At 47.3% G+C, this 256,017-nt stretch overlaps 7 protein-coding genes and 3 pseudogenes across 55 annotated transcripts; 6 read left to right on the top strand and 4 right to left on the bottom strand.

The window, feature by feature from the left end:
* Positions 1–8,335: 8,335 nt before the first annotated feature.
* Positions 8,336–8,453, bottom strand: LOC115032072 (U6atac minor spliceosomal RNA; annotated as a pseudogene).
* A 15,956-nt stretch (positions 8,454–24,409) lies between these two features.
* Positions 24,410–101,699, top strand: Kmt2a (lysine methyltransferase 2A). 8 transcript variants are annotated; one of them, XR_015048941.1, is made up of 37 exons: positions 24,410–24,877; positions 53,300–53,369; positions 56,189–58,839; positions 59,212–59,389; positions 60,582–60,816; positions 62,947–63,011; positions 63,456–63,839; positions 63,989–64,062; positions 64,677–64,808; positions 65,289–65,402; positions 69,729–69,875; positions 70,167–70,262; positions 70,484–70,604; positions 72,390–72,512; positions 73,373–73,557; positions 74,840–75,013; positions 75,733–75,843; positions 76,116–76,189; positions 76,972–77,165; positions 77,353–77,459; positions 79,478–79,615; positions 80,870–81,028; positions 81,762–81,879; positions 81,996–82,074; positions 83,000–83,160; positions 83,603–83,785; positions 83,953–88,198; positions 88,682–88,762; positions 89,823–89,887; positions 92,036–92,206; positions 93,760–93,834; positions 95,740–95,914; positions 96,077–96,184; positions 97,000–97,083; positions 97,591–97,720; positions 98,583–99,133; positions 100,333–101,699. XR_015048941.1 is itself a non-coding variant. In XM_085844596.1 (37 exons), exons 1-37 carry the CDS (start codon positions 24,449–24,451, stop codon positions 98,856–98,858), a joined length of 9,723 nt encoding a protein of 3,240 aa, XP_085700722.1. In that variant the 5' UTR covers positions 24,410–24,448; the 3' UTR covers positions 98,859–101,699. The 8 variants fall into 8 exon arrangements, 7 of the variants coding, with proteins under 7 accessions (XP_085700722.1, XP_085700724.1, XP_085700723.1 ...); XM_085844596.1 differs by having other exon boundaries at positions 56,189–56,512; positions 58,703–58,839; positions 98,583–101,699; XM_085844598.1 differs by adding an exon at positions 26,921–27,019 and having other exon boundaries at positions 72,390–72,503; positions 98,583–101,699.
* A 2,021-nt stretch (positions 101,700–103,720) lies between these two features.
* On the top strand, positions 103,721–107,077 carry Ttc36 (tetratricopeptide repeat domain 36). Its single transcript, XM_021172431.3, has 3 exons — positions 103,721–104,074; positions 104,984–105,172; positions 106,741–107,077. The coding sequence occupies exons 1-3, from the start codon at positions 103,966–103,968 to the stop codon at positions 107,001–107,003; spliced, it is 561 nt and encodes a 186-aa protein (XP_021028090.1). The 5' UTR covers positions 103,721–103,965; the 3' UTR covers positions 107,004–107,077.
* Positions 107,078–107,155: 78 nt separating this feature from the next.
* On the top strand, positions 107,156–112,479 carry Tmem25 (transmembrane protein 25). 6 transcript variants are annotated; one of them, XM_029481726.2, is made up of 9 exons: positions 107,156–107,293; positions 107,715–107,808; positions 108,040–108,351; positions 109,625–109,915; positions 110,112–110,243; positions 110,527–110,557; positions 110,729–110,829; positions 110,962–111,048; positions 111,201–112,479. In XM_029481726.2, exons 2-9 carry the CDS (start codon positions 107,739–107,741, stop codon positions 111,272–111,274), a joined length of 1,098 nt encoding a protein of 365 aa, XP_029337586.1. In that variant the 5' UTR covers positions 107,156–107,293; positions 107,715–107,738; the 3' UTR covers positions 111,275–112,479. The 6 variants fall into 6 exon arrangements, with proteins under 6 accessions (XP_029337586.1, XP_021027644.1, XP_029337587.1 ...); XM_021171985.3 differs by having other exon boundaries at positions 107,712–107,808; XM_029481727.2 differs by having other exon boundaries at positions 107,156–107,391.
* Positions 112,480–115,476: 2,997 nt separating this feature from the next.
* Positions 115,477–133,167, bottom strand: Ift46 (intraflagellar transport 46). Of its 2 annotated transcripts, none has more exons than XM_021171913.3 (12): positions 132,948–133,167; positions 132,330–132,426; positions 127,772–127,848; positions 123,824–123,957; positions 122,260–122,334; positions 122,012–122,105; positions 121,606–121,734; positions 119,660–119,781; positions 119,164–119,230; positions 116,751–116,811; positions 116,392–116,477; positions 115,477–115,887 (listed from the first exon to the last, which is right to left on the bottom strand). In XM_021171913.3, the coding sequence occupies exons 3-12, from the start codon at positions 127,811–127,813 to the stop codon at positions 115,792–115,794; spliced, it is 906 nt and encodes a 301-aa protein (XP_021027572.1). In that variant the 5' UTR covers positions 127,814–127,848; positions 132,330–132,426; positions 132,948–133,167; the 3' UTR covers positions 115,477–115,791. The 2 variants fall into 2 exon arrangements, with proteins under 2 accessions (XP_021027572.1, XP_021027573.1); XM_021171914.3 differs by having other exon boundaries at positions 127,772–127,816.
* A 4,327-nt stretch (positions 133,168–137,494) lies between these two features.
* On the top strand, positions 137,495–160,509 carry Arcn1 (archain 1 coat protein complex I subunit delta). The gene is made up of 10 exons (XM_021171931.2): positions 137,495–137,649; positions 143,593–143,856; positions 144,574–144,753; positions 144,868–145,073; positions 146,349–146,513; positions 151,822–151,987; positions 152,711–152,858; positions 153,729–153,837; positions 158,226–158,430; positions 159,841–160,509. The coding sequence occupies exons 1-10, from the start codon at positions 137,647–137,649 to the stop codon at positions 159,928–159,930; spliced, it is 1,536 nt and encodes a 511-aa protein (XP_021027590.1). The 5' UTR covers positions 137,495–137,646; the 3' UTR covers positions 159,931–160,509.
* Positions 160,510–167,930: 7,421 nt separating this feature from the next.
* Phldb1 (pleckstrin homology like domain family B member 1) lies at positions 167,931–217,274 on the top strand. 35 transcript variants are annotated; one of them, XM_085844566.1, is made up of 27 exons: positions 167,931–168,020; positions 174,720–174,800; positions 175,648–175,771; positions 176,693–176,863; positions 184,490–184,615; positions 186,215–187,566; positions 190,907–191,188; positions 191,540–191,680; positions 191,768–191,905; positions 194,307–194,435; positions 194,789–194,944; positions 198,684–198,794; positions 198,966–199,055; positions 199,622–199,765; positions 201,183–201,350; positions 201,766–201,906; positions 203,171–203,311; positions 203,418–203,520; positions 203,986–204,030; positions 204,632–204,926; positions 205,010–205,100; positions 206,716–206,862; positions 209,142–209,258; positions 209,485–209,587; positions 214,927–215,012; positions 215,172–215,204; positions 215,890–217,274. In XM_085844566.1, the coding sequence occupies exons 2-27, from the start codon at positions 174,741–174,743 to the stop codon at positions 216,028–216,030; spliced, it is 4,635 nt and encodes a 1,544-aa protein (XP_085700692.1). In that variant the 5' UTR covers positions 167,931–168,020; positions 174,720–174,740; the 3' UTR covers positions 216,031–217,274. The 35 variants fall into 35 exon arrangements, with proteins under 35 accessions (XP_085700692.1, XP_085700691.1, XP_085700697.1 ...); XM_085844565.1 differs by having other exon boundaries at positions 205,010–205,133; XM_085844571.1 differs by lacking the exon at positions 194,307–194,435 and having other exon boundaries at positions 205,010–205,133.
* Treh (trehalase) lies at positions 217,272–230,943 on the bottom strand. 2 transcript variants are annotated; one of them, XM_021172990.3, is made up of 15 exons: positions 230,830–230,943; positions 222,795–222,895; positions 222,530–222,674; positions 222,362–222,449; positions 221,238–221,338; positions 221,009–221,101; positions 220,805–220,921; positions 220,595–220,717; positions 220,182–220,231; positions 219,852–220,046; positions 218,806–219,023; positions 218,485–218,596; positions 218,150–218,262; positions 217,848–217,901; positions 217,272–217,662 (listed from the first exon to the last, which is right to left on the bottom strand). In XM_021172990.3, the coding sequence occupies exons 1-15, from the start codon at positions 230,907–230,909 to the stop codon at positions 217,522–217,524; spliced, it is 1,731 nt and encodes a 576-aa protein (XP_021028649.1). In that variant the 5' UTR covers positions 230,910–230,943; the 3' UTR covers positions 217,272–217,521. The 2 variants fall into 2 exon arrangements, with proteins under 2 accessions (XP_021028649.1, XP_021028648.1); XM_021172989.3 differs by lacking the exon at positions 221,238–221,338 and having other exon boundaries at positions 222,795–222,891; positions 230,830–230,941.
* Positions 230,944–239,784: 8,841 nt separating this feature from the next.
* LOC110302515 (ribosome biogenesis protein NSA2 homolog pseudogene) lies at positions 239,785–240,578 on the top strand (annotated as a pseudogene).
* Positions 240,579–250,293: 9,715 nt separating this feature from the next.
* Positions 250,294–251,080, bottom strand: LOC147002003 (small ribosomal subunit protein eS6 pseudogene; annotated as a pseudogene).
* Between the last annotated feature and the right edge of the window lie 4,937 nt (positions 251,081–256,017).

Raw genomic sequence — 256,017 nt, 5'->3', positions numbered from 1 at the left:
ATGCAGGCCATTGATTGCCAAAATTGCAGCATCACTGCCACTAAGGATCTTTGTAACAACTGCTTATTTTGTATGTGTGTGGGACACTTGTAGTGATCAGAGGACATGTGAGAGCTGATTCTTTCATAAGATATGGGTTCCAGGGATCAAACTTGGGTCCTCGGGCTTCAAGGCAAGCACCTTACCCGATAAGCAATCTTTCCAGCCCCCACCAAGGGTCTTAGAAATGTTAAGTTCCCAGTCCCATCTCAGTTCTCCAAACTCCCAACAACCAGCCTCCTACCTTTCGTTAGCACCGCTTCCTGTGTCCATGAAACCGGTATCCCTTCCTAGCTGCCTACCAGCCCAGCCCCCGAAAGGCACATCTGCGTTTATTTGAACACACACCGACCGACCATGAGCATTGATCCCCATAACCTTGACTTTCCCCTCACTTCCCAGACGTATTTACAGTCTCTAGTCTATGCTTATCATTCTTTGGAGCACACCTTCAACTTCCTTGCCTCTCACCATGGAAATTGCCAAAACCACATCCTTGGCTTACTCTTAAGTACTCTGTGCTTCACCCGTGAAGCTAAGTGAAGCTGGAGAAAACAACCCAGAGGACTAGTTTCATTTTATACTCGTAGTCAGAACCTTAAGACGGCACTCCATAAGACCTGCCAATCATATTGTAGTTCTTTTCCTTAGGCCATGATTATTTCTATCAACAGATGATCTTGCTTCCCACTTGACTAAGAAAATGTAAGCAGTTGGAGCGCTTCCACTTCAGAGACATCATCTGCACACCTACCCTGTTTGCACCCATATAAATATAGATGCAGGAGTGACTCAGCTGGCACCAGCTCGGGAGCAGTCTCAGCCTGCAGGCCTTCAGGAAGTGAGTCCCCCAGGCCTGCATCTCCCTCTGTGGCAGATTGCCAGCAAAGCCTGCTGTTTATCAGCCCAGGACCAAACACAGCAAGTGGTACACTTTGCCTGAACTAGCACCTCCAAGCACACAGAACTCACTTGTACAAACTGTGATGGGGAGAGTCCGCTTATCTATTCAGGATCCACATTTTATAAAAGCTTCTCCTCTTGCCCCTGGTCCTGGCCTCTTCTACCTGCCACATCTCTGTCTCCCTTTCTTCAGCTCATCACTTCTTTTGAGCAGTCTCTTCAAATTTTTCCGAACTGTATTCCTTGCCTTTAATGGGTGGCTGTACAGCCCACATCATTGTACTCTACTGCTACATTTACCTTTATTTCCCTCACTACGCTGCAAGTTGCTTAAGGAAAATATGGTGTCCAAGTCACCTTTGCAATCCTAGCCTATTCCATGATCTGGCTTATCTAGTAGGGTTTCAAAATAGGAGAAAAGCAAGCTCTACTTGCTGTGTTTGGTCCTGGGCTGATAAACAGCAGGCTTTGGTGGCAATCTGCCACAGAGGGAGATGTAGGCCTGGGGGACTCACTTCCTGAAGGCCTGCAGGCTGAGACTGCTCCCGAGCTGGTGCCAGCTGACTCACTCCTGCATCTGAACCTCCTGCGCTCAAACAGATTTGGATCCTGATTCATTGTGTTGCTCGGTGGCTGTTGGAGCAGAGATGCTTGTGCCTGAGGCTAGGAAGGAAGAGACAGGAGGTGGGCAGCTGAAGAGCCTTTACGGGAGACTTACGCAATAGACTCCTGAAAATCCCTGGAATGCTTCAGAAATGTACCATCTGAACTCTCTCCCTCGGACAAGCCTACAGTTCAGGGTACATCCTCTGTGAAAGCTGAAAGAACACCATAAACAGCGTGCTTTCCCTTACAGGGGTTTCAATAAGCAGCTCATAGATGAGTTTTGATAAGGATTATACCCTGGGCTTCTTGCATGAAGCAAAAAAAAAAAAAAAGGTTATCTTCAGAAACTCCAATTCCAGTGTAGTCAAATCCAAAAGCAAAAGCAATTAAAATACTGTTGTGTGGTTTGGAATTACAGCTTGTAGTTAAAATAGCTACCATTTCCCCTAAGGACAGCCTGCATTTCTACCCCGATGTCACCTCACTCTGGGTCTCAAGAAGGTAGAGAACTCAACAGAAAAAGTTATTTAAGCCAAGCTTGATAGCACGCACTTATAATGCCAGGACTCCAAAAGCAGAGACAGGATTGTTCCAGCCAATCAACACAGTGCCTTCTAGGCCAGCAGGGCTGCATAGTAAGATCCTGCCTCAAGCAAAAATAAACAAGTGCTCTAAAACATCATCAATTAGAACACCATGGAAGAGTGGCCAACAAGTCTAGGGACACTCAAGAGTCGTGGAGAGCAAATGAAGGCACCAATGACTGAGCAGACAGGAGAGTGGGGCTTCCTCACTGCCTTACCATGAACCTCATTACAGCTTTGTCCTCTTAGTGTACATTGGTTTGTTATATAATACCCAAGTCACTACCACAGCCTACAACCGCAAGCTGATTTTCTTTCTCTTTCTCTCTCTCTCTCTCTCTCTCTCTCTCTCTCATTTTGTTTGTTTTTTGAGACAGGCTCTTACTATGTAACTCTGGTAACTCACTAAGTAGATCAGGCTGCCTCCTGCCTCTGCCATGTGCACCACCACATCTGGCAGCAAACAGATTTTCAGTTCTTGGATCCAAATTTCACCCCCACAGCACCGGAGGTAAATGCCAAAGCCACAAGGCCCTGGCTTTGGAGCCCTTAAGCTTGTTTGCCCAACCATAACCATCCAGCCCAACTGCCCCACAGCCACCCTTCCCAGGAGGAAGTGCCTCAAAGAACTAAGTAGTAACCGTCTCACAAGTTCTTGTGGGGAAAATCAGAAGACACAAATCAACAAGAAAATCCGTTCTTCCACTTCAAACATGTTAAACTCCCACGTTAAGGCAAAGGAGTCACATGTCATCCTTGCCTGACATCTCTGGCTGCCTTCTCTCCTCTCTGGGTGATGGTTACTACACTGGGAAGGACTGGAGTGGGGAGGGAGATGCCTTCCTTTCACATGTGAACCGCAGCCCACAGAGAGGATACCTGATGTCAGGTTGAGCCCGAGCAAGCAATAGCACACAACATGTGTCCTCTGTCCGAGCCCTGGGTAGCACAGTTTTCCCTCGGTCCTAAACAACTGGACAGGCTCTATGTTGGCAGAGAAGGCTCTGACCAGAGAAAAGAGTGAGGGAAAGAGAGGAAGACCTGAGCCTCAATAGTTTAGAAGTCCAAACAGCCTGCCATGGTTTAATGACCTCCTCTCTGCTCATATTTCAAAAGAGATTCTCCTTTGTTAATTTGCTTTTCTGTTTGTTGTGAGGGTCTCACTGTGTAGCCCTGGCTGGCCTGGAACTTGCTGTGTAGATGAGGCTGGCCTTGAAATAACAAAGATCTACTTGCTTTTGAGTGCTGGGATTAAACGTGTGTAACATCATTAAAACCTGACTCTGTTGTTGGTTTTTAAGTTTTATTTGTTTGTTTGTTTGTTTACTTATTTCCTTTTGTTTTCCAGATAGGGTTTGTCTGTGTTGCCCTGGCTATCCTGGAACTCGCTCAGTAGACCAGGCTGGCCTCGAACTTACAGAGATCCACCTGCCTCTGTCTCTCAAGTGCTGAGATCAAAGGAAATCGTGCCCCGCCATCGCCTGGCCTAATTTTTAGCTTTAATTGTTTTTACACTTATGTATTTAGTTACCACATATGTATGGATGTGTTTGAGTGTATGAGAGGGTGTATGTGGTATATGCACACGTGTGTGGGTATGGACGCCTGGGAATATTTGAAGGGCCCAGAAGAAGACCTGGAGTCCAGCTCTATCTCCGGTCACTTATTACCCTCAGAAAGGTTCTCTCACTGTACCTGGAGCTAGCTTGGCAGCTAGCAGATTCCAGCAATCCTCCTGTCTCTGACCCTTTCTCTATACTCTCTTCTCCCAGATTGAGGGTTACAGGTACATGACGACATGCTCAGCTCTGATGGGTTCTGGCTATGTCATGATACTCATGTCTTTATGCTTGCATAGTTACCCACAGCCTGTCCATTTAGATTTATTTTTTTAAATAAAAAAAAAGCATTTATCTCAGTTTTTTTTTTTTCTGAGACAGGGTCTCACTCTGTATCTCAAGCTACAGCTTTCTATGTAGATCAAGCTGGCCCCCAGTTTACAGTGATTCTCTTGCCTCTGTTTCATAGATGCTGAGTTTGCAAGCACAGGCCACCACACACACTCAGCTTTTTTTTTTTTTTTTTTTTTTTTTGGTTTTTTTTTTTTTTTTCGAGACAGGGTTTCTCTGTGTAGCCCTGGCTGTCCTGGCACTCACTTTGTAGACCAGGCTGGCCTCGAACTCAGAAATCCGCCTGCCTCTGCCTCCCGTGTGCTGGGATTAAAGGCGTGTGCCACCACGCCCGGCTCACACTCAGCTTTTTGTTGTCATTTGTCTTAGTGAGGGTTTCTATCGCTTCAACAAAATACCAAGACCAAAAAGCAAGTTGGGGAGGAAAGGATTTATTCGGCTTACCCTCCCAGATCATAGTCCATCACTGGAAGAAGTCAGGACAGGAACTCAAACAGGACAGGAACCTGGAGGCAGGAGCTGATATAGAAGCCTTGGAGGGCTGTTGCTTACTGGCTTGCTCAACATGGCTTGTTCAACCTGCTTTTTTATAGAACTGAGAACCACCAGTCCAAGGATGGCTCTACCCACAATGGTCTGGGCTCTCTTTCATCAGTCTATAAATGCCTTGCAGTTGGGTCCTATGGAGGCATTTTCTTCATGGAAGTTCCCCACCATCAGAAAACTCCAGCTGTGTCAAGCTGACCTAAGATACACATAAGCCAGTGCATCGTTGTCTAGAGATGGGTTTCTCAGTGTGTAGCCCGTGATGACCCACAGCAATCCTCCTCCCTCAGTCTCCCCTGAGATTACAGAAACAAGCCATCATACCTGGTGAAGCCTTAGAGACAGGGAGATAGCTCAATCAGTGAAGTGATCAGATGAAGCCTATAGTACTCAAAAGCCAGAATGCCAGGCGTGCTGTCACACACATTTGAACCCAGTAATGGAGAGACTGAGGTAGGCAGATCTCTGAATTTCAGGCCAGCTTCATCTACATAGAGTTTCAGATTGGCTAGGGCGACATAGACCTTGTCTCATAAGACAAATAAACAAATAACAATAGCAATAAAAACCATGACAATTAGGCCGGGCAGTGGTGGCGCACACCTTTAATCCCAGCACTTGGGAGGCAGAGGCAGGTGGATTTCTGAGTTCAAGACCAGCCTGGTCTACAGAGTGAGTTCCAGGATAGCCAGGGCTATACAGAGAAACCCTGTCTTGGAAAAAAAAAAAAACAACAACAACAAAAACATGACGATTTATAATCCTAGCACTGGAAAGACAGAGACAAGAAGACCCCTGTGACTCCCTGGCCAGCCAGCCTAGCCTACTTGGTTAGGTCAAGACCAGTGAGAGACCTTGTCCCAGAATTTGGTCGCTATTACTTATGATTTTGTCTATCTGGTGTTCTGTTTTTGTTTTTGTTTTTTGTTTTTGTTGTTTTGTTTTTTTGAGACAGGGTTTCTCTGTATAGCCCTGGAACTCACTCTGTAAACCAGGCTGACCTCAAACTCAGAAATCTGCCTGCCTCTGCCTTCCAAGTGCTGGGATTAAAGGCATGCGACACCACCGCCCAACTGTTTGTCTGTATTGTACTGTTTTGTACCAAAAAGATAAGTAGTGGGTATGTTTTTTTCAATTGTCTACTCCTGAATTTGTAAATTAAGTTATTTTGAGCTGACACATAAAAACGATAGGTATTTATAGAGTGCCATGTGATAGTTAAATATATGTATACACTATGCAGAGGTAGTAACTTTTTTATTTTATGTGTTTAGGCATTTTGCCTGCATGCATGTCTATGCATCACATGCATGGTTGGTACCAGCAGAGGCCAGCAGAGGGTCGAGGATCTCCTCGAACTAAAGCTCTGGACGGTTGTGAGCTTCCATGTGGGTGCAGGGGATCAAACTTCAATTCTCTGGAAAACAAGGGCTTTTAGCCATGGAGCCCACTTTCCAGCCAGACATACATTTTTTGTTTGTTGGTTGTTTTTTCGAGACAGGCTTTCTCTGTGTACCAGTCCTGCCTGACCTGGAATTTATTCTCTAGAGCTGGCCTCAAACTCACAGAGATCCACCTGTCTCTGCCTCCTGAGTACTAGAATTCAAGGCATGTGCCACTACACCCGGCTGAATGTTTTTAAAGTGGGCATTATACTATATATTCCAGAACATGTCAAGGGGCTGGGAATGTAGCCCTTTGAGCATGTGGGGACAATTGTGTTGTCCCTTGGTACTATGTTTAGTTAAGCAACGAAACCATGCCAAAGTACCTTTACCCAAGTGCTCTTGAGAACGATGGCTTTTGGAAACCCTTTCAGGCTGAAAAGGAAACAACCAAATCCTCCTTCAGTGGTCTTTTTTTAAATGACAAACTTCTAGTCACTCAATACTGACAGTGTTCCTTATGGACTACATCTTAGAACTCTAGAACTGGCAGCTTCTAATGCCTCTAAGAATGTCTGTCAATCAACAGGTTGTCCACCTAGCTAAGGGACAGCTCCCTGGAATTAAGACAGCAGAACCTAAGTTATAATTAACTTAGACTTCCTTCTCCTCTTGTACCTTGGCCATGACCTTAATCCTCACCTAGATTTTCCATCCCATCTACAGATAAAAATTTGTTCTGAATTAGATCAACTGAACTGCGGTCCCGGTAGCCTTAGAAAATTGGCTGGGTGGCTACAGGGAATCTTAGACCATACATTTAGACTTATTCATGACTTAACATAAACAGACAGACATCTTGTCTAGGGATAATGTTGTAGGGTAGCCCACGACTGCCTAAAACTCCAGCTCCAGGGGCATGTGATGACTCTGGCCTGTGTGACCACCCACTCTCATATTCACACACAGACACAGACACATCCACAATTAAATAAATATTTCAAAAGAAAACAAGTTGTGACTGAGGAGATCAGATAGGGTAGGGCATTAGACAAGTAGCAGTGGGCCACACTAACTGTCATTTAAATCTGACTTTGAATCCATCCAGCTGGAAACTGATCATTTCCAACGCCATTCACATTGTTTTTTTTATCCTCCATGCTCATCTTATTCCCCGCCCCTTTTAAACTCATATTAAAAACAAAGCAAACATTACTTGGTAAAGATATGTGAGCTTTGTTCAAGGTAATTTCTTGCACACGGAATGTTTCCAGTTCCTGGAACCACAGCAACGACACTACAAAGGAAGAATGGGCAGGGAAGATAGAGATATGAATGGCTTTGGAAGTGAGAAGTTTCCGGCTGAGTGGATTTAAAGTCAGATTTAAACGACGGTCAGCAGTCAGGAGCCCACTGCTACTCACTGAGAGCCCTCGAAGCCCTAGCCTATGAGATCTCCTCAGTCCCCACAGCTTAAAAAAAAATTACCTAAGTGTGTGTGTGTGTGTGTGGTGTATGTTGGTAGGTGTGTGTAGTATGGACACAAAGACCAGAGGAGAACATCGGCTGTCCTGCTTTCTCACTCTCCAGCTTATTCTCTTGAGATAGGGTCTCTCACTGAATCCGGAGCGAGGCTAGTAGCCAGCAAATTCTAGTGGTCCAGGTGTTCCAGCCCCCTATTGGGCTGGATTTTCAGGCCTATATGTAGCTATACCCAGCTTTCAGTGCTGGGGACTCTAACCCTGATCTCCATGCTTGTTCAGCGAATGCTCTCCCCCCCCCCCCCCAGCCATCTACACAGACCCTTTGTAAGGATTTTTAAATTTTATTTATTGTTGTTGGGAGTGGGGTACACATATACCCTGATGTGGGGCGGGGCAGAGGACAGCTTTCAGATGTTGATTCTCTGCTTGTACCATGCATTCTGGGGCTAAGACTCACTAGTTTATTTAGTGCTGCATGGCAATGCCTTTACCACTGAGACATCTTGTCGGCCTCTGTTCTGAGTTCTGTAAGATTACCTAGCATGGTATGAGATGCATGCCTGTAATCCTAGTACTTGGGGCTATGGCAGGAGGATTGCTATGAGTTCAAGTTAGGTTTGGGCTACAGAATGAGTTCTAAGCCAGCCAGGAAAAGCTGAGATTCTGTGTCAAAGAACCAAAATAAATTTAAAAAAATAAAGGAAAAGTATGTTCCCTGGAAGGTTGCCAGGTTGCTTTCCATCTGCCAGGAATTGAACCTAGGGCCTTATGCTCTCTTATCAAGTGCTCTGTTACTGAGCTATGTCTCCCAGTGACAGCTGAACAATGTCTAAAACGGTGCAGCCCCGAGTCCAGGCATCTATTACACTGGGGTGGAGGTTCAGCAGTGGTTAGATGCTACAAAGCAGGCAACAATGCCTTAACTGTGTTATTAGACTCAGGGGCTTCTTCCATCTTTATAAAAGGTGGAAGAACTTCTTTCCTTTTATATGACACAGCTCCGTGTTTCCTATTTCTACGGGGCTTAAAGCCCAGTGGAAGAGATAGCAAAATAAGCAATCACAAGCCATACACAGTGCATGCTACGTCGAGGAGATCAACAACAGGAGTCTGCATTGCATGTGAGGGATGAACACCCAGGAGAGGCTGAGGAAGGCTGAGGTGTAGAAGCTAGAAGTCAGTCAAGGGGATACTAAGGGGTAATGAACGTATTAGACAGCAGGGATGGGCACTGAAGCAGGGTCAGATGGGAGAATCTGAACAGCAAGGCAGGGAGGACCACAGGGATGGATGTGTCATGGAGACAAAGGGCAAAAGAGACTTACATTAAATGATGAAGCATTTTAAAGATGCTAAGGAGAGTAAAGTGTTTGAAAGAGGCAAGAACTGCGGCCAGATTTCCATCTTCGGAAGCTCGATATCAGAGCAATTCTGAGCAACACTGTGGAGGGTGATGGTAGTGCAGGGCGGGGTGCCTAGGAGAGGAACAGCAGAGACAAATTAGAGCAAAGAAGCATTCAGTTTAGGGACAAACTGGAGAAGGTGCTCCACAAAGTACTGGGTAGGTGTGTCTGAAACTCAGAATGGCGTTTAGTGCTAGTATGTCATCTGGGGGAGTGGGTGGGACTGCTTGGGAAGAAATGCAAAGCCAAGTGAGTCCAGGGTTTGTTTATTGCTGTATCCCCAGCACCTGAAGCCTCCCTGGCAGTAGGAAGCATTTGGGGTTTGAATAAATGACTAAGATAATGAAAATAGAGGCAGTCTAAGAACATGGCTCTGAGAAACCACCATTTAGAGATGCAAAGAGGCTAGTGCAAGGGTTTCAGATCCAAGGAAGTGAAGGCTGAGTTCAATCCCCAGGACCCATATGGTGGAATCAATTCCCACAGGGTTGTCCTCTAACCAATATGCGCACGTGCACACACAACAATAAAAATGTAATTAAAAATAAAGAGAAGGAAATCACTGTTGTTTGAGCTGGCCATGGTAGACTACATTATAATCTTGGGAAGCTGAGACAAAATGACTGTAAATCCAAGGACATTCTTGGCTACATAGCAAGTACCAGGTCAGCCAAGGCTCTGAGGCCCCATCTCTAAAGACCCAGGTAAATACAATAATACAATAGAAAAGAAAACCCTGGTGTCTGGTGGTCATAGTCTCAGCAGAGGTGGCAGTGGCTATGGCTGGGAAGTATTTGGAAGGCTGTGACAGAGCAGAGGCTGTGAATTACAGCCCACTGTTTCCAGGAACTTGATCGTATCTTCATCTTTCCTCTTTGTTTTTGTTTCCTGTTTATTTTTTATTTTTTTGATTTTGAGATAGAGTCTTGCTCTGTATCTCAAGCTGGCTTTGAACTCATTATGTAACCTATCCTGGTCTCAAATTCCTGATCCTCCTTTCCAGCGCTGGATGACAGATGTGTTATCATCATGTCTGGTCCTCGCTTTTTCTTCAGTTTTTCTCCTCAAGTTTGGAGTTAGGCTTAACTCTCTTGTCTTTAAGTTTCTATTCAAAAAATGTTCTCTTCATTCTCATACTAATGTTCTGTCTTTTCTCTGTTAGTAAATGATAGTGTATAAAGATATCATAAGCCAGGCGAGGTGACACACGCCTTTAATCCCAGCACTCAGGAGGCAGAGGCAGGTGAGTTTCTGAGTTTGAGGCCAGCCTGGTCTACAAAGTGAGTTCCAGGACAGCCAGGGCTACACAGAGAAACCCTCTCTCTCTCTCTCTCTCTCTCTCTCTCTCACACACACACACACACACACCGATGTCAATTTATTTGCTTTTTAAAGATGCCTGAGCCTTTGTATTTATTTTATGTATAGGAGTTTTGCCTGCATGTACCGAGATGAACCATATAGATGCCTGGTGCCCACGAAGGCCAGAAGAGAGACCCAGATCCTCTGCAAGAGCAGCAAGTTTTCTTAACCAATGAGCCATCCCTCCAGCTCACTTACTCATTCTGTTATCTGTTCATCTCTGGTTCTACTCTTCCTCTCACTCCCTATATTTAATACTTCAGCAAGACTCACTCTAACTTCAAGGGCCTCCTGAATCCGGAGCTAGTGAGATAGCTCAGAGGTAAAGGCGCTTGGTGCGTTTTGCCTGATGACCTGGGATCTAAACCCTCGGACTCATATGGTGGCAACAAAAGGACTGAGTCCTCTAAGTTCTCATCTGACCTCCTCAAGCACGTGGTATGGCATGAACATACATGGATAAATAAATACATTAATTTTAAATTAATAAAACAGGGATGGCTGGTGAGATGGCTCAGTGGGTAAGAGCACCCAACTGCTCTTCCAAAGGTCCGGAGTTCAAATCCCAGCAACCACATGGTGGCTCACAACCATCCGTAACAAGATCTGACTCCCTCTTCTGGTGTGTCTGAAGACAGCTATAGTGTACTTACATATAATAAATAAATAAATCTTTAAAAAAAAAAACAGGGATGGAGAACTATTTTTGTGTTTTTGTTTTTGCTGTGTGGTTTTTTGTATTGAAGTCTTTTGTGTTCCTGAAGATGTCGGGAGTCATATCCAGCATCTGACACATGTTAGGCAAATACTTTACCACTAAGCCACACCCACCCACTTTCTTGATTCTTTTGTTTTTAGATTTTGCGTGTTGCATGTGTGCCTATTTGTTTGTATGTGTCTGCACAGACACCTGGAATCCAGAGGACAATCAGGTGCACTTCCTTAGGTAGCTAGAATCAAGTAGGCAGCTTGGCTCTAGAGATTGAACTCAGGTCCTTGAAGCTTATGTGACAAGCACTTTACCTGCGCTTCCATTTTTGTTTGTTTGTTTTGTTGTTGTTGTTGTTGTTGTTTTTGGAGTGTTTTTGGAGACAGGACCTTATTATATAACCTCGGGTCATCTGAAACTGAATATGCAGAGCAGTGTTGTGTAACAGTTTTCTTTGAGATTGAAACATTCCATCCTACAGGGAAGCTCTTTAAATAGGTAAACAACCTAAAGTAGTTTCAGGAAGTCCCTGAAACTGACCAGATTCACTAGGTCTGGTCCTGCCAGAGTAAGCTATAAAAGTTGAAGAGTCTGACATGAAGCTGAGCTTCAAAGAAGTCTCTCAGATAAACTGAGCTGCAAAGAAGGCTCTGAGGCCAGATCAACTACCCAGAAGAAGCAGCGACCAGCTGAGCTGCCTGGAAGAGGTGAAGACCAAAAGAGGCACCTAGAAAGAACACCCTCTAAACTGTTGAGCTGCCTGTAGGCTGTGGGTGTGCTCCAGGCTCCCAGATTTTGCTAGCTGTCACCCATGCTGCAGCAGGCTTGGGTGATGCAGCTGTCTGTTGAGGTTTGGTCTTTTGCTATGTATTGTAATACTAAATACTGGCCCCTATGGCCTGGTTGCCCTCAGTGATGAAAGAATCTGCCCATACACAAGTAATGCTATGTAATCTTGTCCCCTAAGTTATTCTTGATTGGTGAATACAGATGCCTACAGCCTACAGCTGGCAAAAGAGAGATAGGTGTGGTTTGGGTTCTGGGCTTGGGATCAGAGGAGGGACCATGAGGGAGCGGGAAGAAGGTGATAGAGGAGAGATGCCATGGGGTAGGTGAGCTATGAAAACTTGGCTGGCCAATTGGAGTTAAGAGCACCCCAGATGGAACATATCAAGTTATAACTCGGGATTATTGATAGGGAAGGAGACATAATAGCACAGTGGGTAGATATCTGCACAATGTTAGTGCTGATTAAGACTTATTATAAATATAAAAGTTGTGTGTCTTTTATCTGGGAACCGAATGATCAAAGGTGGGGTAGAACCCCTCCTATCTGAGATTAAATATTAAATACAACAGATTGGTGCCCATTTATTTTCCTATAAGTAATCCAAATAAAACTCATTGATTGACAAGTTGACTTTTGTGGTATATATCTACACTTAGGTCTGTTGTGGGCTACCTATCTGGCGTGAGAGGATGTGAGTCTCCCCAGGAGAAGTTCTGTCACATAACAGTCAGGCTGGTCTCTAAATTAAGGCTCTCCTTGTACCTCTACTTACTAAGTTCTGAGTTCACTGGTGTGTGCCACCAGGCCCAGTTTATCTCAGTGCTGAGGACTGAGCCCAGGGCTTCACTGTGCTAGGGAAGCACCTGGCCAACAGAAGGTTTCTCTAGCCCCTCTTTTGCCTGTTCTTGACAGCAGCCAGAATGATCCTTCAAATGCTGAGTCATAGCTGATCAACCTTCTCCTCAAAACTACACACCCTGGGCCTTGTACACGTGCTGGTTTGTGTTGGAATCCTCTTCTCTTTTTATTAAAGATTTATTTACTTTTTATTTATTTAAATTTATTTATTTATTTATTTATTTATTTATTTATTTATTTATTGGGTTTTCGAGACAGGGTTTCTCTATATAGCCCTGGCTGTCCTGGAACTCACTTTGTAGACCCGGATGGCCTCGAACTCAGAAACCCGCCTGCCTCTGCCTCCCGAGTGCTGGGATTAAAGGCGTGCACCACCACACCCGGCTTACTTTTTATTTATATGAGTACACTGCAGCTGTCTTCAGATACACACTAGAAGAGTGCATCAGATCCCGTTACATATGGTTGTGAGCCACCATGTGGTTGTTAGGAATAGAACTCAGGGCCTCTGGAAGAGCAGTCAGTGCTCTTAACCGCTGAGCCATCTCTGCAGTCTGGAATCCTCTTCTCTTAAAGCATCACTTGACTCAACTCTTCCTTTGCCCAAAGCCTGGCTATCCTTTCCAATGACTGTGGCACCTTGGCTTCTGCCAGCTCTCTAGTGTCTTTATCTCACCAACATAGCCCTCCTCTATAGCTGCTGACCTGTCTAGTTATTGCTTGCTTCCCTCCACTAGTCTGTGAACACTGGGAAGCAGACCTTCCAAGAACACCTCGCCTGGAGGAGCAGAGATAAAGATAACCAAGAAGCTATTCCTGCCCTTGAGGAACCCACTCTGGTGAGTCATGCGACCTAACAAGTAATTAGAATGGAAAGGCTTAAAGCATTTGGAAGCCAGAGGCCGAGACTCTAGGGAAAGGGGCTGTTTGAGATGACAGTTACTGATCTCTGCAGCCTGGGTAGTAGTTAAAGCCATGAGATCATCAGAAGAGAATGTAAGAAATGACAGGCACTCAGAGCCACCTGTGTCTAAGAGTGAAGGACAGAGAAATGGGCCCGGGTAGAACTATCTAGAAGATGGAGAAGAGACAGCTGAGCACAGCCACCCCTGACCAAGCGGCTAGATGGCCTTTTGGGAGCTGACTTTTTTATTTGTTCCAAGACTGGGTCTTGTAGCCCACCCAGGCTGGCCTAGAATTTGATGTTTCCTTGGCTGTCCTCAAACTTTTGGTCTTCCTGCCTCAGCATCCTGAATGCTAGGTTATAGGTGTCTGCCATCACAGTGAGCTAAACGGGCTCTATAAAATCTACTAACAGAGTTGGGGAAAGGTCAGTGCTAAAGCTATTGCCTAGTGTGCACATGGTCCTGGCTCATCAACAAAACCCAAAACCCTACCAAAAAATATACATCAAGGAGTCCCAACATTTCCTATGACAGTTATTACTATGAACATGTTATATAAAGCCATATATTAATTCTCATAAGAACCTAGGATTAGGTACTAAGATGACCTGGTTGCTTAGCAAAGGAGACCAGCTCACCTTCCCAAGTATATGCATCTACTAAGAAAATAAAAATCTGCTAGCAAGCCATGGTGTCATTTGTATTCCCAGCCCTTGGAGTCTGAGGCAGAAGGATCTTGAGTTTTTAGCTAGCCTGGAATATATAGGGAGTCCTTGTCTCAAACAGGAAAAATAAAACAAAACAGATTTGAACCCAGGCAATTTGAGCATGTAATGTTTTTGTTTGTTTGTTTGTTTTTTGTTTTGTTTTTGGGTTTTTGGTTTTTCGAGACAGGGTTTCTCTGTGTAGTCCTGGCTGTCCTGGAACTTACTCTGTAGACCAGGCTGGCCTTGAACTCAGAAATCCACTTGCCTCTGCCTCCCAAGTGCTGGGATTACAGGCATGTGCCACTACTGCCCGGCTGTTTGTTTGTTTTTTAACATTCTATTTATTTATTATTTTTTCAAGACAGGGTTTCTCTGTGTACCCCTGGCTAACCTGGAACTCACTTGGTAGACCAGGTCAACCTCAAACTCAAAGATCTGCCTTCCTCTGCCTCCCGAATGCAACAGCGTGTACTCATAACGCCATCTCTCCGTGATTTTTACCTATTTCACTAAACACCTATTGAGGGTCATGTCCTTGTTGTAACCTCTGAGTACAGCAGCTGGAAGCCCAGACCATCCATTCATGGAATTCCTCTCCTTAAGAGACGCTGACATTAAAGGAAGAAAATTCAGTCAGGTGAGATGACTCAGCGGAAGGACACCTGCTGTCAAGCCTGACAGCCAGGATCCCTGGGACCCACACGATGGGCGGAGATAACTGACTCCAGAAAGTTGTCCCTCTGACTTCTGCAGAAGCACATAATTTTAAAAAAATGTAATAAAAAAGTTTAAAATAAGCAAATCCATGGTGATAAGTGGAAAAAAAAATCAGCAGGCAGGTCTGTTGGTAGAGTGCTTGTGTGGCAGGCGTGAGGCCCTGAGAGGGACCCCCAGCACTGAGGAAAAACAGGGGTGGAGGTGTTCCCTGTAAGGAAGAGAGAGATGGAGACACATTTAGGAAAAAGAGATATGTCAAACTTTGTGGTGAGTAGGGAGAGACCTTGAAGGGGAAGGAGAGGGAGAGGACCTGCAGCAGGGGAATGTGAATTCTCAGTGGCCTGCCTTCTAGAAATAAGGCAGCATGATGAGAGCATTAGGGAGGGGATGGAGGCGGAAAGATCAGAACATTCAGGATCATCCTCCAAACCATAGTGAGACAGAGGCTAGCCTGGGCTATTTAAGCCTCAATTAGAAAGAGAAGGAGGAGGGGCACTGGAGAAAGAGCTAAGCAGTAAAGAAGCCTGGCTGCTTGCTCTTCCAGAGGACCTGGGTTTGATCCCAAGCATCCACATGCTGGCTCACAACCCTCTATAACTCCAGCCTTCTCCTAGCCTCTGTGGGCCCCAGGCAAATACTTGTGCAGACATACATTCAGGCAAAACACCTGGATACATAACTATTTTAAAGACAGAGAGACTGAGGAAAAATGCAGAAGGGCAGGGGATACAGTTCAGCGCTACCACAAGAAGCCCTGATCAGTCTCTAGCACTGTAAAAGGAAAGGGGCGGGGAAGAAGCAGTACATGGTATCCTGAACGGTAATGGTGTCCACTGAGGAGGGGACAATGAGCAGAGATACAAAAGAAGTGTGACAGTGAGCCAAGGGGGCTTCCGGTGGAAGAACACTCTAAACAGGGGGACAAGCAAGAGCAAAAGCCTTAAGGTATAAGTGAGGCTGACTGTTCTTGGAACTACAAGGAAGTCAAGTCAATAGGGGCAGAAGGTAGAGCTCTGGAGAGGCGGGAGATAAGGTCAGGGAGATAAGGGCTTCTGAGTTGTCTGAGAAGAAAGGACCGAGTGAAAAGGTCTGTGTGCTATAGTCACATCAGTTTAAAAGACATATATGCCCAGCACTCTGGAGGAAAAGGCAGGTAGATCTCTGTGAGTCAGAGGGCAGCCTGTTCTACATTGAGAGACCTCGTCTCAAGAAAATTATTACAAACAAGTGCATATTCATATATATTTACATATACACACATATTTGCATACTTACACGTGCACATGCAGTGTTAGAGGGAGAGCAGGAGAATATAAACCTTCCAAGTTTATGCCCTCTAACAATATTGTAAAGCTTTACCTTGTATATCTCAGTACAAGGTTACAGTAACCAAAACTTAGCTTAAAAAAAAAAAAAACTCCGTTGGAGAGATGGCTCAGTGGTTAGGAACACTTCCTGTGTTTGTCCCAGCACCTCCATGGCAGCTCACAACTATCCTTAACTCCAGTTCCAGGGGGTCCAAAGTTCTCTCCTGAATTTCTCTAGAAACAGGCATTGACATGATGATGCATATACGTATATGCAGGCAGAACAGGCATGCACAAAAAATAAGTCTAAAATAATAAAATAAAATTTTAAATAAACTCTTGAGGGGCAGCAAGATGGTTCGGTAGGTAAAACCACTTGTTAAGCCAGATTGACAACTTCCCAGAGTTCCCTGTGGTGGAAAGAAGCAGTGATTGCTAGACATCACCTTTCTGACTTCCCATATGTGATATGGCAGTATGTGCCTGCACTCTCACACACCTGCGCACACATGCAATAAAAAACAAAACATAAAATAATCTCTAGGGCTAAGGATGTGGCTCAGTTGGTAGAGGGCTTACCTCTCATGCAGGAGGCCGTAGGTCCCATCTCTCAAACTACATAAACCAGGCATGGTAGGGTATGCTTATAATTCCAGCACTGGGGCGGGATTGGGAGTTTAGTATTAGCCTCAGTGACATGGAGTGTTAAAAGCCAAGCAGGACTGTATGAAACTCTGTCTCAAAAACAAAGGCAGAATGCTGGAGAGGTGGTTCAATGGTTAAGAGCACTGACTGCTCTTCCAGCGGTCCTGAGTTCAATTCCCAGCAACCACATGGTGGCTCACAGCTATCTGTAATAGGATCTGATGCCCTTTTCTGGTGTGTCAGAAGACAGCTACATTGTACTCATATACATAAAAAACAAACAAAAATAGCCCTCTTAGCCAGGTGTTTGGAGGCTCCAGCTAAAGCCCCTTTCTTTCCTGTTACAGGTATGCCTCCTGAAAAAGATGCTTCCTTTTGCTCCTTCCTGCCTTCGTCACCAAGTCTGTCTTGAGCCTTGACATCCCTTGCAGCTCCTCCTACAGACATCACTTGTGTCTGTTCTTGAATACAATAATTACTCATGGCTTTGTGGTGCAATGGGTGTGCATTGACTTTACAATAAGCCTTTGTTTCTTCCTTATTCTTATTACATCAAAAATATTTATTTTTATTTTATGTGTATGAGTATTTTCCCTGACTGTATATATGTGTACCATGTGCCTGGTGCTCTAGGAGATCAGGAGAAGGTGTCAGGACCCGTGGGACTGAGAAACCTTTGTGAGCTACTGTGTGGACTAGAACTCCTAAGGAGAATCCTCAGAGGATCCGCTTCAGCATCTCTCTAAGCCGTCTCTCCAGCATCTTATGATTATAGTTTAAATGTATGTGTAGGTGTGTGCACAGGTGTAGAGATCAGAGGATAACTTGGGGGAGCTGATTCTCTTCTCCAACTTTGTGGGTCCTGGGGATTGAACTCAGGGAATCAGGATTGACAGCAAGCAGTTTTGCCTGCTGAGCCATCTTGCTTGCTCCTCCCACTACCTCATGAACACTTTCCACCTCTAGACTTGTTCTCAGTTCCTCCTATGTCTCTTCCTGCACTTTCCTCTACCCTTTCTCTTCTTCATTGGTCCATTTCTTTCTCTGTCTCCTGTGACTGGGTATTTTGGGTTCGCTTGTGCAGCAGACCATACCCGGGCCAATCGAAAGTCACCATGACTGTGACTTAGAGACATCTAGAAAGAGAGAGAAAGAAATCACTCAAGTACAGAATTTCCATTGAGCATCTTCACAGTAAAACAGTCATAAGCAAATAATAGCTACTCATCACTTTTCTCTCCTTGAAAATGTGAACTTTGATCACTGGTATAAATTTCAAATGGAGATAGTTTGACCCTGCCAGACTAGCAGATGCGATTGCCCGGATCCTCTGATAATACATCTGATGGTCCATCTCCTTGGATGACAACACAGTTTGGTGGGTAAGTGCACTTGCTTCCAAGAAAGAGAAAATCAGTGCCCACAAGTCATCCTCTGATGTCCATATACATGGCACGGCATGTGCCAGCCCATTCACATGCATGCACACAAACACATACAAAATCTATTAATAGATGTTTTAAAAACACCTCAATAAGGAAGATGACATGTTAAAGCCCTTTAGAGTGAGTCCCCAAATCTACGAGTGTGGATGGGAAAAACCATATACTTAGGAGACATTCATTGGACTTTATTGACTCTGTTTGACACAGCAGATGGAAGTAGGATAAATACATGGTTCCTGATGTTAGAAAGTTTTGTCTCCCAAATCAGTTAGACCTTGACTTGGAGCTGACTTACCCTAAATGTACGCCGCAAAGCCAGCTGCCATCTCTGCTAGATTCCGTAAAACATTTCCAGTGATAAATACAATTAGCTATGCCGAGGTCTTTTTCAAGTTAAGAAGTAAAAACTCAATGAACATGGGGATTGCAACTATTTACTCTCCTCCTCCTCTTCCCCCTCCTTCTCCCCCTCCTTCTTCTTCTCCTCCTCCCCCCTCCTCTTTTAATTTTTTTTCTTTTAAAGCTCAGGATTCTAGCCTTGAACTCAATGTGCAGACCAGACTGGCTTCACACTCTCTACCCATCCACAGCCTCTACCTTCCTAGTGCTGGGAATTCAGGTGTGCACCATACGTCCAGGTTGAACTGTTACCTCTGCATTATAAGGGCACCTTTATTAAAGAAGTTATAGATTTAGCCCTTTCTTTTCAGAAGAAAGCAATCCCAGTGATTATGAACAGTCCCCTGTTCTGTGATGACCTGGATATTTAAATGACTCCACTAGCTTCTTGTTTTAGTTCAAAGACCTTTGGGTCTACTGTACTGATGCACCATGTCTATTCGGAGCTCTTTTTGGAGAATGGAAATTGCAAGCACCAAAAGTGAGAAAAACCTGGGTGAAACACTGGGAAAGTTGAAGCAGAAGTTTGAGGAGAGCCTGGATTGTATGAAACCCTGTCTCAAAACACAGAAAAAAGGAGAAATCTGGGTACGCGAGCTTGCATGCGTGCGTACGTGTGTGTGTGTGTGTGTGTGTGTGTGTGTGTGTGTGTTGGGGGGTGTTGTTTCCATTTGAATAAAAAAGAAGATGCTTAGACTATATACTTTAACCTTCATAGGAATCTTGTGGAGTTGCTATTAATATTCTTATTTTTGCAAATGAGGAAACAGGCATATGGCTAGGTACCTGCAAATCAAGCCTAGGCTGGTGATTCTGAACCCATGTTAGTCACACCATGATACTGATTTGCAGTGAGGAGTCCTCAGGGTAGAGAAAAAGAGAGTCAACACCTAGGAGTCCCTTTGAAAGACATGTAGGTTTACTCATTTTATGTGGGAGTGCTTGCTTGAATCTATGTATGTGTTATCACTTGCATGTCTGCTGTTCATGGAGGTCAGATGGGGCACTGCATCTCCTGGAGCTGGAGTTAGGGTGGCTGTGAGCTATCATGTGGATGCTGAGAATAGAACCCAGGTCCTCTGCAAAAGCAACAATTGCTCTTAAGCTGTGAGCCAACCTCTCTGGCCCCCTTTAAAGCCAAAATAATTTATGAGTTCACAGAAACAGGCAAAATTTGGAGTTTCCTTCCTGAAAGTTTCCTTCTCTCATTTGAAAAAAAAAAAGTAAAATATGTGCATTTTTATTAGGTTAGCAAAGATCAAGAAGAAGGTTAGGACAAAGCTTTCAGAGAAGTTATGGAGAAAGAGGCCCTCTTCAGAATTGCTGATGGGAATATGAATTACTAGGATAACCTTTACTAGGGACAATTTGGTAATAGCTGCCAAAAATCACAAATGTCCATACTTGGAGTTCAGCAACTGCACTTCTGGGACTTCATACTAAAGGTATATCACACAAAGTGGTGTCCAAGGCTGTGCACCGTGTTATTGTGTGAAATTGAATAGAATGGCCGGGCACGGTGACTCACACCTATAACATGAGCATTCAACAGAGGTAAGAGGATTGCCTCAAGTTTGAGGTCAGGGTCTGGGCTACAGAGTGAGTTGCAGGAGACCTTGGGCTACACTGTGAAACACTGCTTTGTTTTGTTTTGATGAGATGATGGCTCAGTGGTTAAGAGCACTGGCTGCTCTTCCAGAGGACCCAGGTTTGATTCCCAGCACCCACCCATATGTAAACTCTCAATCATTTATAACTCCAGTCTAGGGGGAATTCTGCATCTTCTTGCATCTTCTTCTGACCTCCACAGCTACTGCTTGTAGGTAGTGCATAGACATACATGCAGGCAAAACACCCACCCACATAAAGTAAAAATAAAAAGATGAAGAGGAGGAGGAGGAGGAGGAGGAGGAAGAGGAGCAAGAGGAGGAGGGAGAGGAGGAGGAACAGGCCAGTCAGTAGATTGAAAGCCATATACATTTCCAGCGCATGTTTAAAAACTGTCCCCAAGTTTTTAAACACCCCCAAGAGTAACAAAAACAATTTCCCAGTTTTATTAAGTGGAACCACTGAGATGGCATATAAGACTTGACAGTCTTGTATTTATGGACAAAGTTCTCTATGAACTCACTTGTTTAGATATAGGTCATCTTTGGAAGTATTAACGTAACATTTGCTACCATGAAGGGAAGACAGAGATTGATGTCAGCAACGTGCTATCGTGCTATCTCAGAACCAAGGCAGTGGGGTTTTCAATTTCATTAACATTCTAACCATATGATGCCAGACATGCCTGCGATTCCAGTACTCGGGGACAGAAGCAGGAGGACCTTTTTAAGTTTGAGGCTAGGTTGGTTTACATAGCTCAGGACTAAACCAGTTAGACTCCATCTCAAAAAAAAAAAAAAAAAAGAAAAAAGAAAAAAAAAGAAAGAAAGAAAAGGTGGGGTGTGTATGTTAGGGGACTGGAGAGAGAGTGCAGCAGCTAAGGGTGGGTGTGGCTCTTACAGCTCACTCAGGGCTGTTTCCCACCTGTGTCAGGTGGCGCCCAACTGCCTGTCACTCCAGTTCTAGAGGTTCTGATGTCCTCTCTTGTCCCCTGTGGTCACCTTGTGCTGTACATACAAACAAGGACACATAAATAAACACAAAGAATAGTTTTTTTTTTTTAAATAGGGAATGGGGATAGGGATGTAGAGAGCTTCTCATCTCGTAGTCACAAAACCCCGGGGCCTGATTGCCAGCAGTACATGAACACAGGCATGGTGGGACACACCTGTATTCCAAGCAGTCCAGAGGCAGAAAGTTCAGTGTCATCTTTGGCTGGGTAAGTTCAAGATCAGTCTCAAATAGCTAAGGCCATAGCTCCAAAGTAACTATTAAAAAAAATAGCCATATGACATATTGGTATTCAAGAGAAATGAGTTAAGATTTACAACCAAAAACTAAAGCACATGCACCTTACGGTACATGAGAAAGGTAAAAAAGAATCTCTCAGTGCCTCCCCCTCGGGGGGTGTGTGTGTCCCCTTAGGATCAAACCCAGGGCTTTCTTTCCAAACATTAGGCAAGCGCTCTCCCATTGAATGTCCCTCTGCCAAGATTGTCTTACTGGATTTTAGTGTTAGATCCCACTAAAGTTTCGGACCTATCCCTAAATATGTGGCCTAGGGCATTACTCTAAGACTCAGTTTCCCCACCTGTAAAATAAGGGTTATCTTCTATGATTAGTAAGAACTGAATGCACATAAAACATTTGGGAATCATAGAACGTACTCACTAAGAGCTAGTTATTTCTGCTCGAAAACATCCAGCCACAAACCAAATTCTGATCTATACCAGGTCGTTTTGCATCAGCCCCAGAGAGACCGACTAGATAATTTTCCAAGGAGTTCTCCCCGACTTCCCAGGCTCATGTCACATCCTGCAAATATTCTCCATTCTTGCTGCTGCCACCCACCCTGCAGACCTCCCACCTGTGCTAAATCAAGTGTGCTTGTAGGGAGAGGGTTACGCGGAATCTAACGGGTTTGTTTTCTCAAAGGTGGAGGGCGGGAAGAAATCCTGTTGACACAGTTATATAAAGCCTGTCACTCAGTCCCCTGCCTACTACCTCTGAAGGCCGTTATGCATATTAAAGAAGGGGGGCGGCAAATACAAAAGAAAAATAAACGAGAGAGAGTGAGAGAGGGAACAAATCAGGATGCTTGAGGGAATCCACGTGGTCGCCAATCTGTAACTGATCAGAGCAGCTATACTGAAGCAAAACCCCAGAGCCTAATGCAAAAATACATTGCAATAGAGAAACCGTCCACAATGGGGTGTGTTATGTCCTAAGCAGAGTCTTGGGGCTGCTGTTTAATACCCTTTCGCAGCTCCCATCCTCTCGGCGCCTAGTAAGCCACGAGAAGCAACAACGGAATCGGGTTGTGTGTGCGTAGTGTGAATGTGCGTTTTGCAAACCATCTGGGCTCCATCCTGCGTGGTTGGAACGATGATCGATCCCGGACGAGTTTGGGGAGTTAGGGCTTGACTATGTCTCCTCCCCTTCTCTGTTCCTTTCCTCGCTCCCCCCCACCTCCCCATTTTCTCCTCAGGCACAGACGTCTCTCCGTAGGAAGGACGTAGATTTTTCAGCACCAGGAGGCCGTGGACCTCTGGAGGCGTGCAGTACACCCTCCAGTGGGCTGGAGCTGGTTGCTACCTGCTTTACTAGGAACCACCCGGTCGTTCCCAAATCTGCCACCCCGGGAGGTCCTGGTTAGAGCAGCGCGGGGTACCGGTGCGGGAGACCTGGACGGCTGCATGACCTTCCTGCGAACTCCACCTCGGCTGGGGGTTGGGGGAGATGGAGGCTGCTCCGGGTCTGCAGGCAGTGTATCGATCCCTAAGCCTCAGCCAAGGCAAATTCTTCGGGCAGCAATCTCTCCCTCCCTCCTTGGCTTTTCCATCCCCGCAGGCTTCTAACGCCTCGCTGGAGGCGCCCTCTCCCATTTCCCCGCAATAAAGTAAATCCCGTGGATATTCACCCCACCATCAACCCCCGGCACTGCCCTATCCCTCTTCCCTCCCCCTCAGCTTGCTAACCATGAGTGCAGAGCTCGCCGGCGGCGGGCCCCTTCCATCCTGTGTATCATAATGCCCTACGCCAGGCTTCCCCCCCCCCCCCCCATCAGGCGAAATGTGCTGGCTAGCCCCCTCCCTCCGCGTGCATACATTAGGGTCTGCTTTGCATGCAGCGGCAGGCTGGAAGCGGAGGAAGAAGGGGCGGGGCGCCTTTGCCCGCCTCTTCCCTCCAGGCCCTGTCCGTTAGCCACCCAGTTTCAGCTCCGTTGTAACGCCAGGTCGTTTGAGGAGCGCACGCTGTGGCTCCAACGCCTGGACTGGGAAAATACACCCCAACTCCGGAGAAGGGCACGGAAGCCAGAAGCCCCTCACCTTCCTCCAGCGCACAGTGGAGCGAGGAGGTGGCAGAGGCCGACCACACGGTTGTGTGGATTTTGGAAAGAGCTCCAAGCGTGAAGATGGGAGGGGCTCCTTTTTTATTGGATTTTATTTTTTTAAGGCGCGTTCGCCGAGAGCCTTGCCATTTTTGCATAGAATCAATTGGGCGACGCTTGGGTTTTGCATGGAGTACAATGGAGCTTTCTGGATTCTAGAAGCGTTCTATAAGGGCTAAGCCCGCCGCTCTCCAAAGCGGAGGAGAAGGCTCGCTCCTCCGGGGACCCAGCAGCCGCGCCGCACTGGAAGCGGTTCTCCTGGGCCGCTCAAGTCCCTGCGCGTCCCGGGAACGTGTGTAATCGGCCTCTCGGCTCTCGGCTGCGGGCCACCCGCTCCCTCCGCCTCCATCCTCCCGCCGCCCTCGCCCCCTCCCCCCTCTCCCCGGAACCCGCCTCCGCTCCGGGCTCCAGGGCTTCCTTCCCCCCCCTCGTCTTCCCTGGCGCTGCCGCTCCCGGAGGGCGGGGCATGCACTTATCCAGGTTGCCGGGCCGGAGGAGCCGGGCCCGGGGCTCGGCATAGAGCAGCGGCCTCCGGGCGGCGGAGGCGGAGGCCAGGGGCTCATATGCAGATTGCAGGGCAGGCGGGCGCCACCCAGCGCTCGGCATAGCGGGCCGCGGGGTACGGCCATCTGGGCGGCGCCAGGCGGGTTAGGCAGGTTCCGGGGCCCGCCGCTCCCCCCCCTCCGCCTCCCCGCCCCCCTGTGTTGTCGCCTCTCCCTCTCGCTGCTTCACTTACGGGGCGAACATGGCGCACAGCTGTCGGTGGCGCTTCCCCGCCCGACCCGGGACCACCGGGGGCGGCGGCGGCGGGGGGCGCCGGGGCCTAGGGGGCGCCCCGCGGCAACGCGTCCCGGCCTTGCTGCTTCCCCCCGGGCCCCCGGCCGGCGGTGGCGGCCCCGGGGCGCCCCCCTCCCCCCCGGCGGTGGCGGCGGCGGCGGCGGCGGGAAGCAGCGGGGCTGGGGTTCCAGGGGGAGCGGCCGCCGCCTCAGCAGCCTCTTCGTCGTCCGCCTCGTCTTCGTCTTCGTCATCGTCCTCAGCCTCCTCAGGGCCGGCTCTGCTCCGGGTGGGCCCGGGATTCGACGCGGCGCTGCAGGTCTCGGCCGCCATCGGCACCAACCTGCGCCGGTTCCGGGCAGTGTTTGGGGAGAGCGGCGGGGGAGGCGGCAGCGGAGAGGTAAGGGGGCGAGGAACCCCAAGGTCCGGGGTCTCGACCCTCTGGAGAACCCCTCCCCTCCCCCATGCAGGTCTGAGGAGCATCCCAATTCTGGAAACATCCTGGGGTCCCTAACGCGGGGCAAATGGCCCTCCCATCTTAGGACCCCCGTTATGGGCTGCAGACCCCCCAGGCGCCCTTACCCGAGGGCTCAGACCCTTCTGGTTGAGGGCCTTTAGCCCCCGTCCCGCCTTCTTCCCCTGGACCCTTCCCCAAATCCCTTGGCACAGACCCCCTTGCGGGGGTTTCCCATCCCGGGACTGAACCCCTCCTCCCTTTCACAGATTACCTCATCCGAGCCAGATTCCTCCCTCCCTCTGCCAGAGACCTGATCCCGCCACATCTCCGCCTCCTTCCCTGGGCAGATGTGTTACTCCTAGGGCAGTCTTCCCCCTTGGACATCTCTCGGGTGGTGGCTTCATCCAGAGCCACGTTCTTATCCTGGCCCTTGGGAAATCCAGGTCCCTTCCTGCACCTTGCTTCTGAAAACCTGACCAACCCTCCCTCCCTCCCCAGCCAGGTCTTCACCTTGCCAGTCACTCCCCCTTGTCTCACCTCTACCACCTGCCCACTCCCACCTCCTGCACACCAGGCCTCCTCGTTCCGCCCTACCCCTCGGGGAAAGCTTTTTTTCTACCTAGTCGTTCTCATCTCTCCTGCGAAGATAACAGTGCTCTCCCCTGCGTTGTCTCTTTCCCCATCTTCCAGGGCTACGTTTCCTAGGCTGCTGGTGTCAGGGATTTACCTCCAACTCCACCCCTTTCCCTCCTTTAGAGGAAGGACCAGAGGTGTGTTCGAGGGAAAATGGTCCAGTGTCCCCCTAGGCTTGGAGCAGAGCTACTTTCTAGCATTCTCCTTGAGAGGAGCAGGGTTTCTCTCCAGCTCTTGAGAAAGGGGGCCCCCGGTGAGGGGTGATGTTTGTGGGGGGAACTAGGACTGCATCCTCCCAAGGGAAGCAGCTGCTCTCTTACCCCACCCACTGTGCCTGAGAGCTTGCAGCCTCTGGCCCTGGCTCCCTCCCGCCCTTCTCTTTTTTTCTCGTCATTTCATTATTGATCCACCTTTTCCTAGGCCAATCCTGGGTCTTGGAAGGGGGTGGAGGAAAGCCGGGTTGGGATGAGAGTAGATAAAAGGACAGTTTTGCCTTAGTGTGATGGCGTTGGTTGTTGATGCTTTGGGTTGGGAGAAAGAGGAGGATTATGAAGCCAAGTTAGTCTTTCTGCGATTCCTAGTGGGAGACTCAAGGTGGGCGAGGTAAAGGCTGAGAACCGGGATGCTCTGATGAACGGTATTCAGCCTTTTTCAGCGAAAAGGAAAGTTGCCATGGGAAGGGAAGTTGAGTTCAGGTTCAGTCAGTGTCGATGCGCATTTGTTTTCCATTGGATGCAGAAAGGGCAGTTTGAATCGCAGGGGAAGGGGGGGGGATGTGATGGGGGATTCTAGGAGGAGGAAGAGCAGCTGCCAGGGGCTGAAGTGAAGGGGGGTAGGGGTTTGCTGCTCTGGAGCGCTGTTGATTGAAACAGAAAGGGAAAGATAGCAACCAGCCGTTTCCTGCGTGCACTGCCGTTGGGGCACACAAAATATCCTGGGCAAACCCCTTGTGCCCCATTATGCCCCACATCCCTTTAGATTTAGCAAAGGCCTTGGACGAGGGGGGAATCCTAGGGACCCCTGCCTCTCCTTTCAAGGAGCTGGTCTTTTTTTTTTTTCTTTAAGTTTTTAGTCTTCCAGCCTCCTTTTAAAAATTGTTTCTAAGGCAGCTGGCTCAGGAGACTGACAACAACCGCCTCTGACAGAGTAAGGAGGACATGATGGGGGCGTGTTCCTTGCTATATAGCTTGCTAGCTCCAGCATCCTCTTTCCCTGCCTCTCTTCCCTCTGTCTCCACCCCCTTTTCCCAGCCTTCAGAAGGCAGCTGCAGTAAACAGGGTTGTTTGCGAGTATTGACTGGTTGCTGTAGATTATTGTTATGATTTTTGAAAGGCCAATTCTGTATTTTTTAAGCTGACAACACAGATCCCAGGTAGTTGGAGAACCAAAGGCCTCATACATGACATAAAGGCTAAGCCGGTCAGGTTACTTGCATGGAATTGGTGCTTAAATGTGAGTTGATTTTGCTTTTTTTTTTTCTTTAAAGGTACAGCAGCAAAACCAAACCAAACCACCACCTTACATCGACATATCATTCATCTGCATATTTTCAAAGCTGAGACTTGACTGGTTCTGTGTAGCATTCTGGTCCTGTGTCTGTCTGAGTAAACTAAGAAAGTCTGTTAGAAGTTGGTCTGCTTTAAGGGGATTCCTGAGCCGGCAGCATTCTGTTGCTTGGCATACTCATGCATTTTGTATTGAAGGACCATGTGTTCGAGTTCTAAATGTTCTTATCACATACTCAAAAGCAAAGCCGGCAGCTTCCAATCATAACTTTTCCAGAGACTGGTTAGGGAGAGAGAGAGGGACACCTGGATTCAGGGACCTAATGTCTGGGCATCAGAATATTTCATCTGTTGGCCTTTGACAGAGTACCAGTAAAGTTGTATTCAGGTACTAACAGTTTCTTCCCTGTTGGTGTTAGGAGAGGGTTGTGAGCTAGTTCTTTGGTTTGCCTTACTGGGAGTGAGGGGTGTAAAGCTTGGTCAGGAATTCCAGCTCCTACAAACGAGTGAGATCGAGTGTACTGGGGAGGTTGTCTCTTTAAAACCTGTGCTGGGTGGTAGTCACTGTTTTATCTCGAGCGGAGTGCTTGACTCCTTGCATCAGGTTCCAGTGTTACTATTTTTTTTTTCCTGAACTGGGCTTGAATGAGCTGTTGGTAAGCTTTCCGTCTGGTAGTTTGAAGCTGTCTAGCATGGGCCAAGAGTTATGTGTCATTCATGGTAAACCAGGGTGGCTTTCAGCAGAGAAGCCAAGTGTTTTGTGACATAGTCTTACACATCAGTGATAGTGTTCTACGGGACTTACTGCAGTCCGATACACTTACAGGATCCTAAAGGTTGCTGCTTAGAACTTGTTCATGCTTCTTAGGAAGTCTTGTCTGGCCTCTTGAAATGGTTACAGGACCCAGATGGATTCTAACCTCTTTAAATTGTGGTTTACTTTATGTGAATAATGACTCGGAGTTGCACATAATCAAAGCTAAGTTCTAACACTGCATGACGGCACTTCCAGATGCCCCTGTAGGAACCGTGCTGTCCACAGGAGGCCTGTCCTCCACTACCATTGGCTCTTTGCTCTCCTTGGATAGAAATCCCTCTGGTAACAACGACATGTGAGTCCTTGGGACTCCGTTCTGTTGTGATGAAGTGGTTTTCAAAATACATAGATGTTTGGGCGTTGTCCTGTGTGAGTTAGGAAGTGGATCTGAAGCCTTGCCTGTAGGACATAACACAAGTCCGAGTCCTGTGCTTTCTTTCCATGGTCTCCGTGATGTCAGCAGTAGCTGTCTCAGGTCCGTCTAAATAAACACAGCCAGGCAGCATCTTCTCTCGACTAGACTTTGTACTACCTTGACATAAATCTCAGAAGTCTTTTAGCAGCTCGCAGCCCTCATTGATTTCATATGCCTTTCCTAGCTCCTCTCAACACGTTAAAGGCGGTTTTCTCTTGATCTCAATGCTGTGCACTTTAATTCTATGTGATATTGAAGCGGAATTACAACATGGTGCATATTTGTTTTCATTTAAAGTTTCAGTGAAGCCCTGTGGCCTGGGGCAGGCTTTTAGATTGGGCTTAGAAAAGAGGGTAGTTCTCTATCTAGCTGGAAGGCAGCTGGAGAAGGTCTGTGATTTGTTTTTCCCTTACTAATTCTCGCCCCCCCCTCCCCCCGCCCCACTGTCTGCTAGCACGAACTGAACAGTTCAGATGTTTTGTTTGCTTGTTTTTGAGTCAGGGTCTTACTATGTAGACTAGGCTGGCCTTGAGTTTGTGGAGATCTGCCATTCATTATTTCCTGAGTGCTGGGATCAAAGGCATGTGCCACCACACCCAACTGGGAAGTTCACTTTTCACCTTAAATTTCTGATCTATAAATGAAGTTGTACTAAATAGCTCACAAACGTTTCTGTTAGATCATTTTACTCTCCTCCTCTTCTCCTTCTTGTTCTTTCTCTTCCTCTTCTTCCTCTTCCTCTACTTCTCATCATCATCATCACCATCACCATCATCATCACCATCATCAAGTCTGGTTCTTGCCCTATAGCCCTTGGCTGTTTTGGAATGCCTTATGAATGAAGGGCAGACTAGTCTTGGATTTGTCAGTCCTCTTGCCTTGGTGTCCCCCAAGTGGTGGGATCACAGGCATGTACCACCACACCTACACCAGAATTTCTTATTCTGAGTTTATTTCAAGAGCCAGAGTGAGACTCTTTGCTGCCTTTTAGTATCAGACTGTACACTTGCCCATTTCACTATCATTATTGTTAGGAGAAATTTCATCTTGGTGGGAAAGTTCTCATTATATGGAAAAACTGTAAGGGTTTTGCTGAGGTTGACAACAACCGTGGAGATTTCGTTGTGTTGGGATCTAGCTATGTTGTTTGTGGTGACCTTGAACTTCTAGGTTCAAGCAGTCCTGCCACTGCCTCTTAAATTACTCGGACGACAGACACCACCGTGTCTGACTTGAAGATCAACTTTGAAGTAAAATGCAGAGTACCTGTAGAACCCCGGTGTTATCTCCTTGTTTTCATGGCTGGAATTTTCTTACCTAAACAGAAACTATTTTCAGTGTGAATGATATGTATTTTGTTAAGTGTGTAAGTTCTTAAATGCAAGAAGACTGCAGATCATCAATGTATCTAGAAATCCAGAGCAATAATACCTCCTTTGAGTTAGTTGTCAGATCTCTCTCTCTCTCTCTCTCTCTCAGCCGTATACTATGTCTCCACTCTTTCCCAATTAAGCATCTCTGGGCACATGCTCCTGGAGGAAATGGTTCGTACTATAGTGAGCTCCCTTCTGACTTGAAGTTTGGAGAAGTGCTCCCATTTGGACTGCATTTCTCATCTCTGCTCACCTTGGAGCTGTCCTTCCAGAGAGCAGCTGTGCAGCCCGTGCCAGCCCTTACTCTGTGGCTGGAGGGGGTGGCAGCAGTACTTTTGCCTGCTCGGAGGCGTAACAGACTGCAACGCCTCTCTCTCTTTTGGAGACTCACTGTGTTTTAATTGTAGGTCTCCTAATTAAGATCTCTTTGTGCCTGCCCACATTCCTCTAGTGCTGGCACAGGGCATCAGCTCCCTTCTAGCACTTCACTGAAGGCCTTCAATCGGGCCTTTTGTGAGTGTCTTGTCTCCATTCTTCTGCAAGGTAGAGAGAGCCTAGTGGCCTGGGTTCTGAGGAAGGGGGAGCTTTGTGACTATCTCTGTCCTAGTGGGAACCTCTCTGAGGATTGCTGTGATGGACCCTTTTCTCTGTTTGCGTGTCATTTTCTGGGATTAGGAAAGGTTAAATTACTAATGAGTCTGGCATGATGCACCCACATTTCAACCTGATTCTTAACCCTCTAGGCACGAGTAGGAAGTAAATGCTAGAGTTCACTGGTATAAAGTACCGGTCTGTCTCATCAAGATTGGCTCATGAACTCTGAGGAATTAAGTGTGATCATGGATTAAATCGGAGACCTATGATTTTTTGTGGGCTGCTAAGTTGTAAGGAAAAATAATAAAATGAAACTACTGGTTGGCCCCAAATTGTACCAGATTTTGGAACAGATTGAGTAAAATAGCTTTGTTATTGGAATTAGCATTTTAAAAATTATATGTGTTGTATATGTACATGAAAGCCCATAGGAATATACATGTATACATGTTTTAGCATTTATGTGGAGGTCAGAGGATAACCTGTGGGACTTGATTCCTTTCCTCATGTGGGACCCAGGGATCAAACTCAGGTTTCCAGGTTTGGCACAGATTCCTTTACCTTCTGATCCATTTCATGGGCCTTGAATTATTATTATTATTTTTTTTTTCACTAAAATCGCTTGCTAATTGTAGGTGCCAGTATTTCTTGAGGTCAGGAACTAGCTGAGCTGAGCTTCAAGAATAGTTTTGCAATAAGCTAGAATAATTTCTGCAAAAGGTAGCTCAGCTTTGGTTTCCACTATACTGGTGCTCAAAATGTAGCCCGCCCTTTCTTAGGTCTCATGTAGCATGCTAGAGGACATGGGAAATCTTTATGAAGAAAAGGGATCTTAGCCCTTCACCTGGGCCCAGATGATTTCCCTGAACACATCTCTGCAAGGTGGGCAGACAGAGGGCCATTTTGTTCTTGCTGTTACTGTCTTTCCTTAGTGGTGAAGGCCCTAGAGGATCCTTTATGGCACGCTTTAAATAAGCTGCAGGCCTGTGCTCTTATACCTGAGTGGGTGGTTTTATGGCCTAATTCTCTAATTGCTGGCATTTATGACAGTGTGGATGCTACTGGCCCTGTGGCTGAGGTAGATTATACTGGGAATAGGGAGAGAGGGGGGGGCCCTTTGTTAGCTCTTCCTTTTCCTCTTCAGCAAGGTCTTTCAGAAGGCCCTGAGGAAAGACTCAGACACTAGAACTGAGAAAATGAATGGCTCCCCATAAAATGGTTCTTTATGTTTTAAAAGGGGAATGAGTTGCTTTTCTTGACCTATCCAAAGAAATCCATACCACCACTGTTAAATATTTCAGTGAGTTTTTTACCTTGTCAGGTTACACACCTCCTGGGAAGCCAACCATGAGGCTGAAGCCATTTTAAAGACCTGACTTGCAGTTGTAGACTTGGAGAAGAGTTCCCTTGCAGGGTTAACACATGGCGTCCTGGAGGCCTGGCTTGGTTTAACCTTCTACATTTAGAATATAGCAAGCACCCTATTAGATTTTAGTTTAACAGTGCTATCAATGTAGTAGTTAGTTGGCAGTTTTGTGCACAGCACATGAAAATTCCCCCTTCTTTGAAATGAGTAGTTGTTTTTCTATTTGACGAAGAGCCTGGAGGGATTTCCCCAGATGTATTACCTCTCATTCTTGCTGCAGCGAGACTGTATGAGGTATCAGGGGGTGGGGCTTAGCTCCCTGCTATTTGTTTCAGAATTGGAGTTCTTCCAGATATTTTATCTGTTTTCTTGCATCTCTGGTTTTTGTTTGTTGATGACTTTGGGCAGCCAGAACCTTTCTAACATCTGTACTGCCTGAGAGCTCTAGCCCTCACTGTCCACGGGCTGCAGTAGCATAGTCCCCTTCTCATTTGACTGCATCAAAGTAGCCATGGCTTTCTGACGCAAACAGGAGAGACCGTGAGTCGTGAGGAGTGCTTTTGGAGGGAATGTTTTCTTTGGGCTGGCTTCTGGACTTGTAAAAACTAGAGAAGTTAGCCACACATTCATAACAAATATCTCACTCCTAGAGCAATAAATATTGATAAGGTGCCTAAAATTAGCTTTTGTCCATTCATTAAAACAAACTAATTTTTAGATCAAACGCAGTACTGTCCCTAGATTATAAGCAGTAATTATAAGCAGTGAAATCTTGAGGCTAACAGCTCTTTAAGCTTGGTTAATGAGGAAATCCTTTTGTAATCTCTCTGGCTGCAGGTTTTTATTTGTGCATATATAAATGCCTTTACAAAGGGGATGGCAAATCTCATAGTCTAATCTGGACTAGTGTGAGATGATATAGCATAGTGATTAGGGGCTGATCGAACAGGGCTCTGGGTTTAGACTGCCTGGATTCAAATCTTAATTTAGCTCTGTATTAGCTGAATGACCTTGTAGAAAAGTTTAACTCCTTCAGGACTTAGTTTCTTCATTTGCAAATCAGGGGTAATCATGCTTCATATGACTATTTATTGTGAGGCTTAATTGAGACCGTGCATGCAAAGCACTTAGCACTCTGCTTAGCACATAGGGAGCCCTAGTTATTATTAGAATGAGAAATTGAACCAACAGGATGCCTGTGATCTTTTCATCATAACTGGATTGTTCTATTACTTTGTGGTATGTGTATATGTGTGCGCACACACAAACCTGTCTGAGTGCCCAGCCCTGACATGACAAACACTCTGTGTCCTGACTTCAGAATGTTACTGATTTTGCTTTGGGTTTCAAGTTACCTGTAAGCTAAGTGGAACCAAACCGAAGGACAGCTACCCATCTTGGTAACCGAAAGTATCATTGGTAGCCAAGGAAAACACAATCAGAGATAAGACCCAGAGAGAGGAGAAAGAGCAAGGGAGGTTGGCCCGAGCTGTGGACTGGTCCGGCCCAGGCAACTGCATAGGAGTTGCTGTCTTTGATCCTTATGACTAATTTTCTTGTCTCTCTGTAGCCCTGGCCATCCTGGAACTCACTCTGTAGACCAGGCTAGCCTCACAGAGTTCTGTCTGCTTTTGCTCCCCAAGTGCTGGAATTAAAGGTGTGCACCACTGTGCCTGGCTATAACTGATACTCCTAATCTTTTTATTAATGTCATCACTTGGTGGTTGCTTAATTGAAAACCAGGGTTATTTTATTTTTTGCTTATTTGCCTCCCAGCTTCAGATCCACTGGTCTGTAACTGATAACTCTTTTACATTTGTCTCCGAGTTTCAATTTGGACAGAATCAATATTGTTTGATCTAGAGAGATCAGTGCAACTAACAATTTAATTATAGAAGAGATCCTGAGTTGTAAGTTACAAATTCTGGGAGTGGAAACTTTTGAGAAATAATAAAAATAACTTCAAACAGTAAAGTCTAAGTTAAAGTTTTAAAATAATTAGTAGGAGCCAGGTGACGACCATGCATTTGGGAGCAGAAGCAGCCAGATCTCTCTGAGTTTAAGGCCAGCCTGGTCTACAGAGCAAGTTCCAGGACAGCCACGGCTACACAGAGGAACCCTGTCTTGAAACAAACAGAAAAGAAAATACAGTTCTGTAGTCTCTCTCTCCTCTCTCCCTCTCCCGCCCTCGTTTTTAGAACTGTTCTTATTTGGGGCTGGAGAGACGAATCCGCAGTTAAAAGCCTTTACTGCACTTGCAGGGAATGTGAGTTCTATTCCGAGCACCCACATGGTGCTTCACAACCATTCATAGCTCCAATTCCAGGGCACCTGACTTCCTCAGGCATCAGGCTTGCACACTGTGCTCAATCATGCATACGAACTCATGTATACACACACACACACACACACACACACACACACACACACACATACACACACACACATTTAAAAAATGTATTTCTTCCCGTATGAATGTTTTGCCTCCATGTTTGTATGGGCACTGGAGGCATTGCAGTACCTTCCAGAAGAGTGGATGGGATGCCCTGGAAGTGGAGTTAGCAAGTGTTGTGACTCACCATGTCAGTGCTGGGAAGAGAACGCAGATCCTCTGCAAGAACAGCAAGTGCTTGTAGCCCCTGAGCCATCCATCTTTAATCTGTCTAGCCCAGCAGTAACTCTTAAATGAGAACATGTTTGGACAGATGACGTGGCTCAGTAGATAAAAGGTGCTACACACTGAACTTGACGACCTGAGTTCTATTCCTACAATATACATGGTGGAAGGAGAGAACAGATTTCTGCTGGTTGTCTTCTCTGGTCTACAGAGTGAGTTCCAGGACAGCCAGGGCTATACAGATAAACCCTGTCTCAAAAAACAAACAAACAAACAAAACAAAATGCAGGTTGTCTTCTGACCTTCATACATAAACTGTGGCACATGTGCACCTGCACTTATGCACGCAGATCACATACACATTAAAAATAAATATAACAAACTTCTAAAGGAGGAAATGCTTACTGAAACACGGCATACCATCCTTTGCAGGGCCAGAGAGAATAGTTTCCCTTGAGTCATGTGCCTAGGAGGTGGCAGAGCTAAGATTCAAACTCTAATGTGTATCTCCCTCTGAGTTCACTCTTGTCTCCTTGTTGGGTGAAAGTCCTTTCCCTTCCACCGCCACCCACTGTGTGTCTGAGTCCTGTCCATTATGCGGTCCTAGTGTCTCTGCAGTCTGGCCTGCTGTTCAGTCCCGACTGTCTGGCTTATTATGTCTGTTATTGAGGACCGTTATGGTGTTCTCCTAATTAGCCACCCTTACTTTTCATTGCACACAGTGTGGCCAGTGTTTTCCTTGGATGGAGATAGGATCTGTTACTGTTTCTCTAAAGCCCTTGACTTCTCACAAACAGGTGGTTTTACATTCTCAGCCCTTTTTAGTTCACCTGGCCTGCAAGTCTACAATTTAAACTTATCTGATATGTATGCTTTCTCACTTCCTTGCTATCTTATATCCACATCGGATGGGGGACCGTTCATGTTCTCTCCGGCCCTAATGCCCTGCCTTGGTGCCCTTGCAAAGCCTCTTTACCTTCACTTCTTTACCTGCCTCTGGCTTATTCAACTCTGTGGTTCAACTCAGCTCTCTATATGGCAACTCTCTCATGAAACATTCACAGATACTGCTATTGAGTTGAAATTCAGTGTCTTCTTTTTAAAAAATTGTTGTACCTAACCCTCAAAGAGCTTACTTAGTCCAGGCTTCCTTTTGTTAGAGATACCATGAATTCATCTGTCTTTGCCCCAATAGTTTATGACTACCTGCCAAGGCTGGGTGGATTTCTAAGTCATTGCTTGTTTTACAGTGGTAACTTTTTTTTTTTTTAAAGATTTATTTTATTAATATATGTAAGTATACTGTAGCTGTCTTCAGACACTCCAGAAGAGGGAGTCAGATCTTGTTGTGGATGGTTGTGAGCCACCATGTGGTTGCTGGGAATTGAACTCTGGACCTTCGGAAGAGCAGTCGGGTGCTCTTACCCACTGAGCCATCTCACCAGCCCCAGTGGTAACTTTTTGTGTAAAGTGGATCAGTGAGTATTTATTGAACTCTTAGGGACACTTTGCAAGGATTTACTAAACTAGGAGAATGTGCACAGCTAGGTGATTTTGACTTTGTCTGGGGAGATGGCTCCATGGGTAAGAGTGTTTGCCCTTAGCATGCTCACATGAGGGTGTGAGCTGGGATGCCCATCACCCATGTAAAGCCAGTCATGGCTTCGTGTGCCTGGAACTCCAGTCCTGAGCTGGACAGGGACACGTGTATCCTAGGAGCTCACTGGCCAGTCAGCCTTGTCAGAAATGTTGAGTTCCAGGTCCAATGAGAGACCCTGTCTCAAGGTGGTAATGCAGAGTCCTCTGTATGTTCAAGCATGCACACCCCATACACATGTGCATACACACACATATTGCAGAGGAAAGTGTAAGAGCCCTCACAGGACCTGTTAATGAATCATTATTAATTACTATATGAGATAGTGTCTTGCTATGTAGCCCTAGCAACCACTACAACTATTAGGCACACGAGGCTGACCTCAGTCAAACTCAGGGATCCATCCACCGCTGCCTCCCATACAGGACTTCGTTTTAAAAGCACCCCAAGGCAGGGGTTTTGAAGTGGTGTTGGGGTACTCTGATTAGTCGGCATTATCTTTTATACAGATAGCATTTAGCACGGGCCATCTCCTTGCTTGGATGTTGTCTCCATTCCTAGGTTCTTTAGCTCTAAAGGGGTGAGGAGACCTTGGTGATGGTTGTGAGGAGACACAAAAGCTGATACTATAATTGGAAGTCAGGAAGGAGAGGTTGAACAAGTGAAGGGTTAAGGGATGACTTACAATTCTTCAAAAACTCTAGCTCCACTGGTACGGGAATAAGAGAAAATAGGTTTAAGCTGATAGGAGAGTGGCGTAGAAAGAAGAACTTGTTGCTAATGATGGTTGTCATAGTGATGGGAAAAGGTTACCAAAATAATCCTCTCCGGAGGTAAATTTTAAAAGCACAGTTCTGCCTACATATGTATAAAATGACCTCTCTCTACCTCCCCTTCCTGTGGATCGATAACTATAGCCTCACTCAGCTCCTTGAGGACATGGATTGGGTTTTATATATTTTAATATTCCTCAAGGGTGCCAGGGCCTCACTGGCTTCTCAAGAAGTATTTGATTTGGATTGTCAATTTATGACGATAATTAATTTTTGTAGTAAGCTTCCAGAGAAATGTCTTTATGGAATAATGTTTTTTTGTAGTGGTTTTATAGGAGAATAAAAACGTTTTAAAGTGAAGCTGAAAGACAAATCTTAGACATCAAAAAGAGCTGGGAGTAAGTAGACATGGTCCTCACACAGGAAGTAAGTTTCTGTCTATCTGTGGCTCCAGAAGCCCTGCATGTAAAGGGTTGTGGCAGGGCTTGCAAGTCGCTTCCAGTCTAACATCAACTTGCTTCATGTGAGTGAGTCTTATATAAACCTCTGACCCTTGGCTTTTGAGTCTGTGTGGAGGGTTTGCATCACTCAGAATGAAACCTTTTTAGATGTGTTGGGTTACAGAAAGCATTTCCTGTACAGTCAGACCGAGAGCTGTGAGTTGGGATTGTTCATCTAGATTACTAAAACTCTGGGCAGAATTAATACTCACACCAGGCGTCTTCCCGCCGCCAGGCCTCCATTGTGGTGTTAAACTGTTAGAATTTTTTAATTTAGCGCTGGGAATTGAGTATCATTGCCTTCTTCTGTTAAGTAGATTACTATTTAGTTTATTCTCTTAAGTTTCATCAGTTCCCTTTAACCAGCTATGCTCATACAGTTCTTAGAAGCCGGTTTACTGCAGGAATCCTGCGAGCGGCACCAAAGCAAGGGCGGGCCACTCCCTGGGGGCATGGTTGCTGCCATCAGAAACAGAGAACAAACTCAGACTTCACGTGTAGTTTTACAGTGCTAACCATGCTGGTCCTCACTCACAGAAGGAAGAAGACAGAAACATGGAATTCCCTCTTACTTTCTCTGTTCTTCTGTTCTGTTTTTGTTTTTGAGACCAGGCTGGCCTTGTATTCACAGAGATCTACCTGCTTTTGCCTCCCAAGTACTGGAATTATAGGCATGCCATACCCATTGGTCTGTTCATATTCTCTCTTTCCCTCCCTCCTTCTCCTCTTCCTCCTCCTCCATAATTTTATTTTTTGAAATTCACAGTGCATTCCAATTGCATTCTCTCTTCTTCTTGAAAGACTCCAGTATCAGAGCACTTTAACAAATACCAGGGACTTTCTTTAAAAAGTAGTTAATGCCATCTAATATGGGCTTCTCAGAACTTGATAGCAAGCTTCCAAACATGAAATAGTTATCAATAGACCATGAGTTCTCCGACTATATTATTTGACCATTATGTCCTAAAAGATAATGAATTGACAGAGACCTTGGAAGCCTTGTTGCTTTTTTAAATGGGATGTTCATGTTATTCTTCACACTGCCTTTGTGGTGAGATGGCCCTGTTTGTTTTAGAGGGAAGGAAGTTGTGGCTTTCTCAGTGATACCCAACTTGCTATTGGTCATTCAGTAGCCCATAGTCCTAAAAGGAAAGATGAAACTTGACTTTGCATCTTGATGAGAACAAACCAGGAGAGAACTGAACTCTTACAGGGGAAGCATGCACTTGAGAGCCAGGCATGACAGCTCTGCCTGCAGCCTCTGCACTTGGGAGGGCGAGTCAAGAGAATCGCTGCTTAGTGAGTAGCAGGCCATCCAGGACTACATCCCAAGACCTTTATCTCAGAAGGAAAAAAGAAAAAAAGAGGGAGGGAGGAGGGGAGCAAAAAACAAACAAACAAACAAACAAACACCCCTAAACTTGAATTAGGCTATAACTTAAATGAAGGTAACTGCTTCAAGGTGGTCAGGAGCCAAGTCCTCTTACAATGAGAAGAACCGTCATCCAAAGTGAACTTAGTGTTTGTTTACTATTCCAGCCCACAGATCTGGTTCCCTGAGAGAGGAGACTAACTCCCCCTGGTTGTGATTCTTAACAATTTTCTGCAGTGTGCCTGTTACTCGGGCTCATTTCTTTGTCTTTGATAAACAGATGAGCCAGTTGAGACTTGGAACCTGGGGAGGCTGGAAGAGTATTTGATTTCCTTGTTTTCCTGAGAAAAGTTCTCACCTACCCTTGAACTTGCTGTGTAACTGAGGACGGCCTTGAACTCCTGCCTCTCTTGCCTCTGCCTCCAGGTGCTGGAATTACAGGCCTGTACCCCATGCTCAGCCTTGATTATTTGTTTTTAATGATTCTGTGAAGTAATTTGGGTCACAGCCAAGGATCTGAATAGCCTACTGTCTGAGCTGCTGCGCAGCCCACTGGTTTGCTTTTAAAGACAGACGAGCTACGTTATGACTTCCTCTTTCTGAAGCAGGTTGGGTGAATTCACCTGGCTCATTTGCTTAGCTCTCTTGGGCATCTTTGTTTCTTGTTCTTGTTGACGTGGAGTGGGTTTGAAGGGCACTGTCTCCTCCTGTTAAGGTATATAGCAGTTATGGTCCTCGGGTGACAGTGGCTAGGTAGAACTGAATTAGAAGCTTGGAAACTAGAGTTCTTTTTTGTAGATTGAAAGTGTGGCCTCCTATTGTTACTGAAGAACAGTGTGTTACCGTCTTTGCACTCTTTAATCCTGGGTGACCTTTCCCTGTTAATGTTTTTTTTCAACAACAGTCGGAGATCATATGTAAAAGAGCTTCAGTCTCTTCCTCCCTGTGGTGCATTCAGACAGCCAACTGTCCCCTGGATGCACCTGCCATCAGAGAGAATCGGCTCTCACCCCTGCTGGCCACTTCACAAGACACTGATGTTAGTTCAGTTACTTTTTTTTCCTTTTCTTCTCTTTTTAAAGCAAGACTGTCATTATGAAAACTAGTAACAGAATTATTCCCAAGAACCATTCTGTTAACATTGGTTTTAAGAGCTTCAACCTTCAGATTGTCAATCCCCAAAGTATCTTGCAAAGTGCTATAATTATTTTAGTACTTACATTCATGTTATATTTTAAGATGAACTTTAAAAAAAGAACTTAGATAATAAGCCGGGGGGGGGGCGGAGGGGGGAGTAGCTTGTCAAGGGATGAGACTCCAGCACTTGTCACTGATTTCTCAGAAATTTGGGGATCCCAGGTTTTATACAAGGTGATAAACATTTAACTACTGAGTTATTGATTTGTTTTTATTTTGAAGCATGTTTTTGTTTGTTTGTTTTTTTGTTTGTTTGTTTTGTTTTAAAGACAGGATCTCATGTAACCCAGACTGGCCTGGAACTCTATGTAGGCCTGCCTGGCTTCTGCCTCCCGAGTGCTGGGATTGAAGGCGTCACCTCCACACCAGGAGACTGAACTCTTGATCCTCCTTGCTTCCGTAGTTAGCAGCCCATACCCCACACTGAGGCAGAATCTTCCTGGACTGCCTAGGCTTGCCTGTCTTCCTGCTTCAGCTTCCTAACTTACTGGGGTCACAACAGTTTCTGTGTTTATTTGACAGTTGGTTCTGTTATACTGGGCATAAAAATAGAGAAACTTAAAAACTATTCTCGAAGTGTTTGATAGTGTTTCCTTCTCAGTTTAAGGGAACTTGGCAATACTTCTACGCCACCTTCTCTAGTCAAATTGCTCCTTCCTCTGTACGGCCATTTTCCCCTTGAGCACTGGATTCCGGCCCTTCTCTCCTTAGTCAGCACCCCGACAGCCCCTCACCCAGTCCCAGTATGAAATCATCCATCTGAATACACCCCTCCTTTGAAATCACCCTGGCCTGTCCTTCTCCAGTCACTACTTGTGTTTGCCACCCCTTTACAGCAGAGCTCTTTAAAGTGTTGTGGCTGCTGTTGCCACTTTCTCAGGCTCCCTCAGCGACTGCATTTGGGCTTTATCCCCAAGCCTCAGCTTTCCTCAGGATCCCCCAGGGTCTGTGAATAGACCTTGTCTGATTAACCCCCTCCACAGTGTTTGAAGCACCCCCTTCTCTTTCCCCTGGCCTCCAACCCTCTGTCCTCACCAGCTATTAATTTCTGCTGTTCAGCATGGCTCTCTCTGCACTGAGTCTGCCTGGCTGTGGAGCACCCAGGAGCCCACCTTCTGCTGCCTTCTTTTCCCTTGTATGCTGAGAACTACTGCATAAAATTGAGTCTTCAATACTGGCTACTTTGTGGAGTTCCCAATTCTATAGCCAAGTGCATATTTGACCTTTTTATTTAGATAGTAGTAATAATTAATAATAACTTGGCTAACATTTATTGAATGTTTGTTGTGGGCCAGGCTATATTGTGATCCCTCGTGTGTGTTTCCTCACATGTTAGGCATTTGAAATCCTGTAAGTATTTCACATAAGCATCTCCCAAAAGTCTTGGGTCTTCCCCCCAAATCTTTGCTATTCTCATTCTGGTTTGGATCAAGTCTCCACGTAGTCAGCTGCTCAGGCCTAAAACTTCATAAGAGGTATACTTGATTTCTCTTCATTCCTATCTTAAATCTAAGCTCAGTAAATTCTCTATACTACGTCTAAAACATACCCCAATTCCCAGCTTCCTCTCGCCAGCGCTGCTACTGAAACCCCAGACTCTCCCTTGTCCTTTCCTGCCTGGACTCCCTCTTCCCCTGTCCTTACTGCTGCTCTTTCCTCACCGGAGTTTGTTCTTCACCCAGTTATTATGGATTCCAGTATCAGATATGTTACTCAAGTTAAACCTGGCAGTGTCTGCCATTGCTTATTGTGAACTGCAGTTCTTCAGCTATGGCCACAGGTGAGAGATGGCCTCTGGCCTAGAATGCTTTTCTTCTGCCTCTGGCTGCCACACTGTGTTGGTTGCTGTCTCTAGACTTTTGCACTTTTGTTGCTGGGCTGTCTGCGCCATCGAGGCCTTTGTGTTTAGATTTTCCTCATTTAGGTCCAACCAGCAAGTTTGTCTCTGCAAATGCCAGATGTTCTCTGTTGTAGTATACGAACAGCAGACAATGTATAAAGAGTAAAAGTTTATTTATTGGTTTTTCACACCTGTAATCCCAGCACTCAGGAGGCTGAAACAGGAAAATTGTTGTGAGTGTGAGACCAGCCTGGGCTACATAGTCAGCATGGGGCTGCAGAGTGAGACCTCTCTCAACAGAACAAAAGAGCCAGATGAGACAAGAGGATTGCCTGGACTTTATATTGAGACCCTGACTCAAAACAACAAACTTCAAATATTTAATGTAACTTTTGTTCTTTTGTACATTTGTATGATGTGTGTGCATGTATGCTTGCATGTACATGTGTAGGGACTAGAGGTCAACTGTGGGGGCTTAGAGGTCAACTGTGGGGGCTAGAGGTCAGTTGTGGGGGCTTAGAGGTCAACTGTGGAGGGCTAGAGATCAACTGTGGGGGGCTAGAGGTCAACTGTGGGGGGCTAGAGGTCAATTGTGGGGGGCTACAGGGCAACTGTGTGGGGGCTACAGGGCAACTGTGGGGACTAGAGGTCAACTGTGTTGGGGTTCAAGGTCAACAGTGGGGGCTAGAGGTCAACTGTGGGGGTCAGAGGTCAACTGTGGGGGGCCAGAGGTCAACTCTGTGAAGGCTAGAGGTCAACTCGGGGGGCTAGAGCTCAACTGTGGGTATTCCTTTTGCCACTATCCACCAGAGTTTGTTTTGTTTTTAAAAGAATTATTTATTTATTTTACCTATATGAGTACATTGTAGCTGTCTTCAGACCCAATAAACACAGCATGGGATCTGATTATGGATGGTTGTGGTCATCACGTGGTTGCTGGGGATTGAACTAGGACCTCTGGAAAAGCAGTCAGTGCTTTTACCACCGAACCATCTCTCCAGCCCTCTACCATGTTTTTTTTTTTTTTTTTTTTTTGGTTTTTCGACCTCTACCATGTTTTTAAAGACAGGGACTTTAATGAAACCCAGTTTGCCTTTTCTCTAGACTGACTGGACAGTAAACTGGGATCTGCCTGTCTCTACTCTCACTGGTATTAAGGTTACAGATGCATACTGCCACACTGGGCTTTTATGTGGGTGCCCGGGGTTTGTACTATAGTCCTCATGGAGGGCACTGCACACCAAATGGACCTTTTCCTCTCCAGGTTGCTCTTGGTTTAGGTGTTTGTTACAGTAATAGGAAGCAAGCTAGGACATTTCCCATCAGTACTGGTTAGTGTTTGTCCATGTGACACAAACTAGTGACCTGGAAAAAAAGGAAACCTCTTGAGGAAGTGCCTCCATCAGATTGACCTGTAGGCATGGTCTGTAATTGCTAAATGGTGTAGAGGACCGGGGCCACTCTGGACAGACACCGTTACCCTAGGTGAATGGGTCTGGATAATATAGGAAACATCTTGAGTCAGCCAGTGAGAAGCGCGCCGGCCACCATGGTCTCTGCTTCTCTTGATGGAGGACTGTAATGTGTAAACCCAATGAATTTTTTCCCCCGAGTGGTTCTATCAGAGCAGGCTGCAGCAGCATCCATGTGTCTTCAGGGTCAGACAGTGCCTGGCAGCCTCTCAGTAACCACTTGCTGAGTGAATGCCTGCTGATCCCATTTGAGTTATGGCTGCTGGCTGCTTTCCTTTCTGCACTTCCCTTCCTGCTATAGTTCCTTATGTAGCATCATTGCTGAGCACTGTGCTCTTCACCGTGGTTGAGTTTTGCCTTTGTTTTTACTCTTGTCTTGTGCGGATGGGTGTTTGTCTCTCCTCAAAAGTAATTTTATTCATTTCCATGTTCCACTGTGTATGTGTATGTCGTTGCTGGGGACCAAACTGAGCCGTAGCATGCTGGGCAAGCAGTTTATCAATGAGCTGCAGCTTCCAGCTCCATTCCTATTTCCACACTATCACTGGCTTCCTCCTGCCTGTGTACTGCAAAAATGTCAGCTTTGCTATTCCACTGTACAACGTGAGTCGTTCAGTGTCCCATGGCCTTGTTTCCCTTCTCCCAGGCAAAGCTCGGTGGACTCACTCCCTCAGGATTGTTTACCAGCCTTGCTATTTTCTTTACTTTCTTTCCCTGGTAACCTGATCTAATACAGATTAAGCACTTCCATGTTCATCACATCAGATGTGTTTTCCTCAGGCCAGTGTTTCCAGTAGACAACAGAGAAAGACATTTCTAACTCAGATATCCGAGGCGTTCTGCCTTCCTATTCTTGGATGTCTGTCTTTGTTCTGTACACCCAATTTTAGTGACTGTCCCCAAACTAATCAGCCTAAGCCAGGCACCTGCAGCCTTCTGTTAACAACCTCCACATCAAAACCGAAGGTCAGGCTGGAAAGACTTGGTTGCTAAGGGCACAGACTGCTCAAAAGTTCTGATCCTAGCACCCATGTCTGATGGCTCACAACCACCTCGAACTCCAGCTCTAGGGGATCTGATGCCCTCCTCTCGTCTCTGTGGGCAAACCTCAGACACATACATAAAAAATTTAAAAACAGAATAAGAATGCTATAGAATGTTTGTGAAATTTGTCCCTTCTGCTCAACCCTCTGCCACTGTAGTCACTGGCTGTGTAAGCAATCTCAGAGTATATAATGTCACACACACCCAGAATACTAGCCTGGCTACATGAGATAAATAAAAAATAATAATAATGGGTGAACAGATGCAAGGACTTTCTCTGTCTAGCTTATCAAAAGGTGGGCAGCTTACTTACCACTGTGTCTCTGTCTTAATCACTCTTCTGTCCTGAAGAGACACCATGGCCAAGGCAGCTCTTATAAAAGAAAGCATTTAACTGGAGGCTTGCTTACAGTTTCCGGTGGTCCTTTGTCATCGCAGTGGGGCACATGGGAGGAGCATGTCAGCAGTCATGACACTGGAGCAGTGGCTGAGAGCTGCATCCTGACCTAATTGCCAAGAAAGCCTGGCTTCCCTTGGAATCCTCAAAGCTTGGCCCCAGTGACACACCTCCAAAAAGGCCACACCTCCTCATCCTTCTAATCCTTCTTAAATAAATAGTGCTGCTTCCTAATGACTCAGCATTCCCATCCTTCTAATCCTCCTCAAATAGTGCTGCTTCCTAATGACTCAGCATTCCCATCCTTCTAATCCTCCTCAAATAGTGCTGCTTCCTAATGACTCAGCATTCCCATCCTTCTAATCCTTCTCAAATAGTGCTGCTTCCTGATGACTCAGCATTCCCACCCTTCTAATCCTCCTCAAATAGTGCTGCTTCCTAATGACTCAGCATTCCCATCCTTCTAATCCTTCTCAAATAGTGCAGCTTCCTGATGACTCAGCATTCCCATCCTTCTAGTCTTCCTCAAATAGTGCTGCTTCCTGATGACTCAGCATTCCTGTTGAAACCAGCACAGTCTCTAAAAGTGTAACATGTTCAGAAAGGAGTTCTATGCAGTTTACAGAGTCGGAGGGTGGGTTATGTTTTCCATGTACATGCAGCCCGTGAGTACATGTAACTCATAGGCTTATTGTTACAGAGTTCTTTTCTGTTGGTTTGTTTAAACACTGGGACATTGACATGTTTTTTTTTTTTTTTCATTGATGTTTTAGTATGTAGTTATAGACAGTTACAGGAAGGAAAAAAAACAACCTAGGTTTCCTTGGGTAGCTCAAGCTGACCTCAGGCTCTGAGTTCTTGCCAAAATGCTGAGATTACAGAGTGCTGGGATTTCAGGTGTGTGCCGCCTGCCTGGAGACTCTCCAACCTGCAGAGAGAGCCTTTAAGATGCAGTCACATGTGCTAGAGGGTAATCTTTGAGCACTTGGAGTCCTGTCAGACCTATGATCTGCGTCCCACCTCCCCACCTTGCTCTCTGCCTCTGTGCTTTGGTTTATTTGCTGGGCCAGAAAAACACTTGGTCTCATTCGCAAACTTTATCCTATCCATCCTGTGTGCAGGATGAGATTTAAAAAAAAAAAAAACAAACAAAAAAAAACAAACCTAAAACATTACTTTCTTGGTTCTGGAAATTGAATTTAGGACTTTGTGTCTTATTTGTGTTAGTAAGCACTCTACTGTAGGGTGTCTCAGCCCTCCCCTCCCCCTAAACACAACTTCCAGCAGCATCATCAGAAATATCATATACTTCCTTTGAGACACTCCTCCCATTGGCCTGAAACTTATCAATTGGGCTAGAGTGGCTGGCCAGTAAGCTCCAAGTGTCCCTCTGTCTCTACTTCCCTAGCAGCGGGATTACAAATGTGTGTGTATGAAAGAGTTCATCACACTAAAGATTTAGTATATTCATTAGCATCTTAATTTTTATGGTGTCTCTGTTAAAAACTATGTTTTTCCAAAGCAGTCTTTATATTTTAATTTAACTTGTGTTTCTTTGATGTGTATGAGTGTTTTGCCTGCATGCAAGTATGTGAACCACATGTATGCCAGTGTCAGGTCCCCTGAAACTGGAGGTACAGGTGGTTGTGAGCTGCCATGTGGGTGCTCTCCAGCCCCTTTGGCCCCTTTCTGGAAGTTTTTAAGTACATCCTCCGTTATCGCCTGTGGCTACTTTTGCACACTGTAGATCATCACATGAACTCATTCCTCCATTAGAGCCAAAACCTTGGGTGCCTCTTGGTCAGCCTCTTCTCTTTCCTCTCCCTCAGCTTCAGATCACTTCTCTGCTCTCCCTTTAGATGCCACGAGTAAGCGAGTGCTCAGAGTACTTAAAGTTCAGCGTCTGGCTTACTGTGTGTAATGTCACTGAGAATGGCCAAATTTCCTACCTTTGAAAGGCAGACTGTAGATACGGGCCCTATCTTCCTTAATCATCTTCTGCTAATGAGGCCTGAGGGGCACACACTCGTTCAGCATATGAACCTGGTTCCTTCGCTGTGCACCCATTTAGGATGGGAGGGTTTCATGGTTCCATCTTTAGTTTTCTGACGCACGGTCATGCCATTTTTTTAAATAGCTGTTCTGGTTTACACACCACCTACTCTGCACAGAGAGAGGCTTAGTTTTCTTCCTTCCTCACCAGCTCTTGCTGTCATACTGGCCTCTCTAATAGCTGTAAACCGCTATCTCATTATGGCCTAACTTAGCCCCTATGCATTCCATGTATATGTTATTTTATTTGATTAAACCCAGAAGAACATGGTGCATGCTAAGTATATGCTCTACCACTGAGCTATACAGTCTCCAACCCCTGGTCCCTAAGGATTCTTTAGATTTTTTTTGTGTGAATGTGTGTGATACCTTGTATGTGTGTGATGTTTTGTGTCATATGTACACATACAGAGATCAGGGGACAGCCTTCAGGCCAGCTCTCTCATTTCACTGTTTGCATCCTGGAAACCAAACAGAGGCCATCGAGCTTGGCAGGAAACACCTTTACCTGCTAGGCCAGCTCATCACCCCAGCAAACACATTAAAAAGGAATCCCTTGGACTAAGCAGGCATGGTGCACACCCCTGTAGTCCTCGTGCACTGGAAGCTGAGGCAAAAGGATCATGAGTTTGGGGCCAATTTGGGTTACATAGCAAAGGCCCCGTCTAGGGAAAAGAAAAATCCCGTCTAATTAAGTACTAGTAATTATGAGTGTGAGTCTTTAAAATACAACAGAAAACCTTGGTATTTTATAGCAAGTAGCAAGAGACTCAGAGGGAATTGTGCCAACAGAAGTGATAGCTAACAGGAATAAATTCCCACAGGGGAGGTGTTACTCTTTTTAAAGTGTAGCTGCCAAAATATACAGCTTGCCTCCTGGGTGTTTTCGTCTCTTAGTTCTTGTGGCCTCCTCATCAGATTGAACCAAGTATAACGATGCCAACTTAGACCAACTTAGACGCCTGAAAGCAAGTGTCTCACAAAGTGAGTGTGTCAGGAGTGATTTTATTTTATTTTACTTTATTTTATTTTATTTTTTATTATTTTAAAGATTGTATTACAGGTAGTTGTGAACTGTCTAATGTGGGTGCTAGGAACTGAACTCTGGTCTTCTGGAAGACCATAATCACTCTTAACCTCTGAGCCACCTCTCCGACCCCTCAGGAAGGATTCTTTTCTACATGTTTAGTGGGCCCACAGACGCCTTGTGGCTGGCATCAGTCTCCCTCAAGCTGGAGTCATAGGCAAGTGTGAGCTGCCTTGGATGTGGATCCTGGGAATTGAACTCAGGTTCCCTGGAAGACCATTGCATGCTTCTGACCTCTAAGCCACTTCTCCAGCTCCACGGGGGTGATTTTGATACTATGTTCTTTGATTTTTTTTTTTTCTCATGGATTCAGTAAAGCTATTGTAATTGGAGGATTTTGAGTTTTCAGACATTTTAGAGACAGATGCTGAGAAACGGTTACTAAAAGGCACATGTGGGCTGTATAGCACGTATTAATGATGTAAGGTTCCCAGGAACCAGCAGGAGTAGAGAGTGAGTCATGATAGGCCTTGCCCATCTCAGGCCAGGGCTGACAGAGCCTGTTTAATAGAGATGTGTTGGGATGGTTGGTGGTGATGGCTTAGGTATTAGGAAGACCACCTGGTATCACAGGTGGGGTATTATCATTTGTGCTGTCGTTGTTCTTCCGAGACTGAGTGTCTTATGCAGAGTAGATGAGGATGGCCCCAAACTTCTGATCCTCCTGCCCCACGTCTAAGTGGGATGAGATACAGAGGTGTGTAATCACACTGCATCTTACGCCGTGCTGGGGGTCATGCTTGCTAGGCAGCTACTCTCCCCGCTGAGCTCCTTCCCTGTCACAGTAGAGATGTTTTCAATGTAGCTTTGGCGGCATTCCACCTTAGCTTGAGAAGTTAAGGATTCTAAGGAGGCGGTTTCCCCCCCCCCACACCCGCCCCCAACCTCCAGACTGGTAAATTGGGAAGCATTAAGAAAGGCACAGAAAACCGACTATTTTAATTGCTATAGGGAGAGGAAATGATTAAGTGTCTGAACAATGGCATTTCATAAGGCTGTTCCCGTACTTATGAACTGCCATGCCTGGTGGTTACAGAGGATCAGATCTCCGCTCTCGAGCCCTAAGAGACGCCATGTTGTAAGTGACGGGGTGGTAATGTTTTGGGAGAATTTTGAAATCTACTGAGTGTTTCTTACCCAGCGCATACTAACATAAGAGGAAGAATGAGCAGTTCCCAAATGTAAGCATGTTTTTATTCTGGACTATGAGTTAAGTCATATTTTGTTCTCACATTAACAAAACTTTGGTTTTTGGAAAGAAAGCTGAGGTTGTGCCTGCCCATCCTTGCCTTAGGTACTGCTTGGAAACAGGAATTGTCTAGTTTCCGACTTCTCATCTGGAATATAGCTCTGGGTAGGACACGTGTGTGGGTGGTTTAAAGAGACCCAGGAGATGAAGTACCACTTTGAAAAGTTTTCCTAGTCTTATATAATTCTGTGAGGCACAGATTTCCATGTAATTTTCTAAATGCTTTTACTAAGTTTTGTATGTAACATTATTAGCTGTAATATTATTTTGGGTTGAGGTTCTCTTGTGGGAAGTGTATTCTTACCACTACCAAAATAAAACAGTCTTTTTGAAATGCAGTCTCACTATGTAGAATTTATTTTTCTTTTTCAAAGATAGGGCCTTACAATGTAGGCCTGACTGGCCTCATTGTGCTGGTGCTGGGATTAAAGGCATTTCCCAACAAATAGAATGCATAAAGTATTCATGAGCCAGGGAGTTTAATAGTAAGAGTGTGCTTGGAAGGTCCTAACTAGCTGCCCTATAGTTATGGCTACGAGTAGTGAATTCTACTTAGGGGATGACATTGGATAACTTACTTTAACATAAAGCACCGGACACTAAATATGATTCAATATTATTTATAGAGCTCAACTTGACTAGGGGTTTTTCAATCTTGGAGCTAAGAAAACTGTTGAACTCTAAGCAGCCTAGCCTCCAGGAGCATCATTGACTTCGAGGGACAGGTTTCCGGCTCTTGCCTATACGTTGTCTAGGAATGCTGTGCTCCTCAGATGAGGCCCTGAGGAAGGAAGGGGTGTGTGTGTTGGCTGGGTATGGTGGCACACACTTTTAGTCCCAGCACTCAGGAGGAACTCTCTTGAGTTTAAGACCAGCCTGGCCTACAGAGTGAGATCCTGTGTCAAAACAAAACATCAAAGAAATAGAAAAGGAAAATTCGGTGTACTAAGTGGCCCTAGGACCCCTTGGCTATGTGCAGCACAGTATCTCCTGCTCAGAGTCTTCAGCTGGGCTTGTGCTGGGTGTGAGGGTGTGGCAGTGCCTGTGTTTGTGTGTGCACTGCCTTGATCTTTTGGGAAGCTAGGACTGCTACCACATTACATGGTCCTTGGTATCTGACTAAGGTGAGCAATGGAGCCAGCCAGCTGAGAAGCCAACTCGGATGGGAGTGTAGTGTACAGCGGTGAAGACTTCTTCTATAGCAGTCTCTACTGGTATTCTGCTGGGTATCTTGCTTAGGGCATTTTCAGCTTGGCTTCCCTTAAGTTCTTGGCTATTTTTAAAAATGTGTTTACTTAGGAATCTTAGTTAGTGTAGAATTTGAAGTTCAGAGTTGGAAGAGACTTTGACATAACAATGGCAGCCCTTGTCCTCATTAGGTGGTCTGGGTCACTGAAGAGTGTACTTTTACTTTAAAGCGTAGTCAAGAAATAAGTATATATTTCAAATGCAAAAAAAAAAAAAACCCAAAAAACAAAAAAACCCAAACAAACAAAACAACCAACCAACCAAATAAACGGTTCTTGGGTTGAAATATAGCCTTTAGGGGAAAGGGTCCGCACTGTGTGTTACTGGGTATCCTGGAACTCATTATGTAAACAAGGCTGGCCTCAAACTCTGCGTTAGCCTCCCAAGTGCTAGGATTAAGGGCATGTGCCACCATGCCAGCAGCACAGCCCTTTTGACTACACATTCTTTTCTTGTTCAAATCTTATTCTGAGACAAATGTTTCCTATCAGTTTAGAAAATACTTGGAAAAACTCTGAACATTGACAGTTGAATGACTGCCTGAGAGCTCAGTGGGGCCCGCACTGTCCTGTAGGACTTTACAGTTAGGAGTGTACAGACAGGCTTTGGGAACATTTGCAGTACCCATGGTGACCCACTACAGTTGCTGACAGTGAGCACTATGGTATTCATCTCTTTTCCATGAAAACAAATAAATATCTCACCTGTTCACGTATAGTTGCTTGCACTGAGCTTGGAGTATAAGACTCATGCAGTTAGGGGTGTGGCCTGCTGGGTGCATTTGGCAATATGCAGACACTGTGAAATACACGGATTGGCAGGGTGTTAGATGAGCCTGATGTAAACAAAGAACAGATGGACCAGAAGCTTGAAGGATCTGAAAATGGGTGTTTTGTGGCTTTAGTTGTAGAATAGATAGTTTTGTTCTGTGGGTACTTTATTTGAACCCTTCAATTATTTATAGGTTTAATTTAACTATTGTGGTATTGAAGAGATTACAACAGCAATAACTGCACTCACTTTAAACATAGGTTCCTTGATTGTTACCTGTTATGTGTGTGATCTTGGGCAGGTCATTTGGCTAGACTTTTGGTCTTCAACTACAACCCTAATAAAAGTAATAGGAATATGCATGTTGCTTTTAGAAGTGATTTTTATATAAATGGTCTGCTTCCCTTTCTCAGTGCTCAATAAGAAAAGAAATGGAGGGAGAAAGTGACTTGTCAACACTTACATAGCCTGAGAATAGCAGAGCTGAGTCCTAAAGGGTTTCTTTGTGTATCTCTGTCTGTTCTGGAGCTCGATCTGTAGACCAGGCTGGCCTTGAACTCATGGAAATTCACCTGCCTCTACCTGGGATTATCATCTTTCTCTCTTTTAAAATTTTTTTTTATTTCAAGTTTTTTTCTAATTAGATATTTTCTTCATTTACATTCCAAATGCTATCCCCTTTCTTAGTTTCCTCTCCGAAAGTCCCCTATACCCTCCTCCCGCCCTCATCTTTCTTTAAGTACTTCCTTCTTTATTTTATTTGTGTGTATATAGATATTTTGCCTGCACTTACGTTTGTGTACTGTGTACTGCTCTGGTGCTCTGAGAGGCTGAAGAGAGCATCAGACCCCTTGGAACTAAAGTTTTAGGTGGCTGAGTCACCGAGTGGGTGCTAGGAATGAAAACCGAGCCCAGGGGCTGGAGAGATGGCTCAGCGGTTAAGAGCACTGATTGCCCTTCCAGAGGTCCCCAGTTCAATTCCCAGCAACCACATGGTGGCTCACAACCACCCATAATGAGATCTGACGCCCTCTTCTGGTGTGTCTGAAGACAGCTATGGTGTACTCATATAAATAAAATAAATCTTTAACAAAGAGAGAGAGAGAGAGAGAGAGAGAGAGAGGAAGGAAGGAAGGAAGGAAGGAAGGAAGGAAGGAAGGAAGGAATGAAGAAAGAGAGAGAGAAAGAGAGAGAGAAAGAAAGAAAGAAAGAAAGAAAGAAAGAAAGAAAGAAAGAAAGAAAGAAAACTGAGCCCTCTAGAGATCAGCCACTGCTCCTAACAGATGAGACTTTTAAAATACCTTTTCACCTTAGTCTCAGAGGGAAAAATGCTGCCTACAGCCTTTAAGAGTTGAACTGCTGATTTGTCTAAAATGTTTCATGTGCTTGGTAAGTGGTTAAGGGCCTTGTTAGCACCTGGCTCTAGTTTTAAACTGAGGAAGAGCTCTTCAGTGGGAGTGCACTCCTGTTGTCCTGGCGCTGTCCACAGGAGGAAACTTTGGAGACTTTAAATGTTGGGACACAGCTGGGGATTTACCAGACTCTGGGATCGTGCTGTTTGTTTGTGGAATCTGAAATATTCTCTCCCCTCGCGCCTGCCCCCCCCCTCTGTTTCTCCCCCTCCCTCTCCTCCTCCCTCTCTCTGTCTTTCTAGAAAGAACTTTTTTCTGATTCAGTAAATTCATACAATCAGATGTTTCAATAGACTTTTTCTTGAGAACTTGTCCAAAATAGCCTAAATGATTCTTAGTATTTTTAAGGTAGGTTAAAAGTTAAAGGTAAGGAGAGTTTTTGCTTTTGTTTTCTCTAAGCAGAATTGGCAATAAGAGGTTTTCCTGTCACCGTGTGTGGTCAGTTTATGATTCCTGTTGCCATCACTACTGCCCACCATTACATCTCTTACCACAGGGCATTTTAAGGTGGTACCATAAAATGCACGTTGAGACTCTCCAATCTCAGATGTACAGAAATCACATCTGAATAGCTGCTCCTGCATTAAGGAGCTGACAGTTAAGGCACTTACAGTCTCTGATATTTAGCAGGCAAGAGACCATTATAGGGTTATGTTATTATTCCCTATATGTCTGTAGCTATAAGGACTTGTTATATTTGTGGCTGTGTATTTTTTATACTGATTTGCTTATTTGTATTAAAATTATCTTTGAAAGGTTTGGACCTGTATCTATAGTTTGAAATTCAGGACTATCCCTTATCTAATGCTCACCAGAGATAAGCTTTCTATGCGTTGTTGAGTGATTGCACAGCTACTATGTGTAATCTGTGTACTCTGTGACTGAGGCCGTGACTTTATAGACTGTTTGGATACTGATGACTGGGATGCACACACCAACTTTCCAATGCATTTGTTTCATCTAGGCCTTTCCTTTGGATTTATTCACATTTATGTTTTTGTTTCTGATTTTAAAATAATTTTCCTTTGTTGTAGGATGAGCAGTTCTTAGGTTTTGGCTCAGATGAAGAAGTCAGAGTGCGAAGCCCCACAAGGTCTCCTTCAGGTATGGCCAATGAAGCATGTGTCACAGATCTGCATTCTGTCTGTTAGGAGAGTGTGGCTTCCTCCTGCCTTGTTGTGAGTAAGGATGATTGCAGCCCAGGCTAGGAAACTGTGAGCTAGACTGGGCCGACTGGTTCCTGCTGCCTGTGCTTGTAAATTCTTCACTCTGTGTTCCTGGGTAATACTTGGGCATGGGAAGTAGGTTTCTACAGAATGATTTTGGGAAATTTGGTTAAATTTATTGTGTTCTATTCTGTAGTAGTATTTATGCTTGTGTGTGTGTGTGGGGGGGAGGAATTGGCTCTTGTTTTTTGGTAGATGAAATTTAATGTTTTATTGTCAAAGAACCAGAAACATGTTGACACTATATGATACCATTTTACCTAACCCTTAAAAGGCTGTACTAAAATAAAGAAACTGAAAATTATGCGGATGTTTCCAGTTATTAGCATTGTTTATCAGTGTTCTCAACAAAATTCTAGACCTACAAGCAGTTTCCTAAGATAGTCAGTGGACTTTACCTTTATTAGCTTGGATCACTGAGCTGGAGGAAAGACTTGAGGCTCTGTTGATGGGAAACCCACTCCTCATCTTGTCAGTATCTAGACTTCTAGTAAGGTTTTGTTTATGTGGATAAACAGACTAGTAAAATATTCTATTGTTAGATGTTTTTATTCTGTTTAGTTTGTGATGGTTGCTGACATTTGGGTCTCATTTGGAAGTCATTAAGTATTATGTAGTAATCCAATTAAACACCCAAGCTGATAACTTTTGTGTGCCCAGTGATGGTATTCCTGCCTGGTTACTGGTACCAGTCAGTATCTGAGGCCCTGTTTTTTAGATGGTAGCAGTGGTTTCTTTAAGAGATGATGGAATCTAAGTCTCTGTAGAAGATTCTTACTCTAACTCTTCATTTACAGTTGATAAAAATGAGGACAGGGCTTTGAGCCAGTGTGCGCCTCGAGTGTAAGAAGCTAGGCAGCCGAGTAAGGACCCTTCTCTGCTCTGCTTTTTCTACTTGCCTGTGAAAGCTTCTTTTAAAAAGTGATATAGAAGTGGTTTCAGGGTTGCTGAACGAGTCTGGCAGCCCCGTGAAATGCCCCACGGTGTTCAGGAGTCGAGTCTACAGCCTCAGGGAGGCTTTTCTGGCATCAGTTTACCTTAACTGTCGTGCTTGTTATCTGGCTATGTATTGCTTAGATGAAGTGTTATCTACTGTCTTATAGTCCAGTGCTTTGGTTATAATTAGTATACATTGAGAATTGATTTGTAAACTCTTAATCTGTTAAGGGGAATTGCCTATGCTACTTGGTAAGTACTGCACTTGTGTTTCAGGTTCAGCCACTGGACCTGGTGGGTTTCTGTTGTGTTGCCAAGCAGCTCCACAGCACAGATGTTCATAGTGTCGGAAAGCTCTTTTGATGCCTAGGAAGGGCGAGAAGGTTGTACTATATAACACTGAGAAGCTAAGGAAGAATTTAAAAAACAAACAAAAGCCAAACCATAGGGATTTTTTGGAGTCAGGGTCTTACTTTGTAGCCCAGGTTGGCATAGAACTCACTGAGTAGCCCTGGCAAGTCCTGGGGTCACAAGTGTAAGTGTGAGCCATCATGCCTGGCTGCTGGAGCCAGTTCTTAGTGCATTTTCAGTGCAAGCTGTTAGGTGTTAGGGGAAGTTGTGCTCCTTAGCTGTCTTCATAGTAGCAGGCTGGACATCTTTATAATTTTGGAGATTCCTGTGTGTAAGATCTCAATATGTAGCCCTGGCTAGAACTCCATAGGCAGACCAGGATGACCTTGAACTTGTGGGTAGTTTCCTGCCTCTGCCTCCTTAGTGTTGGGTTTCCAGGTGTGCTCCATCACACCTAGCTTTCTCTTTTATCTGAAATAGCAGTGATCTGTCTTCATAAATTGTTGATTTGACCTTCACATCAGCTGGGGCTAAATCTTTCTGTATCTTGGGACTAACTAGTTTGAGAAGCCTTAGCAAAGCATAGACTAAGGCGCACATCACACAAGCCACTGACTGCTTTTGTAAGCTCTCGTGCTCCGTGCTGGTGATTGTGCCGATGTCTTGTGAGTAGGCATTTTTCTGAAGTAAGCCTTTCTTAGTTTACTCTACCAGAACCAATTGAAAATACAGGATGCTAAGCTGCCCGGGAAGGCGCCTCTTTGCATGAAAATTGATATTGTTCAGATTTATTCAAAGTCAGTTACAGATTGAAGAGTTGGAATGTCCATTGTCATCTTGGTTGAGTTGGTGTTTTTCTTGTGTGTGCTTTTGTTTAGGTGTGGTTGCTCTGTTTTGTTTTGAGATCAGGTTTTTCTGTGTAGCTCAAGGCTAACCTCAGACTTGTCAGCCTTTCTGTCTTAGCCTCCTGAGCTCCATTCTCGGCTTTTGAAATATGTTCTGAACTGCCACTCTTTGTGAATGAACTGAACAATGTATTACAGATTTTAAAAAAATGGTTATTTTATTTATTTGTTTGTTTGTTTATTTATTTTTAATTTTAGAAAAGGAATAAAAATCTTGCTCATCTGAGGAGCAGAAATTTCTGTTTTCTAGGTCACTTCAATTGAAAACCTTATTTTGATTTTTATGTCAAAAAAGTAATTAGATTTTTTTTCAGGTGGGGTGTTACTGTGTCATTGAGGTAAATATTTGGTGAGAAGAAATTAAGCACAATTAAGATGTAGCATTGACTCAGTAGTCCCAATGAGCTCGCTACAAAATGGCCTGTGCTAAATTATATTCAGCTTATCTAAGACCTGAACTACACAGCTAAATATATGCTCTTCATTGTTTAATTTCCACACACAGTTAAAGCTAGTCCTCGAAAACCTCGCGGGAGACCTAGAAGTGGCTCTGACCGGAACCCAGCCATCCTCTCAGACCCGTCTGTGTTTTCCCCTCTAAACAAATCAGAGACCAAATCTGCAGATAAAATCAAGAAGAAAGATTCTAAGAGCATAGAAAAGAAGAGAGGAAGACCTCCTACCTTCCCTGGGGTAAAAATCAAAATCACACATGGAAAGGACATTGCAGAGTTAACACAAGGAAGCAGAGAGGATAGCCTGAAAAAAGTTAAACGGACCCCTTCTGCTATGTTCCAGCAAGCCACAAAGATTAAAAAGTTAAGAGCAGGTAAACTGTCTCCTCTCAAGTCTAAGTTTAAGACAGGGAAGCTCCAAATAGGAAGGAAGGGGGTGCAGATTGTAAGACGGCGAGGAAGGCCTCCATCCACAGAACGGATAAAGACCCCTTCAGGTCTTCTCATTAATTCTGAACTGGAAAAGCCTCAGAAGGTCCGGAAAGACAAGGAAGGAACACCCCCTCTCACAAAAGAAGATAAGACAGTTGTCAGACAAAGCCCTCGAAGGATTAAACCGGTCAGGATTATTCCTTCTTGTAAAAGGACAGATGCCACAATTGCTAAGCAACTCCTGCAGAGGGCAAAGAAGGGGGCGCAGAAGAAAATTGAGAAAGAAGCGGCTCAGCTGCAGGGAAGGAAGGTGAAGACGCAGGTCAAGAATATCCGACAGTTCATCATGCCTGTGGTCAGCGCCATCTCCTCCAGGATCATCAAGACTCCCCGACGGTTCATAGAGGACGAGGATTATGACCCTCCAATTAAGATCGCACGCCTAGAATCTACCCCAAACAGCAGATTCAGCGCCACGTCCTGTGGATCCTCTGAGAAGTCCAGTGCCGCCTCCCAGCACTCCTCTCAGATGTCTTCAGACTCCTCCCGATCCAGCAGCCCCAGTATCGATACCACCTCAGAATCTCAGGCCTCTGAAGAGATCCAGGCACTTCCCGAGGAGCGCAGTAATACCCCTGAAGTTCATACTCCACTGCCTATTTCCCAGTCCCCAGAAAATGAGAGTAATGATAGGAGAAGCAGACGGTATTCGATGTCTGAGAGAAGCTTTGGATCTAGAGCAACTAAAAAATTACCAACTCTACAAAGTGCCCCCCAGCAGCAGACCTCCTCCTCGCCACCTCCGCCTCTGCTCACCCCTCCCCCTCCACTGCAGCCAGCCTCCGGCATCTCTGACCACACACCTTGGCTTATGCCTCCCACCATCCCCTTAGCATCACCATTCCTGCCTGCTTCTGCTGCTCCCATGCAAGGGAAGCGGAAATCTATTTTGCGGGAGCCAACATTTAGGTGGACTTCTTTAAAACATTCGAGGTCAGAGCCACAGTACTTTTCCTCAGCAAAGTATGCCAAAGAAGGTCTGATTCGCAAACCAATATTTGATAACTTCCGACCCCCTCCGCTGACTCCCGAGGATGTCGGCTTTGCTTCTGGTTTTTCTGCATCTGGTACTGCCGCTTCGGCCCGGTTGTTTTCACCACTCCATTCTGGAACAAGGTTTGATATTCATAAAAGGAGCCCCATTCTGAGAGCTCCCAGATTTACTCCAAGTGAGGCACACTCTAGAATATTTGAGTCTGTGACCTTGCCTAGTAATCGGACTTCTTCTGGAGCGTCCTCTTCGGGAGTATCTAATAGAAAAAGGAAAAGGAAAGTGTTTAGTCCGATTCGGTCTGAACCAAGATCACCTTCTCACTCCATGAGGACAAGAAGCGGAAGGCTTAGCACCTCTGAGCTGTCACCTCTCACTCCCCCGTCTTCTGTCTCCTCCTCATTAAGCATTCCCGTTAGTCCTCTTGCCGCTAGTGCCTTAAACCCAACTTTTACTTTTCCTTCTCATTCCCTAACTCAGTCTGGGGAATCTACAGAGAAAAATCAGAGAGCAAGGAAGCAGACTAGTGCTCCGGCAGAGCCATTTTCGTCAAATAGCCCTGCTCTCTTCCCATGGTTCACCCCAGGCTCTCAGACCGAGAAGGGGAGAAAGAAAGACACAGCCCCGGAGGAGCTGTCCAAAGATCGCGATGCTGACAAGAGCGTGGAGAAGGACAAGAGTAGAGAGAGAGACCGGGAGAGAGAGAAGGAGAATAAGCGGGAATCAAGGAAAGAGAAAAGGAAAAAGGGCTCAGACATTCAGAGTAGCTCTGCTTTGTATCCTGTGGGTCGGGTTTCCAAAGAGAAGGTTGCTGGAGAAGATGTTGGCACTTCATCTTCTGCCAAAAAAGCAACAGGGCGGAAGAAGTCTTCGTCACTTGATTCTGGGGCTGATGTTGCTCCTGTGACTCTTGGGGACACAACAGCTGTCAAAGCCAAAATTCTTATAAAGAAAGGGAGAGGAAATCTGGAAAAAAACAACTTGGACCTCGGCCCAGCTGCCCCATCCCTGGAGAAGGAGAGAACCCCCTGCCTTTCCGCTCCTTCATCTAGCACTGTTAAACACTCCACTTCCTCCATAGGCTCCATGTTGGCTCAGGCAGACAAGCTTCCAATGACTGACAAGAGGGTTGCCAGCCTCCTAAAAAAGGCCAAAGCCCAGCTCTGCAAGATTGAGAAGAGTAAGAGTCTCAAACAGACTGACCAGCCCAAAGCACAGGTACTCTTTCCTGCCTCACATGTTAAAGCCAGGTTCATGGAGCCCCGTCTTGGGGCAGGTTTGGGTTAGGCTAAATGTTTGAGCTGCATCAATTATAGGAGCTAGGCGGCGGGGTGTATGTGCAGTGGTCCTTCAAGGACCTGGAGCATTGTAAGAAGTAGAAAATTATGTTCTACAGCAACATAGAAGGGACAATATAGGTAGGGTGGAGGAGTAGTTGGTTTCCATATAGCGACCTAACGGCTAGGATTAGTTCCGAGTTGTATGCTTTGCCGATAGATTATAATACATTGATCAGGTATACTTCGGCTTCATTTCGTTGTAATTGCAACATGCATGATTGTCTTAATTTGTGGCTTATTTCATACTCAGGGTCAAGAAAGTGATTCATCAGAAACCTCTGTTCGAGGACCCCGGATTAAACATGTCTGCAGAAGAGCTGCTGTGGCCCTTGGCCGCAAACGAGCTGTGTTTCCTGATGACATGCCCACCTTGAGTGCCTTACCGTGGGAAGAACGAGAAAAAATTTTGTCTTCCATGGGGAATGATGGTAAATCAGGGAGGGCGACCTTGGAGCTTCGCTGTCGTTCTGCAGGTGCTGGTGGGCTAGTCACAGTTCCTTAGACCAAACAACAGACCAAAGCCAGATAGCTGCAGGGCGTTAAGTATATAAAGATTTTGTCAGAGGAAGGGCCACAGAAAGAAAAGGTACCCAGGGAAGACTTGTAAGCCATCAGATGCTGATGCGAGTGTGAGTCCTGAAAGGGAAGAAGAATGGGCAAAGCCTTCCTAGACTGCTGTGCAGTAGAAGAAAGGCTTGACAAGGCTGTCAGTCATTTCTTCTCTCAGAAACAATACTGACATCTGTCTTGGCCACACTAAGAACCTGCCTGGAGGCAGCTGTGCTGAGCGTGACCTCTCTGTACCAGTGGTTGTCGGGACACAGCAGTTGGAGCCCTTGTCTTTTACACTTCCTGGAATAGAGGTCTATGAAGCACTCTATGAATTAGGCTTTCAACTGCTTCTCTGAATAAAACACCATGGTCAAAAGCAACCGGGGAGGAAAGGGTTAATTTCATCTTATAACTCTTAGGTACCACGGAGTCACTGAGGAAAGCCAGGGCAGGAACTGAAGCTGAGAGCCTGGAGGACCACTGCCTACTGCCTCGATCCTCTCGGCTGTTAGCCTCTATTTCTTATACAACTCAGGACCACCTGTCCAGGGGTGGCACCAGTCATGATGGGCTGGGCCCCGACTCATCAGTCGCTTCTCAAGAAAATGCCCTACAAACTAGTCTGCAGGCAGAGGCATGCTTTCAATTGAGGTTCCTCTTCCCAGATAACTGTGGCTTGTGTCACGTTGACAAAAACAAAACAACCACCAGGATAGGCATGTCCTCATGACTGCCACCTGACTCTGCAGTGCTGGGTGCCTTCTCCTGATGGTTAGTCATCTAGAGAGCTCCCAGAAGCTCTCAGCTTGCTCTTGACTTGCAGGCAAGGTGTTTTGTTTTCGCACTGAGATTTTTGCTTTCATCAAGCTATCGGTTGAAGGTGTTGAAAAGCATTTAGATAATTATTTTGAACACCTCTGAGTTCTGTGTATGACTATATTGTAAATTCTTCTGTTTTGACTAGCAATCCAGGTGAGGTTTAATGTATCTAATGATACAAAGGGACTCTGAGGGTTTCTCAAGGTGTTAGAAATTCCCTTGGAACTAAAGATACGGTTTTCTTAACAGACAAGTCATCAGTTGCTGGCTCAGAAGATGCTGAGCCTCTTGCTCCTCCCATCAAACCAATTAAGCCTGTCACCAGAAACAAGGCACCTCAGGAGCCCCCGGTGAAGAAAGGGCGGCGATCAAGGCGGTGCGGACAATGTCCTGGCTGCCAGGTGCCTGAGGACTGTGGCATTTGCACTAATTGCCTGGACAAGCCCAAGTTTGGTGGCCGCAATATAAAGAAGCAATGCTGCAAGTGAGTGAGTCTTCCTCTGAGGCAGTGACCTCATGGTTTGTCACACGGGGTGACAACCTGGTGTGCTTGCACTGACCTGCTGGGTCTCTAAGTTAGATGCGGAGTTCACGTTTGTAACGAGATAAGGTCCGAGCTGAGTAAGTATTCTGTAGCCATGCCGTCTAGTGTAGGAGAGTCTCAGTAATGGAAACGTGCTTCCTGTGGTTAGTTCATGTGGCACCTAGTGGCCACACGTGGCCGTTGAGTACTTGACAAGTGCTCAGTGTGACTGAAGAACTACATGTTTTAAAATAAGTTTTAATTTTTTAACTTTAAATAGCTGCATGGACTAGTGACTATTATATTAGTGTAGGTTTGAATAGTCTCTTCTTAAAGAAAGACCCTCAGTCAAGTATACATTTGACTTTCTGACTTTTTTTTTTTTTTTTTTGCTTTTTGAGACAGGGTTTCTCTGTGTAGTCCTGGCTGTCCTGGAGCTCACTTTGTAGACCAGGCTGGCCTCGAACTCAGAAATCCGCCTGCCTCTGCCTCCCAAGTGCTAGGATTAAAGGCGTGCGCCACCACGCCCGGCTCCGACTTTCTGACTCTTTCAAAATATTTCCATTCATACGGGTTATTTTGTGGGTGGGGGTGGTCAGTGCTAGGGCTTGAACCCACACACATGCTAGTCCAGGGCTCTGCCATTGAGATACTCTCAGCCTGGCATAGGGAGGTTTTAAAGATATAAACTACTTTTTCAGTCAATTTTGGGGTACACTTTCTGCCATTTGGGATGATTTGTTTAAAATGTATTAGAATTATGTGAACAGTACTTCTGGCGACCAGGCTTCCTGAAAAGTGCCTGGCACTTTGATATTTACGAATGAGTGACATTAAAGTGATTAACATAAACTGTAGTTGAGAAATGCTCCATCATTCTCGCAGGGAATATGGTCTCTAGAAGACAGGAGGCAGTCCTAAGATGGGTGTGGGGGCTCATGCCTGTGACCCCAGCATAGGGAGCTTGAGGCAGGAAAACTGCTATGAGTTCAAGATTAACTTAGATTATACACTGAGACTATCTCAAAAAGACAAAATTCTGTGTTTTGGTTTCTGGATTTAAGCAGGAATTTCGGTTTGGGTATGTTAATGGCAAGTAGTAATTTAATTTGCATAATGTAAAAAAGGTGCCTAAGAGCAGGGCGTGGTGGCGCAAGCCTTTAATCCCAGCACTCGGGAGGCAGAGGCAGGCGGATTTCTGAGTTTGAGGCCAACCTGGTCTACAAAGTGAGATCCAGGACAGCCAGGGCTATACAGAGAAAAACCCTGTCTCGAAAAACCAAAAAATCAAAAAAGGTGCCTAAGCTACATTTTGAGGTGACAGTGTATTGAGTGTGAGCAAGGCATGTAGTTCACAGCGGACTTCCTGCCTTATACATGTGAGACCCGATGTTCACTCCCCAGTTCCAAAAATAGAACCTTTGTTTGGGGCCTGGAATTTATTCATTTGTGGAGTGATGAGGATGGATTTAGTACAGTTTGAATCAAATTAAGTTTAAATTTTGTAAAATTTAAACTATAGGGTAAAACATCATGAGATACACCTGTAATTTTCTAGTAGCAAAGGACTCAGTGAGTTTTAGTTACTGATGCGTGGACATGAATATTATATCTCATAAGAGAGCAGTAATTATTTGACAGTAAAAAATACTGATCATCATGTCTGGTGTCTACTCTGATGCCAGCACTTGAGAGGCAGAGGCAGGGGGATCAAGAGTTCAGGATCACTGCTACTGTATAGTGTAACCTGGGCTGTATGGGACACTGTCTCAAAGCAGGAAGGACAGAAGGCAGGCAGGAAGAGGGAGGGGTAATCTGTGTGGGGTACAAGTCCATATTAAATTACAAGAAATTTGAGTACCATTTCAAAGATTATATGACATTTGGTCCTTTTAGATCCTAAAGGTTGGTAAAGTTTTCAACCCAAGAATTTTAAAGGTTCAAACTAAACTGAACCCTAAGAAGTCCTTGTCCTGTCAAATGACCCTGGGTGGTGACCCACTGTTTTCTGCAGACACACAAGCAAGCATTTCTTTCATTTCTTCTCGTTTATATTCAGTTTGTCTTATGTTTTATCCTTTGTTACCCTAGGATGAGGAAATGTCAGAATCTGCAGTGGATGCCTTCCAAAGCCTCCCTTCAGAAGCAGACTAAAGGTAGTGGTGTGCGAGCTCCTTCCCGTGATGTCCCGTACCTTAATGTCATGCAGCCGTGTGCATTCAGTGTAAAGAGAATACTAGGTTTTTTTTGTTTGTGTTTTTCTTTTAAAGTACTGCTCTCTCCCGGGGAGTTGGTGGTTGTTGAAGCTGGATGATAGGTACATGGGGGTTCATTTGACTCTTTATTTTGGGGTATGTTTGAAATTTTCCATAATTAAGACACTTGTTTAAAATTCATGTAAAAATTATAGCTCTGCTCATTTGCTAGAACAATAAAATTTCCCTGTATTACCTGATCAACATGGCCTCAGCTTTGTGGAGACTGAGTACCTGCTTTGGCTGCAGGAGACTGGGACGAGACTCTTACAGAGCTCTTGTGCTTTTTCCTCCCATGGAAACTTTCCTCACTTATGCATTGATGATCATGTTTTGTTCTCCTAGCTGTGAAAAAGAAAGAGAAAAAGTCTAAGACCACTGAAAAGAAAGAGAGCAAAGAGAGCACTGTTGCGAAGAGCCCCTTGGAGCCTGTTCAGAAAGCTGCCCCGCCACCTCGGGAGGAGCCTGTCCCAAAGAAGAGCAGCAGCGAGCCTCCACCCCGAAAGCCTGTGGAAGAAAAGAGTGAAGAAGGGGGTGCCCCCGCGCCTGCCCCTGCGCCTGAACCCAAACAGGTCAGCGCGCCAGCATCCCGGAAGTCCAGCAAGCAGGTCTCCCAGCCAGCAGCAGTCGTCCCCCCTCAGCCTCCTAGCACAGCACCGCAGAAAAAAGAAGCTCCCAAGGCCATTCCAAGTGAGCCCAAGAAAAAGCAACCTCCACCCCCAGAACCAGGTGAGTGCCGGACAGTGGCAGAACAGAAAGCCGGATTGGTTGTGTCACCTTGAAGTCTAGAAGACAGTCTGTGTGGCCCTCTCACAGGCCAGTCAGTCTGAAAGTACTCATTCCCAGCATCTGACCAAAATCTCTTTTGAATCCTTTAGGGCCAGAGCAAAGCAAGCAGAAAAAAGTGGCCCCCCGCCCAAGTATCCCTGTAAAACAAAAACCAAAGGACAAGGTGAGCGGGCAGCTGGCTGCGCCTTTTTAGGGATGCATTTGTTCTGGTCTGTGCCGGGAACCTTGGCCCGAATGAAACTGTCCCCCTGCTTCTCTGGAGATGGCAGTGGGGTCTCCCAAAATCCAGGTGTAAGCTTTTGCCCCTCTTGGTTGGTTGGTGGTTTGTTTTCTGGTCTCTTAGCTTTGTTGACTTGCCTTCATTGTGGCCTGGTATGCTGTAGTCTAGCCGCAGCTTACTCTGACAGCATCTGGCATGGTTTCTGCCCTCTGTATACATGTTATCTATGTATATATGTTAATAACATTTGTCTACAAAAGCAGCCCGTACCTGTGCACACTGTTTCTGTTCTGGATGGAGACAGAATTTTAGACTTTTCTGAAGATTACATTTCCTCTATTTTGAGACAGGGTCGCACTCTGTACATCAAGCTGGCCTTGAACTTCCAGCATCCTCCTATTTCCCCATCCAGTGTGACCCATCACACTTAGCTCCCTCTCCTTCTATAGGATTCTTACTCTGAAAAATGTTTCCATGTCTAAAAATAGGCATTTGTATTCTCCCCTCTTGCAATATGAGGGCAAGTCATTGTTTTCTACATTCATCTTCTATCTCAGGAGAAGCCACCTCCAGTAAGTAAACAAGAGAATGCAGGCACTTTGAACATCCTCAACCCACTCTCGAATGGCATCAGTTCTAAGCAGAAAATCCCAGCAGATGGAGTCCACAGGATCAGAGTGGACTTTAAGGTAAAAGTCTTTAGTGATCATGCCTTTATTGAACATTATGACCTTTAAAGAAAAGGTGAGCGTTCAAAGGGAAACAGCGCCCACTAGAGGAATGAATAAGAACTCCAGCTAACAGGCAGGTTCAGGTACCTGAAAGCCTAGTTAGCCTGAGGCCCGTTTGTGAACTGGTGGGAAAGCACAGGCATCCTGAGCAGCATCCAGGAAGAGAATTATTTCAAACTCATGTTACCCGAATCAGCAAAGCACAGTGCATTCAGACTCGGTGTATCTTTGCAACTGTTTACATAGCGTCCCACCAGTAGTGGGCTTTCAACAGATAGTTTGCGTCTAAGTTTATAGTGCTTTAAAGCAGCGCTTGCTCATGTTTGGACTAGTGGCTGTGAATGCTCCTGGCATTCTGTGGACTCTGTGTTTCTGCTGTTTGTCCTGGTTTTGACACTTCGAAGCTTTCATAAGTGATCTTTGTCTCTTTCCCCACAGGAAGACTGTGAAGCAGAAAATGTGTGGGAGATGGGAGGCTTAGGGATCCTGACCTCTGTCCCCATAACACCCAGGGTAGTGTGCTTTCTCTGTGCCAGCAGTGGGCATGTAGAGGTAAGGCGCCTGCTTCTCTGTCCCCTCTGTGGTGATGCCACTGTGCTGTGCTCTTCTTGTTGGCAGTTAGCAGCTAGCTCTGTCTTCTGCTAAGCCGGCTACTTAGTGGTTTTTTTTTTTAAAGATTTCTTTATATTATGTATGTGAGTACACTGTCACTCTCTTCAGACGCACCAGAAGAGGGCATCGGATCTCATTGCGGATGGTTGTGAGCCACCTTGTGGTTGCTGGGAGTTGAACTCAGGACCTCTGGAAGAGCAGTCAGTGCTCTTAACTACTGAGCCATCTCTCCAGCCCCTGAGTATTTTTTTTAGATTTTAGAAATTTTAAGATGGAATCTAGTAGTAAATATTTTCATCTCTTTAATTTAGTCTTTATTATAGAGTTCTTACTTTGCTCTTAGAACAAAAAGGGTTGCTGTTGGTTTTTATATTGAATACCTATGAGTATAAAAAGCTCTTAGCAATTATTAAGAAGTAGAAAAATTAGCCAGGCATGGTGGCGCACGCCTTTAATCCCAGCACTTGGGAGGCAGAGGCAGGCAGATTTCTAAGTTCGAGGCCAGCCCGGTCTACAGAGTGAGTTCCAGGACAGCCAGAGCTACACAGAGAAACCTTGTCTCAAAAAACCAAAAAAAAAAAAAAAGTAGAAAAATACACAGCAGAAAATGTGCAAAAGAGAGATAGATTATTTAAAAATGACAAATAAGTCCATATGGTGGGATGGTCATTAGCCCCCAGTGACCAAGCACTGACAGTTAAAGAGGGATGCAGGTGCAGGTGTGCTGGCATTATTACCCTTAATCCAGCACTCAGATACAGAGACAGGTGGATATCTGTGAGTTCATGGCTAGCCTGGTCAACAAAGTGAGCTCTAAGACAATCAGAGCTGCAGAGAGAGACCATGAAACAACAACAACAAAAAATTGTACAGAAAGATTTCCCAATAGAAGAAATATAGTTAGTGGTCTTATCTTTTGGGTGAGTTGTTTGGAAATGGTGTTTATTTTATTTTTTTTAAGAATTACTATATATTATATATATAATTAATATATATGTGTGTGTATGTGTATGTATAAATGTATATGTATATGTATGTATGTATGTATGTATGTATGTATGTAACTGTAGCTATCTTCACACACACCAGAAGAGGGCATCATTACAAATGGTTATAAGTCACCTTGTGGTTGCTAGGAATTGAACTCAGGACCTCTGGAAGAGCAGTCAGTGCTCTTAACTGCTGAGCCATCTCTCCGGTCCAAATGGTGTTTACTTGTAGAATGGCGCATTCTTTAACCCTATTGCATGCTAGGTACTTATTTTTAAAGTAATTAGATAAATTGCCAGGTATGTATATATAATAAAATTATTATTTTGTGTGTGGATGATTTGGCTGCATGTCGTATGTGCACCATGTGCATGCCTACTGCCTTCAGGAGTCAGAAGAGGGATTGGATCCCCTGCTACTGGAGTTACAGACACTTGGGAGCCTATATTTGGGACCTGGGAATCAAACTTGGCTCCTGTGCAAGAGCAGTCTGTGTCCTTAGCCACTCAGCCATCTCTCTAGCTCCAGTATTTAAAACTCAAGAGTTTAAATTAGTGTAGAGCCCTGGCTAAAGACGTAGGGCTTGCATATAATGGCAAATGTGATAGTATAGTTTGATGTTAATAGACCCATAACATCACTGGTTAGAAATATCAGATTGCAAAATATCCATAAAGCATGATTATATTTGATTGGATGAATATTTTAAAGTATGTAGTCTCTGCATGCTGGCTTATATCCTTAGGAGTCTGAGGCAAAAAGATTGTTATTTGAGGTCAGCCTAAGGTACACAATGAGTCCCTGCATAGCTCAGTGGTAAAGCATTTGCCTCCCATGTGCAAGGTCTTGCCTTCAATCCCTAGCACAGACAACCACTGAGTTGCTCCCTGTATTCACTGTTTAAGAAGATAGTTTCTTAGAGCCTGTGTGAACCTAAGTGCTTTAAGTGCTAAGGCTGCTTCAGACATAACAGAGACTGAGACTATTCAGTCTGCAAATGCCTGGTGACTACTCCAAGTCTACCTTCATAATCAAGTGCTTTGCCTCCCAGCATGCCCCACCCACAAGGAAATGCTTTTTTTATACCTCAGTCTTCAGTTTCTATGAGTAAGCAGATTTGGAGGAGGAGGGCTGTGCATAGCAATCTCAGAATTCCTTATTTAAGAAAGTATTGGGAGCTGGTTGTTACAATGCACGCCTTTAGTACCAGCACTGGGGAGGCAAAGGCAGGCAGATGTCTGTGAGTTTGGGGCCAGCCTCATCTACAAAGTGGCATTCAGGACAGCCAGGGCTGCACAGACAAACCCTGCTTGCAAAACCATAAAATAAAAAGAAAATGGAGTGAAAGAGCCAACACATGACACAGCTTTCACCACCACATTCGGGAGGCAGAGGGTCCTTGGGAACTCCAGCCTAGCCAGAGCCACGTAGGAAGACCCTGACTAAAGGAAAGAGAGAATTGGGGCCGAGAGCAGCTCAGTGTGAAGAGACTGGCTGTGCTTCCGAGGACCCAGGTTCAGGTCCCACCCCACATCCGGTGGTTCACTGCAACTCCAGCTCAAGGGATCCAGTTCCAAGCCTGGCCTTTGCTGCTGTCCCACACACATTGAGGATAATACACATAAATAAAATTAGAAATAAGTCTTTAAAAAGAATCAGAGTGCCCAGCACAGTGTGCACTATACTACTACTAATTGTGACCACTGTTTGAGGAATTTTCCATTAAGTCTTTTTTATGGTAACATATTTTAGGCCAAGCTTATAGGAAAACATAAAAAACCTAGTACTCTTTGCCTAGATTCTCCAAATGTGAATAGAGGTCCTTTGTCTGTTTCTGCCTCTATGTATGTATTTTTCCAAAATACAACATGATTCCCAGTCTTTCAACTAAGATCAAGTGTAAAATAAGAAATGAAATGTATATACATATGTTATATGTTCTGTTTTCTCAAGACTGAGCAAGTTGCAAACAGAAGCCATTCTGCCTCTATGATAGGACACACTTGTGTAACCTCTGTATCGTCATCAAGATTAGGAAGCCAACACTGATACACGCTTGTACTTACTTGTAGGCCTCTTTAAGTCTGACCACTTGTCTTTGTAATAAAAACAGGGCGTTTCTTTGTTTGATCAGAAGAAAATTGAGGGTTGTTACATTTTTAAAACATTACTTTTATTATGTTTAATCACGTGTAGGTGTCTCTGTCTGGGAGTGTGTGTACATGAGCGCAGCATCCTCGGGGCCACAGGCCTAGGATTCTCAGGAATTGGAGCCACCCTGGGGTGCTAGCCATTAAACTTGGAGGTCCGTGGGAAGAGCAGTACTGGTGGTTGTATTTTTAAAAATCCTCTGCCAATATAAGATGTACTTTTAAATTAGAGCTGGGAAGTGTAGCTCATTCTCGCAATGTTTGAAGGAATTAAAACACACATGTTAACGCACCCTGTCTCCTCCCACCCACCTCCTCTTTGCACAGTTTTGTCTACACCTCTCTTGGGGTCTCTCTGCATTTACCACATTCTGTTTCCTCTTTTGAGGCAGAGAGCCTTCTGTGTGGCCCAGGCCAGTCTCTCACCTCAAACTCTCACCTCACTCCTTAGCCTCCCAAGTGCTGGAATCAGACGTGTGTTACACCATGCCCTGTTAAATCTTAGATTTTTTTGGTCATTTTTGATTCTGCTATTCCTATTTTGGTTGTCTGAACTCTGAGTTGCTCTTAAATAACTGCATAATTCTTTATGTCGAATTAAGTGTAGGTCAAGTATCTCTTATTTAAATACTTGAGACCAGAAATGTTTTAGGTATTTCCTTTTTGTTCTTTCTTTTCAAGTTTTAGGATATTTGCCTATACCTATACTTAAATAAATATTTGAGAGAGGCATAAAAATAAAATTTACTTTACTTCATGTATTGTTATACATATCTCAAAAGTAATCTTAGGCAATAGTTTTTTTGAGACAGGAACTCACTTTGTAGACCAGGCTGGCCTCAGATTCACAGAGTGCCACCTGCCTCTCTCTACTGCTGGGACCAAAGGTGTGCACCACCCTAGCCAGGCTATACTTCTGATAGTGTCAGCTATGAGACAGAATATGTGTCCATTGGATGAGGAGGTCATTGTACAGTTTTCTTCATGTGTGTCCTGTAAGATGCAAGACTCACGTTTGCTGCCCTGGGCTATCACAGGGGATGTCTAGGGCCCACAGGATGTATAGATGGTAGTTATTATTTCTCTGTGCACCCTTCCTACATGCTTTGTTCTCCTCCTGCTACAGTTTGTGTATTGCCAAGTGTGTTGTGAACCCTTCCACAAGTTTTGCTTAGAGGAGAATGAGCGCCCTCTGGAGGACCAGCTGGAAAACTGGTGTTGTCGCCGCTGCAAGTTTTGCCATGTGTGTGGAAGACAGCATCAGGCTACAAAGGTAGACCAAGTCCTGGCAGCAAGGGGTTTCCTTGTTCCCTCCCCCTCCCAGCCCCTTGTACTGGGAATTTGTGTCAATATATACTGTCTACTGACAGTTTTTCTGACTGAAGATAATTTTTTGATTTTTTTTCTTTTTTAATTTTTGGAAAGAAAATCCAAAATTAAGTAAAATCTGTGTGATAAATTCCCTTATTACTGAGTGGCTTTGGGGTGTGAACCTCTGTGTTTCCTGGCATGTCTTGGCGGGGAGGGTGGTGTAACCTGTGCTCTGGCTGTTGTCTCCCTACAGCAGTTGCTGGAGTGTAACAAGTGCCGAAACAGCTATCACCCCGAGTGCCTGGGACCAAACTACCCCACCAAACCCACGAAGAAAAAGAAAGTGTGGGTGGGTACACACACCGTGCTCCTTCCACAAGCATCGTGGTGGCTGGGTGAGGCTGGTGGCTTGTAGCAGGATACCCCTCCTTTAGTCTGCCAGCATGACGGCTGCTTCACAGTGATCTCAGTAAAGAAATCAGATCAGGAACAACTGCATCCCCAGGCTTTGAAATAACAGAAGACGCTAGCTCAAGAGATCCCTACTGAGTGCCTTTCATTCATTTCCAGATCTGCACCAAGTGTGTCCGCTGCAAGAGCTGTGGCTCCACCACTCCAGGCAAAGGGTGGGACGCACAGTGGTCTCACGATTTCTCACTGTGCCATGACTGTGCCAAACTCTTTGCTAAAGGTACCTAGTACTGAGTGACTGGTCCTGCTTAGTATTTGTGGGGACTTTGTGGAAGGACGTGGGACCCTCCTCACTGTGTCTCAGACGGGCTAGACACATGTTCTACTCCTGCCTTTTTATTTCTTGTTTGTTTTGTAGGTTTTTGTTTTGTTTTGTTTTAAGATGGGGTCTCTATGTGGCCCTGGTTATCCTTGAACTCGCTCTGTAGACCAGATTGACCTTTAAGTCACTGACATTCGCATGCGTCAGCCTCCCAAGTACAGAGGTGGAAAGTGCAGCCACCTCCTAGTGCTTCTTGCTTTTTTATTTACATAGACGGCAACTTGGACCATTTTTCTAATTAATATAGGGAGAATTATGGGGATGTTGTTACTGCTACTTAGAAACTACTCCAATAAAACAGTAGACCCAAAATGTGGTAAATACACACTTGATTTCAGAAATGAGTTCAGGTGGTATGTAAACATTTTATCTCAGTAATTACACCAGGAATCTGACCTTAACACAGGTCCGTAATCTGAGCAGGCAGGGTGCAGAGGCAAGAGTAGAAGGCCAGCCCTGGGAACTTAGTAATCCTGTCTCAGAATAGACAATGAAGGGGGAAAAGCCGGGGATGTAGCTCAGTTGAGTTCTTCGCTGTCGATTGCAAGGCCCAGGCCTCAGTCCTCAGCACTGCAGAAAATAACTGCTAAAACTGCAACTGCGCATCCAGCCCACAACTTTAATGACTTACAGTGCAGGTGACATGTTCCTGTCAGTCTCTTCTCCCACTCATCCTTCCCCCCTTCCTCCTTCCCACCGTTCTGTCATCACTTGGGTCGCTGTCCCGCTGTGCAGTCCACACTTCCTCTTCCTCCTCAGTGCAGAGACTGCAGGTGTGTGCCGCCACACTCCACATGCAGTGAGCAGCACTGCTTAAGGATGTTGATGAAATAGTGAACACTCTGGGGATGCACGGGCCGGTCAGACCTGCAGAGGCTGGCCTTAGAAAGCACTGGTCTGAGTTCTAATATGAAAGCTGTAAGAACAGGAATGGATGACAGTGAGGACGTCTGCTCGGAGGTGAGGCTGGGGAGAAGGTTTATTGTAGATACATATGAGGGAGAACAGCCAGAGGAAGAGTCCAGACTGGGCCATGGGGTGGGGGGCAGGGAGCGAGAGAGGGGAAAGGGCAGAGGCCAAGGGTGGAGGACTGAGAACTCAGTGGCTGGAACACAGGAGTGAGAAGCTGGGGAGGGCAGTGAAAGCAGCCCCTGTGGTAGAGAGGTTTGGGGTATGGGTGGGCAGGTGAGGATGATGCAGAGGAGCCACAGGTACTGAGTGGACCTTGCCCTGTGTTTCTTTGGGACCTGACACGGAAAAAAATTACAATTTACTGTTTCTTACCTCTGTATTGTTACCTCTTTAAAAGCCCAAACATTGTGTTTAAAAGATATGATATTTCTTTTGATTCCCACCACACACCTTGTAGTGCTGAGGCTGCGGTTAAATTCTTAATCCTCCTGCCTCTGCCTTACAGACTTGAGTTAGAGTTGTAGTCTGCTGCCCCCAGCCTCCATTGTGGCCCTCACAGATGTGTCTCAAGAGCCTTAGTGTCCGAAGCTGTCCTGTGAGCTCTGCAGCTCCCAGTTCTCTCAGTACCCCAGTGGGTGAGCGCCCTCTGGCTCTCTCCTCGTGCTCGCTACAGACTCCAGGAGACTGAGCTTTGATTAGGTTGGCACACATAAGCCAGAGGCGATGAGGACTTCGATGTGGGCCACAGCAGGCTGCAACCTTGGCTTTCAGGGAACTTCTGCCCTCTCTGTGACAAGTGCTACGATGACGATGACTACGAGAGCAAGATGATGCAGTGCGGGAAGTGTGACCGCTGGGTCCACTCCAAGTGCGAGAGTCTCTCAGGTACAGAAGGTTGGAGTCTTTTGTTGTTCTTAGTTTCTTTCTAGTGCTACAAGTCCAGCCACTGAGGGACCTAACACTGTGGGGCGTCACTGGGTTCTTTGTGGTTTAGTTTTCGGTCTCCAGAGTGAGCAGCTGCACCGTTTCTTTTCTTACTGCTGCGACCTGGTGTCGGGCTTTATTTGGCTCACAGTTCAGAGTACAGGCCATCATGGTAGGAGCGTTGTGATCTTGGCCTGTGGTGTAAGCTGGCTTCCTTCTTTAACTTTTTCATTCAGTTCAGGACCCTAGCCCATAGGGCCATATGCCACCCACAATGAGGGTGGGTTCCCCCTCCTCATTTCAGCCTCTCTGGAAACCTCCTCACAGACACAGCCAGGTGTATCTTCTGCGTGAGCCCAAATCCTATGAAGTTGATAGTGAAGAAGAACTGTTACAGCAGCAATGTATCATGTGTGCTCATTTCTCTTAAACAGTTCCCTTTCTGGGCACCAAACCCTGATGGGTCTCCAGACCTGTTGCTTACTATGTACTCATGAGTTTATGTTAATAATGTCCCCTTTCGGGGTCACAATGTGGGTATCCTGTAAGACGTGGTTCTCAACCTGTGGGTCACAACCTCTTTGGGGGTTGAAACAGTAACAAAATTCAGGTATGAAGTAGGGAGGAAAATAATTTTGTGGTTGAGGCGGTCACCACATGATTAGGAAACGTATTAAAGGATGGCAGCATAAGGAAGTTGAGAACCACTGCTGTCATACACCAGCTTAGCTCACATGCTGGCAGGTAGCTCTGTGAGTCAGCGGGATGCCCGCTCTTCTCCCTCTCCCGCCCGTCAAAGGCCCTCATCATTCTGGGTTTTGTTTTTCTAGATGAGATGTATGAGATTCTGTCCAACTTGCCAGAAAGTGTGGCCTACACTTGTGTGAACTGCACTGAGCGGCACCCCGCAGAGTGGAGACTGGCCCTGGAGAAGGAGCTGCAGGCGTCCCTCAAGCAGGTTCTCACGGCCCTGTTGAATTCTCGGACTACCAGTCACTTGCTGCGCTACCGTCAGGTGGGCAGAGGGTCTGTCTGTCTGTGCAGGGTGCTCGGTGGCTTCACCTCGGGATGAAATGAGGTGTTTCTGTTGGTTGCTCATCTTTGCTTCACTCCTCATTTACTTCGTATAGTTTCTTCTCTTCGTCAGAGCGTTAGGACATTCTTTAGAGCTAAGAGTAGGACCTTGGGGTTGGAGGGGATTGCTCAGTGGTTAAGAACATTTCCTGCTTTTACAGAGGACCCAGGTTTGATTCTCAGCTCACAGCAGTCTGTAACTTCAGTTCCAGAGGATCTATACCCTACACATTCCTGGGCACCAAGCCAAAAGGTGTTTGTTCTGGGTGTGCCAGAATACGCTTGTCATTCCAGCACTTGGGCGGCAGAGGCAGGACTCTTGCTGTGAGTTTGAGGTTTACATAGTAATTTCCCATCTCAAAAGGAAAGACAAAAGGGAAGTTTGAGCTTCATGTGCCAATATGGAGGGGGATTCAGTGAAGGGCTTCTTCAAGGGAGCAACCTGATCTTGGTGGCCTTTTAGGAAAAAACCTTACTGTGCCTCTCCAGCAAGGGCTGAGGAGGCTTGAGCCAGAGGGCAGCGAAGACAAGCAGCATGAAAACTTCTGTTGTCTTGTAGAAATTTATAAAGTGGTCATTGGCGACATAAGCAGTCCCGCTGCTTTATCTTTCAGATAAAGTGTGAAGAAGAGCTTTCAGAAGAGCAAGTGTGTCATCCTAGCACAGAGCTCAGTGCTGCTTTATCTTTCAGTATAAAGCTCCAACTTTTTGTTTTTCGAGACAGGGTTTCTCTGTATAGACCTGGCTGTCCTGGAACTCACTTTGTAGAACAGGCTGGCCTCGAACTCAGAAATCCACCTGCCTCTGCCTCCCAAGTGCTGGGATTAAAGGTGTGCGCCACCACCGCCCGGTGGGCTCTGACTTTCTTATCGTGTGTGTGTGTGTGTGTGTGTGTGTGTGTTGATGGCATACCCACTGAGCCATCTCTCTAGCAACTAAATTCCTAGTTTGGGTGTAGGAAAATTTTCGGCTGTCTGTTGAAAGGATTTGACAGAGTTTTGGCCTGTTTTTATTCCACCTTTACAGATGACTGAACACAACTCTCTTATGTTTACCTAGACAAGCTGTTAGAAAATAGGTCCATCTTTAACTCCTGTTTAAGAACTCTCTGGCATTTTCATGTTCTGTGTTGTGCCTAGAGCCATCTTACTAGTTTCAATAGAATGTGCACAGGTGACTCTTTCTTGGTGTGTGATGACAGAACCCCTCTTTCCCGGCAACAGGCTGCCAAGCCTCCAGACTTAAACCCTGAGACTGAGGAAAGCATACCTTCCCGAAGCTCCCCAGAGGGGCCAGACCCTCCCGTTCTTACTGAAGTCAGCAAGCAGGATGAACAGCAGCCGTTAGACCTCGAGGGGGTCAAGAAGAGAATGGACCAGGGCAGCTACGTATCTGTGGTATGTCTGGAGTACATGACCACTTGTCCAGTGTTTTTGTTTCAGCTTCCTTGGCTCTTTAGAAGTACAGCTGGGTATAAGTAAATTTCAGAATGATTCATACTGTATTTAGAGGTGTCATGTAGCTTCAGGGTCCCCAGAAGGGGAGTTATCTCAGTTGTATGTTCCAGAAGGGTGTTGATATGGTGGTATCTAAAATAATTATTTTAGTTGGCTTCCGTCTGAGTTACTTAAACTATTTTTATGTTACGAGGAAGCTCCAAACTACTTAGGGAAAAAGCTAACGTGAAGTTAATATGCCTCCCCTTTAAGCTTAGATCTGAATATTGTGTCTCCCTCTATTCATTTGTAGATAAATACCGTGACGTTTTTTATTTTAAGGATGCATAGGGAGGACTCATTTGCTGTGTCATTCTTACTTACTATTGAGTTGGTTCTTCATTTGAGTACAGATATAAAACCTTTGAGCTAGTATTGGGCACTTGCCATGACAGAGCCAGTCTCTTTGCACTCTTGCCTTATTAGCCTGGCAACTCTTGATTGCCTCGAGTTAATTGTGAACTGAACCCTCAAGGCCTCAGAGAGTAATTAGACTGTGTTAAAATAGGTTGTGGGTTTCCTGTTGGGCTCCTGTGCTGGGTCATGGTGGAGGGAGGAGAGGTGGCTTTGAGAACGTAGTACTATGCTATGAATTATTGATGTTTTATTTTTGTATACAGTTGGAGTTCAGCGATGATATTGTGAAGATCATTCAGGCAGCCATTAACTCAGATGGAGGGCAGCCAGAGATAAAAAAAGCCAACAGCATGGTCAAGTCTTTCTTTATTCGGGTGAATGAGATAAATAGTTCATGTTTTTAATGATCACTGTGTGTAACTGTCCTCTGAATTCCTTCTTTTCTTTGACTTGCTTTACACTGTGTTGAAAGCTTCTTGGCTTTATTTCTTTCCTCTGGTTCTTTGGGAGGAGGTTGGGGAGTTGGTAAGGTTACCAGCATAAGTGGGTCTTTGCCTTGGCCTGAGAATAGACACTGGTGTGTAGTTGTTCTATTTGGTTTCTACGTGAACCTTCTCATTTGCATTCTCTCTTTGTTTTCTTGTAGCAAATGGAGCGAGTTTTTCCGTGGTTCAGTGTCAAGAAGTCTAGATTTTGGGAGCCAAATAAAGTATCAAACAAGTAAGTGAGATCGGTCAGTGAGAAGCGGCCACCTCGCATTTGTAGATTTTAATATTAAAATCAACCAGCTGAAATGCCTGTTTTGTGCTGGTTTGAAAATGACAAATAACATTTGTGTTTGGCGTAGCCTGGGACTTTTTTGTGTTTGTTGTCTTGTTGAAATCCTAGTCTGACATGTGGCATATGAGCAGCATGTGCTAGAACAGTGTCATCGTGGCCATCGCATAATCAGGTTCTGGGTTACTTACTGCGGCCTCTGCCTCCTCCTGCTTTTGATTCTCGATTCGTACCCTTGAATTTTTATTCCAGTAACCTATTTTGATTTTTTTATTTGTAGAGTTAGTCATTGTTTCTGGGTGTTTAATTAAAAGTTATGCGTGTAGTCTTTCCCTGACTGGAGGAAGTACCGGGGAGTGAACCCAGACCCCATGGATTCTGCCACTGAGATCCATCCCCAGCTATAAATAAGAGTCTCATGTTAAGATTGTTGCTTAACTCACTCGAGCTAGTACTCACCTGTATTCCCTGCAGGTGGAAGACTAAAGCAGGATGAGGAATTCAGGGCCAGCCTGGGCTACATTGTGAGAGCTGTCCCAGACAGGATTGAAGTTTTTAAGATGTTAAGTAGAGTTAGGCAGTTTTCAGATTCTCTGACTAGTTCTTCCATTCTGTGAGTGGCATGGACGTGGGCGGGTTCTCCACCTGCTGCTGGCAGGAGCGACTGTTGCATGGCTTGGGCTCATAGGCACTCAGTAAGTACTTACTGACTCGATTGTTTCCAGCAGTGGGATGTTACCAAACGCAGTGCTTCCGCCTTCACTTGACCATAATTATGCTCAGTGGCAGGAGCGAGAGGAGAGCAGCCACACTGAGCAGCCTCCTCTAATGAAGAAAATCATTCCAGCTCCCAAACCCAAAGGACCCGGAGAGCCAGACTCGCCCACGCCGCTCCACCCGCCTACACCCCCGATCTTGAGTAAGTCAGTACATATCTAGATGCAAATGGCTGGCTTAGTGGATCTAAATTTAATATACTTGATCAGAAAATTTCAGATAACATAACACCTTTTTTAAGTGTCTATTTTATACACTACTCAAGCTAAATTCCCCCCTAGAAAACCATAGTCGTGCCAATTTTAACTACATATCTTTGGGATCCTAAGGTACTGATAGGAGTCGAGAAGACAGTCCAGAGCTGAATCCACCCCCAGGCATCGATGACAACCGACAGTGTGCACTGTGTCTGATGTACGGCGATGACAGTGCTAATGTAAGTACTTTGGGACGTGCAGTCCTGGTTAATAAGGATGTCACATGACCATGTTCTTGGCGTGCCAGTACTTGATGATTTTGATGAGTTTACTTCTAGTTTGTGGCACCTAGAGTCATTTTTGGTTTTGTTTTCATTTCAAGACAGGGTCTTACCATGTTGCCCAGGCTGGCTAAGAACTTTTGATCCTCCTGCCTCAGCCCCCTTAGTAGCTGGGAATATAGACAACTGGCACTGTGTTTGGCTTTAGAGATTTTCTTTTTTTTTTTTTGGTTTTTTCGAGACAGGGTTTCTCTGTGTAGCCCTAGCTGTCCTGGCACTCACTTTGTAGACCAGGCTGGCCTCGAACTCAGAAATCCGCCTGCCTCTGCCTCCCGAGTGCTGGGACTAAAGGCGTGCGCCACCACGCCCGGCCGAGATTTTCTTTTTAATTGTAGTTTTTTTTAAAATGTGGGTGAATGTTTTTCCCTGTGTGTATGTATGTGTACTAATGTGGAGGTTGGAAGAGGGCATGGGATCCTCTGGACCTGGAGTCACGGATGCTCATGAGCCACCACGTGGGCCCTGGAACCCAGCCCAGGCTCCTTACCAGCATCAAGTGCTCCTAACTACTGAGCCAGGTCTCCAGCCCCGGCTTAGAGAGGTTTGAGTAAATGGTTAGCTGATTCCAAAGGGGATTTGCTGTAAAGGGAGTTACTGATAACTAATCTTCAAAAATACATGAAGTCTTCATCAGACATAAGTTGTGTATACTGCAGCCTGTGTTTACTGTAAGTAGTAGAATAGCTAATAGCCCTGGTTCTGACAGACTGCCTGATGTCGGGCTGTACATTCTTGCCTGATAACGTCAGCAAGAGCTTGACCTCAACAGCCCTCAGTTCTGTCCTTAAAATGAAAATGATTTCTTTCTTTCTTTCTTTCTTTCTTTCTTTCTTTCTTTCTTTCTTTCTTCCTTTCTTCCTTTCTTCCTTTCTTCCTTTCTTCCTTTCTTCCTTTCTTCCTTTCTTCCTTTCTCTCTCTCTCTCTCTTTCTCTCTCTCTCTCTCTCTCTTTCTCTTTCTGTTTTTTTGTTTTGTTTTTCTTTTTTTCGAGACAGGGTTTCTCTGTGTAGCCCTGGCTGTCCTGGAACTCACTTTGTAGACCATGCTGGCCTTGAACTCAGAAATCTGCCTGCCTCTGCCTCCCAAGTGCTGGGATTAAAGGCGTGCCCAGCTGATCCCTTTTCTTGAAACACAATTTTTTGTTTGGTTGGTTTTGGTTTTGAGACAGGGTTCCTCTGTGTAGCCCTGGCTGTCCTTGAATCCACAGAGATCTACCTGCCTCTGCCTCCCTACAGGTGTGAGCCACTATATGTGGTTCATAAGTTGATTTTTCTTGGGGGAAAGCTGGGGATTTGAGACAGGGTTTCTCTGTGTATCCTTGGATATCCTGGAGCTCACTCTGAAGACCAGGCTGGCCTCAAACTCAAGAGTTCTGCCTGCCTCTGTCTTTTTAGTGCTGGGATGAAAGGTGTGCACCATCACTACCCAGCTAGAAAATGCTCTTAGCCCCTGGTCCATGTCTCCATTCCCACAAGGAGATAGTTTTTAACCTAGAGTGGTTATAAGGGTTAAATGAAAAAAATATATGTAAAGTTTTTATTTAATGGCTTTACACTGAGAACTTAAAATGCATCTTTTAGGGGTGTGGCAGGTATTAGAGTTTCTGTACACATGAAGCCCTGTGTCAGCCCACACTCATTGTGGGGAAAAGTTTTTAGTACAGTCTGGGAGAATTGAATTTCAAATACAGTTTTAAAGTAGTGCGCACATTTATGTAAACCTACCATATACTGTTCTTTTGTTTTCAGTAGAATTATAAAATATTTCCAGTTTATGGGGGAAAACTGAGAAAGAATATAGAAGAAACAGTGGAAAGTGGATTATGATTTAATCTCTAAAGAATTATAGTTTTTATTTCCTTGCAGTATCGTGTCTGAGGTCCAGCTAACATGAAGTCCTCTGATTTTATGTTCTTTAGGATGCTGGCCGTTTGCTGTACATTGGCCAAAATGAGTGGACACATGTGAACTGTGCTCTGTGGTCAGCAGAGGTGTTTGAGGATGATGACGGGTCACTGAAGAATGTGCATATGGCTGTGATTAGGGGCAAGCAGCTGGTAAGAATCACTGTGCACATTTATGAAGGAAACCCCCTCGTGCTTTTAGTCTCTTTCTGTGCCTGACGCAGCCTCACTGGCCTTTGACAGCACTGTCAGCGCACTCGCTGGTAAGGACTGGTATGTGCTGTGGGTCTGATCTTCGAAGAAGGAAAGAAAGCATCAGTTTAACATTAGCCCCGAGGCCGAGTTACATCAGCACTCTGCAGGTCAGAGGATAAACCCTTCGAGCACACGCGTCAGGGAAGATGGAGAGTGATGGGAGCAGCCGAGAGCAGTCACAGTGGTGTCGAAGGAGAAACATCTTAGAGCTTGAGTTTGACTGACTCTGAGGAGTCAGCAGGAGGAACAGAGTAGCACAAGCAAAGAAGGTGTGGGTGTAGGAAGACCAGATAGGAGAGCACAGACTGCCTAAGTGAGAGCAACAGCCAGGGCCTGCTGAATGGAATCCTTGATTTAGGGGATGTCGTAGTGAGCCGTGAAGCCTAATACTACAGAGCCTGTGAACTGGTTAGCTTTATGTCATCTGAGAGGAGAAATGCCTCCATAAGATAGATGCAGCTGCAGGGCATTTTCTCACTTACTGATGGATGGGGAGGGCCCAGCCCATTGTAGGTGGTACCATCCTGGGGCTGGTGGTCCTGGGCTTTGTAAGAAAGCAAGATGAGGACTGGGCTAGGTGGTGGCACATACCTTTAATCTCAGCACTCAGGAGGTAGAGGCAGGTGGAGGCCAGCCTGGTCTACAGAGTGAATTTCAGGACATCCAAGGCTATATGGCATGGGCATCGGGGTTTGTCCTATTAGAGTTCCTGCCCTTGCTTTTAGTGATGAACTGTTAGAAGGAAATGTGAGTGAAATAACCTTTTCCTCCCCAAGTTGCTTTAGTCACAGCAGTAGTAACCCTAAGACAACTAGTTTCTTACTAGTAAAACGTTAGTAAAACGAGTTGCCTTGGAATCTAACAGCTTTCTTGCAAGGATATGTTTTTTGACATTGTTCTTCAGAGTATCATGTCTAATAAATCAGCTATGTATTGTGGAAAGAAGTCTCAGTCCAAAGTCTAAATCCGGTTGTGATGTTTAAATTGTCTAGTTTCCGAGTTGTGTTTGTATTCTTTCCCTATAGCTCAGCGGGCTAGCAAGAGAGTGAGCACGGGATGCTCAGAAGGGAGACAGGGCAAGTCTAGAGAAAGATGACAGGGGTCTCAAAGTGCCTGCCAGTCTAAACAGGGCTGTTCCTTCCACTCTCACAGAGATGTGAATTCTGCCAGAAGCCAGGAGCCACTGTGGGTTGCTGCCTCACATCTTGCACCAGCAACTACCATTTCATGTGTTCCCGGGCCAAGAACTGTGTCTTTCTGGATGATAAAAAAGTGTATTGTCAGCGGCATCGGGATTTGATCAAAGGCGAGGTGAGAAGCTCAGCTGTTTGGTTGCTTCTGTTGGAGCTATTAATAACAGGCTCTATTATCTGAGAGCAGACTTAAGTTCACAGTAAAATTAGCAAAAGGCAGTGATTTACTGGCCTTGCCTCCACACTAACATAGCCTCTCCCACTAGAGTGGTCTATTTGCGGTATAGATGGTCTACGTGAATATGGACACATATGCGTTTCCCCAGAGTCAGCTTTTATATCAGGGTTCACTCTTGACATTGTACATCCTGTGGGTTCAGACAAATGTCTAATACTGTGTGTTCATCACTGTAGTCCATTTAAGTATTTTCACTTTTTTAAGAATTCTTTGTTCTGCCTGTTTTTTCTGTCTTTCCCCCTAAAAAGCACTGATTTTAAATTTTATTATTATTTTTGCTAGTATCTACAAGTACTTTTACCCTACATCCAAGCAGTTTTCTACTTCCGGGGTTTCTTGTGGTTGGAATCTTGCAGTTAGCAGCCTTTCTGCTTTGCTAGAAGGTCTGAAGATTCCTCCCCTTTTGAAATCTCTAAGAATTTAGGAGGGAAATACTAAAAATAGCAGGATGGTAAATGCGGTTTTGCCTTTTTCAGATGTATGAAGACATCATCTCCTTTAAGAAACGGAGGGTGGTAATGAAGCAGGAGGGTGATTTTCAGATGGGCCCTCTGCTTTGTCTGCAGAGGTTGGTATCTGTAGTCCACTAACATCAGCCTTGGGTTCCTTTAAGGTGGTTCCTGAGAATGGATTTGAAGTCTTTAGAAGAGTGTTTGTAGATTTTGAAGGAATCAGCTTGCGCAGGAAGTTCCTCAATGGCTTGGAACCAGAAAACATCCACATGATGATAGGTAGGACCCAGGCCTTCCTTAATAGGGAGGGTCTATTATCATTTTGCTTTTCCTGGTCCTTGGTTAGAAAATGATTCTCCTCACCATTTCTTCTAACCAGTTCTTTCCTTGGTTAGGCTCAATGACAATCGACTGTTTGGGAATTCTGAATGACCTCTCTGACTGTGAAGATAAACTCTTTCCTATTGGATACCAGTAAGTCCAGTAAAGACAGGGCATGGCAGCCTTAACAGTGTAGTCATTAATGTGGCGGTGGACTTGGTAGCTGCCTTTAACTATTGTAAACTCACTACATAGTTAGGCTCACGCAGGCTGTTTTAACGCTCACAGTCCCTGTGCCTCAGCGTCGTGAGAGCTGGGATTATAAGCTTGCATTACCCTGTCCAGCTGAAAGATTGTAGGTGTAGTATGGCTACATAGTGAGAGACCCTGTCTCAAAGCAAACAGTTTATAACCTGATATGTGAATTAAATTGTTGAAGTACTTGACAAGCTGACAATGTAAGATCCAGTCCCCCTCTAGAGCCTCTCATGGCTGTGTGCAGGCACTTGGGAGCGAAGCAGAGGCAGACGGATCTCTCTAAATTTCAGGCCAGCTAGAACCCCGGGAGATCCCTCGATCTCCCTCTTCAGAATCTCATTTTACAATGCATTCTCCAGTTCTGAATTCCAGCTCTCTTAACGCTTGTTTGTCCGGTAGTTCTTTGTACAAACATGAAGCAGTTATATTTCCCTTGTTGTGTAGGACTTTACTGACAATGAAGTGCCTTGTGTTTGAGCTGGTTTTAGAGTCTCACACTGTAAGGCATTAATCCCTTCACGGAAGGCAGTGACATAGTTACTGTTTTTCTTTTTCGGTGGTTTATTTTACTATAATTTTAATATTTTACTATTTCCGGTATCATCTTAAGAAGTCATACAGCTTTCTGAGAGCATAAGAAACATTGGGGGTGTCACGAAGTTTAAAACCACCACATTTTAACAATCTCTACCAAGAACCTAAGAAATAAAGCTGTGTTCTATGAGTTGAGGAAACCAGAGAACCCATGATGGGGAGAAATTTGGGAAATTAGATAGTTTGTACATATATCATCCATTGTGGTTTTGTTCCCATTTGCCAGGTGTTCTCGGGTGTACTGGAGCACCACAGATGCCCGGAAGCGCTGTGTGTACACATGCAAGATCATGGAGTGCCGTCCTCCTGTTGTAGAGCCGGATATCAACAGCACGGTTGAGCACGATGACAATAGAACCATTGCCCATAGCCCATCATCATTTATAGGTTAGTCCTAATCCCAGTAGGACTTGAACTTAAGTTTATGGCTATGCACTGGGATTGAAAAATGACAAAGTCATTTAATTTGGGACACCTCATTTGTTTCCAGTTAGATGTTTATCTAATAGCACTCTTTGTGTCTGTGTCTGTCTCTGTGTGTGTGTGTGTGTGTGTGTGTGTGTGTGTGTGTGTGTGTGTGTGTGTGTGTGTGAGAGAGAGAGAGAGAGAGAGAGAGAGAGAGAGAGAGAGAAGCATAGAATGTGACAGTAGACAACTTGTGGGACTTGGTTCTCTTTTTTTTCACCATGGGTTGCGGGGACTGACCTCAGATTTGAGCACTTTAACCCACTACAGCCCGCCAGCCCTGACAGCTAGTGGGCTTTATATTGGTTCATTTGTTAGCTATTTAAACTGAGCTCTTCCAGTTACACATTTTTATTTATCGTAGATGCATCGTGTAAGGACAGTCAAAACACAGCTGCAATTCTCAGTCCTCCGTCACCAGATCGGCCTCATTCACAGACCTCAGGCTCCTGTTATTATCATGTGATCTCGAAGGTCCCTAGGATTCGAACACCCAGCTACTCGCCTACACAGAGGTCCCCTGGCTGCCGCCCATTGCCTTCTGCAGGTAAAGGACTTGTTGACTCACTGACCATTCTCTTGGGCAACCTTAACTCTGTCACTTTTACTAACCAAAACGTTACCTATAAGCAGGTATATCCACATGGTTGAACCTAGTGACTTGGCACATTTTTTCTGTCCTTGATCGATTTTGTTTTTTTCTCCCTTGTTCAGGAAGTCCTACCCCAACCACTCATGAAATCGTCACAGTCGGTGACCCGTTACTGTCCTCTGGTCTTCGGAGCATTGGCTCTAGGCGTCACAGTACTTCTTCCTTGTCACCCCTGCGGTCCAAGCTCCGCATAATGTCTCCAGTGAGAACGGGGAGCGTTTACTCCAGGAGTAGTGTTTCCTCAGTCCCCAGCCTTGGGACTGCTACAGATCCCGAGTCCAGTGCCAAAGCATCGGATCGCGTAGGGCTGTTGAGTTCAAGTGCTAATCTCGGGCACAGCACGCCTCCCTCTTCAAACTCACAGAGGACAGTGGCCATTGGAGGCTCCAAAACCAGTCATCTGGATGGGTCGTCCCCCTCGGAAGTGAAGCGGTGTAGTGCTTCAGACTTGGTACCCAAAGGCTCCTTAGTAAAGGGAGAGAAAAACAGAACTTCAAGTTCCAAGAGCACAGATGGATCTGCACATAACACAGCTTACCCTGGAATTCCTAAACTGACACCACAGGTTCATAACGCAGCTCCTGGAGAACTAAACATTAGCAAAATTGGCAGTTTTGCTGAACCCTCTACAGTGCCCTTTTCTTCTAAGGATACAGTGTCCTACCCACAGCTCCACTTGAGGGGGCAAAGAAGTGACAGAGACCAGCACCTGGATCCTTCCCAGTCAGTAAAGCCCTCTCCAAATGAAGACGGTGAAATCAGAACCTTGAAGCTCCCTGGTGTGGGCCACAGGCCGTCCATTTTACACGAACACGTGGGGTCTGGTTCTAGAGACAGGAGACAGAAAGGGAAAAAGTCTTCTAAAGAGACTTGCAAAGAAAAGCACTCCAGTAAATCCTACTTGGAACCTGGCCAGGTGACAACCGGTGAGGAAGGAAACCTAAAGCCAGAGTTTGCTGATGAGGTGTTGACTCCTGGGTTTCTTGGGCAACGGCCATGTAATAATGTTTCCTCTGAGAAGATTGGGGATAAAGTCCTTCCTCTTTCAGGAGTCCCTAAAGGTCAGTCCACACAAGTGGAAGGATCTCCCAAGGACTTACAGGCACCCCGGAAGTGCTCCGTCAAAGTGACACCTCTGAAGATGGAAAGTGAGAATCAATCCAAAAACACCCAGAAAGAGAGTGGCCCTGGCTCCCCCGCACACATAGAGTCAGCGTGCCCAGCAGAGCCAGTCTCAGCCTCCAGAAGCCCAGGAGCTGGCCCAGGAGTTCAGCCGAGCCCCAACAATACCTTATCCCAAGATCCTCAAAGTAACAACTACCAGAATCTTCCAGAACAGGACAGAAACCTGATGATTCCAGATGGCCCCAAGCCTCAGGAGGATGGCTCTTTTAAAAGGCGGTACCCCCGGCGCAGTGCCCGTGCACGGTCTAACATGTTCTTTGGGCTCACCCCACTGTATGGAGTCAGGTCTTACGGTGAAGAAGACATTCCATTCTACAGCAATTCCACTGGGAAAAAGCGAGGGAAGAGGTCAGCAGAAGGCCAGGTAGACGGGGCCGACGACTTGAGCACTTCCGACGAAGATGACTTATACTATTACAACTTCACTCGGACCGTGATCTCCTCGGGAGGAGAGGAGCGGCTGGCCTCCCATAATTTATTTCGGGAGGAAGAACAGTGTGATCTTCCAAAAATTTCACAGCTGGATGGTGTGGATGATGGGACAGAGAGTGACACCAGTGTCACTGCCACAAGCAGGAAAAGCAACCAGATTCCAAAGAGAAATGGCAAAGAAAATGGAACAGAAAACTTAAAGATTGATCGACCTGAAGATGCTGGCGAGAAAGAGCATGTCATTAAGAGTGCTGTTGGCCACAAAAACGAGCCAAAGCTGGATAACTGCCACTCTGTAAGCAGAGTGAAAGCACAGGGCCAGGATTCCTTGGAAGCTCAGCTCAGCTCCCTGGAATCGAGCCGCAGAGTCCACACAAGCACCCCCTCAGACAAAAACTTACTGGATACTTACAACGCTGAGCTGCTGAAGTCCGACTCTGACAATAACAACAGCGATGACTGTGGGAACATCCTGCCTTCAGATATCATGGACTTTGTACTAAAGAATACTCCATCTATGCAGGCCCTGGGTGAGAGCCCGGAGTCGTCCTCCTCTGAGCTCTTGACTCTTGGTGAAGGACTGGGTCTTGACAGTAATAGGGAAAAGGATATAGGTCTTTTTGAAGTGTTTTCTCAGCAACTGCCAGCGACAGAGCCTGTGGACAGTAGTGTCTCCTCTTCCATCTCAGCAGAGGAGCAGTTTGAGCTGCCTCTTGAGCTGCCGTCTGACCTCTCTGTCCTGACCACCCGCAGTCCCACTGTCCCCAGCCAGAATCCCAGCAGACTGGCCGTAATCTCAGATTCAGGGGAGAAGCGAGTGACCATCACAGAAAAGTCAGTAGCCTCTTCCGAGGGTGACCCAGCCCTGCTGAGTCCAGGAGTAGACCCTGCTCCTGAAGGCCACATGACACCCGATCACTTCATCCAAGGACACATGGATGCAGACCATATCTCCAGCCCTCCCTGTGGCTCCGTGGAACAAGGCCATGGCAACAATCAGGATTTAACTAGAAACAGTGGCACTCCTGGCCTTCAGGTACCTGTTTCCCCCACTGTTCCCATCCAGAACCAGAAGTATGTGCCCAGTTCTACTGATAGCCCTGGCCCATCTCAGATCTCTAACGCAGCTGTCCAGACCACTCCACCCCACCTGAAACCAGCCACTGAGAAACTCATTGTTGTTAATCAGAACATGCAGCCACTTTATGTTCTCCAGACTCTTCCAAATGGAGTGACCCAAAAAATCCAGTTGACCTCTCCTGTTAGTTCTACACCCAGTGTGATGGAGACAAATACCTCGGTATTGGGGCCCATGGGAAGTGGGCTCACCCTGACCACAGGACTAAACCCAAGCTTGCCACCCTCTCCGTCTCTGTTCCCTCCTGCTAGCAAAGGATTGCTCTCTGTGCCTCACCACCAGCACCTACATTCCTTCCCCGCAGCTGCTCAAAGTAGCTTCCCTCCCAACATCAGCAGTCCTCCTTCAGGCCTGCTCATTGGGGTTCAGCCTCCTCCCGATCCCCAACTTCTGGGTTCAGAAGCCAACCAGAGGACAGACCTCACTACTACAGTGGCCACTCCATCCTCTGGACTCAAGAAAAGACCCATATCTCGTCTGCACACTCGAAAGAATAAAAAACTTGCTCCCTCTAGTGCCCCTTCAAATATTGCCCCTTCTGATGTGATTTCTAACATGACGCTGATTAACTTCACACCCTCCCAGCTTTCAAACCACCCCAGTCTGTTAGACTTGGGGTCACTTAACCCTTCATCTCACCGAACTGTCCCCAACATCATAAAAAGATCTAAATCTGGCATCATGTATTTTGAACAGGCACCCCTGTTACCACCACAGAGTGTGGGCGGAACCGCTGCCACAGCAGCGGGCTCATCAACGATAAGCCAGGATACTAGCCACCTGACATCTGGGCCTGTGTCTGCCTTGGCCTCCGGTTCGTCCGTCCTGAATGTGGTATCCATGCAAACTACAGCAAGCCCTACAAGTAGCACATCATCAGTCCCAGGTCATGTCACCTTAGCCAACCAGAGGTTGCTTGGGACCCCGGATATTGGCTCAATAAGCCATCTTCTAATCAAAGCCAGCCACCAGAGCCTGGGCATTCAGGACCAGCCTGTGGCTTTACCACCAAGTTCAGGAATGTTCCCCCAGCTGGGGTCATCACAGACTCCCTCTGCTGCTGCAATGACAGCAGCATCTAGTATATGTGTGCTCCCCTCTTCTCAGACTGCAGGCATGACAGCTGCATCCCCTCCTGGGGAGGCCGAAGAACACTATAAGCTACAGCGAGGAAACCAGCTCCTAGCTGGCAAAACCGGTACCCTGACGTCACAGCGGGACCGGGATCCCGATTCTGCTCTGGGGACCCAGCCGTCCAACTTCACCCAGACAGCAGAAGCTCCTAACGGTGTGAGGCTGGAGCAGAACAAGACTTTACCCTCAGCTAAGCAAGCCAGCTCCGCCTCTCCGGGGAGCTCCCCATCCTCTGGACAGCAGTCAGGAAGTTCCTCAGTGCCAGGTCCCACTAAACCAAAACCAAAAGCCAAACGGATTCAGCTGCCCCTAGACAAGGGGAGCGGCAAGAAGCACAAAGTTTCCCATTTGCGGACCAGTTCTGAAGCACACATTCCACACCGAGACGCCAACCCCAAGCCCCAGCCCTCAGTGACACGGTAAGTGATATGCAGCTTAATTCTGCAGCTGTGGGCTTGTGTGCTCTGGGTGTGACGCAGTGGCTCGTGGTGTTCGAGCGTTCTTGTCACTTAGGCTTTCGGTCATGATTGGTGGCGCTAAGACTAGCTTAGTGCACAGTTTGAAGGGAACTGCAGCACTGATTGCCCTTCGCTGTGATTTCAGACACAGTGCTCATCCTTGGTCCTGCTTCTGCTCTGCTGTGGTTCAGGGGGTAGAAGTGGGTGAGGGGGTGATAGTCCTGTCAGAGGGGCGAGGCCTCCTACTGTGGAGTGTCAAGGAGCCCTCCCTGTTTTAACAGCTCATTGGGAGTATACCATATATGAAGCATAGAGGACGCTTCCCTTTCCCTGTGCCGCTTACTAGCTTCTGTGACCATAGTTACTGTTGCAGGCTTTTGAACTTTATCTGTCCAATGTGTCTTTGCTGATAGTTGCTTGAAAAGATCCAGTTCTTTCTTGTAGGACTCCTAGAGCGGACAGGGAGCAGCAGGATGCAGCTGGAGTGGAACAGCCATCACAGAAGGAGTGTGGGCAGCCGGCAGGGTGAGCTGCACATGACTGTTTGCCACGTGTAGAGTAGGCTTCCTCCTGGTTTGCATTGGGTTTGTTGTCAAGCATGTTCTTGACAGGCATCACATGGTCCATACCATGTCTTTAATCCCAGAACCTGGGGAAGCTTAGGCAGGCTAACCTCTTAGCCACTGAGCCATCTCTCCAGCCCCATAGTTTGATTTTATTCTGCAGATATTTCTGTGTGTATTCTTTGTAAACGTGGACATACTTTTATATTACATGGGTGCTTGCTGTACTCACTGTTTTTGTTTTTGCACTTAATTAGTTTATATACCTCCCTGGGCTGACATGCATGTGTGCTGTGTTCCAAGTGTCTCTTTGCTGCTTCTAGTGCTGCTGTATGATCTACATTATGTAGTTGGCTTCATACATATTAGTATGTTCTTGGACTGTTTCGGGAGTTATTAAACTGGAAAAAGTGAAAATAGATGGTATACTGGCTGGTGCAGCTGAGCTGTGTTCTCAGTTAAGCCACCTAACTTAAATTGTATAGCACTGTCCTGAGAAGTGGCTTTGTAGTTTTCCTACTGTAAGATCAGGAGGAGAATTTCAGCGATACAGTCCACAGACGCAATCAGATACTTTTTGCCAACATTTGGAAAGAAATTTCATAAAGGATGGTCTTAAGGCTGGAGAAATGGCAAAGTAGTTAGGATGCTTCCAGTTCTAACAGGATTGATCTAGTTACATCTCCAGCTAACAGATTTAACCAATCCGTGCTCGGATCTAGTGCATCCCCAGCTGTTGTGGGCACCCACACAGTCACAGGACACCTACACACACTAAACATTTAAAAATCCGCTGATTCCTGAATCTCACAGTGGAAGGAACTGTTCAACACCTGGGCATACATACACACCCCAATAATAAATAACAAATTTTAAAGTGCTTTATAAGCATAAAGCTTATGTTCTTGGTAGTTGTTTTAAATAACTGATGGGGTAGATGGCAGATTGTGAACAGTTATTTTTATCTTCGAGTTGAAAACCAGCTGGCCTTGCCTCTCACGTCTGGTTGTATTTTCATTCAGACCAGTGGCTGCTCTTCCAGAGGTCCAGGCAACACAGAATCCAGCCAATGAGCAAGAAAATGCAGGTATGTGGTTGATTAATAGGTTATAGTAGAGAACTCTAAAGCCAGAAAAACTATGTAAAAATCATATGCTAGCTGAGCATGGCGGCGCACACTTGTAACCCCAGCACTTGGAAAGCTAAGACAGAATTGCGAGTCCAAGGTGAGACTGAGCTGCATAGTAGGCCTGAGGGCAGCCTGTGCTACATCACATAGTAGGCTCGAGGGCAGCCTGTGCTACACTACATAGTAGGCTCGAGGGCAGCCTGTGCTACACCACATAGTAGGCTCGAGGGCAGCCTGTGCTACACCACATAGTAGGCTCGAGGGCAGCCTGTGCTACATCACATAGTAGGCTCGAGGGCAGCCTGTGCTACATCACATAGTAGGCTCGAGGGCAGCCTGTGCTACACCACATAGTAGGCTCGAGGGCAGCCTGTGCTACACCACATAGTAGGCTCGAGGGCAGCCTGTGCTACACCGCATAGTAGGCTCGAGGGCAGCCTGTGCTACACCGCATAGTAGGCTCGAGGGCAGCCTGTGCTACACCACAGCCGAAAACGCAGAGAATCGCCTGCATTAACTCCTGGTAGTCTAGATAGGAGAAAAGCAGACTCAGTCTCAAGAGCTGAGCTGTGATGTGCAGTCGTAGGGTCCCAGCGGTCTTCAGTTGTGTTGTCTGTCATTGTCAAGGTCAGATCCTCTTGCTAAACTAAACTTAAGGACTGTGACATTTTTAGGTGGCTGGTGATAACATTTAGTTGTCTTTGGAGGTGTTTCTTATATCTGATGGCACCTCGGGGTAAATTCCCTTCTGGAAACCGGAGCACTCTCTTAGGTGTTTGGGATTTGATTCTAGACCCACATGCACCCACAGCTCTGCATGTGTGGCCTGGTGTAGTTTGGCCACTTTACAATTAGTATAGTACCCACAGAACCTGAGCTCAGGAGACAGAGGCAAGAAGGTTGGCACGAGTTTGAAGCCAACCTGGGCTACACTACATAGTAAAGTCCAAGCCAACCTTGACCTCAGAATGAGCTCTTGTCTTAGGAAAGCAAACAGATTGACCAAATAAATGATCATCAAACATGACTTCCCAGAAGAGAAAGGCTTAGGCTTGGGATTTGGGCTGTTACTGTATTCTGCTGACTGGACAGTTCCTCAAGCCCAAGGCCTCATTACAGGCAGGCATGGTAGCTGAGTAGTCTCCAGAATCAGTTAGGTTCAAATCTCATGTTTACTTTGCTGTGTGAGCATGGCTTTTACTTGGCCTGCTTCAGTTTCCCCGTGTTTTGTTCACATATTCATTCACTCACTCATTGCTTTGAATAAGGTCTCACTGTCTTGTCCTCATTGACCTAGAACTTTAGGGTAGCCCAGGCTAGCAGTGACCATCCTCCCTCTGCCTCGGAACAGTAGGATTACAGGCAGGCATCACCACACCCGGCTCGGTTCTTTTACCTTTAAAAGGGAGTCCAGCTGGGCTTGGTGTAGCTGCAGTACTTGGGAAGCAGAGACAGGCAGCATAGCCTGCACAGCAAGCCATGCTGGCTACGGGCTGAGCCCTTATCTCAAAAAGAGTCAATAATAACACCTACCTTAGTAGTTGTTAAGATTCCATGAGATACTGTGGGTGAAGTTCTAGAAGAGTATCTGAGGCATAATCAAGCTTCACACATAGGGAGGGGGATTTGTGTTTGCTTTGGTTTGGCTCCTATTAGGAGCAGTTATGTATGGGAAAATGACCACATTGTCATACCAGAAGCTCTGCTACAAAAAAGAAATCTATTAAATGCACCAGCACTCACACGTCCACACACACACACACACACCATTTTAGTACCCAGGGCAAGTTCTTGAGCCTCAGTGCTCTTACTGGTGATTTGGGATAGCACTGGATACAGCGTGTTCTTACAAATGGAGGTGGTGCTTGTAGAGCAAGTCTTTCCCAACCTTCCTAGTGCTGTGACCTTCATGGCTGTGGTCATAGCGGTAGTTTTGCTACTGTTGTGAATAGTAATGCACATATCTGTGTTTTTGCAGTGGTCTTGAGTGAGCCCTGTGAAAGGGTCGTTTGTTAGGATCCACAGGTTGAGAACTGCTGGTGTAGATCATTCTGCACATAGCACTTGGTGCACACTGGCTTTAGCAAAACCTTTTTTCCATTGTAGAACCTAAAGCAATGGAAGAAGAAGAGAGCGGTTTCAGCTCTCCTCTGATGCTCTGGCTCCAGCAAGAACAAAAGAGGAAAGAAAGCATTACTGAGAGGAAGCCCAAGAAAGGACTCGTTTTTGAAATTTCGAGTGATGATGGCTTTCAGATCTGTGCAGAAAGTATTGAAGGTGAGTGGCTTGTTAGGTCAGCCTTCCATCAGGCCCTGCTGCGGTTGCTCCTGTGCTCAGGGAAAGCTTGCCTTATTGAAGAACCACGATCATTCTTGACAAGTGCTAAGAGCTGCAGGTTGTGTGGCACACACTTAGAGCTGCTCTCTCAGCTCTTCTTGGTACCTCCTGCGGTGCCATCTCTCTTCTGTGGATTCTCCCACATGCTTTCTGAAGTGCTCCTGGCTGCCTGCTCGGTACCTGCCAGCTCCACCTGGTCTGCTCGTACAGCAGGGAAGCTCTCTATGCAAATGTTATGGTCCAGTTGCAGCCATGTAGGCCTGAGCTCTCAGGAAAGGCTGTGAGGTTCAGTGGGTGAGTTGGGGCTATCCGAAACCTGGGAAGAGGACCAAACAACAGAGCCACTTAAAAGGGGATCTGGAATTTGGTTTAGCCAGAGAGGAATGCAGGGAGCTTTTCACAAAGAGAATGAAATGGAACAAAGTTAGAAAAACTTTGGTTTTCAGTAGTATTGGATAGAAAATGACTTTGAACAGTGAAAGAAAAATTGGGAGGTGAATTGGGCACAAGTTGGCAAGAGAGTCTATAGTGACAGCCGATGAGACCTTTGACATACTTAGGAAGCTCCGTGGGAAAAGGAAGGAAGGAAGGGTGGACGGACATGGTAATGACATGGATATGAGTAGAGATAGAACAGTCAAAGATACTTGGACCTGGATGTGGCCTAAGCTGGGTGGTGGTGTCATATGCCTTTAATCCTAGCACTTGCAGGGGCAAGGCAGGTCTCTGAGTTCGAGACCAGCTTGGTTCCAGGAAAAGCAGGGCTTTCCTGTCTCAAAACCCTCTCTCTAAAAAACAAAACAAAGGAAGTGTGCATCCTAAAAAATACATAGACAAACACGTATGAAGATTTAGTAAGGCTGGGTGTGAACTGGGCATGCTAAAGCACCCTGCAATCCCACCACTCCAGAAGCAGAGCCAAGAAGATTGCCACACATTCAAGACCAGTTTGGGCAACACAGTGAATTCCAGGCTAGCCCGGACTATAGTATGAAACCTTGTCTCTATTAAAAATGAAAGAAAAAAGGATCATAATGATCTCTGTCCTTCTATATATTAACTGTTGTTGTTGTTGAGACGGGGTCTCACTGTGTACCTTCACTAGCCTGGAACTCACTGGAGATCAGACTGACTTCAAACTCACAGGGATCCATGGGCTTCTGCTTCCAGAGAGATGAGATTGAAGGCAAACTCTACACCCATCCCTGCTAACCTTTTAAAATACTAATTTTAAGGTTAGGAATGGTGATGCATCAAGGGACATGGGTACCCTGGGGATTCAGGAAGTATGAGTATCGTTGCTGCTCTGGCCCATGGTAAAAAGAAGCCTGCTGAACAATGTGCCTGGTCGCTTCTCACCAGATTGACTGAGGATAGCCGGGCACTGACATCAGCTGCAGAGTGATTCTCTGCACCAGGGACTGTGCTGATGCCAGTAAGACGTGATGACACAAATTCTCTCCCACCTACAGTTTTCTCCTGTTTCCTTTCAGATGCCTGGAAGTCACTGACAGATAAAGTCCAGGAGGCACGATCAAATGCCCGCCTGAAGCAGCTCTCATTTGCAGGTAACAGCTGATGCTGCTGTTATGTTGTTACAACCTCCAAATATTCTGACAGCTTGTTAGTGTAAGCTGCAGAATTGAATTTAAAAAAATAAGCAAACTATTTAAATAAATAATTCAGGGCTTAAGGATGTAACTCATACACCATCCAGTTTACCCATTTACATTCAGTTCAGTGGTTTTCAGTATATCTATCCACAGATGTGTGTTACTATCTTCTGACCTAAGCTCATGCCTGATCCTGGTGCCTGTGGATCGGCCTAGTCTGGATAGTTCACATAAGTGAATCTTGATCTGTGACTGTCTTCTTTCAGTCTGTGCTTCAGTCCTTCCTACACTAGGGCACGGGGCTCAGTGCTCATGCTCAGCTCCCGAGAGCGAGGCTCTCTAGCACCACAGTAGTAGGATTTATTTCTGTGTGCCACAGATATAAACTTCATGTTTGTTCGAGTTGTATATGATCCTAGCACAAACACAACCTTAAAACAGAGAGCTTATTCACAATAGACACCTTCATTCTGTATCTAATAATAATAATAATACCAGAAATTTTTTTTTTGCAATACTGGGGATTGAACCTAAGATGTCAGACATATTAGGCAAGTATTCCATACAGCCATATTCAGAGGCCTAAGAAGTCATATTTTAGTTGAAATATCATATACTTAATAACGATGTGTAGAACATCAGTGTTTGCAATTGCAGAAAGTATCATGACAGTGATTACAGAACCTCAACTACAGTGTCTTGTTTCTTTAAAATGCCTTTGCCGAGCATGGCGGTGCACACCTTTAATCCCAGCACTTGGGAGGCAGAGGCAGGCAGATTTCTGAGTTCAAGGCCAGCCTGATCTACAAAGTGAGTTCCATGACAGTCAAGGCTACACAGAGAAACCCTGTCTCCAAAAACCAAAAAAAAAAGAAAAGAAAAGAAAAGAAAAGAAAAGAAAAGAAAAATGCCTTTTAACCATCCATCCCCAAACATTTATACAAATGTGCATGTCTGCCTTCCTTCTAACCTATTCCACCCTAATCTCCTTCTGATCCTCGGACACCAGCTAGAAGAGAAAGAAGGTTAGAGGGGAAGGGGGCACAGACCTGTTCAAGCTTCTTCCTGCTGATTAGGGACAATGAGTTTCTTGGGGCAAGTCTAGTCTACACTGTCCAGATATCTCCAGTGTCTTCTCTCTTTGCTCATGAACACTTGACAGTCTACAACATCAGCAACCAGAAGCACCAGGGAAGCAGCATTTGCCTGCCTCTTCTGAGCACCTCGCACCCTTCTAGGGGCTCTAGGATTTATCTCCTCTCCAGAGTCCCCAGAATTCCATGCGTAAACTATCCACAGCTGGCAAACATCATGCCCCTCCTAGAGCTGTGAACACCGAAGCAGCCCCATATCTCACACCTGGGGTTAAGACAAAACATTCACATAACTTTTTGGTTTTGTTTTTTAAAGAACCAAAATTCTCACTAGAGAAATGTTCTCATAAAATAAATAGAAAATTGGAATGCTTGTCCCATTGTGAAGGTGAGGTGTATTGAGTTCTCAGAGCACTTACCTAGTACATACAAGGCTCTTGTTCAATCTTACAAAAAAAAGAAGGTTGTGTTTCTTACATTGGGTGGCCATTATGAGCATAAAATGAAGTGGCACATGGCACTTCTATACACTCAGCACACAGGGGTCAGGCCAGAGTGTGGCAAGAGCAATTTATGGTAACCATTCATCCATACTGACAGATGGGTCCGCCATTATTTCACTAGCATTCTAAGGCTAACTTCTCAAAGTCTGTTGTCCCTGAGCCCGGGTAGCCTCTGGCTGCTACCCTCTAACAACCATTTGTTGATGCTGTGCAACTTCCTGTCGGCTACACCGCTTACCGCCCTGGTGCCTCTCCTTCTGTAGGTGTGAACGGTTTGCGGATGCTGGGGATTCTCCATGATGCCGTTGTGTTTCTGATTGAGCAGCTGGCTGGGGCCAAGCACTGTCGGAATTACAAATTCCGTTTCCACAAACCAGAAGAGGCCAACGAACCCCCCTTGAACCCTCACGGCTCAGCCAGGGCTGAAGTCCACCTAAGGCAAGTTCCATTTTGTCTGACGAGCATTTGAGGTCCTGGCTTTACTATCTAATGACAGCTCGTGTCCTGCTTGCCCTCTGAGATCTTCAGTAGCAATGGCACCATCTTTACTCCTTTATTAGAACATTGCTCTAAAAACAAACCTTAATCTTTTGGCTCCAGGAAGTCAGCATTTGACATGTTTAACTTCCTGGCTTCTAAACATCGACAGCCCCCTGAGTACAACCCTAACGATGAGGAAGAGGAAGAGGTCCAGCTGAAATCCGCACGGTAAGGAATCCTACCCGGTCACCTGACACCTCACGCTCCGGCAGCTCTGCACTGAACAAGGGTTTAGTGTGATATACAGCAGACTGCTGCTTCTTCTTGTAGGCTGTGATGTGGAACAGTCATTAATATTTGTAAATTTGTTACTAGTCATCAGAGCTCCACTCTTCAGCTGGGCATGGTGCCACACACTTGTAATCCCAGCACTCAGGACTTAGAAGCAAGGGGATCTCAGGTTTAAGATCAGCCCCAGCGACGTTCTGAGCGTAAGTTAAAAGTCAGCCCGAGTTACATAAGACCCTGTCTCAAAGGAAACAAATAAAAAACCAAAAGAGTGTGGGGGCAGAGGTGGGTTGGCAGTTTCCTGGGTGATATTTGGAAGACCGAGTCACAGTTTACACTGAGGCAGCAGTAGCTGGCTAGTAACAAAAAACAGGAGATAGAAGAAATGTGAGTAATTGTAGGATGCATGTACTCTTTAACAGTAATCTATCCTAGCAGCTGTTTATGTGACACCAGTCACCATTGTCCTAAAAAGCCCTGTATTAATAGGGAGCTAGTCAGCATGGGCACATGCCTGTAGTCCCAGCACTCAGGAGGCTGAGGCAGGAGTGTGTTGCCTCAAGTTTGAGGTTAGCCTGGGTCACAAAGACCTCGTCTGGAGAAAACTCACAGTGATTTAGGTGAAGTGAGGGTTCAGGAGGCAGAGACAGAGGGTCCGAGGCACTCTTAGCTGAAAGTGAACAGTGTGCTCACTTTGCGGCACCCTCAACCCACTCCTCAGAACACTGAGTTCATAACATCATCCTCTCTCTTAGGAGGGCAACAAGCATGGATCTCCCAATGCCCATGAGGTTCCGGCACTTAAAGAAGACTTCTAAGGAGGCGGTTGGTGTCTACAGGTAGGGCTGTGGTTGTAGAATTTGAGAAAACTAATATTTTTCCAAATAAAGTGGACCAGATACTAGAGTGGCATGTCTCCTTCGGTTGTTGAGGTTTCTATAGATTTATTGCAGGGCATGTCCCACTCCTGTAGTACTTGGCGGAGTAGTCACTAGTGTTTAGTACTTTGTCAGTACAGTTCATAGTAATTCGAAAAATTTGTGTTTTGGAATCTGGAGAGATGGCTTGGCCATCAAAAACACTCCCTGCCCTTGCAGAGGACCTAAGCCTGGTTTCCAGCAGTTGTTGACTGCTGTCTGTAACTACAGTTCCTTCTGATCGCCACAGGCAGCAAGCATGTACATGGTACACATACATACATACATGCATGCAAAATACATATACATATAAAAAGTAAATCGAAACATTTTTTAAAAGGAAATTTGTGCCTGTTTTTTTTGTTTTGTTTTGTTTGTTTTGTTTTGTTTTGTTTGTTTGTTTGTTTGTTTTTTGTCTCCATGGCCTAGGTCTCCCATCCATGGTCGGGGTCTTTTCTGTAAGAGAAACATTGATGCAGGAGAGATGGTGATTGAATACGCTGGCAACGTCATCCGCTCCATCCAGACAGACAAGCGTGAGAAGTACTATGACAGCAAGGTGTGTGCCACAGCTCACTCCCTGGGTGCCTCTCTTTGCTGTAGGTAGGGGCCATCAAAGCTTAGCATGATCCTTGGATCTCAAGAGTAACAGGCGTTCACTTCAGAGGTGGGGAGCTGCTTCTGCTTCTGCCGCTGCTGGTGCTGGGCTGCTGCTGCTGTTGTTTGAAGGCGGACTTGAGTCCACAAAACCTTTTTAAAACATTGTACATATTTTGTGATGAGCCCATAACTGTTCTGGCCTCCTCTAAAGATTAGTAATACAGGAACACCTTGATAATTGGCCTGTGGATCCAGGATCAAAACGACATGGCTACAGTTTTCCTCCAGTCTGGGGCCTGGAATCTAGAACCCCCTTCTCAGCATGTTAAAAACAGGTATTCTGAGAAGTGTGTAAATTGTAGGAGAAACTTGGCTCCTCTGTGGCTATAGTAACATCGGAGCAGCAAAGCGAATGTTTTTAAACCTGAGTGATGACAAGTTCAGCCAGGTATGATAATGCCGTACGTGTCATCCATCATCTAAGCTAGCACGGGAATCCTCAGGTTCAAGGCCAGTCTGGGCTACATAGGGAAATCCTATGACAAACCCTAAGATGGCTCAGTGGGTTAAAGTGCCTGCTATCAAGCCTGGTTACCTGAATTATGTCCCCAGAACCCATGTGGTAGAAAGGGAGATCTGACACCCAAAAGTTATCCTCTGACCCTCACCCACGTCCCATAGCACTCGAAAGAAAGCATAAGTTCAGGGCTGGGAATGTGGCTCGGTGGTAGGCTGCTTGCCTGCTTAGCATTTGTAAGACTTTAGCTTTGTTTCAATAAAATCATAAGTAAATAAAATGGTTCCTTTTCCTTCGTGTGTAGGGCATTGGTTGCTACATGTTCCGAATTGATGACTCGGAGGTAGTGGATGCCACCATGCATGGAAATGCTGCACGCTTCATCAATCACTCTTGTGAGCCTAACTGCTACTCCCGGGTCATCAATATTGATGGGCAGAAGCACATTGTCATCTTCGCCATGCGTAAGATCTACCGGGGGGAGGAGCTCACCTATGACTATAAGTTCCCCATTGAGGACGCCAGCAACAAGCTACCCTGCAACTGTGGCGCCAAAAAATGCCGCAAGTTCCTGAACTAAAGCTGTTCATCTTCCTGTGATGGAGAACCAGGACCCAGGGCCACCCAAAGCCATGCTGAAGGACTTCCCAGCACCCAAGAGCTCCAAGGATTGAGCGGGCAGTTGAGGGTCCTCTGGCTGGTCCCTAGTGTCCTACTTACACATCATGTGATCATAGTCTTGGAGAGAGAAGGGTCTCAAAGAAAAGATCCCCAGATGGCTTTCTCCTGGGCCCTCTTTGATTGTTGAAAAACCTGAGAAACTGGTTCCTGGGAGAATTTGCCTGCAAGGAGCAGGTATAGGGTTCCTTACAGTGGGAGATGGGGTCTGAGCATGTCCTCAGAGAGCAGTGTGTCATCCTCATCTTAGCCCTCTCCCTAAAATCGACGGGTCAGACAAGACCCCAGATACAGGGTTGGTGAGATACCTGGTAGTTTGCCAGTTAGGCCAGTCCTGTGGCCATCTGTTGAACAAACAAGTGGCCTAGTGGTTTTCCCTACTATCTGCCCACTTAAGAGTTCACTTTGGTTGGGAGACAGGTTTCCTAGCACCTCCGGTGTCAAAAGGCTGTCTTGGGGTTGTGCCAATTAATTACCAAACATTGAGCCTGTGGCTGTAAGTGGGAGTGTTACCCTGTGAGCCTTACCGTAGCCAGTGACCTTTCTTGACGATAGGAGCGGCTCCCTCTCTATCCCTTCTCTTTACTCCCTCCTCCCCTCCTCCATCCTTCATCTGCTGCTTTCCCATTCTTTCTGGGTAGCGGGAGCTTGCCTCCCTGCTCAAGGGCATTCCCTACTTGGTATAGGAAGTGCCTACAGAAAGTCCCCCAAGCCCGTAAGCACTCCAGGTGGGGAAGTGGACAGAAGCCGTTGGCCATAACCAGACGGAATTTGGAGATCTCATAAAGCTCCATTGAGAGTTTTAAAGAGATGTATGTAGCAAGATTTTTTTAACAAGAGACTAAAGATTATTTAAATAGGATTTGAGTCATGCAGCAGCCTGAGTCCATACCCAGGATACGCCCATCCCCTTCCCAGGACGTGCTTACTCTCTTTCCCCTTTCTGAAGACATAGGAAGGTGAGTGTCTCAAAGGTCAGGGTCCAGCTGAAAGAACACTAATCAGATTTCAAGCCCCAAACTTGGGGGCCTAGAGCACATGTGCTAAGGGACCTCTGCCACCCCTGTGCAGCCCGAGGCTGAGCAAATGCAATGACACTACTGCCCTGGTTACTCCTTAGGGTGTGGACAGCCAGCAGCAAATGTTTCTTTCTTCCCCCAAGACAGAGTCTTGAACCTGTTAGATTAAGTCATTGGATTTTCCTCTGTTCTGTTTACAGTTTACTATTTAAGGTTTTATAATGTAAATATATTTTGTATATTTTTCTATTTGAAGCACTTCATAGGGAGAAGCACTTATGACGAGGCTATTTTTAAACCGCGGTATTATCCTAATTTAAAAGAAGATCGGTTTTTAATGATTTTTTATTTTCATAGGATGAAGTGAGAGAAAATATTCAGCTGTCCACACAAAGTCTGGTTTCCCTGCCCAGCTTCCCCCTGGAAAGTGTACTCCTTTCTGTTGTTCCGTGTGTAGCTCGTTTGTGCCTGTTAACATAAATGTTCCTTGGGTCTGCTCTTTATAGTAACTGAAAAAGAAGGTCACCCACTCCGTTAGGCCACAGCCCTCCAGGGCCAAGGACTGAGGGTACAGAACCTTAGCACACCAGTGTCTCCTCCTCTTTGCTGCATTGCCCCCTCCCTCTGGATCAGCCCCAGAGTGGGAAGCAGCAGGCTCCGTCTCGCTCCCCTTTCTCTTTCTGAGTTGGCAACCAAGGAGCTGCAACTTGACATTCGCCATCACATCTGCCTCATCCGTCACCTCCTTTCCTTCTCTGCCCACCAAGCCCTTGTACCTGCAGAGAACCCACTGACCGCCTCCTGCCCTCTCAGGGCAGCTTGTTGAACCTGAAGCACAGTATGACCACTCACGATCAAGCAGATCTCTGCACCTGCCACAAGGTTTCAGGGTAGCGTAGTCCGAGTGGAGGGCAGGGCACCCTTTCTCTTATGGAAGTCAGCAAAGCAATATGATGCAGCCCAGAACTCTCTGCCAGGACTCGTGGCTCTGCTGTGCCTTCCATCCTGGGCTCCCTTTCCTTCCGTGACCTTAAGAACTTTGTCTGGTGGCTTTGCTGGAACATTGTCACTGTTTCCACTGTGGGAAGCCCAGCACTGTGGCCAGGATGGCAGAGATTTCCTTGTCATCATGGAGAAGTGCCAGCAGGGGACTGGGGAAAAGCACTCTACCCAGACCTCACCTCTCACCCTCCTTTGCCCATGAACAAGACACAGTGGCCCAAGGGGTTCCACTAGCGTCTGGTTTCCTTTCTTATTGCACTGTGTGAGGTTTTTTTGTAAATCCTTGTATTCCTATTTTTTTTTTATGAAAAAATGTAAGCTGCATTTGTTACTGAAAGATTAAATGCACTGATGGGTCATGCGTTCATCCTGAGAGACCCAAAGGCCAGTCAGAGGGTGGGGGGAACTCAGCTAACAGACCTAGTCACTGCCCTGCTAGGCCATGCTGTACTGTGAGCCCCCTCCTCATCCTCTTCCCACAACCCCAATCCCTGAGGATGGGGGGGACCCACCTTTCCTCCTCCTCCAGCTGGTTTGCCTTGCCCTCCCACTCACTGTCAACCACAGAAACGAGAAATTCCTCTTTCAGCTCAGCCTTGAGTCCATTGCCAAAATTCAGCATACCTGCCAGCAACTTGGGGGATAAGCCAGAGTATCCCCACAAGCGGGAGAGAAGGCAACAAAACCGAAGGCACAGCTGTCTCCAAAACACATCTGCTTTGTTTTCAAAGTGACCAAGAGAACCTCCGCACAAAAGTGCAGGTTGAGGACTTTGCGCTGGGTCATTCCCAAGAATCCCCCAAGGGACAACCCACCGCCTCAGGAGTGACGGCTGCGGACCTCAAGGGTTCTCGGAGAGCCAGCTCACTTCCGGCTTTGCTGCTAGAACCTGTTGTGGCTGCGTTTCCTGGTGGCCAGTGACAACTGTGTAACCAGAATAGCTGCATGGCGCTGACCCTTTGGTCGGAACTTGGTCCCTGGGCTCCCTCAGTGCTGCCCATGTCCAGCACAACCCCTCCCTGTTTTTAAACCAATCACAATTAAGAAGGAAGCCCTGGCACTTCTTAGGTTTTCAACCCAAACTCCTTTTTCAGGACCCAGCTCACCTCTGTCCAACCCCGGCCAATCCAATAAGCACCATGCAGCAACCTTGATTTAAAAAAAGAAGAAAAGAAGAAAAAAAACTTAAAATAAAATAAAATTAAAAAAATACAACACACATACACAAAAAAATCTTTTAATGAATGTATCTTTCTAAAGGACTGACGCTCAATCAAATACCTGAAAATACTAGAGGTCACAGCCTCATCTGATGTTAACTTTTATTGGATTTGGGATTCTTTTTCATAGAAACCAAGTTGTTTTTTGTTGTTGTTGTTGTTGTTGTTGTTTTTTAAGGAAAAGCGGGTCATTGCAAAGGGCTGGGTGTAATTTTACGTTTCCTTTCCTTCATTTTAAAGCAATACAAAGTTATTGAACAGATAGTTTTGTGCCGAATCATGAATACCAGTCAAGTCTCACACTCTGAAAACTTGCAACCTTTTTGTTTGTTTGTTTTGGTTTTCAAATAAATATAAATATATATATATAGGAACTAATATAGGAATGCACCATTGTAACAAAGCCTAGTTCAGTCCATGGCTTTTACTTCTCTTAACACTATAGATAAGGATTGTGCTACAGTTGCTAGTGGGGCAGGAAAATGTCAGGCTCCCGGTGACAGTGACGGTGGTGCTGACTCCACATACGGATGACAGACGCCCGCCTGTCCCGAGAGGAGCGTGCAGAGCAGATCTGCTGTCACCTGGCTTCTTCCTGCCTGTGGACGTTGCCAGTCGGTACCTGTACTCCTCGTCTACTTCCGGTTATGAATGTTGGGGTCACCACCTGCATCTAGGGGAAAATTGTGTTCTGTGCTTTCTGGTATCTTGTTCTGGGGTACACTAGTTCTGTCTTTCAACCAAGAAAAAAAATAGACTTGTGGTGTTTCTTTTCTTGAACTTTAACAGTCTCCTTAGCAAATACAGGTAGTTGAATAATTGTTTCATGAGCTGAACAGTGTGGCAAGCTTCATTTCTAGAATAAGACATTTCTCTACAGCTGTGTCATGTACAATGGATCTTTTGGGGGGGGGGTTGTTTGTTTTGTTTGCTTCCCTTTTTTTCCTTGTGTTCTTCCAAGCTTCTGGTTAGAGACAAAGTGGGGGGGGGGAGGAAAACGTGTCTGAAGCCCATCAGTGTTAACTCCCTGAGACAGGGATGAAGGAAAATACTTTAATATTCAAAAAATAATAATGCTGAAAGCTCTCTACGAAAGACTGAATGTAAAAGTAAAAAGTGTACATAGTTGTAAAAACAAAAAAAGGAGTTTTTAAACATGTTTATTTTCTATGCACTTTTTTTTATTTAAGTGATAGTTTAATTAATAAACATGTCAAGTTTATTGCTGCACTCTGCTGAGCTTCCTTTGGCCTTGGGGGTGGAGTGGGGGAGGGAGGGGCTTGTCAATGGGTTACCTAATGCCTTCCAGCCTCCCTTCTTTAAAATAGAATCACTCGACCAGTCCCTTGTCTGGAGTGACCTTCAGTGAGCACTGAAGTGTAGCCAGGACCTCAGGTTCTGGGTAGAAGGGCTGTGTTACTGTTTGCCTAACTCGTTTAATAGGAGGTTAAGTAGTGCTTTTTAAACAGACTGTAATAAAGGGAAAGCAGAGCTTCCATCTCTGCTCCACCTTAAACCTGAAACAAGATTTGTTTATTCTGTGTTGGGGGTGGGGGTGCAGTTGGGAAATACTGAAAAACCACCCTGCCAGGTCAGTAACCCTGGCCACTGAGGCTGGACTAAGGATTGGAAGGCACACCTCTGTACCTGAGGCGGTCCCCAAACAGAACCTCCTCCATTCACAGCATCTGCCAGCTGGAGGCTCTACCCTGTCCCCACCATCTTCCTTCACCCCGAGTTACCACTTGGGCCCTAGGGGCTGGGTATCATGGGGACTCCAAATGATCAGGCAGTGTTGCAGGCCATCTTCAACCCCGATACCCCCTTTGGAGATATCGTTGGATTGGACCTGGAAGAAGCAGAGGAGGGAAATGAAGGTGAGCCTTTGACATTGGTGTCTACCCCTCCATAGGCTGCCTGGCAGGCCCCTGAGATTTCCTACAGGACATGGTGAGGCCGGAACCCTCGTTCTACCCTTGCAGGTTATTTCAGGGACTGGAGTCTGAGAGGTCCTCTGAATTTCAAAGTGTGGTTCAGGTGTTGGCAGGGGTGGATCTCCCAAGAGTTTCTCTCTGTCATTCAGTCCCATACCTCTAAGCCTACCACTAAAATCTTCCATGACCCAAGCTTATCTGCTGGCTTAAGTCAACCCCTGAAATATTTGACATTTTGAACATCACACCCACCGTCTCCACAGCAAGGATGGGAGGCAAACAGGGTGGGATGGTGGCTCGGTTGGCCCATCCTGACAGCAGGCAGAGCTTCGTTTGTTACACATTGTTATAAACTAGACATGGAGGCTAGCTCTTCCAGGGGAACAGCATGGCCCATTGCCTAATAATGAAGATGTTTGGGGCTTTGTTTCTGCAGGAGGTAAGCCTTAGCCTTACTGAAGCTTTAGAGTGAGAAACTGAAAAACATCTAGAGTCATTTTCATGACCTGGGATGGGTTTGGTGGCCTTTGTATCCGAGTGTGTAAAGCAAAATGAGAAGAAGCCAAAAAGCTGAAGAACCCGGTTCAGATCTAAGCTTTACACCCTGGGCCTGTGGTCTAGAGTGAGTCACCACTGAACAAGTTGTTGAGCTTCTCTTAGCCAAGGAGAACCACCCAGTGCCTCTTTCTCGGGTCTCTTAGCAATGTTAGAGCCCGGTTTTACTGACCTCAGCTACTATCTCTGACTGCACCCACACCTGGTCAGCTCGTTTGGGGGTCAGAATGCCAAAGCCCAAGGCGACTTTCCGTTTTCTTCCCTACCATACACATGCCTGTTTTTCCCCTGGTGCAGATGGAGTTTTCCCTCAAGCACAGTTGGAGCCCTCTAAGGCCCTGGAGTTGCAGGGAGTGAGGGCAGCAGAAGCTGGAGACCTCCACACAGCACTGGAGAAGTTTGGCCAAGCCATTAACCTGCTACCTGACAGAGCCTCTGCCTACAACAACCGAGCCCAAGCCCGGCGGCTCCAGGGGGATGTAGCAGGTGAGGGGAAGACACCAGAGATCCTCCACAGAAAGGACCCCTCCCATGAAGAGCAGAGATGAGTTGGTTGTGGGTGGAGAGCAGAGAAACAGACACTAAACTCCCTGACATCTATGTTCTTACCTATAAAATCCAAGACAGTATGGGTCCTACTAGCTTCATGAGACTATATGAGAATCAAGAGGCTGCATTCTGCTCATAGACTTAATAAGAGCCTTCTAGGCAGCAGTAGGCTTTAAGTGCAGGGCATGAGGATAAAACGTTTGTATAGCAGTTACTGGGAACTAGGCATTATGCACACAACTAGGTTGTCGTAACAATCCTTATGACCCCCCACCCCACCCCAGAGGGTATGTATTGTCATTTCATCATAGAGACGAAGAAAAGGAAGAAGGCAGAGGTTGAGTAGCTTCCTCGTCATCCTCCAGCCAAGAAGTGGCTGAGCTAGAATAGGAACCCAGGTGGCAGGGCTTAACAACCATGAGACTACTCTCCAGGGGGCTCATCATTAGGTAACAGCAGGCAAATCTGAGAGAAAGTGGCTCAGGACTAGGAGTTGGAGGCCAGGCCATAGGTAAGACTAGCTGGTGGGGTGTTCCTAGAACCTACACTGGAGAATTTGGACCCCATCCTAATGACAGGAGGCTTGTCTGCCATAGGTTGTTGTTGACAACCTACAGATGGCAAGCCTGGAGATGCAGAGGTAACTCCACTTGTAGAGGCTTGGATTCCTGCAGACTAGCTGTGAAGAGGGAAACGGAGCTGGTCCCAGAGCTGCTCAGTCTGCACTCCCAACCTGGACCTCTGAGGGAAACTCAGCCTTTCTCCACGATGGTGCTGAGCAATGCAAGGGCCCTGGCAGCCTCTTTAGGAAACTGGAGAATATGAATAGAGACAGGGTCCAAAGAAAGCAGCCCATGGACCTAACAGAAACCCTAAGCTGGGTGCCTGAGGTTCCGGCATGAGTTCTGAAACTCAATCCAAGTACATTCCTCTGAGAATCACAAAAATAAAACAGTACAGTCAGCTCTGGCTCCACGACCTTCTTCCAATGAAATTAGATACAGAGTAATGAAGACCGTGGAGATAATGAAGGAGAAAAATGGGGAACGTGCCGCTTTCATAGTCTGCATTGGAAAAGAGGAGACTGACTATAGCAGGAAACAGTTCTGTTAGCTAATGAGATTTCTTGAACTCTAGGGTTCAAAGTGGGCCACCAAACACACAGTAGGTGCTAGGCTCCACTTGTGTGAACTACAACTATTTGATAATTGATGGATTCACTAACACAATGGCCAAATCCTCTAGAAAACATTCACGTTTGGGTGCATTAATGTTAGAACATACCAGGAACAAGGCCAGGGAGAGCCTTGGACTTTGATCTCAGCTCTGCCCGTGGGCGGCCCACAAGCCAGTTGTAGCAACCCTTCATCTCGGGTTAGAAATAATCCCTCGTGGTTCAAAAATCTGCTGCACGAAGGAGGGGATGGGCTGCTCCGCAGGTGGGCGGGGGGATCGGTTGCCCACACCGGGCTGACCTGCGCCGCCCTCTCCCCGTCGGCCTGCAGGCGCCCTGGAGGACTTGGAGCGCGCGGTGACATTGAGCGGCGGCCGGGGTCGCGCCGCCCGCCAGAGCTTCGTGCAGCGCGGGCTGCTGGCGAGATTTCAGGGCCGGGACGACGACGCCCGCAGGGACTTCGAGAAGGCTGCGCGACTGGGCAGCCCGTTCGCACGGCGCCAGCTAGTGCTGCTCAACCCGTACGCCGCGCTGTGCAACCGCATGCTGGCCGACATGATGGGGCAGCTGCGCGCGCCCAGCAACGGGCGCTGAACGTGGCCGGCCGAATGATGGAGGGGGGACCCTGACCCAACCAGGACCCAATAAAACTTCCGGGACTCTCTTGACTGCGTCTGCTCTGTGTCCGCCTGCTTACTAACCAGTCTCATAGTGGAGGCCGTGGCGGGGGTAGGTAGGAGGCGGGACAGGGCGGGGCTGGAACGGCCACCTGCCCTTGCTCGGGCAGCGATTGGTCCTGCCTGGCGCGGGCCCCGCCCTTGCAGCGGACTGCGGAGCTCAGCCTTCTTGAGCAATTGCTGGGGCTCACTCTGGGAGGGAGCCAGGTGAGCTGCCCCAAAGCAGGATGCTCCAGAGACCCTCGGATCCGCGACGCTCTCTTGCTAGGCCCAAGTCCACCTGAGCAGCCGAGATTGGAAAAGTGGTGCATGGCGAGATATGGGAGGGAGAGCCAAGGCCAGCGAGGAGTGAATCGGGTCAAGAGAAGGACGATCGTTTGGGGGGAAGGGGAAGGGCGCCTGCGCGTGTCTGTCTATCTGTCTGTCTGTGGTCATCTACTGTCAGCGCTGGCCTCTATGCCCGCACAGAGACGAAGTGTTGCCATAGGGTCTCTTCCTTTGGGTCTTGCTGATTGTGTCTATTTGTGCCCGTGTCTTGGCCACTGTGGGCCAGTCTACATCAGTGCATGCATGGTAAATTATTGCAGGAATTGTTAGGCCTACATGGCTGGTACTCTTCTCTCAGCAGCCTGGAGGCCGGTCCCTGATCACCATGGAATTGCCTCTAAGCCAAGCTACCCTCCGGCACACACTGCTGCTCCTTCCTGCCCTCTTAAGTTCAGGTACACCCCAGTTCATCCTTTGGCCAGACCCTGCTTGCTTGTATCTCCTCTCAAGATACCCACTCCAGTCTCCAGGGCTGGGTTCCCCTATCCCTACTTCCCTACCATAAGTCTATGCAGATCCTGGTCAGAGAAACCAGCTGCCCTGTCTCTTGGCCTGCTGCCTCTCTGTAACTGGACCTCACTGTGGTCTCTCCAAGTGCCTCCCAGCGGCTGCCTGCTGTGTTCCAGGTCAAGGGGAGCTGGCACCTCAAATTGATGGTCAGACCTGGGCTGAGAGAGCGCTTAGGGAGAATGAGCACCATGCCTTCACCTGTCGGGTTGCAGGAGGTTCTGCCACTCCCCGATTAGCCTGGTACCTGGATGGACAGCTACAGGAGGCCACCACCTCCCGACTGCTGAATGTGGGCGGGGATGCCTTCTCTGGAGGAACCAGCACTTTCACTGTTACTGCACAGCGCTCCCAACATGAGCTTAACTGCTCCCTGCAGGACCCAGGGAGTGGCCGGCCAGCCAATGCCTCTGTCATCCTCAATGTGCAATGTAAGTATTCCTGAGACAGTCTTACTACATTGCCTAGGCTGGACTCAAACTTGCCAATCCCCTGCCTCGGCCTCCAGAGTGCTGAGATTACTCATACGCATGACACATTTAGCTTTAACAGGACATTCATAAACACGATATGAGGGAATTTCTATTTTCATCCCTATTTTACAAATGAGAAATTGAGGCACAAGTTAAGTAGCTGCCCAACATTTTGAGATTTAATTGCCCAACAATTAAGGAGTAGGTTCAGGATGCAAATCTAGACCTTTGTCTGGCTCTCTAGTCTTTTTATTTTTATACTTTGAGACTTTTTCCAGGGGTAACTTTGAGCTTCTGATCGTCTTGCTTCTGCCTCCCCAGTGCAGAGACCATAGGGTTATGTGGTATGAGGACCGAACCCAGGACCTTTCTCATGATTGGCAAGCACTCTACCAACTGAGCTATATTCCCAGCCCAGGTTTTTAAATTTTAGACAGTCTTACTATTTATCCAAGAGCAGCCCCAAACTGGAAATCCCCCTGTCTCTGCTTCCACTGAGCTACATCCCCAGTAGTTTTCTATTCTTTTTTCTTATTCTGGTTTTTCAAGACAGGGTTTCTCTATATAAAAGTCCTGACTGTCCTGGAAATTTTGTGGACCTAGAAGCTTTGTAGATCTTGAACTCACAGAGATCCTCCTGCCTGTGCCTCCTGAGCAGCACTGGAATTAAAAATGTGTACCATTGCCGGGTGTGGGGGCGCACGCCTTTAATCCCAGCACTCTGGAGGCAGAGGCAGGTGGATTTCTGAGTTCGAGGCCAGCCTGGTCTACAAAGTGAGATCCAGGACAGCCAGGGCTACACAGAGAAACCCTGTCTCGAAAAATCAAAAACAAAACAAAACAAATAAAGTGTACCATCACTGCCTGGCAAAACCTTGTATATAGATATAGATATATAGATTAATGTAGGAGTGCTCTGTCTGCATGTACATCTGCATGCCAGAAGAGGACATCAGATCTCATCACGGGTGGTTGTGAGCCACCATATGGTTGCTGGGAATTGAACTCAGTACCTTCGCAGTCAGTGCTCTTTACCCTCTGAGCCATCTCTCCAGCCTGGCTGTCTACTCTTAATCACTGTGAATTGATGCTGTACCAGGAGACCCTGCTACCTGTTCCTTAATGTTTTTTTCTGAGAGAGGCTCAGACCCTTTCTCCCATCCATATTTGGGAAGAAAGGGCCAGAGTAGAGGGTTGTAATGAAAGCAGATTATTCTCTGCTCTACTCTAGTCAAACCAGAGATTGCCCAGGTTGGAGCCAAATACCAGGAAGCTCAGGGCCCAGGCCTTCTGGTTGTCCTGTTTGCCCTAGTACGGGCCAACCCACCTGCTAATGTCACCTGGATTGACCAGGATGGGCCAGTGACTGTCAATGCCTCTGACTTCCTGGTGCTGGATGCTCAGAACTATCCCTGGCTCACCAACCACACTGTGCAGCTGCAGCTCCGGAGCTTGGCACACAACCTCTCGGTGGTGGCCACCAATGACGTGGGTGTCACCAGCGCTTCTCTTCCAGCTCCAGGTGAGCAACTAACATGGCAGACCCTCAGGTGGGTGCAGGGGTCCTGGAATGGAAAGGAAAGACTGGTGGCCCTGGGGGTAGATCCTGTGAATGAGCTATCCCCAGCCACCATGGGCAAGGAGAGAGTAGTTGGACATGTGGCATGTCAGGGTCAGGCTACTGCTCATGTGGAAACTAACAAGAGAACAATCTGCAGGGCTCCTGGCCACACGGATAGAAGTGCCACTGCTGGGCATCGTTGTGGCTGGAGGACTTGCCTTGGGCACTCTAGTGGGGTTCAGTACCTTGGTGGCCTGCCTGGTCTGCAGGAAAGAGAAGAAAACAAAAGGTAGGGCCAGAGGCAGTGGAGGTCAAGGGTGGAGAAGAGTATCAGTGAAGTTGGAGGGTGAGCGGCAGAGGTGCAGGCAGAGGTGGGTAGGGAGAGGCCATGGGCGAGACTGCATGCCTCGCAGGAAGCAGGGACGGGCGCTGGAAAGCGATCTCTGGTCCCAGGGCCAGGACTGGGTATTTGATAGACTCTTAGCTCAGTGGTCTTGAGTCTGAAAGGGCAGGGGGCAGAGCCCAGGATGGGAGGTCACACTGACTCTGTGACATGGTTTCTTTGTCCTCAGGCCCCTCCCGGCGTCCTTCTCTGATATCTAGGTAATGTTTCCTGGGGCTGGGCAGATGGGCCGAACTAAAGTACAAATCACTGAATTTTAAAGTAAAGGACAGTTGGCAACCTGGGATTTCTAGGAGGTCTGGCTTGAGCCTCAAAGCAGACTACCTACCTGCTAGTACCAGGGTCTATCTTAGCTTTTGTCTATCCTGTAGTGACTCCAATAACCTGAAACTGAATAATGTGCGCCTGCCACGGGAGAACATGTCCCTCCCATCCAACCTTCAGCTCAATGACCTCACTCCAGATCTCAGAGGTACCCAGACCAGTTCTCTGCCTGTGCTTAATGCTCAGAACTTTTAAGAAAGAGATACCCTGGTTCTTAGGAGGAGACAAATCCCACTAGACAAAACCCTGTCCTGGGCACCACTCCATTTGTCACCCACAGGGAAAGCAACAGAGCGGCCAATGGCTCAGCATAGCAGCCGTCCAGAGCTTCTAGAAGCCGAGCCTGGTGGCCTCCTCACCAGCCGAGGTAATGAGCAGAGATCTCCTGTTCTCCCCCACCTCCTCTTCCCATTCCCTGTGCTTGTTATACCCAAGGCCCCTGAGTGCTGCCAACAGAAGAGACTTCCCCAAGCTCCAGAGAACCAGGGTTCCTAATCTCCTGGCATCTCTGACCCACAGGTTTCATCCGTCTCCCGATGTTGGGCTACATCTACCGGGTGTCCAGTGTAAGCAGTGATGAGATTTGGCTCTGAGCTTGATGGTGAGGCATGAGGCCCAGGTGACCTGTGGACTCCCCCAGAGTGCCCACCCTGGTGTCTCCTTCAAGCTTTCCTCTGCCTGTCCCTGTTGTGACCATGAAGAAACCATGTCACTGCCATCTGGCCCGCCTGGCAAGGATACCCTGTGGGTCATGCATGTGTATTTCTTTGCACTCTAACCTGCAAGGCATGGGTACCCTTGGCAGACCCCTGGTCGGAACTAGCCCCTTGCACTCACTGAGTTTGGGGCCCTGCATGTGATAACCTGGTCCAGGCACACAGAACCCTGGCCAGGTGCGTTCAGGTGTCACCCAACATCTAAGAGATGGGCCTATTATATGTCCTACCCTAGTATCCTCTGCACCTTGTGCACATAGGCAGAGAAATGCCTATGTGGGGGACAGGAGGGTCCCTGCACAACTCAGATGTCCTTCCTATGCTATGCAGCTTTGTTCCCTCAGGGAAAACTTAGCCCCTGCTCTATGTATACAACCAAACTGCTCTTTGCTCAGGAACCAGCCCCTTGCCCAGGGGCCTGGCCAAGCACAAATAAGTCCCTTTTGCTGCATATCTTTCTACCCTTTTGTCCCCGCCTCCTCTTGGGTATCATCGGTCATACCCTAGAACTTCTTCACTGGGCATTAGACCCCCCATTGGCTGGGGCCTGCAGGTGCCAGCTTTTGGTGTTAGCACAAGATGAGCAAGAAGAGGTGACCGATGGGCTGGCTCCCAGGATGACATGTAGCTCTGCATCATTTTGTACAAGTGTCTGCATTTTAAGCACATTCCCCAGAAGAGAGGAAGGCCCAGGGCCTTCTTGGGTTCCCCATGTTTGGCCTTCCGCAATTCACTGTGAGTGTTCTGAGCACTGAGGATTGGTGGTTTCCCTCTCCGCATGTCTCTCCCACCATGCAGCCTTATTCTCCACCAAACCTGGCTGCCCCATCCTATTCTTTAGGGGATGGTCACAGTGGTATATAATCCAACAGTGCCAGAAGCTTTAGGGGGGGACAGAGAAAGCAGGAGCCCACTGAGCTCCAAAGAGCTCATACTTTTTAAAAAGCAACCTGAAAATGACTGGCGAACATCAGAGTGCGGAGTCTATTTTCCCTTCTTCATATCTTGTTTTGTAATTTTTCTCATGTTACTGGTTAGGTCAGTGCTACACACACAGTAAACTCCTTTGACCAAAGACAGAAGTGTTTGTTCATTTCTTCAAACTTTACTTGTGTTTGTTTTTTGAGACTCATGTAGTCTAGGCTAGCCATGAATTCAGCACTGGACAGAGACAATGTGATCTTATCTTCCTGCAGTCACTTCCTGCTGGGATTATAGCCATGTACTACCACCCTGTGTTTCCACGTATGCTTTCAATGAACCCCACGTCCTCTGCAGGGCCTGCTGTGTGCCACACAAGTGCTTTGCCAGTGCATAAACACTAGCCTTTCCTCCTCCTCTTTCTTTTCTTTTTTTTTTTCTTTTTTTGACATTTTAAGCAGATTTATTCACAAAGTAGCAAGAGGATAATGCCCTGTACAAAATACAACAGATTCAAACAGGAAAAAAAAAAGTTTTATGGACCCCTTCATGAATTTCCACATCACATTATCCTTGTGTAAGGACCATGTCAGTCTTCTCTGTATTAAATGTTTTCGATCACACAGCAGGGACCTGAGTACCCGCCAGGAGCAGCAGTTCAGTATCTGTTAGTCTAATGTGGATTAGTAGTGACCATAAGAGCGGTAGCTACAGCGGTCTGTTCCCTGGAGCCCTGACGGAGCGATCACTGCACACTTCCACTCCCCATAAGGCAAACTCTAACGCTAATGGTGAGAAAGCAGAGAGCCTGGCCTAGTGTCAGAATGAGGCAGCAACACAGCCTCAAGCCTGACGTGGTCACAGCTGGTTTGAGTTTATAAGACTCATGAACAGTCTGTGTGTGTTGATCAGGCTGACAGTGGAGCCTTCCCCGCAATCCATTGTGACACCACTTTCTCCCTGTCAGTACACAGCTCCGTTACCCATTCAGTTGCTTAAGCCTAAAATATCTCAGTGTCATCCTTGGTTCTCTTAGCGGGTCTATCACAGAGGAGGGAATACTGAAGGACCAAACACAGAGGCCTTGCTGGGTTCCCCCCACTCCCACCCCACAGCATCTTAGCAATCTTTGGGTCTTTGGATCACAGTCTTTGGGTCTGGTTTTATTTCTACTTATTTGTCCTGAAGTCAATCAAGCCTGTGCAATGAGGTCCCCATAAAAATTCCAAGGGCAGGGCTCAGAGCTTCCACATGGACAGAGGAAAATTAGGAAAATTCCTCATTCTTGTGCGGCTGGGTCCCGATTCCTGGTCTGCATTTTGTCTGTCATGGGAGGTGAGGAGGTGGGAGAGGAAGCAACAACTTTGCTCAAAGTCCCTGCAGTGGTAGGTGAGGCTCTGCAACCCTCCTCTGCCCTCAGCATCATCTGGCCACAGCCCCCTCCTAGATACTAACCTTTAAACTACCATGCTCCACTGTGTGTGTGCCCGTATGCGTGTGTGTGTGTGCGTGTTCATGCAAGTGCACGTGGCTTACAGAACACAAGTTTTGGTAGTTCTCTCCTTCCACCATGTGGGTCCCAGGGATTGAACTCAGGTGGCCAAGCTTTGTGACAAGCACCTTTACCTGCTGTGCCATCTTGTCAGTTCCTTCCCCATACTTTTGTCACCAAATTGTTGTTGTTAAAAGTCCTTGGTTAAAAAACATCCAGAATGGGGCTGGAGAGATGGCTCAGCAGTTCAGAGCACTGGCTGCTCTTCCAGAGGTCCTGAGTTCAATTCCCAGCAACCACATGGTGGCTCACAACCATCTGCAATGGGATCTGATGCTCTCTTCTGGTGTGTGTGAAGACAGCGACAAAAACCCAACAAAAGTCTAGAACGGTTTCATGTTTCCTGGCTGGGAACCAGTTGATACCACTCCAAATTGCTCCTGAATCTCTCCTCCACTTCCACCCCACTTAAGCAGCTCCTCCAAACACTGTCACAGCCGTGCTCCCCGGAGTCACACACTCTTGCCTGTGCCTCCCAACCACAGGCGTTCCCACAACCTGCTCCTCGGAGTTCTACATATTGCAGAACCCAGAGAAACACTTTTCTCAATTTTTCATGAAAGATGGTCAAAGAATGCAGGTGAAGGGGTGAACAGTGGGCATGGTGGCTCAGGCCTGTAATCCTAGTACCCAGAGGCAAAAGGTGATAATGAATTCGTGCTAGCCTGAGCTTCATAGTGAACTGTAGACCACTCTAGGCTGTACAGAGAACCAGTCTAAAATAAAGACGATTATTTTAAAATTCACAAAGATATGTAAGATGCATGCCACCTTTTGGGAACCTCCCTGCATCTGACTGTCTGAAAACTCTCCAAGGCCTGACCTTTTAAGTTTCCATGGAGACATCACACGAAGGAACAGCCGAAACCTGGACCACTATGCTGGCATGTGACTGGGCAAAAATGGTCTGATCTAATGCTGTGGCTTGGGTGGGATGCCAAGTGAGGTCTGGAAATTACTGTTTGCTTCCTTGCTGGTAAGGGGCAAGCGCCCATCTAAATGAGGGTCTTGGTCTATTATCCAAATAGGTCAACAAATTTAAGAATAAACTGGGTTTGCTGAATATGCCTATAGGCCTGGTACCTGGGAGGTAGAGGTGGAGGCAGGAAGATCAGGCCTTCAAGACCAGCCTGCACAGACAGTTCAAAGCCAAGCTGGGTTACAGGAGATGCTGTCTCACAACACAAACAAAAGTAAAATAAAAGAATGTAAGATTGTAGGAGCAGATGTCCATGATTGCCTTGGGGAAGATTCGGGGTTGTGGGCTGCTTGGGGAGAAAGGGAGGTGAAAGAAGGGCAGAAGGAAGCCGGGCGTGGTGGCGCACGCCTTTAATCCCAGCACTCGGGAGGCAGAGGCAGGCGGATTTCTGAGTTCAAGGCCAGCTTGGTCTACAAAGTGAGCGCCAGGACAGCCAGAGCTATAAAGAGAAACCCTGTCTCGAAAAACCAAAAAAAAAAAAAAAAAAAAAAAAAAAAAAAGAAGGGCAGAAGGTCAAATAGAAGGACATGATTCTCAGAGGCACAGGCAGGCCTGCTGTGAGGCCCCAACCCGACCCTACTCACTCTAGAGAGCATCAGGGCAATGGGACAGTAATGAGCCAGAAGCCATGGGTGAAAACCAGTATGTATTCCATCACAACCTGACAGAGCAGTCTGTGTGTCTCTGGAAGCTCTGTCCCCAACCTGTGTCCTGGGGCTCTCAGAGTCCCAGTTCTTCCAACTCAGAGGCCCACAGCAGAGTGGCTACATCCTTCCTCTGGAAAGGCAACGGGAGGCAGGTGTAAACAAGGTGTGCCCTGCCCTCGAGGACAAGGCAGCAGGGTTCATGTTGCCAGAGCCCAGCTGTGGAGCAGGGAGATGTTAAGCTGCCAACAGAGACCACGTCTTCATCTAACTTTGAAGCACAGTCCCGGGAGGAGGCTCAGATGAAAGTCAGTGTCTCTGCATCCCCAGCCTGGGAGGCTGAGTTGGGTGGAGGGGTAAATGCTTTTTTGCCTTCAGCAAGAGCTTTGAAATGCTGCAAGAAAGGAGAGGACACGTTTGCAATATGCTGGCTGCTGCATTTTAACAAGGAAAACCACTTTAAAATCCCTTTAAGTTAAACTGAGTGTGCTGGCACAGACCTGTCACCCCCACAGTTGGGAGGCTGAGGCAGGAGGATCACTGTGAATCTAAAGCTAGGCTGGGCTACACTATGAGTTCCAAGTCAACTTGGACCACAGTTAGACATGTCTCAAAACAAAACAACCACTTAGTCTCTCTCCTGGGTCTGCTTCCAGGCTCACCCATTAGTTGTCCCTTTGGAAGGGACAGCAATGCGCCTATCTCCTTCAAACAAAGCCGTGCTCTATTTCCTTCCTGCTGGCACTCCCGAAGCTGCTTGTTCGCATGCGTGGGTCCTCACTGAGCTCCAGCTGAAGGCCGGCTTCTTACCTCCCCGCCCCAGCCTCCTCTGCTGCCCAGGTGAGGACAACCTTGGCAGGGCCCCGGGCCGCTGCGGTGAGCACGCCTCTTGTCTCACCTGGGAGTTCTTGAACTCTGAGTAGAGGGAAAAGAGCAGGTGGAGGGACTGAATCCGGCTCTTATAGAAAGGAATGTCCAAGATTGCTGCAACAGACAAGCATGTGCAGGGATGAAAACCAACAAGCTCTGGCCCTAGAGCCCTTCTGTTGAGGATGCCAGCCCTCTCCCAAGTGGGACATATTACTTTGGGGTTTGATACTCAGCCCCAACACCACACTAGAGGCTGTAAATGGCACAGCTGGCTTCCAGTGAAGACTGCAAACCAAGACACTACTGTGCAGGGAACAGGAAGCCCTTCCAAAGGCCTAGAACACAGATGCCAGAGGCGGGGCTGGGGAAGGTGGGGGAGGAGCTTACCACAGATCATGTCAATGTACTCAGCCAGGCTGCAATCGATCTCCACAGTGGGCAGACTCACCTGGTGGAAACATAGGATGGCCCACAGTCAAAAGGCTCAATATAGGCCCTTGAATCCCAGCACACGGGAACTAGAACTTGTAGATAAATCTCTATGAGTTCCAGGATAGCCTGGTCTAGTAAGTTTCAGACCATCTGGGGCTACATTGAGACTGTCACAAACAAACAAACAAACAAACAAAGGGACTGGGAAGATGGCTCAGCCATTAAGAATATATACTGCTGCCAGTGGGTAAAACATCTGCCTTGCAAGCCTTGTAGCCTGAGTTCAATCCCCAGAGGTGGAAGGAGAAACCAGCTCCACAAAGTTTCCTTTGTGCTACACATGTACACCACGGCAATGTCTGTGCTCACAATTATAATTAATCCTGGGGAAATGGCCGCACTACTGGACATAGTATACAGATGCAATGCAATCCCCACCAAAATTCCAATAGCATTCTTCACACAAGCAGGACAGATAGTTCTAAAATTCGTTTGTGAATTCAAGGACCACAGATAGTCAAAGTAGCCAAGGCAATCCTAAACAAAAACCACAGCCTGAGGTGTCACGTTCCCTTACCTCAAACTATACCACAGAGCCACAGTGACAAAGCAAGCACAGTACTGCCACACAAAACAGGGCAGACCAAAAGTACACCTGGCCCTAGAAAGGAAGCCGTGCAGTAACTAGAACTAGCAAAACCAAATTCACCTATAAAGAATGACACTAGGAAGGAGGGCGACACAGAGAAACCCTGTCTGTAAAAACTGGGGGGAAAAAAGACATTAGGTCCACACTTCTCACTCTCACAAAAATGAACCCAAATTCATCTCGTCAATGGCTAAGGAAAGCAAAGTTACTCTGCTTTGACCTCACACAAGTCAGGGCGACAGTGTCGAGGAGACAGATGACAACCACTGGGTGAGGGAAAAGGGGGCCTTCGTCACAGCTGATGAGGATGTAAACTGCTAAACGTAGAATGTCCATACATGCCTCAGTTCTACCCCTGCTGGGCACACACACAAAGGATGCCTGCCTCAGAGACGCTCACTCAGCCATGTCTATTGATGCTCTAGTCACAACAGCAAGGAAATGGATTCTGCCTACATGTCCACCAACAGATGAATGGATAATGAAAATGGACACCTATAGACAATGGGATTTCACCTAGCCATAAAGACAAAATTAAATTCACACAAAAACAGAAAGACAAATAGCAATATGATTGCCCACATGCGGTCTCTAGCTGTTAATATTTTTATATATGTATTTATGAGGGATAAGTGTTGGAAGAGGCTAAGAAATGAGAAAGGGGCCTTGAGAAGGGGAAAACAAGGCCTTAAGGAAGAGTGGGAAAGATGGCAATACCGATGCTATGAAAGCCGAAGGGACATAGGCTACAAATAGGGAAGCAACGACAGCAGGTAAGTCTACGCGAACGCATCATAGTGAAAGCTGTTAGTTTGTATGGTACTGAGGAAAAGGATGGAAAAAAATCTAGTTTTACTTGGGTGTGGTGGCTCATCCTGTAATCCCATCACTCAGGAGACTGAAGCAGGAGGATTGCCATGGGTTGGAGGCCAACCTGGGCTATATAGTCAGTACCAGTTTAGGATACTCAGTGAGAACCTGTCTCTAAAAGAAAAACAAAGAGTGGTCTCAAAATGTTTTCTCTTACTAGAGGACAAGAACGTAGCTCAGCTGGTAAGGAGCCTGCCTAACATAGAGGAAGCCCTCAACTGACCTCCAGGAAAGCGGTGGTTCTTAGACAGACAAAAGACAGACAGGCAGACCAAAAAAAAGATAAAATTTCAATATCTTGGCAATTAAAACTGAGACGTCAATTTCTCAGATGAACATACACATGAAAGCTGGGGACTAACCAGACACTCATCAGATAACTGTCTCCTACACACAACCCATAGCATGGCGCACAATTCACTTATGGAAATGGGTAAGAAGACACAGAATAAGATGGGTGGAGCTCATCACGTGGAGAAGAAGAGGACAGAGTGTGCTCAGAGGGCTGATACTCTGACTAGCTGGGTGGTAGAGCATTTGCCTACCACATGTGAAGTCCTGGGTTCAGTCTCCGCTACTGAGGATGGGCAGGGGGAAGAGCTGTTTAGATTTAGAGAAAATAAAAAACCAGGACAATGGTCACTGTGGCAGGGGAGAGGAGGAGGTTTCTGGAAGGCTGGCAGGATGCTGTTTACCACCGAGTGCTGGTTACATAGTATGTTCAGTTGGCAAAGTGATCAAGCTTTCTGATACGCATTCTCTCTCCATTAAAAAGTCAGAGTGCTAACAGGAAGAGGATCCCTGGGCCATGGACAGATGCCATATTATTCCTAACTCCTTCCCCCTCACCTTTCCCAGGAGCTCTTCAAACTCCGGGGACCACTCCTGCATCAGAGTGTCAATGTCGGGCATGGGCCTAAAAGTGGAGAAGAAAATATGAAGCGGACTCATTGAGCAATGACGTTAGCCACCTCTAAACCAGGTCCTCACCTGGGAGAGACCCTAGACTGGAAAACCAAATTTCCCAGGGCATGGTTTGGAGCAGCTGGCTCGGTAACCATAGCAGAGAGCTCTCATCTTTGCACCTGCAATCTGCAGCAGCTGCCAACTTTCCTATGTTACATGAAGTACGATGTAAATGTATATATATATTTTTTTTTTAGGGACCTCAGGTTGATCCAGTTTACCCCAGGTTTTGACCTTTGCTCAGGAGCAAAGGGTCACCAGTGGTGACATTTACTATAAACTACAGTGGTGAAGTCATTCTCTGCCAGGTATTGTCATGCAGGAGGCAGAGAGGCAGGAGGTCAGCCAAGACTACAGAGTGGCCTATAGCTATCGTCACCTGGTGTAGTGCACAGTTGCAGGGGGCTTGGAACGGTGTAACTCAGAGATGCTCTCAATCCAGGTGTCAATGGCTTTGGGATTCTTCTCTGCATCCTCCAGGCTCTTTACTTTCATATGTTGCTATAAAAATCAGGAGAACAATGATTAGAACATTACAATGAAACCCAAATCAACTAATAACAAACAACTGTTGGTTGTTCGGGGCTTCTGTGTGCGTGTGTGTTATTGTTTTATGTCAAGTTGACGCAAACTGACGTCATCTGAGAAGTGGGGCTACAGCTGAGGAACTGCCTCCATTAAACTGCCCTGTGGGCAAGTTTCTGGGCATTTTCTTGATTGATGATTCATAGCCCCTAGCACACTGTGGGCTATGCCACCCTTAAGCAGGTAGTCTTGGTTGTGGAAGAAAGCAGGCTGAGCAAGACAGGAAGATCAGCCAGCAAGCAGCACTCTTCCATGGCTCTGCTTCAGTTCCTGTCTTACAGTTCCTGCCTTGGCTTCTTTCACTGAATGAATTGTGACATGGGATGTGTAAGCCAAGTAAACCCTCTCCTCCTCAAGCTGTTTTTGGTCATGATGTTTATCACAGCAATAGGAAGCATACTAGGACAGTAATTTAAAACAATTAATTGGCGAAATGCTATTTGCTGGGTTTTCTCAGCACTTGGAAGGCAGAAGTAGGTAGATTTCAGTGAGTTTGAAGTCACCCTGGTCTATAGTGCGTTCCAGGCAAGCCAGGGCTACATAGACAAACCTTAGCTCAAAAAAACAGAAAAAAGAAAAGACAAAGAAAGGAAGGGAGAGGAGGGGAGGGAGGGAGGGAGGGAGGGAAGAGGAAGAAAGAGAGTTGTTAATTGGGCACACTGATGATGTACATCTGCCATCTAAATCCTAGTACTTGGGAGGTAGAGGCAAGAAGATCAAGATTAAGGCTAGCCTGGGCTACCTGAGATCTTGTCTCAAAAAATAAAGAAAACATAAAAAACCTGGTGTAGCCAGGAAGGGTGTGTGGTATCAGGGAATGCTGACCACAGTGAGATGCCATTTCCTATCTGCTTTAAATGACCAGAATTTAAAAGGCCAATCACAAGTGTGAAGTAAGGATTTGGTGAAGTTTACATTCTTATTCATTGCTGGAGAAGCTGCTACCAATTCAAAAAAACATTTTGGCAGTTCTTCAAAATGCTAGCCAGAGCAACTAAATGGCAATGTGACCCTTCCTTCCACATACATCCAAGAGAAATCTCACACATGCCACACAGACTTAGACTTGAATGTTCCAGTGACATCATTAACAGGAGTGGGAACAACTGATGGCACCAATGCACTGTGGCTTATACACAGATGGAGTGTTGCATAGTCATGAGGAGGAATGAAGGCCACTGCAATTAAGAGGAGAGGACGCTATCTATAGGGCTTCTTTCTGGAGTGATACAGGGCTGGGGCTCAGCTCAGTGCTAGGGCATCTAGCTAGCATGGAAAAGTATGGCTTTGACCCTGACTACTGCACTAACTGAAGAGAAAAGGTGAGACTACAACGCCATGAACGTCTGAAAGCCAGTGAACTGTCTAATTTAAAAGGGTAACTCAGACCTTGAGAGATGGCTTAGAGGCTAAGAGCAAGCACTGGCTGCTCTTATAGAGTACCCAGGTTCAGTTCCTAGCACCAACATGGCAGCTCACTTTTGGCTTCCATGGGCCATCCATGTGATGATACACAGACATGCATGCAAGCAAAACTCCTATACACATAATCTTAAAAAAAAAAAAAAAAAAAAGGACACATATGTGACTCTCACAGTATGTAAACTGTATCTCAATAAAGCCGTCACTAAAAACCCGGGCTGGTCTGAAGCTACACCCCCTTTAACAGGCAGTGATCAACTGAATACAAGATGGCAGTGCAGCCTCTGACTTAGGCCCTCCTTTAGACCAGTGGCTCACCGTAATATTATGCTGCTTGGAATTCTCTGTTAACCACAGCGAAAGCACAGTAGGGTCCGACTGCTTTGTCGATGGTTCATCTAACACCAAGAGGCCAAGGTGGTCAGGCTTTCCATCAGGACGTGGCACCTGGTTCAGAGAAAGGCTAAGATCACTGGACTAAGTCCTACTGAGAATGAACTCACATGATATATGAAGCACAGACATGGGACTAACTTCACGGTTAGTTAGGAGACAAACACAGAATACTGTATCACATAACACACTGAGTGGAATCTGGAGGAACTCCAAAGCACTGAGCACTATTAAGGCAGTGAATGCTCATTAGAGAAACTAGAGGAACGATTAGAATAGAGGAACTGGAACCAACCCCAGGGGACACATTTTTAGGATGTACCATCTGTACCTTTAAAAATGCATCGATATCCCCAACAGCTGGGATAAAATCAGGAATGAAAGGTTTCAGTTTGTGGTCCAGATCGATCAACTGAGGTGTGTACCTGCCAGGGGCAGTTGAGGGAAGATGGAAGCAGTCAGAAAATGTCACTTGACTGGGCTAAAAAGCCCCAAAGGAGCTTGGTGCTGCTTCAGACTTGAGAGTGTAAAGGCCCGGGCAAGGCAGGCGAGGTGTGGACAGACGGCTCTCATGCTTACCGGCTGATGTACTCAAAGAGCTCCTTGATCTCAGCCGAGACTGGCAGATGCTCGTAGTCGGCAGGATCATAAGCCCTGGGGAAGAAGACATGCAGGTCAGGGTGGCGCTCGGGGAGCACAGGCAGTAGGCCTGGTAGTCCATGTGTGATCTGACCTCAAGCCTGCCTTCTGTCCCTGCCACATCCTACCTTCCTGGTAGCCTACAAGGCAGCTTAGACAATGATTATAGTTAGCTGTCAATTACCTCTTACACTAAAGGAGAAAGCTGCAGGGAACCCATGTGCTTTTTAAAAAATATGTATGGCTGTTTTGCCTATAAGTGTGACTCTGCATTACATTTGTACCTTGTACCCAAGGAAGCCAGAAGAGTATGTCAGGTCCCCTGGGATTAGACAGATAATTTTGAGTAGCCATATGGGTGCTGGGAATTTAACCCAGGTCTTCTGTAAGAGCAGCCAGTGCTCTTAACTGCTAAACCATCTCTCCAGGCCCCACAACACAACTTTTAAAAATCTTTGAGTATGTATGCGCACATGTGTGAATAAATGTGATGTATGTACACGTGTGTGTAAGTGCACATGCCAGTGAATGCACATGGAGGTGAGAGGAAGATACAGTGTATGAGAGAATAAATATGCATACAAAGGTCAGAGACAACTTGAGGGAATTGGTTCTCTCCTTCCACCATAGGGGTCCCAAGGAATGAACTCATGTTCTCATGCTTGGAGACAGGTGCCATTGCCCTCTAGGCCATCTGACCCAACCCTTGGGTTTTTTTGGGACAGGGTCTTATATAGCTCATGCTGGCTACAGGCTTTCAATACCCTGGTTTCAGCCTCCTGAGTGTTGGGATTACAGGTCTGTGTCACCATGTCCAACATCTCTAAATCTATTTTATACATTTTTAAAAGATTTTTATTTTATATGTACGTTTGTGTGCAAGGGTGCAATCCTAAGTACATATATCCAACCTGCGGCCTCACATATCCAGGCAAACACAACCACTGAGCAAGCTATGCCCCAGCGTAAATGGATGGTGGTCTTCAGAATGTGTGCTCATCATAACCTACAGGAATGAATCATGACTCACTGTGACAGCGGGGCTGCAACACAGTAAGATCTGTTGTTGTTGTTGTTGTTTTCTTAGCGTCACCAAGAATCCGGCCTCGATATGAGGCCCTGAAGCTTTTCTCTCCTGTCCAGGAAGGACCTCAGCCTAAACTGGAAACGCTTGCACGGATGCAGTTTGCCCCACTAGATAGAAATGCTTTGGCCTATGTACAAGCACACTTCCTCTTTCCCAAACCAGGGGCTCCTTGAAAGGCAGAGGCAATGTTTTAGGTTTTCGATTTGCCAGGTCCACAAATGTCTCAGGTGGTTGAAGTGACATCACAGGACAGACGAGGCAGTGGAGCCAGAAAAGAACAAAAGCTCACAGTGCTGCGCTCCTGAGATAGGAGGGAAACCCTAAGTAGCAGGCATCAACGGGTGCTGTGATCTACTCCCAGACACGCCCCTTCCACTGCATCCTGAAGGATGTCCCCTTGGCACAGGGTCACCCTACCCTTCCAGAGGTGCTCCATGCTCCTCATCGTCATCGTCGTCATCAGAATCCGTCTCAGAGGAGTCATCGTCGTCATCATCATCATTCTCACTGAAGCCCTGCTGCGGTGTCAGCTGGGAGGGCTTCTTCTTCTCCTGGCAGGGAAGGGGATGGAAAGAGGTTACATAAAGAACAATTCAGTTCCTATGCCTGACTCTGCACTGCTCTCATAGTGCCCACAGACTCTGCCTGCCACCAAGTCACCAGAAAGGGAGCACTGTCCCCAGAGTCCTGAGAACCTTCTCCTTCGAAGCAGACCTCCATGTTCTTCAACCACAGTCACGTACTAGAAATGGTACAAATTCTATCCATCTTATGCTCAGGAACCTATTACTTGATCTTGGAAGCTACACATAAACTTCGCGCAGAAGCCTCACTCTCTAAAATTTAGAAAATGGTGGTGGGGCTAGAGAAATGGCTCATCAGTTAAGAGCACTCAGTGTCCACGTCCTGGAACTCCATTCCAGGGGACCCTTCTGGACTCTGAGGGCACCTGTACTCACACCCACATAACCACATGCCCCATTTATACATAATTAAGAGTAAAATAAATCATAGAGGGCTGGAGAGAGAGCTCAGTGGCTATGAGCACAAACTGTTCTTACAGAAGACTAGAATTTGGTTCCAAAACCCCCATCAGGTAGTTGACAACCTCCCTGCTCTAAGTCCAGCTCAGGGGATCTCATCTCTCCATGGGCATCTGCACTCATGTGCAAAGATACACACATGATTTTAAAAATTAAGTATTAAATAGATGAATATTGGAAAAAGTAACAACTCAAGACTTTTTGGGGAGTAAAGAAAGATGAAGTGGGGAAGACAAACTTTATAAGCTCATAGTACTCAAAGACTGTAGAGACTCAAAGAATGCAAGAATGCTGGGCTGGAGAGATGGCTCAGGGGTTAAGAGCACTGACTGCTCTTCCAGAGGTCCTGAGTTCAATTCCCAGCAACCACATGGTGGCTCACAACCATATGTAATGAAATCCAATGCCCTCTTGTGGTGTGCCTGAAGACAGCTACAATGTATTCATCTACATTAAATAAATAAATCTTTAAAAAAAAAAAAAAAAAAAAAGAATGCAGGGCTGGAGAGATGGCTCAGTGGTTAAGAGCACCAATCCCAGCAACCACATGGTGGCTCACAACCATCCGTAATGAGATCTGATACCCTCTTCTGGTGCATCTGAAGACAGCTACAGTGTACTTAGATATAATAATAAATAAATCTTTAAAAAAAAAGAATGCTTAGAGTAAGGTGATGAAAATATCAGCAGAATAAAGTCCACAATCAGCCCTGAGCCTGCATTCACAGCAGCAGCTCTGGAGAGTAGGGGCTTCACATGCTCGATCAGCAATACCCTCTTCATTGTGTATCTGGTCTGTCCACAGACTCCTTCCCTGTGAGTGAAAATGACTATACATTCTAGTTCAGGATAAGAGGCCCCTTTGTTCTTGACATTACAGCCTAAGTTTGAGTTTCTGGCTGGCCATGCTCCATTCTACCCTCTCAGGTCCGTGAGAGAGGGCCTGGAGGTGTCTGCACTTGCAGAGACAGTTGAGACAGGGTCCATATCTTTGCCTCTATGCTCACAGCCTGTGGCATGCCCTCCATTAGGTCATGACAGGGGGACAACTGGCCTCCTTTTACAGTAGCTTTTAGGGGCTGGAGAGATGGCTCAGCAGTTAAAAGCACTGGCTGCTCTTCCAGAGGTCCTGAGTTCACTTCCCAGCATCTGTTTCTGAGGGTTAGTAGGGAAGAAGCCTTGGGTTCAATTCCAACTGTCACATAAACTGGTAGCCCACACCTGTAATCCCTGGACTCTAGAGGCGGAAGTGGGAAGATCAGGAATTTAAAGCCAGTCTTGGTGATGTGAACTCCCAAAAAAGACCTGGTTTTGGTCATATTTTCCTCTAATAATGAATAAAAGTATATTATGACTTCTAATATCTATTCTATTTCTAACCACACAAATGTAGAGTTTATTTAGTACACTTTATTGGTATACTAGTATAATTGATAAGAACTTATCCTTGGTCACATAGGAAGCAGCTTTCATTATATTTTTATTTATTTATGGGAGGAGGGTGTGCACATGCATGTGTATGGAAAGCAGAAACAACTTGCTCTAACTCTCCTTCCTTCTAGGATGGGAGTCACAGAGATCAAATTTAGGTGGTCAGACTTGGTGTGAGCACCCTTACCTACTGAAACTTCCTGTCAGCCCAGGCAGTTTTGGCAATAGGCAACTTTTAAGAATACTGACTGTCAGACTGGCATGGTGGTACATGCTTTAATCTTAGCACTCAGGAGGCAGAGGCAGATGGAATAGATTTCTCTAAGTAAGTTTGAGGTTAGCCTAGTCTACATAGTGAGTTCCAGGCCAGCCAGAGTTTTATAGAGTCCTGTCTCAAAAACAAAAATATCGCCGGGCGTGGTGGCGCACGCCTTTAATCCCAGCACTCGGGAGGCAGAGGCAGGCGGATTTCTGAGTTCGAGGCCAACCTGGTCTACAGAGTGAGCTCCAGGACAGCCAGAGCTATAAAGAGAAACCCTGTCTCAAAAAACCAAAAAAAAAAAAAAAAAACCAAAAAACAAAAATATTGGCTGTCGAGCCAGGCAGTGGTGGTGTTCAGCTTTAATTCCAGTACTTGGGGGTTGGGGAGATGGCTCAGTGGTTAAGAGCACTGAATGCTCTTCCAGAGGTCATGAGTTCAGTTCCCAATAACCACATGGTGGCTCACAACCATCTGTAATGAGATTTGATTCCCTCTTCTGGTATGTCTAAAGACAGCTACAGTGTACTTATAATAAATAAATAAATCTTAAAAAAAAAAAAATCCCAGCACTTGGGAGACAGGGGCAGGTGGATCTCTGTGAGTTCAAGGCCAACCTGGTCCACAAAGTGAGTTCCAGGACAGCCAGGGCTATTACACAGAGAAATCCTATTTTGAAAAACAAAAATCCAAAAAATCCACACACAAATATATATAAAAAGGAAAGAAAGAAAGCAAGAAAGAAAGAAAAGAAAAGGGAAGGGAAGGGAAGGGAAGGGAAGGGAAGGGAAGGGAAGGGAAGGGAAGGGAAGAGAAGAGAAGAGAAGAGAAGAGAAGAGAAGAGAAGAGAAGAGAAGAGAAGAGAAGAGAAGGAGAGAAAAAGAAAAGAGAAAAGACATTAGAGTCACAAAATATTGGCATCACTATAAGTGCTGGGAACAAAACCCTGCCTGGGCTAATAATTCTAAACACTTGCTTAGTATATGAATTTCCAAGACTGCTTATCAAAAATATAAGTTCTGAGATAGGACCTTCGAGACTTTGGGAGGGAACTAGGAATCTATATTGCTATGTTTTACTCTTTTATTGTATGTGTATGAATGTTTTGCCTGCATGTGTGTCAATGCACAGCCTTAGTGCCCGGTGTCCAGAGAGGCCAGAGACAGCATTAGATTCCCTGGAACTGGAGTTACAGTGTGAGCTGTCATTTGTGGGCTGGGTTTTGAACCCAGGTCCTCTAGAAGAGCAAGTAGTGTTCTTAGTCATGGAGCCATCTCTCCAGCCCAAGGCATCTTATTTTTAAGAGCAAATATCCTAGTTGATTCTTATAATCAATAAAGTCTACAACACTGTCACATTTCAGATGAAACTCCTCACTAATAGCCAGCATTAATGATAGTCTGTGTCAGGGATGGGCTCACCAGAAAATGTGAAATTCTAGGTTTGATAGCTGACATCTGACAGGAAATAACAATATCAGGCTTTATTCCTGAAGATGCCATCATCTCAAGACTCTACTCTGGACTTTCCTACAGGAGCCCAAAGGTCCTCAGGCACTAGACGTTCTCACACTGACCACACCCAGAGCCAGGTCAGCGGAAGCCGAGGGTCACAGCACACGGGCACACGCACCTTATTGTCCTCCTCGTACTCGTCACTGCTGTTATCAGCCATCGTCTTGTTGGGAAGAGCGGCAGAAAAAGGAGGGCCTTAGAGGAAGAATCTTTTCATTACTTGATGTTTAAATTATTGTTTAAAAAAACAAATATGTTTACACCTTTTTATTTTTATTTAATTTACTTATTTTTGGTTTTCCTTTTTTCTCCCCCCAGTTTTTCAAGACAGAGTTTCTTTATGTAGCCCTGGCCATAATGGAATTCACTTTGTAGACCAAGCTGGCCTTGAACTCACAGAGACACACATGTAGAGGGAATCTTTTGTGCAATGTGTAGAAACATTTACCTGTCATTTTTTATTTTTTAACCCTTGGCCAATGAGCTGAGGCAAGATTAGAAGGGGAGACATCTGGCAGAGACAGAGGAATTCTAGGTAACTAGTCAGGTGCAGAAGATTTTACCCCAGAAGCAAAAGGCAGTCATATGAAACTGAGGACCAGGTAACCAGCTATGTGGCAGGACTTAGAATAAAATAAACAGGTGATTAAGATATGAGCTAGTCAGGGAATAGAGCCAAAGCTATTGGCCTAAGCATTTATTTATATATAAATCTCAGAGTTGTTATTTCTGGGAACAAAGTGGACGGGTGGAAAAATACAAGGTTACAGATGGTTTTGACTACACACACACACCAAGCAAGCATGTTTTAGTTCTACCACTAGGGAGGCAGAGGCAGATGGACCTGTAAACTCAAGACTTGGGCTACATGGTAAGACCCTGACTCAAAAATAAAATAAAATAAAATAAAGTAAAAAATAAAGCATGAGGGGAGAGCTAGGATACTGAATTCTAGTCATTGCTGTATCAACTCAAGATGCTGTTATAAGCCCGCCTCTGCGTAGCCCTGGACTAGAAGCTCCACTAACCAACTAGCTGCAACTGTGAGAACAGAGCTGGAACTGAAGCAGGGGTAAAGGGTGTGAACAGAGAAGCGACAGCTGCTGGGCTAATGGGAGGAGGGCTTGAGGGCAACTCTGTCACCTGCCAAGGTGACTTCCCCTCTCTGAGTGTCAGTATTTTCTCCTCTAAATGGGGTCAGTGACAGGACTGAGTGGCAAAGCCCACCTGGAAGGGAGTGGCTTAGAGCCTGGCAAGTAGCAGCTAGCTGTGACTTTGAATTTGAATCAGGGCATAAGAGCATTAAGAGAATCTGTAGGAGTAATAACGTTCTGAAATCAAAAGTATAACCGGATGTAAGATTAACCAGCATGAAAATGTCAGATGCAAACTAAACATTTTTGACTTAATTTTTACCCAGCCAAAAACAAGTCCACAGCTGACAAGAGCATAAACTTGTTAAGTCCCTGGACATGGTAGCTTACAGCACTCAGGAAACAGAGGCAAAAGTACTTCAAATCCAAGGCCAGCTGCACAGTGAATGTCAGGTTAGTCCGGGCTTCACAGAATAAAATCCTATTTTCATATAAACAAATAAAACCCTAACACGTTGGAGGAAAAACACCTAGTGGTTCAGTACTCAACATGCTAACTTCCACAGCACAAACACTAAAATCTGGAATGATGCAGAGATTAACACAGCCTGTGCAAGGATAGCATTGAGATTCATAGAGCATCCTGCTGTAATTTTGGGAAATAAAGTATGTATTCAAAAGTACTAAAAAGAGAATTCAGACAGACACTTGTTCACCACCAGACACAGCAGCATTGTTCATAATTGCTACAGGCAAAAACAACACCAGTGTCCATGAGATGAGAGACTTAAAAACATTGTGTATCCATACAATAGACTATTATTATTCAGCCATACAATTGAAAAAATTATGATACATGCTATAGCATAAGCAAACCTTGAAACATGTATATGTGACACAAGGCAGCCACAGAAGGACATTATGATTTTACCTAGTGTCTTAGGGTTTTACTGCTGTGAACAATGACACCACGACCAAGGCAAGTCTAATAAATGACAACATTTAATTGGGACAGGCTTCCAGGTCAGAGGTTCAGTGCATTACCAATCAAGGCAGGAACGTGGCAGCATCAAGCAGGCATGGTGCAGGAGGAGCTGAGAGTTCTACATCTTCATCTGAAGGTTGCTAAGAGAATACTCACTTCCAGGTACCAAAGAGTAGGATCTTAAAGCCACTCCCACAATGACACACCCACTCCAACAAGGCCACACCTTCAAATAGTTCCACTCCCTAGGCCAAGCATATACCAAACCATCACACCTAGGAAATGCCACCAATATGCAAATTCATAGGAGCAAAGTAGTGGTTAGTAGGGACTGGAAGGAAGAAAAGAATCAAGAAATCTTTTTTGTTGTTGTTGTTGTTTGTTTTTTGAGACAGGGTTTCTCTGTATAGCCCTGGCTATCCTGGAACTAACTTTGTAGACCAGGCTGGCCTCGAACTCAGAAATCCACCTGCCTCTGCCTCCCTAGTGCTGGTCAAGAAATCTTTTGTTTCCTTGTTTGTCTGCTGTTTCTGAGGCAGGGTCTCACTATGTAGCCCTGGCCATGCTGGAACTCACTATGTAGATCAGGTTGGCCTCAAACTCATAGAGATCCACTTGTCTCTGCCTCTCAAGTGCTGGGATTAAAGTCATGTACCACCACGCCTGGCAGTAGTTACTGTTTAATGATGAGGAAATTCTAGTAGTGTTTTGAATGAGAACCACCCCCGGAAGCTCATCTATTTGAATGTTTGGTCAGCAGCTGGTAGGGCTGTTTGGGAAAGACTAGGGAGTGTGGACTTGTTGGAGGAGATGTATCACTGGGGATGGGCTTTGAGGTTTCAAAACCCCATGCCATTCGCATTCAGCTCTCTATGCTTCATGGTTGTTGTCTAAAGATACAAACTCTCAGCTGCTCCTGCTGCCATGATTTTTCTCAGCTATCGTGTGGACTCTAATCCCCTGAAACTGTAAGCCCCAGGTAAACTTTCTCCTATAACTTGCCTTGGCCACAGCAATAGAGAAATAACTAAGGCAGTGGTGACGGTTATCATTGAAATGTAAATGTACTCAAAGCCATTTAACCTTATACACTTGAAGTGGCAAAAACAGCATTCTATACCATGTATATTTTACCACAGTAAACAAAAGTGATCCCCAACTGAGGACTCAAATCTAACGCAGGAGCAAGCCTTAATGATTCTGTAATGGCAATCTATGCTGTATCTGTGCCATGTCTCTATCCTTGCCACAGTTCAAGCCATTGCCATGGCAACCCAGCCACTGCCACAGTACTTCCACTCACCACCCCAATCTCACCTGTGTACTCTCCAATAAATTCTCCATGTGGCAGCAACAGCCTCTGGACTTCTGCATTCTGCTTGATAAGCCTCTCGCCTCCCTTCTGATCAGACCATAACACACTGCCCTCTCACCAGGCACTGGTCTTTCCTCTTGAGTCTTCCCTGGCCACAAAACGATCCCCACCCACCACCATTATGCTTTGTAGTAGTCAACCGTTTGCCTCCATCCTGCACACATGACATTCTTCATGATGACTGTCTATTCACCGGCCATCTTTCTTCTAAGATTACAAGTGTAAGGATGCAGGGATGTGTCTTTTGTTTGCCATTGTGCTAACATGGCACATAGCAAGCATTCAAACATGTTAGGTGAGCTGAGAATACTGGCGCATACCTTCACTCTCAGCAATGGGGAGGCAGAGGCAGGCACATCTCTGAGTTAGAGACCAGCCTTGTCTAGAATGAATTACAGGGCAGTCAGGACTATACAGAGAAACCCTGCCTCAAAAAAAGAAAAACAAAACAAAACAAAAAAAGGTTAGGTGAGGGCTGGGTTTGGTGACGCACACCTTTGATCCCAGCACTCGGGAGGCAGAGGCAGGTGGATTTCCGAGTTCGAGGTCAGCCTGGTCTACAAAGTGAGTTCCAGGACAGCCAGGGCTACACAGAGAAACCCTGTCTCGAGAGAAAAAAAAAAAAAAGACTAGGTGAATAAATGAATGGCTTCAAGTCTTCTGATAAAACTCTGTTGCGATTAAGGTTGGGATGGCAACTTAAGGGCAAGTCATGAAGCATCGTAATGAATTGTTAGAAACAAAAGCACAGTGAGCCAGGCTGGAGAGATGGCTCAATGATTGAGAGCACTGGCTGATCTTCCAGAGGACCCAGGGTTCAGTTCTCAGGACCCACACGGCAGCTCATTACCATGTGTAACTCCAGTTCAAGGAGATCTGACAACATCCTCTTCTGGTCTCTGAGGGCACCAGGCAGGCAGGTGGTTCACAGAAAAACATGCAAGCAAATAACATTCATACACATAAACATTTTTAAAATAATAAAAAAACCAAAACACAGTGAACCTGTGCCAGAATCCATTAACAGTAACATCAAGTTAAAAATGACAGGGGATAAGTTTGCACTCAAAGATCCCAAAATCTGATGGACTGGTTTCTCCCTCAACTAGTGAGAAAGCAAAATTAGCGCCAAGTTAAAGCAGTAGGTCAACACTTGCTAAGAGCTTGTCTGCGCCACTTGTTTTGAAAATCAGCTCCCTTTTTGTCTCTCATCTTCTCTTACCTTGATGTCCTGGGGTTGGAGTGCTAATACTGGCAACCTCTTCCGAGTCGTTAATCTCTAGACGCTCATCGTATGTCTGGTTCTCAACAATTTTGGTCTAAGCAAAAGGAGATACGATTACATAGCTCCTATCATGGCATATACATCCAGCACTCCGTGCAGAAATGCATTCACCCCCATCCAAGCTTTCCCCCAAAGGAAAGTTTCCTGACCCAAGAGCAATATTTAGCCAGCACTGGCTGAGTGCCAAGAGAACTGCAGTGGAAAACGGTATCCAACCTTTCCCAGCAGCAACCCAAAAGCTCTACTTAAGATGCCGTCGGGGAAGCACGGCATGCACAGACTGCGCACAGACAGACTGCGGCCGTCCGTCTCAGGTTTGGTCAGTTTTCGCAAAGCTGTTGAGGCTTCTGCCAGAGGTGGAGGGTATGGGAATGGGACTGGATGGTCCTGAGAGAAGGCAAATTCCAGCCTCGGCCCCATCCACTATCCTCAGAGCATCACCTCTACTTCCGCCCGTTTTGAAGATAGGATCCCACCGGGTTCTCGGAGAGTCAAGGATCCAGGGCAGTTGGTGGGGCGCAGAGAGCAAAGAACGCTGGCGGGAGCACCAATTACCTGTAGCCCCTCTGGATCCGTTTCTTCTATTTGGAAAGAACCCCAGCCGAGGACTGGGGTCTCACTCTCAGGCCCAGCCACTTCAAGGATCCCTAAGTGCAACAAGCCACCCGTTGTCAGTCGTTAGGTAAAAAGATAAATCAAAACAAAGCGAGAGGCTGAAGGAACGATCGCGAGACGTGCGCCGCCACCCCGCCCCTCTGCTGCGGCCGGTGGTGGCGGAAGCAGAGACGCGGCGCTGGGATAGAGCGGCCCGGGGCACTAGGCGGCCTTGCAGCGTACTTATCTATGGTTTCCGCAACTGAGTCAGCTGTGACATCTAGTGGCCAAAGGTGGAAGGCCAGGCTAGTGGATTTCTTTTCTCCAACTGGAAACTGTCATCTCAAAGACAAGGCTCATTTGGCCTACAGTTTCTCCTAGATAGGCCTAATCCACAATTTAGCCACTCTTCAAGGAAAAGTCCAAGGATGTTTAAAAGCCCTTTTATAGCATCTCTATGTCACGATAGCCCTTTTCCTCGCGGTACCCTATGTCACAGGAGCATACTTTCTCTTCCTTCATCTGAGATTAGGATTTATCTGTGTCCTGTGTTTTTACTTGCTAAAGAAAACTATGAGTCAGGCAAGCTGGTGCATAACTGCAATCCTAGCGCTTTGGAGGTGGAGGTAGGAGGATTAGAAGTTCAAGATCAGCCTCAGTAAGTGACTTGGTAAATTTGAGGCCAGCCTGGGCTATCGAGGTCCAGTTTCAAAACTGATAAAAATAAAATAAAATAACACAGCCGGGCGTGGGTGGCACACGCCTTTAATCCCAGCACTGAGGAGGGAAAGGCACACGGATCTCTGAATTCTAGGCCAGTCTCATCTACAAAGCGAGTTCCAGGAAAGTCATGGTTATACACAAAGAAACCCTATCTGGAGGCCACACCACCCCCAAAATAATAAAAGAAAAAAAGAAAAGAGTACTGTCTATTCTTGCAGAGGTCCTGAGTTCAATTCCCAGCACCCACATGGTGGCTCACAACCCTCTATGAGAAGGATCTGCTGCCCTCTTCTGGCCTGCAGATGTACATGCAGCAGAGCACTAACATAGTGTTCAGACCTGCCACCCCAACTCAGAAAAAGAAAAATGAGACTCAGACATGCTTCTTTAAAAAAGAAAATCGAGCCGGGCGTGGTGGCGCACGCCTTTAATCCCAGCACTCGGGAGGCAGAGGCAGGCGGATTTCTGAGTTCGAGGCCAGCCTGGTCTACAAAGTGAGTGCCAGGACAGCCAGGGCTACACAGAGAAACCCTGTCCCGAAAAACCAAAAAAAAAAAAAAAAAAAAAAAAAAAGAAAATCGATACCTAAAAATTGTACAGATTTATGGGACATTTTGTGTTGTTTCTATACACGTGTACATTACAAAATATTCAAATCCTAGCATTTCTAGATTCTCAACCTTTTAAAATAAACAACTTGATGTATGATCTTATAGATGGTTGTGAGCCAGCATGTGGATGCTGGGAATTGAACTCAGGACTTCTGGAAGAATAGACAGTATTCTTAACGGCTGAGCCATCTCTCCAACCCTTCAACTTTTCCTTTTCTTACTTGACACAATGCTCATGATGCTCATGGCCTGCATCTCACTATATGGACTTGGCCTCAAACTCATATTATCCTGCTTTTGCCTCTCAAGTGCTGCTGTTCCACATGTGTGCTGCCAACAGTTCTCATTATTTTGTGTGGGAAAAAATCAGGGTTCTTCCTTCTAGTTTTTTTTTAAATAAATATATACTAAACTATATTATGTCCTTAATAGTCAACTTTTCTATGCAACAGAACACCAGAACATGTTTCTTCCTTTTTTAAATTTTATTTTTATTTTATGTATATTTGTGTCCTGCTTGCATATATGTCTACATGAGGCTGTCAGAGTCCCTGGAACAGGAGTTAAAGAAAGCTGTGAGCTGACATGTGGATGTTGGAAATTGAACCTAGGTTCTCTAGAAGAGCAGTTAATACTCTTAATCACTGAACCATCTCTCCAGCCCTTTCTTTCTTTCTTTTTTTTTTTTTTTTTTTTTTTTGGTTTTTCGAAACAGGGTTTCTCTGTATAGCCCTGGCTGTCCTGCTGTAGACCAGGCTGGCCTCGAACTCAGAAATCTGCCTGCCTCTGCCTCCCAAGTGCTGGGATTAAAGTCGTGCGCCACCACCGCCCGGCTAATTTTTACTTTTATTTTCTGTTAGTGTTTTTCTAATTCCTAAAAAATATTGGGGCTGGAGAGATGACTCAGCAGATAAGAGTACAACCATCTGTAAATGGGATCTGATGCTCTCTCTGGCATGTCTGAAGACAATGGTAGTGTACTTACATACCTAAAATAAATAAATCGTTTTATAAAAAGATTTTATTTACTTTTATATGTATGGGTATTTTACCCCCGTGTATGTTTACGCATCATCTACAAGCCTGGTACCCTCAGAGTGAAGAAGAGGGTGTTCGATCCCTTAGAGTCGGAACTGTACATGGTTGTGAGCTGCCATGTAGGGGCTAGAAATTGAACCTTAGTCCTCTGGAACAGCAGAGGGTCCTCGTAATCCCTAAGCCTATCTCTTCAGCCCAGACTTTAAACTCGAGTTTCCTGCCTCTACTTCCCAAGTGCTGAGATCAAAAGTGTGTGTCACCAGAGCTGGCTTTTGTCCCTGATGGGTATGTGGCACATGCCTTTAATCTCAGCACTTGGGAGGCAGAGGCATGTAGATCTCTAAGTTCAATGCCAGCCTGGTTTATAGAGCAAATTCCAAGACAGCCAGGATTACACAGAATAATCCTCTCCGGGGAGACCTTTCTTTTCCTTTTTAATGTACAGAATTTCTCCAGTTTCACCCAAGCTGTTGCAGATGGCTCACCTCAATGCTTCGTAGGGGTGTATACAGTAGTTTCTTTATCCACTTGTCAGTTGGTGGACACAAGGTTGATTCTATTTTGGGGCTACTAACTAACACACACCTCTTTTGTGCTGCTTCAAGTTAAAAAGGGAATTGCCTCTAATCTTAACACTAAGGATGCAAAGGCAGACAGACCTCTGTGTGTTCAAGGCCAGCCTCATCTACATAGTGAGTTCTAGGTCAGGCAGGTATACGAAGTAAAACTGCCTCAAAAATATGTTTTTAGTAGAATTGCTATTTTCGGTTTTATCTTTGTGATGCTATGTCCATAATAACAAGTATAAATTGTTGAGCAATTACTGTGGTGGAACACTTAGCTTATACAGTCTAATTTATTTTCTATTATCTAACTCTATAAATTTATGAAGTATGTGTTCCCACCAGTTTAAAGAGAAATACCTGAGGCTTAGAGAGGTGTAGTGAGTTAACTAGCGACTAAGGCCTTGAGTACTGAAAAGGAGTTAAGCACAGGTCACTCTGATTCCTCATTTGTTTTTACTTATGTTATACAGCCTCTAAGGCTCTCCTGACCAACGACACTTGTAAACATACATTTTCTTTCTTTTTTGAGGAAGGGGAAAACCAAATCTGCAAGATTCTGCAAGAGCAATATAGGATTTTAACTGCTGAGCTATCTTTCAGGACCCTAAAACAAACAAACAAACAAAAAACCCCACCCCTTTGAAGTATACAGTTCAGGACTGGTGAGGTGGTTCAGCAGTCTAGAGTATCCGTTGCAGTTTCAGAAAGCCCCAGTTCGATTCCCAGCACCCATATCAGGCAGCGCCTGCATTCCCAGGCACATACCTGAACACACATAGGATTTAAAAATAAAATAATTACATATTAAAGATAAACCATACAGTTCAGTGGCTTTTGGGATATCTGCCTCTGGGTAATTCCATGACACTTACATTCCAAACATAATGCACTAGCCGCTATGTCCTAGTCTTCTGGAATTCCAAGAAATCAATTATATGCTTTCTATTTTCACAGATATCCCTGGTTTGGTCATTGCTAACAAATAGTGGCCTTTGCATCTGGTTCTTTTCACCTGTTTTCAAGGCTAATCTATGTTGTATGTGTCAGTATTTTATTAGTGCTTTGCTTCTCAAGACAGGGTTTCTCTGTGTAGCTCTCTCTGGCTCTCCCCGACTTGCTTTGTAGACTAGGCTGGTTTCAAATTTACAGAGATCCGCCTGCCCCTGGCTCCCGAGTGCTGGGATTAAAGGCGTGTGCCCGGCTGGACAATTTTTGGTCTTCCTCCTCAGTTCCTAACTTACGTGGGATTGATTACAGGTGAGGGGACACCATGCCGGCTTTATTACGAGAGTTCTAGACTTTATGCATTCTGGATACTAGTTCCTCATGGTCACAAATTATTTTATATATTCCATTGAGTGGTTTTACGAACTTTAAGAAGCAGCACCAAATAAACGCAGGCGAAGAGAAAGAAAGGACAGAGGGATGACGCTCCACAATTCTAGCCATACTCCCTGCAAATCCTGGGCTAACGGAGGACTGAGTTTCCTGGCTTCGGAGCTTACTGGGTAGACGCTGCCTGTCGGCCCCGCCCCCCGCCCTTTGACCCGCGCCGTTTCCGGTTGGAGACGTGGCTTGGGGCCGCCATCTTGGCAAGAGGCGAAGCGGCGGAGGCTCCTGTCAGGGGCGGCAGGTCCGGAGCGGCCAGAGCTCCGCATCTCTGGGCAGCAGCCCGAGTCCCTGCAGAGCCAGAGCGCGGCGCGCCCCACCTGCGGCCTCACCATGGTAAGCACCGAGCTGGGTTCGCTCGCCACGTCCTCGCCGGCTGGGCCGGGACCGCAGGAGCCGCGCCCGGAGCCCTGCTGTCGGCCCGGGCTTGGCACGGCCTCTCGGAGTCCTAGAGCGAGAGCTGCCGCGCCCACCCGGCCTCCGCCGGCAGCGCCGCCACGTCCGCCCGCCCGCCCGCCACTCCGACCCACCCGGGCTGGTGGTTGTCGCGTGGGCCTTCCGTCCTCAGGTCCCGCCGGTTCCCTGCGAGCTCCGGGACCGCAAGGCTGGAAGGCTGGGCCTGTCCGCCGCTTCTCGTCCTCCTGTCACCACGTCTCAAAGCTTTTCTTCAACCTCCTCCACCTTCTCCTCCTCTTAATTGAAAGGGGGAAGTAGAGGCAGTGCGGAAATGGTAACTTCGGGCGCCCGTTTGAGGGACCCGGGTGTCCCCGTAGCTACCCTGTGCTAGGGTAGCGCGTACGTGTCTTTGGCAGCGAGGCTGGTGCAGAGTGTATATAGAACGTAGAGAAACGGAGTGACAGCACAGGACTTCTGTCTTTAAGGGACCGACCGTTTAGGTGGAGTGACAGGAGTGTGGCTTACTGTAATCACAGCTGTTGTGTGGAATAGGAGAGGTGGTTTGTGCTTGGGGACTCTGGTGCCATCGGAGCTTATTTCTCTATGAACTCATCTGTTACCAAGATAGGAGAGATTATTGTAGGTGAGGGTAGGAGAAAGCAGAATTGACTCCACCAGATCCTCCTTTATCGACTGAAATCTGAATATTCCTGAATAAGAGGAGATCCTCGGTCCAGCGATCTAGTAACTTAACTTTTTTTTTTTTTTGGTTTTTCGAGACAGGGTTTCTCTGTATAGCCCTGGCTGTCCTGGAACTCACTTTGTAGACCAGGCTGGCCTCGAACTCAGAAATCCGCCTGCCTCTGCCTCCCGAGTGCTGGGATTAAAGGCGTGCGCCACCACCGCCCGTCGCCAAGCATTTTTTTAACTAGTTTATATTTGAGTAAACTTGATAATTAGTCCTGTGATACCACCCATTTCTAAAATTTGCTTATCTATAGAACATTGTTCTTAATTAAGAAGATAGTAAATAGACTTACTATGATGGCAGACATCTTTACCTACTGAGAAGTTTTCAAATGCTTAAAAGTCTATAGACTTATAGGATAGTGAGACTTACAGATTGTGAGTATGTGTGTGTGGGGTGTGGTATAGGTTTGGGTATCTTCTCTTGCTCTCTGCTATGCTGAACTAGAAGCTTGCTGTTTGAACTATCCCAGGATTTACCTGTCTCTGACCTCCAGTGCTGAGGCTATAGGCATTTGCAGCATGGCTGCATGGCTGGCTTTTTGTGTAAGTGATAGGGTTCAGATCCAGATCCCCATGCTTACAGAGGACTAACCACTTTCTCAGCCTGCCTCCCCGCCCCCTTTTAAATAACATTTGTTTCTTTAGTAGAGCAAGGCAAACTCCCCAGTCCTTTTTTTAAAGATTTGTTTATTTTCTGTGTATTAGTGTTTTGCCTGGATGTGTATATATGTACCATGACATGTGTGTCTGGTGCTTGCAGAAGCCAGAAGAGAGTATTGGAGTAACTTCCAACTGGAATTAGAAATGGTTGTGAGCTGCCCACCAGGTGGGTGCTGGGATCTGAATCTCTGTTTTCTTCAAAGAATATAAGATTTCAAAAAAAAATTTTTTTTAAAGACACGATTTCTCTGTGTAACAGTCCTTGCTATCCTGGTACTCACTCTGTTGTCTAGGCTGGCCTTGAACTGGCCTTAGGGAGATCCACCTATCTATGCCTCCCACATGCTGGGATTAAAGGCATGTGCCAGCACTAGCTGGCAAAAAACCTTGAGAGTTGTAGTTACTCATTTTTTTAAAATTAACTGTTAAAACTATCATGTATATTAATGTTTTGCCTATGTGTGTATATGTGCATTACATGCATGCCTGGTACCTGAAGGAAGGCAGAAAGGGCATCAGGAGTTACCCGTGGTTGTGCATTTCTGTGTGAGTGCTAGTGGTCAAACCCAGGTTCTCTGCAAGAGCAGAATGTGCTCTTGACTGATGAACTATTGTTAGGCATGGTGGCATCCCTATAATTCCACTGGAAGCTCTCCAGGAGTTCACCTGGTCCACATAGTGAGTGTCAGGCCAGCCAGGGCTATGTATGAGACCCGAATGAAAATTGTGGTAGGAGAATCTACCTAACACATACACACACAGACACACACCCAAGACAGGGTTTCTCTATGTAGCTCTGGCTGTCCTGGAACTCACTCTGTAGACCAGGCTGGCCTCGAACTCAGAAATCCACCTGCCTCTGCCTGTCGATTGCTGGGATCAAAGGTGTGCGCCACCACTGCCCGGCGAGAATTTGCCTTTTAATATACTTTCTACTTCAGTAGTTGTTAAACTTCATTGAATGTGAATATGAAGTGAAGCATTAGTATGTTGAGGCATTTAAGAAGATAAGTATTAATTTTGCACAGGATAAATTTACCTTGTTCAGAGATGATCTTTCCAGGTATATTAGTGACTGGAGGCTGTATATGGACCTTGTGACTTATGTCCTAGGTGTTTTGAGGTTTCTTTACATTCAGTATTGGGAACTTTGATCCTGCTTTGGGAATCTTATTTGCTTATATCTGGTTAATGAAATGACTAAAATAGAGTATCAGAGTTTTCCTACTTGAGGTACTGTTTTTATCCTGCTGATTTTTTTGTTGTTGTTTGTTTTGGGACAGGGTCTCTATATAACCCTGGCTGGTCTGGCACTCACAGTGTAGACCAGACTGGCCTCAAACTGACAAGTGATTCACCAGTCTCTGCCTCTTGAGTGCTGGAGTTAAAGGCAGGGATTACCATATCCTGCTGTCCTATCTTTATGTATTCAATCCCTGAATTAATCAAATGTTATTTCTTTTATCAGAGGTAATCTTTTCTCCTCTGTTCACTCTCTTTAAGTTTCTAAGTATATAATGCCTTATATTACAATATCTTATTTTTTGTCTTGTATTGTTAGTAATTAGGCTGCTTCTGATCAAAATGTCAGTGTTTTTTTTTTTCTTCTTAAATTTATGTTACACATATGGATGTTTTGTCTGCATGTATGTCTATATCATGTGCATAGCTAGTGCCTGTAAAGGCCAGGAGAAGGAAAAGCCAGAAGAGGGTTATTGGAGACCTAGACGTGGCGTTACAGAGAGCTGTGAACTACCATGTGGACACTGGGAAGGGAGCCCTGGTGGTCGGAAAGGTAGCTAGTATTCTTAACCACTGAGCCGCCCTTCCAGACCCAGCTATGTGTCTTTATAATCAGAGAGCATCCAGTGTGATAACAGGCTTTCAGTAACTCATGCAGCCCTGACATTGTGGTACATATAGGTTATCTCAGCATTCAGGAAACAGAGGCAGGAGAATAAAAAGTTACAGGCCAATCTCAACTACATAAGGAGAACTCTCAAAAAAAGCAAAACAGAACAACAAAATCAAAGGCTGAAGATGTAGTGGTAATACACCATGTACATGGCCCTGGATAAAATAAATTCAGTATAGAGTTGATAGACTCAGAGATGTAGGCAAATTCTGTTATTTCCTTTAAATCTAGCCTTTTTTAAACTTTGGTTCTTATTTAGGAAGTGGAACAGTATTAGCTCTTGAGATTTCATATGAGAAAAATGCAATGTTCACTTAAATCAGAAAAAAAATCTGTTTGGTGGAGGGAATTTATTTGTGTTAGATATAGATGAAACACTTTACAATATAAAGTATTAAGGTCAGTGGGGTTGTTTCATTTTGTTATAGACAGAATCTCTCTAGGTAGCCCTGGCTATCCTGGAACCTGATATATAGACCAGACTAGTTTTGGACTCACAGAGAACTCTACCTGCCTTTGTCTCCCGAGTGCTGGGACTAAAAGTGTGCACCCCTGGCTCAGTTGAACTGTTTTATTCTTCTGCTTAAAAACAAGTATGGTGGTAATTCTCTCCCAGATACCCTAACTAGCTAACCTCTCACCTCCTCTTCCCTCCTTTCCTTTCCCCTTTCCCTCCCCTCCTTATTCCTTTCCTTATCCTGTGTAGCCCTGGCTGTCCTGAACTCACTCTGTAGATAATGCTGTCCTCAAACTCACAGAGATCCACCAGCTTCTGTGTCTCCAGTGCTGGGATTAAAGATATATACTACCAACACCCAACTTTACGATGACCTTGAGTTCTCATCCTTCCTTTACCTTCCCAGTGCTGGTACTGTGCATTGTCTTTGGATGCTGTGGCCTCCTGTACAGATAACAAAACATTGAAACTGAATGGATGCACATCTGTAATACAACTGTTTTGGAAGCTGAGGCAAAAAGAAGATTTGAAGATTTAGGAAGACCCCAAACTAACATAAAATAAGATGAAACTTAAGACAAAATGCTGGGGATATATAACATGCTTGCCTATTATGTTAGAGGCCTGGGTTCATTCTCCAGTACTGGGAGGTAGAGTGTCTCCACTGTGAGGATATTTATTCAAATTAACTGACTTTTGTTTTTCAAGCTCTCCATCTGTAATGGACAGGTTTCCATAAAATTGAGACATTTGACAAGTAGGGTTTAAGAGACTACATCCTAACAGTGAGTCTTGCCAGATGTGTCATGTTTCCTTGTTGTTGCTTGTGCGTATGAACGCTTGGATCTCTATACTGAAGAGGCTGTTAGAACACTGCTTAAACCAGAAGTCCTAACACTTGAGAGGTGGAGGTAGGAAGATTGCTGAATTTGAGGCCTGTATGGTCTAGAGTGATGGAGTTCTAGGACAACTAGGGCTACACAGAGAAACTCTTTCTCCAAAAACCAAATAAAAACAACCACCACCCCCCCAACACTGTTTAGCCTTCCTACTCCTCTCATTGGTATTTGAAGATCTTCCTCCTCCTCCTGCATTTGTTTTGTTAAATAAATTGAAGCTATCAGAAGGTCGTTGGGTCTTAGTCATTGCTCGATGGATGTCAAAACTTAGGTGAAACAGCAGGCCTGTAGAATTTCCACTTCACAGCTTGTTTGCATATCTAGAAGAGTGAGTGGGATGGAACCCTTGGCTGCTCAAAGGCAGATCAACTCAGACTTAATGGCCTACAGTAAAAACAAAAAGGAAGCTGGGGACTTCCTATTCAATACTTTGTTTCCTTTTTCTGAGACAGGTATATATCCTAAGCTAGAATGAGACAGGTATATATCCTAAGCTAGAACTCGAGCTTTAGTGTCCTGAGTGGTAGAATTAAACTCTGGTGAGCTCTTAAAAACCTTTTATCTGCCTCATCAGGCTTCTGTTTTGACATGGAAATCTCTACCCTTTTTAAAGAAAATGCTTGATCTGTTGTCAATGGTTGTGCCAAAGCAGAGTGCAACCCAGCTCTGAGTCATAATTGACTAATCAATAACGTGTGTACGGTTGCTGAGACGCTCACCTGGTGAAGATAGTTGCCACCTGCCTGACAACCTGAATTCAATTCATAGTAGACGGAGAGAACTGACTCCCCTCAAGTTGTCCTCTGGCTTCTACACACATGGGCACTCCCACAGAGTCTCACAATCAGTCAACCAATATAAGTAATAATATAAGTATGCACTTTGGAAAAAATAACTCCATGCGTTCTTGTGTGTAGTGCTGGTGGTGGAACCACACACACAAACACACATACACACACACACATATACAAACATACACACATAGCTTTAGGTATACTATGGAATAATTGCTTCATTTTCTTCTACCTTTGTCTTATAAATTGCATGCAGTAATTAAAGAAACAATGAAGTATTGTTTGAAAGACAATGTAATGTCACTGAATGTGCTAATGTGCTATGCTATGGAAGCTCTCCTGAGGTGCTGAGAAAACAAATGTAAAAACTAAGTAAGGGGTACTTATTTATGTGTATGTTCTTGGCAGGTGCTGTTGGCAGCAGCAGTCTGCACGAAAGCGGGAAAGGCTATTGTTTCTCGACAGTTCGTGGAGATGACCCGAACTCGGATTGAAGGCTTATTAGCAGCTTTCCCAAAACTCATGAACACTGGAAAACAACATACTTTTGTTGAAACAGAGAGTGTAAGATATGTGTACCAACCTATGGAGAAACTGTACATGGTATTGATCACTACAAAGAACAGCAATATCTTAGAAGATTTGGAGACTTTAAGGCTCTTCTCAAGGGTGGTAAGAGACCTGTAATACTGGATTACATTTGTATTACGTTCTTTATTGAAAGTAGGTTTGACTCTAATATAGCTGATATGATCAGTTTGTGAACCCTCGTACACATCTCAACAACTTATCCATGCAACTCATTTCTTTTAATGCCTGTCTGCCTCCCTGCTTGCTTGCTTGCTTTTTTTTTTTCCTTTATTTATTTTGCAGTGCCTTATGCATTCTATACAAGCACTGTGGCTGAGCACACACAATCCTCTTCAGCATTTCTTTCATTCAGCAGACACTTGTTGGGTTCCTTCCTAGGCTATAAGTATTCCAAAGGAGAATGCAGACTCATTCTTTCACATCTCAGTTCTTAAGTAGTTTAGTATGTCTGTGTTTCTGAAATTTGTTTGGCCCCCCCCACCCTGTTGTGTATTTCTGTGTTATCATGGGGATGGTGGGAATTGAACCCAAGTCCTCTGGAAAAACAGTTTATACTGTTAGCCACTGAGCCATCTTCTCTCCGACCCCATTGCTTTAGTGATTGGGATCTTTGTGAGACAAGATTTCATTTAGCCCAGGCTAGCTTTAATTTAACCATGCTGTGTAGCCAAAGATGACTGTGAGCTTACACCTCCCAAATGCTAAAATTCATTGTTTTTGAAATTTGTATTTAAAAGACTTAGAAACATAGCTGCTATGAAATTCTTAATCTTGTTGTCTGTTACTATCTGTAATTAGATCCCTGAATATTGCCGAGCCTTAGAGGAAAATGAAATATCTGAGCACTGTTTTGATTTGATTTTTGCTTTTGATGAAATTGTTGCCCTGGGATACCGGGAGAATGTTAACCTGGCACAGATCAGAACCTTCACAGAAATGGACTCTCACGAGGAGAAAGTATTCCGAGCAGTCAGAGAGGTAAGTGACTGCCAAGTTGAGTGTCTTTCTGTTAGCTTTCATTAATCTGGTTTTCCTGCTTTTACTTGCTAATGTAGGCTGTACTGAAAGCTATAAACAAGTGTCTTTCCATAGACTCAAGAACGGGAAGCTAAGGCTGAGATGCGGCGTAAAGCAAAGGAATTACAACAGGCCCGAAGAGATGCAGAGAGACAGGGGAAAAAAGCACCAGGATTTGGCGGATTTGGTAGTTCTGCAGTGTCTGGAGGCAGCACAGCAGCCATGATCACAGAGACTATCATTGAAACTGATAAACCAAAAGTGGCGCCTGCACCAGCCAGGTATTGTCTCGTGTGTGTATTACCAGCAACCTAGGATGCAGAGGAAGGCTCTATATGTGTGTGCCTCATGAGAGAGATATTTGATTTCTAAGCTAACTTAAATAATGAGGGACTTAATGATGTAAGCTGTGATACTAAATTTAGATATATAAAAGACAGGAATAAAGGAGATATCTATGTTATTTTTCCATTTATAAAAGAATTCTACAAATTATGCCATGATTTCTTCATTTCTATGACAGTGGTCTTAATTGGTGAAGTGGGGGAGTATTTAACTGTTTGTGGAATATGAATTTTTCTTTTTAAATATTTATTATTTTATGGGTATATCTTCCCTGACTGTGAGTATATATGTTCATTGTATTTGTGCCTCTGAGAAGCCAGAGGAGTGTGTCAGGTCACCTGGAACATAGTAATACACAGGTGCGAGGAGCCTTATGGGTACTGGGAACTAGACCCAAGTTCTCGTCAAGAGCCACAGGTGCTCTTAGAATAATCAGGTTTTTGGTTTTGTTTTGTTTATTTTTAAATTTTGTGTGTATGCCTGCAAGTATGTGTGTACCACGTGGGTGCCTGGTGCCCAGAGAAGTCAGGAGAGTACATTCAGAACTGGAGCTAGAGATGATTGTGAGCCACCATGTTGGTGCTGGGAACAGAACCTGGAACCTCTTCAAGAACAAGTTGCTCTTGACCTGAGCTATCTCTCTAACCCCAGATTTTTTTAGTCTTTGTTGTTGTTTGTTTGTTTGTTTGTTTTTTGAGGCAGGGTTTCTCTGTGTAGCCCTGGCTGTCCTAGAACTCACTCTGTAGACCAGGCTGGCCTCAAACTCAGAAATCTTCCTGCCTCTGCCTCCCAAGTGCTGGGATTAGTGATGTGTGCCACCACTGCCCGGCTTGGTTTTTTAGTCTTAATGTTTCAGAAGAATCTGTGGCTGCTGAAGGTATATGCAAAATTTGTTTTTTGTGCATAGTCACATTTATCTAAATGGAAAATGCCATGTTTCCATCAGACCATTTATGACTATAAAATTATAGCTTTTATATTTGTGTACTTGATACTTTGATATTAATAGTAGCTATCCATTTGTGCAAGTTTATATTACACTATCAGTGTTGTAGTTGTCCACCAACACTAGGAAACAGGTTTTCACCTAAGATCTTCACATTCCTTCAGAGAAAGCTTTCTTTGTAGTATTAATTAAAGTTTGTGGTTTTGTTTTTTTGTTTTGTTTTTTTTTAATCACATATTTACTTGTTTTGTATTCTTCCACTTAGACCTTCAGGCCCCAGCAAGGCTTTGAAACTTGGAGCTAAAGGAAAGGAAGTAGATAACTTTGTGGACAAATTGAAATCTGAAGGTGAAACTATTATGTCTTCTAATATGGGAAAACGTACCTCAGAAGCAACCAAAGTGCATGCTCCACCTATTAATATGGAAAGGTAAGCAATGACTTCTTCAAGAACAAATAATACAATTTTTTTTTTTTTTGGTTTTTCGAGACAGGGTTTCTCTGTATAGCCCTGGCTGTCCTGGAACTCACTTTGTAGACTAGGCTGGCCTCGAACTCAGAAATTCGCCTGCCTCTGCCTCCCAAGTGCTGGGATTAAAGGCGTGCGCCACCACGTCCGGCACAATTCTTTTAAACCATCTTTTAAAAAAAAGTTGTTGTTTTGTTTTTCTTTAAGACAGGATCTCACTATGTAGCTCAGGCTCAGCTGGAACTCAACTGTGTAGATTAGGTTGGCCTCAAATTCACAAGAGATCCTCCTGCCTCTGCCTCTCAAATGCTAGAATCAAAGGTATGTGCTACCACATCTGGGTATTTTTATTATTTTTAGTTCATGTATATCCGTGTGGAGCTCTGTAGAGTACAGATGCCTGAAGAGACCAAAGTATTAGATCTCCCAGGAGTTGGAGTTACAGGTGGTTTTGAGCTACTTGTGTGGGTACTGGTATTCTCCTCTGGAAGAGCAGTGTGTGGTCTCAACTACTGTACCATCTCTCCAGCCCTTAAAGTTGTCTTTAAATTCTATCAGTTCTTGCTTATTTATGTATTTACTTATTTTTGTGCTAGGGATCTAACCCAGAACCTTTCGTATGCTGAGCACACTGTTTACCTCTGAGCTGTGTACATTCCAGCCTCATGTTTTGGTGCCTTTTAACGTTACTGATTTAAAATTTTTATTTAGTGCGTAATCCAGATATTGACTTACAATATTTTTTTATCCACTTTTAAGTATCATTGGGAACTCAGCCATCTATTTCCTATGAAGTTTAAAACTTGCCTTTTATTGGCTAATTTAGGAAAAGTAGCTTTATGCCTGTTGTGTAACTTGCCTCTTAAGCATGGCATGGTGGAACATAGCCGTGATCCCAGCATTTGGGAGGTAGAGACTGGAAGATCTGGAGTTCAAGGTCAGCCTCAGTTATATGAAAGCCTAGGTCAAAGAAAACCCTCGATTTATAGCGCTAGAGCTCCATTAACCCATATTTTGTCCTGTCTTTTTCTCCTTAAAACTATAAAGGAAAGTCAATCTTTAGTATAACATTTGTGAAGGTCCTCAAAGCAAATTAACATGCTAAATTTTATGTCTTTGAATGTAGTGTAATTCAATTTGTCTTTTATCTCAGGTCGGTGGGTGGCATTTTTAAGCAATAGGTTAATCAAGTTCATATAATCAAGATGCAGATTTCTTGCCCTTAAACCCAGACCTACAGTTATTGATAGTTCGGAGGCCAACTGAAAGATGAGTCTGGGAGGATACCACTATCAGGTGTGCATAAAAGTGGACTGTTTACTCTTTCGTGTGTTCTGTTTTGTTAGAAATGAACAGTTATATCTGGATAAATCGCTTCACTCACTAAATTACTTGTGCTATTTTGGTTATTTTGAGAAAAGCTGAGGTTTCATGCTTTTTTTAAAAAAAATTTTATTTATTTGTATTTTAAGTGCATTGGTGTTCTGCCTGTATGTATGTCTGTGTGAGGGCATCAGATCCCCTGGAACTGGAGTCACAGACAGTTGTGAACTGCCATATGAGTGCTGGGAATTGAACCCAGGTCCTTTGGAAGAACAGCCAGTACTCTGTAACTACTGAGCCATCTTTCCAGTCCCCATGCCAAAAAAAAAAAAGATGTGTTTACTTATTCTCTACCTTACGTGTTGCATTTATGGGTCTTGTGCATGTACGAATGCAGGTGTCCACAGAAGCCAAAAGTGGGCATTGGAATCCCTTGGCACTGGAGTTAAAAGCTGTTGTGAGCTCACTCCACATGGGTCCAGGGAGCTGAACTTAGGTCATCTGTAAGAGCAGAATGTGTTTGGTTGGTTGGTTGGTTTTTCGAGACAGGGCTTCTCTGTGAAGTCCTGGCTGACCTGGAACTCACTCTGTAGACCAAGCTGGCCTCAAACTCAAAAATCTGCCTGCCTCTGCCTCCCATGTGTGCCACCATTGCCATCCAAGGTTCTTTTTGTTTGTTTGTTTGTTTTTGTTTTTTTTGGAAACAGGGTTTCTCTGTGTAGTCCTGGCTTCCTGGAACTCACTTTGTAGACCAGGCTGGACTCAGAAATCTGCCTGCCTCTGCCTCCCAAGTGCTGGGATTAAAGGCGTGTGCCACCACTGCCTGGCCAGAATGTGTTCTTGACCAATGAAGGCTTCATACTTTTAAACACCATCACATAGAAATTCTTATTCTCAAGACCCTAAGTGGTGAAGTTACCTTCAGCACAGAATGAACTCTTGTAAAAGGTAAAATGGGGCCCTACATTTCTAAGATTTGAACTTTTGTGTTTTTTTTTTTAAAGATTTATTTATTTTTATTATATATAAGTACACTGCAGCTGTCTTCAGACACTCCAGAAGAGGGCGCCAGATATCATTACAGATGGTTGTGAGCCACCATGTGGTTGCTGGGATTTGAACCTCGGACCTTCGGAAGAGCAGTCGGGTGCTCTTACCCACTGAGCCATCTCACCAGCCCGAACTTTTGATTTTGAGTCTGGTGTCTTTGTTTTGGGAAGGAACTAAGAAGCTGAGACAAAAAACAAAAAGGCAAACAAACAAACAAACAAAAAATAGCAAAATATATTCTTTGTAGTCACTGTAGTTTACCTAGCTTCAAAACAATTCTCGAGCTAGGAAGATGGCTAAGCGGTTAAGAGCACTGACTGGCTGCTTTTCTAGAGGACCCAAGTTCAGTTCCCAGCACCCTCATGGTGAATCACAGCCATCTGTAACTCTAGCTCTGGAGAATCCAGTGCCCTCTTCTCTGGTGTTTGCAGGCACCAAACATACATGTAGGCACACCACATTTATATAGACATATGTTTCTATTACAGAATTTGTGTAGATTTACTTACTAAAGCAGTAGCCTTATTTTTTCTTATGTATTTCTAATCTCTATAGTAAAAAACTTTTTTAAATGTATAAAAATCTTCTCAACTATGTAAGTTTCATATGGTGGAGACAACCAATATTAATACGTTTTGGACATTTTTCTGAGGGAATAGGATAATCTGTAGTATACAGGGGAGTAAAAACTTGTGGCTTACCTCTTAAAAATCTTTATACAAAGCAGACATATATTTATATCTTAGTTGTGTTCTAGTGCTGTTAAAAAAAAACAAAAAACCCACCATGATCAGGACAAGAAAGCATTTAATTGTGAGTTCTCATAGTTTTGGAGTTAGTTTATAATCATCATTGACGGGAGCATTGTGGCAGGCAGGCATGGTGCTAGAGCAGTTGTAGAGAGTTTACCTTCTGATCCTCAGACAGCAGGCAAAGAGAAAGAGCCTAGGCTTGATGTGGGCTTCTGAACCCTCAAAGCCAACCCCCAGTGACACACCTCCTCCAACTAAGGTCACACCTCCAAAAAGCTAAACCTCCTAATTCTTCCTAAACATTCCACCAGCTGGGAACCAAATATTCAATGGCCTTTGGAGGCCATTCTCATTCAAACCACCACAATTAGATATAATTTCCAGTTGCATTTTTCTGTTAAATTATAGATAATGAGTAAATAGTAAATAGTGCTTTGTTGTGTAAATCACCAACCCCAATGAGCCTGTGCAAAGAACACACAACTCAGTTATAATATTTATAAGCTGTATATCTATCCTGGGCAAGATTGGGAGCAATGCTAATCTGTGTATAAACATAAATATTTAGGAAGCAGTGTAGTGATATACCCATTTAGCAAAATAACAGTAAGTTTTCCACTAAGGCCTGTGGCATCCCAAACCATGGACTTTAACTAGGCTTATGTACTGAAATCTTACGTACTGAAATCTTTCTTGTGAAGTGTAGGCCTCAGATCAAACTGGAAAGCAGTAGGTTCTCCTCCTATAACCTACAGGCCCCTGTTGCACCATTGGTCCTACCTTGCCTGGGAGGACACTAGTACAGGATTCAGGGTTAGTACTTGGTAAGGCCATATATCTTTCCTCCCCAGTGGCTGCATAGGATCTATCTTCCAGCACTGAAAGCTAAGCCAACAGGGAAGAAGTCTCCAGGTCAGATCCACCAATTTCCCTATGTCCTGCAAGCAAAGTGAGTTGTATCTTCAACAGTCGTCTTAGCATCTAGTTAAGGTGCGCAGACAAGAGCAGAGACAATAACTTGTGTTGTTTGGAGGCCTTATATCTCATACCTGGCACAGAGATTTTCTTTAATAAAACATATCTTCTAGGGGAAGCATTGTCTATTTTTACAGAGTATCTATGTTGAAATTCCTCTTCTTTTTTTTTTTTTGGTTTTTCAAGACAGGGTTTCTCTGTGTATCCCTGGCTGTCCTGGAACTCACTCTGTAGACCAGGCTGGCCTCGAACTCAGAAATTCCTCTTTGAGTTCCAGGACAGCCAGTGCTATACAGAGAAACCCTGTCTCGAAAAACCAAAAAAAAAAAAAAAAAAAAAAAAAAAAGCCGGGCGTGGTATCCCAGCACTTGGGAGGCAGGCGGATTTCTGAGTTCGAGGCCAGCCTGGTCTACAAAGTGAGTTCCAGGACAGCCAGGGCTATACAGAGAAACCCTGTCTCGGAAAAAAGAACAAAAAAGCAAAAACGTGGTTTTTTGGTTTTTGGGGTTTTTTTTTGGCTTTGAGACAAACACTGCATAGAACTTGCTATGTAGAACAGGCTGGTCTTGAACTCACAGAGATCCACCTCATCTGCCTCCTAAGTGCTGGGATTTAAAAGGTATACTACTACACCTGGCTTTTGTTTTTTAAATTTGCTTACAATGTAAGTTTAGACATTACTGTCTTCTTTCTTTCTTTGTTTCCTTCTTTCTTGAAATGTGGCACTCACTGTAGGAGCCCATGCTGAGATTTGTGGGAATCCTCCTGCTTTAGATCCATGGCTTCCATGTCTACTTAATATGGTTTTCATGTTGAAGGTTTTCTTTATTTTTTTCTCACTGCTACCTGGTATTCGTAGTAGTATGTGTTCTAACAGCTGAGCCATCTGTCTAGCCCCTTCTCTTTCTTTTTAAGGGCAGGGTCTCTTGTGGTTCATATTGACCTTCAGCTCACTATGAGCCAAAGATGGACTGAAGTCCTCCTGATTCTCCTCCCAATCCTACCTCCCAAGTCCACACACCGAGTGTGGCAGTACCGTTATACCTGGTTTTATGTGGAGCTCTGGGACACTCAGTGCTCCATGATGCTAGACAAACACTACCAACATAACTCCCATCTCCATCCTGGTTACTACTTTCCTGACATACTGATTTACTTTTGTTGTGTAGTGTGCACATGAAGATTGAAGAGAAGATCACACTAACCTGTGGGAGAGATGGAGGATTACAGAATATGGAGTTGCATGGCATGATCATGCTTAGGATCTCAGATGACAAATTTGGCCGGATTCGTCTTCATGTAGAAAATGAAGATAAGAAAGGGGTGCAGCTACAGGTATGCAGGGGCTTTTTTATACCGAGTACTAGCATAGTTCCTGTTCTGGATTTTCTGTTTGATTTTTGCAGTACTTTGAAGTTGAATACAGGCTTTTGTTCGAGCAAGGCTCAACTATAGCCTTAGCCAAGTCTCTATAGAAGGCAAATCTTTCCACAAAATTTAATATATATATATAATTTATTAGGAACCCTATTTATCCACCATGTATACCCAGAGGGGTTTATTTCCTGTTAGTCTCCCTGTCTCCCTCCCTTGATGTGCAATAGTTGAGACAAGGTCTCACATAGGTCAGGCTGGCCTCAGACTCACTCTGTAACAGAATATGACCTTGAACTAATAATTGTCTGATTCTCTACTTCAGAGAGCTAGGACTGTAGGCAGTTGAATCCAGAGCCACATATATGATAGGCAAGTTCTTTGTCCACTGAGCTACATTTTCAGCTTCTTTCTTCTTTTTATAAATTCAGTTTGTTTATTTATTTATTTATTTATTCTGTGTGTGTCTGTGTTTTATATGTGTGTGTATATATGTCTATATGGGCATGCATGTGCCGTGTTATATATACAGAGGGCAGAGGGTAACTTTCCAGTGTTGGTTCTCTTTTGGGGTCCCAGCTCAGGTTATTGCTTAGAAGCAAGAGCCTTTACCTACTGAGCCATCTTGCCTGGCCCCTTCACTTGTCACTCTGAACTTCAGGCTTTCTTCTTTTCTCATTCCAGACGCATCCAAATGTGGATAAAAAACTTTTTACTGCAGAGTCTCTCATTGGCTTGAAAAACCCAGAGAAGTCATTTCCAGTCAACAGTGATGTAGGGGTACTAAAGTGGAGACTACAAACAACAGAGGAATCTTTTATTCCTTTGACAAGTAGGTATCTGTGATGGGTATTCTTGTGTGTGTGTGTGTGTGTGTGTGTGTGTGTGTGTGATTTTTTTGAGACAGGGTTTCTCTGTATCTGTGATGGGTATTCTTGTGTGTGTGTGTGTGTGTGTGTGTGTGTGTGTGTGTGTGTGTGTGATTTTTTTGAGACAGGGTTTCTCTGTATAGCCCTGGCTGTCCTGGAACTCATTTTGTAGACCAGGCTGGCCTCGAACTCAGAAATCCTCCTGCCTCTGCCTCCCGAGTGCTGGGATTAAAGGCGTGCGCCACTATGCCAAGCTGTGATGGGTATTCTCTTATCTTCATTACCATAGCAAGTTCTTTTTGGCAAAGTGGAATTGATGCTATTATTTTGTATATTTGAATTAATTGTTTTAATTTTTTAAAAGTGTATGTGTCTTTGAATGAGTGTATGCCACCTATGAATAGGTGCCTGTGAAGGCCAGAAGAAGTCATCAGATCCCCTGGAGCTGGAATTACAGATGGTTTTGAGCCACCAGTGTATAGTTTTATGTAGGATGCTATAGATTTGTTGGTCAGCTGTACTTCTTTTCTTCTTCTTCTTTTTTTTTTTTGTTTGTTTGTTTTGTTTTGTTTTGTTGGTTTTTTGAGACAGGGTTTCTCTGTGTAGCCCTGGCTATCCTGGAACTCACTCTGTAGACCAGGCTGGCCTTGAACTCAGAAATCTGCCTGCCTCTGCCTCCCAAGCGCTATGATTAAAGGTGTGCTCCACCACTGCCTGGCGGCGGTCAGCTGTATTTCTATTCTTCCATACTCTTGATCTTAGCTCAAAGGCCAAGAAACAGTTCCACTCTTTTTCTAAAGCTCAGGTGTTGATGGCCTTGTTTTCCTTCTCAGTTAATTGCTGGCCTTCGGAAAGTGGAAACGGCTGTGATGTCAACATAGAGTACGAACTACAGGAAGATAATTTAGAGCTCAATGATGTGGTCATCACTATCCCACTCCCGTAAGTGAAAGTCTCTTAATAATCCTTACCTTGGGTTAATTTGTAGAGCTGGTTCCTGGGGCTTGGAGATGAATTTTTGAGGCAATACCTCACCGTATATCCATTCTGAAATGTTGGCTTATTTTCTTCCCCGAGGTAATACTGATTAAACCTAGAGGCTTAAACACAGCCAGAGCTCTACCACTGAGCTATGTTCCCTGTCCTCTTTGTACCTGTTTTGAGACAGTTTCACAATGTGGCCCAGACCGCCCTTTAATATCAAGAGTAGCTAGGATTATAGATCTGAAGCACTAGGCATAACTGATAGTCCTTTTTCGTAAATACCAGTTGTGCATCACTCTGGAAGCAGAGGCTCTCTTGAGTTTGAAGGCAGCTTGGTCTACAGAGCAAGTTCCAGGGCTACACAAACCCAGTTTTGGAAAACAAAAATAATTAGTTGACTAAAAAATAAAAACCAGTTGTGAAGCCTGGTATGGTGACATAGGCCTATAATTCTAGCACTTGGAAGGTAGAGACAAGAGGATCAGAACTTTGATCCTGGGCTCTGTGTGACCGTGTTTTGAGGGAGAAAGGAGGTGGGGTGGGGATCATGCCTAATGTAAAAGAAGGCAGACACATACGGCTTTCTAGAAAAGGGTATCCTTTTTGAATAGAAATCCAGAGGTAGAGAGTAAAGTACTGATGGGAAAGGGGCAGGTGGGGAAAGTGTCCTGTGACCTCATAGACAGCATGCAGTTGTCAGTGCACATATACTTTGTTAGCTCTATACTCTGACTTGTTTTTTTGTTGGGATGGTTAGGATGAATTTTTTGAAATGGTCTCACTATGTAACCCTGGCTGGTCTGAATTCCGAGATCCACCTTCCTCTGTCTCTTAATTTTCCTTTTTTTTTTTTTTTTTTTGAGCTGTACATTTTGAAAGGGGTGGAATGTACTTTGAAACCAAGACAAATGAATTGTAGTGCAGAGCTGCTTTCTTGAGTTAGGCCTCACTCACTCACTCTGTAGTCTTCCCAAGGCCAGGAGGATGAGCCCATTTCCAGTCAGACTTCTTTTGCACGTTTCAGAGAAGCTTAGTCTGCCAGCCTGTGCTTTCCCTTCTCTTTCTCTGAAGGGAGGAGTGTGTTTTGAATACAGTATGCCTACATCAGTTTCATTAAGTTTTCTAGAAGCTTTACATTTTGATTGACAGGAAGCATGCAGTGCAGTAAGTTTTGACATGTATACACCTGGGAAACTGTCAGCACTGGCAAGAGAAACACGTATGTCAACCTGGGTGTGGTGGCTTACACACTAATCCCAGCCCTTGGATGACCAAAGCAGAAGGATCCTCTGAGCTTGAGTTCCAGGTCCTTCCAATGATGTCTTGTGTATTTCACTGGCATATTCTCAAGGTCCTCTGGGATACCATGTGTCTCCAGTAGAGTGCGCACTGTTACTGCTTCAGCTTTTACCTTCATCCTCAGCCCTGCCTTAGGCAATACAGGCTTTAATTATGAGCCCCAGAGTATTCCTATTGTTATATGCCTCAACTTTTATTGAAACAAAATAATTTTTTTTGTTTGTTTTGTTTTTTTGTTTTTTCGAGACAGGGTTTCTCTGTATAGCCCTGGCTGTCCTGGAACTCACTTTGTAGACCAGGCTGGCCTCGAACTCAGAAATCTGCCTGCCTCTGCCTCCCGAGTGCTGGGATTAAAGGCGTGCGCCACCACGCCCGGCAACAAAATAATTTTATATGCAACAAAATAATACTTTATTTCTAGTTTTGTTTCCTTTGATTACTGAGGGATTTATCTTGGCCAAGTCTAAATTTAGTCATGCTTATTTCTGGGTTTTTCTTTTTCTTTCTTTCTTTATCTCTCTCTCTCTCTGTTTTTTTTTTTTTTTCAGAGACAGGGTTTCTCTGTGTAGCCCTGGCTGTCCTGGAACTCTCTCTGTAGACCAGGCTGGCCTCAAACTCATAGAGATCCACTTGTTTCTACCTCCCAAATGCTGGGATTAAGGGTGTGCTCCACCACCACCTGACCTTATTTCTGCTTTTTAAAATATGCTATATTACCATTGTCTTATTACTCTGGAGAGATACCATGACAGCTTTAAAAAAAAAAAAAAAAAGAAAGCATTTCTTTAAAAAATTATGTAAAATTACAGCATTCTCTCTGCATGTCTACTTTCAGGCTAGAAGAGGGCACCAGATCTCAATATAGTTGGTTGTGAGCCACCACGTGGTTAATGGGTATTGAACTCAGGACCTCTGGAAGAGCAGATGGTGGTGCTCTTAACCTCTGAGCCATCTCTCGAGCCCCTTATAAAGGAAAACATTTAATTGAGGCTGGTTTACAGGTTCAGAGGTTTAGTACATTATTGTCATGGCAGGAAGTATGGTGGCAAGCAAGCAGACATGGTGCTGGAGAGATAGCTAAGAGTTCTACATTCAGATCATCAGGCAGCAGGAACAGTGAGCCACTTGGCCTGGCTTTAGCTCCTGAAACCTCAAAAGTCCATCCCCCCAGTGACACACTTCCTCCAAAAAGGCCACATCTACTCCAACGAGGCCACACCTCATAATAGTGCCACCTCCCTATGGGCTTATGGGGCCATTTTTTTTTTTAATTCAAACCACCATGCCAATATTCCCATTAATAGGATTAGCCAGCACACCTATAGTTCCAGCCCTTGAGAGGCAGGAGAGTTCTGGTTTCAAGCCTATGTTATACAAAAAGACCCTAATTAGAAAAAAGTAAAATAATAGGGTGACTGTCTTCCTTCCAGTTGTTCCTTCAGAACAATAAATAGCTGCCTTGAACAGTGGTAGAACTTGACTGCTGACGGGTGGACTTTGTTTGTTGAGATTTATTTTCCTACACTATTTTTGGAATGCCACCGTTTTTAGGTCTGTCTACTCTATAATTATGGCTGTGGTGGTTTCCTGTGTCTTCCTTCAACTTTGCAGTGGCCTGAAGAGATCTTTGAAAAATATTTTACCCCAGCATAAGTCAGAGTCAGAACAGCACAGAGGAAGAGCGAGCACTGTAAAGTTGATAGGAGACAGTTAAAGTCTCTTGCCACCCTTAGCTCAGTCTTTGTTTTCCTCATTTACCCTGCACCTAGTGTAAGCATTGAGTGTCACTGGTGAACTACAAAAGAGTAAATTTAGAATCTGTGGGAGTAGGTGACACTGCCTGTCAGCCATTCGTGGGAATGCAAAGTACATCCTGACTAGCCAAAGACAACCATGTATCTCTTTTTCCAGTCTATTTTGCTCACACCTTGTAGACATGATTTCACTTTTCTTCTTTTTTCTTTTTTTCTATTTGTTTTTTTCAAGACAGGGTTTCTCTGTGTAGCCCTGGCTGTCCTGGAACTCACTCTGTAGACCAAGCTGGCCTCAAACTCAGAAATCTACCTGCCTCTGCCTCCCAAGTGCTGGGATTAAAGGCGTGCGCCACCACTGCCCAGCTTGCTTTCACTTTTCATTTACCAAATAAATCCACTATATTATAATCAGATCAACCCACTAGCATTGGCTTCAGTAAGGTTTGAAACATTATGAACTCTTTTTCGAAACAAATCTTCTCAAAGATTGAGTTTACCTCTATTATTGGTGTATAAAATCTCCCCCTACTGCCAAACTGCTTTATTTATCATTGTTATTTATTAAAGAGTTTCATGGTTAAAAAGTCCTTTACAGGGAGCTATAGAGATGGCTCAGTGGTTAAGAGCACTGGCTGCTCTTCCAGAGGACAGGGTTCAATTCCTAGCACTCATGTGGCAGCTAACAACTATTTGTAACTCCTGTTTCAAGTGATACAACACCCTCATACTGACATATACAGTCAAAACACCAATAAATATAAAATAAATTTTTTAAATGTCCTTAACAGGCTAGCAACCCATTAATGATTTTTGCAAAGAAAGGTTTTGTTTGTCTGTTTGGTTGGGTTTTTTTTTTTTTTTCAAGACAGGGTTTCTCTGTATAACCCTGGCTGTCATGGAACTCACTTTTGTAGACCAGGCTGGCCTCAAACTCAGAAATCTGCCTGCCTCTGCCTCCCAAGTGCTGGGATTAAAGGTGTGCGCCACCACCGACCGGCATGAAAATATTTTCATAGACATCTGCAGTCTTAGTTCCCTGCTAGCTCCTAGGTCTAGTCAGCCCCCAGAGCCTTATCCTAAATGCCTTTTCTGTTTGTCATTCTCTACAAAGGGAATTAAGTGATGTCCTTAGCCAAGGTGTTATGACTTCCATCCTTGAAGTTACCAAGCAGCATAATTTTTAGAAAATTTGAGGCAGAATTTGAAATATGTTACCAAATTTGAGTTTGGTTTTTCTTGTTGGAGTTCTCTGAGCTCTAGACAGCTACACTGAGTGCTTGTTTCTCATGACAGATCGGGTGTTGGTGCGCCTGTGATTGGTGAGATCGATGGGGAATATCGACATGACAGTCGGAGAAATACGTTGGAGTGGTGCCTGCCAGTGATTGATGCCAAAAATAAGAGTGGCAGCCTGGAGTTCAGCATTCCTGGGCAGCCTAATGACTTCTTCCCTGTTCAAGTTTCTTTCATCTCCAAAAAGAATTACTGCAACATACAGGTACTCTGTTGTAACAGAAGGCAGGTATGGGGAAGGCAGGACAAGTGTCTGATAGGTAGCACGGTTTCATGTCGAGGCAAAAATCAAAGCTGAAGTCTTCTACAGATGCAGTTCTGACTTAATCACCAGACTTCTTTTCTTTTCCCCCTTTTATAACAGGGTCTGTTTATGTAGCCCTGGCTGGCCTAGAACTTGCTATGTAGACCAGGCGTCCCTCCAACTCATAGAGGTCTGCCTTCTGAGGGGCTGCTTCTTTTTTTTTTTTTTTTTTTTTTTTAAATCTTCTGTTTGAAGGGTCCAGAAAGCTCAGCAGATAAAGAGCCTTTACTGTTCTTGCAGAGAACCCTGGCATGGTTCCCAGCACCAACATGGTTGCTTACGAACATCCAGAACTCCAGGTCCAGTGGATCCAATGCCCTCTTCTGACCTCTGCAAGCACCAGGCACATAAATACACACACATAAAAGATAATTTTGTGTGTATATGTGGGACCATGTGTGTCCCAGCACATTTGTGGAGGTCAGAGGACACATTAATGGAGTCAGTTCTCTCCTCCGCAGCAGCAAAGCAAGCACCTGTGCCTCCGGAGCCATCCTGCTGCTCTCAGATTTCTATGAGTGTGAGGCCAGCCTGCCCTACAGAGAAAGTTCCTCTTCCGGAGGACCCAGGTTTGACTAGTAGTATACACGACAACTCGCATTCCTGTGATTCCTGTGTCTGTGACTCCAGTCCCAGCTGATCCAGTGCTTATTTGGCTTTTGCTGTCACCAGACAAAACGATAAACATGAATGCATGACACCCATACACATAAAATAAAATGTAGAAAAAGATCTTGCAACATAGTCTGGCTCTGGACACAAGAGACTGAGATGGATTTTTTTTTTTTTTTCCCTTTGGTTTTTCGAGACAGGGTTTCTCTGTATGGCCCTGGCTGTCCTGGAACTCACTTTGTAGACCAGGCTGGCCTCAAACTCAGAAATCCGACTGCCTCTGGCTCCCAAGTGCTGGGATTAAAGGCATGCGCCACCACGCCCGGTGTGAGATGGATTTAATAAGTAATGCAGAAGAGGTAGCAGGCTTATTTAAGATCAGAATGTTAATTGATCATCCTTATAGAATGTCTGGCTTTTCAGCGTTTTATATGGCAGGCTGAGTGAGCCTTGCGACTCATTCTGGCTTTGACTTTGTGGCAGCTGCTGTCTTACTGTAGCAGTCATTTTCTCTAAAGGATAGATTAGATGATGCCACAAGTAACATGTATGAGCTCTGAGTACTTTGTGGTATTTCCAAGGTACTTTTAGTGCTGCTTTTAGAGAATGTGATATATTCTGTGATGAAAATGTAGTTAACATCTCAGAGACTCACCATTGTTTTTTTCCTATCCCCTTCCCCTATCTTTGTTGTCCTAGGTTACCAAAGTGACCCAGGTAGATGGAAACAGCCCCGTCAGGTTTTCCACGGAGACCACTTTCTTAGTGGACAAATACGAAATCCTGTAATACCAAGAAGGGAGAGCTGAAAAGGAAGGATTTCAGATGAATAAAGAAGAAGCCAAAAGTGGCTGAAGAGTTTTCCAAATTTACAAGCCATTGGAGGTCCCCACCCCCTTTTCTGATACAGTGCACGTTCTCTGCGCGCAAGGACCCTCAACTCACACCCAGTGTTGCGGTGTCACAGAGACAGTTTTGACAAATAACACTGACATAAAGGGAAAGGCTGCTGATTTCTTTGGCCAGCAGGAAGCCAGCTCTCCAGGGAATGGAATGACCCAGTAAATAGCTCTTCTGCCTTCACCTAAGTCTCCCTTTATTTTAAGCCCTAAATATAGGTATATTTCATACTTTGTTTTAAAAAGTTTTCTCTATAGATTTGAGTCTTTCACACCCCTTTGCTTTCTGTTTTCTTTCAGTACACTTAGTCACACACTGGGGTCATCTGTCTGTAGTATTGTGTTCAGCACTCTGAGAACAAGGTTATCTAACCCATTCTTGACGTTAGACAGTACCAGTGAACTGCTTAAGGGATGTAGAGTCTAAAATTTGAAATACAAGGTTGTCTTGTTTGATCTCCTGTATCCATCCATTGATCCATCTTTTTATGAAGTCGCCCTGTGAGCCCTGCCCTTCCAGTTGCAGGCAGTGTTGTGAATCCCATTTGTGTCACTATTAAAGGTAGCCAGCTGGGAAGCAGCTTTTATGTGTACACACCTTTTCAAGATGCCGAATAAGATGGCTACATCCATTTCCACAGGAAATCATGTATGCTGCTAATGCTACCCCAACTTACAGTTCCCTACATGACTTATGGTTCCCTACGTAACTTAGAGTTCTCTCCGTGCTGTGGGGCGATTGAGTTGAAGCACTGTAGTCCACTCAGATTCCGCGTGTCCACCTCCTCCCCTTCCCAGATGCTCTTCCCATGAGTCTAGTGAGTCTGTGCCTTTTCTCATTAGCCCTAAACCATTGGAGAGACCCCATCTTCACCATTTGAGTGGTAGCATTGTGAGAGGCAGGTGTGTAGTGAGGGGTTACTCAGATATACCCCATCTCACCTGACACTTACCACCTCCCTCTCTGTCCGTGTTTCTGAAAACCTTTCTTCTCCTCCTCAGGCTTTTTGGTGTCATCATGTAATAATTGTAGGAGTTTCTCAGCTCATTTTGATCTATTACCTTTTCAATAGAGGCTGAATCAGCCAATCCCACCTGCCAAGCACTGAATTGGGCGGGGTGGACGATCAGTTGCTGAAGGCTGCAGTAGTAATGGGAAGCAGTAGATGACCTCCATTCTGTCAGGTGGCTGCAGAGCAGAGATCTCCCTCTGAACACCTGCCTTCCCTGGCAAGAGTATACTATCCATGAAGCAGGGCAGTCCCACAGAAGGCTGTGGCTGGGATGGCTTGCCAAAGAAATGTCTAGCCTTTCCCTTTCCCCTAAACTGCATCAGGGAAGAATCCTTATCTCTAGCTTCGTTTTCACATGAGGTTTTCTGAGGAAGGGGACTGGGATAGGAAGTCTGTCATGTAGTAAAGTAGACGAGAAATCTTATTAATCCAGTTGTATTTCAGAGTTGTTCGTCCCTATGATTTTTAAAGTCAAGTTTAATTTCACAAGACTTTTTTTCTGAAATTACTTTTGGGGTAATATTTAAAATGAGAGACATTTTGTAACCCTGTAAAATACATAGGGAATATAACATTCCAATGTACACAACGAAGGCAAATTCTTAATCAAATAAAAGAGTATTATAAAATGAGATGTTTACTGGACTCTAACTTTGAAGTCTGCTGGTGATTCATGATACTGTAATAGGATCTAAAATTAAAGATTAATGCTATGTTTTTTTAAAAGAAAATAATCTATCCAAGTGTATTCATTGCCTTGTCTCTGTTTCCCAGGTATTGTGCCTCTGTTGTGTGTTTGAGTACACACACTCAATCCCGAAAGCAGAGTTTTTTTTTTGTAGGATTAAGGCTTCTTAGAGCTTTTGCCAGGTCTGGAGTATTCCAATTTTTAGCAGTTTAGAGTCAGTCAAATGAAGCATTTTTTAAAGGATATCATTCTGCAGTATCCTGGAGCCTGCCCTTTGTCAGACAGTGATGAGTAAATGAATAGGAAGGGATGGGGGATGCTTTAGAAATGTGCTTACCCCTTAAACGCCACAGCGCCTTGTCAAACGTGGTAGTGTATGCCCGTGCTCTCAGCACGTGGGAGGCAGAGGCAGGTGCATCTCCATGAGTTTGAGGCCAGCCTGGTCTCTCTAATGAGTTCCAAATACAACCCAACCCCACCCAAGTAAAAGGTAATACAAAATGGAAATTAAAAGGGGGTGGGAACTGCAGAGATGGCTCAGTTGGCAAAGTGCTTTCCATGCAACATAACCTGATCCCAGCACCCTTGTAAAAACCCGGGTTATGGTGGCTGTGCAGTGGTGGTGCATGCCTTTAACCAGCACTCAGGAGGCAGAGGCAGGCAGATGTCCGAGTTCGAAGCTAGCCTGGTCTTAGTGAGTTCAAGGTCAGCCAGGGCTACCCAGAGAAATTCTATCCCGAAAAAACAAAACAAAAGAAACAACCTCTAGGGGCCAGAGTAATGCCCAGTGGTTATGAGCACTTGATGATGCTCTTACAGAGAACCCAGGGAGTTGGTTTCCAGCACCTATATTGTGGCTCGGAACTATAATTCCAGTTCCAGGGGACCTACTGCCCTCTTCTGGCTTCTATGGGCACCAAGCACACCCACAGTGCACACCTTTAATCCAGCATTTGGGAGGCAGAGGCAGTCAGATTTCTGTGAGTTCCAGGCCAGCCAAGATTACATAGTAAGACAGTATCTTTAAAAAACAAGAGTAAGGAGGACTGGAGAGGTGGCTCAGCGGTTAAGAGCACTGACTACTCTTGCAGAGGTCCTGAGTTCAATTCCCAGCAACCACATGGTAGCTCACAACCATCTGCAATGGTGTCTGATGCCCTCTTCTAGTGTGTCTGAAGACAGCAACAGTGTACTCACATACATTAAATAAATAAATAAATATTAAAAAAAAAAGTGAGGAGTATGTTTCTTCCCTTGTAGGCTTCTTAGAAGCAAGGCCTGGGAGTGATGTCTTACTACAAAACCATCTCCCTCCTTTTTTTGCACCCTTTTGTAGACAGACTTGCAGCTCTTGTGCTCTTTCAACACAATGGGTAGGAAAATCCACAAATTGTTGGCTGTACATTGCTGTTACGCAGTAGTAGGACAAATCTCTAACATCACTGTGCCTCATTTTGTACCAGGGACTTTGTGACTGACACAAAGCAGGCCTTTATAAAATTGAGGCCACCTTGCCCAACTCACAAACAGAAGTCAAGTTTTAGCAGGGACTTCTCGTCCTGTCCCCTGCCAAAAAGGAAAGGTGTTTTACTTTGCTACTCATTGGGCAGGGCTAAATGATCATATGTCTGAGATAACAGTGTGATGCAACAAAGCCATAAACCTAAAATATTTTCTTTTTCGGTCTTGCTAGATTTTTAGTATCTTTAATGTGTTTGTGTTGATTGTCTGGGTGTAGATAGGTCCACATGAATGCAGATGCTGGCAGAGGCCAGAGGTATCAGCCTCTCTGGCATTGGGGTCATGGGGTGATAAGTCACTTAGTGTGAATGAACAAAATTCTGGTCCTACCGAGCAGTTTACTAAGCCCCATCTCTCCAGCCCCATTTGGTTTTGTTGTTGGTGGTGGTTGGTTGGTTTGGTTTGGTTTGAAAATAATTTTTACTGCCACCAGGTTTGGTGGCACATGCCTCTGATCACAATGGCAGAAGCAGACAGACCTCTATGGGTTCAAGGCTAGCCAGATCTACAAAGAGTTCCAGGATATCCAGGGCTACACAGAGAAACCTTGTCTCAAAAAAAAAAAAAGCTTAAAAATTATTTTAGCTAGGCAGTGGTGGCACATGCCTTTAATCCCACACTTGGGAGGCAGAGGCAGGCAGATTTCTGAGTTCGAGGCCAGCCTGGTCTATAGAATGAGTTCCAGGACAGCCAGGGCTCCACAGGGAAACCCTGTCTCGGAAAAACAAAACAAAATTATTGTCTTATATTTTTAAATTTTACAAATTATTTTGTGTATGGGTGTTTTGCCTACATGTGTATATGTCTGCCAGAGGAGGGCACTGTATTCCTCGAGACTAGAGTTGGAGACCATTATGAACCACACGTGGGTGTTGGGAATCAAACCCAGGTCCTACAAAGGGTTGGCCATTGCTCTTAACCACTGAGCCAACTCTACAGCCCCTAAATATACCCTTTTACCTCACTTACATGATTTTTGAGTTAGATCTTTATAGATGACAAGTTGTGTTGTAATATCAAATAGTTGAAAATACCTTAAACATCCTAGTCCAGCTCTGGGAAACACCTGGGTGTCCCCTGTTTGACCAGGTGTATTAACAAACCAGAACAGGAACTATCTGAAAGAGTGGCCCTGCAAATCCAAGGCAACGAGAGAAGCAGAACTGATTTTATTTCCCAAATAAGGGTGTATGCAGTGCTGGGGATGGCATTCAACACTGCATACCAAACAGCACGCAGTCACACTCTACATGTGCTACACTCTCTATCCTCAGTGCTTGCTCTCAGGCAGGTCCTGAGCCACAGAGGTAGACATGACCAGTCTTCAGTCCTGGCCAAATTTCCCACACAGCTTGATTGTATTAGATTTGCATACAAGTGTGGACTGTGCAAATTTTGTAAGACCAACTGATAAAACAGTGGCTTACCTTGGTTAAGGTAAACTTTGAGCCCTCTTTCCACCAAACTGAATGGAGTGAGGTGGTACTTGGCATCACTGATGCCACCACACCTACACCAATGGTGGCATTTAGGACCCAAAGGGGTCACAGAGGTGTATGACACAACTTTTCCAAGGGAGACACAACACACAGGTCTACTTCAGAAAGGGAACCCATAACAGACCAAAGTAAAGATATCACCTGTCTTAGGGTTTCTGTTGCTGTGAGGAGACACCGTAACCAAGCAACTCTTATTAAGGACATTTAACTGGAGCTGGTTCACAGGTTCAGAGGTCCATTATAAGATGGCAGAAAACACCGTAGCATTCAGGCAGACACAGTGCTGGAGAAGGAGCCAAGAATTATACATCTTGATCCAAATCAGTCAGGACCAAACTGACTTCCAGGCTGCTAGGAGGAAGGTATCTAAGCCCACCCCCACAGGGACACACTTCCAACAAGGCCACACCCTCCCAATAGTGCCTCTCTCTGGGCCAACCACCATACCACCAAAGTCCAGTTTAGTTAGTTAACCAATGAGTTTTACTGGGGTTACTTTTTTTTTTTTGTAGTTACTTGTGGGTGATAGGTTACTTATAGGAGTAGAAATGACTCAAAGATGGATGTATCACAAGGCCACCCCAGCTTGAGAGCTCACTGAGCTGGGAACTCGGAGCCCAATACTGAGCATGCATGCTGCTCAGCAGGCTGGAGAGAGCTTTTCTAAATGATTCGGTTGGTTTAAACCTCTTCCAGGCAGCTGTTGTGGTCTGGTTTGAAGCTCAGCCTGTCTGAGATGCACTTTTGGCTTTTTTTATTCCTTACTCTGGCAGGGAGGGACCTAGAGAATCTGGTCAGTTTCAGGGACTTCCTGGAGCTATTTTGAGTTGTTTACCTTCCTTAAGGAACTTCCCTGCAGGAAAGAATGTTTCAATCTTGAGGAAACTATTATACAACCAGAGGGATCCTTTCTGGGAGAGGGAGTAGACGACAGCAGCTGCTGGCCAAATGAGTACCGTTCACCCTTTTCTGGAGCCAGAGGGAGCACAGTTTGAGAAGAGGGACCGAATGGGAGCTGTGCCAAGGGAAAGGCAGGAGGAGTGTGGAAACCCACTCTTGACAGCCACAGCTAAGTGCAGAAGGCTTTGAAGAACTCACCCTTCTTTCCACACCCAGCCTCTGCCCTCTCCCCCTGCTTCCATTTCGGAAAGTCTGAAGCTTGCTTGGAAAGCTGGTTGGTCTCTGCTTTCTTCTCTTCCTCCCCCTTCCTCAGAGCCGAGCTCCCAGCTGCTCGACCTCTTGCATAACTGTGAGAGAGCACTGGGCTTCTTGATGGGCTCCAGATGTGGAGTGGGATGAGGGTGGAGGGGTGGGGACAGAGGTCTTTAGTCCCCTGAGTGCTCTAACTGTGGGAACACAGAGGCTGGACACAGCAGGAGATAGAACAAATTTCATAGAGCCTTGATCATAGGGTCAGCTGGACAGTGAGACACTGAGAAAAAATTAGGTGCTTTTTTAGAGCCCCCTGCCTCAGCGTCACCTGCCCCTGGCGGGTTTAATGAATGCTTGACCGAGTCAGTCAGCAGCCACCGGAGGTTAAGAAAAAGGTGGAAGAGTTTGAGATTCCCCTAATCTGAGCCCCTCTCCAAATGCTAGATTTGCAACAAAACAACGCACTAGAGCAGCATGAAAAATACTGTTGTGATTGACACGTGCCCCAGGAAGTTGGCCAGAGCTGAAATTGTTCCTTGAGCCTCAAATGATACGAAGAGAGGTAAAAAGAAGCTGCTTAAATCTTGGGGCTTTCTGGTGACCACAGTGCACTTGTCACCTCTGTTAGCTAGAGGAGGTGGCAGGTGGGACCCTTTCTCCTCCTCCCTCTTGTTCACTGCTCCACAGTCTCAGGTTTAATTGCCAGCTGTGGATGCCCCCTACTAATGCTAGTTCTGTCAATGAGTGACCAAATTCCTGCAGTTCAGTCTCCTGCCATTCCTGAGAGAGAGAGAGAGAGAGAGAGAGAGAGAGAGAGAGAGAGAGAGAGAGAGAGAACACAGAACAAAAGCCACTGGAACAGAACAGGGTTTGTCCATTCCAAAGAGGACTTTCATTTAAAATTTTTTTTCCAACCCATCCCATCTGGAACTTAGGCCAGACTTGGGGGCTTCCTGCTCGTTCCTTCACTGAGGAAAAGCCTCTGCCAATCCTTTAGTGCAGGTTAAAGAGGCCCAGTCTAGTCTGAGTTCAGCTCCCATGAGGCCTCCCAGCCGTCTCCTGGGGCAAGGGCAGGCTTTGCAAGGTGCGGATACACTATCAGCTTGGATTTCGGGGTGGGGGTTGAATTGCTGAATGACTTTGCCAGGCTGGGCTTATAGACTGCCCCCTCCCTCTTTTCTTCCTCAAACTCTCACTCTTCAGCCAACCTGGTGTCTTTCTACCCTGCCCCCAGCTCCAGCTGTAACCCAACAAGTCTGTAGTGGAGGTGAATGGACAGAGGCAAAAAGGCCAGCTCCATTCAGCTTTCCTGGGTCCTGTGGTTTGCATCACATTTTTTTGGTTTTTGTTTTTTGAGACAGGGTTTCTCTTGTGTAGCCCTGGCTGTCCTTGAACTCATTCCAAGACCAGCCTGGTCTCGAACTCACAGAGATCCACCTGCCCCTGCCTCGAGTGCTGGGGAAAAGACCACCACCATTTGGCTTACAGCACACTTTCAGCGGACCTTGCCTTCACGTTCATTTCTGAAGCATGGTGTGCAATTATTAAGTCGGACAGCTCTCTATGGTGGGGCTTGGAACAGCAAAGGGTAGGGGCTGACCTGCGTGCCCTCAGTCGATGTTCTGAAAGGAAATTGAGTATCTGTGGTAGGACTGCGCTAGGACTCATGGGGAGTCAGGGGACGGTTCAAGCATCTTGGGTAGGCGGAGGTAAATAAAGAAGTGCTTCGAGGCCCAGAGTGGAGGGTGGTCTAGGAGGGTCGGAAGGGGAGGGTGAGAGGAGAGTTTGCACGGTGGTGGCCCTGGTGGTGGTGGTAGAAAGCCCAGCTGTACAGATGAACAAAGCGGGCGCTGTGCAAGCGGGGGAGGTGCTGCTGTGGGAAAAGCTGGGTGGGGGCCTTGGGCTCCAGCACCACAAGGGCGTCTTCTCTAGCTGGCCAGGCGGACAGGACGGGATGGGGGCGGGGACTCAGGGAAGCGGGGCGGGACAGTCTCCCTCTCCTCCTACTCAGCTGGCTCCAGGGGAAAAGCAACAGAGTCCTCGCCAGCCTGAGGCCGCCGCGGCCCACTTGGGCAAAGGGGCCGGTGTCCCCCCAACTCCCCACAAGGTAAGCGTGCCCCTCCCACTATGCCTCGGGGTTCCATTCGCCGTCTGGCTGAGTCTACAGAAGGGAAAGTCCCCGGGACCAGACGAGACCAGTCTGGCCCAGCGAACTGGGTAGAAAGGTGCGGAAAAAGGGGGCCATGCCAGGTGAGTGCGTTGGCGGAAGGGGCTTTGTGGACCGCCCTCGGCGAACTGCTTGCTTTTGCCCTCCTGAGTCGTTGCCAGCGCCACCGCCAGAGGGGGCCCTGGTATTAAGCGGAGGGATCCCCCCCTCAAGTCTTGGGGGATCTCGATCCTCCTGTGGGCACCCCGACGGCCAGTATCCCACACTCGCAGGCTCGAGTTGGGTACGCGCGCGGGACCTTGTCTATAGCATCGCACATGGTTCCTCTCCACCTCAGCAGGACCACAGGAAGGGGGATCCCCTAGGCGTCTCCGCTCTTGTCCTCCTTCCAGCTGCCTGGAAGGACTCAAAAAGATGTGGAGTTCAACTCTGAGGCGTGGGAGGGAGTCAGGGAGGGATCCTGGGGTTTCCACGTCTAGGGTCTCCTGGGCACTTTTCCAGGACCCCCGTTATCTATGAGGGTCCCCGGCGACCTGGGATGACTGAGCCGTTGGCTCCCGCTCCGCCTCCGCGGTCTGGATCCAAAAACAGCGCGGAGTTCCCCAGCCGAGGTCGAGCGCCGTCATCAGACTCCCCCGGGATGGGGAAGCGCGGGTAGGCGGCTGGGTGGGGTCCTGGGGCGCGGGGTTGCCCTGGCGCCGCAGACGCTTCCGCCCAGGCCAGCGCAGCAGGGATTTGGCCCGCGACCGCGCGGCCCGGCAGGGGACCCAGTGAGCCGGGGTGGGGCTGCATTCTGGGCCCGTTAGCTCAGCGGTCCCGGAGGCTCCCGGAGACTGACTCATCGCACTTCGGGCTCACTCCACAGCGGTCACACAAACAGAACTGGCCACTAACACGGGCGTCCGCACAGCTCCCACGCACAGCATCCCACGCCTCACCTCCGCGCACCCGCAAGACACGTCACACCGACAGTCTAGAGTCACCCCCACGGGTGCACACGTGAATCCTCACATGGGCCTCGACTTCGCACACTTAGTCCGCTTCACACCACGCACTCCACGCGCTGGGAAGGGTCGCCCGGGAAGGCTGCTCCACTCACGCATCCTCCCCGCACGCACGCACGCACCTCCCTCCACATGCCAGCCCCCTTCCTGCAGCTGCGAGGCCGCCCCCTTTCCCTGCCGTGCAAACAAGCGACTTTTTCTCTCTCTGCCCTGCTGAAGAAAGGCCGCTTGTCCCCGGGGCCGGACGGGCGGGGCAGCCGCAGCAGGCGACCCAACACTGCTGCCTTATCCCACCCGGTAGCCTGGGGAGGGCCGAGCCTCTGCTGTGCGGAGATCCACGAACCCTGCGGGTTTCTGAGAAGTGCACCTTTCCAGCCTCACTCCCCAATACTCTTCCCAGCTCAGTCTTCTCTGTCCCCAGACTGTCCAAGACTCTGTTCTCCCGCTGCTGGGGATTCCTCTTTTCCTAGCTGCCCTCCGGTTCCGTTCCCCCCTCCAAGGTGCTCTGAAGCGCCTGGTTTTTCCTCTCCTATTTGGGGAATGTATGCTAAGTCTGCCCCCTCCCCATCACCACCACTCTTAGGGTCCCCTGGCCTTCCCTACAGTCTATTTTCCTAGTTCACTATCTCATCCCTAGAACTGCTGTTATTTTTTGAGACAAGGTCTCATGAAGCCCAGGCCGAGGCTGGCCTTGAGTGTCTGATATCCTGTCGCCACATCCGGAGTACAGGGAATTGGGTTTACAGGCATGTACCACCACACCCAGGCTCTCCTCTCCAGCTTTTGGTATTTTCTCCTGATTTCACACTCTATTATCCCTGCACCTCGTCTTTTCTCTCTGCCTATTTTTCTTATTTCTAATTTCTTCTCTACCCGCCTGGCTTTGGACACTCGCCCTGCCTCTCCTGGGCATTCTGCCTGCCCGGCCTCAGTTTCCTTCCCGTCCTGACTCCTTCCTCTGCCGGTGGCCCTTCCTCGAGGGCGTATGTGAGCAGGGAAGATGAAAGAAAGTCATTGTTGACCATAAAGGCCTTGGCCTACTGCTATACATTGCCCCTCTAGAGCCACCAGTTGACTCCTGTGAGACCCAGGTGAGGGAGGGGGACCTGGCTTTTTGCTCCAAGGCTGACTTTGGACCTTTCATCTTGGGTCCCTTGGGATCCCAAGGACTTTCCTCAGTGCTCACTGGTGTCAGGGCTGGTTGGCTCTTCCCAGAACTCCCTTCACCTTTGTTCAGGAGACGGGGAGACAGGTGGTGTTGGCTGTTAGCACATTGGGGATGGGGCTAGGGTTACCTGTGTCAGACCCCAGTCCTTATGCTCTAGAATATCTTTCCCTATGTTGATAATACAGGCACAGCCAGACCCTTGCTACCTAACTAGCTGGCTAGGAGGTGCTTGGCTTTCTGTATCTGGGTGCAAGAGGGTTGCAGAGAGGGCTAGGCCCGCTCTTCAGCAGTGGAAGCCATACCACAAGGACTTTTTTTTATTATTTTTTAATTTTATTTTTGCAACTGGGCATAGCTGAGTGGGTAATTAAAGCCCTGGATATAGATAGCCACTCAATGGGATCATAGCAAGCCAGCCAGTGGAGGGCGTCAGGGGACAGCCCTGCTTCTCCAAGGGACATGGGATTAGGGTCAGAGAAGAGGCCACCTAGGCCACAGTGAGATCCCTCTATCAAAGCACCATCTGAGCCCAGGTCAGGTTGGTCTGGTGTCTTTTTCCTCTGCTGTGGGTTAGGTTTCTGAGCTGAGGCCATAGCCTCGCACCTTCCAATTGCTGTGCGGTTTCTTATCTTCTCTTTACACCTCTCTCCTTATCTCCGCCTCTCATTTCACCTCCTTATTCCTGTCTAGCCTCTCCTTGAGTCACTCTTATTTCCTTGCTAACCTAATTCCTTTACAGCCTTTATCTCCACTTGAATTTATTCTCTGTAAATAAGGGCTTTCGCAGGTGACAGTGACAGTATGGCAGATAGGGAAACTGAGGCATAGACCCAAATGCCATCCACAGCTGCTGTTTTTAGATTGCTTTGTGGCTCATGGAATGTGGTTTAGTATCCTTCCTGGATCTTCAGATACACTTGAATTTAAATTTTTTAATTTATATTTTATGTGTATGGTGTTTTGCCTTCATGTATGTTTGTGCATCCTGTATGTATCTGGAGCCCACTGAGTCCAGAAAAGGGTGAGGAATCCTTGAAACAGGAGTTACAAATGATTGTGAGCCACCATGTGGATGCTGGGAACAGAATTCCTGTCTTTTGGAAGAGCAACAAGTGCTCTTGATGGAGAGTGACTTCTGTAAATCCTAGTCTCTCTTCACAGATTCTTTCTTCCTTTCTTTCTTTCTTTCTTCCTTCCTTCCTTTCTTTCTTTCTTTCTTTCTTTCTTTCTTTCTTTCTTTCTTTCTTTCAGAAGTATTTATTGTTATACGTAAGTACACTGTACTGTCTTCAGACGCACCAGAAGAGGGTGTCAGATCTCTTTACGGATGGTTGTGAGCCACCAAGTGGTTGCTGGGATTTGAACTCAGGACCTTCAGAAGAGCAGTCAGTACTCTCTCTCTCTCTCTTTTTTTTTTTTTTTTTGGTTTTTTCGAGACAGGGTTTCTCTGTGTAGCTCTGGCTGACCTGGAACTCACTCTGTAGACCAGGCTGGCCTCGAACTCAGAAATCCGCCTGCCTCTGCCTCCCAAGTGCTGGGATTAAAGGCGTGTGCCACCACTGCTCCGTCTTTTCACAGATTCTTAAGAATTAATCTGTATAGCATAAAATCAACCCAAATTAAGTGTGCAATTACTTATAGCATATTTACAGAGCTATGCGCCTGTCTAACATTGAAACTTAATTATAGAACATTCTTGTTTCAGGCTGGGACAATGGCAAGCATGAGGAACTGAGTTCAAATCCCCAGCACCCACGTCTTTAAGTTCAGAGCTGGGGGTGGGAAGGAGGCAGGAGGATTGCTGGGGTTTGATGGCCAACAGCCTAGTTCAGATTCAATGAGATAACCTTGACTCAAAGGAATAGCGGGGGATGGGGGACACCTTACATCTGCCTCTGGCCTATGCACATGTGTCCTAGACACAAGTCTGTGTGTACATGACAACCCCTCCCCCCAAAGAACATTTCTGTTGCACACAGCTCAAACATCTTGTGCCTATTCACAGTCTATTTCTGTTCCATGCCTAGCCCCAGGCAAGTACTATTCTAGACAAGCCCTGTTCTGGCTAATTTTTCTTTAATTATTATTATTAAAGGTTTGTAGAAGATTGACTTGACAATGTGAGAAGTTTAATGACTTGTCCAATCCAGGCATGGTGGCTTACTTGACCTGTGTAAACCCAGCAATTGGGAGTAACAGGAGTCGTAGACCAGCCTGGTCTGCATAATAAGTTCTAGAGCAGCATTAGCCACAGACTGAAACTCTGTCTCAACAAACAAGCAACAAAAAAGCCACCCCTAGATCCTAGGGTTGTAGAATGGTCTCTAGAAACAGCAACAACAAAAGCCCTGGATTCCCTCCCTAGCACCACATAAAAGAGAGCATGATGTCATACACCCAAGGTGTATCAGGAAAATTAGAAAGAAATTCAAGGTCTCCTCTGCCACCACCACCATCCCCCCAAGCCCCTTACACAAGATTTCTCTGGGATGAAACTTCAGCTGGCCTGGAATTTGCTGTGTGGACCAAGCTGGTCTCAGACTCCTAGAGATCCACTTGCCTCTGTCTCCTGCATGCTAGAAGCAAAAGCATGGGTCATCACATCCAGCCTTCATTTTTCATTTCACAGCCAACCTGGGATATACTAGATCTTGCCTAAAAAAACAAAAACAAAAACAAAAAACAAACGTGTGTGTGTGTGTGTGTGTGTGTGTGTGTGTGTGTGTGTGTGTAAGTGTAATTTTAGGGGTCTTGCACCCTAGTCTAAAAGTCTTCCAACCCAAGAACCTTTGTTATCTTTGGGTTTGTTTTCTTTCCCAGCCTTTTTACATAATCCCCCAATTTGAACCTACTCCCTTGCCACTACCCCCTTTAAAAAAAATGCTGAGAGATTTCTATCCTGTACATAAGAAAGACTTTGGAGCTAGAGAGATGGCTCAATGGTTAAGATACCTGGGTTCAATTCTTCCCATCACCCACATGGCAGCTCACAGCTGTCTGCAACTCCAGTTCTTAGGAATTTGGCGCCGTCACACAGACCATGCAGGCAGAACACCAATGCACATCGAAATAAATAAATCTTAAAAAAGAAAAAAGAAGCCGGGCGTGTTGGCACACGCCTTTAATCCCAGCACTTGGGAGGCAGAGAGAAGCAGATTTCTGAGTTCGAGGCCAGCCTGGTCTACAAAGTGAGTTCCAGGACAGTCAGAGCTATACAGAGAAACCCTGTCTCGGAAAAAAAAAAAGAAAAGGAAAGGAAAAAGAAAAGAAAAAAGAGAGAAAGACATACAGCTCTGTCTCTAGGAACAATCCCATGGCTAATGCTTTTGTAGAGGGGCCAGTGAGGGTGAGTAGCCTATGTCTTCCCTCCTCCCAGGCAGTCCTAGAGTGGGTCCCAGGCATTCACTGTTCCTGCCTCTTTTCTGCGAACTCGGGTGGAAATGGTGACTGAGATGTTGAAGGCCGGGCCAGGAAGAAGGGTGGATGTGGGAAAGCTAGCTGCATTGAGTGACTCCATGCCTGAGGGCCTGGAGGTCAGGAGGGGACAGTCCTTGGAATCCAGGCTCTCACTCTACTTCCTTTGAGGGTCACTTGTGTGACAGCTGGAAGAGAAAGTGGGAAGGGACCCTGATGAGCTGGTAACGTGCTCACACACAAAGGGTCAGACACTAGGACACAGCCTAAGAATGAGGGCCGGTCAGTGGCTTAGACTTCAGGAATCTACTTCTGGTTCCTCCATCACCAAGCCACTGAAGAGCCTCGGAGTTCCGGACTCAAAAGCACGAACATTTTACAGCTGATTATATTAGGTGAGGTAGCTTTCAAGGAAAAATTTACAGGAGCTGAGACATCTGTATGACAGGAATGGCTGGGTTTCCCCTCTCAGTCTCCTTTAAGAAAACATCCTATTGAGACCCTTGGGGAAAGAGACAAAGGGAGAGGAGGAAAAAGGAAAGGCTGGGGGAGGGGTTGTAGTTACATCAGCCCTTGCACCCACCTGGCTGATCTCTGGGTATCCCTGTCCTTAGAGGGGCTTCCTGCTTCTCTTGGTAGGCCCTGCTTGCTCCATTTAAGGCTCCAGACGGCTAGGGGTGTGGGGAGGGAGAGGGGGACAGGGGACAGGCATCTTCTGCTAAGTCCTGGGGCCTGGGTAGTATAGAGCAAGAAAATGCAGGTTCATGGTTTAGATCTAGTGGGCGGTTTGCATTTGTTGGGGCAAGGATCAGGACTAGAGAGGTGTAGTGTCCACGCTGTAAGCTGGAAACTACGTGGGAACAGAGAATGGACATGTCACCTCTGCTCCCCTCCCTCACACTCCTTAGAGTCTCTCCACCTTTTCTTCATCACTATGTGTCCTGGAGATAATTGTGGCTGGCACTGGCTTTGCCCTGAGAACCCCACCAAAGAGCTTACTTCTCCCTTTCGTCCCCGGCCTTCCCGCTTACCTGCTTTTTATTGTGTTCCCAGGAGTTCTGGCGCCCTTGGACCATGGATCCTCTCAATAGGAGCCAGCTAGGCCCTGGATGCAAGACTCAGGCTGTAGTGCAGGTGAGTGGGACCAGGATCTTGCTCTTGGTAAGGGTGGTTCAGATCTTTCTCTTTTTGAGTTTTATTTTTATTTTAAATTATGTTGATCTATGTGCTTATGTGTGTGTGAGGTGCAGGTGCCCAAAGAAGTCAGACTCAGATAACCCTGGAGCTGGAATTATAGGGAATGGTGGTAGCCTTCTGATGCAGGTGCTGGGAATTGAACCTGGATCCTCCACAAGAGCAGAACGCTCTCTCACACCACCGAATCATCTCTCCAGCCTTGGGTTTAGCTCTTTTACTCATCAGTTGTCCATGTCTGAGGTTGAGAGCATCAGCATTTTGCCCATTGCCCATCCCTAGTCACAAGCCTATTACCAGCTCAGTCACGGTCTGAGTCAGGTTAATTGGTTCAGCCTGAAACTCCTCTGTGAAAGTCTGAAATCAGTTTACAGACACTCTGGCAGGCAGGATCACTCTCCTGGTTCATGCCTTCCTGCTCCCTTGTAGTTCAGTTTAGGAGGAGGAAGCACAGCCATGTGGGTAGTCATTACAAGCCTTGCAGGAGCTAGACTGGCCCTCCTCCTACTAGTTATGACACTCCGTCCTCATTTTCTGTTTTAATAAACAAAAGGGACACTTGAGCCTAGCCTGGAGATAACTCCAGTGGGATGAGCTAGGGGCCCAGATTCAGGTGTAATTAGAATTTAGTGCAGTGATGCTCTGCATAAGGTTTTTATGTAAGCCTTCCAGACCCTCAGAGCCTTTGGAGAGAGCCAAGGGCTGCAGGAAGTGTTGGTGTGACAGGGGGTAGGGTGCTGCTGGCCAGGAGTCTGTACCTCTCACTTCCCATCCATATTACCTGCAGAAAGGGCCATTGGATCTGATTGAGACGGGTCAAGGACTGAAGGTGCAGACGGACAAACCGCATCTGGTGAGCCTGGGCAGTGGGAGACTCAGCACAGCGATCACTCTCCTGCCGCTGGAGGAAGGTGAGTTAAGGGCTGGCAGGACAAGGCTCCTTCCTGCCCTCTTCATCACTGCATGCATTCCTGCCCTGGAGGCTGGGCCTGCGGTGGCCCTTCTGCCTTCTGCAGGCAATGCTTGCCTCATCCTGGCCTCCCCCTGACTGCCCACCCTTTTTGGCAGATGAACTGATTAAAGATCAGTGTAGAGTAAATAAATAAATATGAGTTTAGAATCAAGGGAGTCAACAGAGGGAAAGAAGAAAGCACAGGGTTCTTAGCAGTCTATGGGATCAAGAGCCAGCCCTCCCACTACCCCTTGCTCCAGGATGATGGCTGGCATGGGAGACTGAACTATGTGGACAATGAAAAGATGGGTGTATACCCTAACAGGAGGCCCTGGCATGGCTTCTCCTGCCTGCCCTTCTCCCTTCCTGGATGCACCTGTTGCCTGGGTGACACTGCATTCCCCACATTCTCCAAATGCCAGTCCTAGGGGCTCTACCAGGGAGGGATGGAGAGAAGAAGCTGCGCTGGAGAGAGAGAGAGAGAGAGAGAGAGAGAGAGAGAGAGAGAGAGAGAGAGAGAGAGAGAGAACCAGAGAGAGGAGGGGAAGGGGCAGGAGAGACAAGGGGGCCTTTCTAAGAAGATAGGGACTAGAAAGGAAGCACAGACAGCCAGTTAGGGGAACAAAGTGAGGCCCCCCTCTCTGCTGCCAAGGTGGCTTGAATCCTGTGGCCTCTCTCTGGATCCCATTCAGACACAGAGTTTTCACTGCTTGCTTGAGAGGAGTTTCTTCCCCTTACTGACCTTCAGGGGTAGCCAGAACTGGGCAGGGTCTCAGCATAAGTAAGAGACAGACATATACTACCACCGTGCCCCCCTCGCCATCTCCTTACCTTCTTAGCCTGGATAATCGTTTTGACTCAGTTTGTCTCCTGTCTCCAGGGAGGACAGTCATTGGTTCTGCAGCCAGGGACATCTCACTGCAGGGTACAGGCCTGGCTCCAGAACACTGCTACATTGAGAATCTGCGGGGCACTCTCACCCTGTACCCTTGTGGCAATGCCTGCACTATTGATGGGCTCCCTGTTCGGCAGCCCACCCGGCTCACTCAGGGTAAGGTTTGATACCTCCACACCAACAAGGGTGTGTGTGTGTGTATGTGTGTCTGTCTGTCTGTCTGTCTCATAGCTCATGCATGTTAGTTCGGGGGAGGCCTGATGTGGTGGATCCCATGTCAGTTAGATGGTTGGCTGTCCATCAATGTACGTGTCAGAACATCTTAAAAATACCGCCCCACCCAGCACCCAGCCTTTCCCAGACCTCCCCCACCCCCACACTTTCTTCACAATCACATAGAGAGAAGAGGTTTGGTTCCTGCTATCAGAGGGTCCTGGGTATAGTATGGCTTTTAGTGTTTGTAGGAGGAGAATGGAACAATAGAGAGAAAGGATCTGAGGTTTCTATGATGTCAGCAGGGAGTCGTATTGAGTTGCCTTAGAGGATGAAGTCCCCTGAGGGCATGCCTGTTCCTCAGCATATAGATGAGGACTGTGGCTTTAGCTACCCCTCTGTTTCCTAAGGCACCAGGCTGCTCTGTTGGGTAAGGGAGGCCCAGGTGGGTAAAGTCCCCTAATTGCCATGGTTACCAGGCAGGTAAGAGCTGGCTGGATAGTACTTTGAATAGGCCCAATGTATTTGCCTTGGAAACAGGCACTAAGCATCCTTAGTTCGTTTGTGGGTCTTTTTATTAACAGACTGAGAAGAGAGGATCTGGCCAGATGTGACTCTCAGTGAGTCAAGTTCACATAGGAGAGAGGGTTGAGTCTGGCTCTCTCGGCAAGCCCACTAGCTGGATTGCAGGGGAAATCTCACCCCACTGTCTCTCCAGCTCCTTGGGGGGGGTCTTCTGTGACACTCCCTCACCTCGGGCCTGGGAACTACTCCTCCCTTCTGCTTTTGGGGTGTAGCAGAGCATGGATTCTATGTTTCAGGGAGGTGGGTCCTACATCAGCTAAGGGCAGACTCACCTTCTCCTGGGGCTCAGTGTCTCTGACTCTGGATGAAAGAAATCCCCACAAACTGGGGCTTTAGCTGGCATGCTCTCCCTGGCCATCCTGTTCAGGGTCAGAGAGAGCATCTGCTCCAGGGTGCAGTGAGTCACAGAGCAGCAAAGGAAGAGACTGGGCAAATCCCTCCCAGCCTGTCCCTCTCCTCCAATCCCATCATTTCCCTGGGGTAAGAGCACTCTTGCCCTCTGTGGACAGTGCCTGGAAGCATCAGTGCTGTGGTCCAGTTTCCTACCTCTCGAGAAGAGGGAGGGTCTGAGGCCACGGCAGAAGACTTACACATTTCCTGTGGCCCTAGTGACCCCACTTTCCAGATCTAGAAGCCCATCTTACCAAGTATGTACCCTCCTACATTCTTCTGACCCCAAGCTCCCTTTGCCATTTCCCCCCCCCCCCCAGTCTTGTCTGGACTCGCCTGTTTCAGAAGCTTGGCAGGGTAGGCGGAGGCACAAAGGGATGGGTGTTCTTCCTAGCCCCCACCCCTCCCCTTGGGTTCTAGGAGCTGAGAGTTTCCTTGTCTCATCTCTGGAGCAAGGCACCAAGCCCAGCCCTGCCTGGCCCCAGTCCGGACATTCTTGGGAGTGCGTTTCCTTGGATACTGGGTGGTGCGGGGGTGATGTGCTATCTCTGTGTGTCTGTGTGACTGGACTGTGTTTATGTGTCCCCGGATATGTTTGTGTCTCTGGGCTTGTGTGTTTTGGTGTTTATTTGTGCCTTTCCTTGTGTGTTTACAGACCTGTGTGTTCAAATGGGTGGTGGGTGAACACAGAACTGATGTCATCAAAATGTCTGTGTGTGCATTCCCATGTGTACATAAGAAGTCTGTGGCACGCCGTGTTTTACAAAAGGATCACAAAAGGCTGGAAGTGTAGCTCAGTGGTAAAGCAACACAGGACCTAGGTGCAGCTGCACTCGCGAGAGCTCGCACTCGTGCACACACACACACACACTTTTTTTTTCTTGTCTTCTTGTCTACTCTGGCCTTGAATCCTGGATCTTCTTTGAGAGGTAAAGGGATATCTTGGGAATAACGAGGAGCCTTCTTTGGCTGGGCCAGGCCCCAGAAGCATCATTCTGGGCACTGTGCCCAGCCATAGGCAACTTGGAATGCCACTCTTCATGGCAAGCAGAGATCTTCATGGCAGTGACAGGCTCTTGCCAGGACTGTGCTTGGGCCAGGGGTGGGAGAGGAGGCCAGAACACAGATGCCAACCTTTAGCCCAGAGCAGCGAACATGTGAGGTTGCCACCCCTGTACCCAGGCGTCTTGGCACATCTCATGCTGCCCTCTTCTCTACAGAGCAAAGGGTGGAGCTGGGAAAGGGACCAAGGAAACAAACGGGGCGGCTGCATCTCAAGCTGGGGTCTAGGCTGCTCCACCCTGGGACCACAGTACCGAACCACATGAAAGATCTGGGAGGGGACTAAGGAAGAGAGACTCCAGAGAGCCCCACAGCTCAGGGCCTGCGCTGTCTAGGCAGGCAGGCAGTCCGGTCCTCCATCAACTCCTACCATGGGCTGCTGCCTGAGTGTCCTTCACTGCTGAAGCCCCTGTTGGTGGGAAGGAGCTGCAGAATAGCCAGGATCCCCCCGGGGGTGTGTGTGCCAGCTGCTGCCCCAAGATCCAGGACACCAGGCTCTTCCCCTCCCCTCCGGCTATGTTATGTCTTCTGTGAACCGGGCAGGAAGCTTCCAAGCTTTCTCTGTTAGGGCTGATAAGGATCTTTACTAGGGAAGCTCAGGGAAGGAGAGCAGGAGTGAAGGCCCGAGCACCCAGCCTCCTCGTGTCTGTCTCCTGTGCTGTTCCTCACTAACAGCATCCTCCCTGCCTGCCTGGGGCTTCCAGCTCGCCATCACAGTTTCCAGACTGGTGAATCACTCTTCCTGGGGAGTCTTTGTTTTTTAACGCCTCCCCTCGTTTCACATTTGACCCTATATGGTGGGTCTTCCCCTTTTCTTCAGAAGGGAAACCGGTTTCCTGTGTACATGTGAGTGTTTGTGTTGTGTGTTTGCACACGGGCATGTATACTCTGCCAGTGAGTGGGCGAAGCAGTGACCTATCCAGCAAGAATGGAAAAATCCCTTCGTATTTCTTTAAGGACGCTGGCTTTTTATTTCAGAGTCCCCCCAGGGGTTTCTTGGAAGACTAGCTCTGTTCAAATAAGTGTGTAACTAGGAGGGGGCTGAAAATGTGACAGTAACCGTGTGTGATAGAGCATGTATAATGTGGGGGCCTGTCTGGATCAGTGTGCGCCTGGCTGAGGCGGTGTCATTGTGACTGGGCAGTGTTGCTTTGTATTAGAGATGACAGTCAGACTGTTTCCCCGGGGGGCTGCTGGGAACACAGTGTGTCTGAGAGTGTGTGTGGCTTATAAGTGAGGTCTGGTGTTCAGGACCAGGTCCCTAGTTAAAAGCAATTCTCTGTGGCCCCAGCTAGAATGTTCCAGTCTGGTTGACTGGTTGATAATGTTTACTTGACTTCTTGACCTTGGAGGCTCCAGATAGCAAGGGCCTTTAAATTTATTTTTATACATACATGCATGCATACATACATATATACATATGCATTTATATGTCTGCATGTATATGTTATGCATGTATATAATGTGTAGGGGTGTTTTGCCTACAATTATGTCTCTACACCACATGTGTGCCTAGAGCCCACAGTGCCCAGAAGAGGAAGGTGGGTTCCCCTGGAACTGGAGTTACAGACGGTAAAGGACCATGTGGGTGCTGGGAATTGAACCCAGGTCCTCTGGACAACCTCAATCACCTAGCCATCTTTCCAGCACAGGGAAAGGTCTAATAGGGAACAGCTCTTTGCCACAGCCACTACAACTTGAAATTGTGACTAAGTGGAAGGAGGGCTGCCCTGTGGACTGGCTCTGAGGAGCAAGACATTGATCCAGCCTGGGCCAATACCCGTGAACTCTTGACAGGTGGGCCCAGAAGAAAAAGGCAATTAGGGTGCTGACAGGAGCTCAGATCGGTGTTGCTTGCATTACACAGAACACTGCCTTGGCCTGAGCTCTCAGCCCAGGGTGACCTTGTCACAGTGCTGGACTGAGGATCGTAGCTGACCCCAGTGACCCTAGCTGGATCCTGTGGGGAGTCCCACTTTTTCTCCATCATGTATGGAGTCATAGCATATCCACTGCTGTCACCATCTCCCTCAGTCAGTGGATAGGAATCCAAGGCCACCAGGCCAGAAGGTGTGACTGTCCTAAGGTGACACTGGCTGGCCCCACAGCTGTGGGCTTCGGTCATTGGCTTCCTACTCTAGAGAGCTTTAGGTATGACAGAACTCCGACCTCTGGCTCTCTATCTTCTGGCCTCTGTTTACCTCTCACCTTAACTTTTAACGTCATCTCCCTGGGAACCTCTCCTGCCTGCCCTACTATCCCTCCAGCCCCGAGCGCGGGTTCTTCATCCCGCCGCCTGGTGGCATCCTCCCTCCCACCCCGCCTTCTCCATCCAGCTCCACACTCCTCTCCTCCATCACTTCCTCTTCCCCTCCTCCTCGCCTTTGTCCCTCCCTCTCTGGCTCCCTTCCCCCGCCTGTGGTGGCCGGCCCGCCCCTCCCCGGGCATTGGCGGCTGCTCGCTCCCTGGCTGCTCGCACCGCGCCTGGAGCCGGCGGCGCGGGAGGTCGGCCCGCCCCCTCAAAGGCCCAGGGCGGGCGGGCGACCTGCAGGGCCCGGGCTGGTAGGAGCAAACAGTCCGGAGGTCCTGGTTCAGCGGTGAGTCCTCCGCCAGGTCAGCCAACAGCTCCAGGCAACCGGGCGTAGACGTTCCAGCTGGGAGGGGCGTTCTGGGACGGGTGGGCGCAATGAGAGGAATGGGGTCTTCGCCCCCCAGTGGGAGCCTGAGGCTGTTAATCTGATGGTTTGTGTGCTCAGAACGTCTGTGAGTGGTGGTCTGAGTTACTGAATGGCTGTGCAGACCCCATCTTCCCCATCTCTGGAGAATCTGCTTGTTGGGACCCGCCTCCGGAGCCTGTAGAGGGGTCCTGCATAGGTTTAGGGAGCCTATGCTATCATCAGAAGGAGTCTCTGATGAGAAGAGCTAAGATTCTTTCTCACATTCACCCCTCACCCAGCTTCCCTCTGGCCAGTCCATTCTATTTGTGTGGCCAGCAGGGCAGTGACTGTCACTGTGAGTGTGCAGCATGTCTGCCCATATGGCCGCGAGCCTATGTGGTTTCTGAGTGTCTGTGTGTGAGGCTGCGTGGGGTGTTTCCCTTCTGCATCTCTCACAAACAGGATCCACCCTCTCCTTTGCCCCGGTGTTTTCCCTCTAGATGTGCAGTTCCTCCACCCACCTGTACACAGCTGGACCCTGAGTCCTTCTGAGCAGAGAGGACAAGGCAGGGACTGTTGACTCTGGCTGGATAGCCAGAGTGCCCAGGGAATCTGTGGGAGCTGAGTGAGCAGAGTGAGGGCTTCCTGACATAGATGGGCTGGCCAGGTCTCTGGGGGCAGTAGGTGCCAGAGTTGGAGCGATGCGTGGGGCCCCTGAGTACAAATAGTAAGTTAATTTGGGCCAGAGCTGGTCTGCTCTCTGTTCCGCTGCCCTCCTGCCCACTCTATTAATACAGAGCCAGTGCCTGGCACCACTATTTATAGCCCAGAGCAACATGGCCACACCCCCTGGGTGTGAATGGGGGGAAGGGCAGGGCAGTGTATGTAGTCTGTAGGTGCCAGGGAAGAGGGTCCCTAGATACCCAAAGCCTCCTTGTGTGGCACTGCTTGGATGGAATCCACCCTGCCTCCCCACCTGCTGCCCAGTTTGGACTGTGCAGAGAGCCAGAGCCCTTGCCCCCTCTCACCCTAGAGTTGAGTGAATCTGTCTAGACCCTTCAAATTCATCATTAATTAGACTGTTAAATATTTGGCCAAAAGGGGAGGGGGTGACTGGCTTTCTCTGAAACAGCTGTGCTTGTAATTAGGTGGATGGCTTGGGTGACTATTATTTATCCCAGTTATGATTACTGTGGGATTAGCTCCTCTGATTGGTGGCTTGGCAGGGAAGGCCTTCCCTGTTCTCTCAACTACCCATCAGCCTTTAGAACTGTTGGTGCCGTCTGCCTGGGAGGGCCTGTGGGTTTGCCAAAGTAGTGGGTGGCTTTGTCCGCTACAGTTTTCTGCTATGGGTGGGCTTCTTTGAGTGTCAGCCTCTCAGGGTCCAGGGTCCCAAGACCAGACCACTAAGCTCAAGAGGGGTCCTGCCAAAGTACCCCCTTGCCCTGGGATGCCCCTTGCCCTTGCAGCCTCCCTGAGCTGAAACTGCCTCAACGTCCTGGAATGTAGACTTCCCTGCCAGTCTTATCCAAGACTGGCGTGAGGCACCGGGCACTGTGTAGCACCACATTGGGTAGCCAAGAGGTTGGGTCCGGGAGTGTGGACAAATTGGAAGGCTATGTAGTAGAGAGCCCTAGGGGCTCTGGCTTCTTTCCGTATAGTATCTTCGGCAGGAGCCTGGAACACCTGGCATAGCCAGAAGGAGGAATTCTGCCAGCCAGGCTTAGGCGCCTGTGGGCACACCTGCTGCTGCGCACACTCCCAAGCCCCTGGCTACATTTTCTGGCTCCCACATACCCACCTCTTTCTATGCACTCGTACTTCCTGGGCAGGACTGGGCTTGCATCTTTTGCCTGGGAATGTGCTTGGCCTCAAGGAGCCCAGTGGCAGAGAACTGACTAGAGTCTGTGGGAGAGCAAGATATAGCCAGGGGATGCTTTGCCTGGAAAAGAGAAGAGTTTGTTCCTTAGATGCTCAGAGAGGGTGGTAGCCCTCCTGAAGTCATACCACGGAAAGGGATCAGACTAGATGCTGAGCCCCACCCGTGCACCTGACTTATCTCTGGGGTTTTACTTGTTCCATATCTTACAGGTTTTTTTGTGTGTGACTCTGGAAGATACTGCCTCTAAAACTAACACTTTTACCCAAGAGGCAATTCGGTGAATCACTGGTACACATCACATTGATATTGGATGTTCATTTTTCCTTTTTAAAATGTATTTATTTTATGTTTTGTTTGCTTTTTTTATGAGTGTTTTGCCTGTATGTCAGGGCACCACGTAAATACCTAGTGCACTCAGAAATTAGAAGGCATCACAGCTCATGGGACTGGAGGGACAGATGGTTTAGAGCCACCTTGTAGGTCCTGGGTACCAAGAACCGCAAGTCCTCTTACCCACTGCCATCTCTGAGTGTCCCCTTACCCACTGCCATCTCTGAGTGTCCCCTTACCCACTGCCATCTCTGAGCGTTCTTTTTTTTTTTTTCCAGAAGAATTCTTTCCACTTCTGGAGCATTTTCAGTAATACGGTCTTATTAACCCCGGGAGATCTAGTAGTATCAAGTGTCCCATTTCCTGGGAGAGAACTAGCTTAGAGGTGTAGTGACATCACCTGAAGATTTCATAGCTAGTAAATAGGACTCCAATTTGGGGAACTTCCTTGGCAGTGACCGTGCCTATTCTGACTTGTGCCTCGGAACCCATCTCAGGACTCCATCTGAGATGCAAAGAGAGGCAGGCCAGGTAAGCACAGTGAGCACACCGTGTGAGTGCAGGCAGGGATGGCTCTTGAGAGCTGAGGGTAAGCTTGCTAGGATTGTGACTGGGGTAGCTTCATCCCTGCCTGCACTTTCTAAGTGAGTGCTTTCTCTGTAGGCTGCATGTTGTGTCTGGGTCAATCCACCTTCCTGCGCTTTAACCATCCAGCCGAAGCCAAGTGGATGAAAAGTATGATTCCAGCAGGGGGCCGGGCCCCAGGGCCCACCTACAACCCTGGCTCTGGTAAGTAGCTAGCTGGGGCAGGTGGCTGGGTAAGTGGCACCCCTTGGACATGTGTCCTTGCCTGTTCCAACCACTCTCAGAGTGTTAGGTTAGGACAGTCCCGATGGTCTGGGCTCACTGCCACCTGCCACGGGCTGGTAGAGAATGCTAGGCCATAGGGCCACTGGAGAAGATCCAAGGCATTGCTGCTTGGCTCAAACTGGGAAGTCACGTGCCTTGAGGGCACATACAAAGTTCTGTTAGCTTGGAACCCCGCTGCCTCGAAAGATGCCACTCATTGTATGTCATCACAGGAGTGCCTCATGTGACCTTGGTAGCTTCTGGGGTGGGACGGTCCCACCTGCTGGTGATCATGTCCACAGGCCCTCCTCAACCCTCAGGCCATGCCATGCTGACCGATGACTCAGAGAGCAGCTGCAGCCAGCTGCAGCCTGTGTGTGAATTATTGATCCCTAGAAGAGAATTGGTGATTGTTCTAGGAATCTCGACACAGGCCCCTCCGCAGGCTGCCAAGGGGGCAGGGTGCAGATGGGGAAGCTAGCTAGTTGTAGATGCTGTCCTAGGCTCCTCCACAATGACGTTCAGATGACTGTGGGCCTCGAGGGCCAAGGCTGGTTCTGTGGCAGGTGAGCACGTATGTCACGTTCCCTTGATGGAGTGATTATTAGTGAACTACGCAGTCTGGTGACTTCAGGAAAGGCAGGTGGTCACTGGAGACACATGGGGCCCCCCTCTGACTAGGACCCAAACACAGCCTTGCAAACCCATTCTTTTCTTCACTCCCCACACCTATGACTTCCAGTCCCCTGGGGACTCACTTTGCCCCAACCCAATTTGGGTCATGTCACTCCTTTAGCTGTTCATTGGTTCTGAGGATTCTGAACTCTTGGATGGTTGACAGGGGCTAGGGCCAGGCAAAAGCCAGCTCTTGCTGGTGTGGCTTAATGGAATAATTGGAGACATGCAACTGCACCTCAAGGCTCCTCAGCCAGGCTTCCAAGCACAAGCGGTTAGCTGATCCTTCTCTTGTGTTGGATCGGATAAGCTGGTACCACATCCCCTGCTCATACAGCCCTGGAGCCCCACCCCCACCCCCAGCCTCTGACTGGTATATTGAAAGGCTCTGGTGTCCCTTAGACTGAGAAGCCTTGGAACTTCTGGCCAGCTCCACGGTAGGTCCACATCTCTTTTGTAGTGTGCCTACTTGCTCTTCCTAAAAGAGAGGCACAGAAAGTTGGGAAAACCAAGGCAAAGAGAACCATCTTGCTGGAGCGAGTTAGAAATGACTAGACCTAGAAGTACATACCTAGTACTGTTGCTGATTCTGTCCTGAGTCATTCAGAGTTAGAGCCAGGGAGGCCTTGCCTACCATCTCCCTTTATAGAAGGGGAACCAAGGGCAAGAGAGTTTGGATGAAGCTGTAGAACAGGTCAGTGGCAGAGTGGGTTGGTACCAGAGCTCAGCTCTCCTGGCTCCTTCTCCAGAGCCCTCGAGGCCCCGTTGCCCTAGGATGAGGTAGGATGGTACTTTCTTGCTTGTGCATGTATGTGGCTCGAGCCAAAAACTGGAGCTTGAGGCCTCTTTGCATTTCTCCCTCAGCTGAATCGGAGAGCCTGGTCAATGGGAACCACACAGCACAACCTGTAACCCGGGCACCGTCAGCCTGTGCCAGCCACAGTTCCCTGGTGAGCTCTATTGAAAAGGACCTGCAGGAAATCATGGACTCATTGGTGCTAGAGGAGCCTGGAGCTGCAGGCAAGAAGCCTGCAGCCACATCCCCATTGTCGCCAATGGCTAACGGCGCACACTACCTGTTGTCCCCTCCAACCAGCCCGGGTGCCATGTCTGTGGGCTCCAGCTATGAGAACACCTCTCCAGCCTTCTCTCCGCTTTCCTCACCAGCCAGCAGCGGAAGCTGTGCTAGCCATTCACCAAGTGGGCAGGAGCCAGGACCCTCAGTGCCCCCATTGGTGCCTGCCCGCTCCTCTAGCTACCATTTGGCTCTGCAGCCTCCACAGTCTCGCCCAAGTGGTTCCCGCTCCTCTGACAGTCCCCGGCTGGGCAGAAAAGGGGGTCATGAGAGACCTCCCAGCCCTGGTCTCCGGGGTCTTCTGACGGACAGTCCTGCCGCTACCGTCTTGGCTGAGGCCCGCAGAACCACTGAGAGTCCCCGGCTAGGTGGGCAGTTACCTGTGGTGGCTATCAGCCTGAGTGAATACCCATCATCCGGTGCCCGCAGCCAACCCGCCAGTATTCCTGGCAGCCCCAAGTTCCAGTCTCCAGTGCCTGCTCCCCGAAACAAGATCGGCACACTCCAGGACCGCCCTCCCAGTCCTTTCCGTGAGCCCCCAGGCACAGAGCGGGTACTAACAAGCAGCCCCTCTCGACAACTGGTGGGCAGAACATTTTCGGATGGGTTAGCAGCAACTCGTACCCTCCAGCCTCCTGAGAGTCCCCGCCTGGGCCGGAGGGGCCTGGACAGTATGCGGGAACTGCCCCCGTTGAGTCCATCTCTGTCTCGAAGGGCTCTGTCCCCATTGCCAGCCCGGACTGCCCCAGATCCCAAGCTAAGCAGGGAAGTGGCAGAGAGTCCCCGGCCCCGGCGCTGGGCAGCCCACGGGACTTCACCTGAGGACTTCTCCCTGACTCTAGGAGCACGGGGTCGCAGGACTCGGAGTCCCTCGCCCACCCTCGGGGAGTCCCTGGCACCTCGCAAGGGCAGCTTCAGTGGCAGGCTGAGCCCAGCCTACAGTCTGGGCTCTCTTACTGGGGCTTCACCTCGTCAGAGCCCCCGTGCTCAGAGGAAGCTCTCCAGTGGCGACTTGCGTGTACCCATCCCAAGGGAGAGGAAAAACAGCATCACGGAGATCAGCGACAATGAGGATGAACTTCTGGAGTACCACCGTCGGCAGCGCCAAGAGCGGCTCCGGGAGCAGGAGATGGAGAGGCTGGTGAGCCAATGCCAGGGAGGCTGCCGCTGCCCAAGGCGGTGCCTCTGCCAAGGTGTGGGCAGGCCAGCCGGCAGAACAGGAGGGGCCGTGTACAGGGCCTGGGCGGATTCAAGATGAACCATCAGGTTAAGTGACCTGTGTCTCACCATCCTGATTCCTTGGAGAGAAACCATCTTTGAAATCACTAAGGCTTTCTAAATTTTTTAGTTTTGTATACGTGTGTGCAGGTGTGTGTAGGCCAGAGATGAGTGGGTAGTGTCTTCCTCAATTGCCCTTCGGTGATTTCGTTTGTTTGTTTGGTTGGTTTGGTTTGGTTTGGTTTGGTGGCGGGGGAGGTTGAGACAAGGTTTCTCTGTGTAGCCTTGGCTGTCCTAGAACTCATTCTGTAGACCAGGCAGGCTGGCTTCAAACTAAGAAATCTGCCGAATTAAAGGCGTGAGCCACTACTGCCTGGTGAGGTTTTGTTTTTTGAGACAGTCTCTCGTTGAACCTGAGACATACTGGTTTAGCTGAACTGGCTGGACAGCAAGGCCTCAGGTTCTTCTGTCTCTGCCTCCCCAGCGCTAGAGTGACTGGAGGATCGAACTCAGGTCCTAGGTGCTTTGCCAGCAGAGCTGTCTCCCAGGCTCTCGATTTTGGTTTTGAATTCTTGCTAATTTTGCGTCTATTCTACGGCAGATCATTTGTTTTGCTGTGTGAGTTAGGTTCATAGGGTTTACCCTAGTGCAGTGTTTCAGGAAAGCGCACATGTGGTGAAGTCTTGCATCTCTAAGTTTTGAGGCTGAGGCCCAGACTGGAACATTAATTTATCTGGCCTTTCATTTTTATGGTGCCAGGCCTTGAACCTAGGACCTTTGGCAAGTCAGAACAGCACTCCAGCATTGAGCGATAGCCCCAGCCCTAGAATTATTTTTCTCTCCTGCTCCTCTTTTTTTTTCCCCCTTTGGTTGTGTAACCCAGTGTGGCTGTGAGCTTGCTGTGTGGCCCAGGTTGAGCTTGAGTTCATGATCTTTCTGATTGCCTCCTGAGCAGAGATTACACACGCTTGTGACCATGCCCCACGTGGGCTGGGGTTGGGGGGAGTCCTTCTTTTAAAGCTTTTATTTATTGAGTGTGTGAGTGTGAGTGTGTGTGTGTGTGTGTAGGCCTATGCCCTGATGAGAGTAGAGAGCAGAGGACAGTTTTGTGGGCTCATTCTTTCCTTTCCCTATGCATGGGTTTTGGGGGTCAGACTCAGGTCATCGTTCTCGCACGCAGGCACCTTTACCTCGGACTTATCCTTTAGGGAAACACTGGTCCCCCTTTCTCGCATCTCTTTGGCATCGACAAGTGGGCATGAATCACTGACTGTGGCTCAGATGGGTCCTCTGAGAGCATGGCTCTAAGGAAGAGGGAAAGGCAGGGTGGGCAGCCCCCCTGGTCTGCCCCCATGATTGTATGTGTCTGCATGCATAAATGTGGGTGCTGCGGAGTCTGGGTGTGGTTCTGGGCAGCTGGTCTAGAGATGGCATCTGAGCAGGGAGGGGGCAGGGATTCCCCCAAATAGCATAGGGCGCTCCAGGGGCATTGGCTGCTGTGTGCATGCTCAGAGCATGGTTTTCCCCTTCTTCCCCTCAAGAGCAGAAAGCCCAGGTTATTTTGAGACACAGGTACCCTGGAATTGGTTTGAGGAGGACGTTTGTCTGAAGAATCTGGGAAGAGACAGGTCAGGGTGGGGTGAGGGTATGGGATGGTGTACCCTCACCCTGGTGGGAGTCAGGACTCCTGTACTATTCTTTGTTACACCTTTTTGACACTGTTGTGCATTGGTGACCCGGGATCCTCATCCCAGGAGGGCTGATGAGCCTGACATAATCAAGTGCTGGGCCCAGCCTCCCCACCCCCATCCCCACACACAGGTACACACCTCACCGCCAGCCCCAACCTGCCCCACCTGCCACTTTAAGTCAGAGGCCGCCCGCACCCTGCCCCTCCCACCTCTGCCAGGCTGCTTATCTGGGTCCTAGGGCGGGGGTGAGGCATTGGCCCAACCTCCTGGGTGCTGAGGCTTGGTTCCTGGATCTTTTGCCACACAACTGGGCAAGCAGCAGGAAGAAAGCTGGGTAAGTGTTCTGGGATAGGAAGGGTGAGGCCAAAATTAATGTACGTGGTGAGAGATACTTGCGATCAGAGACCTCAGAAAGCACTGTAAGGCTCTGGGCTTGAAAGCCAGGGCTTGGGTGTTAAAAATGGATGGGCAGGATAGGGACCAGGAACGTGACTGCAGTAATTCCCTCGAGTCCTAGGACCTGAGGGGTGACCGTGACTGCGTCAGGATTTGTAGTGAGAGGAGAGAGTGCCATGCCAGCACAGAGTTCTCGATCACAGCTGGCACGGCCTTAAGGAGCAAAGGGATGGCATCCTGAGTGACTTGGAGCTGAGGTGGGGCTGGAAAGACAGTGTCCCCCCTGCCTTTTCTCTCTGTGTCTGGACTGTCAGGTCCTGTGGCCCGTGCTCCACTTTCCAGCCCTGGCTGTCTGCAGATGCCCACCCAGCTGTATATAGACTATGTTTATCTCTGTGTGTGTGCGTGTTGGGGCTGGTGTCTTAGTGTGTGCCTACCTGTTAATGCTGATGTACCTCCCAGGGCACATGGAGTGTCTGTGTGTGCCTATGTGACAGAAGTAATGTATCAGTGTGCCCTTGTGCCCTAACCTGTATCAATATGAGCACTCGATAGCTCTGTGTCCCATTATGGTCTTTTTGGTTTTTCTGTGTAGCCTTGGCTGTCCTGGAACTCTGTACACCAGGCTGGCCTCGAACTCACAGAGATCCCTTACCTCTGTCTCCCGAGTACTGGGATTAAAGGTGTGCACCATCACCACCTGGCTTCATTATGGTCTTGGGCTGCTTACCCTGTATGTTCCCATGTGTGTTTGGATGTCTCTGTGTGACTATGAAGATGCCTCTTCCTAGGGAGAGTAAACAGAGAGATGGGAGGGGCCGGCCAATGGACAGGTGACATGGCCACATTCTCTTGCCTGCTTTTGAGGAGCCCTCTTTCCCCTCTACCTCCCATAGATTTTTTTTTCTTTTAAGACAGGTTCTCACTAGATAGTCTTTGGTTGGATGGCCTGAGTCTCACTCTGTAGACCAACCAGGCTGGCCTCAGATTCTAAGATCCGCCAGTCTTTGCCTCCAGAGTGCTGTGTACCACCACCTGGTCTCCCACCATTCTCAAGGTTGAGGTTATCTTCACGATGCTGAGCCCAGAGTTTCTAGGGGTCAACATGCCCTGGCTCAAGCTGCACTGGGTCTCAGACTTCTGCTCTTCACATTCTGCTCTGTCCGTTGTCCCTAGGAACGCCAGCGCCTGGAGACCATCCTGAACCTGTGTGCTGAGTACAGCCGAGCTGACGGGGGACCTGAGACTGGGGAGCTACCCAGTATTGGAGAGGCCACGGCAGCGCTGGCCTTGGCAGGCAGGAGGCCCTCAAGAGGCTTGGCAGGAGCCATAGTAGTCTCTGGAAGGTGCGGCGAGGAGTCTGGAGGTGCCTCCCAGCGCCTGTGGGAGAGCATGGAGCGCTCTGATGAAGAGAATCTCAAAGAGGAATGCAGCAGCACTGAGAGCACCCAGCAGGAGGTGAGGGGGACAGGGCCGGCCCTGGGCGGGGCTGGTGTGGAGGTAGTGAAGGGATCAAGGCTTGGGTGAGACCAGAATGAAGAACTGTGGGTGTCAGGAGGGAAAGGAGGTGACCATGACTTTCCCAAGCTATAAATGTGCTTTAAGACCTGTTTGTCCTCTGGGCCCCACCCAACCCTGGCACTCTGGTAAATCCTTTCCCGATAGCTGAGCTCCCTGACTGGGAGGAAAGCGGCCTCTTGTTTTGGTCTAGTTACCCTTTCGAAGTGCTTTGAGGAGCGTGTAATCCGCCCTCTTAGTCGGATCCTAGAAGGTTCCAGACTTCTCCCATGGTGCCCTCCTCCCCTCCAGCATGAAGACGCTCCTGGCGCGAAGCACCAAGGCGAGGTGCTGGCTGTGGAAGAGGAGCGGGCTCAGGTTCTGGGGCGAGTAGAACAGCTGAAGATCCGAGTGAAGGAGCTGGAACAGCAGCTGCAGGAGGCAGCTCGAGAGGTGACCTGGCTGGGAGGTGTGCAGGCCCTGGGATGGGGCCTCACTCTTTGGTCCCGGCCTTGACAGAATGCTGATACCCGTGTCTAGGCCGAGATGGAGAGAGCGCTGCTGCAGGGGGAGCGGGAGGCGGAGCGTGCCTCGCTGCAGAAGGAACAAAGGGCGGTGGACCAGCTGCAGGAGAAGTTGGTGGCCTTGGAGACAGGCATCCAGAAGGACAGGGACAAGGTAACCCATACCTGACTACCAGTGGCCCAGAAGGAAGGCAATATCCCTTCCCTGGCGATGCACATCCGTCCTGCAATCCAAGTGGTCTCTGTAGCCCTCTAGGGACAGGGGCCCTTGTTCTCTATGGAAGATACAAGCTTGGATGGTACTGCCGGGGGCTGGTCTGGTGTTTGGGGGTCTAGATCTCTGTGCTGCCTCTGGTTGCCTGGGTGCCTGCCGTTCTGGAACCTGTGTGGTCCTTCTAGGGAGTGCCAAAGCCCTTTCTTGGGCACTGAGCACAGCCTGAAGGACCGGTGCTGCTGGGGTGGGGGGCATGACTCGGGTTTGGAGCCCACCATGAGGAGAAAGCTCCCTCCAGCATGCCTCAGGTGCTTAGGATGTGGTCTTTGGGAGATGGCCCACAGGCCTCTGTTTCCTATCATCAGGATCTGCAGCCTCCCATCCCAGATGGTCCCAGCCCTGCCCCTGACCCTTTCAGATTGAGTGCCAGTCTTCAGGGGCTGCTCCATCCCACGGGGGTTGTGCCAGCCATGTCCAAGATGCCCAACGGCGTGCCAAAAGCTCTGAAGTGGAGAGGGTTCATCTATTTCTGGATTTGACAGTATTTTTCTAAGAGGTTTAATTTTTCCTTCTGGATTATTTTTGAGACTTATCTTCCTCTTGTTCTCAATTTTGAGGATCTTAAAAATTCGTTGTTGCCCCCTTTTTTAAAATGGAGCTTTGGCTCTGGCCCCCAAAACCACACTCCCAGATTCTGTGCCAGATTAACCCTATGCTTGCCGACCAGGCCTGCACTAACGCCCCCCTCTAATCACTGTCCTGGGCTCTTCGCATGCCCCTAACTGCCAGGCCGCCCAGGCAGGGCTGACTTATGCCAGCTTTACTAACTCCATGGGTACCTTTGTGCCCTTGGCCTCTTCCCTCTAATGTTGCCTTCTTTTCTTGGTGTGGGTCCCCATTATCAGAAGGGAACTGGCAGAAAGGCACAGCTAAATTTTGCTTAGTGGAACACCGACAGGAGGAGTATAAGAGTGTGTGTGTGTGTGTTTGTGTGTGTGTGTGTTTTGCGGGGAGATGTGCATGACCAAGGAGATGCTCTGCCCAAACAGCGCCTCCTACTGGAAAGGTCTGGGCTTTGCCTTCATAACGTTGGCTGCTTACCTAAGGGCAGGGGTTGGAGGTGCAGTGAACTGTTTGTCCCTCCTGCTTAGCCCTCTGGAGCTGAGTAATAAGGAGGTCAGATGTGGGCACAGTCTTGGAGAGCTTGGAGAGGCCCTTTCTGAGTGGTTGGCTACCCATTCTTGCTTCCCTGAATTCAGATGTTCCTTTCCCTACCTCTACCCCTGGAGGCCACCTAGAACACAGGATAATTTCCAGGCAGTAGCATCTAGACTTCAGGACTGGCTTGACCAAGGCCTTCCCTCCAGGATGGGTGGGTGAACTGGGCTGGTGCAGCATAGGGTAAGGCATTCCACAAGCAGCTTGGCTAGCCTCATTTAGCTGAGATTGCTCCCAGGACTTTGCCTTCCCTCCGGTCCAGGTGTTTGAGGCGTGATAGTGAACTGGTGGTGGTGGTGGTGGTGGTGGTGGTGGTGATGCTGATGGTGGTGTTGGGAAGGTTCTCTTGACTTTCCCGCCCAGCTTCCAGCCCATGGCCCCACTCTGGCTTTGGAGTCAGTAATCCCAGTTTCTCCTCTGCATGTCCTTCAGAGGGGTGACTCACCAACTCCTCCCTCGTCCCCCTTTCCGCCCTCAGAGGTGTCATCTCACCCCAGACAGAGCCATCCACCTCCTCCCTGTATCCTCCACTCCTGGGGCTTCTATTACCATGGCAACGGGCCGAACTAATTGCAACCCTCATCCCTACTGAAGTTCAGCCTGCTTTGCTGGCACCCCACCCCCACCCTGGGCAGGAGGGGAGGGAGGCCATGGGGGTTGGGCTGGGGTCCCCTTGCTGCACCGCTGTAACTCTAACAACTTGAGCTCCACGTTTACTCCCCAAGCCTGTATTTAACTCTTCCCACCATCCCCATTTTCCCCAGGGTTAAATTTTGGTCTCGGAACAGTGATAGAACTCAAGGCTCGGTACTTGCCTTGTTGCATCAGCTTTAACTTTAGTTTGGAGTGGAACCGGAAGGTCCCGTCTTAGGACCTTCCTAAACATTTCTAAAGGGACCAACATTTCCACCCTGCCCCCACACCTCTGCCTTTGTTACACCGTCCCCTGCCTGAGTCCCGTCTTAAACCTCTGCTTCTTCTCCTGCTCTCGTCCGTCTCGCTGCTTGCCCCCCAACTCCCGGTGTACTCCTGTGCTCGCCCCTGCCCCCCGCGCCGGGCCGGAGTTGAGGAGTGTGTGTTCTCTCTCCCCTGTGCCCCGCCTCCCTCCCCTCCCGCCGACCAGGAGAGGGCGGAGCTGGCCGCGGGACGGAGGCACCTGGAGGCCCGCCAGGCGCTCTACGCCGAGCTCCAGACGCAGCTCGATAACTGCCCCGAGTCAGTGCGGGAACAGTTACAGGAGCAGCTGAGAAGGGTCAGTTCCACCAGCCCCCTCCCCGGCCCCCGTGGGCCACCGCCCAGACCGAAGATAGGAGAGCGGTGGGACAGGACCACCTGGCCCCTGCAGTACTTGCCGGACATCAGGGTCGGTGCAGAGGCTTGGAAGGGAACCGGCAAGGTTGGGTGGGATCAGCGCTCCAGAAAGCGATGTCCCGCGAAAAGGGCTCAGCCAAAAAAGTAGAGGGAGTTGGGCGGTGGGACCGGTTCCTTCCCCAGTTTCCCCGGGTTCAGCCCCACCTAACTCCTGACTCTGTGGCCTGGCCTTCCTGGCCCAGAGTGGCTTTGGGAGCATCCCCACACCCAAACACGATGTCACTGTCGTTGAAGGAAGCAGACGCTCTAGAGACTGAGACAAAGCTCTTTGAGGACCTGGAGTTCCAGCAGCTGGAGCGGGAGAGTCGCGTGGAGGAGGAGCGGGAGCTGGCCGGCCAAGGGCTGCTGCGGAGCAAGGCTGAGTTGCTGCGCAGCGTGAGCAAGAGGAAGGTGCGCACTGCTCACTCCTGCATAGCCTGGGTGCAGGATGGAGGCTAGTGACCAGGGGTTGACTCACATTCTGTGAACGACACAAAAGACATCTTTTTGTGTCTCTGTTACTTAGTGACTGTCAGTAAGAATGAGAACTACAGGGCTGGTGTGGAATTAATGTGGAAAGGCAGAAGAGCAGATGATGATGGCTCAGCAAGGAGAGTTAGTTTTACTAAACCCTGGCTCTCCGCAGTCTCTCAGGGGAAAGTGTAATTGCTCACACTAGGAGCTCTCAGTAGTTTGTCCAGGAAAAGAGTGTGGAGGAGGAGTTTGCAGCTGAGGTGCCTTGCTGCTGCCCTTGAATGTCTTCTTCTGGTGTTGGAGATCCAGCCCAGAGCCTTCTGTATGCTAAGCACATATCTGCCATTCAGCTATATCTCTGTCATTCAGCTCCATCTCTGTCCATGCCCTTCTAGAGCTGTTGGAGGTTCTGGGATACACACAGAGACCTAAGATCTAGAGGCTAGCCTAGCTAGGAAGTTATCCACCTGGGTTCCTGCTTTGGTCCCACTCAGTCTATCTGCAAAGAGAAGATGGAGCATTGTCCCTGATCAGCTCTGATTTGCTAAAGCTGTAGTCTCAGCCACACCAAGCATAGACAGTGACAGAGGATGGGCCATGTGGTAGCATCGAGAAGCAGGAAAGGGTTAGGGGCATGGCTTAGGTGATGCCAGACACCAAGGCCCATATAATGTGCAGTTTCCTGGCTACAGTGTATGTGGAAGATAAGGACAGCGAAGTCTGGCCAGTAGGGTTCAAATGGGAGATGGGGACTTGCTGGCCAGCCTGGGGTTCAATGGTAAAATGGAGCCACTGGGTGTCATACATTCAGATCCCTGTTTCCTTCCCTGAGCTGTTCTGCCATTAAAAAAAAAAATGTGCCCTTGGGGACTGTAGAGATGGCTTGGTAGTTAAGAGCACTAGGGGCTTTTCCAAAGGATCCACATTTGATTCCCATCATCCACTGAATGGTTCACAATCATCTCTAACCCCAGTTCCAGGGGATCCAACACCTTTCCTGACCACCTCTGGCTGTCACAGTGTGTGCATGTGTACCTGGTACACAGTGCACAGATACACATGCACACAAATACATGTAAAATAAAGTAAGTAATTATATATTTTTAAATGCACTCACTGTCCTGATAGAAGACGCAGGAAGGGAAGAAAACTCCCATTTCCCAGGCTCATGGTGCAGATCCTACTAGGACCATTACCTAAGTTTCTTGTGCTGTTCTTAGGGTATTGCCTAGTTTTACAGGTGAGTACCTAGGACTCAGAAACTCCCTGTTGGCACAGAGCCTTTTATCATACAAGCCTCAGAATCAGGGTAGGAACCCAAGCCTGCTAAACTTCACTAGGCTGCAAAGCCCAAGGCATTTCTGCTGTGGGACATGCGATCTGGGTTGGTGTTTCTTCGCTGTTCTTCCTCCTTGCTCGGAGAGGATACACCCAGTAGATCCAGATCAGCTACAGGTCCTTGAGGGTTCAGGAACTCTGTCTCTTCTCTTTGTGCCTGGCTTAGGGCTGGGAAGCCAGCTCAGGCTCTTAACGCCTGGACTCGTGTGCGTGTGCGTGCGTGCATGCGTGCGCACATGCGCACGCATATGTATGCATATGTGTATGTGCACTGTGACATTCTTTCCTATACTGGTGAGCTTTGTCCGGCCCTTGTCCCTGCAGAAGTCCCCTGAAGCTCTGTCTTCCCTAGAGTGTCTGTCCACTGTGGTTCAGAGCAGTTGAGAAAGCTGTCCTACAGGTCTGGTTCTAGTCCTAAGTCCACCACTACTACCCAGCAAATCTTAGCTCCTAAACATGTCAGGGTTCTCCTCTCTAAAAGAGGCGTAAAAGCACCCACTGCATAAGGTTAGATGAAGTAACGGGTAAAACACCCAGCAGCACTTCCAGCCCTCCTATGTTCCAAGTAAGCTGTGGCGGCTGCTGTGAGGATTCCTGTCTGCTGTTGCCGGTTGTTGCGTGGGCTAACTCTCAGGTTTAGGATAGCTCCCCTCTTCGTGCCTCCCCCTCCCGTGTGCTACTCCTAAGTGATGGTTGAAGATGTCCTGAGATTAATTCAACATGTTTTGCCTACCTCTCATCTTTTCCTCTCAGAAATATTTTCATTTTCTTTTAGCGACATGGTTGTTGAGCCAGGTCCTGTGCTAAAGCTCTGTTGGGGTTCTGGAGACAGGAATGGCACTGGTCCTGCCCCTGATCTTAGAGAGAGGGCCGGGCTAATTTGAAGACAGGGTCACAGATCACAGTATGATGAAGTAGATGGGTATAAAGTAATGTGAATGCATGGGCAGGAACAAGGAAACAGATTGCAAATCAAGAAGGGCTTTAGAGAGGAGGCAGCATTCAGCCTGCCTGACCTTGGAGAAGGAGCCTTGGAATAGTGGGAAAGACTGGGATGGCCCTCATCTCAACAGGGTGATAGACTACAAGTCTACAGTGGCACAGTTTAGCATACAGCATAGTGAAGCTAGGTGCCTGGAGGGACAAGCAGGTAGGCAACGGGTTCTCAGAGCCCTTAAATGCTGGATGAGGAGTTTGTGTTCTAGCCTGTGCGTAGTGAAGAGCCACTGAAAGATGAGGAGAGGGATGATCTAGCCTTGCTATGTTTTTGTTTGTTTGTTTTGTTTCCTTGGCTTCCCCTCCTTGTTTGTTTTATCTGAATGGGTGTTCTGTCTGCATGTGTGTCTGTACACCATGTGTGTGTTGGATCCTCTGGGACTGGAATTACAGGCCGTTGTAAGCTGCTGTGCATCGGGTGCTGGGAGTGAATCCTGGTCTTCCACAAGACCAACCAGTGAACCCCCCTGAGCCATCTCTACATTCCCAGCTTGTTGAGGGTTTTATTTGTAAGTTACTGAAGAGCCAATGTTGTGGTCCACACTGGGGTTCTAAGGATATGTCCCTGTTTCGCTGGTGACTGAGGCAAGAACAGTGCCCGAGCCCAGGAGTCACGTCCAGCCCGGGATGTGTGAGACTTGGTCTCAGAACCAATGGAAAACTGTGGCGTGATTGTTCAGAACTCAGGAGGCTGAGGCAAGAGGATTGCCGTGAGTTCAAGACTTGCCTACACTCCAGAGTCAGCTGAAGTCCAGCCTAGACTGCCGAGTGTGTTAAAGCAAGCTCAGACTGTAGTGTGACTTTAAAGCCAGTTTGGATTATATAGCAAGACTCAAAAACCAAAAATCAAGCAAACAAAATGACTCAAGTAATATGGAATTCTTTTCAGGATGGTTAGGAAATTCAGACAAGCAGACAGGGTTCAAAGGTTATTTTCGGGGCACGTAGAAATGTGGAGTGGGTCTAGAGATTATGAGAGAGATGGTAAACGGAGCAGGAAGCGGAGAACCTGGATTCCAGCGGTGGCCGAAGGGGATGGGCAGAGGGATAACTTCAGTGTCACCAAGCTTTGGGAGCTGTTGGCTATGGGGTGAGGGGATAGAGAGCAGGGGATTGGGCTCATCATGCCTGATGATACAGGGTCACTGGCTGGGGGAGGGAGGAAGCAACAAGAGAAGGAATTGATCTCCTTAGCCAGAATTCTCCTGGGGGTGAGTTGAGGCCAGGCGGGAGTGTTGTGGCAGTTGCCTTCACAGCTTCCTGGGTCTCTGGACAGGAGACTCAGTCAGGCTGTGGTCTGAGTTATGTCCCTGCAGGGCCTGATTGCATCCCGTTTCCTCAGGAGCGCCTAGCTGTACTGGACAGTCAGGCTGGGCAGATCCGGGCCCAGGCAGTACAGGAGTCAGAGCGTCTGGCCCGAGAAAAGAATGCTGCCCTGCAGCTACTGCAAAAGGTAGCTGGCCTTGGGTCCTGAGGTGCTAGGAGTGGGTGAGGGGAGAGGCATTCCCCATGTTGGGGTGGGAGGGATTGCGGCACAAGAGTGGGGTATGGGTCCTCACAGGGATCTTCCCTCCTGTGTCTCTGACCCAACATGTCTCTGCCCCCGTGCTGTTCTGGGCTCCAGGAGAAGGAGAGACTGAATGTGCTTGAGAGGAGATACCATTCGCTCACGGGGGGCAGGCCTTTTCCGAAGACCACCTCCACCCTCAAAGAGGTAATGTGGCTGGGTTAGCCCAGCTTTAGGCTCGGTGGGGGCGGGGGAGGGAGGGATCCCGAGAGGCTCCAGAGTTTGGTGTGCCATCTTCTTCCTGGGTGGTTGAGTTCTGGGTGAAGTTCCTGGGCACTTTCTGAACTGGAGAGGTTTGAAGCGGATGGCCCTGGAGGCTGACCTTCAGCCCTCCACAGCCGCTGGCCTTTTACTTAGCTTTGGGACCTCACCCTGTGGCTGAGAGGCCCAGGGGCCTTGTGGAGGAGAGCTCAGTATTTAGTAAGTTGTGGGACTAGGTGGACCCTACCTAGGATCCTGGGGTCTAAGGCTCCTTACCCAGGATCTCCTGATCATCTGAAGCTAGGCTTTCAGCATAGAAGTGGGCCTTGAGTTGAATAGTTCTTCCCCAGACTTTTACATCTGGCGTGAGAAGTCCAGTCAGGCTGTGTCTGGTTTCCTGACTTTTATTTCCCCTTCTTAGGTCTCATTGCCCAAGCAATTTAGGTCTGAGATAGGGTGGTTGAGTTAAGCGTTAGGGGTGAGACTCCCTCTCACCGTGTTTCCTCTTGTAGGCTCAGCTACTCATCTCCGAGGCCTCAGAGATAGGGCTGGAGACCAAAGCTCTGGGCCAGTCCCCAAGGTCTTCTGAGGCTGGGGCCTCCTCTGTTCCCTTAACCCCTCCTGCTTCCACTCAGCTCTGTCCCAAAGCACAAGAGGTAACCCCAGCTCACTTGCTCCACTTCACCCGCTCGCTGCCTGTCTGCCTGCCTCTAGCTCTTCCCAGGGAGGGCTGAAGACCATGTGGCATATCGTTGGAGAGTTTGTGTGTGCACCATGATGTTGTTCATAGCCTAGGCAGCCTGTGCAAAATAATAGCATTAATTTGCATGTGATCTGCATACCACTCTCTGACTGTTCTAGAGACTTTGAGCTCTCTGGCCCATCTTCCTTTTCTTTGACCTCAGAAGGTCGTCTGGCTCCGGGACTAGATGGGCAGTCTAGGGATCTCCTTTGGTGAAGGAAATGTGGATGACCAGATAATCTCAGGACTCAAGGACAGGTGATAGAGAGTCACAGCCCCTGTGTTCCAACCTCCAGTGAAGTGGGCTGTCATCTTTCCACATATTTACCCGGAACAGTGGGCCCACTTTTAAGCTAGCACAGAAGTTGCTCTCTGCTTAGGCCAGGCATGGTTCTCCAAGCTTCTCTTGCTCACGTGGTATTTCCACTCCCTGCCTCCGTTCTGATGATCGTCCCCTGGGGACCTTTCCCCTTCCTGGGCACTGCTTAGTACTAGTGCTTAGTGCTGCGTGTCTGTGCCCAACCTGGGATGCCCAGTGTGACAGAGGCAGATGGGGTTTAGGGTCTGGGTCCTGCTTTTCCCTGTGTTTTTGGAAGGCTGTCGTCTCTGGGCTTCCTCAGCCCAGGGCCAATCCACAGATGGTTATATTGGTTCTCTGGGCAGCAGCTAAATGCTATGCTAGCCTCCAAAGCTGAGGGGGAGTGGAACTGTCCACTGTTGGTTCCGCCTGCCCTTTTCAAGCCCGCTTTCCCTACAGCCTTTGTGGCCATAGTCGGCTTCTGAGCACCCTACTCCATTCTGGTCTCCGAATCAACAGGAAGTGATGAATCTAGCTTGGCACGGAATCTGGGGTATTGATACTTGGTTGAAATTGTTTATTTCTTCTGTCTGTCCCGCACCCTGGGCACCCAGGAGTCTGTGAGCCTGGCTGAGGGTCTCCAGCTGTGCTCTTGCTTGGGTCCTTATGCTTCTGCCCCAGCAGGCTCCCCCAGTCCCTGCCTGACAGCAAGGTACCAGCCACAGACTGTACCTCAGTTGCCTCTCAGCCTGGGTGGGGGCTGGGGCAGACAGGGTCTTCACTTGGCATTGAGGGTTGAGCACAGTTCGATTTCTTCCTTGGGACCATGGGAGCTCTTCTCAGCACCTAATGGCCTGGGAGAGACCGGCCCTGCCTCCTGATCTTCAAGGAGAGAATCTTGCCGAGGATGCTGGCTCTCTCCCAGGCTTGGTCTCCCTCTGTGCTCTTCCCCTTTCCTACAGTCAGGGCCATCTCTTGGGTTCTACGTCCATTAATCTTTTGTATTCCCTCCTGTGGCTACCCTTCTCTCAAGTACGTGACGCTTGAGCAGCTAAGAGTGGTGTGGGGCACCCCACCCATGCCCCCAAGCCCTTCGCCAGGCCTGTCTTCCTGGGCTTCTGCCTCCCAGGACTTGGCTCCCATCACCTGTCTTCCTCCCATGCTGCCCTCTTCCTTCGCTTCCATCACACGTTCGTCTAAGGTTGGTGGTCTGTGTGTCCTTCCCACCCCACCCCCGACCCCTGTTCCACCGCTGCTGGGGCTATGTGTTGCCCTGCTCACTGCCCTCCATGTTCTAAGCCAGCCTAGGGCTGTGTCTGATGCCTGCAGGTGCTGGCTGTGTGGCTGCTGACATAGCACAAATCTGTGCTCCTGAGCTTGTACCCTGCCTGTTTCTCTTTGCTCTCGGCACAATCGGCGCAATTGTCTCACTGTTTTTCTCTTCCTTCTCCTTATACTCTCCTCCTCCCTTCCCCCCTCCCTCAAACCTTCCATCCCATGTCCCCGACATGGCATCCCTCTACCTTCCCTTCCTTGCCTTCTTCCTCCTCTTCCCATCGCTCCCCTCCTCGTCTTGGCCCTTCCTCTCCATCCTTGCCTTTCCCCTGCCCCTCCAGATGGAGAAGCTGCTGCTCCCTGCTGTAGACTTAGAGCAGTGGTACCAGGAGTTGATGTCCGGGCTGGGGACTGGCCTTGCTGCAGCCTCCCCTCGCTCCTCTCCCCCGCCTTTGCCTGCCAAAGCTTCCCGTCAGCTGCAGGTAACCCTCACCGCCTGTCTTCTTCAGGTCCTGTTCTGTCTGCTCTGAGCACCCCTGCCAATCCTTCCAGCACGGTGTATACCTAGGGTCATGGGGTCAGCCCAGCAGAGCAAGGAGGGTCCTTGGGGCCCAGAGAGGGCACCAAGGCTCTTTTCTTGGGCAGCCATGTTGTCATTCTAGTACATTGACAAGACCTGGGTCTAAGGGGGTCAAGATCTACTGACCAATGGAAGGGAGTTTTCTCCAGAGGTTCCTACTCAGACCAGGCACTTGATATGCCCTTGGGCCTGTTGCACGTAGGACTAGTGTGACCTGGGGAAGCTATTTTCGTGTTCCATTCTGGTCTTCCCAGGATAACTTCCTTGGAGGCAGAGAAAAAGTACAGGTTCTCTGAAATGACAGCCCTGCAGAGTTACCTGTGTGACCACTGTAACATGTGAGTCTCCAGCAAGGTGCTGACTGTCGCGGGCAAGGGCACTTGTGTACTCTTCCACCAAATACTGCTCGCCTGGCAGGCCTCATTGCCTATAATCCCACCTTCAAAATTCGTTCTTCCGTGAAGGAGCTGTATCTCTGAGCCCATAGCCTCAGCTAAATCCTTCCCTCCAGGGAGATTCCGAATCATGTAACACACGTGGTACCTCTGCTGGATGGAGGCTTGGACAGGTTCTAATGTGTGCCTTGGAGGTAGATGGTGTTCTCGCTCAGTATAGAGATCAAAGGCTAAGGCACGGAAGGGAGAAGGTGCTCTGACCTGTGCTGCTCAGGTGGAGACTCAGAGCTCCTGACTCCAAAGAGCAGAGTCACCATGTGTCGGCGCTGAGAGGGAGTATAGCAGTTACTTGTCTAGTTCTGCCTTTGCCTTTACAGATGAGAAAGCCCGGATGCAGGGTAGGGAGGTGTGTGGCTCAAGGCCACTCAGTCTGCTAATAACTGACATGCGACTAGGAGCCTGGCCTCCACGTATCCTCTTGCACAGCTCTGCCCAGTGGACACTAACTTCTTGCATGGGTCAGTTTACAGGTCCAGGCTTGGACTGGAGACTGGCTCATGGAGGAAAGGCCAGGAAAGGAAGCTTGGCGGTTGGCCAGTAGCATCTGCCCACTATTCTTGCTCGGGAAGCTCAATCCTACTGTCTGCTAGAGACAGGAGGTCGTAGGCCCTGGGCCAGGGTAGTACCTTGGATCACAGCTGGGTTAGGTGCTGTGACGTGGCAGCCAGTGGGGAAGCTGGGGGATTACTGGGCAGTATCTTTCTCCTCCAGGTTTACCGCTCCAAGATGGATGGTGACGCGGCCAGCCCCCTGCCCAGGACCCGTAGCGGCCCTCTCCCCTCCTCCTCAGGCTCCTCCTCCTCTTCTTCACAGCTCAGCGTGGCTACCCTTGGCCGTAGTCCTTCCCCAAAGGTCTGGGGATATGGGTGATGGTGGGGATGGAGGTAGCCATGTTGGGTAGAGGCTAAGAAGGGTCTGGTGAGCCCCAATACCAGTGCTCTCGTACATCCCCACCCAGAGTGCTCTGCTCGCCCAGAATGGCACCAGTAGCCTTCCTCGAAACCTGGCAGCCACACTGCAGGACATTGAGACCAAGCGCCAGCTGGCCCTACAGCAAAAGGGTAAGTGGCTGTAACGCCAGCCTGTCCCTGCCTCTGTTCCCTGGGCTGATCCTCTGTCACCTCACGCATGTTCGGCCCTCTCGCAGGATATCTTTCCTGCTACTGGGATCTGGGCAAGAGTAGAAGGGATTAGATCTGATAAAGATCTTCCTGGGACTTTTCAGAAGACCCCAGGATGGGATGAAGGGTTGGGGGGTAGTGGTGGTGTTGCTTGTGACATCTCAGAGGGCCCGTGCAATAAGGGAAAGTCTTGGTTGATCAAGTAGGGTAGAGTTTGTAAGCAGAGGGGCAGGTGTGATGTTGTGATCTTCAGAAGTGGTTTCCTGTAACACCGGCTCTTCAGACAGGAGTCCTACGGCTATGTGTTTCAGTTGTTTTGAAAGCCCATGTCTATGCTTCTCTCTCCTCTTACCCCCTCTGTGTCTCTCTCCTGCACCCTCTTCCCTGGGCCCCCCCCCACACCAGTCGAGTTACCTCCTGCCGAGCCCCTCCCACCTGAAGACCCAGCAGGTAGAGCATTGGTTCAGGGCATTGCTTTGGCCAGACAGCCCCTGCCCTGACATTAGCATGATGCATTCTGCCCAGGCTCTGCTGCCTGCCGGTGTAGCCCTGGGCCTCGCTGGGCTGGGGTGCCTGGCTGTCTTCACCTCCAGCTCACCTCCCCTGTTGCCCTCAGTCTTGTTCCCAGTCTCCTTACCTCTCCTCGCCGTCCCTCCTGCTCTGGCTGTATTTGCTTCTGCACTGTTCAAGGGTTCCCACCAGCTCCCCTCCTCCCTCCCCGCAGTAGACGCAGTAGGTGCATGTGCCCTGCTCATCTGTACAGGCCTCAGCCGAGAGCTGGTACCGCTGACTGGCGTGCTGCCTGGGCACAGCTAGGGCAGTTCTGGTGTGCTCAGGATGCAGAAAGAGGCCTGAAGTCAGACGGCAGACACTGGCCTGCACAACTGCACAGTTGGTAGGGCCACGGTCTGGAGCTGTGGGAGCTACAGGGGCAGGGGCTGCTCCGCGTTAGCCTCTTCCTGCTTGCCTCCTCTCTCTGTCTGTGATGCTCCAGTGTCCCCTTCCCTGGTGAGTGAGGAGCCCTCTGTGACTCCCACTGTCCCCCCTGCAGGACACCAAGTGATCGAGGAGCAACGACGGCGACTGGCAGAGCTGAAACAGAAGGCGGCAGCAGAGGCTCAGTGCCAGTGGGATGCCTTGCATGGTGCAGCGCCCTTTCCAGCAGGCCCCTCAGGCTTCCCCGCACTCATGCATCATTCCATCCTGCATCACCTGCCAGCTGGCCGGGAGCGCGGAGAGGATGGCGAGCATGCTTACGACACCCTGAGCCTGGAGAGTTCAGACAGTATGGAGACCAGCATCTCTACAGGCGGCAACTCCGCCTGTTCCCCGGACAACATGTCCAGGTGCCTCCTACCTCCAGCCCTCCACTTCTGCCCGATACGCCTGAGCCCTCCTGACATGCTCTCTGTTCCCCTTCCCTTCCTAGCGCCAGTGGTCTGGACATGGGCAAGATTGAGGAAATGGAGAAGATGCTAAAGGAAGCTCACGCAGAGAAGAGCCGGCTCATGGAGTCCAGGGTGAGGCTGACTGGAGCCAGGAGGCAGCAGGTGGTGAGCACAGAGCTGCCCTCCACCTTCCAGTGCCTGCACTCTACCCCCAAAAGCCCTTCCACCCTCATTAGTCATACAGTGAAAATATTTGCATCTCTCAGATATGGCATGGGACACTTGGGCAGGCTACAGTGTCCCAACCCTGTGGAGCATAAGGTAGCTGTCACTTTGTTTAGGGTAGCTGAGGCTAATCAAAGAGGGATCTACGTTCATCCTGGGCACAGGTAGGCAGAAGAAATCAGAGTCTGGGTGGCAAGTTAAAGAAGGGGTTTGTAGAAGCCGTCTTAGCCTGCATTTCGCTCCCTCCCTCCCTCCCTGAACTAGTGGTCTTGCTGGCCTCAAACTTCTGATTGAGCAATGCCTTAAAAAGAAAAAAAAAAATCTGTACCTGCCAGATATGGTCACGGACGCCTTTGAGAGGCAGAGTTGGGAAGATCTCACGTGAGTTCAAGGTTAGCCAGGGCTACACAGGGAAACCCTGTCTCAAAAAGCCAAAACCAACAACCAAGTAACAGTAAGTTCTCAGTCCTTGATTGAAAAGCAGTAGATCTAGGAATCACAGGGGTTTTAAACCAAAAAAAAAAAAAAAAAGAGAGAGAGAGAGAGAGAGAGAGAGAAGGAGGAACTGCCCACATGGATGGAGAACCCGCTAAAAAAGAAGGCTCTGTGCTGTTTTCATGAAATCAAGACAAATCTGTAAGCCTCCCCTGGAGGGAAAGCAGGAGATGCGCTGGGTTTTAAGCTGTGGCAAACTAGTGCAGAGACCTCCATTAAGACATGCAAAGTTCAGCTGTAACATTAACCTCTGTCATTGTTTGCCCATTAAGTTTGAAACTCAACACTAAATGTTAGATGTAGAGTTCTAGAGAGCCTTAATTAAGTCAGTGACAGGGAAAGGACTGTGTGTACCAGCTGTCAAAAATGGTGGCTGAATAGTGCCTGTGAGCCTGGGGCTGGAGAGATGGCTCAGCAGTTAAGTGGGCTTGCTCTTCTTTCAGAGGACCCAGTTTGCGCCCTAGCACCAGCGTCACAGTTGATTGTGACTCCAGGTCCAGGGGATCTGACCGCCTCTTCTGTGGATACACACACATACACACATAAACGAAAATACGATAATTTCTTTTTAAGTTATAACTGGGTGTGATGGTGTGTACACTGTTAATCCCAGCACATGGGAAGCAGAGGTGGGCAGATCTCTGAGTTCCGGGCCAGCCTGGTTACAATAGAGAGTTCGAGGCCAGCCAGAGTTCATGAGACCCTATCTCATTAAAAGAAAGTTATATAAGACCCACTTTATTGCGTACTATTTTTGTGCTGGAATCTGATGGTGTATCTGGGTTCTTTGGGTTTTTACCCCCCTCCCAGAGCAGAAATGTTGAAGCCCATTTTTCTAATAAGGTAGCTGAGGCTTAGAAAGTCTAAGGGAGTTTGTAGAATGGCAGCCCATAGATGGGTGACAGAGCCCGGGAGAGGGTAACAAGCCTTTGAGGACCTGCTTGCTCGGCCAGGCCATTGTCCAGACTTGGTGCCCTCTGCAGCTCTGGCCAGGCTTGAGGGCACTGAGCCCTGGCTTTCTGGTCAGGAGCGGGAGATGGAGCTACGGAGGCAGGCCCTGGAGGAGGAACGGAGGAGGCGGGAGCAAGTGGAGCGGCGGCTGCAGAGTGAGAGCGCCCGCAGGCAGCAGCTGGTGGAGAAAGAAGTCAAGCTCCGGGAAAAGCAGTTCTCCCAGGTGAGTGGTGGTGGGTGATGTGACCATGCTCGGCTTGATGATGAGGGATATGAAGGAGGCGGGATGTCCCAAGCTCCTCTGCTGCCCTGTGGAACCTGTCCTCAAGAAAAGATGGCTGTGGGCTTAGCACAGACAGAATTCTACTTGAAACTCATTGGCCACAAAAAAATAGACCTACCTGGGTTAGTGTGTGCGTGCGTGCATGAGGGGGGGGGGAGTGTGTGTGTGTGTGTGTGTGTGTGTGTGTGTGTGTTGGGGTGGGTGGGGTGTGAAGCTATAGCAGACCACCTCTGTATCTCTGGAATAAGATAGGGTCTAAAGAAAAATACATCCAAACAAACACTACACTAACATATATATGGAGAAAGACACACACATACAGATACAGGACTTTGAACACAATTTTAAGTTGGCAGAAGCTGACTTGGGAGAGGCCAAGGCCTTGTTGGCTTTGGGAGCCTGTGCTGCACCTTACACCGAGTTTCCCGTCTTGCACATGACACTGCTCTGTGTCTGAACCCTCTTCACCGCACTGTCCTGTGGGCATTGGTCTCCATCTCCTCGCTTTAACATTTGGTCTTCACCGCACTGTCCTTTGGGCATTGGTCTCCATCTCCTCGCTTTAACATTTGGTCTTCACCGCACTGTCCTTTGGGCATTGGTCTCCATCTCCTCGCTTTAACATTTGGTCTTCACCGCACTGTCCTTTGGGCATTGGTCTCCATCTCCTCGCTTTAACATTTGGTCTTCACCGCACTGTCCTTTGGGCATTGGTCTCCATCTCCTCGCTTTAACATTTGGTCTTCACCGCACTGTCCTGTGGGCATTGGTCTCCATCTCCTCGCTTTAACATTTGGTTTTCATCCCTGAGAGACACTGGCTTCTCCTTGAGGAGAAATCTCTCGTTGTTCAAAACCAGACCTTCCCTGGGATATCTGAGCAGAGGGTGTGAGAAAGGCAGCTGGCCAAGGACATCCGTCCACCTGTGTCCCTGACTGGTCACTGACTGAGAACTATAGAACTCAGCCAAGCCATTTCTTCTTGGTCTCCATAGTCTTTCCCAGGCTGAGGTCTTCCGGGATCTCCCAACAACCACAGTTCTCTCATCTTCTGAGATGCTACAACACAAAACATAAGGAATTGGACCTCATTCTAGCCTTTGATAGATAATTAACAATTAGAAGCTAGGCAGGGAGGTACATGCCTTTAATCCTAGGATTCTGTAAGCAGAGGCAAATGGATCACTATGAGTTCAAAGCCATCCTGGTCTACATAGTGAGTTACAGGATAGCCAGAGCTATATGGGACCTTGTGTCAAAAAACAAAAACACAGATAGAAAGGAAAGATACTACCAGTGCGGCTGGGGAAATGGCTCAGCTGTTAAATGCATTTACTATTTTTGCGGAGGACTTAAGTTTGGTTCCCCAAAATCATACAGTGGCTCACAACCAGCTGTAGCTCTAGTTCCAGGGGATCCTATCCTAGTACCCCTTCTGGCCTCTGTAGGCATACCCCAGTGTGGTATACAGCAGGTACACACTAATGCGCATAAAATGAAAATAAATTTTTAAAAAATCCTTCTAGAGTTTTACCTCAGAGGTCTGACCTTTATCAGAGGTCTTGTTCCTTTTTCCTGTCCCAGCTCCTAGCACCCTTCAGACTCCCTTCTCCAGCCTCTGTCTTTGAGGCTAGGCCCTGGTATGAGAGGGAACGGGGTCAAGCCATCCTTGCATCTCTTTGCAAGTGTACATTTCATGTTTAAGTAATTTGTGACACTATAAGAGTACATGACAGTTTAAGGTCTTTCTGGAAAGGCAAGAGTAGAAAGATTAATTTAAGTTGATGGAGAATTCTCATTAGTAACAGAGGGAGAGCAGACCTTAGTGTTTGTCTAGTTTATAGCCAGAAACCAGAAGACTATGACCCAAAGTCACTGAGCTAACAAGAGGTTCCCCTCACTCTCTTACCTCTCTATTAATTATAGTATGTATTTGGTGTATATGGGGGGGAGGGGCTGGTGAGAGGTCAGAGAACAATTTGTCAGATTGTCTCCTATCATATGGGTCATAGCAATCAAATTCAGGCCATCCGGCTGGGCAGCGGGCTCCTGTACCCACTGAACCATCCTGCCAGCTCTGTTCATTGGTCTTTCGATGCAGGGTCTTGAGAGGGGGTGCTGTGACATTGTGGGAGGGTCAGGACTGAAGCAGAGGAACAAGAACAAGTGGACCAGGAGAAAGGAAAAATAACTCCGCTGTCCCTGCACTTGCCCCCTCAGGCACGGCCTCTTACACGTTATCTTCCCAACCGGAAGGAAGACTTTGATCTGAAGACCCACATAGAGTCATCAGGCCACGGAGTGGACACCTGCCTACATGTGGTGCTTAGCAGCAAGGTACCAGACCTATGTGGCTTGGGGTGAGGGTGGGGGGCATTACTCATGGTCAGATCGTATTCAGAAGCACCCCCGGGGACCTTGGGATGGCCTCAGTCTGTCCCAACATTGTCGGTACTGTCTCAGCCGGGGATAGCCTCTGGAAATGCAGACACAGGCGGGTGGCTAAAGGAGACAAGCTCAGAGCTCCATGTTCACTTACTTCTTTGCCGTTGCTCCCCACCAGGTGTGCCGTGGCTACCTGATCAAGATGGGTGGCAAGATTAAATCGTGGAAGAAGCGGTGGTTTGTCTTTGATCGGCTGAAGCGCACCCTTTCCTATTACGTGGGTGAGTTCCCACAGGCTGCCCTTGAGCCTGTCAGGGAGGGGGCTCCTGGGTTCCAACAGCTGGATTGTCTGGTCTGCTAGAAGGAAGCCAGGCTTCCAAGTAGAGGGCCAGAGGCTCTAATGGGCTTTGGCCTCCCACGCCTGAGTGGGAAGAATCAGAGTGTACCTGATTCACATTGGTTTGTTCTTCATTCATTCATTCATTCATTCATTCGTTTGTTCATTCATTCATTCTGTGGTGGTGTTGAGTATCTCATAAACTCCAGTTCCTGTTTTAGACTCTAGAGACAACTAAGTGGTCATGCCTTCTCCCTTGGTGCATACGGTCAGGAAGTTGGATGCTAAGCAGAGAGTTAAAGTAAATACAGTGAGTGAGTTTGCTGCCAGGGGAATACCCTGATGCTGGGCTTCAGACTGCCCCTTAGTCTCCCTCAGAGACTTCGAGGTAATCACTTGAACAGTTTCAGGGACTCTCGGGACAGTCCAGGAACCAGGAACCTTATTCACGATGCTCTTCCTCATCCAGTCTCTGGCGTAAGCTCCTGTCCCAGAATACCTTCAACCTTTCCCATTAGATCCCGAGGTTCTGGGTGGCCCTCTAGTCAGCCAAAGCTCAGCGGTGCAGTGATCGGCAGTCCTCCATATGCCCCACATGAACTTGCTGTGCACTGCGGGCTGGCTGTCTCTGAGGCACAGTGCGACTTTCTGGAACGTTACTGGGCGTATTGGCAGAGCCAAGAGAGTTCTGAGGCGCTTTGCTTTGACATTAAGAGTTTCAGCGGGGAGGTAATATGTGACACATCTGCCTACCAGTCACCTGCAAAGCTGGGGAAAACAGCCCTACCTACCAAAGAGCCTGGAAAGGGGAAGACTTCCAGGTCATGAATGCCCAGGCCCGGGGCCTTGCTTGCACCTCTCGACTTTGTGCCCTTCTAAGAAGCCTTCCCCAGCGGGGTGTGGCAGCGCACTCCTTTAATCCCAGCACTTGGGAGGCAGAGGCAGGCGGATTTTGTGAGTTTGAGGCCAGCCTGGTCTACAGAGTGAGTTCCAGGACAGCCAGGACTACACAGAGAAACCCTGTCTCGAAAAACCGGAAAAAAAAAAAAGAAGCCTTTCCCAGTTGCCGTGGTGTCCTGGATGTGGAGAGACACAAGCCTGAGTGTAGCTAGAGGGACATTGTCAGCCTGAGAAGCAGAGCCACTTCAGACACACTGGGGCTGAGATGCGTCTAGCTAGGTCCAGGGAAAAGGTTAGGCTGGGAGGCAGACCCTAGTTGAAAGTCTTGGTGTAATAATTTTATAGGAAATTCAGGGCCTGTCCATCAGACACTTGAACAGTTGGTACTGTGGATGCATCGGCTCATCCAATTTTTGCCAAAAGCCCTATATTGACACCTCCTTTATGTATAACGAAAACGGCTCAGAAAGACTTTGCCCAGAGTCTCTCAGCAAGGACAAGGCAGAGGAGAGGGGAGGAGTAGCCACTTGTGGAGAAGAGGCAGGATAGAAAGCAGCAGAGGCAGAACAGGAAGCAGGAAGCTGGCTCTGACTGTGCGCCAGGTGCTGGGCTGGCGCTTGGCAAAGGCGATCTTGGTTCATGCCTGTGAAACAAAGGAGACCACGTTTAGACGAGGAGCGGAAACAGAAGGAAGTCAGCCAAGGGAACAGACATTTGTAAGCCCAAGGTGTCACCAGCCATGATAGATACTACCAGAGGGTCAAGAAGGATGTGGCCCAAAGGCCATTTGACTCCGGGTCTGAGATTTGTGGAGAGAAGGTTTTCCACCATGCAAGCAGGCAGAAGCCAGATTGCACAAGACCAAGGATAGGTGGGCGGGACAGAGTGTACGAAGGTTGCTGTTTCCCTGTTGCTATTTCCAGGGAAAGAAGAAGCGGGGCAGGGCACAATACCACTGGAGGATGGCCAGGAGGAAATGCTGAGATGGGTTTAGGGCTACACCAGGACCTGGGTGTGGCTTGCCTGTTGGACCCGCGCCCTCCTCCTTCCTACAACAGGAAAGCACATTAGATTAGCGTGGGTAAACCCCTTCAGGCGCTCGCCTTACCTGGAACCGTTCCCACCCTCGTCAGCACTCCAGCAGTCATCCCTGCCTTGCTGTGTGACATCAGCCCGGAGTGTAATGCTGTAGTGACAGATGCCGAGTTCCGTGCCAGACTATGCTGGGTGCTCTGAATGGGCTCTTGCTTTTCACACCTCTTCCTTCCCTCAGATGTGGCAGAGTACTCCTGAGCTCCAAGCCACGCTGGCAAGCGACTAGGCTGTGTGCCTGTACCTCCTCACCACGTTGTAACTTCCTAGCACAAGGGCCTAGGATCCCTTTCCAGGTGTCAGGACTTAGTCATTCTGCCACGAGCGAGCACCTGTTCTGTGCCTGGCACATAGCTGTTGCGGTTGGAGGAGGATATAGGTGTGAATAACAGGTTCACATTCAGTGTTGCAAGCTCTGTGCTGAGGATCTGTGGTGTCTGTCGTAGTGGCCCACAGTGGGTCTTGAAGGTTGGTTAGGAGTTTGTGGACAGGAGGGAGATGGTTCTGGGGTGTGAAGAGCTGGGCTGCTAAGGGGACAGTGAGAATCTCAAGAGACTCCACCTAATTCAGTGTGGGGGAGGCTTCGACGCAAGGATGGGGGGGGGAGATGTGTTGGCGGCAGTGTGAGCCAGAACACAGGCAGCTGGTTCCCCAAAGAAGAACCATCAGAAAAGGTTTTAAAACTCATTCCTCAACACCAGGTCAGGTGAGAGGCAGGGCTGGAGGCTGGGACAGGACCTTCAGGAGGCTGGAGGGAGGAGGGAACTGGGCCTGAAGCAACCAGGAGTGTGGGGAGTGGGGAGGGACCCATGGGAGGAGCTTATTGGTAGCTGTCACTTCTGAATTCAGTGGTTGGCATCATCCTCTCCTGGAGGACTCGCTGGTGGCTGAGGGTGGCAGTTGTACCATGTGATCAGTGTTTGCAGTGGCCTGTTTCCCTTCCTCCACGCCCAGTGTTCATCTCTGCTCTGATGGCTCCCCTCCCCCTCCCCCTCCCCCTCCCCGTCCCCTCCTCCCTGACCTTGAATGTTGTGTGCAATGTATATGCTCTATGCTGTTCACATGAAAGGAGTAGAATGGCCTGAAGAGCCCAGTAGGGATCAGTGTATGCCGGGCCTTCTTAGCCCCGCCCCTCAGAGGTGGGGCAAACCCCGCCCACCACGGAGCTAGAGCTACATGCATCCCCAGCTCTGTGGCTGCTTCCTTCTGTGTTTTGTTTAGTTTGGTTTTTCGTTTTGTTTTAGGTTTTCCTTTTTGAGACAGACTTTCACATAGCCCAGGTTGGCCTTGAATTTGCTATGGTAATGGTAACCCTTGAACTTCTGATCTTCCTGCCTCTACTTCCCAAGTTCTGAGATTACATGTGTGAAACGTCATTTTAATTACAAAATAATGTAAAGGGATACGTGTGTGTGTGTGTGTGTGTGTGTGTGTGGTTCTCGAGCTGTCTCAAGTGGGAGCTCTTCAACGCTGAGCCACCCCCGCCCCTACCATGCCGGGGTTGTGTGATGTTAGGAGCCCGGGGCTTCATGTGTGCTAGGCAAGCAAGCAGCCAACTGGGTTTTACTCCTGCCTTCCTTATTTTCTTGAATAACACGAGATTCATATCTGTATGGTTCAAAATCAAAACATAAAAAAGTTTACTTTGAGAAATAAGTCGCCACCAAACACAGGTAACATAAATTTTGTTTTGTTTTGTTTTGTTTGTTTGTTTTTTGAGACAGGGTTTCTCTGTGTAGCCCTGGCTGTCCTGGAACTCACTTTGTAGACCAGGCTAGCCTCAAACTCAGAAATCTGCCTGCTTCTGCCTCCCGAGTGCTGGGATTAAAGGCATGTGCCACCACTCGAGGCTAACTTTTTTTTTTTAAGTGAGACACTGTTTCTTGTATCCCACGTTGGCCTAAAGCTCACTGTGTAGTCAGAACTGGTCTTGAACTCCTTATCCTAAAACACTAGGCTTATTGATGTGCACGCGCTCAAATGAACAACGTTCGTATCCCCAGTGGCAGCTAACACATTCTCCTGGTTGCCTCTTAGGTATCTTAGCAGTCTTTCTGTTTCCAGGACATCTATGAATGTATACTGACATTGGTGCGTTCTATAGATTCACCCCGCGCCTCTATGCCTGTTGGTTGTTTCTTGGGGCTAGAGCGATGGCTTAGTGGCTAAGAGAGCACCCGAGGGTCAGGCATGAGGATCTGAGTGCAGGTCACAGGACTCCTTAGGCCTGGCACATCCCTGCTACCCCAGCGCTGTGACAGACGGAGATGGGGAGTGCTGGGAACCAACCTAGCCTGGGGTTGACGAGAGACCCTATCTCAAGAGAATATGGTAGAGAGTGACACCCTCTTCCAGCCTCTTGAGTGTGTGTATGTGGGCGTGCACATCCTCACACATACACACGTTCTGTATCATCTTACATAAGAGCAACCATGTCATATTCCATTGTGTGGCACACACTCTAATTTATTAGCTCGTCTCTGCTTGTGGGATATTAGTGTTGCCTGCACAAAGCTGTGGCAACTATTGTAAATCTGCTCCTTTATGTAAGTCAGATAAATGATTTCTGTTGTTCGCTTGTTTCTTGACACAGGGTCTCATTATGTAGCTCTGTCTGGCCTGGAACTTACTAGGTAGACCAGGCTAGCGTCAAGCTACCTGCCTCTGCCTCCTGGGTGCTGAGATCAAAGTCTTTCTAGTCTATTTATTATTTGTACTTATGTTAAAATGTATTTATTTTAGAGATATATATTATGTCATTTAGGCAGGCCAGGAGCTCAAAACCATCCTCCCTTTGCCTCGGCAAACTGCTAGGATGCCAGGTGCCTACTTTTTTTTTTTTTTAAAGATTTATTTATTTTATATATGTGAGCACACTATAGCTGTCTTCAGACACACCAGACAAGGGCATCGGATCCCATTTCAGATGGTTGTGAGCCACCATGTGGTTGCTGGGATTTGAACTCAGAACCTCTGGAAGAGCAGTCTGTGCTCTTAGCCACTGAGCCATCTCTCCAGCCCCCAGGTGCCTGTTTTAATCAATGAGGTCGGGTTATCCGTGTGAGCCTCACCAGCTCTGCGCCCAGCTGTCATGGTTCTAGCGAGTCTGTCTTACGGTGGTCGATCACAGCTCAGCAGAGTTGTGATTTCCATCATCCCTGCCGTCAGGCTCCCCTTTAGACTCAGGCATGAGTCCTGTAAGCCATTCCCCCAGATGAGGACATGAGCTCAGGCTCAGACACCGCTATGCTGGGTCCGGCTCAGCCCATCCCTCCCCTCCATTCTTTGCAGACAAACACGAGACGAAGCTGAAGGGGGTCATCTACTTCCAGGCCATCGAGGAAGTGTACTATGACCACCTGCGCAGCGCAGCCAAGGTGAGGCAGGAGGACCAGAGTGTGGCCGCAGGAGTACCACCGGGCAGGGGTGTCCTGGGCACAGAGGCTTCGAGCCCGTCCTCTGCCCGGGCTCCGGCTCTGTTTCACACTCCCTCTCTTTACCGTTTGTCTCTTCCTTTCTTCCTCTACCCCTCCCAGAAAAGGTTTTTCCACTTCACCATGGTGACTGAGGTACCCCCAACCCCACATGCCAGTAACCAGAGCTCCTCATATTAACAGTTCCTGTGCCTTTTGACCCCTGACCGCTGACTCCCTTCATCCCTCTAACTTGTTCCAGGCCAGCGAGAAGAGCAAGGAGCGCACTTTGTTGCCTTCCTCTCTGGCCAGGACAGCTGGTGTAGCCCCCAGGGCAGGGACAGTACAGATGGGAGCTACGGGGGCCGCTGAGGGGAAGTGCAGACACTTGATTGGAGAGGGGCGATTGATAGAAGATGACCTTGGAGGCTGAGCCAGCTCACCATACGCAAATTGCCCTCTCTTGCCAGCCCTTAGACCTTACCTAACCCTGACTATGCCCTCTGGGGTCTGGGCCACCATCCTACTGAAAGCCTTCTTCTGCCTCTTTTTGGCTTAGAGGAGAATCTGGTTCTCATTGGGACAGCCCTTGTGACAGATTATTTTGTATTAACTTTGGAACTGAGCTATGCCCCTGTTGGGGTTGTGAGGGTTTAGAGAGCCTAGTACTGCCGTGTGTTAGAACACAAACCTATGGACTCTTGGGGACCGGGTCTGGCCTGTTTGAGACTCGGCCTTAAATTCAGGGCTTCCTGGGGACTTGGAGGAGAAAGTGCAGAGTAGTGAACAGAACATTCTAGGCATGGAGTCTCATCTTAGCACTTCCTGTCTTGACTTCCAGAGTCCGAATCCGGCCCTCACCTTCTGTGTGAAGACCCACGACCGGTTGTACTACATGGTGGCCCCGTCTGCAGAGGCCATGCGCATCTGGATGGATGTCATCGTCACGGGAGCCGAGGGCTACACTCAATTCATGAATTAACTACCATGCACCTCTTGGGTCCCCAGCTCAGCCCCAGGACTCCGTGCCCTGCCACCTGCCACTCTGCTTGTCCCTGGGGACAATGGCGCATTGGGCACGGGGCCGCAAAGGATCGGGATGTAGTTGAGTACCTTGGAGCTTTTGTGCAAGAAGACAAATTGTGTTATGAGGAGTTTGGTGCTTGGGAATTGAGCTCCAGTCCCTAAAGAGCCAGCAGAGGGGAAAGGAAGAGGGAGAGGCCTTGTCGGTCCTGGGAGTCCAGAAGTTCAGGTTCCCTCCTGGGTCCAGCAGGCTGAAGAGGCTGCTGAGCTGCGCTCTCGGCTCTGTCCCGGCACCCACCCACCCCAGCTTGTTTTCTCTTTGTAAAGGACAAACTATGGTACCAGAATCTGCCAAAGATCCCCTTCTCATCTCATCCCCTCTGCAGGGGCTGGGAGGGGTCCTGAGCAGAGCCACGTGCAGAGCTGGGGAGCGGCTCAGGCCTGCACTTCTCGCCCCCCCATCTGCCTCCTCCTCTTCCTCCTCCTCCCACCTCCCACTTGTCACTACTCAGCTCAAGGACCAGAGACCTCAAGTGTCACTCTCGAGGTCCAGCCCCATCATCCTGTTACAAGCCCGTTATCCTTGTCTCCATGGTGACCGCTTCATCACCATGGTTACACACTAATTGCCATGGCCACTCTGTGGCTCTGCCCACTGCTTCTGGCTGTGGGCCACATGAGGGTACGTGCCATCATCTCTCCAACCCAGGCCTGGGGGCATGTCACATGGTGGGAGGAGATGGAATTCCTCCCGGCTGCAGTGTGTCTCCAGCCCCCAGCCCAGCCCTCTCCCTTTTACTGTGCCTTGCTTAGAGCCAGAAGGGATGATGTCCGGGGATCCAAGACCAGAGGAACAGCATCACTGAGGGGAGAGGAAGCTGAGAGGTCTGCCCTCCCATTCTAACAGGACTAGTTCCCAGTGAGGAAAAAGGGTAGCTCAGAGTGCCTGCAAAGGAGCCTGAGTTGGGGGTGGGGTGGGCAGAAGCAGAGGCCCTGAGCTGTGGAAATCTCCCTTCAGTTTCCCAAAGGGGATGGGAAAGGAGAACGGAGGAGGATAAGTCTCCAGCTGGCTGGCCTCAGCCTTGCGCCTTAACACTAAGCCACCTTCCCTGCCCTCCCCAGCACTGGGCCCTTAGTTGCTGGGCCTGGTTGGGTGTTTTGCAGTATTTGTAAGCATTTCAGCAGAACAATAAAAGCATTTTGACTATGTACATGAGTGTGGAAGTCTGGGCTATATTTGGTACCCGATAGCATACTTTAAATATCAGGATTCAGTTTCTGCCCTTGTGAAAATTACAATCTTGACCTCTTGGTCACTTCTTGGCTCAGAACACCGTGAGCAGGAAGGGGCAGGGTGGAGGGGCTAGAAGGTAGGGAGAGCAAGGGTTTAATGAACCACGAGCTGGGACCAGGGGAGAAAGCGCAGGCAGTGAGTCCATTCTTGTCCTTGTCACTGTAGCAGAAGATTGAGAAGAAGGGCAGCCACTAGGCAGTGGGGTCCCAGGGAAGCTAACTGGGTCCCTGAAGTCAACTGGTCACCATAGCGATCCAGAAGCATCAGGGCCAATCCATTTGTCCAGCCAAATCCTTCCTGGAGAGAGGCCGGGACAGTAGGGCCAGATCACTGAGGCCCTCAAGCCCTGTTTGGGGGATCCCCTCTTCCCAGGGCTTCTGTCCCCAGGGGCACCAATGATTGCCATTCTGACTCTCCATAGACTGGGACAGCAGATCCCAGGACTTGCCTGTAACTGGATCAGTTCACCCTAGCTCGCTCACCTGAACTTCATACTCCCCTCCTCCACCTGGATGTCCACCGTTGCTGATGTCATACTGGGGACAGACACAGAGTTATAGGTGGATACTGCCCTTAAGCCGGACCACCCTAGCTATAGAGTAACAGCCACTGAAGCAAAAGATGTGCCGTGGGGCTGCTCAGACCCCTGCAGTGCCCAAGAATGGCCACAAGGGGTCATACTGTACCAGTTTGTTCTGTCTTAGGCCTGGCCAAGACTGACAGTCCCCATTTCAGCCATGGAGTGAGACCCCCCCAAATGGCAGACATACCCCAGCCAGCTCACCTTCTCAAACATCGCTGACTTTTGGGAGTAGACTTTGAAGTTGGTTTTGATCCAATTCTGGGCCAGCTGGAAAGCCACCTCCTGAGTCCGGGGGGAAGCTGACTTGGCCAAACCTAAGTCCCACCCCAGATAAGGCCTGAGTATTCAGAGACCCCATCCTGGGCAGGAAAGCTTTGGCCTTTGTCTCCCCAAGGCAAGAAGATCTAGGCCCTCAGATCTCCTTTCTGGACCTGTGGACCCCATGTTCTTAATCCCAGGCCTGGGGTTGGCATGAAGGGGAGGAGGGAGGGTCTTCCAGACAAGTGAAATGAATCTATCAGCTGTCCCTTTCTTACCTCTAATGACCAGATCCTGCAGTGGGGCCCAGGCATTGGGGAAGTCCCACTGCTGGCCTGTGTTACGAAGAGAGGTTGGGATTCCATATTGGTAGGTCAAGATCTTGCTGTCCTAGAAGGTTCCAGACATTGATGTGACTGTGAGCGATGGCTGAAGCAGGAGCCAAGGACTCAGCACCCTCAGGGAAGGCAGGTCTGTCCCTCCTGACCCTTCCCATCCTGCCTCACAGTCACTCCCAGGGTCCTCAGTGAGACTTGCAGGGAAGGGAGAGTCCCGCCTCCAGGATGCCAGGCCAGCCCGCCTGCCCACTGTCCCCTCACCTCCAAGTACTTCAGAGCCTTGTCAGCAACACTAGGGTCTGAGAAGCAGCCAGCCCAGAGTGGGGTGAGGTTGGAGGGATAAAACTCCAGGTTCTTCTTCCCCTTTTCCAAGTCGTAGTCGAACCAGGCACCCTTCTGCTCGTCCCACAGGACAGCCTCCATGGCGGCCAAGCGCTGGGCCCGCAGGTTCCTGTACTTTGTGGCCTCTGTGTTGTTTCCTGTGTGGTTCTGCCTTTAGTCTCAGCAGGCAGAGCACTGGGCACTGACTGCCTTTTGGTCCCTAGCTTTAGATGTCTTTATGTTGTCCCCTTCCATATGCGGTGCCCATACAGACTCGGAATCCTAAGGATCAAAGACCATGATTCCCCAGTACCCACTAGAATTCATGGCTCCTTGAACTAACAGCCCTGCCCTGCTCCCTGGGACTTGCAGCTCTGTCTTCCAGGTCCACCATTCTGATGGCTCTTGCTCAGAGGAGGCTAATGAGAGCATCAGGGAAGGGAGAGAGAGCTGATGTATGTACCAAGGTGCCCTTCAAAAAGGACAGTAGTATGAACGTAAGTGTGCGGTCCTAACATCCTCTCTCTCACTCTCTGTGTCTGTGTTTGTGTCTGTCTCTATCTCTGTCTGTCTCTGTCTGTCTCTGTCTCTCTCACTCTGTGTCTGTGTCTGTCTGTGTCTGTGTCTGTCTGTGTCTGTCTGTCTCTGTTTCTGTCTCTCTTTCTCACTCTGTGTCTGTGTCTGTCTGTGTCTGTCTATGTCTGTGTCTGTCTCTCTCTGTCTCTGTCTCTCTCTGTTTCTCTCTGTCTCTCTCTGTCTCTTTTTCTCTCTCACTCTATGTCTGTCTGTGTCTGTGTCTGTCTGTCTGTCTCTGTCTCTTGTCTCTCTCTGTCTCTCTTTGTCTCTGTCTCTCTGTCTCTGTCTCTCTCTCTTCATGTTTCCATAGGAGTGAAGGCTTGAGCTGGCTGAGGAGGCATACCTCCAGTCCCATGGCCAGGCTGATGCAGAAGCCCACACTGGCCTGCCTCCTGACACAGGATGCTCACCTAGTCTGGAGTAGAAGTTACTCATCAGTTCCTCTGCTTGGCACAGGAACGCGTTCAGATCAGTGGGTACCATTTTGCTGGTTCGGATGCTGCTAAGCAAATCAGGGTCTGGGCCTCCAACAAGCCAGCGTGAAGAGAAGTCCCAGCCAGACTCAGCCCCAGCCTTGAGCTCAGCCCACAGAGTCTCTCGGTCCCCTGTGAGGACAAAACAGTAACCCCAGGCCACAACTGACATCAGGACAAAGCAGCCACAGATCAAAGCCAGACAGTCACAGAGGCTAAGCACCGCCACCCTGTCTGTGGGTCCTCCCTCCTCCTGTTCCTGCTTACCTTCCGGCACAGAGTTTGCCAATTCTGCATCTTTCCTGTAGGACTCTGGCCTAGCCAAGAGAAGGACAACAGCCCAACATTGGGAGGTGCTAAGCCCCTCTGCCAACCAGAAAGCTAGGTCATCTTTTTTTTTTTTTTGGTTTTTCGAGACAGGGTTTCTCTTTATAGTTCTGGCTGTCCTGGAGCTCACTTTGTAGACCAGGCTGGCCTCGAACTCAGAAATCCGCCTGCCTCTGCCTCCCGAGTGCTGGGATTAAAGGCATGCGCCACCACGCCCGGCTAAGCTAGGTCATCTTGACTTGGCTACCCTGACACCCGACACACACAGGCTCTCAGGGTCAAAGTCACCCCTCCAGCTTGAGGTTGCAGAGATGCTCATGTCAGAGTGAGCTGATGGCAGGCCAGTTTCTCACCTGGGTCCCCCATAAGGGACATAGTAGCGATTTAAGACATAGCTTTGTCCTCCTGAGACTACAGAGACAGTCCTGTTCACAGTCCAGAAGTCCAGTTCAGAGGCTAGAGTCCCAATATTCTCCCTGGGTTGAAGCAAGCAACACCTCAGCTAGGGTACAAAGCCATTGCCCTTGGCCCTGGGAAGTCCCCAGCACTGGCAGGGTACCCACTGAAGGAAGGCAACATCCTTGGTATGAGCTACATATCGATCCATCATAAGAGTCAGGAGTGGGGGCTGGCTCCGTTGCAGGTAATATATGCGTCCACCGTTGGGGATATGTCCGTAGCTGCCAAGAGAGAGTCTGCTTAGGTACCTCCTGGCCCAACAGCAAGGCAAAAGCAAGCCCAGCTCCCTGCCCAAGATCCCTTCTTACGTCTTCACCAGATCCAGAAAGTTCTGCAGCATACCCTTCACTGTTGAGGCCATCTCAGAAAGAAGCAGGCCTTCCATCACCCAGTAGGAGTCCCTGAGAAGGAGCCATTTCTCATCAGCTAGCTTGCACCCTCTGTCCAGCACTCCCGTGTTGGAGGGTGCTGGCCCTGGATTCTCCACACCTCTGCCAGCCTCCATGAGCCCCTAGCCTTTTAGATGTGGGTACTCACCAGTAGTAGAATTCAACAAAGCGCCCCCCGGGCACAATGAAGGGGTGCTTTGAGTAGATTAGGGAGGACCTCTCGGGATAGCTGAGGACTTCTGCTTTCATCTGGAATCAGAGAAGAGGACCCAGAGCAGCCTAGCATCAGCCATGAAGGTAGAGGTTGCAGAAGGTGGGAGCAGAGGGCCTGGCAGCCCTAGCTGGAGAGGCTGTGTCTCTTGTTCCTTTTGTTTTGCTGTGTGGTCAAGGTCTGATTCTGGGAGTCTTAGTATCCTCACCCTCCATAAGCCAGCCTCCGGGCTCCTGGCTCAACTGGGTGATGTGCTGAAGCCTGTACCCCTCAGCACAGCATCAGGCAGGTGACCACAGGCAACATCCATTGTTGTGACCCAGATGAGGCCAAGGCTATTCAAGGTTTCCCTTGATCCCTCTAAACCCCCTCCCCACCCCCACTCCACCCCTGTGCCACTTGAAACCAAACTCAGAAGGTGGCACACCCCGTCCCCGTGCCCCTCCCAGGATGATGGAACCCGTGGCCTTTCACCAGGGACAGTTGGGATCCAGAGTAGTGAGGACTGGCGTGGGGCCCCTCCCTTGGGTCCTTTAACCTGTTCCTGCCAGTTCTAAGTGTGTCAGTGGGGAGCTTAGCCTTCCTCAATCATTGTGAGCGAGCAGTAGGATGTTCCTACTGGAGTGGCTGGTCCTGAGCAGCCTTAGGGCAGACGGCTAGGCAGGAAAGCGTCCCTCAGCACTGGGCTGAACACTGGCTGGCCACATGCAGCCCAAGTGACTGTCCTTGGGACTGTGCCTGGCCCAGAAGCTCAGGAAGGGAGAGAGGCAGAGGCCATGACCCCAGCCATGCCCTTCTTGGCTGCAGGCGGCAGCGCTGGCTAGCCCTTGGGCAGCAGGACAAGCTTGGCTAACACAGGAGGATGGGAAGGGTTACAAGCAGATGTTCCCTTCTGACGTCAGAAGAGCATTCTGGAAGGCTTCTATTTAGGGCTCAGGGATGTGGGCTATGTTCTTAGGAAATATCTGTGCTCCCAGGCACTGTGGGTCCCAGCAAGTAGGGCTCTACCCCATCCCTGGAGCAACCAGCTAGACCATAAAGCAGGCCCAGGCCATTGCTACCTTCTTTCCCAGCTTTTTCCAGATCTTGTGTAGCTCCTCCGCCCAGACACGCAGCTTAGCATCCGAGATCTTCTGCAGGAACTGAGGGCTAGAAGAGACGGTCCCACAGGGTTCCTGGAGGCCGCCCCAAGTGAGGGGCCCTCTCCTGTCTTCCCTCCAGAGCAGTACCTGTCCTTCCAGTCCTCAGGGGTCCAGGACTGCAGCTCCTGCCCCACTGGCCGGAAGTGACTCTGGACAAATTCCTGAAGCCGTTCCTTGGGGATGCTGTGGTTGTGGACCGTGGCCAGCTCACTGAACTTCTGCAGGACTTCATCTGGAGAGCAGGTGGCATTGAGGGTCAGTGGGTGCGATGAAGGCTCGCCCTGATCAGGAAAACCCATGCTTCTCCCTCGCCCGCCTGGTAGAAGATTCAGGACAACCAAGGTTGCTTTACCTGGAGATGTGGCCAGTGACATATCCACAAACTGCTTGTCATCTTGGTAGAGCTGCGCCATCTGAACTTGGTGCAGGAGCTCTCCATGGCAGTAGATCTGGCTGTAGAGACAGTCGGGGTGGTAGTGGTCAGAAGAGAGGACTGGGGTAAGGGACAGATAACTAGTTGCTGCTGCTGCTGCTGTTGTTGTTGTTGATGATGATGATGATGATGATATAAGATATCTCTATCACGCAGTCTTGGCTGTCCTGGAGCTCGATATGTAGACCAGGCTAGCCTCTAACTCAGAGATCCACTTCTTTCTGTCTCCAGAGTACTGGGATTAAAGCCATGCACCACCTCTAAGCCTGCCTGTGGAAATGCCTTAATAAATCTTCCCAAGCTGGCTGTGGTAGAACACATCCTTAAAATGTCAGGACTCCAGAGTTGAGGACAGGCAGATCTCTGTGAGTTAGAGACCAGCCTGGCACATATGGAGTTCCAGGATAGCCACAGCTACATAGTGAGACCCTATCCTAAAAAAAAAAAAAAATTAAAAAGCACTAGATAAAGAATCTAGGGTGTCTTAAGGGAACTTCAAATTCAAGAAACAAACAAACAAGACCATTGGGCTCATATTCTTTAAAAGAATCAAGTACGGGTTAGAGAAATTGCTAGACCATTAAGAGCACTTGCTGCTCCAGAGGACCTAAGTTCAATGCTCAGCGCCCACAGGGCTGCTCACAACTGTCTGTAACTCCTGTTTTAGAGTTCTCCGATGCCTCTTCTGGCCTCTGCGGGTACCAGGTATACGAGTGGTGGATGGATGTATATGCAGATCAATTACCCATACACTTTTTAATTAAAAAAAAAAAAGAAAAGGGGGGTTGTGGGGAAGCATACAGTCCCAGAGGCCACCAGTGGTCCAAGTGACATCACATTAAGTGGACATACAGGGAGCTGAACTTTAGGACCACTGGGAACTGAGCCCAATGGTCTTGTCTTAACTGAGGAGCCACCTCTGTGGTTTCTTATTATGTCACTTGTTTATTCTAAGATGGGGTCTCATTTTATAAACTAGGCTGGCCTTGAACTTACAAAGACCTACCTGCTTCTGCCTTTTGTTTTGTCTGTTTTTTTTTTTTGTTTGTTTGTTTTTTGTTTTTTGTTTTTGTTTGGTTGGTTGGGTTTGTTTGTTTGTTTTTTAAGATAGCTCAGGCTGGTCTCAAACTCTAGATCCCCTTGCCTTGCACTGCCTCCTGCGCGCTGAGATTTACAAACATGGGACAATGGGCTCAGCTGGAACTTGCTTTTAATGAGGAGAAGCATTCCGAGTTAAGGATTAATTAATTAATTTATTTATTTATTAATTAGGGCAAGTCAATCTCTCCCCAGAGGGGAGCAAAGGTTGGAAAAGGGAAGGGGAAGGCAGTTCAAGTTGATGAATAATGCCAGATAATGCCAGGACCTACCCCAGGGAGGGCGGTGCACTGCCCCAGCAGGGAGGGCCTCCTGATCATTTAATGCATATTGAGGCCAAAGTAGTTATGGGCAACACCCTACACCCCAGCAGCCAGGCTCGAGGGACATCTCCCACCCTTCTGCCATATTTCCTGAAGGCTTACAACATGCATTGATGCACTCTGACCTCTCTTGCTGCAACGGTCAGAAGACACACCCCCTGCAACGGTCAGAAGACACACCCCCTGCAACGGTCAGAAGACACACCCCCTGGGTCACCAGGGAGATGGTTACTCTTCCGAGGACCACTTGTGTCTTCCCTTTAAGAAGGCCTGGGTTGTAATATATAAGGATGCACTATGGGGACCCAGTTTGGTCCAAGTTTTTGAACTGAGACCGGGTAACCAATTTTGTTCCCAACCAACATGGAACCCAGAAAATAATCAAAGCCCCTCCCTCCCTCCCTCCCTCCCTCCCTCCCTCCCTCCTTCCTTCCCTCCCCCCAGATAGCATCGTTTGCACACCACATTTGGTAAATAGATGGGCACAGAAAATTTCTCTGTAATTTACGCAGACTTGTCTATAAGGAAGCTGAGCACCACTGTGATGGGGAGGGGGAGGGCATGTAGGCACCACTGGTAAGCTTTAACTAGAGTAAATAACTCCTCGAACAGGCACTCGTACTGGGAGCTCCAGCAAGAGCATCTTCTGCACAGAGTGCAACAGAACAGACTGGCCTGAGAACCACCGTAGTCACTTCTGAACTCAGTGTTCTACCACATTTGTCTACGGCACAATAACAGACCAAGGAGATCAATCAAGTCACTGCAAAACACATAAATGTTATTAAGTAAGATTGATCATTTCTTAAAATCTGTCACTAGTCTTAATCGATGCCTTCAAATACTGCCATACACCAAGTGACCAGCTCTGTGTCTTTTTTTTTTTTTTTTTTTTTTTTCGAGACAGGGTTTCTCTGTATAGTCCTGGCTGTCCTGGAACTCACTTTCTCACTTTGTAGACCAGGCTGGCCTCGAACTCAGAAATCCACCTGCCTCTGCCTCCCGAGTGCTGGGATTAAAGGCATGTGCCACCACGCCCGGCAGCTCTGTGTCTTTTATGTAAGTTCTATGATAAGTGGAAATGTTCAGACATATAGGATGGCGCTGTTCTAAGAGTCTTGGCCAGCTGGGCTGGAGACTCGGCTGATCAGTTAAGAGCATTTGTTGTTCTTGCAGAGGACCTGGGTTCTGTTCCAAGTACCCACATGGTGGCCCTCAACCATCTCTGACTGCAGTTTCAGGGTATCTGATGCCCTCTTCTGGCCTTCATAGGCACTGCATGCATGTGATGCACTTGCATACAGGCAAAACACTTCTAAACATAAAACGAACAAACAAAACTGGCAAATGTCTTTGTTTTAAATTTTTGTTTGTTTATTATTATGTATACAGCATTCTGCCTGCATGTACACCTACAGGCCAGAGGAGGGCACCAAATGTCATTATAAGCCACCATATGATTGCTGAGAATTGAACTCAGGACCTCTGGAAGAGCAGCAAGTGCTTTTAACCACTGAGCCATCTCTCCAGTCTTGGTAAATGTCTTTTAATCCTAGGTCTTGGGAGGATCTCTAGGAGTTTGAGGCCAGCTTGGTCCTCATAGTGAATTCCTGGACAGCTAGGGCTACATAGAGAGACATTGTATCAAAACAAACAAACAACCCAGAATTAATTAATTAAAAACAACCTGGGTCGAGGCCAGGATAACTATGATCTAGATTCTGATACTCATCAGGTTCCACATGTTTAAGGGGGCAGTCTAATAAAACCACTCTCCCTCAGATGCCAGTTATAAATTTGAGGGTCTCTGGGCTGTTTACAGTTTGGAGTAGCTGGTTGCACACTGCATGGGAATTCTTACTGATAGGCACAGCTTCATTTCCTTGCTTGGGAACCACCCTGGCTTCTGGCCTTCTAGCTGCAGTCCTGCTACTGGGACCTTGGCATCAGGGGAGAGAGAGCAAGCTCAGGTGACAAGAAAACAACAGATGTACTGTCCCCTCCCCCACGGGAAGAACTGGCTAGTCAGGCCAGGTTCTCCCACACCTGAGAAGCAGAGGCCTGTACTGACATACTGACAAGACAGTCCTGTAGGGCTGCCTGAATGCTAGCACACTCAGTGAAGATGTGCAAGGCAGCTCTTCTTTCCCCTTCCCCTTCCCCTTCCCCTCCTTCCCCTTCCCCTCTTTCCCCTTCTCCTTCCCCTTCCCCTTCCATCATTCGGCTTGTGCCCAGATTTATTTATTTTATGTATGTGAGTACACTGTCACTGTCTTCAGACACACCAGAAGAAGGTATCAGATCTCATTACAGATGATTTTAAGCCACCATGTGGTTGCTGGGAATTGAACTCAGGACCTCTGGAAGAGCAATCAGTGCTCTTAACCACTGAGCCATCTCTCCAGCTCCACAAGGCAGCTCTTCATGTCTTTATTTCTCACTGTTCCCAGCTGCACAGGACAAATGCCTGTTCCCATCATCATCATCCTCCATCCTCATTCAGGGTCTTATCCTGGAGCGGCCAGCCGTGAACTAGATAGGAGCCAAGGATGCCCTTGAACTTCTTCTAATCCTCCCGCTCCCACCCTCTGAGTGTGGGGATTATAGGAATGAACCACGCTGCCCCATTTAGGCACAGCTAGGGATCAACTTCCTGTCTGCTAGGCATGTATTCTACCACCTGAGCTATAGCCTCAAAACCTTAAGGGCAATTATTTTTCTATTATCTTTCTGCCTGTCCATTATGATCTAGGCCATTAACCCGGACTCCAGAGTTAGTGAAACCCAAACTCGACGGCAGAGTCTTCATTCCGCCCACAGAGTTGGCTTCGTATGTCTTTCAACCAAAACAGCATGCTACATGTTCACCTTGGAATAGACACGCATAAAACACACGGTGGGCTCCTTGAGAGTGTCCATAGGGCACGGGCCTCTTTCTGAGAGCATTTATTTCAACATTGGCTAGAATGCCTTAGTTTTTCATGTGTCAACAATATTTCATGGCCTTTACTTTTAGGGGAAATTTCAACCAATATCTAATAGCTACTGATTAGCTAATAGCCAGCCTATAATTCTCTAGTTCAAAGTATCAGCAATTATGGGACAAAGGTGTTCAAAGGCTGCTACTCCTCAGATGGTGAACAATCCCTTTGGGTGTGACTATAATCCCATACGCCAGTGGATGAGAGAGGACGATGGAGAGGCAGGAATTAGCCTGGACTCCACAGTGAGACTCACAGAATTTTCTCCTCTGTTAAAATAGTTTAGTTTTTGAGACGGGGGTCTCACATAGCTCAAGGTAGCCTCCAACTTGCTAGGTAGCTGAGGACAACCTACAGGCTGACTGAATTTGTAATTCTCCTGCCTCCACCTCCCAAGAGCTGGGATTAGAGGTAGGGGTCACCATGCTTTGCTTATGCAGGGCTGGGATCAAACCCAGGGCTTCATTCATAAACTCATGCAAGGGGGGGGGTCTCTACAAACAAGCTAGACCCCATGTCCCACTGGAATATATGCTTTAAACTAGAGAGAGAGAGAGAGAGAGAGAGAGAGAGAGAGAGAGAGAGAGCACATATGAGTGTGGATATCTAAGTGAAGCTGAAGGTATAGTCAGGTGTGAGCTGCCAGGTGTGGGTGCTGGGAACCGAACTCTGATCGTCTGGAAGAGGTGGCTGTATTCTTAAGCACGGAGCCACCTCTCCAGGCCCTGCCAGTTCCTTACTGATGTCCTTTGCCTCGAGCATCAGGGAGTCTGTTCCCTAGGGATTAGGTCTGTCACCTCGAAATCCCATCATTAACTCACACCAGCAGAACTATTCTGTTTGTTTGGGGGTTTTGTTGTTGTTTTTGAGACAGGGTTTCTCTGGGTAGCTCTAGCTGTCTTGGAACTCACTCTGTAGACCTGGCTGGCCTGGAACTGACAGAGATCCTCCTGCCTCTGCCTCCTGAGTACTGGGATGAAAGGTGCCAAGACTCACAAAAGAATTCTTCAGTACCGAAGCGGTCACCCAGGTGACCTGTGGTCACCCAGGAATGAAAACTTCCTCATCACCCAATCCTTTGCCCTTTTTTTCCTCTAAATTGTCCTCTAAGGGGTTAATGTCATTCTCCTAAACACACACTAACACGAACTGCAATTTAATTCTGGGACAGGCCACCTGGAGACATGAAGATTCCACACAGGTTAAGGGAATAGCCCTTCCTTTATGAAGAGGACAACCATAGGCTTAGGGGTCCTCATTCGACCTGCAATTCTCATCAACTGTGTATAAATGTGTGTGTGTGGGGGGGGGTTCCCATAATCCCCTCAGATTGCATAATTTGCTAGAACCCAGGAAACCACTATACCTGTGGCTAAACTCTTCTCTTGCTTTTGCTTTTCGTGACAGGGTTTCTCTGTGTAGCCCTGGCTGACCTGGAACTTGCTCTGTAGACCAGGCTGGCCTCAAACTCAGAGACCGGTCTCCCTCTGCCTCTTGAGGCATTAAAGGCATGCGCCACCATGCCCAGCTGATTATATCTCTCTTATTGAGAGCAAATCAGGATGAGCCAAATAAAGATGCACATGGGTAGAGGCAGAGAGACTCCTGATCACTGTGATGTTTCTAACGGGGGGCAACCCCGATGCTCACCCTACCAACCCGCTGCTGTGACTCCAGCCAGAAAGCTTCACCAGTGTCTGGAGTTTAGAGCTCTGGCCAGGGTCTCATTACAAAGAGCCCAGTTAACCGAGTCACTGGTCATATGATGGGATCTTCCGTGTGTAGGAACCTTCCCTTTCCTGAAGGTCGAGTGGTATCTTGTAACTCAAAGATCCAAGTTACTAAACACCTTCTTGTGTTTCTGGAGTGCCTGTCCCCATCCTGAGTCATGCCAAAAACTCCTGGGGACAATGCCACAAATCACTTTATCTTTATAAGCCATAAAGGCCCATGCTAAGCAACAAAGGCAGACTAGTCCCATGAGAAATGCCAAGGGCTGAGAGACAACTTGCCATGAACCCAGGAGGAAGGCCAGATTCCTCATCACACAGCAAAAAAATGGTGCCACACAGGTGGCCACGTCGCCAAGCCCCAGAGCCACCTGAGAGAACAGGGCTAAGACGTCAGAGTATGCTGCCTAAAGGGACTTGGAGCACGCTGGCTATCCTAGGCTAACGCTGTCCTTTGTGATGGGGACAATAGGCCACCCAATGTCAGTTTAATCTTTGGAGACCTACAGGGGTCTCTGTGAAGGATCTCAAGAAACTCAACATGAAGACTCAGGGGTGACTCCTGGTTGGTACTTTCTGTGTACATCTTCTGGGAGAAGACTGCTGGAAGTTTGAGTTTCTTTTCTCCTGGACTCTACCCTATACATCTGTGCCTTCAGTGGCTGTCTAGGTTTTTGTTGTTTTTGAGACAGGGTCTCTCTGTGTAGCTCTCGCTGTCCTGGAACTCTCTTTGTAGAGAGTCCACAAGCACACGTGTGACTGTCCAAGTGGACCACTGACATGCTCTCAGGGACAAACAGCAGCACTCATGGTAGGCACTCTGCAAATAGCCCAACAGGACACAAGAGACTGGATGGAAGAGCCACTCTGTGTCCTGCCTACTGCTGAACAAACAAGTCCTGATGGTTATTCCAGATCCCTCCACACTGCACAACTGGGCATCGGTGAGTAAGTCACAGCTCAGTCTTCATGCATTCCTAATCGGCTCCTCAGCTCCACCCCCCAGCCCAGTCCTGCCAAGTCCGCAGGGCTTGGTCTCCTTTCCTTAGAGCTATCTCCACCTCATAGCCTGGTTCTGCTTCTTTCCAGGCCACATGGGACTTTGTGACCCTTGGAGGGCACCTCAGAGCCTTTGCCCTGTTCCCCGCTTCTGTTCCAAGATGGCTCCTTCCACATTCCATCGGCCCATTGCCTCCTCTGAGACACCCCCTTCTGCTTCCTCCTTGCTTACTTAGCTCCTGGCTTCTCTTTGCTCTTCGCCATCCTAGGCCTTGTTTTTACCCTTCTTGCAAGAACTGGTGGAGGGAGAGTTCCATGAGTCCAAGTGGAAGAGAGAATGACAGTTCCATACCCAGGAAGTAGAGTGACACCCTCCCCATCTTTGTATTTGCTGGTAGAAGCCGAGGCTCAGAAGAAAGGATTGACTTGCCCTGGGACACAGAAAGAGCAACAGGGTAGGCTGAACTTATGCGTAAGTTCTTGATAGGACCTAGACTCCCCTCATGCCAAGCTAGGCAAGCTTTGCTAGAACAGTGGAGAGAACAGCCCTGCTTGGTCCAAGGAGCTGCTTGGCTGGTGAGCTCTGGTCAGCAGCACGGAGGGCAGGCATTGGTCAACAGCTCTGGAGTTCTACATAGGCCTGCCTCAAAGTTCAACCTTGTTCCAACACAGTGAGTTTGGTGTCAGGTTTTGGTCCTTCTACCCCTACAAGCCTGGTTTCTTCCTTCTTTGTCCTCTGAGAGGCTGGTCCTCAGACGGTGAGCTCTCATCCCAGCCTTCCACCCTTGTCTTCCTCCCCCACACAGCTTCTCCATCTCCCTACCTCTCACAGGGTGGTGGCAGGGCCTCCTGGGACCTAAGTCCCAGCCCCAGCAGAAGCAGCAGGTGCAGCTCCCAGGTCATCCTGGGCACGGTGCCTAGAACTGAATGAGCAAACCCTGGCACCTCTGGCTTGCTGAGCACGGCCTGCCTCACTTGCCTACCCAGGTCAGCCAAAGTCCAGGCTATGAGGTGTGGCCACCTGACGGGGGGGAGATGTGTGTTTCAACTTCTTGTGGACTGCTTACCACTTCTGCCCTCCAGCTACAGTGCTCACTACCCCATCAGCCACTTTCTTCCATTTCTCAATTCTAACTGGTATTAATGCTCAGGGACTTTGCTCAGAGTTATATGGGTGGGCACCCAAGGGCCAGAGCCACAACTGAAGTCACCCAAGTATGATTTAGACACCAAGTCTGTGTGTGGCTCCCTAGTCACTAATGCTAGAAGGGACCATTTCTTTATCACTTAAAACAGAATGGCTCAAGTCTTCTCCAAAGTTTTATCAAACTCCCTGTTATCTACAGGAGACCCTGTGAGGACACAGGACAACCTCTCAGGGATGGGTCAGGAAGCCCCACCATAAGATGATGTCTGCACTGAGTCCTGAGGAATAGTCAGGAGGCCATGCCATCACATGAGACATCCAGAGACTTGGTGCAAAGGTTGTGTGACAGGCTGGAGGGACATTTTGGCACCAGTTAGTGAAGAGGTTTTGCCAAGGAGCTGGTGAAATGGCTCAGAGGTTAAGAATATTGGCTGTGAAGAGGTCGTCTCGGGAACTTTGACAAATTCCACCAGACCCCTCCCCTCCTGGAAGAGAAAGGTCATAGAGCACTCAAGCATCCTCCCCTCTGGGAGGGAGAGGCTAATTACATTCCTCAGACCACAGGGGGGACCAACCGCTGACCACCTGCAGATAAGGGAATCCCAGAGTACAAAGACAGACCTTGGCTGCCCCCACAGACAAGGAAAGCCCTTGCCACCCCATTCCCTAAGGACCAATCAGTTTAAAAGTCACACTGTTCTACCAATCACATTGTGCCTAGTGGCTGTTGCTCTATTCTACCTCTGAAAGCTGTATAAAAACTGGCCAAATGGGCTGCCCGAGGTAGCTGCCTTTCCTTCAGGTGCAGGACAACCCCAGTGTACTGGAACAATAAATTCCTCTTGCTTTTGCATTGATCCCTAGCTCCAAGTTGTTCACTGTGGCAGGGGTAGGGGTCCCAGGTAAGCTAAGGCTCGTTAGAGTCTTACATTTGGTGCATGGGCTGGGAATTCGACCCCCTGTGAGGACACACCAGAGAGCCGTGAATCAGAGGTCTCGAGCAGGTACCAAGGTTCTTTCTTGTTTGCCTTGTTGTTTGTCAAAGTCTGAGTCTGTAAGTCTGTTTGAACTTTTGGTTTGTTTGCAAGTGTCGGGGGCTTGGAGAGCTTATGGTATCTGGGGTGGTTAAGTGCAGCCGACAGACCGTGCCTTAACATTGAGACTGCTGGGAATCTGGGGGATGCTCCAGAGAGCCTGGAGGGAACTGGGAGGGCTCCACTCCTTCTGGAAACAGCAAGACAGTATTGGCAGGAGCCGAGTCTTCCTATAATCTGGCTCCTGCTGTACTGGCAGGGATGCCTGGTTTGTCATGGTGGGGCTGGAGCCAGCCAAGCAACTCTGTTCTGCATCCGTGGAAGGGACGAACTGTCTGTAACTGTGACCATGAAAGGGATGAACTGTGTGTTGATTGTCTTTCTCTGTGTTTGTTGGTGTTGGTTACCTCATTCTATGTTCTTGGACTTGGACTGACGACATCTTTGGACATTGGACAGACTGAATCTACCTCGTTAAACTTCTAGTTAACCACTGGAGGGAAGTTAGGAAAAGAAGACAAGAGCAAGTTTAACTGACTGTTCTCAGAATGGCCCACTTTTGGAGTAAGGGGGCCACCTGTAGGGACCTTCAACTTGCAGGTGATCAAAGCAGTAGAGGGAAAAGTCTTTAGGCCAGGATCTCTGCTGCACCCAGACCAAGTGTCCTGGAAGAATCTCGTGGAGAACCCCCCCTTCCCCTCCCCATGGATAAAAGCCTTTCTTTCCCCAAGACCCACCTCACAGGTTCTGACTGTCAGGAAGAAGGAAGCACGGGAGGAGGAATCCGGGCCTGAGAGAAGTCAATCCTCCAAGACCCTTCGCCAGCGGACCTGTTGCTCCAAGACCCTCCTCCTCCATATCACCCTTCTCTTTCCCCCATGGCCCTGCCAGTGCTGGCTCCGGCTCTGGAATCCTCAGCCCATATGGGACCGGGGCCATTGTATCCCACTTTACCGGAGGGATGAGCAGGAGGAGACCCCCAACTTCCAGGTCCTGACATGGGGACCCAAAGTCTGAGAGCCACTTCCCCTGATACCATGGTGGCTCTCTTGCTGGGGGCATATGGGCCTCTAGAAAAGGGCAATCAGGCTATGCAATATCGGCCCTTCTCTGGCTGACTTGTACAACTGGAAGGCCCAACCTCCCCACCCCCTTTCCCAAGGGGCAGATTAATCTCTTTGAGACTGTTTTATTTACTCATCAGCCCACCTAGATGATATCCATCAACTCATGAGAGTACTCTTCATGACCGAAGAGAGAGAAGATAATGCAGGAAGCCAGAAAGACATGGGGGCACCATCGATTGGCCAGGTAGTTGTCGACAGCTGGCTTTCTCTGACTAGACCTGAGTAGGACTTGTCTTAGTCAGGGTTTCTATTCCTGCACAAACATCATGACCATGTTTTGGGGAAGCAAGCCAGTAAAGAACATCCCTCCATGGCCTCTGCATCAGCTCCTGTTTTCTGACCTGCTTGAGTTCCAGTCCTGAATTCCTTCAGTGATGAACAGCAGTGTGGAAGTGTGAGCTTAATAAACCCTTTCCTCCCCAACTTGCTTCTTGGTCATGATGTTTGTGAAGGAATAGAAACCCTGACTAAGAAAGGACTTTAATATGACAAAAGGTAAGGGGCACCCGGAGGTCCACTACCAGACTCCATTGGCAGGTCTCAAGGGGGCCGCACAACGACCCACAAATTTGACCAAGGTACATGAGGTTAAGCAGGGACCAGATGAGTTGCTCACAGTGTTTCTAGAGCGGCTCATGGAGGCATTGCGTCAATATGCACCCTGTGACCCCAGCAGCAAGGAGCATAAAGCTACTGTGACAGTGGCTTTTATAGACAAGGCTAGTAGAGATATCAGAGAAAGGCTTCAGAGGCTAGAGGGACTACAGGATAAGCCATTGAGAGATTCAGTGCAGGTTGCTGAGAAAGTCTACCATTATAGGGAGACAGAGGACGAGAAGGAACAGAGAAAGAGAAAGAAAGAAAAATGACAGGGAAGGAATCTACAGAGAATCTTGACTAGAGTAGTTAGGGAAAGTAGAGAAGAGAGACACCAACCAAAGAGAAACAGAAACCCCTTGAAAAGGACCAGTGCACACATTGCGAGGAGAGAGGTCACTGGGCCTGAGAGCGCCCTAACGAATGGAAGCTGGGGGTGGGAAATCCCAGACCTTGGGGAAAGTGCCCCCAAATGGCGAAGGTGTTAGCCCTGGAGGAAGACAGCGACTAGAGAGGACGAGGTTTGGACCCCCTCCCTGAATTCAGGGTAACTCTGAGAGTGGAGGGAAACCCACTCAATTCTTGGTGGACACAGGGGCCCAACACTCGGTCTTCCTCCAAGCTGATGGGCCAGTCTCCAGCAAAAAAAATCTTGGGTTCAAGGAGCCACTGACACCAAAATGTATTCATGGAATGTATACCCAAAGAACAGTGGACTTAGGGATGGGTCGGGTATCCCATTCATTTATGGTCATCCCAGACTGTCCCTAGCCTCTGTGGGGGCGAGGCTTACTCTCCAAGATGAGGGCACTGATACACTTCCTGCCAGATGGGTCACAACTAACTGGCCCAAAAGGAGAGTCCATGGGTGGAGGAAAGACCTCTTCAACTGACCCCTGACAGGAGCCAAGGCTACCTGCTTTATGGACCAGAGCAGTTTTCTCCACGCTGGTCAGAGACGAACAGGTGCTGCGATGGTGGACAGCTCCAACGTCATCTAGGCAGCACCCCCATCACGTCGGCACAGAAATTGGACCTAATTGCCTTCACTGAGGCCTTGGAACTTGGGTATGGCAAGAGAATTAACATCTACATGGTTATCAGGTATGCCTTTGCCACAGCCCATGTCCTCGGGGCTATATACCAAGAGAGAGGACTGCTCACATCAGAGGGAAAAGAAAAAACAAACAGGAAATCTTGGACCTCTTGGATGCCCTAATGAAGCCGGCAACTGTGAGTATCATTCCTCACCCAGGACATCAGAAAGAAAGAGACTCCGTGGCCTGAGGCAATAACCAGACAGATCAAGTGCCTATGCAGGAGCCTATCCTGGTTATATGCCTGCAAGAGACATCCCCTGGGGAATGGGACTGGACTAAGGGATGAACTCACTCAGAGTATACAGAAGAAGAAAGGACTCAGATTGCTAGCCACCCTACTAACTGTTACCTAGACAAGGTAGGACAATGGCACACACAAGAAAGAAAATTATACTTCCTAGAAAATAAGCAAAAGACTTACTAGGCCAAATGCACAGATGGACTCATTTAGGGCATAAAAAGCTTGCCCAAGCAGTTAAGGGATCTAAAGTACATATAATGGACCTTGGGTTTTGGGCCAGAGAGATAGTAGAACAGTGTAAGGTATGCCAGCAAGTGAATGCTTATGCAGCCAAGAGTAAACAGGGCGAAACATCTAGGGGAGAACGGCCTGGAGTATATTGAGAGGTCGATTTTACAGAAAGTAAGCCAGGAAAATATGGTTACAAGTACCTTCTAGTGTTTGTAGATACTTTCTCTGGATGGGTTGAGGCTTTCCACACCAAGCAGGAAACAGCTACCATGGTAGCCAAGAAGATATGAGAGGAAAAGTTTCCTGAGGTTTGGAGTGCCCAAGGTAATTGGATCAGACAATGGTGCTGCTTTTGTCTCTGAGGTGAGTCAGGGATTGGCAGAGATACTGGGGACTAATAGGAAGCTCCATTGTGTACTGTCCCTGGACCTCAGGGCAGGTAGAGAGAATGAACAGAACCCTAAAGGAAACCATAACTAAATTGTCCTGGAGATTGGCATTGACTGGGTGGTGCCCCTCCCCTTGGCCCTGTTCTGAGTCCAGAACACCCCCTACCATAAACCTGACCCCTTTTGAGATCCTGTTTGGAACCCCAACTCCCTTGGTGTCCACTGGGTCCTCCTGGAGGTATCTCAACTCACTGATAGGAACCTCTTCTTGAGGTTCCAAGCCCTTCAGTCAATACAGCATGAGATTCGGCCCAAACTATGCCTTAGATGCTCCAAGGAGACTGAAGAGATGGCTCAGTCTTTAAGAGCACTGACTGCTCTTTCAAAGGCCCTGAGTTCAAATCCCAGCAACCACATGGTGGCTCACAACCATCTGTAATGAGATCTGATGCCCTCTTCTGGTGCATCTGAAGACAGCTACAGTGTACTTAGATATAATAATAAATAAATCTTTTTAAAAAATGCTCCAGGGATGCCAGAGACCCTTCACAGCTTCCAGACTAGTGACTGGGTCTACATAAGGAGGCATCAGGCATAGTTGCTGGAACCCCAGTGAAAGGGACCCTTCCTGGCTCTGTTAGCCACTCCCACAACCCTCAAGGTGGATGGTATTGTAGTCTAGGTGCACACTTCCCATGTGAAACCTGCAGACACCCCGCTCCCCAGAGACCCCCGCTGGACTATACAGAAAACGGACAATCTGCTCAAGTTCAGGATCACTCGATCTTGATCATGACTGCCTGGTGGTACCTTTGGATTCTGGTTCCTTCCCCCATCCTATGTGACCTTCCACCAAACCTGTTACAGCACTCACTGTTTCTCTTCTGTTGGGGTTGAGGGTGGCCAGGGCAGCCACCAGGACCTCTGCTTTGGTCTTACAGGGGAAAAATTATGACAGTCTGAGGACAGCCATTGATTTAGCTGTAGAGAAAATAGAAACTTCCATCAGTCACCTTCAGGAATCGTTGACTTTGCTATCAGTAGTACTACAGAATAAGAGGGCTATGCACTGCCTTAGTTGAGGAGTGTTGCTTTTATATAGACTATTCTGGGGTTGTTAAGGATTCAATGGCCAAGGTGAGAGAAGGACTAGCCAAGCAGAAGAGAGAAAGAGAGCAAACCCAAAGTTGGTTTGAACCCTGGTTTAACAGTTCTCCTTGGTTCACCACCCTGATCTCCTCCCTATGAAGACCCTTAATCATCTTGTTTTTACTTCTGATTTTTGGCCCCTACATTTTGAAGGGCTTGATCGCTTTTGTTAAGGAATGCATAGGTACAGTCCTGTTAATGATCTTAAAGCAGAGATACAAAGAACTAGATACAGAAGACCAGGAATACCAGCAATAGCTTCAGGATTGAAGCATGCACAAAGAAAAGGGGGAAATGAAGAGGTCAGCTCGGGAACTTTGGAAATTTTCACCAGACCCCTCCCCTCCTGGAAGAGAAAGGTCATAGAGCACACAGGCACCCTCCTCTCTGGGAGGGAGAGGCTAATTACATTCCTCAGACCACAGAGGGGACCAACCGCTGACCACCTGCAGATAAGGGAAGCCCAGCTCACAAAAACACATTCCTCAGGGTGGACAGACCATTGGCCACCTTCACAGACAAGGAAAGCCCTTGCCACCCCATTCCCTAAGGACCAATTAGTTTAAAAGTCACACTGTTCTACCAATCACATTGTGCCTAGTGGCTGTTGCTCTATTCTACCTCTGAAAGCTGTATAAAAACTGCCTGAAGCGGGGCAATGGTGGCACATGCCTTTAATCCCAGCACTTGGGAGGCAGAGGCAGGTGGATTTCTGAGTTTGAGGCCAGCCTACTCTACAGAGTGAGTTCCAGGACAGCCAGGTCTACACAGAGAAACCCTGTCTTGAAGAAAACCAAAAAAAAAAAAAAAAAAAAAAATGGCTGAATGGATTGCCCGAGGTTGCCACTTTTCCTTCTTGCTTTTGTATTGATCCCTAGCTCCGTGTTGTTCACTTGGGGAATCCCAGGTAAGCTAAGGCTCATCAGAGTCTTACAGCTGCCCTTCCAGAGAACCCTGGTTCAATTCCCAGCACCTACATGGCAGCTCACAACTGTCTGTAACTCCAGTTCCAATGTAGCTGACTCCCTCACACAGATACACATGCAGGCAAATACCAATACACATAAAAATAGAAAGCTAGGGGGCTGGAGAGATGGTTTAGCAGTTAAGAGCACTGACTGCTCTTCCAAAGGTCCTGAGTTCAAATCCCAGCATCCACATGGTGAAGAGTAAAAAATAAAATAATGACTGCCCTGAGAACATGGGCCCCGGCCCCCGGCAAGATGGCCTAATTCCCCGGAACTTTTGAGAAAAACAACCACAAAATGTTTCAATGTCCCAGGTGCCTTGAAGTAAATATCCGCCCCTAGACTTCCCCTATTTCCTCTCCGATCCTCCCCCTAGGTTGTGTTTTTTGCCTTTATAAGCCTGCTGGAAAATAGGGTCATGGTCAGACTCCTCTACCCCTGCGTGGTGTATGGGTCTCGACCTCAGCATGCTGGTTTGTGTGCCATTAAAACCTCGTGTGTTTACAGCAAGCTTGACTGTTGTGGCTTTCTGGGCTCGCGATCCCTGAGACTTGAGTGAGGGTCTCCCTTTGGGGGTCCTACAATGGTGGCTCACAACCATCCGTGATGAGATCTGATTCCCTTTTCTGGGGTGTCTGAAGACAGCTAAAGCATACTTACATATAATAAATAAATAAATCTTAAAAAAATAGAAAGGTAGATAGATACAAAGATAGATGATAGATATATAGATGATAGGTAGATAAATGAAAGAAAAATACATGATAGGTAGATTGATAGATAATAGATAGAAAGATAGATGATATGTAGATGATAGATACATAGGAAGGAAGGAAGGAAGGAAGGAAGGAAGGAAGGAAGGAAGGAAGGAAGGAAGGGAGGGAGGGAGGGAGGAAGGAAGGAAGGAAGGAAGGAAGGAAGGAAGGAAAGGTTTTGCCAAGACACAGAGGCATTCAGTTCCCCTAAATAGAACCACCAGCATCAGATTAGGCTTTCATAAACTTGTGCCTGGTGGTGGCAGGTGAGAGGTGAGGAGGGAAGAGGTGTTAGAGCCCCAGAGCTCTTGGAGCTGCAGCAAGGACACATAGTCCACCCAGGTCTATGGCCTAAAACAGTCACAGGGAAGAGGACACAGGCACAGGGAGTCTACTGCCAGCTGTGACTTCTGAGCTCAGGGGCTGGCATATCCTTTCCTATAGGGCTGGGCTGGCTGTTGTTGCAGGGCATTTGAAAAACCTGTTTCTAGTTGTGGTATAGCTCAGCCTCAACCATAGGTCAAGAGACAGAGCAAGCAACCAGTTGACAGGAAAAAACCATAGAGAGTAAAAGGAAATCAGGAGGATGGAGAGAGAGACCCCACAGGAAGTAGAAGGGAGGGACTTCCGTTTGAGGGCTGTTCTTGGTGTGGGGAAGGAGAGATTGGCATATCCGCCTTGCTCACAGGTTTCATATTAAAGAATGTAACTTTTCACTATTCCTTCATTTAAATGACTGCTCTCGATAATCAACTGCCTGTGTCTCATAATAAATAACTGGATGGGAAAAATGTAAAATTTACTTGAGGTCTGAGAAAAATGCTTGTGGGTCTAGAAAAATGTTTAAAATTAATAAATGCAAATGATGAAGATTAACGGATGTAAAACACTTGAATGGTGAGAGAAAAATGACTTAAAAATAAAAAATGCGCCTTTCCCGTCCCGGGCTGGAAGAGGCAGGCTTGTGAACCAGTGACACCCAGAAATTAAGAGTTTTTTGAGACCCGAGAGGTCGCGGACCGCTGCTCCGCGGCTGTCATTATGCCACAAAATGAATATATTGAATTGCACCGCAAACGATATGGATATCGTTTGGACTACCATGAGAAAAAGAGAAAGAAAGGTTGGGAGGCCCATGAACGTTCAAAGAAGGCAAAAAAAAAAAAAAAAAAAAAAAAAAAAGATTGGCCTGAAGGCTAAGCTCTACCATAAACAGTGCCATGCCGAGAAAATACAAATGAAAAAGATATTAAGATTCATGAGAAGAGAAACACCAAGCAGAAGGATGATAAGACTCCACAGGGAGCAGTCCCCGCCTATCTGCTGGACAGAGAGGGGCAGTCGGGAGCAAAAGTACTTTCCACCATGATTAAGCAGAAACGGAAAGAAAAGGCGGGAAAATGGGAGGTCCCTCTACCCAAAGTTCGTGCCCAAGGAGAAACAGAAGTATTGAAAGTTATTCGAACAGGAAAAAGGAAAAAGAAGGCATGGAAAAGAATGGTTACTAAAGTCTGCTTTGTTGGTGATGACTTTACAAGAAAACCACCTAAATATGAAAGATTCATTAGGCCTATGGGTCTTTTTCAAAAAAGCCCATGTCACACATCCTGAGCTGAAAGCTACCTTTTGCCTGCCTATTCTTGGTGTGAAAAAGAATCCATTATCCCTATTATAAACAACCCTGGGTGTGACCACCAAAGGTACAGTTACTGAAGTGAATGTGAGCGAGCTGGGCCTTGTGATACAAGGAGGCAAGGCTATTTGGGGAAAGTACGCCCAAGTTACCAACAATCCCGAGAACGATGGGTGCATAAATGCGGTCTTGCTGGTTTGACAGTGACGTCACTCATACACATCGTTCCACTCAATACTGAAGACCACACACTGTCAGGAAACACCATTGCTGGGATCTTTCTGAGCTACCGAGCAGCCTTACCCCATGTACAGTCATCAAGAAATATTTATTAAGTTGTAAAGGAAAATGAAACTGCCCAGTTTGACAGTTGGTCTTTAAAAAAAAAAAAAAAAAAAAGCTTCAGATAAAGATGTTTGGGTTTGGTAAATGTAAGTTATAAATGTTGGAGAGTGAGACGATGCCGGGGCCTAGCAAACACAGGAGTGGATGTTCACAGTCAGGTATTGGATGTATCACAGGGCTCGCAATGGAGAAGCTAGAGAAAGTACCCAAGGAGCTAAAGGGATCTGCAACCCTATTGTTGGAACAACATGATGTACTAACCAGAACCCAGGAGCTCTTGTCTCTAGCTGCATATGTATTGAAAGATGGCCTAGTCGGCCATCAATGGAAAGAGAGGCCCATTGGACTTGCAAACTTTATATGCCCCAATATAGGGGAATGCCAGGGCCAAAAGAATGGGAATGGGTGGGTAGGGAAGTGGGGGGCGCTATGGGGGACTTTTGGGATAGCATTGGAAATGTAATTGAGGAAAATATGTAATAAAAATATTAAAAATCAAAAAAAAATAATACTTCATACCAATAGAAGGTGGCTTTCTGAAGATATATGACCAGCATTCATTGGAGTGTGTGTGTGTCTCTAAGGCATATCTGTAAAGACATTTTCCTATAGAGTTCCACTTTTTGCTTCTGTAGCAATCTAAAATATCTATTTGTTTTATAATTATGGAATACAAACTTGCATTAAACACTTTTATTCACTTTCAAAAAAAATAAATGTTGGAGAGAAGATATTTAAGGTTGGGGGGTCAAAGAAGGTGTTTTAAGGTACATACACACAAGTTACAGAAGTATAAGAAAATGATTACACACACACACACACACACATCCCTTGCTACTGTTATGCCAAGATTTCAAAGTTCAGAATTTTAACATTGATTACTGCAGCTTGACAAGCTAATGGAGCATTGGCTGCTTACCATTCAGTCCTAAGCTCAAGATTTTAAATTCTCTTCAGTTGTCTTCTGAATATAGACTTAAGGGTGTTTCTCATCACTCTGAAAACGTCTCTGCTAAGTCTACATATCTAACCCTCTGGACTGAGAAAAGAATGCTCCATGTCCAAAGCCAGGGTTACACAGAGAAACCCTGTCTGGGGGAGGCGGCGGGGAAGACCGTTCCGTGCCTTTTACGTAAAACTATAGCTTTTGCTAGGTTTCAAAGGCATAAGTCCATTCCTATGGTCTTACAGACACCTGTTAACTGCTTTTTCTAAAATATGGATTTCAATACAATGGTAAATACTAATGTACATTGTTTTGTAAACTAAAACTCGCATAAGCTTCAGGGAATTAAAAAGTCACAAGACTTGGATCCACCTGCCTCAGATCAAATGGACTCCAGATAAGTACACACCCCTGTACTTGAAAATGGGATTTTCCCTTGGTCTTGGAATTCCTTCTCCAATTACGAGACCATTTTAACTTCTGTCCTTAGTCTATATTTATCTCAGTAGATTTTCACTTGGCTGACAACTCCATCCAGGAGTCACCTGTGGAGCTGCTGAAAGCTGATGTTAACCAGTCCAGCCAATGTGATTCCTCCCTGGATTTCAGCTGGGTCAGCTAATCAGATACACCTGATAAATGTCCCATTGCACAGCCTTTGACTTAGCATTCCAGCCTTCCTGGGCCCCTATGGCAACATCCTAATGTCAGCTGGAAGCAGTTACAGAAGAGAAATACAACTTCTATTGTCCCACCTAACAGGCTGAAAGGCTAAGTCAAAAAGAAACCCCCCTGGGCCCACACTGAAATGGACCCAACTTCATGACCACCCTGGTGGCTATGAAAGTAGACAGGATCCAATCCTGGACTCAATACTCTCATCTGAAGCTTGACCTCTGGAGACATTAGGACCTGGACCAGTGATGGGTCATCAGACAACATCCACAGGACCCCAGCCTAGAGAAAATTTTGAGTCAATGATTTGACTCACTGAAACAACTCAAAGGGGAAAATGTTGAGGTCTGCCCCCCCCCCCCAGCTTATCTGTAGCCATTTTGTTCTATAGCTGTCAGCTATTTCATACTGTTTCTGTAATATACCTGCCAGTCTCTGATGCAGAAAAATAAACTTGACTCAGCAAGGTCATGCTAACTACATACTCTGTCATGTTCTGAGGTGTGTTAATCTTAGGAAATTCCAAAAAGCTTTACATAGGACCCATCAAATTAAAGGTCAATAGGAACTGTTAGGTTTAACCTGACCACTGGGCACCAGGTACTGGACCTGAGTATGAGCGCTCACTGTGCTGTTTTTGTTTTGTTTTTGTTTTTGCAGTTTTTGCCCTTATAAAATGACATAGAGTAAGATGTTTCTTATTGTGACTCAGCCCCCAAATTCTGAGCTACGGCCCTGATTGATCGGTATTAGGTGTGCATTCAATAAACCATCCTGTCTGACTGTATCAATGTTTGGGTGGTTTGTGGGTGACTCCTAGACCCCAACTTTAACCGATTTAAAGAGCCATAAATAAGATGATTCAGCCAATTGGCTCTTTATAGCCTGGGATTTTATTGCCTTCTTTGCTACCTAAGTTATGGCCTATGATAGTAATTGATTTTAAAGGATTGCTTTTTCCACAATGCCTTTGCATGAGCACGATAAGGAAGATTTGATTTCTCGGTAACTTCTTTTTTTTTTAAAGATTTATTTATTTATATGTAAGTACACTGTAGCTGTCTTCAGACACTCCAGAAGAGGGCGCCAGATCTCGTTACGGATGGTTGTGAGCCACCATGTGGTTGCTGGGATTTGAACTCTGGACCTTCGGAAGAGCAGTCGGGTGCTCTTACCCACTGAGCCATCTCACCAGCCCTCTTGGTAACTTCTTATAGTTGTCCAATAAAGAGGTATTATTGGAAAGTCTTACCACAAGGAATATTAAACAGTCCTACCTTGTGCCAGTATTTTGTACAACAGCCGTTAGAAATAATTTGTAAACAGTTTCCTCAATTTAAAATTTACCATTGGATAGAAGATATCTAACTGGCTGATTCAGATACAGATACCTTAGAGAAAAATGTTGGATGAAGTACAGGCAATTTTGCCTTGCTGGGGATTGCAAGTGCTCCTGAAAAAATACAAAGAGGGGATTCTGTTGAGTATCTAGGATAAAAGATAAGTTTGCAGAAGTCCGGAAAGTACAGATCAGGAGATATCAATTACAAACTCTTCATGATTTTCAAACAATTGCTGGGAGATATTAACTGGCTATGGTCCATAATTGCATTAACTACTCAAGAGCTAAGTAATTTATTTCAAACCTTGCAAAGTGATAAGGATTTAAATAGCCCAAGAAAATTATCAGCTTAAGCTGAGAGAATTAGATCTGGTAGAAAAGAGATTACAGGATGCATATGTGGACTGATTGAATCCAAAGCTGGATGGCATTTTATTTTAGTTATTTTGCCCTCTACTCATCCTCCCACAGGAATTCTTATGCAGAGAGAAGGTAATATCTTAGAATGGATATTAGAATTTAGGTGAAAAAAATTAAAGACCTTAATAGAAAGGGCTTGCAAATTGATTGTGAAAGAAATAAATGAGACATAGTCAATCAGCTGGAATATGTCCACCTAAGATTGTGGTACCTTTTTACCAAAGCTGAAATTATGGAGAGAAAATGAATACTGGCAAAGAGCTTGCAGTAAGTTTTTGGGGAGAGAGATTAATGATAAATATCCCCAAAGCAAGAGACTTAAGTTTATAAAAAGAACTAATTGGATTCTCCCTCATACAGTAAGAGGGACACCAACTTCTGGAGCCCGTCCATTCTATACTGATGCAGAGAAACCAGGAAAGGCGAATTACAAGTCAGGAAAAATAAGCAAAGTGGCTCAGAGTCCTTATGATTAGGTAAAAAATCAGGATTGTAGGCCATTCCTACGGTATTATTAGATTTTCCTGAATCTTTTAGGATAGTTACAGACAATATGCAAAAGGAGTTTGTTTTACATATTGAAACTTCTGGGGTCCAAGAATTGTCTCAAAACCACACGGACACCGATCTCAGTCTGACAGGGATAGTTTATTGAGCATATGCCCCGGGATTGGTCACTCTGGGCCATGGTACCGATTCAGGAATTGAACCATGACCCCAAGTTAAGATCCTATAAGGGTTTTAAGCCCAAAATTCACAAACTGTGCCAAGTTATTTCACAAATCAGAATTTAGGGATGGAGGGTTTCCTTAGGGACATGTCTTTGTTGTAGATCTATTCTGCTCCCATTGGTTGGGGTCTTCCACTGTGGCAGGGGACTTGTCTTGTCTAATATTCATGTCTTAACTTGCCAACCAGGATGTCAGTTATCCACATAAATGTCTCTTTCTGACAAGTAGGATGTCAGTTTATAGGGAGGTCTTGGGAACTTAGACTTTACTGGACCACCACACACAATAGAAGTCTTATCCTAATAGTTTCTTATATTGGTACAGGTGTCTCTCTTACATTGGGGTCTATCCCAGGGGCATCTTATACCATAAAAGCTTATATACAGGTGCAAGAAGTGATGTTAGGTGGTTGGTTTGGGTCCAAGCTTACTATGGGTAAGTATGTCTTAGTTAGGGTTTTACTGCTGTGAAGAGACACCATGACCAAGGCAACTCTTTTTATTTTATTTATTTATTTATTTATTTATTTATTTTTTGAGACAGGGTTTCTCTGTGTAGCCCTGGCTGTCCTAGAACTCACTCTGTAGACCAGGCTGGCCTTGAACTCAGAAATCTGCCTGCCTCTGCCTCCCAAGTGCTGGGATTAAAAGTGTACGCCACCACTACCCAGCTCTTTTTATTTTTTAAAGATTTATTTACTTATTATATATATATATATATATACACTGTAGCTGTTTCCAGACACATCAGAAGAGGGCTTCAGATCCCACTACAGATGGTTATGAGCCACCATGTGGTTGGCTCAGGACCATCTGGAAGAGCAGTCAGTGCTCTTAACCTCTGAGCCATCTCTCCAGCCCCCTAAGGCAACTCTTACAAGGACAACCTTTAATTGGGGCTGGCTTACAAGTTCAGAGGTTCAGTCAATTATCATCAAGGGAGGAGCATGGCAGCATCCAGGCAGGCATGGTGCAGAAGGAGCTGAGAGTTCTACATCTTCATCTGAAGATTGTTAGCAGAATACTGGCTCCCAGGCAGCCAGGATGAGGGTCTTATAGCCAATACCCACAGTGATACACCTACTCCAACAGGGCCATACCTTCAAATCATGCCATTCCCTCAGCAGAGCATATACAAACCATCATATTCAACTCCCTGGCCCCCACAAGCTTGTTCAAACATAGGAGTCTATGGGGCCATACCTAAACATAGCATAATGCAAAATACATTTAGTCCAACTTCCAAAGTCCTTATAGTCTATAGCTGTCTGGACAATATTAAAAGTCCAAAGTTCAAAGTCTCTTCTGAGATCCATCCAATCACTTGACTGTAATTCCAAAAGCAAGACAGGAAACCAGCTGGGCAAACTCCAAACTCTGCATCTCTGTGGCTGATGTCAAAGCGGTCTTCAGATCTCCAGCTCCTTTTTCATCTTTGTTGATTGAAACAAACTTCTTTCTCCTGCGCTGATTCCACTTCCTGTTAGCAGCTTTCCTCGGCAGATAACCCATGGCTCTGACATCTCGAACATCTTGGGGTCTCCAAGGCAACTTCAATGTTACTGCCTCTTGTTTCAATGTCTGGGGTCCACACATGACCTTTTGGGCTTCTCCTAATGGCTGGTGTCACTCATAGAACTATATAGTTAGAGTTATAACTTATAACTATAGAAAGGTCTAATCATGCTTAGAAACAGAAGGGAGTAATAAAGACCTCCAGACATACATTACACAGGGCTTTATCAACTTTATGTTTTTAAAATGCTAATGAGAAGGGGGCAGCCACTGAAGACTGACATTAGATAGCAGAAAAAACTACTACAGTAAATAAGCCAGTTTCCTTTAAAGATGTGCTAACCTCAGAATGGAAACCAGGATATGTGGTATATTGGGGAAGAGGTTTTGTCTTTGTTTCCACAGGAGAAGAAAAGCTGTGGATATCATCAAAATTGATAAAAATTAGATTCGAACAGGAGAGAACTCCTGAATCGGGAGAGGTAATAGTTCGTTATATGGCTTGATCATTTGGTCCAAACTAACTTATAAAGACTAACAAAAGTCTTTCATTTGATCAGGCATGGAAAAAATTAAAAAATAATAGTATTTTTGAATGATAATTTACCAAAGGCTCACTTGCCTTACTGGCATGAAATGAATGAAAGATGGATTTTCTTTTCTTTTTTTTTTTTTTTTTTGGTTTTTCGAGACAGGGTTTCTCTGTGTAGCTCTGGCTGTCCTGGCACTCACTCTGTAGACCAGGCTGGCCTTGAACTCAGAAATCCGCCTGCCTCTGCCTCCCGAGTGCTGGGATTAAAGGCGTGCGCCACCACGCCCGGCAAAAGATGGATTTCCTTAAACCATGGTGTTTAATTCCAAGTTAGAATGTTAGACTATAGATTGCCACATGGCCCACACCATCTTGGCCATCAGCTTTTGAGTTCTTAAATAAAAAAGACACTTTGGTTGTTTGGTATTAAAAACATAATTAAAGCCGGGCGTGGTGGCGCACGCCTTTAATCCCAGCACTCGGGAGACAGAGGCAGGCGGATTTCTGAGTTCGAGGCCAGCCTGGTCTACAAAGTGAGCTCCAGGACAGCCAGAGCTATAAAGAGAAACCCTGTCTCGAAAAACCAAAAAAAAAAAAAAACCATAATTAAGAGATTTAAAATGTTTTAAGTAAATTCAAACTGTAATACTATAGTTCAAACTTGTTTTCTAAATCTCTAAGAGTCGGAGTGGCTTGGAGCTAAAATAAAATATTTGAGCAGGGAGATTGTAGCGGATGCCTTTCATCCCAGCAGAGAGAGAGAGAGATCTCTATAAATTAGTTGTTTTCGAGAGTTACAATGAACACGGTGGTGATGGCCCATGCCTTTGATCCCGCCACCCAGGGACAAAACTCAGCTCCTAATGGGTATGTTTTGCACACTAAAAAATGCATATCATAATTACAGATTATTATAAAACACTGTCTACAAGGTTCTCAAAAGGCAGCTAATTTCCAATGGGGACAGGAACAAAGAGCAGCTTTTGTGACTGCTGATAAGCTCAGATCAATGCATGCAGCCCTAACTAATATTGAACCAGATGATACCCTAATTATGAAAGTCATATTTATTGGCAACTGGGGACTCTTCATAAAATAAAAAGGAGTCTACCAATATTTGTCTATTGACTTCTATTGCAAACGCTTTCCATACACAGAGAATAAATATTCTCTCTCTCTGAGAAACAAATCTGGACATTTTACAAGGCATAGATAACCTTATACTCGGTCATTGTCAACAATACTATGGTCATAAGGATGTCACTTACAATGATGGATTAGACCCATTCAAGGGTAGAGTCCTTCACAGGCTTAGCCATGGAAGGGAAGGTAATATGGTTGCCTGGTGCCTATCTGAATTCCTTCATGGCCAGGATGTGGTAGCAAAGGGATCTGTGCCTTCCCACAATGAGGAAATTCCTCAGTTGCCTATAATCAGTTGTGGGTTGGTCTGGAGCTGCTTCGTATTCAAATGCTAAATTCTATACCTGTCTTAGTCAGGGTTTCTATTACCTCACAAAACATCATGACCAAGAAGCAAGTTGGGGAGGAAAGGGTTTCTTCAGTTTACATTTCCACATTGCTGTTCATCACCAAAGGAAGTCAGGGCAGGAACTCACACAGGGCAGGAACCTGGAGGCAGGAGCTGATGCAGAGGCCATGGAGGGTGCTGCTTACTGACTTACTTCCCCTGGCTTACTCAGCTTTCTTTCTTTTTTTTTTTTTTTTCTTTTTTTGGGGGGAGGGGGTTGGAGACAGGGTTTCTCTATATAGCTCTGGCTGTCCTGGAACTCACTTTGTAGACCAGGCTGGCCTCGAACTCAGAAATCCGCCTGCCTCTGTCTCCCAAGTGCTGGGATTAAAGGCGTGTGCCACCACTGCCGGGCTTCTCAGCTTGCTTTCTTATAGAACCCAGGACAACCAGCCTAGGGATGGCACCACCCACAAGGGGCCCTCCCACCCTTGATCACTAATTGAGAAAATGCTTTACAGCTGGATCTCATGGAGGCATTTCCTCAAGGGAGGCTCCTTTCTCTGTGATAACTTCAGCTGTATCAAGTTGACAGGTAAAACCAGCCAGTACGATTGACACCTTGTCAACTTGACAAGGTAGCAACAAAACCCACAAAACCAAAACCAAAACAACAACAACAGCTACTACTGCTACTATTTTGTCCTAGAAAGATATTACTTGTTAAAAAAGGAACCCCCAGAATTAGGTTTGGGACAGGATTTTGTTCTTAATCTTTCCAGGAGAATAAAAGCATTCGACTAAGGGATCTGGAGGCCACTGGACAAGTGTAACATCGGAGGAAGAGAAAATGTCCTAAGAAAAAAAAAGAGTAAATTGGCTGAATGGTATCACCCACGTCCAGCTTGTCTCTGCTGCCCCCTACAGACATAAGTGGCAAATGGTCTTTACGTGGTCCCAATTCAGTGAAACTTATTTAAAATTAAAGCTGGCTTTGGGCTTGGAGCGTGGCTCTCTCCTTTAAACCCACACATGCTTGTTAAAGGCTACAGTAGACCTTGGCTCCGTAGAAAAAAAAGAAGAAAACGGAACGGAAGGACCAACGAAGTTGGAGCGGAAGACTCGGGCAGGTGCCTGCAAACCAGCTCCTAGCTGTTCTTATAAACACTTCACGTAGCCGGTGGATCCCAGCACTCTGGAGGGAGAGACAGGCAGATCTGTGAGTTTAGGCCAGCCTTGTGCCACCATGCTGGGCACTCAACCGACCCTTAATTCCACACCTAACCAGCACTTCACCAGCGAGGGTGCGTACCCCGGAGCCCTGCTGGAAGTTTTGCTCAGTGGAACGAAATTATCATCATCTATTTTGAGATTGCTACTGATGTCGGGTTTTGACTATTTCATTTCCTGTTTATAGGAGACGTAATTGTACAGAACTTCAGGGACTGTGAGTGTAAGCCAGGTCAGACAGCAAGAAATGAAGGCAGAAGAAAGCAAATTCCCAGGAGACTCCGGGCAGGCCCTCAAGGGCTGGAAGAGAGAGCCACCTAGCGGACTCTGAATAGAGTTCTGTTTCGTTTGTTTTGGGTCTGCGTAGCCCCTGAGCAAAGTCTAACAGGAAACTTTATTGTAGTTTCTTAATAGCACACTGTAAGGACTATTAGTTGAAAGAGATATTGTTGGGGGTGACACAGTGACATCATATAAGCAATTATCCATTCCTATATAAGTAGTCTCCAAGCCATGAGTTCTTGATACCTGGAAGCACAAGATTCTTTTGGCAAGCATGAGTCAGACAGGGTTTGTATATTTGATAACAATTAGATTAATAGTAGAATATATCAGAGTGTTGTATTAATCATTATTAATTATTCTAATGAAATCCTTGAGGCAATTAACTTTTTTTTTTAAAAGATTCAAGGTCATTATTTATTTGTTGCTCTTAAAGACTCATTTTTGACTGGACTCAGACTTCTAAGTAGAAGCTCTCAGCGAGGACAGCCTACGTCTCTTGGCAATCTGTTCCTGGCGCTTTTCTTTGGCTTCGTTCATTCTCTTGGCCAAAAGTTTAGCGTATTCTGCAGCCTCCTCCTTGTTCTTCTTAGTGCGTTGCTTCTTCAGAGCAATACGTCGGCGCTTGTGTTGCAGGATGCGTGGAGTAACAAGACGCTGAATCTTGGGTGCTTTGGTCCTGGGCTTCTTACCTTCTTTGTTTAAGGGCTTCCTGACAACATACTGGCGGACATCATCTTCTTTGGAGAGATTAAAAAGCTTTCGGATTCTACTAGCTCTTTTAGGTCCCAACCGACAAGGCACAGTAGTGTCTGTCAGTCCAGGAATATCCTTCTCTCCTTTCTTTACAATAACCAAGTTGAGAACACTGAGGTTAGCGTCCACGATGCACCCGTGAACAGACTTGTGCTTCCGCTCTCCTGTTCTCCTTGGTCTGTAACAGGAATGCCCCTTACTCAACAGCAGGCGCACTCTGCCATGGGTCAGAACACCTTGCTTCATGGGAAAACCTTGCTTGTCATTCCCACCGCTGATCCGGACCACATAACCCTTCCACTCTTCACCAAGAGCATCAGCGGCTACTTCCGTGGCCATGCGCTTCTCACAGAAGGTGCGGAGCTCGTCATCCACCTCGATGAGCTTCTGACAGCCGGTGGCGGGGAAGGAGATGTTCAGCTTCATCTTGACACAGCCGAGCGCCTGGGAGGCGTCACGAAAAAGAGCGAGGCAATTAACTTATAAAGAGAAAAGGTTTGTGTTTGGCTTATGGTTCTGGACTGACCCATTCATTGGGGCCAAAGGTGAGGGTTCAAGATTGACTGATCCTATCACTTGGGGCCTCTGGTGACATGCTGTCAGGAGTATGTGTGGAACAAAGTGCTCACATTATAAGCTAGGCATTAGAGCAGTGGTATTCCAGTCTCCCTTCAGATACCAGAAGAAGGCATCAGATGCCATTACAAATGGTTGTGAGCCACCATATGGTTACTGGGAATTGAACTCAGGTCCTCTGGAAGAGTAGTCAGTGCTCTTAACCACTGAGACATCTCTCCAGCCCCTAGGGCTCATTTCTTAAAGCATCTTCCTCCTTTAATTGTTGTTGTTGTTAGTGGTGTTTTGTTGTTTTATTTTTTATTTTATTTTTATTTTTATTTTTTGGTTGTTTGAGATAGGGTTTCTCTGTGTAGCTCTGGCTGTCCTGGAATTCACTCTGTAGACCAGGCTGGCCTCGAACTCAGAAATCTGCCTGCCTCTGCCTCCCAAGTGCTGGTATTAAAGGCGTGTGCCACCACTGCCTAGCTGTTGTTTTATTTTTTGAGACTGGGTCTCATGTGGCCTAGGCTGGCCTTAAAGTCACTATGTAGCAGAGTCTTGCTGGCCAGCTCCCAGTTTCATTCTTAGCTTTCTTATGTTGTTCAGAATCACCAGCCCAGGGAATGGTGCCACCTATGGTGGACTGGGCACTCTGATATCAAACAACAGTCAAGATAGTCCCACACAGACAAGTCCGAAGGCCTATCTGGCTGGGTGGTCCCTCAATTGAGATTCCCTTCTGAGGTGACATTAGGCTGAGACAAGCTGACAGTTACACAGTAGGACAGAGCCAATCCAATCATGGACCCAGTTCAGTAAGCATTGCTCAAAATCAGTGACCCCCAGAAGCAACGTTATGGAGCTGGACTCTAAGAAAGAACCCATGCACCTGTCAGAGCCTGTGAGAGACTGAAGGACACAGCCACCCCCCAGTGACAGCCTCCTTCCTACCTCAGGGTGATAAGGCAATGCCCAGTCAGGCTAAAGTGACAGGGGTCCTGCTGAGGCTCCCTTCTTCCATTGAAATGAACATCTTGCCTGCCTTCTTCCCCAGCACCGTGCTCCTTGGGTACTTTGAGAAGTGGGGACTCATTCATCCCCAGAGAAGGTTCCACACTAGAGAAGGCTTCAGGAAGCACCCATGTCCCAGCCTTCCAAGGCACTTGCCTTCCCCAGCGCACTGAGAGAAAGGGCAGTGGGGGTGGGGTGGAGCAGGAGACACAGCAGTGGAAGAAAAGTTAAATGAGGTAGAAGATGGAGCCTGAGAAGGAAGCAAGAGCGCCTATGGGGTCCCCGAGGCCTCTCTTCTTTCATTCACATGGCAGGATCTTGCGCGCGTCCGACTCGACCAGCAAGAACGACACGGCACACAAGTAGGATCCTTCTGCAGCCAAGCTTTAATGCATCTTGAGAGGGAGAGCATAAGCTTACACACGGATGCGAAGACTCTGAGGAACCCAGCCCTGTGCCTTATATAGAATTTTTGTCCCGCCTCTGACGTGGCGCATCCTCACAGGGCCATTTCCAAACGGACAAGATAACGTACTTAACGGATGTATGTCCTCGCGGACAGGGACTATCCAGAGACATGTGCAGTAAGCCTTTTTACTTGTTCAAACACCCAGCTCATGTGCCATCTTGTAATGGCGAATGTGGGAGCGGCTTTCCACATCTCCTCCTTTTGTTTTAATTTTAAGGCCACCCAAGCAATCGAGAGTGAGGGTGGAGGTCAAATTCCCAGTGTGCAAGATAGGTCTTACACAGGGTCCTCCTCTTAGACTCTTCGCCCAGAGGAACCCTGGCCTGACCCTATGTCGTTTTTCCTGGGAGAAGGAAACTTGGACATATAACCTTCGTATAGATGACACGCCCTCCTGGAAGAGGTTTTAACAGCCGCTTTGCCCCTTCCACTGCAGTGCTTAGCCTCGCAACTCTCCTTGGGCTGCTGAAGCGCACTCACTCTGTCCCGTGCAATGAGACTAGCCTCGTGGGGTGCAAGAGCTGAGTGGCCAGCGACCGTTTACTATACATACTGGGTCCAAGTTCGGCTCCACACTTCTCTAGAAGGTCCCCATCCAAGCCTCATAAGATATGGTAATAGTATCTTTCTTTCTTTCCTGACAAATCTTGAAATTTTGAATGCCCTGTGAGTATTGGCCACGCTCAACCACCGGAACAATCCTATTCAATCCACCCTGCCTCCCACAATCCCTTTCTTCGTTTTTCCTGTCTTCATTCTGAGGTAATTCCAGGTTTCTGCAGCCTCAAGCAATTTCGCAATCAATGCTGGTTATTCTTAATATCCTCTCTCTCATAGGCAGCAATCCTATTTTAGCAACAAATAAAACAGCATCATTTAAAGGCGTTCATACATAGCCATTATCTCAAGCACTTGTACACATTCCCACAGGAGAGACACCACCTTTTTAAACAGGCAAGATCCTATCATAAGTATCAAAAGAAGCATCACAACTGATCCCACGAGTGTGGAAATCAAAGTTGTCATCCAGGGGGACTGACTGAACCAGCCCTCAAACCATCCTTTATCGGCATCAAAGATTTTTTGTCTCTGTGCAAGGCGAGTTCTCAATTTTGCCATGCTGTATCGCACTAATCCGGTCTTATCAACCCAGAAACAGCATTCTTCTTTTAGGGTGGCACACTTCCAAAGAGGATAAACTCGTCTCTAAATTAGTAATTGATTTTTCAATTTCCTTTATATCCTCATGCATAGCTTGTTGCAAAATTTTGAGCTGATGAATATTATTAAGCGCTACCGCCCCTGTGCCTATACCAGCAGTGATGCCGCCTGTGGCCAGGCCTCCCAATAACACCGCTAAGGTAATAGAAGCGGGATCTCTCTTAAGACGTCGGGGGGCCGGCATTCTCATAGGCTTCCACAACATGACTTATGGGATGATAAATAATCCTAGGCCATAGGGTTACCATAACACAAAGAATACTGGTAAAATTTAAGGTAGCAAGGGAAACGCAGGGGGTAAGGCCAGCACTACAGGCCCAATAAGTCCCTTCTGGCGGGACAAGATAGCCAGAGGACTGGGAATGAGAAGATATATTTGTATAACTTCTACTTATAGAAAAAATGGCGACCGGATCATGACCGGTACGGTACAATCTCAGACCCCAACTTTTTGGGCCATCCCAGTTAGCTTTCTTTCCTGCCTCAGTAAAGGTAATCACCAATGGATTACATCGGCCCCCAGGGGTGGCTCCGATATGGCTAGTTTTTAAAGAATCATAGCAGGGGCCACAATCAACCCTCCTTCCATCCTTTGTGCATTTCCATTTTCCTCTCCCCCCATAAGTATAGCCAGGTGTATTTCCTCTCTTAACAGTAATGAAATCCCATGTAGATGAGGGATTCCAATAGGCATGCCCCGTGGTCTCACACCCCCATACTTTACTATAGCCCTCTGCCGGACCCCCACAATGAGGTGACACCTTATGACCAGGGCAAACATAGATGTCAAATTCTCTGGTAAATTCTCTTTGATTAATATATTGGCATCCATAATCTCCAGATGGATCATGATCAGAGGGATCCCATTCATTACCAACCAGATCACACAAATCTACATAAAGGGTTGGAAAAGCCTCTTTTAGGGCACCCTGCAAAACAGTCTTATTAGCAACAACTCCTGTTAACAAATTAGAACTAGTCCAAGTCACATTATAGATCTGATGTGGGTTACTCCCTGATCTTTGAGTTCCTCCCAGTGTCATCATTTCCAGAAGTAGGATCATCCATGTCCAGCTCCGTCGCAATGGGTTCTTCTACCGCCTGATGGATTGTTCTCGTAAGGCGGGCAGGGATCCAAAAAGGATTGGCTTCATCCTGTGGAAAGACACATACGGCTCCCCTGGATCTGATCAATATGGGATCCGGGCCCTTCCATTTGTTATTCAAAACATCTTTCCATTTAACCCTTTCTTTGGGCCTATCTGGCTCTGAGTAATGACGTTCAGCCGCAGTATGGCCATGAGCATCAAGATTTAAAAAATTGAGTGTAAAGAGTGCCATAGACACAGACACTCTTGGTACTCGGGGTAGAGCCTCCTCGACTCCCCCTTTCTGTTTTATTAGATAGGATTTGAGGGTGCGGTGCGCCCGCTCAACAATACCCTGTCCTTGAGGGTTGTATGGAAGTCCAGTCAAGTGGGTCACGTCCATCTGACGGCAGAACTGTTGGAATTTTTGAGATGTATAAGCTGGACCATTATCAGTCTTGAGGAGTTTGGGTTTCCCCCAAGCACTCCATGCCTCAAAGCAATGTTGAATCACATGTGAGGCCTTTTCTCCAGTTAGGGGAGAAGCAGACATGATACCCGAGCACGTGTCAACGGACACGTGGAGGTACTGAAGTTTGCCAAAGGAGGGGACATGGGTAACGTCCATCTGCCAGACCTGTAGGGGTCGAATGCCACGTGGGTTAATTCCTACGTGGGGTTCTGGCAGAAACTCACAACAGTTTTGACACTGAATGACAATGTCACGGGCCTCCTTTCTTGTCAAGGAGAAGCGACGACGCAGAGTTTCAGCCGTCACATGAAATTTGTTGTGAAACCTCCTGGCAGTTTCTATTGGAGACGATAAGGCTGCAGCCACCATTTTTGTAGCTTTGTCTGCCATATCATTTCCCTGAGCCATGGGCCCAGGCAGGCCCGAGTGGGCCCTGACATGAGTAATATAGACTGGAAATTTTCTGGCTAATAGGACTAGCTGTATTTGCTGAAAAATATGGGCAACCTTGCTAGATGACCTAATCACCCCAGCCACTTCTAAAAGATTTACAGCATTAACCACATAATGAGAGTCA

Source organism: Mus caroli, unplaced genomic scaffold (genome assembly GCF_978045245.1).
Source record: "Mus caroli unplaced genomic scaffold, Mus_caroli_1 scaffold_11, whole genome shotgun sequence".
NCBI classification, from domain to species: domain Eukaryota; kingdom Metazoa; phylum Chordata; class Mammalia; order Rodentia; family Muridae; genus Mus; species Mus caroli.
Note: the sequence above shows the minus strand (reverse complement) of the source record. Positions and strands in the feature narration are given on the sequence as shown.

Coding starts and splice junctions, on each gene's coding strand:
- Tmem25 (XM_029481725.2), top strand. CDS start 107,396: ATGGCGAGATATGGGAGGGAGAGCCAAGGCCAGCGAGGAGTGAATCGG. Junction 107,809..108,039: donor TCCTGCCCTCTTAAGTTCAG/GTACACCCCAGT, acceptor GCTGTGTTCCAG/GTCAAGGGGAGCTGGCACCT. Junction 110,244..110,526: donor GAAAGAGAAGAAAACAAAAG/GTAGGGCCAGAG, acceptor CTTTGTCCTCAG/GCCCCTCCCGGCGTCCTTCT.
- Arcn1 (XM_021171931.2), top strand. Junction 144,754..144,867: donor TATTCCGAGCAGTCAGAGAG/GTAAGTGACTGC, acceptor GTCTTTCCATAG/ACTCAAGAACGGGAAGCTAA. Junction 152,859..153,728: donor ATCTTTTATTCCTTTGACAA/GTAGGTATCTGT, acceptor TTTCCTTCTCAG/TTAATTGCTGGCCTTCGGAA.
- Treh (XM_021172990.3), bottom strand. CDS start 230,909: ATGACCTGGGAGCTGCACCTGCTGCTTCTGCTGGGGCTGGGACTTAGG. Junction 222,675..222,794: donor GTCACTGGCCACATCTCCAG/GTAAAGCAACCT, acceptor CCTGCTCTCCAG/ATGAAGTCCTGCAGAAGTTC. Junction 220,232..220,594: donor GTCCCTTATGGGGGACCCAG/GTGAGAAACTGG, acceptor TCTCTTGGCTAG/GCCAGAGTCCTACAGGAAAG.
- Phldb1 (XM_085844565.1), top strand. CDS start 174,741: ATGGATCCTCTCAATAGGAGCCAGCTAGGCCCTGGATGCAAGACTCAG. Junction 194,945..198,683: donor GCAGCGTGAGCAAGAGGAAG/GTGCGCACTGCT, acceptor CCGTTTCCTCAG/GAGCGCCTAGCTGTACTGGA. Junction 201,907..203,170: donor AAGCTTCCCGTCAGCTGCAG/GTAACCCTCACC, acceptor TTTCTCCTCCAG/GTTTACCGCTCCAAGATGGA.
- Kmt2a (XM_085844598.1), top strand. CDS start 24,449: ATGGCGCACAGCTGTCGGTGGCGCTTCCCCGCCCGACCCGGGACCACC. Junction 24,878..26,920: donor GGGGAGGCGGCAGCGGAGAG/GTAAGGGGGCGA, acceptor GTATTTTTTAAG/CTGACAACACAGATCCCAGG. Junction 88,199..88,681: donor CCCCAGCCCTCAGTGACACG/GTAAGTGATATG, acceptor TCTTTCTTGTAG/GACTCCTAGAGCGGACAGGG.
- Ttc36 (XM_021172431.3), top strand. CDS start 103,966: ATGGGGACTCCAAATGATCAGGCAGTGTTGCAGGCCATCTTCAACCCC. Junction 104,075..104,983: donor AGCAGAGGAGGGAAATGAAG/GTGAGCCTTTGA, acceptor CCCCTGGTGCAG/ATGGAGTTTTCCCTCAAGCA. Junction 105,173..106,740: donor GCTCCAGGGGGATGTAGCAG/GTGAGGGGAAGA, acceptor GTCGGCCTGCAG/GCGCCCTGGAGGACTTGGAG.
- Ift46 (XM_021171913.3), bottom strand. CDS start 127,813: ATGGCTGATAACAGCAGTGACGAGTACGAGGAGGACAATAAG. Junction 119,231..119,659: donor GCAACTGTGCACTACACCAG/GTGACGATAGCT, acceptor CTCCACTTTTAG/GCCCATGCCCGACATTGACA. Junction 115,888..116,391: donor CAGAGTTCAAGAACTCCCAG/GTGAGACAAGAG, acceptor CCTTTCTTGCAG/CATTTCAAAGCTCTTGCTGA.